This window comes from Neofelis nebulosa, chromosome 6, assembly GCF_028018385.1.
Source record: "Neofelis nebulosa isolate mNeoNeb1 chromosome 6, mNeoNeb1.pri, whole genome shotgun sequence".
NCBI classification, from domain to species: domain Eukaryota; kingdom Metazoa; phylum Chordata; class Mammalia; order Carnivora; family Felidae; genus Neofelis; species Neofelis nebulosa.
The window spans coordinates 136435690-136684927 of record NC_080787.1 but is presented as its reverse complement, the minus strand read 5'-3'; the positions used below and the strand labels follow the sequence as shown (position 1 = coordinate 136684927).

At 36.9% G+C, this 249238-nt stretch overlaps 1 protein-coding gene, 1 long non-coding RNA gene and 1 other non-coding gene across 9 annotated transcripts; all 3 read right to left on the bottom strand.

Moving 5' to 3' along the window:
* Positions 1 to 54585: 54585 nt before the first annotated feature.
* LOC131515011 (uncharacterized) lies at positions 54586 to 62515 on the bottom strand. The gene is made up of 3 exons (XR_009263384.1): positions 61578 to 62515; positions 61275 to 61324; positions 54586 to 56997 (listed from the first exon to the last, which is right to left on the bottom strand). It is a non-coding gene; the product is annotated as an uncharacterized LOC131515011 (long non-coding RNA).
* Positions 62516 to 67343: 4828 nt separating this feature from the next.
* STXBP5 (syntaxin binding protein 5) lies at positions 67344 to 238054 on the bottom strand. Of its 7 annotated transcripts, none has more exons than XM_058735568.1 (28): positions 237757 to 238054; positions 236342 to 236439; positions 211302 to 211383; positions 207422 to 207522; positions 184247 to 184381; positions 181973 to 182036; positions 176973 to 177056; positions 173267 to 173390; positions 162358 to 162436; positions 145312 to 145466; positions 144066 to 144138; positions 140884 to 141031; positions 140610 to 140677; positions 140249 to 140289; positions 139147 to 139367; positions 138456 to 138634; positions 132805 to 132930; positions 131004 to 131155; positions 124302 to 124367; positions 119597 to 119656; positions 119450 to 119497; positions 107121 to 107171; positions 101533 to 101772; positions 99714 to 100083; positions 98589 to 98754; positions 88646 to 88757; positions 73287 to 73507; positions 67344 to 71528 (listed from the first exon to the last, which is right to left on the bottom strand). In XM_058735568.1, the coding sequence occupies exons 1-28, from the start codon at positions 237907 to 237909 to the stop codon at positions 71487 to 71489; spliced, it is 3459 nt and encodes a 1152-aa protein (XP_058591551.1). In that variant the 5' UTR covers positions 237910 to 238054; the 3' UTR covers positions 67344 to 71486. The 7 variants fall into 7 exon arrangements, with proteins under 7 accessions (XP_058591551.1, XP_058591552.1, XP_058591553.1 ...); XM_058735569.1 differs by having other exon boundaries at positions 124302 to 124364; XM_058735570.1 differs by lacking the exon at positions 119450 to 119497.
* LOC131515565 (U6 spliceosomal RNA) lies at positions 110849 to 110956 on the bottom strand. Its single transcript, XR_009263633.1, has one exon. It is a non-coding gene; the product is annotated as a U6 spliceosomal RNA (small nuclear RNA).
* Positions 238055 to 249238: the final 11184 nt, after the last annotated feature.

The following is a 249238-nucleotide window of genomic DNA, read 5'->3' as shown; positions in this document are numbered from 1 at the left end:
ACTTTTGATATATATATGACATCTTAGACCTTATTTATGGATGTGGCAACATAAAACCTGAGTGCAACATCAGATCCTTAGGCCAGCAGAGCCCTGTTCCTAAAAGGATGGTTGACAAATATGGGAATAGCAGATGTTTTGGCTACACCTTTAAAACTTTTCAGTTTAACAGTTTCATCAAAACCAAATTTCAGACTCTCTTTTAGAGTTGTTCAGCTGTCTTGTCTGAGTGAGCCCAGACCCCCTTGGACCACAGTCATGGTCTTGAAAACATGCTCTCAGCCAGGGTGTTCTGACCTCAGAGAACTTGCTAGTGGCCAAGAAAGGGGGTCTTCAGGAAACCTGCCCAGAAAAACATAAACAATTCATTGTTTATATTGTACACCAGGATAAATTCCAAATGGATCAGAAGCTTAAAGATAAAGATAAAATGATATACTTATTAAAAGAAAATATAAGGGGGCGCCTGGGTGGCGCAGTCGGTTAAGCGTCCGACTTCAGCCAGGTCACGATCTCGCACTCCGTGAGTTCGAGCCCCGCGTCGGGCTCTGGGCTGATGGCTCGGAGCCTGGAGCCTGTTTCCGATTCTGTGTCTCCCTCTCTCTGCACCTCCCCCGTTCATGCTCTGTCTGTCTCTCTCTGTCCCAAAAATAAATAAAAAAAAAAAAAAAAAAACGTTGGAAAAAAAAAAAAATTTAAAAAAAAAAAAAGAAAATATAGGGGCGCCTGGGTGGCTCAGTCAGTTAAGCGGCCAACTTTAGCTCAGGTCATGATCTCACGGTCCGTGAGTTCGAGCCACGTGTCGGGCTCTGTGCTGACAGCTCGGAGCCTGGAGCCTGTTTTGGATTCTGTGTCTCCCTCTCTCTGACCCTCCCCCATTCATGCTCTGTCTCTCTCTGTCTCAAAAATAAATAAACATTAAAAAAAATTTAAAAAAAAAGAAAATATAAGTATATGGGGAAGACTTTCTTAATTTTGCTTCAATTTCCAGAAAGAATGGGGAAAAAATTGCTAACATTTGATTACATAAATATAAAAAAATGCATGCATGGCAAACAAATAAAATAAAAACTAAAAAAAAAAATCAACTGTCACTAGCAAAGTAAAAAGATAAATGACATGCTGTGGGAAAATATTCAGATTTGTATGACAATCAAGGACTGATATAGTTAATACCAAAAAAAAAAAAAAAGCAAAGAAAGAAAAATAAAGCATCTAAAAAATAGAGAAGGAAACAGGCAGAAGACCTATGGGGAAATGGGCCAGTTACAAGCAATAATACAAATGGATATTCATTTGAGCGATTCTCCACCTTCCCCAAATAAAAGAAAAACACATTCAAACTCTACTGAGAAGCCATGGCTTACCTAACAGATGAGCAAAAATCCAAAAGTTTGGCAACAAACTCTGTTGCCGAGGCTGTAGAGAAATGAACATTCTCACAGACTGAGGGTAAATAAATGCAAGATGACAACACCTATACATTGGTCAGACTCAGAGAAATAAAATTCACATTATCTAATTTAATTAAAAGAGAACTGTTAACCAGGTATTGAATCTAAAAGACCAAAAGTAAACCCTCTAGTCTCACAATATAGTAATTCCAGGAAGAAGCTTTTTTCCCTAGAAGTTGGGGAAACCAAGGAAACAGGTTGGGATTCGAATACGGACGCTTGGAGAAGGATCCCTGCTGAGCTGGAACCCAGAATCCTGAGAAAGTCGCACTGCCTGACTGGTTAAGAGAAAGGCGACCTGACTGGTTAGGAGAAAAGACCCGGTGAGCTAGGATCGGACCTTTGAAGAAAGGGTACCATCTCACTGGGCACGAACCCCAAGAGTTCAAAGGAGGCCCCACAGAGCAGAGGTTTCTAGGGTAGGTTACTGACTGCCTGGGGCAGAAACCTAACAGTGGGTTCTAGGAGTGTAGAAAATCAGAAACCATATCCTCCCCTTACTGGAGGCAACAAAGCAGAAGGCAGTAAATCCCTTGTCCATTTTCCTGATTTGCATTCTGCCTCCAGCACACTTTTACCAAAACTCAACAGGGAGCCCACCGGTACAGCAGAAATGTGGTGTGCTGAGTTCAGGTGTCAGCGGCTTTAAGTGGAGGATAAAATGGTGGATCTGAGAAATGAGAAAAAATAACCCGCACCACACCGATGGAGGAGGATTTGGCAACATTCCCCCAAACATCATGTTCATTTACCCTTCAATTTAGCAATCCCACTTCTACAAATCTTTCCCAAAAATACTAGCAAAGTTTCTAAAAATTAAGTATGCGTAAGACTATTTATCCCAGTCCTGTTTGTATTAGCTAACTATTAGAACCAAATGCCCATCAATAAGGGACTGATGGAATAGGCTACGGAATAAGTCAGCACAATGAAGTAGGCGGCAACTGTTAAAGGGATCAGGACTATCTCCATACACTAGACATATCACTATTGGAAATACCAGGACATATTACTATTTGAAACAAAAACAAAAGAAAACAAAACAAAAACTCAAGATGGGGGAAAGTACTTATAACATGCTACTCTCTATTCAATGAAGAGGAAGTATGGATATATGCCCTATAATTTCAGAAATGGTTACCCAAAAAGAGATATATGGAAAGGATGGAAGGAGCGGGGATGGGACTTTAAATAACTTCGCTTTGTAGATTTGACTGTGAAGCCATGAAAGGTAATTATAAAATTAAATTTTAAAAGGTAACCTCCCCAAACTAGAAATAAAACAAAAGAAATATAATTGTTTGGTAGTGGCATAACTACATAGAGAGGAGCTTCCCAAGAATCTTTGAAAAGTACTAGGCTGACCCTATGACCCAGCAATTGATACAAAATGATACAAAAACGCTCACTCTCTGACTTTCTCTAAAAAATAAACATTAAAAATTAAAATATATATATTTATAAAAATGTAAAACAATGCTTCCTTTCTTGTGAACTTTCTATTTTAGAAAATATAGTTATTTCCCATGAAATTATGGTATTTGTGTTAAAATGTAGGGGTTTATTATTGTTACTTTAAACAAATAAATGTTTTAAAGTTTCCTTAGTTTTGGGGTGCCTGGATGGCTCAGTCGGTTAAGTGTCCAACTTCAGCTCAGGTCACGATCTCACGGTTCATGGGTTCAAGCCCCGCGTCGGGCTCTGTGCTGACAGCTCAGAGCTGGAGCCTGTTTCAGATTCTGTGTCTCCCTCTCTCTCTCTCTGCCCCTTCCCCACTCACACTCTGTCTCTCTCAAAAATAAACATTAAAAAAAAAAAAAAAAAGAAAGAAGAAGAAAATCACTTAAAGTTTTCTTAGTTTTAATTTCTAATGTGATAAATATCAGTAGATAAAGTCCACATAAACAGAAGTTCTGTGGATCCTCAATAATTTTTAAGAGTATAATGTACTCATAAAACAAAAGGTTTGATAAATGCTGATCTAAATAATGCCAATGGCTGACAACATCACCAAAAGAGTGACATTCAGACAGTGTTATTACTCGTTATTACTTCCTATTGGAAATAGACACTACCTATAAAGTCGTCTTGCCAAAAGCGATACCGAGCCTGATTCTGTTCCGAGCTCTACATTTACCAATTTCTTGAAATTGTGAAAGATGCAGTCAGCAAGATTCAGACGGAGGGAGACTCTGGAGAAAAAATCCAACTGGTTTCCTTAAACAAAAATGGCGGGGTAGGGTTGGGTGGGGAGAGAAAGAGAGAGAGAGAGAGAGAGAGAGAGAGAGAGAGAGAGAGGAGGCTTTGACAAGAGAAATAACAAGCAGATCAACCAGTTTTAAAATACGGACTTTTTTTTTTTTTCTGGAACCTGATTCAAACAGCACTGTTGAATATTGCTATAAGAAAATGAGAAAAATGTGAACGCTGACTAAAAATTTGTTGATATTAGGAAACTACTGATAATTTTTAGGTGTGATAATAGTACCATAGGTATGTGTGCTTTCCTTTTTTTTTTTTTAATGGAGACGTTCTATAGAGATGAAAATTTTGGAGACAAAATGATATAAAGCCCGGGATTTGGTTCACAATAACCTGGAGAGGCAAGAGGTGATAATACATGAAACGAGATTAGCCATGAGTTCATTGTTGATGCTGGGAGATACTAAATCTGGCTCATTATATTATTTTCTTTACTATTTTACGTGTTTTCAAATGTCCAGGGTAACAAGTTAACCAAATTCATAGGGTATGCAAATTCCACATTGTCCTGTGGGCCGACCTACAACCCTGCGGACAGACACAAGATGGTCTATTGTAATTAAAACACACTGCTTACCGCCTCTCAGAGGGGGTGATTGATGATGACAGAGATCAGAGATACTATGTGGAGGTCAGAGTTGCAGGGGGTCAGAACCAGAAGGGTTGAAAGGAGCTTTACATACAATCTATGTTTGGTGTACCAGTAGGGTAGAACTAGAATTTAAAAATTGGAAAAATACCTTATGACATTATTTCTTTTGTCATTTAATATTTCTTAAGTGCCTGTCACGCATCAAGCACTGTTCTTTTTTTTTTTTTAATTTTTTAATGTTTATTTATGTTCGAGAGAGAGAAAGAGAGCATGCGAGCAGTGGAGTGGCACAGAGAGGGGGGGACACAGGATCTGAAGCAGGCTCTAGGCTCCGAGCTGTCAGCACAGAGCTCCATGTGGGACTCGAACTCACGGACCGCGAGATCATGACCTGAGCCTCAGGTCAGAGGCTTAACCGACAGAGCCGCCCAGGTGCTCCTTTTTGTTTTTGTTTTTGTTTTGGGGTTTCTTTGTTTTAATTTTTAATATCAAGTGCTGCTCTAAGCATGGAGACACAGCAGTGCCAGAGAGAGACAGTCTCCGTTCTCATGAGGCTTGCATCAATAACTATATTTCGGGTGAAGATAAAAAATATGAAGAAAAATATAGAAAGGAAGAAAGAATATCCTGAAACACCTGGAGGAAGAAATGTGCGGGGTAGAGGGAACCGCAAATGCAAAGGCACTGAGGCAGCATCAAGCATCTGCGTTTGGGGAGAAGGTCTGTGTACTGGAGCAAAGTGAAAGTGGGGGAGAGTGGTAGCAGTCGGAGTAGAGAGGGAGGCAGGACCAAATCACCACAAGGGCATTGGAGCTTCTTTCTTCTTCTTTTTTTATTTTTAAGATTTATTTATTTTTGAGAGAGAGGGTGCACATGCACGGGGGAGGGTCAGACAGAGGGGGACAGAGGATCCAAAGCGGGCTCCGTGCTGACAGCAGTGAGCCCAACGTGGGGCTCGAACTCAAGAACTGCGAGATAATGACCTGAGCCGAAGCCAGAGGCCGGTCGCCCCCGGAGCTTGTTTCAAATGTGATGGAGAGCCGCGGGAGGGTTCTGAGCAGGGGACCTTGAGCTGATTTATACTTGAACAGGGCTACTCTGGCTGCTCCATGGAGTAGAAACCACAGGGGCCAAGCGCAGAGGAGGTGAGACCTCACAAGAAGCTATTTCAGTGGGCCCAGCAAGGCCTTGGACTAGACCACTGCCATGGCAAACATGATGAGACATGTTCAGAATGTGTGATATGCTAGTGGCACTTGTTGGGTGTGGACTGTTGAAAAGGGAGGAACCTGTGGGGACCCCTAAATTGTTGGCACGAGCGAATGGGGGTACGAGTTGCCACATCCCGAAATAGAGCAGACAGAAGAGGAGTGAGTTGGGGAGTGGGGGCGGAGAGGAAGCAAAGGTCTTCATTGGACACAGGGAGTTTCAGGCGCGTGATGCGTCTAAGTGGAGCCATGGAGGGGAGCTTGTAGTGAGGGGAGAGCCGTTGGGAAGAAATGCAAAGGGCCGTTTCAGAGGCGGTTGCTATTTAAAGTCATAAGATGAAATAAGACTGGATGAAGGAAAGCAAAGGATGAAACTTCAGGGCACCACAACGTGGAGAATCTGGATGGGACTCTGACGAGCCACAGGAGAGAAGCAGAAGGAGAAGCCAGTGAGGTGGGGATCTGGGAGATGTGAACCAGGCCACTGCAAGAGGGGAATGAACAATGACTGTGGTCACTGCTGCAGAGGGATTCAGAGATGCGGGAACCAAAACTGACTTCCAATGGGGCAATAGGGAGACCAGTGTCTGGCCTCGTGGGGAACAGTCTCGGTCAGAGCGGGCTCAGAAGAGACGGACGGAAGAAAGTGGGCATGGCAAAAAAACCCCACTTGGTTCAGGGGCGTAGCTAGAAGGGATCTGACAAATGGGGCTGCGCCTAGGGAAGGAGAGTGGTGAAGGAAGGTCTTGTTGAGGGATGGGAGAAATTGCCGTATGTGGGGCTCTAGAGAAAACGATCCAGGAAGCGGGGAAGCAGGTGATGCAGGAACAGAGGCCTTGGGTGGCCAGGAGGGGAAGGACTCCAGGGCATGAGCAGAGGGTCTGGCCTTGGGCAGGAGCCCAGCTGGTTCACTTTATTTGTTATAGGTGGGAAAGCAGTGTCTGTGGGGACAGATGCAGGGAGGTGAGTAGATTTGGTAATGAGAGAATGTGGAAGTTCTATTCTGATTGGTGACCGAAGGCAAGGTCACCTGATGAGAGAGAGGAGGAAGGGAAGGGAGATAAGAGATGGGATAGACTCAGTCCTGCTAGAGCATGGGAGTGTGAGTTGACTGGAAAAATAGAGCAGGGACGCCAGCCATCCTGGGGTCATATTGGAGGCTGACGGTCATAAATTTGATGAGACCAGTCAGCGGGACTGTGTGTCCTCCTTCAGCTGTGACAGGATGCTCAGGTGTAGGTGCAGAGCTGACGGAGGGTGTGCTTTGACCACGTTTGGACTTAAAGAAATAACACGGGGTAAAATACAAGACTGGCTTTACATACAAGGAATGAGAAGTTGGAATAATCAAACAAACTTAGAGGTTTAACAGTCAGTCTTTCTGTGACCTGGGAGAAAGCAGAAGAATTGATCTACTTAATCAAACAATACAATCAAAAACTTTCTTATATGGGATTATACATTTTTAATGGATTCGTATAAATAAAATGCCTACTCAAAACCATACGGGCAACCTTCCTGATTCAGAAGGCAGTGTGGCTGCTTGGGGTTATAATTATGAGCATCAATTACCGTACTTTAAAAGAAATACTAGTCTTGATGTTAGAGAGACAAGGAAATGATGATTATACTTGATAGAATTCCAGACAACCCACCTTAACATTCTGATTGAAATTCCTTAATATAACCTACCACCCTGAAAATGCTACAGGAAAGGAAATCACAGGACTCAGAAATGTTTTTCCAGGGCCTGAGATTACTGGTGTAGACGGGTAAAGACGATTTACAAGTCACTGTGAGCACACAGAGACATAAATTTCAGGCACAAAGGAAATAAAAGAAATGAGCACAACAGCTATAGGAAAGGAAGAGTTTCTTTAACTTTTATTGCATTAATTTAATTTTATACCTAGAAGCAGTGAAAATGACTTAAGGCAATTTTTTTTTTCTTTCCAGAAAATTCTGAAAGATCACGCTTTTGATCGGGAGAAGGAGAATAACTTACAAAAAGTACCATGAAAGATTTATAACATATAAACGCTATCAAGCAGATTTTTTCCAAAGATATCAAAATTTAGGATCTTGGAAAAATCTATATTCTCCAGCAAGTTCTATGAGATTAATGGAGAAAATGTTTAAAATTTTTTTTGACAAAAATCCTAGTGTCTCCATTAAAAAATGGAAAGTCTATGAGGAAAATACTAGATGATAAATAAGAATGCAATAATAAATTATGTAAACTTACAGGAAGTTAGGTCCATGCATCTTCTTGTTCCTATGGAATTTCAGGTAAAAGCAGATTTCTTTGAAGCCAGTGGTGTCAATGTTACTGTGTGTTAGAAAGACCGGTTGTGCCTTTCTTTAAAACATGAAGAGGGGCGCCTGGGTGGCTCAGTTGGTTAAACTTCTGACTTTAGCTCAGATCATTATCTCACGGTCCCCTGTGGGTTCGAGCCCCGTGTCGGGCTCTGTGCTGACAGCTTGGAGCCTGGAGTCTGCTTCGGATTCCGTGTCTCCCTTTCTCTCTCTCTCTCTCTCTCTCTCTCTCTCTGCCCTTCCTCTGCTCGTGCTCTGTCTCTCAAAACATAAGTAAACATTAAAAATAAATTTAAAAAAAACATGCAGGGCTCCTACACTTTCAAAGGAGCTCTTAATTGCTATCATGAAACAAGGGAAATGGTTAATGGTTTTTTTTTTTTTTTAAAAGGCGCCTCACGGAGTGCAAGGAATCTTATAAGCCAAGTATTTTAACATGACTTAGCAAAATTCCATTTTTCCTGTAATAATATTACATTCTAAATTTCCCTTTTATACAGATGTTTCAAGCGTCATACAATAGTTAAGACAAAAGGAAGTTCAAAATGTTCTCTGTAGATAAGTAGAAAAAAATGTCATACACGTCTTCATATTAGTACAAATTAATGAGCTTTATCAAAGATGCCAGTGAAATACGAATTTTCAGACCCAGCAGCCCCTGCATACTCTCATTTTGAGTCTACCGCCCTGCTGTATGAGACAGTGGTCCCTTTGGTCATCCACACCTCCCGTGGCTTTGATAGCACTGCACTGATTCCCTTCCCCTTGCTGATCATGTCTCACTGAGCCTCCCCGTGGCCCCGATTTGGCCAACACCACCCTTCCCTGTATTGCTGAAGACACTGTGGTCTCTCGCCCGCTCAATATACTTCCATCCATGCAATTTGCTGATCCTCGGCTCTGTCCCCAACTATCTCTTTTGCTCCAAATCCAAAGTCCTAGATCTTCCCTGAAGGACACGTGCGCGCGAATGTCTCCCTACCAATGACATTGATCTTTTCATCCCACCTGCTGCAAATCGAATCATCTTTCTTGGCAAGTTATAGGTCTTCTGTTCTCCGTTTGCTTGAATGCACAACTGTGTGCTGAGTGCCCTCGTGCCAGGTGTGGTGAAAAGCCCTCTGGACAGAAAAGACACTCGCTCGCTACCCTGGGGGCCCTGCTGCACAGTGGTAAGCACAGAGGCCTAAACACGGACGTTAACACAATAAGTAAGTGCTCGGCTGATTATAAGTATGAAGGGCTACAGGTGCCTTGCCGGTTCCAAGCAGAGCAATGAGCCACAGGTAATGATGAGCTATCTGATTGGTGGTTTTAGGCTGGATACATGGATGACGCTGTGAAGGATCAGCTGGAAAATGCCGAGTATTATTCCACCAAGTAAATAAAATGCCAAGTATGATACCTACACTATATATTGCTATTAATTGGTATATAGAAGCCTTCATGCCTTGCAGGGGACGGGGGGGGGCACACAGATTGGTTCAAAGATTCAACGGTTCCATTCCGCTATATATATCCCCCCCAGACTCTCACAATGGTCTCTAAGGATGTTCATTGCAATGTTATTTGTGATGATAGGGACAGGGGGGCAACCTGTTGTTCATCACTGGGAGGGGGAAAAGGTAAAAATATGGTGGGTGTACTGCATATAATGGAGATACAAAACAAGAAAGTGGGGGTGCAGCCCTGTCTTGCAGAATGGAAGGCACAGGTGAGAATTAGGGGGGGGGAGGGAGAGGAAATTTCAGTTTGGCGTCTCTAACAAGGGCTGAGGACGGAAGGAGTGGGAGAGGGAGGCTGCTCTGCTCCTAATTTACCCTCCAGTTTGAACAGGATTTGTTCAGAGGCTAGGTAAATGTAAGTCTGTGGCCCAAAGTTCATTGGTGCCTGAAGCTAAGAATTACTTGGGAAGGTTGACATGTGTTTTCTGACTACCACCAAATCCCTGTCTTTCCAAACTCCACACTCCCCACAGTGTTTTATTATGGATCCCTGATCTGAGCACCTGCCACCCAGGACTGGAATCTTTGGGTAAAGTGGTATACAGAATGGTTAAGTCCCTGAGGTTTTAGTTACACTGCCTGGTTTCATGTCCTGAGACATGAGAGAATCTCTCTCTCTCTCTCTCTCTCTCTCTCTCTCAAAATAAATAAATAAATAAAATCTTTAAAAAAAAAAAAAAGTTAAACACAGTTCCCCTTGTTCCAAAGTCACTTGCTTTGGTTTTTTTGTACCATGGGTAATTTCAATGTCCTGCCTTGGAATATTTCCCATTCCTATACATTTTTGCGATGGGTGTAATCTTATTATCTTCTAAGTCAGTAACCAATAAAAATTTACTTTTGAATTAATCCATGTTACTTATGTTACTAGTAACCACTGATTTCATGCATTTTGGCATAAACAGTTCTCTGTCTATGTGATCATGGATGACTGGGGCAGGAATTGACAAGCTTCTTCTGTAAATGGCCCAGAGTAAATGTTTTAGGCTTTATGTTCTACACAAATATCCAGAAACACTCTGCTCAATGATTCCACAAAGTCCACAAATCCTCCCCTTAAAAAAGAACTGTCAGTTTGCATACATTTTTTTTCTGTATACTTTAGACAAAAGTCTCTGATGTATATGAAGGGGCAACATGTCACATGTTTCCATGATCCACAGTCAACCTTCTTTGGATAAGCCACAAGAGGATTTTACCTTAACAACCAAGGTCCTTTCACATTTGATGGGGGTTTTTTTTGTTTGTTTTTTGTTTTTTGTTTCTTGTTTCTTTTTTTTTTTTTTTTTTTTTTTTGCAAAATCCCACACCATGCCAGCTCTTGCCCTATGATAGAGCTACCTTCATTCATTTTACAGTTGAACTATGTGGACTGATATTCACTAAATAAAATACAGCAAAATAGATATGGCCAAGAAAGGATAAGTGACAGGCAAGATGTGACAGAGAATTCTTTTTCTTATTTGTCCCTGAGTGGTGGCAATGAAAGTAATTTGAGGAATACCAGGAAGGGATTTGAAAAGGCAAGAATTACAGGAATGAACAGAGCCACTCTGTCAATCATTAGAAACATCACCAAACCTCCTCAAAATCTTTGAAACATGAATGTTTGCAGTTCTCCCTTTGGACTCGACAAGTTCTTTACACACCTGAAAGATGAAGGTGGTTATAGAAGGTGGATATCCAAACGTCAGGTGTATTCTTCGTGGTGCCGTGCAGAACTGTTAGTTCCTTGGGATTCTGAGCACCAGTAGAGGTGCTGAATGGGAAAGTTCAAGTTGGAATCCTAGCGGTCTCCTGGCAGCAAAATGAAATAGATGTGGTAAAATTAACACTTTTCTAACAAAGAAACATAGATTTGTAAACTCTTAAAAAATGCAGCAGGTTCCGTTCTGCCACATTGATAGAAAACAGGAAAATAGGATAAAAGCATCACCAGAGACAGTAAAATTGAACATAAATGTTAACATTTCTATTACAAAGCTTGAAAACAACAATTTTACCAAGACTTTGATGAGAAAAGGGTGAAAGTACTTAAAAGCACATCAGAAAAAAAAATTCATGTTTCACCTTTTCTAATTATCAAAATAATCCATATGGAAAACGACTGCAAAAGTGTTAACCTGTTAACCAGGATTATTGTAGGATGATGAGGTTATGAGTGAACTTATACTTTTCTGTATTTTTTCAACTTTTTGCAATTACAATATATTTATGAGTCGATAAAAAAATAAATAATAAATGAATAAAGAAAAACTTTTTTTAATGTTTATTTATTTTGAGAGAGACAGAGAAACCAGGGGCAGAGAGAGAGGAAGAGAGAGAATCCCAAGCAAGCTCCACACTATTAGTACAAAGCCTGATGCGGGGCTCAATCCCAAGAACCACGAGACAATGACCTGAACTGAAACTAAGAATTGGATGCTTAACTGACAGAGCCACCCAGGCACCCCAAAATATTCCTTTCTTAATAATCATGTTGTCTCTGACATTACCTTTTCCAGGAAAGCTTCCAAACCTTTAGAGGACCCTATTCCTCTAAAACTGAATTTGTGACTATGATAAAGAATCAGGCTTCAGTTTTGATGTCTGCCCACAGCTTTAAGCCTCACCTCTCCTTCCTTTGTGTACCACACCTTGGTAAGCTGGTCAGAAAGAGGAGGTGCTCCCTCCTTTGGATCTAGCTCAAGATTTAGACCACAAACACCTGCCCATCCGCAAGAATTCTCACAACAACCTCACCCATCAACCACAATAAAAACAGGGAACCAATATTTTTCCCTTGCTCTCTCAAGCCATTTATATGGAAACCTACAAAAGGCATAATCTATACCATGATTATAGAGCACTTCATTGGTGGGCTGAGACAGATCCAGGGCTGGACAGCAAAGTGAGAAGGAGGAACATTTTGGAGTGAGAGAAATGTTCTACATCTTAATCATCATGCAGGTTTCAGGATGGTACATGTATAAGGAAATTCACAGAACGGCACAATTCTGATGAGTGAATGTCACTAGATATAAACTACACCTGAGAAAAGGTAAGTTTTGAAAATTGCAACAGATACCTGATCAATGACAGAGCCTTCTGAGGACATTCCAAGATAGTATATGGTCCTGTGGTCTACTTGGAAGTTCATATAGATAACATTTCAAGGGAGATACCCTGTTGGTTTTGACTGGGTATTCGTATAAACTTTTTAAAGAGGTGAGTGATAGTGCTAATCCTTATCTGTAAGTTTTGAATTTGTATTGTTTCTTTCCATGTACAAAGCAAGTTTTTTTCCTACAAACAAAATTTAAACAGAAAGAAAACACTACCAATCTATAAAGCAAAATGGCAGACATTGAACTAAAAGCTATTACTTATCACAATAAATTATCCTATCTTTTCTCTCTACAATGGCAGTACTGAAAGCAGAAACTTAGATTGGGTTAAGAAATTTAAGTAATTAACAAAATACATAGAATAATGAATAATAAACATAAAGGAACTAATCAATAATACTACAATAGTAGGGGCCTTTAACCCCCCACTTACATCAATGGACAGATCATCTAAACAGAAAATCGACAAGGAAACAGTGGCTTTGACTGACACTCTGTACCAGATGGATTTAACAGATATATTCAGAACACTGCATTCTAAACCAGCAGAATACACGTTCTTTTCAAGTGCACATGGAACATTCTCCAGAATAGTGTCGTAGACTTGGTCTGGAGTTCTCTCTTGTCCAGTAAGAGAGAGGGATGCAGGATCAAAAATGTGAGAGAGGCTAATGTCTGGGAGGAGACAAGAGCCCCGAGTAAGGGTCCTTGCTCCATTTTTATTAGGATCAGAAGGCTTACAATTGTGGTGATATACGTGCACAAAGAGACAATGAAATCGTGATCATTAACTCATGGGCATGAGGGAAAGGGGGTTTTGAAGATATGCGGTGTTAGGTGTTTGGGTTAATACAAGACAAAATGCTGGCACTGGGCAAAGGTTGTTTACAGCAGATGTGAGGTGCCACCTCTGTTTACCTAAACTGGTCTAGGGGACAAGAAAGACTGAGCATGCTACCTCAGGGTCAGCAAGGCATCTTTCTTTTGCTAATTAGCTCTGCTCTGGGCAAATTTGCCAGCTGCAGTCCATAGCCCTATTTACCTGTTTACCTAATTTGGTCCTTCCTTCCTATGAAAGCAACTTTCTGCTATTATACTAAGTTGGGGGGCATTTCCACCCTGAATATCTAATCTTGTTTACCTCATCTTGGATGTTTTCATCCTGAGATTCCCTATTCCTATACCTTTGTCCTATACAGCGGGCTTTTGCCCCACTTGTTCTATATTGGGGGCCTTTGCCCCATTTGTCCTATATTGGGAGCCTTTGCCCCGTTTACCTAATCTTATTTACCTAATCTTGTTTACCCAAACTTGCGTGTGTTCATCCTATGGCTTTCTAATTCGTTATGCCTTGTTGATCCATAAGTACAGGCTCAGGGAATTCCTAAGCTTAATCCCCAAAGAATAGATCACATTTTAGGTCATAAAGCAAGCATCAACAGTTCAGAAAAGGTCTAAGTCATATTGTGCCTCTTTTCAGACCACAATCCTATGAAACTAGAAGTCAACCACAAGAAAAAATCTGGAAAGACCATAGATACCTGGGGGTTAAATAACATGCTACTAAACAATGAATGGGTCAACCAGGAATAAAAGAAGAAATTAAAAGTACATGGAAATGATGAAAACACAACAGTCCAAAACCTTTGGGATGCATCAAATGTGGTTCTAATAGGGAAGTTTATAGCAGTACAGGCCTACCTCAAGAAACAAGGAAAAAAACTCAAATAAAGAACATAACTTTATACCTAAAGGATCTAGAAAAAGAGCAACGAACAAAACTTAAAAACTACCAGAAGGAAGGAAATCATAAAGATTAGAGTAGAAATAAATTATATAGAAACTAAAAAAACAATAGAACAGATTAATGAAACCAGGAGCTGGTTCTTCAAAAAAAAAAAAAAAATCAATACAGTTGATAAACTTCTAGCCAGACTTATCAAGAAAAAAAAAGAAAAGATTCAAATAAATAAAATCACAAACAAGAGGAGAAATAGCAACCAATACCACAGAAACATAAACAATTATACAAGAATATTATGAAAAACCACATGCCAACAAATTGGACCACCTAGAAGAAATGAATAAATTCCTAGAAACATATAAACTACCAAAACTGAAACAGGAAGAAATAGAACGTTTGAACAGACCAATAACCAATAAAGGAATTGAATCAGTAATCAAAAAACTCCCAAAAAACAAAAGTCCAGGACTGGATGTCCTGTGAATTCTACGAAACATTTAAAGAGTTAATACCTATTCTCAAACTATTCCAAAAAATAGAAAAGGCAGGAAAACTTACAAATTCATTCTATGAGGCCAGCATTACCCTGATACCAAAATCAATAAAGATACCACAAGAAAAGAGAACTATAGTCCAAAATCTCTATGAATATAGATGCAAAAATCCTCAACAAAATACTAGAAAATTAAATCCAATATTCATCACAGTCCAGTGGGATTTATTCCTGGGTTGCAAGAGTGGTTCAATGTCACAAATTAATCAACACAATACATCACATCAGTAAGGGAAAGGATAAGAACCACATGGTCATTTCAATAGAATCAGATAAAGCATTTGACAAAGTACAACACCCATTCATGATAAAAAAAAAACAAAAACCATCAACAAAGTAGATTTAGAGGGAACATACCTCAACATAATAAAGGCCATATATGAAAAACCCACAGCAACCATCACAGTCAAAGGCAGAAAATGGAGAGCTTTTCCCCTAAGGTCAGGAACAAGTGGTCCATTCTCATCACTTTTATTCAACATGGTACTGGAAGTCCTAGCCACGGATTCAGAAAACAAAAAGAAATAAAAGCCATCCAAATTGGAAGGGAGGAAGTAGAACTTTTACTAATTGCAGATGACATGATACTACATAGAGAAAACTCGAAAGACTCCCCAAAACTGCTGGGACTGATAAATGAATCCAGTCCAGTTGTAGGATACAAAATCAATGCACAGAAATCCGTTGCATTTCTATACATGAATAACGAAGCAGCAGAAAGATAAATTAAGAAAATAATCCCATTTACAACTGCACCAAAATTAATAAGATACCTAGGAATAAACCTAACCAAAGAGGTGAAACACCTGTACTCTGAAAACTGTAAAACACTGATGAAAGAAATTGAAGACGACACAAAGAAATGGAAAGACACTCCATGCTCATGGATTGGAAGAATAATTGTTAAAATATCCATACCACCAGGAGCGTCTGGGTGGCTCAGTCGGCTAAGCGTCCAACTCTTGCTTTCGGCTCAGGTCATGATCTCATGGTTTGTGAGATCAAGCCCTGCGTGCTGTCAACACGGAGCTTGGAATTCTTGGGATGTTCTTTTTTTTTTAAATTTTTTTTTCAACGTTTTTTATTTATTTTTGGGACAGAGAGAGACAGAGCATGAACGGGGGAGGGGCAGAGAGAGAGGGAGACACAGAATCGGAAACAGGCTCCAGGCTCCGAGCCATCAGCCCAGAGCCTGACGCGGGGCTCGAACTCACGGACCGTGAGATCGTGACCTGGCTGAAGTCGGACGCTTAACCGACTGCGCCACCCAGGCGCCCCTCTTGGGATGTTCTTAAAAAGATCAGTAAAGGGATGCCTGGCTGGCTTAGTTGGTTAAGCGTCTGGCTCTTGATCTTAGCTCAGGTCATGAGCTCACAGTTTATGAGTTCAAGCCCCAGGCCAACCTCTACACTGACATCATGGACCCTGCTTGGGATTCTCTCTCTTCCCCTTCCCCACTTACTCGCACGTGCTCTCTCCCTCAAAATAAATAAATAAACGTTAAAAAATATATATCTGTAAAGACATGCCTGGTAGAATAATCCACAAGGCACCTCTGGACCTAACAACTTTTCTTGAAGAGTTGGCCTCACTTGTGCCAGTTTTTGGCAAAGAAAATCCTTTCATCATGTGCCTAATTAGAATCATATACATTACTCCAATAATTTGGAAACACATGCCTGGTGGAATTCAAAGACACTGTTGGGATTTGCAAAGGCCTCTAAGTTACCTGGCTCTCTTGGACTGTTCCCCTGGATTATTTCATTTTAAAACATTCAGTGTCTACCGTGTTTACAGATTTATAGCAGAGTGATTATAGCGCCACAAGTTCACAGTAAAATGAAAATTGGTCTTATCTTTACTAGCTCTTCCTAACGCTTTTCTAATTTATCTCTGTCCTTCCATTGTTTAAAGTTTAATGTGCTACATCGCACGCTCGTCTGCCTAGAACAGTGCCTGTACCTTCCAGATAAACTGGGAAAGAATGAGCTACTCATGTGTGGGCTTTAGAGCATGGTTGCATTTAGGTTTTTGCATAAACTTAGAATATTAACAAAGAGAAAATAGCAGATTCAATTATAGATGGGGAAAGCCTCAGAGACACTAGGAGGAAAAGGAAGACAAAGTCAGAAACATTAGAGTCCTAAAATAGTAATGTTAGTATTTCACTGAACAGAGCACTTTGAGAACTTTATCTTTTGTGTGCTTCATTCACTATAAGCCTTGAAATGAGTATTTTTACCACTTTAAGGACGTAGAAACCGGGGCTCGGAGAGGTTGTGGGTCATTTATAGCCACATAACTATTAAGCGACAAAGGATTATCAACCCCACGTCTCACAGCTCTAAATTATATGTTCTTTTCACTGAATCAGGTGAACATACTAATCGGTCCTTGATCAAAAATGATCAAAGCACCTGAAATAAACAGATGATTAAAAACATCCCTGAGGCATCCCTGTCGAAAATGGCATAAAACTTTGCCCAGATTCGGTCTTCCATAATTATTTTAATTAAAGAAAGAGGTTCAGAGGCAGAAAGTAAACTAGTGGTCAGTGTCCATCAAAAGAAATGTCAAAATAAAGTAAAAACGAGGTGCCACAAAGACACAAAGATGTTGATCGTGCAATAAATGTCCTCTCTCTGTGCTGTGAACATTTCTGGGGAGCAGCTGTGAACGGGGGGGCACCTGGACTGAGGAACCTCATGAACACTCAAAAACTGATGGGGGTGGGACACCTGGGTGGCTCAGTGGGTTAAGTGTCCGACTTCAGCTCAGGTCATGATCTCATGGTTCTTGAGTACGAGGCCCGCATCTGGCTCTGTGCTGACAGCTCAGAGAGAGTCTGCCTCAGATTCTGTGTTTCCCTGTCTCTCTGTTCCTCCCCCACTTTCTCTCTCTCTCTCTCTCTCTCTCTCTCTCTCTTAAAAATAAATAAACATTAAAGAAAAAAAAAGAAAGAAAGGGAGAGAGAGCTTACAGTTCAGTGGGACCCTCGCAGGGTTGGCTGGTAAGCAGTCTTACTAATGTCACAATCTATGGTGCTATTTCTTTATAGCAGTCTTATAAAATATTTCAGATACTTTTTCACATTACAAAGATTTTTGGTTGGCTTTTGGCTACCGTGTTTGAAATCAACGTTCAGAAAAATAATGGACACATTATAAATTGGGACATAACCAGATTTAAAAAAGCTAAGCAGGGCTTTGAAGATGGGAAAATATTTCATTCATGAATTGATGTCTTGTAAATTTTTAAAAATACAAGACAATACATATCTTATAAAAAAAATAAAGGAGCAGATCCTGCCGTTGTAGTAAGTTATAGGCCCAATACAACATCTTTCTTCTTTAATATTTCAGGGGAAAAACAGTGGTTCTAGGTGATAATAATGAAAATTAAATTAAATACAAAATCATTGTGCTGTTGATGAAAGCATTTATGATAGAAATAAGCTTTTGAGATATACAGAAGCTTATTTCAAAATTTTCAAAACAGAGGAATCATAAATGAATTATATACAAGGATAAATTGCACATTTGTATTCTAGGCATCTATCATGTCACCTGCCTGACTAGATTCTAATTATGAGGTTTAAGCCGGACAGCCTGCATCTGGCAGAACTATTGCACTTAATGAATTAAAAGAGGTATTCTTAAACATTTGGCTTACACACTTAACTTACCCCAAGGCATCTTTCTTGATCATAACTCATATGGCTAATGTAATTTTTGTAAATGTCCATAAATCCATTTGATTGAAATGTGTGTTCATAGCCAACGCTTGTAGGATCTAGTAGAAAGGTAAGCAGTTCTTTTTAAAAAAAAAAAAAACAATAAATATGGTCTGTAAATTTTATTGGAGAATTTTTAGGATTATATATACCAGGTTTGAGAGTAAGTATCCTTGTCTTAAAATGGTGAATCGGAAAAATAGAAAATCCTACAAACATATGTCTGTTCTGGCTGTCCTGGGCTTTTGACCACAAAGAAGAATATCATTTTCTTTAACCAAACTGTCTCTGGGAGATGATAATCATGAGAAACAATATCTTCACATGTTTGAGGTGGCTTTTGACACAGTCACCTGTTTAAAAAGAAAGTATTTTTCTTAATTTTGGGAGAAATATATATTCACCGTGAAATTTTAGAAAATTAGATAATGAAGAAAATAGTACTTATTCTTAATCTGATCAGCCGTGGATAACAGCTGTGAACTTTTTGGCACATTTCCTTCCCACTTTTATATGTACATATAACATTTTTTCACTAGTGGAAACAGACACACAATGAACATTTTTGCACCTTCCTCTTTGTTCGCCTCTTGTTAGGTTAAGTTCCAGGAAGAGGCAATACATTGCCAAAGCGGTCGATATGTACTTCTGTAATTACTTTCCACGAAGATTCTACCAACTTCCCCTCCACCAAAGGCATATATGTTTTACCAAGTTCTATGTAATATAAAGATTTTTTTTTCTATTTTGACGACGGAAATTAGCATATCAGTATTATTTACATTTTCATCTCTTTAATTATGAAAGAAATTATGTGTTTTCAGATATTTGGTAATAATTTATATTTTTTCATGGTAAACTATCTGTTCATACTTGGTTCATTTACCTATTGGGACTTAATATATTCTTACTGCTTTTAGTGAGAGCTTTATTTATGCATAATAGTGTCCTTCTATTGATTTTGTTTCTAATTTTTTTAACAGAATATTTCACATTTTATGTTGTCAAATCTTTTGGTCTCTTTCTTTGTTTTTGTTTTTGTTTTTTTCTAAATATAATTTATTGTCAAGTTAGCTAACATACAGTGTATACAGTGTGTTCTCAGTTTTGGGAGTTGATTCCCATGATTCATTGCTTATATACAATACCCAGTGCTCATCCTAACAAGTGTGCTCCTCAATGTCCATCACCCATTTTCCCCTCCCCCCCACACCCCCTACATTAACCCTCAGTTTGTTCCCTGTATTTAAGAGTCTCTTACGGTTTGCCTCCCTCTCTGTTTGAAACTATTTTTTCCCCTTCCCTTCCCTGATGGTCTTCTGTTAAGTCCCTCAAATTCCACACATGAGTGAAAACATGTGATATCTGTCTTTCTCTGACTGACTTATTTCACTTAGCATAATACCCTCCAGTTCCATCCATGTTATTGCAAATAGCAAGATTTCATTCATGGCCAAGTAGTATTCCATTGCATATATAAACCACATCTTCTTTATCTACTCATCAGTTGATGGACATTTGGGCTTTTTCCATACTTTGGCTATTGTTGAAAGTGCTGCTATAAACATTGGGGTGCATATCCCCTATGCATCAGCACTCCTGTATGCTTTGGATAAATTCCTGGTTCTCCTTCTTTGCTTTAAGATTAGGAAATCTTTTCCCCTTTTTTTAACGTTTGTTTGTTAGTTTGTTTGTTTAATTATTTAGAGGAAGCACATGCACGCAAGGGAGGGGCAGAGAGAGTGAAAGAGAGAATCCCAGGCAGGCTTCGTGCTGTCAGCACAAAGCCCCATGTGAGTCTCGATCTCATGAACCGTGAGATCACGACCTGAGCCGAGATCAAGAGTCAGACGCTTAACCAACTGAGCTACCCCGGCACCCCAGGAAGTCATCCCCTAATCAAAGATGAGCTAATCAGATAAAAAAAAAAAATCTCTTTCCGTTTCTATATGGTTTTATTTTTTTATATCTGAGTCTTTAATTTGTCTTTATTTATAGTATGTTATTAAGTGGGAATATGACTTTCATAAAAAAAAATAATAACTAGACAGTTTCTTATCTCATATATTGAATAATCCTTCTCCAGTAGTGTGTAATGCCAACATTTCCAAAGCTGGGGGTCTGTTTCTACACTCTTTTTTGTTCCATCAGTTTATCTCTTCCTATGACAATATCACCCTAACTCAATTTTCCTAATCTTTTTTTTTAATACGAAATTTATTGTCCAATTGGTTTCCATACAACACCCAGTGCTCATCCCAAAAGGTGCCCTCCTCAATACCCATCACCCACCCTCCCCTGCCTCCCACCCCCCATCAGCCCTCAGCTTGTTCTCAGTTTTTAAGAGTTCAATTTTCCTAATCTTTCAAGATGTTTGGAATCTGGCTTGCTTTTTTTTTTTCTTTTTCTTTCTTTCTTTCTCTCTCTCTCTCTCTTTTTTTTTTTTTTTTTTTTTTAGAGAGAAAGAGCATGAGCTGGGGAGAGGGGCAGAGGGAGACAGAATCTCAAGCAGGCTCTATGCTCAGCAAGGAGTCACACACAGGTGTTGGTCCCACAACCCTGGGATCATAATTTGAGTTGAAATCAAGAATTGGATGCTCAACCAACTGAGCCACCTGGGCATCCCTGGCCTCTTTCTTGGAATAAAAATTTTAACCAAGCCTATCTATTCTTCCCAATGCATTTTATAATAATGTCTTTCAGTTCCTTTAAGAAGTAAGATTTCTGAGTATCGTTGCCTTAATTCAGTCTTGTAATTCAGCAATAGAATCTCTATCTCACTTTTTTCTTTAGTCATTTTCAGTAATATTTTAATATATTTTTCACATGACTCCCTAAAATTTCTGGAATGAGTCAATTTTACCATCTTGCAGCTTTTCTCTGATGTCAGCAAAACTGATCTCTCTAAAATATTAGCCCTTAAACACTATTTAATTTATCTTACTACTTTATCTCAAGTTCATTCGTTTATTTGCCCCTAATCATTTGCCATCAGAAAATGAGTTCTTGTCAATTATAGTAAGCATATTACTTAATATTATATAATATTAAAATATGATAATATATTAATATATAATAATATAAATTAATTTCTCCTTAAGTAGAAGCTGCTTTTTCTCTTATAAGCCTCAAAAACTAAAGCTTAGAATAGTGTAGGTGCCTTTCTTGTTCCCATTGATTCCTTGTGAAAATAGATACAATTAGCTGAGAACCTCCCCATATAATAAAACATATCCAACCCCCTAGCTGTCCCATTTCAGTGGGAGAAGTAGTCATGACCGGAGCTCCACCCACCTTTCCAAGTGAGTAATGGCATCCCTGTCTTCCACTTTCTCCGTGACTGATCCTCAATTTTCTCTTCCCTCTCCTGCATCAGTTTCCCCATCTTCCCTGGATTATTCTCATCTGCACACACACCTCTCTGATATTTTCCTTCTTAATTTTTTTTATGTTTATTTATTTTTGAGACAGAGACAGAGTGTGAGTGGGGGAGGGGCGGAGAGAGAGGGAGACATAGAATCCAAGGCAGGCTCCAGGCTCCGAGCCGTCAGCACAGAGCCCCACGCGGGGCTCGAACTCAGGAGCCATGAGATCATGACCTGAGCCGAAGTCGGACGCTTAACCGACTGAGCCACCCAGGCACCCTGTCTGATATTTTCCTTCTTAAGAACACTTCTGTGACCCCGTGGCCCTCTCTAGTCACCTTGCTATTTCCTACTGTTCTTTACATCAATCTTACTGGTTATCTTTACACATGATCTCCTCTTCATCTTTCCTCAGCTCCTTGCAAACTACTTTTCTCTCTCTCTCTTTTTTTTTGAATGGTCACCAATGACTTCCACCGTTAAATCCAAAGGCTTAAGAAAATCTTAAGGAGGAGAAAATATATGTCTAGTACTGTTGTGTATTTATTGAAAGAAATCCGCGTATTAGTGAACCCGTAGTAGTTCAAACCTGTGCTGTTCAAGGGTGAAATGTACTTTCTTTTCTTGGTGTCTGTACCACTAAGTCATCCGGGGAAGGACACAGCAGGACGTATAGGGTGCTTTCCAAATCTGGGCAAAGAGGGATTCAATTTAAGACACGCCCATGTCACTTCCCCTTGAGGGATCACAGGATGTAAGAACAGAGCTCATCAACATCATATTTTGAAGGCTGTGACAGCTCTTGGGTAGCTGAGTGGACCAGAGCATTGCTTTGCCAGCAGCAGCGAGGGGCCCTCAAGGCCTACAGTGCCGGGCATGTCAGAGACAGGGCAGGAAAGGGAGATAAATCACTTTACTTCCAGAGCCCCTCCTACTGTTGAGAATAGACAGGTTCTGCTAAGACTACATTGGAGAAAAGAACTTTCAAACTTTTACTCTTGTCAAGGGACTCATTACCACCCCAACATGGGGAAATGGATCTTTAAGCCTTTTTTTTTTTAAGTTTATTTATTTATCTTAAGCGAGAGAGAAAGCACAAGCAGGGGAGGGGGCAGAGAGAGGGGGAGAGAGAGAGAATCCCAAGAAGGCTCCTCACTGTCATTTCAGAGCCACATGCGGGGCTCGATCCCACAACTGTGAGCTCAAGACCTGAGCTGAAATCAAAAGTTGGACGCTTAACCGACTGAGCCACCCAGGAGCCCCTTTTAAGGCTTTATATATGGGTGACAATCTTACAAATGTAGGATAGAGTCACAGACTTCGTCCAGGATGTCCCTGGGGCATTGGCTGTAATTCAGTTTTAAAATCTTTTACTGAAACTTTGTAGTATTAGATCATCGTATTATGCTATTTATATTGGATGCTGTGATGGCACTAATATATCCTAGAAGCAAACTAATTAAATGCCTTTTGATTTGAGTAAAGTGAGAACAGTTATAGAAGTTAGATTCTAATTTGCGTCTAAAGTTAATGGCATCTCAGTAGAGTAGGAAGCAAAGGTGTTGAAGGAGAGAAGCTTAGCAGGGACAAGAGCAAAGACTCCCACCTTCGCCCAAATTAGACTATTTTTTCTGTCAGTGAGGAACACTTGTTAATTATGAAACACTCATAAATCTGCCTCAACTTAAGTGCTCAAGAGCCGAGGATAATGGGACAAAAACAATTTAAATCACATTATGTAGCAAGCAACTGAATAATGTATTTTTGTGCAATCTCAGTGCATTTCATTACTTTAAGGCCACAGATTTGCTCCTGCAACTTTGAATATCAGAAGGAAAACATACTTTCGGGTTATGTTGTTCTCTATGATTCATGGGTTCTCAGCAGTAAACGGTGTTTGCTTCAGAGGGTTTTTCCTTTTCAATGCCTTCTGCCGATTTACAGTTTGTTTTCTGAAGGGCTTTGACAATTTTGAATCTGCGAAAAATCTAGCTATCTCTGAATTTTATCAGAAATTGTAGGAGACTTTATGTGACCAGGAGCTATTTTAAAGAAATCCAAACCGTACCTTAAAAACAAAATAAACAACAACAACAAAAATGGCTGGTATTTTTTTAAATCTCTTACTTTCAAGGAGACAACATTAGTATTTTAACTTTCCTGGGTACTACTAAAAATCCATCCACGTGAAGAAACATAACAAAGTTTTACTTTGGTACATTTTATCTAATTCCTACAATATTTTATTTTATTTTTTTTATTTTTATTTATTTATTTATTTTTTATTTATTTTTGGGACACAGAGAGACAGAGCATGAACGGGGGAGGGGCAGAGAGAGAGGGAGACACAGAATCGGAAACAGGCTCCAGGCTCCGAGCCATCGGCCCAGAGCCCGACGCGGGGCTCGAACTCACGGACCGCGAGATCGTGACCTGGCTGAAGTCGGACGCTTAACCGACTGCGCCACCCAGGCGCCCCTAATTCCTACAATATTTTAAAATGGAATTATGATTGTAATCAATCAGGTATACAGGCCCCACTATAAGAACTCCCAGTATCTGAGAGAAAATGAATAAGCCACTCAGGTCAGAGCAGAACTACAGTTTTGAGTAGAACTGTCTGTCTCATCCTCACTGGTATAAAATAACTCCCTGAATGTGATTAATAACTATTGAAGCTCCTGTACAATTAGGAATTATTGCACATAAGAGTCATGGACATTTACAGCTGAAAAGGTCCATAAAAATAATTTAGTCCGATCTCCTCATTTTCCAGCAATGGAGTCACTAAAGCCCAGAGAAAATGAAAGACTTACCAAAGGTCACGCTGCTAGAGCCGGGATCAGATTCCACACCTTCTAACTTCAATTGGAGTAAAACTAAAAAGACATTAATTAGTTTCCATCGCAAGCAATATTGCGGATTAAATGTTCAGAAGAAAGGAAAATTACTGTATAATTTTGTTTGAAGTATTTTATAACGCATGGTTGAGCTGGAAGAAAAGTACAAATAATGCGCAAAAATGGTAAGGAAGTACAGATTTAAAGTGGTATGTAACTTGGGGAGGGGTGTTTGCCCTGTATTTGACATCCCTGGAGGCTAAGAGCTTTTAAAGATTTAAAGATATACATACAAAATCTGAAGCCTGAGTAGAGTGGGGATTTGGACAGCTGACCCCCATAGAAAGTGGCAGCTTGCAAAGGACGATACTCTGGGGCGCCTGGGTGGCTCAGTGGGTTAAGCATCCAACTTCCACTCAATTCATGAGCTTGCTATTCGTGGGTTTGAGACCCCGTCGGGCTCTGTGCTAACAGCTCAGAGCCTGGAACCTGCTTCAGATTCTGTGTCTCTCTCTCTCTCTGCCCCTCCCCGTGCTCTCTCTCTCTCTCTCTCAAAAATAAATAGACACTAAAAAAAAAAGGATGATAACCTCAGTGATGGGGTAAAATAAAAAACTATCTCCACATGAAGGGAGAGAGTCAGCAAACTTATCTCCAATTTGGCTGAGTGGCAGAGAAAACACAAGTGTCCTCCAGAAGATCCTGAACACTCAGATACATTTGAAACACGAATGTATATTTCCTGTGTGGTGAAACTCCACCTGAAAATTCAGTTCCAAGTGATCATGGGATCTGGCAGAAGCAAACCCACATGCTCTCTGACCATCTTCAATCTAAGCCCTACAGCATTCCTGTAAATGAAGTAGCAAAGAACTAAGCAAAAGAAGAAAGAAATCTTGGTGGAAAAGACATAGAAGAGAACAAGGGGGAAAAAACACATACCCTGGAGACTTCAGATATTGAAATAACTGGATACAGAGCAAGTTCTGGATCTGATCATATATTGTGTCAAAAAAAGCCTGTCGGAATGGCTAACACCAACAACACAATAAACAACAGGTGTTGGCAAGGATGTGGAAAAAAAGGAACACTCATGTACTATTGGTGGGAACGTAAACTGACGTAGCCATTGTGTAAAATAGTATGGAGCTTCCTCAAAAAGTTAAAAATGGACCCACCCTATGATCCAGCAATCACACTACTGGGTATTTACCCAAAGAATACAAAAGCACTAATTCAAAGGGACATGTGCTCCTGTGTTTATCGCAGCATGATTTACAATAGCCAAATTATGGAAGCAGCCCAAGTGTACATCGATTGATGAATGGATAAAGAAGTGGTATATATAAATGGAATATGACTCAGCCATAAAAAAGAATGAAATCTTGCCATTTGCAACAACATGGATGGAGTTAGAGAGTATACTGTTAAGTGAAATAAATTAGTCAGAGAAAGACAAATACCATATGATTTCATTCATTTGTGGAATTTAAGGAACAAATGAGCAAAGTTGGGGGGGGAAGAGAGGAAGACAAATCAAGAAATAGACTCTTAATTATAGAGAACAAACTGATGGTTACCAGAGTGGGGGGATGGGTTAAATAGGTGATGGAGATTAAGGAGTGCACTTGTAATAATGAGCACAGGATGATGTATGGAAGCACTGAGTCAGTATATTGTACATCTGAAACCAATACAATACTGTATGTTAACTAACTGCTATTAAAATAAAAAATGTATTTAAAAATATAGATATTATATCACATACAAAAATTAACTCAAAAGAGCTTAAAGCCCTTAATGTAAAAGCTAAAACTATAAAAGTCTTAGAATGAAACATAGGTGTAAATGCTTCATGACCTGAATTTAGGTAATGGTTTTTAGGTATGACATTCAAAGTATTAGTAACCAAAGCAAATAATAAGTTGGATAAGTTGGAAAAAATACAGAGGTCATCAAAATCAATTTTTTTGTGCCTCCAAGGATACCACAAAACTGAAAAGACAATCTAAAGAGAGGGAAAAATATATTTGCTAATCACATATCTGATAAGGGACTTGTATCTAGAATATATTAAGAACACTCATAACTCAATAATAAAAAGACAAATGACAATGGGGCTGAAGATTTAAATAGACATTTCTTCAAAAGATGGTATATGATGGCTAATAAGCATGTAAAAAGATCCCCAACAAAAACATTAGCCATCATGGGAAATAAATAATGAGTGTTGGTGAGAATGTGGAGAAATTCAAACACTTATATGGTACTGATGAGATTGTAAAATAATGCATTTGCTTTGGAAATGAGTTTAGAAGTTCCTTCAAATACGAATGTACAGTTACCATACAACCTAACAGTTCCACTCATAGGTATATAACCAAGAGAAATGAAAACACCTTCACACCAAAAATTGCACAAGAACGTTCATAGCAGCGTTATTCATTATAGCCAATAAGAGGAAACAACTCACATGTCCATCAGTGATGAATGAATAAAGAAAATGGGTCATATCCATACAATGGAAAATTACTCAGCAATAAGAAGATGACATATTAATACAGGCTATGACATGGAACAACAGTATGCTAATTGAAAGAAACCAATGACAAAAGACCATGTTGCAGGATTCCATTACTATGAAATGTTTAGAATAGGAAAATTTACACACACACAGAAAGTAGATTAATGGTTGCCTAGGACTAGGGATGGAAGAATAGGGGGAGATAGGAGATGATGGCTAATGGGTATGGGATTACTTTGGGAGGGTACAAACATTGCAAAATTCATTGTGGTGGTGGTTGCACACTCTGAATATACAAAAACCATTGAACTCGTTACTTTAAGTAGGCGAATTTTATGGTATGCAACTTATTTATCAATAAAGTTGGTTAAAACTAAAACAACTGGACCAATGCATGAAGGCTCGATTTGAGGACCCCAAGAAGCAAATAGTACCAGGAAGATTGGAGAAAACGACCAGAATTCAAGGTGCTACCAAAATGACAGTTTGAAACTGTTTTCCTCTGGTATCTTCCATACTGAATACAGTGCAGCATGAAACATAGCATTAGGAACTGCGGCTCAGACGGAGAACTTCAAGAGAAACCGTGTACTTCTGTCTTGAGGAGCAGAGGAAGTACAGAAATATTTATTTCTTTTCGTTCACTTCATTCAGCTGCGCTCACACCCAAGCTGACAGTCAGGTGGCACACATATGGGATTGATTTGAAGAGAACTGCAAAATCTTGGAAAGCAGAGCTGGTTGGAACGCACCCTCAGAAGGCAGGTTGCACCTTGTGGCCTGAACCTAACCAGGTCAATTGTCTACTAAAATCAAAAATGTCAGCTTTCTCCATGGGATTTGAATGGGACCCAAATTCCAGACCTAAAATTGCTCAGGATATAAAGAACGAAGACAATTTCAACCTCCACAGGAAAGGAGAATCAGCAGGTGCCAATCCTGAGACGACACGGATGTTGGACGGATGTCCAGCTTGAGCAGTTACTAAGCAAATATCCAAGTAGTAATTAAGAACATTCTGGAAATAAATGGAAAAATAGAAAGCCTCAGCAAAGAAACAGAAGATACAAAGAACCAAGCTGAAATTTTTATTCATTTATTTTTTCTGAGGGAAATCCACATTTAATTAAAATCTCTTTGGTTTGATACCTCCAAATTATTTTCATTTGCTTCATTTTATTTTAAATTTACATCCAAATTAGTTAGCATCTAGTGCAACAATGATTTCGGGAGTAGATTCCTTAATGCCCCTTACCCATTCAGCCCATCCGCCTTCCCACAACACCTCCAGTAACCCACTGTTTGTTCTCCATATTTAAGAGTCTCTTATGTTTTGTCCCCCTCCCTGTTTTTATATTATTTTTGCTTCCCTTCCCTTATGTTCATCTGTTCTGTGTCTTAAAGTCCTCATATGAATGAAGTCATATGATATTTGTCTTTCTCTGACTAATTTCGCTTAGCATAATACCTTCTAGTTCCATCCACGTAGTTGCAAATGGCAAGATTTCATTCTTTTTGATTGCCGAGTAATACTCCATTATATATATATCCCACATCTTTATCCATTCATCCTTCGATGGACATTTGGGCTCTTTCCATACTTTGGCTATTGTTGACAGTGCTGCTATAAACATGGGGTTCATGTGTCCCTTCGAAACAGCACACCTGTATCCCTTGGATAAATACCTAGTAGTGCAATTGCTGAGCCGTAGGGTAGTTCTATTTTCAATTTTTGGAGGAACCTCCATACTGTTTTCCAGAGTGACTGCACCAGTTTACATTCCCACCAGCAGTGCAAAAGAGATCCTCTTTCTCTGCATCCTCGCCAACATCTGTTGTTGCCTGAGTTGTTAATGTCCGCCATTCTGACAGGTGTGAGGTTATATCTCACTGTGGTGTTGATTTGTATTTCCCTGATGATGAGTGATGTTGAGTATTTTTTCATGTGTCGGCCATCTGGATGTCTTCTTTGGAGAGGTGTCTATTCATGTCTATTGCCCATTTCTTCACTGGATTATTTGTTTTTTGGGTGTTGAGTTTGATAAGTTCTTTATAGATTTTGGATACTAACCCTTTATCTGATATTCATTTGCAAATATCTTCTCCCATTCTGTAGGTTGCCTTTTCGTTTTGCTGATTGTTTCCTTTGCTGTGCAGAAGCTTTTTATTTTGATGTGGTCCCAATAGTTCATTTTTGCTTTTGTTTCCCTTGCCTCCAGAGACGTGTTGAGTAAGAAGTTGCTGCGGCCAAGATCAAAGAGGTTTTTGTCTGCTTTCTCCTTGAGGATTTTGATGGCTTCCTCTCTTATATTGAGGTCTTTCATTCATTTTGAGTTTATTTTTGTGTCTGGTGTAAGAAAGTGGTCCAGTTTCACTCTTCTGCATGTCACTGTCCAGTTTTCCCAGCACCACTTGCCGAAGAGACTGTCTTTATTCCATCAGATATTCTTTCCTGCTTTGTCAAAGATGAGTTGGCCACACATTTGTGGGTCCATTTCTGGGTTCTCTATTCTGTTCCATTGATCTGAGTGTCTGTTTTTGTGCCACAAGCTGAAATTTTTAAACTGAAAAAAGAACTATGATCAGGAACAAGGCAAGGATGTCCACTCTTGTCATTCCTATTGACCATGGTACTGGAAGTCTTAGCCAGTGCAATAAGGCAAGATATGGATGGATAAATGCATGGATGGATGGATGCATGGATGGATGCATGGGTGGATAGGTAGGTAGGTAGGTAGGTAGGTAGATAGATAGATGGGTAGAGGCATACATACATACATACATACAATACTGATTAGAAATGAAGTAATAAAACCATCCCTATTTGCAGAAATCATGATTATCTGCATTTAAAAAAATCTCAGTGAATGTACCAAAATACTTCTAATACGAATATGGGAGATCAGCCAGTCACAGGATAGGATACAAGATCAACACACACAACTGAATCATATTTCTATCTACTAGCAACGTGCTGAAAACTTTACAGTACCATTTACAACAGCAAAACAGAAAAATTTAGCTATAGATGTAGCAAAATTTTGTGTCCGATTCTGACACCGAATCTGTGAGCTGAACACCACAAAACACTGGGTACATATGATTTCACCATAGAAGATACAAATGGCAAACAAGCACACAAAAAGATATTCAACCTCATTAGTGATTAGGGACATGCAAATCAAAATAACAATGAGATCCCATCACACACCTACTAGAATGGCTATCATTGAAGATAGCTGACAACACCACGTGTTGACAAGGATGTGGAACAACTGGAATTCTCATACACTGCTGAGAACAATGTGAAATTTTGCGGCCACTTTGGAAAAGAAGTTGGTAGGTTGTTTGTGTGTGTGTGTGTGTGTGTGTGTGTGTGTGTGTGTGTGTTTTACATTAAACATGCACTTACTATACAACCCAAAAGTGCCAAATGAAATGTTGGAGAGCACTGTTCTGGATGACGTACACAAATATCCAATCAAAGAGCCGGATGCTCCTGAGTCAAAACAGGTAGTCAAGAAGGGCTTCGGTCTCAGCTGTGCGGGAAGGACCTGTAGGCTGACTTCCCAAGTTAATGTAGTTGAGTCAGTGTCCACCCGGAGATGATTCCATGCTACAACAATGACCCGAACATTGGGAATTCTTGATTATTGTGCTGTATGTTAATTATTCCATGATATTTCCAGTTTAACCATTTCATTTCTTGTCAGTAATGTTTACCTGAACACTTCTTGGTGAACGGATTAAGCCGTTTCAAAACCTGAAAATTTGAGAACTAGTCTATAGGACACGCCTGACAGCCAGGCACACTGCACCAACCCATTGGTCTTTGAGGTCACACTGAGTGCCGGAGCTCTTTAATCCATTGTATCTGGGGCCTATGAACTTTTCTGGATACGATGAACTGTTTGTGTTTTTTTTAAAAAGAAGGCGAATTCATATTTTGAAGGAGACCTTCTAAATCAAAGTAATTAATGCTAACAAATGTTTGACTAAGTAAAGATATAAAATATGTCAACAGACCATCTGTATCTAAGCCCAACACTTGTAAAGTTGCAAGTGATATACAATATGAGCTCCAGGGAGACCTCCTTGGAGGAGTACCTAGAGCTCACAGAGATTTAAAAACAACAGACACAGCTCATTCGTTGTTTTGCTTGCAACTGTGAATAATATTGAGAAGGACTTTTCCTTAATCACTTATTCTGCCTGGGCTTCAGTTTCCTTCTCTGCCTTGTGGGTTTGAACTGTAATCCCACCAAGGTCTGTCCAGCTGTCCTGAGTTTAATGGATGGCCCAGCATCCCAGGTGCCTTTCTCAGAAGGTCTGAATCTCAGTGCTGTGATTTACAAGCTCAAGGAGCATGCAGGGGGCTACCCCATGAATCCGGGTGGCCTTGGTTCCTTCTGACCATGGTACTCAGATTTTCACCAGAGAATCACCCGGGTCGCTGTTTACGGTACAGATCCCACAGCTGCTCGGCCAGATATTTTGATTTTGTAAGCCTTGAATTGAACCCAAGAATTTCACATTAAACAAATACTCCACATCGTTCTGCTGCAGATGATCTGTTTGAGATACCCTAAAGTATCAAGGTTAATAATACTACATGCTGACTTGTATTGCTGAAGGGCCACGGGTGCCATTTCACTATTTCCTTTGGAGAAAAAAAGACAATCAAAAACAAACTTTTATGCAAGGAACTTTAAGTCTAAATTCTTTCTGAAAAGGAGTTCAGAGGAAAAGGTTGGTTTGAGAAAAGATTTCCTAAGTAGATTTTCCCTACCTTGTTTGATCTTCTATAAGGGCTTCCACAAACTAGAAGATGTGTGTCCTAGGCTCAGCCCATGGCTCTGTTTGATAAGATCCAGAAGTAAGTCTTTTACGTTGCTGTGGAAATGAGATGAAAAGCAGGAATAGTCATGAAAATGCCAAAGGAAAAAAAATTACATGATTCAAAGGAGGGAGGAGACCAAGGAATTAGAAGACAGTTGGTTTAGTTTGAGCCTCATCCAGACATTAGAAAGATTTCCATTGTGGGAGTCAAGGTGGATCCGCTCATTCTGAATTCAGGTGTTGTAATTTGTCTTGAGATGAAATATCAGGAGGCAATGGTGACATTGTGGAAGAGGAATGGGTGCAAATCCACTGGGTACAGGGCTACCTCTGACATTTGCAGACTCTCCAATCTGGGGCAAATCCCCCAACCTGTCTGAGCTTCGTTTTTCTCTGCCCTAGAATGGCATAAAAGTGAATCATACTGTGGGTTTGTTATAAAAAATTAAGTGAGATAACACACGCAAATTTCCATTGTAAAACTGAAGGTTTATCAAAATTAGGAAGTCATTATTTATATGAATAATTTGCAGTTTACCCCAGCTGAAATAATTAGATTCTATTTCCTTCTATGAAACTTGGAATCACAAGTTCTGGAACCTATGAGAAGAGTGATTTTGCTCCACATATACTGGAGATTTTAGACAGGAAACGAGAATAAATAAAATGGGAACCCTCAAGAAAAGGGCTTTTGCTGTTGTTTGGGGGAAAAAATTGAAAATTTCTCTGGAAAGCAACACCAAAGGCACCCCAAAAAAAAAAATCACACTTATTATGTTACTGAATGAGTGCCAAGAGTTTCTGAAAAGCAATCAAACAAAGCCATGCATTCCCATCGAGCCAAAGAGGCTTGTGTTTAATATAATGAGTTTAATGGATGGTTCTACATCCCAGTCACCTTTGTCAGAAAGCCTGAATCTCAGTGCAGAGATTTCTAAGTGCTTATTCTGGAGAACACAATTTCTATTTGACCTCAGAATGTCTTCATTTTATGAAGCTTTTTATGGCTCTCATTGAATATATTGTCTGACCAGCATTTTTATTATTGAGAGAAGAGCCTTCGGTCTATGATTCATTCAGACAACTCTTAACAATTCACCATAGAATTAACTACAAAAAGTATATATAAGCGTTCTAGTGCTACAGCACCCAATTTCAATATCGACGTGGGAGGGTGCAAAGGTTCAGATCAAGTGAAAAGAGCAAGAGATTCAAGAACAGATGTGGGTGCATATGAGGGGGTGCTCGGGACAGGGGTGGTGATGGATGGAGCCCCCATAAGTTCCACCTCTTTCCTAGAGTAATTAGTAACTGGACCCCTTGCCATATCAGAAGAAATTTTGCAATAAATTATAGATCACTTTAGTGAGAGATCCAGTTGGATTGTGAGTATCCTTTGCCTGCTGTGAATATTTTATATTTTTCAAGTTTTTTATTTATTTTGAGAGAGACGGGGAGAGAGAGAGAGAGAGTGAGGGAAGGGGAGGAGAAAGAGAGGGAGAGAGAGAGAATCCCAATCAGTCTCCGAGCTGATAGCATGGAGCCAGATGCGGGGCCCGAACCCATGGACCGTGAGATGGTGCCCTGAGCTGACGTCAGACACTTAACTTCAGCTACCCAGGCGCCCTGGCTGCTATGATAAATGCAATTTGCTGAGCTTTCCTTATGCCAACTGTGGTTTTTTTACACTCCAGTTTCCTGGCCCTTGATGGATTTTGAGTGGACACAATCCAGCCCGTGACATTGGCAACAAAATGTTTTAAAAATTGTTTTCAGAATCAGCGCACTGCAATCTAATTTAAACATGAGCCCTGAGTGGACGTAGTTCGAGCCTTAGAAAGTTCATTAGGCTTTAAAACATTTTTTTCTATGTTTTTTTTTAATGTTTGTCTTGGGTTGACAAAATCTATCATAGGGTTTCATTTTTGTTAAAACCAAGTGGCAAATAGAGATCACACCAGGGGGAAATAAGATACACTTTTAATTAACAATTTTCATTTCTACTAATTATAGGTCTATCAGTGTCATTCTAATTTAAATCAGCAATCCCTCCTCGCTAATGATTTCTTAATGATCCTGAAACCATGAGGCTGTGTCAGTGCCTTCCAGCGGCTTCTGTTCCTCAGGGCCTGGTCTACTGGATGCATCTGGGGGAGGAGGGAGGGGGGAAGCGGGTGCTGGGGGTTCATGTGGAGGGCAACAGACAGCCCAGAAACCCCCAAAGGGCAGGAGTCTGAAAGTATAAATAAGTGGAATGTGGTCAGGCTTTTAAAATTGCAAGCACATCTTATTAATTTGAATGTCTTTAGAGTCATTAGCTCTAAACCTCATCATCTCTCATGTTTATTAAGAAAGAGTTTTCGGGGGTGCTGGTTGAGCGTCGACTTCGGCTCAGGTAGTGATCTTACGGTTCGTGGGTTCGAGCCCCACATCGGGCTCTGTGCTGACAGCTCAGAGCCTGGAGCCTGCTTCACATTCTGTGTCTCCCTCTCTCTCTGCTCCTCCCCTGCTCACGCTGTCTCCTCTGTTTCTCAATTTTTTTTTAATTTAAAAAAAAAAAAAGAGTTTTCGAGTACCCAAACCTATGTGAAAGTATATCTATACATTTATAAATATCACAGAAAGAGAACGTTTAAAAACAAATACACACAGCTTACCTTGTGTTTTCCTCTTGCTTTCCCCTCATTGTTCTGTTTCCTGGGGGAGCAGACGCCGCATTTTGGAGACTGTCACCTCCGATGCCTTTTTGACATTGGTCCAGGGGTATATATGGATAGGGATAGACATCTGGAAGGATGTACACATCGCTCATTGGGAGGAAGAGGTGTGTGTGCAGATTTTCTCAATGTCCACAGGTGGATGGGACACGTGTTTCCTGGTTCTGGTGGTCTTTCCACATTTTCTTACTTTTGAAACCACATCCTAAAGCGTGGCTGTCCTTGGGAGATGCGATTTCTACATTCCAAGACTATTTGCTATACAAACCTCCCTGAAAAGATAGTTCAGGACAAAAGTAGTCAGTGCCACTGCTGACCAGAAACACGAGAGATCCATATAGAATTGTCTCCCAACAATAAAGTTTATAGCATTTAATTCCTACAGAATAATGATAATGTCTGGTTGTTGAGTCTTATTTCTATGTGTAAATGGATTTCAAGTGTACCTCAATTGTTTTAATTTTTACTTCTCCCAGGTTTTTTGTTTGTTTGTTTGTTTTAAACTTTATTTCTTGTTTGGCTAGTTTTGATTCTTCCATGGTGTTTTTTGCTTTTGTTTTTTATGTTTTTGCCTGTTTTTGTTTGTTGTGTTATTTTGTTCTGGTTTTTATGGAGAGCCCATAGAAACCATATTTCCAGACCTCTTTCACATTTAGGGACATCTACTGTTTTTTGCCTTCCTGATAAGTTGACTACTTATGATATTCCTGGGCCACCCTTTGTTTCTTTTAGATCTTTATGCTTTCCAGTAAATGTTGTCAAGAAGTCTGAAGTTCACCATTTGGCATCACCATAGTCAAAATGGATTTGGGTAAAAAAGCACGAGGGGATATTTAAAATGGCAGGGTAAAGTTTGATGAGGAACAGAACATTTACACAGAGAGAAGGAAACTGTTCCAATTACCTCCACATCCCCCCAGCTCCTTCCCTCATGATGTTAACCAGAAAGGTCTAAAGGCAAAACTCCAGGTATTTACTTGGTCTTTTCCTGCAGACTCTGGTCCTCCCACACTCAACTGCCAGGTCAGTCTTGACTTCCCACCTCGTGCCTTTTAAGATCTCATTTTACATATCAAAGACCTGGGCCCCGAAGAGCTTCAGGAAATTACAAAGGACAGAATAAAAGGTGTATTCTAAAGCTATTAGTTGGGGTCAAAGAGAGGAACTACAAGAAAGTCACACAAATACAAGCCAACCCAGGCCTTTTTCAGGCCTTGAAGAATGTTGTAAGATTCCAGATGATTCTGATTTTTTTTTTTTTTTTACATTTTGGTCTAGTTCAATCAATTCCATGTGAAAATATGGCCTCCTTGTGACTACAGTGAGCAAGCTTCTGTAGCATCAGACCTCGCACCTTTATTTTCATCCTGATTAAAGACAAACTATCCACTTCTAAAAGTGGAACCAGGCACAGACTTCTTTTTTTAAATCACAAACAGTGGGCCTTTACAAGAGAATGTTGACTCACAAGGCATAGGCAAAACCAAGAGTGACCTTGAAGGCTGCCTCTCATCCTCCCTAGGTCTGGGAGGCAGGGGTGGGGTGGGGGAAGGGGAAGGCAGTGGGGGAGAGCCAAGGCTTCCTTTCTCATCACTCAGGCCAGTATGGCACACACTGACAGTGGTGACACAGGGGTCCCGCCAGGAGCATGTGAGGCCCAGGAAGTTGAGGTTCTGTGAGTCTGGTCTAGGTCAGCATTCCTTCCACCGGCTCCCAGGAGCAGCCACAGTGGGGACCAGTGCTCATGCTGCTCCCTCAGGCTTCTCCGAGGAGGGGAGAGAGAGGGAAGAGCCACCCATTGAACCTTTCCTTTCATGAGACCAGCCGGGCGTGTGTCTGTTCTCTTCAAGAGCGCTCCCACACCAGAAACTGTGTTATATGCAGCTAGTAAACCACGATGCTTTCTGCTTGACCCGGAGGAGTCAGGCTCCTCTGAGCCCTCTTCGAAACTAAGCCCTGACCTTGTGCTCAGTCCTTGGGCCAATCAGTCCAGTTTCAGCAAGATCCTGCTGGACTGGTTTAGTGAAAATCCCTCACCTTCCAAATCTTATCACCTTGGCCTGCCTTCAGCAAGAATCCACCTTTCCTTGACGTTTCCTCAGTAATCTTCCATCCACTGCCCCCCCCCCCCCCCCATCCCTTGGCTAATACCACTTGTCCCTGTTGTATTCAGAGTTGAGCCCTATCTTGCCCGGTCTCTCCCCTGCAGAAAAATCCCCTTGCAGTCTTTCCTTGAATAAAGTCTGTCTGACTTTCACAAGTGTCAGGATATTCTTTTCTTTAACAGCCACCAGTTCTCTAAAAAAGTTCTGCTAAAAGCCAACCCACAGTTATATTTCAAATATAACGAGAGGGGGTAGTCTTGTCTAAAGGGGAATTTTTCTCAAGCTCTCATCGATGTACCCTTTTTTGATTCTGCTGTCTCCCTGGTGAATGCTTTCAGAATGAGAATTGTGGGGAAGAATTTATTTTTGTTTTTTATTTTATTTTCATCTTTGTTTTTAACATTTTATTTTTTGAAAGACAGAGAGACAGAGTACAAACGGGGGAAGAGCCGAGAGAGAGGGAGACACAGAATCCAAAGCAGGCTCCTGGCTCTGAACTGTCAGCACAGAGCCCAACACGGGGCTCCAACCTATGAACTGTGAGATCATGACGTGAGCCAGGGTCAGACATTCAACCGACTGAGCCACCCAGGGACCCCAGAATTTATTTTTAAAACGTAGTTCTGGGGGCACCTGGGTGGCTCAGTCATTTAAGCATCTGCCTCTTGATCCCAGCTTAGGTGTCCATCTCAGGGTCCTGGGTTCAAGCCCCACATTGGGCTCTGCACTGGGCGTGCAGCCTACTTAAAAACAAAAAAAAATTACAAAGAATAAAAATAATATGTAGTTCTGATGTTTAAGATTTTAAGGAAGGAAGTCTCACTGGATAGGGTCCTTTTTTGACTTACGGCGTTAAGTTTGTTTCTGGCAGGAGATGTGTCATTGGGGTATATTGTCACGAGCTCTGTAAACAGCACGATACTACGATATACGTAGCAACTGAAGAGTCTTCAGGTTTGCAGTGTTGAAATGCTGAGTGTCGGTTTAGGGATAGAAGCAGAAATGCCTCTGCTGTCTTCTCTGCTTGTGAGATGATAATCTGATAGTAATCAGTGGTTGTATTGCTGCAAAATAGTTTCCTTGAGTGCGTTATTACCAGATGAGAATCTACAATGTCAAAAAACCAAAACGCAACTGAGTAAATTTTAAAGATCTTTTTGGCTTCATTCAACAATTAATGAATTGGGCAGTGTTCACAGTAGCAGATAGAAAGGCGCTCTGAGGAGCTGTACAGAATAACAGACCTTTATAGGCAGAAGGGAGCTGGAGCAAGGAAGGTGTGCTAGGCAACAAAGCCGGCTGGTTATTACAAGGTTCCTTTCTTTTAGGGGAAAGCATGTGCCTATCAGGCAGATAACCTAACTGTGCCTATCAGGTGATTCCTGATTGGCTGGTTCAAGATTCCATTTTTGGGAGAGCTGCATTTTTAATCAAGTCTCGGTTTGGTGACATGGGGCTTAGCATAAGTGACTCCATTTTGAGTCTGTTGTCTAGATTTTAACAGTAATATGGCAGGCAGCCATCAGGATCATAGCACATATCTATTTAGGGTTCTGTCTCCTGTGCTCTTTGTTTCAATATACAAGTAAAGGCTCTCAGTTTATAGATGCAAAGAATTGGGATGATTGACATCAGCTTTCACAGGTCCCATACATAGCTCATAGCTTTAGGCTAAAGTTTGGAATCAGTCACTCTCATTTAACTCAATAAGTTAAAATGGCTCTCCGCCTCCTGCTGTCTACCTGCTTCCATTCTTTTCAAAGGGTTCTGTCCTCATTTCCGACTGTTGTGTCTAAGTGAGCTGGAAAGGAGAAGCCAGGATGATTCTAGCAGTCATGTGTTCTAGCTCCAACACAGAACGAGCCAGGTTGGCTGCCTATACTAGTCAAATGCAGATGCCTAATGGCAACACCAAGTATTAAGAAACCCCAAAGAACGAGCAGCACCCACTTTCTAGACTAACAACCTCTCCCTTGAAAATAACCACCCAGCTCAGAAAGCTGTGTTCCTCGGAGCAATTGTCAGTTACTTTTTTTTTTTTTAAGCTTTTGTTTCTACACCAAATATGGGGCTTGAACTTACAACCCCAAGATCAGGAGTCACATGCCCTACCAATTGAGCCAGCCAGGCACCCCCACTTGTTGGGAGCTTTAAGCTATTTAAATCAGCTCAAGGATATTGCTTGACACGATCTCTTATACATAGACTTACACATAAATCATTTGATGTATAAACTCTTTTCTCTTTTGTATCCTGTTGCTGTGTTTCACTTTCATTTTTCATTTTAGTATTTTATCTTATTTTTAAATCCTTTATTTTAATGACAAGTTGGTATGAAAAGAACAATTTCCAAATCCAGCCTATATGTCCTTCTTCCCGTCACCTGTCAGTTAGCTCCACCGACACCCTACTCAGATCCCCAAACAAATCTTCCAACTCCATCTGTTGACCTTAAAGGAGTCTCTGAAGGATTCCCAGCTGCAAACCCAAGTCGCTGTTCCCACAAAGCCCCGTATAGCAGCAGGCTTCATCCCCAGAGCCTGAAATCTGTCACAACTCAGTGGCTAAATATACCCCATGGAGGACTGGGAAGGGGGGCTGTGACATGGAACGTCTGTCTGGGGACAGCAGGCAGATTGTACTTTATGCCATTGATCACAGAGCCCCAGAGGGTGTTCCATGGAACAGAGTGCCCTTCAAGAACTGTAGCACAGAGGTGTGCAAGGGCCTGCCTTTTGCCAGGAAGTCCTCTGTAAATGCTGAATGTGTAGTTACCCCTTGGTGAGGGGGTACGGCTACTGGGAAGAGAAGATAATGAGTACCAGACGGAGTAACAGGGGCCATGTTCCAAATTCTTGAGATGAGGTGTGGCTCCTCAAACTCTACCTGCTCTGCCTTGGAGGTGGGCACATCATTCCGATTCTTATCACTGAAATGCACCACCCTTATCAGCAAGGGCACGTGCCTTACTTTAGGTGTGTTAGGACCTCATTTAAGATGATTTTAAGTGGGGACTACCCAGCTGGTTTGCAGGGAGCATAGAACACTTTGGCTGTTTCATACAGAATGGCCTAGAGATAACAGTGGCATAATAGAGAGCTGTTGTAATAACCGAGGTTGAGTGTCTGAAGCAAAGGAGGTACTTTGGGAAAAGAGATGAAGGGCTTTGGGAAGTAACCCTTGAAGCAGAACCCAAAGAAACACTGCAGTTAAGATTCTCGTGACTCTAAGAAACTGTTCTGCCCGTGGGCCAAGAGAGAGAGGAAGTCCAAGTTTTAACTGATAAAGTTAGAAGAAGAGCACAGCTTCTGCAAGAGAAGTCCTTGATTTGGAATTGGACGGGGAGGGGGAGAGTGGGTTAGGCAAATTAAGAGATTTGACTTGGCTTGACTTATGTGTCATAAGTATTCTTTACAACCCACGAGAGTCTATTGTATTAGAAGAGATACAAATCCTAATGCCTTTTAAGCCACTAACTCAGAGTATGATTTTGAAATGGCGGAAAAAGAATGTATACAAAAGGGTAGGATTGGGGAGAATGGAATACTTTGTGGTCTAAAAATTTAACACATCATTTTGCGGAAAAATTTTGCTTTTGGGGTGATAAAGTTATCCAAGAGGTGGCAAATTTGCTGAGGAGACTCATTGTATCTTAATCCCAAAAGGCACATTTCCACATCTGAGATTCTTCTTTAAAGACTCTCCTTTTGGGTGGTGTAATAATGAGGCTGAATGTCCCTTAATCCAATAGACAACAATATACAATATTCGATATATTGAAGTCAATATATCGAATATTGTATATTGTTGCAATATACAACAGAAGCTTATGCAGTGGGAAACACTGACTCCATCCTCCTCTTGCCATTTACTTATTTTTTTTTTTATTTGAAATAAAGACTAATCTTTAATTGGTTTAAGTACACTCCCGTGTCTGGTTCCACGGAAATGTGCGTGAGCATCCTGACAGCTTTGATCTTGCTGTGAACAGCACGAGTTCAACATTTGGCACGTCTGCAATCATTCAAACACGGTCATCTTTCATTCGTTACTGATAAATTAGGCAGGAGGACTAAAATTTTGAACCAGTTTCTCCAAAATGAGTGCCCACTGCAGAAGCAGTTCGGAAGCCTGGCCTGCAATTCTAGGGTTCTTCGAGCCTGCCTCCACATCAGCGAATTACTTAAAAATCAGATGCAGCAGGATTGGATGGACCTCAGTGATCTGTGTTTTGTTTTTGTTTTTTTAAGTCAAAAAGGCGATTCTGTAGATCTGTAGGGTTTGGAAAATACTCCTGTAATGAATGGATTTGCTAATAATTATATCCGGCTAAAGAGATGAGCCCGTATTTTGTTTTCAGCATAGATCATAGATCACACATGACATTGATCATAAATCCTACATGATTTGACAAGTATGTCATAGACCAGAGAAAAAGCTTCAGTAAATCCCCTGGGGTCATAAATATGTGAATGGCAGAGCCATAGCCGGAATTCACAGTCTCGGAATTTCTAGTCCGCTTTGTGAGAGATCCATGGTCATTCTTCCCATCTCTGATACAGACAAGTGAAAAGAAGGTAAAGAAAAACAAAGAAACTCCTGGGTGTCTTTTTATGCTTTTTTTGGTAAGTGTTAGGGTACAAGTTCAGAGGCCCAAACAGGATGAGTGTGAATAATGGAGCCGAAGTGAAGATGGTTACAGTACAAACAGAGATCTACAATCTGAAGAGAAAACCAAGCTTGATAATCAGGCAGGAAAGGCGACAGAAAAGTCTACAAAGTAATTCTAATGACTGGATACGATTACTAGCCCGGGAACAAAATGGGAACAGTTGTGCCAAGAAGGATGATGTAGGGACGTTCACAGGCTAAGAAAATCGAATTCTCTTTGAAAAAAAGAATGACCCTATTCTGTCTCCCGCTACTCCAAATAACCAAGGCACTGAACCCTCGGCTATTGGATATCTGTAGACATAAATGTCTATGGATGTGTCGTAGGTATACGCACGGAGAATCTGGTAAGATTGGTGCAAAACTATTTCCGATTTCCTTGATTATGAAATGAAATGGGCGTCATAAAAGTGCTTTCGAAGCCAGTGGTGAGGAACACAAAGCTGGTAGAGCTGAGCCTGGGTTTGAGGGCTTTGGGGTCCCGGTGGAAGAGAAATCAGTCTCAGTAGTCACAGGACCAAAGAAGTGTCTACAGAACGTGTGCATGGCGAAAAATCTATCGGATCCAGAGTGAAAGCTCTGCCCCTGCGGGCTGCCAACATGCCGGGGGAGCCAGAGAGAGTTCCTGATGTAATGGTAAAGTGAGAGCAGTCCTCCTGGTTCTCCATCCTCCAACCACACTCTGGAGTCTCTGGGATCCAGGCTCAGTCCAGGAGGACTGGAGAGGAGGGGCAGAGGTGTCCCTGAGCTGACCAGCCTTGAGCTGCCTTCCTTAGGTGGAGGGACAGGGAGGCGGCAGCACAGGTGAGGCCTGCTCCCAGTTGGGGCCTTAGGGGGTGATAGCTGGTGGGGGGATGGGGATGGTTGATTGGAGTGGGTAGGCTCCAAGTGCCAGAAGAGGCACCTAAACTCCCCTCTGGCAATTCTGGGTGTTAGAAAGAGAAATTCACTACCAAGGAGCAAGGGAAAACTATAGTGAGTGGAGTGGGGAAGGGGACAAGTTCGTAAAGGAACAGCATTTGAGCGGGCCTGGGAAGAGAAGGGGTAGAAATGCACAGGGTGTTTTGGGCAGGGAGGAGGGACAGGCGAGGCAGGTGCTGGGCGAGGTTGCTTTGCATATGTCAGGGATGTAAGAGTGACCGCATGTATTTTAACACTGTTCTAGGCATTGTGGGCCAAATAGAAGTAGCAAAACATTTACACTTTAAGGAATAATCCCTGACTTCAAGGAGTTTTTTCTTTGTTATAAAATGCTAGTAAGTATTAAACCTGTGGCTTGAATCCCACCACGAATTTCAGCTGCCCTCCATCCTAAACTCCAGACTTGCCCTCTAGGCGTGTTTGGGAGGGTGAGTGGTGCAGCTTTAGGGGGAGGGGGGTTCTTTTAGCAAGAGGGACCAGGTGCCTTGTAAGAGTGAACTCATCCCAAGAGAAGCATCAGTCACAGCCTAAGAACTCGGGGGCTGGGGTCAGTCTACACAATTTTCTGTTACAAAAGTGATGGTGACTGGCATTCACAGCTGGGGCCCGGGGCAAGGGGCCTGGGGCAGAGCAAGGGAATGAAAGGATGGGAGGACAGCTGAGGGCAGTCTTATCCAAACTTCTGAGAAGTGCCAAGTGTAAGGTGTGGCCGGCAGGTGGGGCAGGCCTGGGAGGGCAGCTGCAGGAACTCTAATAACTTCCCAGCAGCTCCCTGAGCCTTCCGTGGGCAGCTTCTCAGGGGAGTCGCCTCAGTAAATGTCCTCAAAGGGAACTGGAGCCCATGAATGGGGGAGGGGAGGGGAAGGCCAGGAGGGGTGTGGCCAGTGGCTCAGAGCAGGTGCACAAGGGGACATCCTCGGCAACCCTTAAACACATCTATTGGGCTTTTTATTTTTATTTACTTCTTTTTATTTTATTTTTTTCTGTTGGGCTGTTTCAAAAGGGGGTGGGAAGTCCTACCGCTACGGGAAAGAACAGAGACAAAGAATGTTCTTTTCTTATCCCAGAGTTCAGCGGAGTCTGCCAGGACCTGCGAAGCCAGCTGACCCCGCAAGCAGAAGAAGGAGGCTAAGCACTGAAGCAGACAGGTGTTGTGAAGAAGGTGGCTTTGAAGAACAGGTGGAAATTTGGACTAGAGGAAGGTACAAAGGAGACTATTCAAAGCAAGAACAGCGGAACCCTGTAGTGCTCAGAGTGTGGTCCCTGTGCCAGCCGCAGAAGCACCACCTGGGAACTTGTTCGAAATGCAGGTGGCTGGACTCTACCCCCAATCTACTGAGTTAGAAACACTGGGGATGGGGCCCAGCAGTCTGTGTTTTAACATGCCTTCCCAGTGATTCGGAGGTAGGCTAACATTTGAGAGCCACTGGCTTAACCTAAGGCCCTTATTCCCAAATACTGGGGCCTGTGGTTTGACCTACTAGACTCACCTGGAAACCATGAAAGGCAGATTCCTGAACCACACCATAGAGACTCTGCAGCTCTGAAGGTTAGAGCTGAATGACTCAGACTTTGAACAACTTTCCCGGTGATTCTGTTACTCATCAAGGTTTAGAAGCGATTCTCTTTCTAAGACGCCGAGGTCAAAATGAATTGAAAGATTTGGCCTCATTCTACAAGGGCTTGTTTAGCGAGTTGTGGAGGTAGCATCGAGCGAGTCTAAAAAATATGGATTTAGGAGTCAGAGAGACTTCGGCTTAAGTCCTAGAATCAGGGGCACCTGGCTCACTCAGCGGAGCGTGTGACTCTTGATCTCGGGATCTTGAGTTTGAGCCCCACAGTGGGGATACAGTGTACTTCACAAAAAAGAAAAATGTTTTCAAATCCCAGAATTACTCTAAATATAAGCGTCCTTTTGTTTTCTTATGAAATGTAAATAAAATAGCCTACCTCAAGGCATCGTTATAAAGATTAATTGAGGTAATGCATCTAAAGCCCTTAGCATGTGGCTGGCATGCTATGATGTTAACTGTTACAGTAATATAATACTATTCTTTTGAAATGAGTCTGGATATGCGGTTGGGGTCAAATTAAGGAAGACTTTGAAGGCTAGATGGAGGTTGTACTTCTCAGGGTTCTCCAGAGAAACAGACCCAATAGGATACATTTTGCAGAAATACATACAAACATATATGAAGAGATTCACTGTAAGGAGTTGGCTCACGGGATTATGGAGGCTGAGAAGTCCTATGATCTGAACAACGTTGGTGAGCTGGAGACCCCAGAGCGCTGGTGGTGGTGTTCTGGTCCACATGAGAACACCTGAAACCCAAGAGGATAATCGATGGGGTAAGTTCTAATCCAAGTCCGAAAGCATGAGAACCAGGAGAGCTGATGGTTTAACTTCCCCTCTGAGGGCAGAAGACTGACTTCTCAGTTCAAACAAACAGGCAAAATTCCCTCCCACTCAGCCTTTGTTCAGGTCAGGTGTCTATTGGATCTCTGGCCCACCCACGCAGGGGAAGGCCGATCTGCTTCCCTCTGTCTACTGACTCAAATGTTAACCTCATCCAGAAACACCCTCATAGACACACCCAGAATACCATTTGACCAAATATCCGGGCACCCCAGCTCCCGTGAAGTTAACGCATCAAATTAACTATCAAAGAGGCATCTGACTGGGGCGCCTGGGTGACTCAGTCAGCTAAGTGTCTGACTTTTTGGCTCATGTCATGATCTCGCGGTTCGTGGGTTTGAGCCCTGCATGGGGCTCTGTGCTGCCAGCTTGGAGCCTGCTTGGGATTCTCTCTCTCTCTCTCTCTCTCTCTCCCTCTCTCTCTGCACCTCCCCCACTCATGCTCTCTCTCTTCCTCCCTCTCTCTCTCTCAAAATAAATAAACTTAAAGAAAAAAAGAGGCATCTGATCAAAACCACTGGATATTTGGGGCAGCTGAGTGATATAGGGAATCCTGTGTCGAGAAAGATATTGAATCAGTTAAAAACAAAAAGCTGAAAAGTTAGCTTGAATGCAATGGTACTTTAAATTCATTTAAAAACACACTATTAATAACAAAAGAAATCATGCATGCTATTGAGCAGAAGTGAGATACAGTATGTGACAAGAATTGGGTGGGACTATAGTCATACGAGGGGCAAAGTACAATTCGTGCAATTTGCTCTCTGGCAGCTCCATTAGGAAGAAGCCCCATCAATCAGCAGGCGGGACGCAGGACATCAGCAGAACCGAGACTCCGCGAGACATTGGAGGGCTCAACAGTTCACGGTAGAAGATGTAAGAATTGTCAAGAGGCTCAGACAATGAAATGCATCTCCTAAAGGAACTATTCTTAAAGGGACGGACGTCATCCCTGAAGATAAATGAAGATTGTGTACTTTTATAGAAAGAGGATTAGAGAAAACATTTGTCTTCATTTGTTATCTGGACTTTAGTGAAATACTTTTCCATTATCATTTGGTGCTAAAGAAACAGTTTTGGTGCCTCAATGTGCATGAAGTGCATTGAATTCAAATAACATTTAGCTTTATGGGGATAGTTGAAGGATTGGGGAATTTCTCTTTTCCCAAAAAGAAATACGTATTAATGAATTTAGAAAAATTAGGCCCGGGACTGGTGACCTGGAATGGTGATAGTCTCCCAGCTGGACAGTGACAGAGAACCCTTGATCTCTGATTCTGACTCCTTTTCTCTTTCTACTATATCTTTAATTTTTTTTTAAATGTTTATTTATTTTTGAGAGGGAGACAGAGTGTGAGCAGGGGAGGAGCTGAGAGAGAGGGAGACACAGAATCCGAAGCAGGCTCCAGGCTCTGAGCTGTCAGCACAGAACACGATGTGGGACTCGAACTCATGAACCTGAGATCATGACCTGAGCTGAAGTTGGTCGTTTACCAACTGAGCCACCTAGGCACCCCTCTACTGTATCTTTAATAAGACCCTTGGAGTCTAGCAAAAACTCTCACGTGGCAGACAAACTAGATGCTTTCACACATGCTTTTCTCATTTGGTTTTCATAACAATTCTGGAAAATCAGTGGAATTAGGATTTTCATCCTCCTTTTACAAATGAACAAACTGGCATCCAGAAGAGGAATGATTTGGCCCCCCCCCACCCCCCCCGGCCAGGGGTGGCTCGTAGGTTGAGCGTCTGACTTCAACTCAGGTCATGATCTCAAGGTTTGTGAGTTCGAGCCCCGCATCAGGCTGTGCACGGACAGTGCAGAGCCTTCTTGGGATCTCCCCCTCTCTTTCCCCCTGTCTCTCCCCCTCTCTGCCCCTCCCCTGCTTGCCTGCTCTCTCACTCTCTCTCAAAATAAATAAATAGACTTAAAAAAAGAGAAAGAGGGAATGATTTGTTCCTGGGCATGCATAGCTAGACCTACGACTAAGATTCAGACCCACATCATCTCCACTCTAGCCCTTAGTTCTGGTGGTGTTTTAGTTACCTTTCAAGGGGGGCGTGGGGATTAAGTTACACTTGGAGACAGATTTAGCTTTACTTTATCTCTGCTTAATGGTAACGTGACATTCATTTTTTTCAGTGTTAAGATAGACATAAGGCCTTTAATTTTTGCATAATCAATGCAAAAAACGTTTTTAAATGTTTTTTACATGTATGAACTAAGAGTGTTGAGAATAGACTAAGACACCCCAACCGTCCAACTGCTTGGCTAAATTTTGTAATCCACCTTGGAGGAATCAGAAGGTCACCTGCTCCCTTCTGGTGACCCAGAGATGATGATGGTGGTTATTAACAAGGATGCTCGAAATGTAAAGGAAAGCCCCACCTTTAGTTTTAGCTGTATGGCGACATGACGTACGTTTCCCCCTCGATTTTTGTCCCTTTTCATTCTGTGTAGTTTTAAAAAACAAAATAATCACGCTTGCCGCAAGTGGAACAATACGAAGAACAATCACGTCCAGTCTGAGGTCTCTGCCCCCTTCCCCATGCCCTTAGACCTGCGAGGACCGGCAGATCTGGGTTTTTGCCAAAATAGAGTCCTACTGTGTTCATCACTCTCTGGTGTTTGCTTCTTTTCTGTGACAACTTTTCGTGGGCATCCCTACAAGTTAGTTTCTTTGTGAACATACATATTTTATATAAATGGAATGTTATGTGTCCTTTTTTAATTTGATCTGATTTGATTTTTTTTGTGTGCATGCCTACCTACCCCTTTCCTCATCCTTTCCTCCAAACACAAGGCCTCCGGGCTGCATCAACAAACTGTTGGGTTTCTTTCCGCTTTCCCTCAGCTATGTGCCACGTGCACAAGCAGTATGGCATCAGATCTGAGTGGCAAAGCTTTTCCATGTTTTAACATTTCTGGAAATTGTGACAGGTCTTGCGATCCTAGCCTTAAGGAAATATGGTATGCATTCATATATTTGACAGCCTTTCGTCTCTTTGTTTGCTTTATTAAAAACACAATCGTGTCTGTACCTCTCCTTTCTCTTTTTACTTTGTAGAAATCCCTCTAAGAAAAATGGTAAAACTCTCATCCTTTTCAACATATTCTAATACATTCTCTATTTCTCTAGTGATGGGCCTCTATTCCCGGGGGTTTTGTTTTGTTTTGTTTTTTAATCCTGCAACAAATACTGTTTAAATACTGTAATCAATATGCCTGTTCATATATCCATACACAGGTGCTTTTGTTTCCCCAGGATAGATTCCAAAGAGTGGTATTTCTACTTGGATGGGTATTACGTTTTTTTATTTTAGTAGTGTCGCAGGTTACTTTACTTAATGGTAGCAGCAGTTCATTCCTGTTCTGCTGACAAACCACCGACAATCTTAGTGGCTGAAAACCCAATTTAACACAATTTATTTAGCACCTACTATGTGTCTGGGACTTTTGAGTTACTGGAGATATGGGTCTACACAAGATGGATGAAGTCCCTGCTTCAATAGTTTACTGCTGTGGTCTGAATGTTTGTGTTCCCACAAAATTCGTGTTAAAATCCTAATGGCCAATGTGATGGTATTGGCAGGTGGGGCCTTTGGGAGGCGCTTCGGTCATGAGGGTGGAGCCTCATGAATGGGATTAGTGCCTTACAAAAGAGACTCTACATCGATCCCTAGCCCCTTCTGCCATGTGAGGACCCAATGAAAAGTAGGCAGTCTCCAATCCAGAACGGGGTCTTCATGGAGAGTCTTGCAGGCTTCCCTCCTTCTTCTTCTTCTTCTTCTTCTTTGGGTATTATGAGAATCCATTAGATGCTTTAATGAGGGTGTATTATAGTTTGATCTACAGGTTTAGGACATCAAGTTGATGGCTATATGGAGAAAGCACTATAGAGACGCAAGAGTAGAGGCAGGGAGACTAATCATAATTGTAGGGACAGGTGGTTGAGGTTCCCGTGAGGGTGGCCTCAGGGGAGATGGAAAGAAGTAAACTGGTTAGAGAAAAACTTTGGAGGTAGAAGTGACAATATTTGCTGATTATTTGGATGTCAGGGGAGTGGGAAGGTGAAGAAGGGAGGGGTGCATTTATGAAGACAGGGAATTCTGGGGAGGACTAAGTTTTGGTGTAGAATGAAATGAAAAGTTGCGGGCCTTCTGAGTTTTTTAAATTGAGGTCAAATCCCCACCACATAAAATTAACCCTTTCAAAGTCAACAATTTAGGGACTTACAGTACATCCAATGTTGTACAGCCACCACCTGAACCTAGTTCCAAAATATAAAAGTTCTGTTCTGAACATGTTAACTTTGTGATGTCAAATGGATGATTCCATATGTGATTCTGTTGTTCACGGAGAGATCTTGGCTGAAGACACAAACTTTGGAGTCATGGGATTCAAGCCATGGGACCTAAACGAGATCACTTAGGGAGGGATTGTGAGTGGGGAAGGTGTCCTCTGTCTCATCGGAGAGAGGGAACTAACAAAGGAAACTGAGGAAAAGTGTACTTTGTAGAAGAAGGGAAGTTGGGAGAGAGCAGCGTTCCAGAAGCCAAGAGAAGAAAGTACATGGAATGTTGCTGAGAGCAGAGAAGACTCCATTGGATTTGGCACATGGAAGTCACTGTGACCCTGGCAGGATTAGGCAACTTTTAATGAGAGAAGCTTGACCAAGGAGAGTTAAAGACAAATGAGGTGAGGAGACTGAGTACAGATAACTGATCACTTTGCTGATTATTGGGGATGTAACTGGAAAGGTGTGATATGGGGGTCAAGGAGTGTCTGTTTCAGATGTGAGAGATACTAGAGTAGGTTTATGTGCTGATGATAATGATCCAGAAGCAAGAGACAAATTGATACAGGGAGGGGAGGGGGAAATTGGAGGCAAATCCTTGAGGATGGGGAAGTGATGAAATACAGGGCACAAGATGGGGAGGGTGGCCCCTGAATTCTCCTATCGAGACACGGGATGGCAGGGAATCTGAGCGAGATGCCTGTAGGCTGGTAAAGTTTGTGTGGGATAATGCAGAAACACTCTAATTGTTTCTTATTAAGGAAGGAGAGCAAGCAGGATGGCTGCTCCATTTCTAGACCCGTAGGGGCTTGGAACAGGAGGGGGAAACGTAGCTTCTGCTTAGAGCTCTGCAGTGAGAAGTGTCATCAGGACAGAGAGAGTTAGGGCAACAAAGTGAATGTTCTGAACACTTGGAAGAGTAGGGACATCTGCTAAAGACTCTGACTTTTAGGGGACACGAGGAAAGGCTTGGGAAGGTATGTGCTTGGGGACGGGGGTACCTGTGACAGGAATGGGGGAAGAAGCGTGGACAAAGAACCCTGGCGACGATGGAGGTCTGGCTCTGTCATCACGTGGCAACAGAGGCAAAATGCTGGAGTGATGGATTTGCCCTGAGAGCGTCTTGGGAAGACAGACCACTGGCTCCACTCACTCCAGGCACGGGGCCACTGAAGGAAGTTCCCTGCAGGAGCTCACGGACAGGACATGCAGCCTCCAAGGGCTGTGGGTTCCTCACATACAGGGAGATTCCATACTCTCTCAGGTGCTTTCCAGTTCTGGAATTCTAGACTTCAAGAAATTGTCCATCAAGGGATCGCCTATGTGTGGTTTGAAACACTGCACCGAGTCTTCTAGAGGACAACCAGTAGAATTTGAACACATCAGTGTGTTTGGACGCTTTTATGTAAACTTCAGTTTTGTTACTAGAAAGAAATGTTATGGAGGCAGCATCACATGAAGGAAAGAGTAGCGGAGTTTTGGAATCCTGTAGGTTCTGTGCCCAAATCTGCATCTTGTCCTCGGCTCTACAACCCTGGACAAGTTACTAAATCTCTTTTCTTAAAGCCGAAGCCTCCTCGTGTGTTCAATGATTTATTTCTTGGAGAATAGTCTAGAGCACTAAAGGGGGACCTTGGAACACACCTGGCACGTAATAAAGGTAAGTTGGTTTCTCTACTCTGTTCCGAATGTGGAAGCTGGAAGGGATTTGTAAAGACAGGAAAGAAAGAAAGAAAGAAAAGAAGAACAAGCCATACAGGAGTAACTTGTCTCCGAAAAAGCTTCTGGAATGTTCTGAAATGAGCTTAGAAGGGGGGAAGGGGCGCTATCAGGGCTGCTGGCAGGACAGAGGTTGGAGGATGAGTAATGGGCTCAGGGAAGCATGAAAGAAGAGGCACTGAAGAGGTAATTGTGCAGAGGAAGCTAAACATACACATATAATTCAAACCATAGCCATTCATTTGGGAAAATGAAATTGAAACGGGACCCATACAAGACATTAAGACCGGAGTGACCGAAGCGAGAAAGGGAGGTCTGATCAGAAGACACGCTTAAGGTCAAAGTCAGAGTGACCCCTGCCAGGCGGGCAGAATTAGGAGAGCAGGACTCCCGGCTGTGTTTGAAGACACATGGCTCCACGGCCAGACCCGGGGAAGGCAAGGGGACCCCAGGTGGTTCCAGGGGAATTGCTATGATCCACTGAATTTATGATGTCTGAGCCCAGGGAAACATAGTAGTAATTGATCTGAATATTGGGACTGGAATATGATTTCTTGTTTATCTTCAAAGCTGACAGGTAAAGCTGATCACTGTTGCTCTTGGATTTTTCCCAGTAGGCATGGCAGGGTAGTTAAGCTGTTGTCATAGCTGGGGAGTTGGAACACGAGTGCAGGTCTGGGGGAGGTTTACTCCCAGCCCACAGTCGTGAGGCCTGAAGCAGAGCGGGAGTGCACAGCATCCTGACCCGCACACGCTGCGTCGCAGAATGCACAGGACGAGCAGTGTGGAAGCCACCGGGACAGAGTTTTCTCCCAGCTGTCGGGGAATTAAGTGCCGGAACTAGGAACAGGACCCGCCGAGTGACCAGGCTTCAGTGTCTTGCAGATGCCCAGGGGTCTTTCTCCACGGTGCGCTCTACCAGGAGATTCTTGGCGGGAAGACACAAGCTGTAGTCATGTGCCTTTCAGAGAAAGACTGCTTGAAGGGAAAGATGACTGGCCCACTTGGATAACCTGTCTCTTCCTTTCTCACGCACACAGTGGGGCAGCCGGGACATTCTCTCTCCATTCTGGGTCTCAGACCCCAAGGAAAGCGTCACGATGTACGCTCTTATGTAGGGTAGCTTCAAAACAAAGCATGAGCCTCCTGTCAAACAGTTGATGGTGAAACTCTGGCGCAGGTGGATAACAGGCAAGAAGAAGATGATTTCCCCAGAGGAAGGGAAGGGCGTGTTGAGAGAAGGCAAGCAGGCCGGTAAGATGTCAAATTCAAGGAATGACCTTCTCCCAAGCCCACGGGACTGTGTCTGAACCTGCGCTCCAGGGTTGAGAATAGAAAAGAAAGGAGCCATTGCTACTACAAATTCTCTAAGACTTTGGGGCACCCGCAGGCAGTATGTGGCCTCATTCCAGCATCTTGTGCAAAAGAGGCAGAGCGAGAAGCAGACCCCTGTACAGACTCTAGGGGGCGCTACCATTGGGGCCTACGGTGCAGTTTTTGGACAGTTGGTTCCACTTGCTATCAAATTGACCCAAGTTGGAAGGAAAGAAAATAACAGGTGCTGGAAGGAAGTCTCGTGACTTGCTTTTGAGATACCACTGGGTAGTTCAAGAGATAACCCGGGAGAGGAAGAGTCCATTTTACAGAGACCTGGGGATGTCCCAAAACAGTGGTCAGAGGCAAGTTTCAGTGAGGTTTATTTATTTTTAAATTTTGTCCTGTTTTGGTTTGAAACTCTATTTTCTTTTGGAACCCTGGTCTCGTGGTCCATGCCAAAGACATCATAATGCTTGAAACATTTATTTACTGATCAAAAGTCATACTGAATGCAACTTTAGTCCTTAAGCTAAGTCCATAGTAATTTGTTTGTTGCCAATGAACAGAAATGACCACCCTTGGAAAAAGAGCCATGAAAAGAAGCTGAATTTTCCTCTTGATTCAGACAAAAGCTATAGAGAGTCTGAGGACGAAAGAAGAATTGTGTTTTTGTTAACTAAGATTTGTAAGGGTAGTCAGAATTTCATCTCATTAAAGCAAATAGTAAAGGGTGTCATTTAGTTTTGGGGGGCTGGACAAGAAAACAATTAGTGGCTCTCAGAGTTAAGCTACTGGAGGATCTGGAGTAGACACCTTTCTTTGTTATTTTTAATTTTTATAACGGGCATCTTTTTTGTTTAAAAACAAAAAAAGGAAGAGAAACTTAATAAAGAGAAATATCAAAGGAAAGAAATAATTTTTCAATGAAAACATGTAAATTGCCATTTACCAAAAACTTTAAATGTATATTTTAACTAATTTTAACAGAAAACAAACTAAAGCAACAACGAAGTGCCATTTCTGGCACATCAAACTGGAAACTAAGTTTTTAACCCTCATAAGTAGCCTGGATGAGAATATCATGAGAGAGATAGGCACATTTTTCCCCTCCACTGGTGGTGGGAGTTTATACAATTTACATTGGCACCCTTACTCAGAACAATAAAGGCAAATATATTTGAATCTTAAAAAAGTTTCACTTGTCTATTTTACTCACCAATTCCAGTTCTAGAATCTATGGAAGGAAATAATTTATAAGTCAACACCTTTCTGACTTAAATATTCTGAGCCTCAGTTTCTTTGTCTCTGAGATGGGAATACTCATATTACCTATCCTGCGGTGTTATTGTGAACAATTAAGTAAAATTGTGTATTTGAAGTGCTTAGCCCACTGCTTGGCACATAATAAGTACTGAATAAATATTAACAGTTATGGCATAATCCTAAAGCCTTCACCACTATCCTTGCTTAAAGCTGCCCAGAGATGAAAAGCACTGACAGGGCAGATGATCAAGGATACAGGTAAATTCACTCATTACTCCTCAGACTGGCGATTTCCGCAAGTAAAAAGATCTGTATTGAACAAGACTGCATTTCTCAGAAATAGTCTCTTCACTGTCCAGTTTCTTCTAGGTTTTAAATTAAGTGGCAATCTTCTGTGGTCCTCTTGGACATTCCCCCGATTAAGTGAGATTAAGGGAGACAGCGTAGATGGAAGTATGGGGATCTACTTCAGTTTTCTTTCTTCTGTAAGTGGAAACAGTGGATTGCCCACACAAATGACCTCTTCTTTGATGAGTTTCTGGTCCTTCAGGGAACATTGAAAACAGCTGCCGGACTGTTCTTTATACCCTTTTAACTTTTGTGTCTGTGTTCATGAGAGATAATTGTCTATAGTTTTCTTTTAATATCATTGGTTTTGGAATCAGCGTGTGGTTTAATTTCCAAAGGTTTGGAGATTTTTCTTGTATCTTGCTCTAATTGATTTCTAGTCTAATTACATTAGGGTTAGGGAACACATTTTGAATAAGTTCATGTCTTTGAAATTTATTAGGATTTGTTTTAAAATCAAGGATATAGTCTATCTTAACGAATGTTCCATACACTCTTGAGGAGAATATGTATTTTGCTGTTACTGGGTAGAGTGCTCTACAAATGTCGGTTAAATCCAGGTCATTAATGGTATTTTTCATTCTTCTACTTTGTTGCTGATTTTCTATTAGTTCTATTACTGAGACAAGCATGTTGAAGTGTCCAATAATCATTATAGATATATCTATTTCTTCTTTCAGTTTTGTCAGTTTTCTTTATGCATTTTGAAGCTCTGTTGTTAGGTGCATGTCCATTTAGGATTATGATGTCTTATTGGAGAATCAACTCTTTTATGATTATGGAATGTCCCTCTTAACCCTTAATGATTTTTTTCTGCTTTGAAACCTATTTTATCTGATATTAATATAGTCATTCTGTTTTTCTTTTTGACTCACGTTTTACTTTTAAACTTACCTTATCATTAATTTGACATGTCTTATGAACATGTTGTTGAGTCATGTTTTTATCCGTTCTGACAGTTTCTCTCTAAATTTTCTCTAAATGGTGGTTAGACTATTTATATCTATTTTACTTTTTTAGACCATTTACATTTAATGTAATTATTGATATGTTTGGATTTAGGACAGTTGTTTTATTAATTGTTTTTATTTGTTTACCAAGTTTTTCCTTCCCTGTTGTCTTTGCTGCCTTTTTGGGGATATTTTAAACAAACTTTAGTATTCTGTTTTATGTATTGTGACTTTGACTATTGTTTCTTTGTATTTAGTCATAGCTCTAGGAATTACAATGTACATACCTTACTTTTATCAACATATTAGAATTAATATTTTACCATTTCAAGTGTAATGTAGAAATATTACCACCTATAGATCTTTTTTCTTTCCATTCATGTTATCATTGTTTTCTATATTATATCTACCTCTGTTGACACAACTCTTAGGAAATGTTATAATTTCTATTTTCAACCATCAACCATATTTTAAAGAACACAATAGGAGAGAAGAATAGTCTATCATATTTGCCCAAATATTTACATTTCTATTGCTCTTCTTTTATTCCTGATGTTCCAGGTTTTCTTCTGCCTTATTTTCCTTTACCTTCAGCAATTCTTTGAGAGGAGACCTTCTGGTATATGCTATAGTTACTTGAAATGCTACACTTCATTTGAAACATTTGAAAATGTTTTTTATTTCATGTTCAGTCCTGAAAGCTATTTTTCCGAGATATTGAAATCTAGACTGAAATCTTTATTGTAAAAATTGGATTACTTTTACTTTAAAAAATGTATTACTTCTGAAAATTTTAGTAGAGTTATCACACAATGTTACATTAGTTTCAGGTATACACCTAAGTGATTTCACAGGTTTATGCATTATGCTATGTTCACCACAAATGCACTTACCAACTGTCCTGGATTATTTCTATTGCTCTATGTCCAACTTCATTGATTCTTTCTTTTATTATTATAATTCTCTCCTATTCATCCCGATGAGTTTTCTGCTGTTAAATTCTTTAGTTCCTTAACTGTCAGTTTTTTATGCTTTATATCTTTTTGTTGAACTTTTTAAACTTTCTTTTAGTTTTAAGAGTGTTCATGATTATCTGTTGGAGCATTTGTATAACAGTTGCTTCCAAGTCTTCATCAGATGAGTGTTTCTCTCCATGTTCTTGCTTCTCTCCCAGTAGTGGACTGCTGTTAGTTTTTACTTGATGGTGGTGTTGCGGGAGTGGTTGTTATTCTCTCTTGTACTGGTTCAACCTCAGTATTTGGTAGGCTTTGTGTCTCTAAGTGTCTGGGGTAGAAATTTCCTAGTGACCCTGCTTCTCCCGCAGCTATAGAGAACACCAAATGGCCCAAAGTGATTTCTTGCTTTTTCTGTTTCCTTTTCCCAGATGCAGTGGGTTTTCATCTATGCCCTGATCAGGATTTGGTGACCCTTCCACACTTCTTGCCCACATGCATGTCAGCCCTATCTTTCTTCCACATTCTGCCCCAGGAAAGTTGGGGTCTGACTCTTGTCTCTCCTTGAAAGTTACTGTGTTTACTCAGATTTCAGACTAGTTGGTTGCCCTATAACCTTAGCTTTGATGGGTTCAAGAAAAGTTACGGTTTTGTAGATTATGTGTCTTCTTTTATTATTAGGGTGGGACATACTCTTTCCAGTTTCCCACATTCTTAGTGAAATCCACATTTTACACACAGCCTATAAAATAGGCTAGAATTTCATATCGATGCCAGAGTAGCTTTTATTTTCTCCTATATTGAATTCACGGGGCAGCTGCAGTGGGCGAGTTCTGCCGGTAGGGGCGCACCTGAACACCCGAACTCCTGAAACACAGGTGATTTGTGCAGCAGCAAGCAGATAAGCATGATCTTTGGACAAATAAGCAATTTTAGGAGACCCTTGGGTATATTTGGCAAGCTAAGCTCTAGAAAAGACTGAATTCCTTATAATCAGGGCAAATGGAAAATTTAGGGTTACTATCATTTGAACATTGAAGAAAGTGTGGCTGTGAACCTTGGTGCCGCTGTTGGAGGTGTTTATGACTGGCTTCTGATCTGGATTGGGCTGGTGCCAGTCCCAACAGGATGATGACCTACCCTACCAGTTGCACTTATTTTGAATATGGTTTAAGACACACTCACGTCTCTTCGCTACATACTGAATGCATTCTTACCTCTTTTACGTCTGCATACCTTCTGATTCAATGTAGGAGTTAAGCAGAAGTGCCAATTAGCTAAGAAAATAGGAAAAGGGAGACATCACTTTTTAACATATTATCAAAGTCATGGTTCCATTTAGGTGACACATAAAGTAAGGGGAGAGTTTTTCAGGATTTTTCCATAAATGAAACAAAAGTTTTATAACTAGAAGACCAATTAGAGCTATATATGAATTCAAACCTTTAATTTTATAGATGGGGAAATTGAGACATAGAGACGAGTTTGCTCAGGGTCACTTATGGATATGTTTCTGTTTAAAGCAATTTTACACACATTATTTGCTTTTTTTCCCCCCTCAGCAGCCCTGTAATAGGAGGCATTGTTGTCCCTGTTCCAAAAGTGAGAACAGCAACTCACCATTTGTGACTTGCTCAGAAGAACACAAAGCTTCTTCTTCTAATTCTAAGCCCAACACTCCTTCCCTCTCCCAGTTAAACTGAATCAAAGAGATCTAAGTTCATCAGTAAGTAGGACTGACTTGTGTACATGGCCGCATTCTGGGTTTAGGAATGAAGCAAGGAACAATATAGCCCAAACTCCCGCAGCCATGGGGCTTCTGTGCTGTTAGAAGAAATTGAATAGGTTCCCTCATAGTGGGTTGACTTGATAAGGTGAGGGAGGGCGGTGCATGGTGAGGTTATTTTAGAATCTCAAGTTCAGACACAGAATTCAAGAAAGAACCTGTTTGGGGAGGTGATATTTAAACCAAGACCTGAAAGATGAGAAAGGGCCAGCCCTGTGAAAAGACAGGAAAAGAATGTTCTGGGTGAAGGAACAGCAGGTTCAGGAGTGCTGAAGTGGATTGAGTTTAGCATGAAGAGCAAGGGGTATTGGAACCAGAAGAGGCTGGTCTGGAAAGCCTTGTCTGCCGCGGGGATTTTGGGTCTGAGAAATCCTAATCTTAGCTCTGCCACCAACTAGCCCTGTGGCTCTGGGCATATTACTCAGAATTCTTTTGACACCAGATTTTTCTGAGTGTGAGGTTTGGAATCCTACGTTTACACAGCTGCAGAGTGATTTTCGTTCTCCTTGAATTAGTTGTAATGACATCTAAGTTATGGTTTAAAAAATTAGGTTAGTATTAATTATAATCATAATAATAAGTCAGTCTTAGGTATGGAGAGATACCATCAAAGCATGAATCTCTTTTTTTTAAAAAAATTTTAATGTTTATTTTTTAGAGAGAGAAAGAGTGTGAATAGGAGAGGGGCAGAGACACAGAATCCGAAGCAGGCTCCAGGCTCTGAGCTGTCAGCACAGAGCCGGCCATGGGGCTTGAACTCAATGAACCATGAGATCGTGACCTGAGCGGAAGTGGGACACTTAACTGACTGAGCCACCCAGGTAACCCCGCCCCCTTTAAAAAAATTTTTTTAATGTTTATTTTTTAGAGAGAGAAAGAAGAGCATGAGTGGGAGAGGGGCAGAGAGAAAGGGAGATGAATTTCTTTTTTTTTTTTAAGTTTATTTATTTATTTGTTTGTTTGTTTATTTATTTATTTATTTATTTATTTATTTATTTATTTTGTAATCCTTCCACCCAATGTGGGGCTCGAACTCACAACCCTGAGATCAAGAGTCATGTGCTCTTCTGGCTGAGTCAGCCACGTGCCCCAAAACATTAATTTCTTAAGGAACTGTGTTACTACTTAGATTTTCAGACACCTGGATTATGGAAAATTTTTCTAGTCTGTCAAAGTTACCTTATATTATGACCCCCCCACCCCCCCACTGCCAACCCAGCGAATAGAGCTGAATTTAGTCACTTGGGAAGTTGTGATTTGTTAAAAGGGAGGTATCTTTAACCTAGCACATGATACCCACTTTTTACTAGTTTATTACATTTCTCCCTTTCTTTAGACTGTAGTCTCAAATGAGATCTCGAGTGTTTCCACATGAAACTACTTCACAGATTAATGAAAAAAATACAATAAGACTAAAATGATTCTCCTGTGGATTATTATACTATTCTAATTTTTCATCTAAAAAGCTAAATTTAAATGTTCTTCTCTGAGAATTAGTGATCATGAAGCAAAATGAGTGTCTGATTGCTTACTTCAAATTGTCATATCACTTGACTAGACATCGTGTAGATTCCTGCCTCTGACTCACATATTTGACTTGTGTCTTATTAACCATGTAGGAAATCTTATTTAAGTTAAACAGAGTATTAAATATACACAGTACAGAATATAAAGTATTATAGAATTAATAATAAGCTGTCAGAAGCCAGTCAGGGTTTCAAAACTGTCAAAACTATAAAAGCCTTCAAATAGAATATTAGTGCATTTGAAATAAAGGCAATTTTATATTTACAGGGAAATTTCAAAAGAAATAGCAGCAGCGATGAAACATTTGTGGCAGTACAGACATACTAAAACTTAGATAAGATAGGAAATATATAAAATATATGTGAATGTGGGGTTTATATGAAAGCTTATGCATATGTATAAATATATGTATATAGGTATACATAAGTGCTTGAGTTTTGTCCATTTAGTAACAGGTATTAATTAACATCTCCTACTTAACAGGTAGAATGCCAGATACCGGAGTTACAAAGATGGATAAGACAGTCTCTTTTCTCAAGAAGCTCCTAATCTAAAGAGATAGATGCATGAACAAGTAACTGGACCCCATTGTGATAAGGACCCAACCCGTGGTATGAGGAATGGTTATTGTAGCAGAGAGAAGAGAGTAATCAATCATTCCTGGGGGCATGGAAGTCTTCCAAGAGAAAATGACATTGCAGCTTGGCCGTAAAGGATTAGTATGATTTTTCCAGGCTAAGAAAGAAAGGACGCATGAACAAGAGTACACAGAGGTGACAGCACGTGTTGTTAGGGCAGGAGGTAGTTACAGGAAATGGGTTTGGAATGGTAAATGGTACCAGAATTACGGCATATATTGGTTAGACTGGTAAGCAGCCATATTGCCATATTAAAACATTGCAATTCACGGTAGGTGGTTAGAGGAGCCTTTGAAAAGTTTAGCTTAATTTGAGCTGGGATACATACTATAAAGGGAGGAGCCTTAAAAAGGTGTGGAGTTAGGAGGATAATCAGCATCAGGAAGCTGAAGCAGAGGCTGCCCCTGAGGAGGGAGGAAAGAAAGAGACCATGTTGGAGAATAATTTGTGAGGTAATAAGGACACATGGGTGACAGGTTAGATGTGGGTGTTGACGAAGGGAGAAGATTAGGTGCTTAATGAATATTTATGGTGGGATAATGTTGCAATGTTTTAAATGATATATTTCCTCACCCCGCATATAAAATTCCTATTTTCACTTGCTCAGGTGGCAAAGGCCTTTCAACTTCCTTGTCCTCAAGTCAGGACCGTTACTGAGGAAACAGACAGAAAGGAAAATGTCACTGTCACTGGATGTAAACTCCAGGGCAGCGTCTCAGTTTTGTTTGCTTTTCTATTTCCAATATTTGAAAACAGAATCTGACATGTCTTGGTGTCTAATTAATATCTGTTGAGGTTTTTTTTTTTTTTAAGTCTGTATATGAATTTCAAAATGGAATTTTTGAGTTCATGGTACAGATAATAGCTTTGAAGCAAAAACAGAAAGGAGGTTGTTTTATTTTGTTTGTTTTGTTTGATGATTTTAGAGAGACAGAGAGAGCATGCTCATACCCACGGGAGGGACAGAGGGAGAGGGAAAGAGAGAGTGAGTGAGTACGAGCTAGGGAGAGGAGCAGAGGGAGGGAGAGGGAGAGAGAGAGAGAGAGAGAGAGGGAGAGAGAATCTTAAGGAGGCTCCACACTCAGTGCGGAGCCCAAAGTAGAGCTCGACCTCAGACCATGAGATCATGACCTAAGTGGGACACTTAACAAATGGAGCCACCCAAGTACCCTAAAATGGAATTTTTGAGCTCATGGTATAGATACTAGCTTTGAGGCAAAAAAAGAATAAAGATTTTGAGTAAATGACAGCTTGGGCATAAGAGCTGAGGACTGGTCCAAAGAAGAAGCATGCAGAATGACTTTCTCTTGTCTGTCCAGGCAGGACAATAATCCTACAGGCTGGAGTGGAGGAAGACAACAGGACTTTGAGCCACACACCCATCAGGGATCAGCTCCAAGGAGGATAGAGGAGTAATGGAACTCCCTGAAAAGTTTGAGGGTCTAAGAGTCGGGAGGACTAAGATTCCATTTCCCTGTGGAATTCAAAGAAGTTGCCCCCTCACGACGGCATGATGGCAGAGATGCCCAGATGGCTAGGCAGAGGGACTGAGAGAGCTCCCCAAGTGTCCAGCAGCCCAGACTGACACAGGAGAGCATCTTACCTGAGACTCAGGATGGGGAGAGAGGACTTAGGTCATTCTTCGAGCCGAGTCTAAGGGAAGAGAGGGAGAGAGCATACTGAAGGTTTTGGCATCTGAAAGTCTCAGAGAATATGAGGCAATTAAAACTTCAAAAGATTGAATGGATATGAGTGTGTTTGGGGGCTACAAATTGAGTTCCTTTTAGCACCTTCCGAGAGAGTTGAATAAAGAATGAGATTCTTCTAAAATTAATTTTCATCTTGTTGTATTATATTGTATTGTATTGTATTATGTTGTATTACGCTTCCCGAAACACCACCTTACCTATGATGGAGCCGTGTGAGTTGTAGCTTCAGTAGCTTCACATTGACAAGACCTGTGCCTGGGAAAATACTGAAGAGAAGGAGTTTTAGAAGTTCTGTCCTTCACTCCAAGGTCATTCATCTAGGATTACATGTGGTTGAAAGTAGGCAGAGGGGGTCTCATTTCCTAGTTTTCCTAAAAATGGTAAACATTTTGAGTGCTTACCACGACATTTCATCAATTCTTAGACCTATTTTCATGCAGTTTACATCTTGAAAATCAGGATGCGTTTTATAATTCTCAGCATTTTTGTTAGTGACACCAATAATGGTATGTGTTACTATCGGTGACATCTTAGCTTAGGAAGTGCCATATGAATCAGATACTGTCTTGAGCATTTTAGATGTACTAACTTAATAATCACTACTATTTGGCAGACAAGGAAACTGAGGCACGGAGTGGTTAATAACCCGCTGAAGTTGAGTAACGTGAATATCATGGAGCAGGGTTTTAAAGCAGTCTTCCCTCAGAGCTCCTGCTCTGTGGACGCCATGCTGTCGTTCAGGGTAGAGTGCAACGGGCACCCTTATAGCAGGGTCCCTCTGCTGAGTTTCATGGTATCCTTAGAACACTCATAAAATTGGTACTGCTTTTATTTCTGTTTAATATCTGAGGGAAGTGTCTAAAAAAGGTTAAGTAACTTAGGGTCATACTGGTGGTAATCAGCCAAGTAAAGGGCTTGGACCTTGGCCTGATCCAGTCTTTTCCTGGCTAACTAGAAACAAAGTCTTTTAAAGGTAATCTGCTCTGTAAAAGAACAGGAAAGCAACACGCTAAATTCAGACAACTTTTATATTTATTTAGAGTCTATCACTGACCTTTGAAAAATGTCAACTATACTATGACTAAACACCAAAAAGTATTTACTTTCTATACCAGAGAGAAAAAATTAACATTTATAATTTTGCATGTATTTATTATCATTATTTTTTAAATTGCCAGGCACTGGGATTACGGTTGTTCTATTTTGAAAGACAACTGCATGTTAATTTTAATAAGATCTTATATCTTGATGATTGTTGGCAATAAATCATCCTGAAATAATAGACCACAAAGATGAAATTCAGTTGAAACTAGAGGTTATGGAATTCACATTTTAAATTCACTGATGTCCATTAATTACTTTATTAAAGACAATGTATCTGGGTTTTATCTTCATTCTAGCACTTTTAATACTCCCTGATTTGCTGATCCTGTACAGGACCTGTTACTTGTTTTTTCCTACTCAAATAGATTTCTGATTCACAAAGCTTCCAAGGGACTGATATTCTTTAGATCATAAAGCCTTGTGTTTGTGGGCTAATTTGTCTTCTAAATGAGTTTCAGAGGTTATATATTATTCCATCTTACCATTAGTAAGGTAAGGTTAAGTAATAGAATCTTATACACGGATTCACTATTTTATCAAGAGGAGTTTTTGTTAGGAGAACCACACCACACCAGCTATTAAGATTAGTGAGTTTCAGACACAAATGTACAAAGAAAAGTCCTGTTCTCTCATCCATTCTGACCTGTTCAAAAGCATGGATTAAATGAAAGGGAACGTGAATTTACTAGAGGACTTCATACAGATACATGAAAAATCCAAACTAGCATGTAGGTCTTCTTTCTAACTTTCTTATAGACATTATGGCATAGCATTTATGAACATTTTCTCAACAGCCCCCTGGATGTGAAGATATGAAAAAGGATGTGTCTTACTGCTGGTCTCATGCTCTGGGCCAACAGTTCACACGGTAAAGGGTGGGAGGCAGTACTAGGAGGGGAGGGAGGTCACTCCTACTGGGCGTGTTTTGGAAATTTGTGGGAGCTCTGTTGTTCTTCTAATGTGTAACCTTGGGATTTACATACTGAAATCCATTTTTAAAATTATTAACGACATTCATTTCATACTGGTGTATTAGGACATACCAATTAAAAAAATTACAGGTATAGGCAAGTTATATTATTACCTAGGAGCTTCATTAGAGAATAAAGGAAACATCCAAAATATCTGTGCTATGAAGGGAAAACTGGTTCTACAGAATTGCTCTAGATCAGGGTTTTCAAAGTGTGGTGTGTGGAACACCAGCACCAGTACCAGCTGGGAACTTGTTAAAAATACAGATTCTTGGGTCCTACTCTAGACTTACTAAGAAACTCTGGGGATGTGGCCCAGCAATCTGTGTTTTAACAGGGTTTCTGGGAGATTCTGATGCTCAGGTTTGAGAACCCCTGCTTAGATGAATGGTATCTGTGGTAACATTTTCTAAAATGTGGTCTTCTTCTATGTCCATGCATATATATATATATATATATATATATATATATATATATATACACACACATATACACACACACACACATACACACACACACCCATTGAGTGTCTGGAGGTTACAGCAAGGAATAGAGATAGCGTTATTTTTTATAAAATTTACAAATCCACCCAGTATTTGGGGGGGGAACCCTCTGAAAACTGTAAAGAATTATAGTATTTCCCCCTAAATTGGCAAAAGTGCTTGGTTAAAAGAAACACCAAAGAGGAAAGGGATTTGGGGTGACAGGCACTGGGGTTAGGGACAGAACTGAACTGGAGGAGGTAGGGAGGGAGGGAGGAGGAGAGAAGATTCAAAGATAAACTCTGTCAGGGAGAGATGCACAAAACGGTCTTCTGTTTGGGAAGACACACTCATTTTGAAATTATAAAGATGTTGGTTAATTGTCCCTCAATATTGTTAAGCGGAACTTTAGGTCTTCCATGGATGGCAGAAAATTGCAACAGACATGAAAATGAAGAACTTGAGATTTTTTTAGTTTGCTAGTAACAACATATTTGTATTATCTGCAACTTTGTTTTTATTAATGAGATGTGTACTACGTTGGCTTAAAAAACTTATAAAAGGCTATGGTGCTTTTCTTCTTAAAATAGTATAAAATTAGATAATATGACTAAAACTAAGGGTTGGAATATTTATGTAAGTTTTGAGTCAATAGAATATAGAGTATTGATTTTAAACAGATAAAATTTGAAAAGTAAAATGACTTAGGTTTCTTCTTGAAGAAGAACTGACAAAAGTATGATGATGTAGCAATCATGTTAACTTTAAAGTGATGGAAAATAACCAGAATCTTCCTACAGATTCCTATGAAGGGTTACATTGACAAGTATCCTTCCATCTAAACAGTGGATGGCACTGTACCATTTACACAGGACACACCCTAACTGAGTTTCTTTAAAAAGACTATGAACAGAGATATGAAGACAATCTGTCTTTAGTTTCTAAAATTTTTATCACTTTATACCTAGATTTTCTGGAAAAACACTAAAAGTTTTGATAATAAACCAGATTGTTCTACCAAATGTTCTATATCACTTCATAGCAGATAGGTTAGGAAGACATTTTGTCCCATATCCAAGACTTTAATAATTCTCCAGATAAAAATTAATTATAATGAAAATTAATCTTTGCAACATCTGTGGTTTTCCCTTGTTACATGCTACTAAGCTTTGGTTAAAGGCTCAGACAGTAAGGTGAGGTGAGGCACGACTGCCACCATGTGGGCAGTATAATTAGATTGCAAAACTAAATAAACCTTTAACAAGAGAATTACTATATTCTTTACTTGGAAATACAATGGATATAAGTCAGTCCTGTTTGGTCTTGAGTTACATTATTCTAGATCCGTTAATGTGATGTCCATTCTTGGTACAAGTTGTTGGACACTACTTAACAGAATGCCAGTTATGGAAATTACCTACAGCCTTGTTGCTCCAACTATGTTCTACAGACCAGCAGCATCTGTATTACCTGGGAGCTTGTCAGAGATGCAGTCGACCCCACCTCAGATGCCCTGAATCCAAATCTGTATTTTAACAAGATGCCCAGGGGATTCCATACACACTACAGGCCAAGAAGTGTTCATGTACAGCTAAGTACCTACCTCCTCAACTCTCACCCCCTACAAGCACCCTCACCCCGTGAAGGGAAGGCGACTTTTACCAAAAAGCTCACTTAGTTAAGAAAAATACAGTTTGTCTTACTTGAAGTACTTGATTAACTTTATCTTTGCAAATGTAGAAATCTATTTTATCTACCATTTGCTTAGGTTTAACAAATGGATTAATTCCACAATTCAGAGAAAAAATTAAAACAGATTTTCCAGAAAAAAGGGCTTGTTTAGTTTCAGGAGAGATTAGAGTATTTTATTTTGCCCAATCAGAGCCCTTCAGCATAAAGAGACATTCATATACATATATATGAACATTTTCCAGAAACATTATAATACATTTTTTTAAAATACCAGCTTATCGGTATTTATTTACAAAAATATTTCATTACCTAATTTTAAACCTTTTGCTGTGATGACATTTTGTAAAGTACAGGAATGCAAAATAACTACAAAGTTTAACACATTTTTTAGTGTTAGCAATAGTGCTTTTCTGTTTTTGTTTAAAATGAAACAGTACACAGAGTTTTTTTTTTTTTTTTTACCGTATTTAAAATTCATACTCCAGCAATTACCTTTGAGATAGTTACTGGACTGAGCAAAATTAAAAAAAAATAAAATAAAAAGTGCAGCAAACTGAAAACTGCCTGCGGGCACGGTTTAAGGTATACACAAGCTAGAGCTCTATACCAAGCATGCTTGCCCCCGAAGTGGACAATGTTAGAAAAACTTATCCTTGCTCTTTTTAATATTGTTTTGGTGATGCATTTACAATGAACCAATAGTATACCTAGAAAGAAATGTTTTTCTGGTTCTAACTATCATATTAAGCAGAGGTCACACCTAAAGTATCACAGTACCGTTTATTTACAAAAACAAATAAAAAATTTAAAACATGATTTACCCTCTTTGCATTGCTTTCTACTGACATGTTGAGTCTATGTTTAACTCCTCACATTGTCTTCAGTTGAAGCAAAGTTCAAACAACATGAAATACTTAGCAAAAGTATATTTAAAAAAATGAAATTCCCGAACAAATTGGATTCCATTGCCATTAGCCTATGTCCATTTTAAATGCCTGAACCAAACAACCTTCAATAAATGAATACTGACTTATTTACATCTCATACGCTATAAAAATTTTAATAACTATGATCCTCATTGCAAAATACTGGCAAAACTGACATTCATGATTTTTCTGATGTAAAGAGTGCAATAAAAAGAGCCATCACACGTAGTCCTGGGCTGTACTCAATTTGTAAATGAATTGTGCCGAGTAATTTAAGACTGTATTAGTAACTGAAGAAAGCCATGTGAAAATCCTGATACCTGGGAAGTTATTAAAACCATTTAATTCAGCTGAGAAAGGTAAACTAAAGTTTTCCCTTTAATTTTTGTTGTTGTTGTTGTTGTTACAACCATTTTCTGTCCACAGAACCTTATTTAAAACTCCTGTGGCAGTAAGATCACTAATATTCGCAGGAAAAATAATCCCCATAGCACTTTACAAGAAATTGATCCGTGATGAGAAGTGTAATTAACAAAAGCTGTAAACAGTATCTTCACATTCATTTGCAAATGAAAAAAAACTCACTTATGGGCATAAATTTCAATCCAAGAGAACAAACACTCTAAAAGGGAAAAGAAAAAAAGGAGGACACTTAAGATAGAGAAGTGCTCTTTTTCAAAGTAAATACAGATTAAAAAGTCTAGGAATATTGATCAAGTATCAAACTGATAAGGAACAAATTCTATAAACTACAAAATAAAAACCTTCATTGACAAAAATACATAAACTCTGTTTTCATTTTTGGAAATTTATTTTTAAAAAAGGTAGAAGAAAATACCTGGAAAACTATTTTAAATATATATATATTTTAAAACAATAGTTAAGGTAGGCATCCAACAGCAAGCTGCAGCTAGTGAGAAAGATCTTGCAATTATTGTTGTGGGCATTTTCCCCAAAGTAAAATTAATATTTGAAAATGCTCAATAGAGGGTTTTTTTTAAACCATAGTAATGATTTTCTTTCCTGTCAATGTGTGAAGACGTTTGAATAATGTATGATTCTTTAAAATTAATTGTATCTCGATATGAGATACCAATATTTCTTATTATAAGCGTAAAACATAACTTTTTGTATGGATAATATACATACTTTTTAAGTACTTCGACTTAAACTTAACAAGTTCACCATTTTTAAAATTAAAGAGTACATTTATAAAAATTTTATTTTAAAATTAAAAGTATATTCTCTAGCCATATGTATAAATATAACATGTTACTGTATGATCTTAAAACAAATCTGAAAGTGTTGCAATATTTAAGACCTAGAACACTGAAACATACAGCAAATGATCTTACTATTTTTTTTTAATTGAAAACTATATAAAGCCCTATTAAAGGTTTTAAGACTATGATCAGTTTAATTATTTAAGGTGCAGCTAGCAGCATAGTCATGATTTTGGTATGTTTTATACATATGTATCACTTGATTTTAACTGAGAAATGTGGATTAACTGATAATAAAAAGTTTTCATTACCTAAAAAAGTGCAGAAAAAATTCAAGTTTAAAGTTCAGTGCTCTTTATTTTGCAAAAACAAATAAATGAAATCCCCAAAGTTAAAATGTAAAATAAATCTTTGCCACAAAAAATTTACCTTTGGATATAGCTTTTCTAATGTCATATGAGAAAATGCCTTAAGCAAAACATATATGGAATATGGAACTCAGGGTAAAACTTTGTACTCCGTGGGGTCTACCACGTGTTTTCCATTCCCTCAGCTGTCTCCCCACCACCCCCTGTAACCTAAAAATGTGGAACACTTTCAGACTTGTTTAAAACACTCACAAATCTACAGGAATAACTTCAGAGAAACCTACAATTAAGAAGTTCTAAGCAAAAGAAAAGCTTCTTTCTTTACTAGAAAGTACTGTATTTAAACTGGGATATACCACACATAACATAGACAGGTAGCAGCATTTTTTCACATCCATAAAGAAAATTGAATTAAGAAGTTAATAACAGCTCAGATCAATAACCATTTATGGAAACGCTCCGTACAAATGAAATGCAAACCCAGGGGATTAAGATGATGCAAAACTTCAAATGGATGTAATACACAGAATTTGTCAGAGTGTAAGATCTCAAATAACTTTTTAAGCAAATACATATGAATTTTAGCTTGAAGAGTGAACTGGATATATGGCACATATAGGCAAACAACTTCCTATTGACAAACTGCTAATCAATGAATACTTCAATGACTTTAGAGCCAACGACACATGAAACAAAGAATAATGTCCTCAAATGAGGATATGGAGGTATGGAGGAAGCACACACACATCTTTCACTTTTCTAATATTTTTGACTCTTTTTTTTTTTTTTTTTTTTGGTTTATTTTCCTGAAATCCTGGCTTGCTGGTGACTGTTACTTTTTGCACTTAAAGAGAAAAAAAAAATAGAGATGTTCTCTCTCAAATTACAATAAATTCCCTGGGTTAGTTATTACTGCAGACTGTCTCTTATCTACAGACTGAATCAAGTATAACTCAGAGAAGCTATTTCCTATTCTCAAAAATACTTCAAGCCTTCTAATCCTAAGTGAGTTTCTAGTTTGCTGTGCATAATCTGTAGATTAATTTAAAAATGAAATAAAATAACTCAAAATATTGATTTTAACATTTTCTTATAAAATCCATCTCCAATAAATGTATCTACTTCTCTATTTGAAAATAATTACAGGATTAGCTCATTTTATATACAACAGGAAAAATGACAGTAAAAATAAAGTTGATGTACAATTAACACAAAATAACACAGCAAATTAAACAGTTGGAGCTAATATGCCCTTCTACGAAATGGGGAATCGTCAGTTTATTACTTTACTTAACGCTTCTCAACTTCAAATCCTTTAACTGTTGATATAATTGAGGACACTCTTAAAACTGTACCTTTAAAAAGGGCCTAATACTTCCTGTGACAGATCATGGAACAACGGGTTTATTAGATAATACAGGATACAAATTAAGCCATCTGTAAACTCCTGAATGTTCATCATATTGCTAACATTAACTAAACAGAAATATGTTATCTGTAGGTATTTTCTACAAATTCAGAAACTTTTGAAAATGACTTCTGAAATGTTTTGGCTTGATCAATTATCTCTATCACATATATTTAGTCCCTCCATAATGATATTTAAAGTAAATTTTAATGTAAACTTTTGTATCCCATAGTGCACATTATAAAAATGTAAACATAAAAGCTTTATTAATGAAAATAACCAAGAGGAAAAAACGCCTAACAGACTGTGCGAAATTAAGGTGTTCTACATATACCTTTAATGATCCTATGGGATAGCAAAACAACCATCAAGTTTGCTATCAATTTGTGCTCTGATTCTCTCTTACGGAAAAAAAGAAAACTGTTTTAAGCAATTTTTTATAGAAGAAAATATTTAAATTTCATTAACAGTAAGTGTAATGCTTCTATTTTGCTCCTCCTTTGTTGCCTTAAGAATAATCAGTAATAATCTCAGATGAGCCTGCATTATGAGATTACTTCCTTCCAAGCCATCTCGTTCCTGTCTGCAATGCTCTTCTAGGAACCAATCATTTATTGTCCACTGATGGTCTCATTTGTATTATACTCCCATACAGAAATAATTTAGTTACCAAAATGCGCATATTTTCCTTTCCTTTTGGCTTTTTAAAACCTTGAAAGGACATGTACAGATTTATAGTATATTTCTACAGAAAATATTTTGTAGGTCATCAGACTAGACTCTTATATAGATAATTATTGACAAGAGATGCTTGTAATTTTCCATGCGACAGCATGTGCACTAAGATTTAATTGGCTCATCACCTGAGTGTACTGGAACTGTTAGCAAATAAAGGGCATTTTAAAAAGGGAGCTGAGCATTTTAGTGAAATAAAGAAACATTTTTTTAAGCAATTTTAATTAAATAATGCAAAGGTACATTTGGTTAAACATTTTATAAAAATTCAAGCAAAATTAAAAATTTAGCCAATTTCAACATTTCTACAAAGGTAACCAGTAACTATTTTGGTCAAATCCACCTTTAGCTGAATTAATGAGAACAAGGACAAGGGACATTGAAGTATTCTCCTCACCACAATGGAGGTTTTTCTCACTTTCCACACTGTATAGCCACTACATGGAAACTCCCAGAATGATGAGCAGTTCAGTCATGCTCTACACTTTTCTTTTCAATGAAAAGTGATGTATCACCTTGTTTTGCTTTTGACAAAATATGGACTAAACACAAATATACAATAACAAGAATCCAAGAGTAGCCCATACACAGGTCAACTATGTGTATGTTTTTATTATTTAAAGCCCACCATTCAGCTTATCTGTCTAAAGATATGGTAACAAACAGTTTGTTTCTTTTTCACTAATGATACTGATGACCAGTCTGTTTAAGGAAGGGAAAGTCCAAGACAGCTGTTCATAATTCAGTCAGTGACACAAACGTAACTATTTCAGCTTCAGGACCTCTGACTTATTGCCTCTCCCTCAAAGAGGTCAAACACTGAAGGCAGATACGACAGCACAAACTCTTTTGGCATATGCAAGTTTAATACAGGAATGATCCAGGAATAGTCCCTGCCAGGTCTCCTCGACATCCCCGTTTGTTTCTTCGTCTGTTACACGTGACCTGCTTAGTTCCCAAACCGTCACCTCAGAGCTGGCACACACCATAGACTCCACTTTGAGTGTCTGTGGACACTCCTCCTCAGTTAAAGCCACATGACTGAGGGAAAACAGTGCGTGATTGTGCTAGGAAAGAACAGTATCCAGTGACGAACATCCCTTTAATGTTAACTTTCCTAAAGTGAAATTGAGAAAATAAAAAAGGAAAATTCTTTTTCCTTCTGGCTGACGTTGTACTTAGTTGGATTTCTAGCTGTCAGAACTGGTACCACTTCTTGTCTTTGTATTTCAACATCATCTAGAGGGGAAAAAAACACGAAAAACATTTTTAAAAAATGCCAGAATGACAACATTTATGTGATAAATCATTGCCATGTTTTTCCAAAATATATCATTCGGAAGGATTCTACAGTGTTACTATGTTGCTTACTCCAAATAATTTTATATAGAAAGCAGTAAGAACTGTTCCATTTAGAGGAAAAAAAAAAGACCGTAACCATTAAGAACTGTAGCCTAGAAGGTCCTCTTATTTCTTAGAGATGTGACATAATTCAACTTTGGCTCAGTAGATTCTTTGGTGACCTAAGGTAATACCTTACAAATAAGGTAATTTTCAGTTCTCTGGTTTGAACTAAAAATGAGGTTAAAGAACGTGGGGAATGAGAGGTTGGAAACACTACTCTTGCTCCCATCCGAAATTTCCTGAGCCCATAGTCTTGAGCCAGGTACTATACAGCAGTCTTTCCCGACACGACTTCATTTGGTTCTCACAACTTTATGGGTTAGAGATTATTATTTTTCTCATCTTATAAAGGAAGAAAATGAGGCTCATATGGGTTACCAAGGTAACACAAAAGTGAAACTGGTATCTCAGCACACATAGTCTTATACAAGAACCCATGAGCTTAACCACCTCAATGTATTGTCTTCACAGACTCTTAAATACGGCTCACAAACAACATTTGGTACAAGGGAAAAGCTAACAGTTTGAGACAAAGCTCTTGGCTAAATATTTAGAGTGTGGATATTCTGAAATCAGCTCAAGGGTTATATGCATTAGAGATCGCAGTCAGATGCAGGGTTATGCCAACAAAATTCTTGACCTAGATTGAAGGTCATGAGCCTGTATCTGAGGTGTGTGTCAGCACTGTGAAAGCATCTCCAAATCTCTTTGAAGCCCTGGACAAATCTCTCCCAGGTCAAGTTACCTCTTTCATGCATTCCAGATGTCAGCATTCTTGAGCAAGGAAAAGATGACTTTTGAATGAAAAATTTAAAGAGCTACTGCTGATAGATTGGTTACTCAAATATAAAAATAATTTTAATAAGGTTTCTTCAGGTAACAAACTAAAAACGTCCTCAAGGCCTAGGCTAGGAACTCAATGTGTACAGCAGCCCAGTGGAAAGCATCAAGGACTGGCAGACTATGTGTCAAAATGAAGATGTAGAGTCTACCAAAGGGGACTTTAAATCCAATTTTTTCAGTGTTATTATGCTGGCCAATAAAGCATATTTGTAAGAAGGCCAGCTAGGGGTCCCTTCTTAAAGTATGTTTCTAAGATCCACCACGATTCCTGAATTCATCAAGATGAATTCATTGTAAAAATCCATTTCATTAGCCCTCTGGATGAATTGGTCTACAGACAGATTTAGTATTGTCTACTTGAATAAAAATGGCTGCCAATTTTAGTTATTTAGATCTAAAGAATCAAGAGAGGCAAATGATTTCCTTTTCTAGAAATTAGTAGTAACATCTGAGCCTTCTGCATTCTCTAAAAACAGTTGCAAAGCCATTGGTTTTATTTACAAAATTTACAAAAAGCCTGAAGGTGAGCAGGTTCCTTCAAAATTTATAAACTTCAGTAAGAGAACAAAGGCTACTGAGACATATCCTTGTCGTGGTTCCCTCTGGTGGCAAGAATCAGGAACTTGATTGTACAGAGAATAAATGAAAGTTCTCCTGAAGAAATATAATAGCTATTAAAAGAAAAAAAAACAATTTTCATACTGGCTTCACCTAGATTATTTTGTTTAAATATTTGTCTGCTAGACATACCTCATGAGCATGTTTAGAAAACGAATCTGCACTAGACAACATAGCTGCGGTTCTTTCTTCCAGATCACCAAGCTTCTGCCCTCTTTCATCTAGGGCCAACCTGGCTCGTGCTAATTCACCGACGACTCCAGATGCCGCCCCTTTCACACCTTCGATGCCACCTGGGCCAGGGATATGCTGTGCAAGACTCCTTGAAGCCTTTCCTGAGGATGATTCTCCAACTGAATGATTTGATAAATGAAAAAGTAACTCAAGAAATGAAAATTTTATTAATATATATGATACTAGTATACATGATAACATTAAAACACAATTTTCAGGTTGACATTGACAATAAATTGAAATATGTATATATTCATTTTATGTTTTTCATTATAATGATTTTAATAATTTTTTAGGTTTTTAAACATGTAAAAACAGAATGTACATTAATAGTGTCCTCTATACTAGTTTATGTCACAAAACTTGTGTAAAAAGGTACTAATAATTCTTTCTTGCAATGAATAATAGGTATACTGATACTAGTTTACATAACAGTAAAAATTACCTAGGTGTGCAAAAAATTAAAGATAAATTAAACACACAGATTTGATTTAGTTTCTTCCATGCTTTCTCATCCTTTAAATACTGTGCTTAGGTTTACAAGTAGAGGAAAATGCAGAATTCATTTATTATTCTACTTTAGTCTTCAAAAGTTGTAGATACGCTGAATCTTTCTTTCTCTCCATTTATCTTGTCACTTACAAACAGACCAATTTTTTTCCCTTCAAAAGATCTCAGGAATTCACTGCTTCCTTTCCCTCCATAATCCAGACCTTGATTCCCTAATATCTAGGTTACTGTAAAAGTCTTACATTATGTTAAAGACTGAGGTCAGATTTCCCCTCTTCCCTCAGCATACATTTCTTTCGCTGGAAATATAATTCACATACCATAAAATTTGCCCCTGAATAATTTAGTAACTTTTAGTTTATTTAGAAGGTTGTTTAACCACCATCACTATCTAATTCCTAAACATTTTCATGACTTCAAAAAAATAAATAAAACAAAAAAACCAAAACCAAAAAACAACCCCATCCTAATTAGGAGTCACTTTCCATTCCTGCTTCTTCTCAGTCCTTGGCAATCAACAATCTACTCAGTCTTTATAAATTTTACTATTCTGAACATTCATATAAATGGATTCATACAATATGTGGTCTTTGTATCCAGCTTCTTTCACTTAAAATAATGTTGTCAAGGCCCAACATGTTGTAGCACACATTGGTACTTCATCCCTCCTAATGACTGAATAATATTCGATTGAATGGATATATGACATTTTATCAGTTCATCAGTTGATGGACCTTTGAGTTGTTTCTACTTTTTGGCTATTATGAATAGCTGTTAATGAACATTTGTACAAGTTTTTGTGTGAACATATATTTTCAATTCTCTTGGGTGTACACCAAGGAGTGGAATTGTTGAGTCATGTTTTAACTTTGTGAGGGACTTTCAGCTCTCCAGAGAGATTACAGCAGTTTTATATTTCTACCAGCAATGTAGGAGATTTTCAATTTCTCCACATTCTTGCAAACATTTATTTTAAATTTCTTAATGTTTTATTTATTTTTGAGAGAGCGAGCAAGCAGATACAAGCGGGGGAGGGGCAGAGAGAGAGGGAGACAGAATAGGAAGCAGGCTTCAGGCTCTGAGCTGTCCATTGGAGAGCCCGACGACGTCGGGCTGGAATTCGTGAACTGCGAGATCATGACCTGAGCCAAAGTCAGACAGCTAATGGACTGAGCCACCTAGCTGCCCACCCCTCATGCAAACATTTATTATTGAACAGCTTTTCAATGACAGCCATTCTAGTGTGAAGTGGCATTTATCTGATTTCCACTTCCCTAATGACAAGTGATGATGTAGATCTTTTCATGTTTATTGGCCATTTGTATATTTTGTCTGGAGAAAAGTCTATTCAAACCCATTTAAAAACTGGGGTATTTTTCTTTTTACTGTTAAGTTGTGAGAATTCTTTATATATTTTATTTTATTAAAAAAAATTTTTTTTAATGTTTATTTACTTTTGAGACAGAGAGAGACAGAGCATGAACAGGGGAGGGGCAGAGAGAGAGGGAGACACAGAATCGGAAGCAGGCTCCAGGCTCTGAGCCATCAGCCCAGAGCCCGACACGGGGCTCGAACTCATGGACTCACGGACCGTGAGATCGTGACCTGAGCTGAAGTCGGACGCTTAACCGATTGAGCCACCCAGGCGCCCCTCTTTATATATTTTAAATATTAGACTCTTACCAGATTCCAGATATGTCACATATAGGATTTGTAGTATTTTATTACTATCTGTGGGTTGTCTTTTCATTTTCTTGACAGCGTTCTTTGATTTTTAATTTTAATGAAATCCAATTTATTTTTTTCTTTGGTTGCTTGTGATTTAGATGTCACATCTAAGAAACTGCTGGCTAATCTAAGTTCACAGAGATTTATACCGATGCTTTTTTCTATCACTTTTACAGTTTTAGCTCATACATTAAGGTCACTGATCCATTTTGAGTTATGTATGGTATGGGGTGGGGTAACAACTTTATTCTTTTGCATGTGGATATCCAGCTGTCCCCACCATCTGTTGAACAGACCATTCTTTCACCTTTGGATTTTCTTGGCATTCTTGTAGAAAACCAATTAACCATACATGTATGGACTTATTTCTGGATTCTCAATTCTATTCCATTGATCTATATTACCTGTCCTTATGCCACTACTGCACTATCTTGATGATTATAGCTTTGTAGTAAATTTACAAATTGAAACGTGTGAGTCCTCGATCTTTTTTCTTCTTTAAACAATTTTCGTGTATATGTGGCTGTTTTGGATCCTTTCCATTTCCATGTAAATGTTAGGAACAGTTTCTTTCTTTCTTCAAAAAAAATAGTTGCGATTTTGACAGGGATTGTGTTGAATGCACAGATCAACTTGAGGAGCATGGCCATCTTCCCAATATTAAATCTTCCAATCCATGAACATAGGATGTCAATCCACTTATCTATGATTTAATTTCTTTAAATGATGTTTTTAAGTTTTTAGTGCATTTTACACTTCTTTTGTTAAATTATTCCTAAGTACTTTATCTTTTTGATATTATCAGAAATGGAACTGTATTAAATTTTCAGTTTCTTCACTGCTAGTATATGAAGAAAAGCAATTGATTATTTACATTGATCTTGTACCTTGCAATCTTGCTGAACTTGTTTATAATTTATATATACATATATAACATATATATAAAAATATAAAACATACACATATAGAAAATATATATAACATATACATAAATGTATATAACATATACATATATATGTGTATATATATATGGATTCCTTAAAATTCTCTATTTGTAAGATTAGTCATCTACAAATACAGACTTTTGCTTCTTCCATTCCAATATGCATGCCCTTTAGTTCCTTTTCTTACCTAATTGTCCTGGTTAAAGCTTTTAGTACAAGGCTAAAAAGAAGAGCTAAAACCCTTTGAATTTCCATCTAAAGTTTAGTATCAGTTACAAAATTTGGGGGGGGGGTGTTGATAAGGACTTCATTAAGTGTATATTTGCGTGTGTATACATACATCAGTTTTGGGAGAATTGATGTCTTTTACTGAATCTTTTTTTTTTTTTTTTTAATATTTATTTTTGAGACAGGGAGACAGAGCGTGAGTGGCACCCAGGTGCCCCATACCTTATAATTTCACTAAAAATATATATTTAAAAAAATTCATATAACTACTAGAAGAGAGAGACCATTTCCCAATCATAGTGGGAACTGCTAATATGCCTATTGATTGAGATACAAAAGCAGACAGCAGTAAAGTCAGTAAAGGATATAGAAGGCATGAACAAAACAATTAATGAAATTAAAACTAATGAAGAGATATAGAACATTGCAGAATACATGATTTTTAAGCACAGACAAGAATGGTCATAAAATGTATTTGTAGAGAAATTACAGATGTATGCTGAATTATTTTGAGTAAAATGTCATAATGTCTATAATGAATTTTAAATATTCAAAAATTTTACATATAGACACTCATATGTCAAAAAATGTTACCTATTACCAAAATTAGATAATGAGTATATGGATGTTTATTATACAGTTTTTGTACTTTCCTTTATGTTTGAAACTTATATTTTAAAAACTTGTTTTTTTTTAAGTTGACCATGTGTTAGACAGTTTTTTAAAAATTAAATTTCAAAGGACTGAAGTTAATTGTTTGTGACCTAATCACAATACAGTTATGCTTGTAATTAGTAACAAAGCTAATTTTAAATGCCACGTTTGAAAATTAATACAGTTTTGAATAACCCATGTGTCAATTCATAATCATTGGTAAGCATCTAAAGTAATATTGATATTTTTAGGGGTGCCTGGGTGGCTCTGTCAGTTAATTGTCCGACTTCAGCTCAGGTCATGATCTCGCAGTTCATGAGTTCAAGCCCCATGTCAAGCTCTGTGCTGATAGCTCAGAGCTTCGAGCCTGATTCAGATTCTGTGTCTCCTTCTCTCTCTGCCCCTCCCCTGCTTGTATTCTCTCCCTTTCAAAAAATAAATAAACACTTAAAATGTATATATTGATTAGTATATATACAATATTATTAGGAAAAGAAAACATAAAAGTGAGTGAACAGAACAGCCGTCTCAAAAAGATAGAAAACACAGCATTTAATAAACCAAAGAAAATAGAGGATAATAAGACAGTAATGACTTAGTAAATAAATATACAGTAGAAAAAATCAACCAAACCAAAAGTTGATTCTTTAAAAATCTAATAAAATTGATAAATTTCTGGTGAAACTGAGCAAGAAAAAAGGAAGGCACAAGTAAACACTATCAGAAATAAAAATAAAAAAGAAAAGAAAAAAAAAGAAGATAACAAAGGATAAGAGGATGTAATCGCCCTAAAGGATCAAAGATAGCAACTTTGTTTTATCTATTTTTCTGAAGCCACATCTCTCTCTCTGCCCATAGCTAGGAAAAGCTCTTTGCTTGTGATTACATTGGGTTTACCTGGATAATCTATTTCTAGGTCCTTAACTTAATCATATCAACAAACTTCCTTTTCCTATGTAAGGTAACAATCACAGGTTCCAGGAATTAGATTATGGTCATCTTTGAGAGGAGTGGTGGACATTATTCTACCTACCACAATCATATTTAAAAAAAAAAAAAAAAAAGGTCAAATACTTAGATATACATCTTAACAGAAGATGTTTAGGACCTCTATAGGGAAAATAGAAAATTACAGAAGTTTGTTGAAAGAAGTTAAAGACCCAAATAAAAGGAGAAATATACTATGTTCATGCATTAAAAGATTCTTGGGGCACCTGAGTGGCTCAGTCGGTTGAGCGTCCAACTTTGGCTGAGGTCATGATCTCACGGTTCGTGGGTTTGAGCCCCGCATCAGGCTCTGTGCTGACAGCTCGGAGCCTGGAGCCTGTTTCAGATTCTGCGTCTCCCTCTGTCTCTGCCCCTCCCCTACTCATGCTCTGTCTCTCAAAAATAAATAAATATTAAAAGAAATATATAAGGTGCACTCAATGAATGCACAAAACAGATGGGATAAATAGAAAACACATAAAGTATGGCAGACTTAAATATAAATAACCATAGTAATTATGCCCTTAATTTAAAAGGCAAAGATTGGGGTGCCTGTGTGGCTTCACTTGGTTGAGCATCTGACTCGTGACCTTGGCTCAAGTCATGATCTCACGGTTCATAAGATGTGTCAGGCTCTGTGCTGGTGGCATGGAGCCTGCTTGGGATTCTTTCTCTCCCTCTATCTCTGTCTCTCCCCTGCTTGTACACACACATACTCTCTCTCTCTTTCAAAATAAATATTAAAAAAAGAAATTATAACATGCATCCTTAGCTTATTAAAAGCTGTTAGATACTCTTAAAAAATCTCTTTAAAAATGTGTCATCTCAGATCACCTTAAATTCAATTACTCTTTGTGATTCTCTTGATTTTATATGATTTTTTGTGTATTTATGTATTTTTTATGAGTGTACTATTTTTCTTTGTGTTTGTATATGTGTATACACATAAGACTTTGCTTTACAGTTGTAAAGATTATATTCATTATATTTATGCATGAACTTATTACTTTCTTTCCAAAACACTGTTTCCTGCATCTCTGACATTCCATGGAGGATTAGTACAGCCTTTAGAGTTTCCTTTAGTGTGGTGGCAAGTCTTATTCATTTATTCCCCTAAAAATGTCTCATTCCTGAAGGCTATTTTCTTTGAGTATAGAAATCTACATTAAGTACTGTCTTCTGTCAACATACAGAAGATCATCCCATTATCTTTGGCTGTTGAGAAATCAGTATATAGCTTGTTAAAGGATACCTCATTTTCTTCTAGCCACCTCAAATATTTTCTTTTTTGTCTTTGATATACTCTATTTTCATGTGACATATATAGCTGTGAATTTTTTAAAAAATATCCTTGGAATTCATTAGGTTTTTTGACTGTGTGAATTGGTATCGTCTATCAATTATGAGAGATTTCCAACCATATGTCTTTATATATTGCTTCTTCTTCACATTCTTTCCTCTTTCTTTCTTGAGAAGTCTAAACACTTGTTAGAACTTCTCACTGCAACTTCTATTTCTTTTATCTTGTTTGTATTTTACATCTTTTTGGTTTCTCTGTGCTACATTCTGGATCATTTATTTTGCCTATTTTCAAGCTATGTAATTCTCTCTTCAGTTGTGTAAAACTTGTGGTTAAATTTATCTACTCAGCTTTTAATTTCTGTTTTTGAATCTTTCAGTTCTAGAATTTCATTTTAGTTTATACATTTGTTGTGCTGATTTTTATAATTTTCAGTTATCTGATAAAATGTTCAGGCATGGTACTTATGCTTACAAACATAATATACATAACTATTTTATAGTTTGTGTCTGATGATTATAATATTTGAAGTACCTGTGATTCTGTTTCTGCTTTTTCTGTTTCATTGTTCACGGTGTTGGTCACTAGCGTTGCTGGTTAACTTGGATGACGTATTTGAAAATTATTTCTAGAAATAATTTGAGGATTTGCAATATGTAACCTTCCATTAGAGAACATTTTCATTTGCTTTTGCCAGATGTTGAGCACTTGAGCAGTCTGAAAAAATACTTAAATAAGGTCGAAAGTTTTCTGGTACACTCAGATAATTTAAAGCTAATCTGTCTGTGTGTAGGAGGGCTAATTTATTTCCAGCTCACCTTTAGTCTTAAGCTGTGGCCTTTGGTTCCTTGCAAAGAGAAGTTGTTTAGTAAGATCCCCAGTCTTGAGAGGAGTGAAGATGGCAGAGAAGTAGGGGCGCCCTGAGCTTTCCTTGTCCCTCAAACACAGCTGTACTGAGTCAGATCACCTGGAATACCCAAGAAATTGATCTATGAACTGGCAGAAGGATCTCCATGGCTGGAGGGAGACAGTGTGGCAGGTGCGTGGAAGTGAATTGGGGGAGAGAAAAATGGTGGTGCATGGAGGAATCCTTTCCATGGAAGACAGAAGGGAGAGAAAGAGAGAGGGGTTGAGACAGTGTGACACTGGGTTTGCACGAGAGGAAAACCATTCTGGACCATGGACTGGGGAAGGAGTGTCACAGGTTTTTGTTTGTTTGTTTGTTTGTTTTTGCAAACAGCACACGGAGCTCACACTCTGAGGTTTTTGAAGTGTGCAACTTTCTCCAGAGCAGAGTTGTGGTCCACGTTCCCAGGGAGAAGGAGGGAGCTGGCCCCGGAGTACACAGCGTGGTGTAGGGATCTCCTGAGCTGGGCGCACTGGGAGAGAGAACAGTCCCCTTCTTGGACTACTTTTGGAAGAGGTTATATTGCTTCTCCAAGGACAAAAGACCTGTAGGCACCAGCAAAAGGCCTTTTCATCAGCAGGGGACAGAGGTACACCCAGAGGGCATATAACCTTGTTGCTGCTTTTAGTGGTGCCGCACCATAGATTCCGTGCACTGTGCAGGCATGGGATTGTCTTTCGGAGACAAGGGACATCAGATGCAGCATGGAGAGGCTGCAGTGCCAGATCCTTTAGGATTTTGAGTTTTGAATCCCAGGTGTGTGCCAAAGAATAATGCAGGACAGCGGTGGTGCAGGGCGAGCTGACTGCCCTTGCTATTCTGTGAGGGTTGCCTGAACAGCAGAGAGTGTGAGATCCCCTATCTGGGGACAAGAGACTGGGTGGTGTCATTATCCCCAAAACACCAACTCAGTGGGACATCAGAGAGCAACACAGTGGCCACCAGTGGAGGTGGGACCAGTTTACACCAGACCCCAACCCCCTGTGCCTGGCCACTGTTCATTTACTGGGGCAAGACAGTGATTCTGAGCCAATCAATGCAGCAGGCCTCTCCTCCAGGAGACCAGCACAGACAGCACCCCCCTGTACCAAGTGCACTGAAAATGAGGTGCTTCAATACAACATCTGCAGATCTGATGAAAACAGGACCAGGCTTACTTTTTTTTTTTTTTCTTCTTCTTTTTTTTTTCTTTTGGAATCAGGCTTATAGTTTTTTGTTTGCTTTTTTCCATTTCCTTTTCTCTTTTTTAATTGGATCAGTCTTCTTTTTTTTTTTTTTCTTTTTTTCTTTTTCTTCCTTTTTTCACTTCTTTTTCTTTGGAATCAGGCTTATAATTTTTTCATTATCTGTTTTTTTTTCCCATTCCTCTTCCTTTCCTTTTTGGGATCAGGCTTTCCCCCCCTTATTTTTCAGGCTTACTTTAACAAACAAATCAAAGCACACCTAGTTAAAGGCCCAAGTACTCCCCACTGCAGGTAAGGAGGAGTACTATAGAGGACTGACCAGTGGGAAAGAGCAGCCAAAACACAACAGCAGAGTGCACACAGCATATACCAGAAAAACTTCCTGAAATGCTAGGCCCTGGACAGTATATGACCCCTTTATAATACAGCATTACTCTCAGATACAGGTAACATAACATACTTTCAAAACATGCAAAAGACAGAAACTAAGCCAAAATGACAAGATGGAGAAATTCTTCCCAAAAGAAATGTTGAGAAGAAATCACAGCCAGGGACTTACTCAAAACAGAGATAAGCAATATATCTGAACAAGAATTTAGAACAACAGTCATAACACTACTAGTGGGCTTGAAAAAAGCACAGAAGACACAAGAGAAATCCTTGCTACAGAGATCAAAGACCTAAAAGCTAGTCAGGCTGAAAGAAAAATGCTGTAACTGAGATGCAAAACCTACTCCATAGAGTCATGATGAGGACTGAAGAAGCAGAGGAGAGGATAGGTGATAAAATTATGGAAAATAATGATACTGAAAGGAAGAGGGAAAGAAAACTATTAGATCACAAGGGGAGACTTAGGGAACTTAGTTATTCCACAGAGTGAAACAGTATTTGTATTATAGGAGTCCCAGAAGAAGAAGAGCGAGAAAAAGGGCAGGTTTATTTGAGCAAATCTTAGCTGAGAACTTCCCTAATCTAGGGAAGGAAACAGACATCCAAGTCCAAGAGGCACAGACGACTCACCTTAAACAAAACAAAACAGAACAACAGGTCAACACCATGACATATCACAGTGAAACTTGCAAAATACAAAGATACAGAGGGAATTCTGACAGCAGCTAGGGACAAAAGGTCCTTAACCTACAAGGGTGGACACATAAGGCCAGAAACAAACCTGTCCGTTGAAACTTTGCAGGCCAGAAGGGAGTGGCAGGAAATATTCAATGTGCTGAATAGGAAAAATATGCAGCCAAGAATCCTTTATCTAGCAAGGCTGTCATTTAGAATAGAAGGAGAGATGCTTTCCCAGACAAAACTAAAGGAGTTTGTGACCACTAAACCAGCCCTGCAAGAAATTTTAAGGGGTACTCTTAGAGTGGAGAAGAAAAAAAAAAAAAAAAAAAAAAAAAAAAAAGACCAAAGCAACAAAGGCTACAAATGACCAGAGAAATCACCAGAAACATCAACTCTACAGGCAACATAATGGCACTAAATTCATATCTTTCAATAATCACTTTGAATGTAAATGGACTAAATGCTCTAATTAAAAGACATAGGTATTAGAATGGAAAAACAAAACAAAACAAGATCCATCTATATGCTGGTTACAGGAGACTCATTTTAGACTTAAAGACACCTATAGATTGAAAATGAGGGGATAGAGAACCATCTATCATGCTAATGAATGTCAAAAGAAAGTCAGAGTAGCCATCCTTGTATCAGACAAACTAGATTTTACAATAAAGACTGTAACAAGATTAAACCAGATGGACTGAACAGATAGATTCAGACATTTCATCCTAAAGCAGCAGAATACACATTCTTCTCGAGTGCACAAGGAACATTCTCCAGAATAGATCACATACTGGGTCACAAATAAGCCCTCAACACGTACAAAAAGATCGAGATCATACCATGCATATTTTCAGATCACAATGCTATGAAACGTGAAATCAACCACAAAAAAAAATTTGGAATGTCTTCACATACATAGAGGTTAAAGAACATCCTACTAAAGAATGAATGATTGGGTTAACCAGGAAATTAAAGAAGAAATAAAAATATACATGGAAGCAAATGAAAATGAAAACACAACAGTTCAAATCCTCTGAGATGAAGCAAAGGCAGTCCTAACAGAAAACTATACTGCAATTCAGGCCTATCTCAAGAAGCAAGAAAGGTCCCAAATACACAATCTAACCTTACACCTAGAGGAGACAGAAAAGAAACAGCAAATGAAGCCGAAAGCCAGCAGAAGGGAAATAAACAAAATTACAGCAGAAATAAATGACAGAAACAAAACCAGTAAAACAGATCAAAGAAACTTAAGAGTTGGTTCTTTGAAAGAATAAACAAAATTGATAAACCCCTAGCCAGACTTATCAAAAAGAAAAGAGAAAGAACCCAAGTAGATAAAATCATGGATGAAAAGAGATCACAACCAACACCACAGAAATATAAACAATTATAATAAGGGAATACTATGAAAAATTATATTCCAACAAACTGTGCAATCTGGGAAAAAATGGACAAATTCCATTTTTTTTTTTGGAATTTGGAAACTCACAAATAACCAAAACTGAAACAGGAAGAAATAGAAAATTTGAACAGATCCATAACCAGCAAAGAAACTGAATCAGTAATCAAAAATCTCCCAACAAACAAGAATCCTGAGCCAAGTGGTCTTCCCAAGGGAATTCTACCAGACATTTAAAGAAGAGTTAACACCTATTCTTCTTAAACTGTTCCAAAAAATAGAAATGGAAGGAAAGCTTCCAAACTCATTCTATGAAGCCAGAATTATTTTGATTCCAAAACCAGATTCCATTAAAAAGGAAAATTACAGGCCAATATCTCTGATGAAACTGGATGCAAAGATTCTCAACAAGGTATTAGCAAATCAAATTCAACAGTACATTAAAGACTAATTCATTGTGATCAAAAGGGATTTACTCCTGGGCTGCAGGGTTGGTTCAATATCCACAAATCAATCAATTTGATATACCACATTAATAAAAGAAAGGATAAGAGCCATATAATCCTGCCAATAGATGCAGAAAGTGTTTGACAAAATACAGCATCAGTTCTTGATAAAAACTCTCAACAAAGTAGGAACTGATGGAACATACCTCAACATCACAAATGCCATATATGAAAGACCCATAGCTAATATCATCCTCAATGGGGAAAAACTAAGAGCCTTTCCCCTATAGACAGGAATAAGACAAGGATGCCCACTCTCACCATTACTATTTATTTAACATAGTATTGAAAGTCTTAGTCTCAGTAATCAGACAATAAAAAGAAATAAAGGGCATAAAAACTGGCAAGGAAGCAGTTAAACTTTCACTATTTACAGATGACATGACATTCTATGTAGAAATCCCAAAAGACTCCACCAAAAAATTGCTAGAACTAGTACATGAATTCAGCAAAGTTGCAGGATGTAAAATCAATGTGCAGTAATCTGTTGCATTTCTATACACCAATAATGAAACAACAGAAAAATAAATAAAGGAATCAATTCCATTTACAATTGCACAAAAACAGCAAGATACCTAGGAATAAACCTAACTAAAGAGGTAAAAGATCTGTACTCTGAAAACTATAGAAGACTTATGAAAGAAACTGAAAAGAACACAAAGAAATGAAAAAGCATTCCATGCTCATGGATTGGAAGAACACTGTTAAAATGTCTATACTACTGAAATCAATCTACACATTTAAAGCAATCCCTATCAAAATACCACCAGCATTTATTGCAGAGCTAGATCAAACAATCCTAGAATTTGTATGGAACCACAAAAGACCCCAAATAACCAAAGCAATCCTCAAAAAGAAAAACAAAACTGGAGGCATCACAATTCTAGATTTCAGGCTATGTTACTAAGCTGTAGTCATCAAGACAATATGGTACTAGCACAAAAACAGACACATAGATCAATGTAACAGAAAACAAAACCCACAAATGGACCCACAACTATATAATCAACTCATCTTTGACAAAGCAGGAAAGAATATCCAATGGAAAAAAGATAGTCTCTTCAACAAATGGTGCTGAGAACACTGGACAGCAACATGCAGAAGAATGAAACTAGATCACTTTCTCTTACATACACAAAAATAAATTTAAAATGGATGAAAGACCTAAATGTAAGCCAGGAAACAATCAAAATCTAGAGAGTAACACAGGCAGCAACCTCTTTCACCTAGGCCATAGCACTTTTTACTAGACATGTCGCTGAAGGCAAGGGAAATGAAAGCAAACATGACCTATGAGGACTTCATCAAGATAAAAAGCTTCTGCACAGTGAAGAAACAATCAACAAAACTAAAAGGCAGCCTACAGAACAGGAAATGTTTGCAAACAACGTATCTATGAAGTATTAGTATCCAAAATCTATAAAGAACTTATCAAAATCAACAACCAAAAAACAAGTAACCCAGTTAAGATATGGGCAGAAGACATGAATAGACACTTTTCCAAAGAAGACATCCAGATGGCTAACAGACACATGAAAAGATGCTCAATATCACTCATAATCAGAGAAATAGAAACCAAAACCATGATGAGATACCACCTCACATCTGTCAGAATGACTAAAATGAATCACACAAGAAGCAACAGGTGTTGATTCCCCTTTCTCCACATCCTCATCCTCTTGCACTGCTGGTGGGAATACAAACTGGTGCAACCACTCTGGAGAACAGTGTGGAGGTTCCTCAAAAAAACTAAAAACAGAACTACTGTACAATCTAGCAATTGCACTATTATGTATTTACCCAAAGGATACAAAAATAGATTTGAAGGGGCACATGAACCCTAATGTTTATATAGCAGCATTATCAACAATAGCCAAACTATGGAGACAGCCCAAATGTCCATTGACTGATGAATGGATAAAGAAGACATGGTGTGTGTGTGTGTGTGTATACATATATATACACATGTGTATATATATATATATATACATATGTGTGTATATATATATACATGTGTACATATATGTACATATATACACATGTGTGTATATATACATATGTGTATATATATACATGTGTACATATGTGTATATATATACATATGTATATATATATATATATATATATATATATATATACATATATATATAATATTACCCAGTCATCAAAAAGAATGAAATCTTGCCATTTGCAATGATTTGGATGGAACTAGAATGTATTATACTAAGTGAAATAAATCTTTCAGAGAAAGACAAATATATAATTTTTACTGATGTGAAACAAAACAGCTGAATATATGGGAAAGAGGGGAAGAGAAGAAAGGGAAAAAAAAAACCACAAGGGACTCTTAAGGACAGAAAACAAACTGAGAGTTGATGGAGGGACGTGGGTGGGAGATGGGCTAGATGGGTGATGGGTATTAAGGAAGACAGTTGTGATGAGCAGAGGGTGTTGTATGTAAGTGATGAATCACTGAATTCTTTTATTTTTTATTTTTTAAAAATTTATTTATTTTGAGGGAGACAGACTGTGAGCAGGGGAGGGGAGAGAGTGAGGGAGAAACTCAAGCAGGCTCTGTGCTGCCAGTGCAGAACTCGATGTGGGGCTTGAACCCACGAAACTGTGAGAGCATGACTTGAGCTGAAATCAAGAATCAGACTCTCTACTGACTGAGCCACCCAAGCGCCCACTGAATTCTACTTCTGAAACTGATGCTGCACTATATATTAACTAAAATTTGAATTAAAAAAATTGAAAGTAAAAACTGTAAAAAAAGGAAAAAAAAAAAAAAAAGATCCCATCCTTGCCTGTTCTAGGAGCCTGCCTAGCTCATATGAACACAGTTTAGTATCTCAGCCTCCTGCTTCAGATTAGCAAAGCACTCCAGAGGAAGATTGGCTTCAGTTTTTTAGGCTCAGCACTCTGGGTTCCCATCCTTCCCTATGAATAGTGTTCTTTACTATACCATTAGCTCTTTGATATTTTAAAGAATTTTAAAAAATACATTTTTAAAATTTTGTGTTACTCTATCAATTATCCTTGGTGAGACTGTTATTCCAAATTATCAGCTGCCCATAGCTTGAAGAACAGTCTTCATTTTTCACAGTGAACTAAAACTGACTGATTCCCAGCACCAAGATGATTGATCAATCATCTGGACAAGTCCTGAAAGTTAAATTGCACTGCACTGCAACTTAATGATATTTAATCTTATAGTTTTTCTAATTAGTCAAGCAAACACGAAAGGAAAATTCTAACGTATCTTTCCAAAACAGAAAGAGAATAAAAGGAAAAAAAATAAGGATAGATAACAGCTATTTGAAAGAAAGGTCAAACATTCAAGGATTCATTAGCTCATTCAAGGACCAATTTCTACTCTGTGCCAATTATGTGGAAGGTAGTAAATGAACGAGATTTTGCTATTTTAAGTAACTTTTTACTGCAATGAGAATAGTACTAGAGGTTTCCTAAGATAAATGTTTAGGTAAAACACTTTTTCAAAGTTAAGGTCACCAAATGAAGTTAATAATAGAATTGAAATAATAAAAGATCATATTTAATGAAAATAAAACACTTTCTAAATTATTCATTAAGTTGTGAATACTCATTTTTAACCACCCGAACCTATTCTGATCTTGGTTCCCTGAGCAATATATTCCCCTGATACTGGTTAGAATGACCAAAAAAAAAATGTCCTTTTGCTAAAAACATGGATATATTAATTGTTGTGACAAAGAGAAAAAGGTGAACATAATTTATGCATGTAAGAAAAGCCTACATGGCTTGAATGCTTCAGTTTTAAAGATATAATATCCAAATTAAATCAGTCAACTTACACAGTTCTTCTCTATCAAGAGATTGTGCACCACCTCCAAATAAGCCTTTAAAGAATCCCCTGTTTGGTGCTTCAGGTGTTTCTACAGGAGTGAAGAGTTCGCCCAACATCTCCTTTAAAATCAAAACAAATTGTAATTGGTAAAGTTACAGGGAGACGAAACTATAATTCACAAAACCATCACTGCAAATTCTTCAACTTAAGCTTATAACATTACCTGTTGAGATTCAGAAACAATTAATGAGCATATTTCAAGTGATCAGATCTAGTACATACCGACTTAATCAAACAGTTAAAACTAAATTGACTAAAATGAACTTGCTGTTTGCTACTTTGTCTCAATTATCTTCATCATACTTCAAGCAAAGATGATATTCCTGCTTAAACTGTAAGAGGATTCCAATCTTTATGACAGCATTATCCCTTAATTCTTAATATCAAGAATTGATAACTGGATTAATAATTAGGTCTTCCTACATTAGAAAGAAGAAAAGCTACTAGGAAGATGAGAAGTTTAGTGTAATGATAATACATGATTTTGGAATTATCACTTTCAGCTGAGTCAGAAAATTAATAACTTAGAAAGATACATCAACTTCTGTTTTCATAAATATAGCCCAGGAAAAGAATTATGCCAACATACACCTGGAACTTCAGAATTCTGGTAGGGAGATTGAAAGGCTTCTTTCTGCCTTGTCTGAAATTACTGTCACTACTCTTCAGAGCACAGAAATGGTGAAACTACCTCAGGAGACAAGAAAGGTTGCTGACATATTAATGATTTTGTAGATAAATACATAGAGAGGGAAGAGGAAGTTCTATAAAAGAAGGAAAGCAGCAACATTATATAAGGCAGCTCCGGGAAGCTTTAGAAGCAAAATAAAACTATAGTGAACTTTGGAGGCTGCACTTCTGCCCACTGATGAGAAGTGGCTATGATAAAAAAGACAAGTACATTATTGGTTCCAGGTAGGAGTTCTGCTGTATCTGATTTTACATTATTATAGTTGAAAATGAAGTATGTATTTTTTGATTTCCTTAGGGCTGGGCTAAGAAAGTTAATGATGAATGTCCAAAGACTTTACTTTTAAACATATTCATATTAATACTGCCTCTCCAACCAGATTATAAACGGAAGAGAGAATTGTTAACACTATATAACACAGTTTCACCTACAATGTTGAAGTGGATTGAAACCTATACATTTTAGTTTTCTTTCCTCCAAATTTCTACAAAGTGGAGTAAAACTGGAATGTAAAATTTCCTTTAGTCCATAAAACAAACTTGTTAAAACTCACCGTAGAAACTGATAATGATTATTTAATTCAAATTTATATTAGATGATATAACAAAGGTGATTTCCAATCATTTTTATACTGTGCTATACAGATTCCCATTTAAACTATATTTATTAAATTGATACAACAAAAAATGGCAAACAGCTACCATTTGAGTGTCTTTTATGCTAAATCAAGAGTAATATGACATATAATGAGTGACAGTATAAAGATATGCATTTTAAAGTTTATTTTAAAATCATGGTTTAGAATTCTGAATTTATTTGGTGTTTAATAAGCTTACAATTTGATAAATATAAAGTAAGAAATATAAAAAAAAAACAGATTATAGCTATAAATGAAGAATCACTTATAGTGGAGAAATGACTGGAACCAGCATAAACTTTGGAACCACACAGACTTGGGTTTGATTCTCATCTCTGCCTTTTACTCACAGAGGAATCTTATGCAAATCAATCTCTCAAAGAACTCGTTTCCCCAACTTTAAAAAGAAAAGATAATAACACTTAACCTCAGGAATGTTATCAAGATTAAAGATAATGAACAACATATAAAGGGCCAAGAGTAGACACTCAATGATATAAACACTAAAATTAGAGAAAAAACTCCTTTCACACAATTAAAGATGAAACAAATTATAAAATACAGAAATTACTTATCAAGAGATCAACAATATGAATAGATTATCTTTAAAGGAAGGTTAATAGGGATTTCTTAGAGTCTGCAGTCTCAGTATTAAGATTTGGGGAGAAACACTGATATTAAAAAAGTATATATTACAAAACTATTAAATAGTGTCTGTAGATTTTTTGCTTGTGCTTAAATAAGGATTTTACTGGGGAAGCTGGGTGGTTCAGTCGGTTGAACTTGACTCTTGATTTTGGCTTAGGTCAGGTCATGATCTCAGTTTTGTGAGTTCAAGGCCCCTTGTCAGTCTCCGTGCTGACCCTGCAGAGCCTGCTTGAGATTCTCTCTGTTTCTCTCTCTCTCTGCTCCTCCCCTGCTCATGTTCTGTCTCTCTCAAAATAAATAAATGAACTTAAAAACAATTATTAAAAAAAGTAAGGATTTACCTATGATTAAATTTACTATTTAGAATGATTAATTTTAATTTCTAGTGATGCTGGTGAAATCTGAATTAGGTTTGTATTTCCTATGATATCTTTCTACATCTAGTAACAGTAAATTAACTATTGTTAGATTCATTCATAATAGTGTTATCAACAGTTCACTTTTTTTATTGTGGAGTTGTATTCTACTGTATGGATATACTATAATTTGATTTTTCATTCATCTGTCGATGGACACTTGGGTAGTTTCTGGTTTTTTGGCTAGTACAAATAAAATAGCTATGAATATAATTTCCTTTTCTCTTGAGTTAAAAAACTAAGAGTAGAATGGCTGGGTCTTTGGTTTATGAATGTTTAACTTTTTAAGAAACTTCTAAGCTGTCTTCCAAAGTGGGTGTACTGAAGCAGTGTAGACCTTTTACATCCTTGTGAAAACGTGGCATGGTATTCTTTTTACAGCCTTTCTAGTAAGTGTTTAATGGTGTCTCATTGTGGTTATAATTTGCAGTTCTGTAAGGCCTAAGAATATTGAACATCTTTTCATGGTGAAGCATCTGTTCAAATACTTTGCCCATGTTTTTATTGGGTTGTTTTATCTACTTTCTGAGGACTTTTACAGAATCTTTTACATATTCTGGATTTAAGTCCCTTATGGATATATGTTTTGTCAAGGCTTTCTTCCAGCTTGTGGCTTATCTTTTTATTTCTTAAATGTCATTAAAGAGCAGAAGTTTTACATTTTGTTGAAGTTGTCAATTTGTTCTTTTATGGGCAGTGAGTCTGGTGTTATAGCTAAGAAATCTTTGCCTAACCCAAGTTAACAAAAATCTTCTCTTATATTCCTTCTAAAAGTTGTATGGTTTTAGGATTTACATGTAAGTCTATGATTCATTTTGAATCAAATGCTATATATATTGTGAGGCACGAATTAAAGTTCTTTTTTTTTTTATTTTAATTTCCAATTTTTCCAGCATAATTTGTTGGAAAGGTACTCCTTTCTCAGGTGTATTGCCTTCATCAAAAATCAATTGTCCATATATATGAGGGTTTATTTCTAAACTCTATATTCTGTTACATTGATCCATTTATCTAATTTGATGTCAGTATCATGTTCTTTTTATCACCGTAGCATTATAACTCCTAAAACCAGGTGGTATAAGTCCTTCAACTTTATTCTTTTTCAGAGTTGTTTTGCCTATTCTAGGTCCCATGAATCTCTATAGGGATTTTAGAATAAACTTATCAATTCTTATAAAAAAAAATCCTACTGGTATTTTGTTTGAGATTGCCTCAATATAGATCAATTTTGGGAAAACTGGTATTTTAACAATATTGAATTTTCTGACCTATGAACAAAGTACATATTTCAATTTATTCATGTCATTAAAAATTTCTTTCAGTGTTTTGTGATCTTCAATGTACAGGTCTTTGATATTTTTTGTCAGATTTATCCCAATGTAGTTCATATTTTTTGTTGCTATTATAGATGGTGCTTTTTAAATGTCAATTTCCCAATGCCCATTGCTAGTATAGAATTTTTTTTTTTTTTGCATATTGATCTCATACCCTGCATCCCTGTCAAACTCATTCATTATTTCTAGTAGGCTTTTGGATAGATTTTCTAGATAGATGATCATGTCATCTATGAGTAACAGCAGGCTTACTTTTCCTTTCCAACTGAGATGCCTTTTCTTTCTTTTTCTGGCCTGAATGCACTGGCTAGAACCTTAAATACAACAATGAATAGACGTTTTGAGAGTGAGCATCCTTTTCTAGCTCCTGATTTTAAGAAAAAATAATTCAGTATCTCATCACTAAATATGTTAGCTGTAGATTTTCCCTAGACGTCCTTTAAGCTCCCTTTTATTCCTTCTTTGCTGAGGTTTTTCTTCTTTTAATTAAGACATGGATGTTGGATTTTGTCAATTGCTGCTAGCTTACTAATATGATGAAATTACACCGATTGATTTACAAATGTTAAAGACAATTTTACATTCCTGGGATAAATCCCACTTGGTCATGATGAATTATGACCAGAATTATCCTTCGAAATACTGTTGGATTCAATTTGTTAAAATTTTGTTTAGAATTTTTAAACCTGTATTTGTGAAGTATATTGGTCTATATAGAATTTTCTTGTAATGTATATCTATTTTTCATATCATGTTAATTGTAGCTTCTAGAATGAGTATGGAAGGATTTTTCCACTTTGAGTTTTGAGTTTTGTGTAGAACTGGTATTTTTTCCTCCTAAAAATGTTGACAGAAATCACTAGTGAAGCCATCTGGGCCTGCAATTTTCTTCTCAATTATTCCAATAGATATTCTTCAGGTTATCTATTTTTTTTTTTTTTTTTTTTAGTGATCTTTGGTAATTTGTGTCTCTCTAGGAATTTGTCCGTTTCATCTAAGTTTTTGAGTTAATTGGCATATTACCCATTTTAATATTTGTAGAATATAGTAATGCCACTTCTCTCATTCTTGACACTGGTAATTTGTAACTTCTCTCTTAATAATCGACTGGCCTGAGATCAATTTTATTGGTTTCAGAGATCAAGTTTTAGTTTTATTGATGTTTTTCTACTGTTTCCTTGTTTCTATTTCTGTTTACTATTTTCCACTTGGATATTTATTATTTTCTTTCTTGTGCTTACTTTGGGTTTAAGTTGCTTTTCCTTTCTAGTTTCTTATAGTGGAAACTGAGGTCACTAATTTGATGTTTTTTTTTTTTTTTTTTTTTTTTAATATAAGTGGTTTAGTGCTACAAATTTGTCAAGTTTAAACACTCAGTTGCTTTGGGGCACCTGGGTGGCTCAGTCGATTAAGTGTGTGACTTCGGCTCAGGTCATGATCTCATGGTTTGTGGGTTTGAGCCCGGCGTCGGGCTCTGTGCTGACTGCTTGCTCAAAGCCTGGAGGTTGCTTCGGATTCTGTGTCTCCTTCTCTCTCTTCCCCTCCCCTGCTCGCGCACTTACTCTGTCTCTCAAAAATAAATGCAAAAAAAAAAAAAAAAAATTAAACACTCAGTTGTTTTTTCTACTGCTATGTTTTCAAGTTACTTAATCTTTTCTTCTGCATTGTCTAACCTGTTGTTAATCCCAACCAGTATATTTTTCATCTCAAAAACTACAGTTTTCATCTCTAGAAGATTGATTTTGGTCTTTTGTACCTTCCATGTTTCCACTTAACTTTTTGAATATGTGAAATATTATAACTGGTTTGATGCCCTTCTGTACTAATTCTAATGTTTGTGTCAGTTCTGGTTTGGTTTCTTTTAAAGATCGATTCTTCTTCTCATTGTGGATATTTTCTTATTGATTTGACGGGATGCCAGACCTTTTGATTTTTATCTTGTTAAGTACTAGATATCTTTCATTTCTCTAAGTCATCTTCAGCTTCATTCTGGGATACTAGGAAACATTTCGATCCTTTTGGGTTTTCCTTTTATGATTTGTTAGGCAGGTCTCAAGCAGTGATTATTTTAAGGCTAATTATTCTTCAAATAATGAGCCTGGACCGTCCTGAGTACTCTACCTAATTGTTCACTGAAGTAGTCTGAATATAATGGCCATCTAAAATATCAGGTTCTAATCCTAGGGGCACCGCGGTGGCTGAGTAGGTTAAGTGTCTGACTTTGGCTCAGGTCAAGATCTCTCGGTTTGTGAGCTCAAGCCCCATGTTGGGCTCTGTGTTGACAACTCAGAACGTGGAGCCTGTTTCAAATTCTGTGTGTGTGTGTCTCTCTCTCTGCCCCTCACCTGCTAGCACGCTATGTCTCTCTCTCTCAAAAAATAAATAAAATAAACATTAAAAAAAATTAAAAAAATAAAAAAGAGTCCGACACTCAAAAGAAAAATGACCCTCTCTACACCTTGATGTTGGCTTAGTGAAAATCATTTCAGATTTTTGACTTCCCAAAGTGTGAGAGAATAAATTTATGTTGTTTTTGGCCACCAAGTTTGTGGTGATTTGTTATAGCAGCTCTGGGAAACTAACACATTCATGAATTATAAACTTTTTTAGCTTGGCTGTTGAGAACGGGCACTTATTTCTGGCCCTGGGACCAGGCACAATTCCCTCTAATTCTCCCCTCCTTTCAGATGGTTCTTTCCCAGGCCGGAGAGTTTATCCACATGCATGTGCTCGATAATACTCTACTGAGTACTCTCAGAGGACCAGGGTTCTCTCTATATACAGCTCTCTCCTCTCTGGTACTGTCTTCTAAGAACTCTTAACTTACTTGGTCTTCCCAGACTCTTGGTTCTGTCTCCTCTACATGGGAAGTTGTTCAGACTCCGCCTCAGTACCTTCCCCCTATGCCATGCTCTGAAACCTCTATCAAGGCATTAAAGCTGGGGTACTTCTTTGTTTCTTGTCTCTTGGGGATTACTTTCCTTCACTGCTTAATGCCCAGGATTGTGAAAACTGTTGTTTCGTGTTTATGTCTGCTCTTTTTGGGTGGCTTTAGGCAGGAGGGTTATTACTCTGGTCCCTATTATTCCCTGTGGGCTGGAAACTCCATTAATGTTTGTAGGCATCTTCTTTATTTTTTTGGTTAAAGCAAAATGAATGCACAATGTATTAGGGCATTCTGGAAACCAAGGATTAGTGTTTATAAAGTTCATGGTATTTAAATCACACTTTTACCAAAGCATTATTTTTAAGCACTGAAAACACAGAAGTAAATAAAATGTCAGTAATGTCCAAAGAGAACATTCTATCACAAACTGCTTAGAGTTCATTTTTTTCATTTATATCATGAAGGCAGACAGCAGATAGTTATTAAAATAAATTGAGTGTACTACTAAATGACCATTTCATTAAAAAGTAAATGGGTAAAGTTTACTGCAGCTGTTACTGATTTTTACTGAAATAAAACACTGACCAAAGAATAGATCTGATTCCCAAAAAGTGATGAAGTTTAAAATTTTGAATAGTTGAATTAAGGCCACACTTCAGATGAAAATGAATTAGGAATATATTCAATTGTCCATTGAATTAATATTGTACTTAATACTGTAACAATTTTACTAGTGAAAGAAAACTAAAGAAAAATTTTACCTTTCCCAGAAAAAGCAAAAGTTTAGTTCAGAAACCGAGGAATCTTTGTAAAAACAACTCCACCCAAACGTAAATGGAAATTTATATCTAAAATGTCATGTATGTAATTCTATTTCACTCTCAAGGTTTATAATATCATTAGAAGGACATTTCCAGGACAGTCTAGCTTACTGAAAAATACTAACATCTGACAGCACCAACTCTTTATCAAGCACGATGCTAAGCCCTTTATGTGCACTGTCTTCTTTAATTCACCCCATATTCTTTGTAATCCTATTAAAATTTTTTTTTCTGAGGAACCTCCACACTGATGCATAGGGGCACTTGTACCCCAATGTTTGTAGCAGCACTCTCAACAATAGCCAAATTATGGAAAGAGCCTAAATGTCCATCAACTGATGAATGGATAAAGAAATTGTGGTTTATATACACAATGGAATACTACGTGGCAATGAGAAAAAATGAAATATGGCCTTTTGTAGCAACGTGGATGGAACTGGAGAGTGTGATGCTAAGTGAAATAAGCCATACAGAGAAAGACAGATACCATATGGTTTCACTCTTATGTGGATCCTGAGAAACGTAACAGAAACCCATGGGGGAGGGGAAGGAAAAAAAAAAAAAAAAAGAGGTTAGAGTGGGAGAGAGCCAAAGCATAAGAGACTGTTAAAAAACTGAGAACAAAGTGAGGGCTGATGGGGGGTGGGAGGGAGGGCAGGGTGGGTGATGGGTATTGAGGAGGGCACCTTTTGGGATGAGCACTGGGTGTTGTATGGAAACCAATTTGACAGTAAATTTCATATATTAAAAAATTAAAAAAAAAAATAAATAAATAAATAAAAAATAAAAGAAAATAAAATAAAATACTGCAGAGGAAAACAGTGAAAAAAAAATTTTTTTTTGATGTTTTATTTATTTTTGAGACAGAGAGAGACAGAGCATGAGCTCCGAGGGGAGGGGCAGAGAGAGAGGGAGACACAGAATCCGAAGCAGGCTTCAGGCTCTGAGCTGTCGGCACAGAGCCCGACACGGGGCTTGAACTCACAAACCGCGAGATCATGACCTAAGCCGAAGTCGCACGCTTCACCAACTGAGCCATCCAGGCACCCCTGTAATCCTATTTTTAAAGATGATGAGGCTTAGAGGCAGTAAGTAACCTGTCCAAGGTCATATAATTGTGTAATTATTATCAAGAATGGGACTTAAATTCAGTCTTGACTCTAAAGCTCATATTCGAAAAAAGCCACAAATTTAAACGTACAAATAAATAAAACAGGGCTAATTAATTGTAAAATCTTACATTATAAAGTTCCCTTAAAAAGAAAAGTTCCCTTATATAAGGGTTTCCTCTAAATATCAAATAATATTTTAGCTCAGTATTTCAATAGCATTTTTATTTTAAAATGTGAAACTAGATGGATCATTTTTAAAAATGTTTATTTTGAGAGACTGCACCCATGAGCGTGCACAAATAGGGGAGGGGTAGACAGAGAGGGAGAGAGAGAATCCCAAAAAAGGCTCTGTGCTGTCAGTGCAGAGCCAGATGTGGGGCTCGGTCTCATGAACAACGACGTCATGACCTGAGCTGAAATCACAAGTTGGACACTTAACCAACTAAAGCCCCCCAGGCGCCTCTAGACTGGTCATTTCTAATATACAGTTGACCCCTGAACAGTGTGAAGGATCAACTGCCAACTGCCACGTATAATAAAAAATCCACGTATAACTTCTGAATCCCCCAAAACTTTGCTAATAGTGTACTGTGGACCAGAAGCTTTACTGACAACATCAACAGTGGGTTAGCACATATTTTACGTATTATATTACATACTGTATCCTTACACTGAAGTAAGTTAGAGGAAAGAAAATGTTAAAACCATGAGGCAAAGAAAATACATTTGCACTACTATACTGAATTTATTGAAAAAATCTGTGTATTTAAGTGGACCTGTGTGGTTCAAACACACCTTGTTCAAGGGTCAACTGTATATGCAAGCACATAAGGCACTTGAATATTAAAACAAGAAACCATTTTGTATTTAAACAATGTCAGATCAACCAAAATATTCAGAGAAAAACTATAAAACCTTATTTTTTCTTTTACGTATATATATCCTCGTGAATAGAGTATATAAGAAGGGATGACACGATTAGCCGTAAAACAGACATAATTATTTTCACATTTACCTACTTCCTTCAAAAAGATTTTCCTGTGTGTATAATAGATATTTATTATACGTGGAGAGTGTGTATAAAATGTATATAACATTTCATGTTTCTTTGCCATCACTGGAGAGAAAAAATACGGATCAATGAGAGAAGTCCCTCTTGTAACAAGAGTCTGATGAAGATACTTTATAACAAGTCTCAAAACATATGGTCTGAAAGTCAGGCTTTGAATTTTCCTATGCAGGTTCATTTGTATACTCCTGAGAGTGTAAGAGATGAACAAAAATAAGGGACCTTAGAGAGTATTTCACCTCTGAAGAGATTATAGCAATATTTTTGTTATTTACCTGAAGATTTTCACAGGTCTCTTGACTGTAAGTCAGTCTCTGGATCTCTGTAGGTGAAACAAGATATAATGCTTGTCCATTGTTGGTGAAGCAGAATGTTCTGGCTATCCGCATGTTGGTGAGGGGCAAGTAATACACATCCAGTAGAGGTCTTAAACTAGGCAAACTTGAGAAAAATATTGAAAAGTCATTAATAAGAAACAAGGTAGGTTTTGGAAAACAGTATGGAGGGTCCTGAAAAGGTTAAACTAGAACTACCTTATGATCCAGCAACTGCACAACTGGGTATTTACCCAAAGAATAGGAGAACACCAATTCAAAGGGATACGTGCACCCCTATGTTTACAGTAGCATTATTTACAGCAGCAAGATATGGAGGCGGCCCAAGTGTCTATTGACTGATGAATGGAATAAAGAAGATCCACATCTTCTTCCATATATTCTACACACACACACACACACACACAAATATTATTCAGCCATAAAAAAGAATCAAGACTTGTCATTTGCAAGGACATGGACAGAACTAGAGAGTACAATGCTAAGTGAAATAAGTCAGAGAAAGACAAATACCGTATGATTTCAGTCTTGTGTGGAATTTAAGAAACAAAACAAACAAGCAATAGGAAAAAATAAGAATGAGAGAGACAAATCAAGAAACAGACTCTTAATTACAGAGAACAAAGCGATGGTTACCAGATGGGAGTGGGGTCAAGGGATGGGTGAAATAGGTGACGGTGATGAAGAAGTACACTAGTCATGAGGAGTATCAGGTAACGTATGGAAGGGTTGAACTACCAGGTGCACACCTGAAACTAACAGAACACTGTACGTTCACTAACTGGAATTCAAAAAAATAACAGAGTAGGTTTCGACTTGAACAGAGTATTATAGAAGACAAAAATGGCAGGATCCTGCAAACCTGATGATTTAGTATACTTGAGAGGGAGATAAAATTGATTTGTATTCCTCATAAAGTTGTTCACAATTAAGTGAATAACAATAAATTCTCAGTGTATAAGACCGTAAACAAAAGCGTTTCATTTCAATGGACTTTAACTCTGTAATGTTGTGTTTTGAGGGTGTATATGCTCTATTTGTGTTTTAGGAAAATGTGTAACTCACCTAAAAGTCATAATATGTCCGTTGGCGCAGAAACAGGCAAGGCAGATACTGTTATTCAATGCTACGATGTCTCCACGAAGCACAAACGAGGTCTCTGTAATGTTTTGCTTGTAAGCGCAGTTCTGAGATGGCAGTGAGATGACTTTTGCTTGCTTTTCAGAACATATCACTGCATACTGGTTTTCACAAATTTCCTGAGAAGAGGAGGGGGATACGGAGACAGGCCGTCGTTTCTTTGATTTCTCCTTCTCATCTTTTTCTTCAGGAACATTGTGTTCTCTCCAGGATTCATATGCAGGCGGTACTAAGCAGCCTGTGGTATCCAGGAATGCCATTCTCAGGATCGCTCCTTTCAACCTCAATATAGTACCTAAAACACGTAAGTAACAACTACTTGAATCGCCACAGCAAATGTATTTACTCCAACTCTGACACACAGGAGACACTCCAAAACACACAGAATGGACATAAGGCTGGAATTGTACACCGGCTTCCCGAAGGGATTCAATCTTCAAGCATGTAGCTGAATCTGGAAAATGATATCAGAACTACATGCCCCGGACAGACACACCACATGTCTGGAGCTATGTCTTCTCTCCTATCTGGCAAGTGTACTACCAACGAGTGTGAGAGCAGGTAGGTGACACCTAGAGCTGCATTAATATGGCAGACACCGTGGCTACAAAGTCCTTGAAATGCGGCCTGTCCACACGGTGGCACACTCTGAGAATCAAACACACACGTGCCGGTTCTGAAGACTTAGTACAAAAAAAGTTAAAAGTAAAATACCTTGACAACTTAAAAATACTGATTTCATGTTGAAATGATAGCATTGTGGATACATTAGGCTAAATAAAGTGTTATGAAAATTAATTTCATTTTTTTAAACATTTTTAATATGACTACTAGAGTACTTAAAATTCTTTAAGTGATTTCTCTTTCCAGGTTTTCTTCCTATACAGATATTTGTTGTTTACTAATAAGAAACAAGATTAGTAAGAAGATTATCATTATGGAACCTTTTCTAACAGTGAAGCATATAGAATATACTCAAATATTTATTGAGTTGAATGAGTAAATCAAACTATTTCTTTGGTATTGTACAAATTATCATTAAAATCAAAATTATATTTTAAATTTCAAGTAATGTTAAAGTCCACTGTATAAACAAGGGATACACTAATGAGCTCAATCATGTTTTTTTCTATCTAAATCAGCATCAATTAGTAATGAAAACCAGGTTTCTCAGTTATTTCCAGGTCTTTCAGATTCCATATACATTTGATGAAATTCAATCTCATTTTCAACATATGAAGATCATAAATATTTTCTTCTTAAAATTTGCTATTAAGTCAGCTTTTCCTAATAGTTCAAAGGAGAAAAGTAACCTATTTTAAGAGTTCACATTTAGAGATTAAAAATAGCCAACTGTATGATGTTTTAGAAAATGCTTTTTGCTTTTTCTCCTAACTATGGTACCATCCTTTTGCTTACAGAACACAGTATTTTAAGGTATCCTACAATGCATTAGAAGAACAGGTTTTGGGTTTTTTTTTGTTTTTTGTTTTTTTTTCATTTTCTTACATAGTAATCATTATAGACATGATTCTAGACTTAAGGGGAAAAAAAAAAAAAAGCAAGACCAGAATGGCTGTATAAATACATGATTTTCTGGAACTTTATTCCATGTATTCTGTCGCTAAAAACACAAGACTAAATTTCTCCACTTAGAATTCTTAGATCGATCCCAAAACGAAGAACAAGGGCTTCTACTAAAAGTCCGATCTTTAACGTAAGTACAGCATGAAAGCATACATACCACTTGGAGACACAATGACTGGCTGAAGAAGTCTTTGCTCTCCTCCGGGTGGAAGGTTCAGTGCAATGACAAGCACTGTTCCCAGAGTAGTACCAACCCATAAACATGGGGAAGGAGATGAATCTGCCTTTCGAGTAAAAGTTTCACAGAAATGAAGAGCAGAGATGGCTTCTCGGGATTCTTTATCAATGCTGGTTACGCTAGAACTCCGTGATCGGCTGAAGGAATTATCTTTTATATCTGAAATGATTTAAAATGTTGTGAGATTGTCCAAGTTATAAAGTATCCTATTTTCTTATTTGGTATGAATTTGGCCAAAGAGTTAATCTGCAAAAAGACAAAACCTATCGCATGTTTTAATTAATTTAATATTTAATTATTTAGTCTCTTTTAATTAAAAAGAAAAACAATTCACTTCTATGCTAATAATTATTTTCCTTTGCTGAAACATAAAATACAAACAGATAAATTCACACTTCTTAGAAGCGAGCTGGGTGCAGTCCAGTGAATTTGTGGATGTGTGATCTGCACGGGTTTTGGTGCTGTGCTTTGTTGGTATCCTGGTTGTTTTTCGAATCTTGGCCCTTACCAGCACCATCTTTTCTCTTGATGCTGTTTCTTCCTTTGGTGATACAGTGTCATGGTTTGGCAGAACTAGAAAAGCATGGTTACTTTCAATTATTTATAATCGAAATTATAAATCCTGTTCTAGGGAGCAACGCTTAAGATGCGTTTCATTTTGGTTACTCCCTTTCACTTTGCCTACATACATCTGGTGGGATGCCAAGTCCTAAGTTATTTTACCCCAGTGTTGTTCCCTTCTTTCCATTACCAATCAACTTCCATCACCCTTCATTCAGGCTTTCGTTACCATTCATAGACTACCGCACAATTCCCAAGTAGTCTCCCCACCCTCACTCTGTCACTGCTCTAACATAACTCAATTGAGTTTTACAAGGTACAGCCATAATTCTATCACTTCTATTTAAAAACTCTTCAGTGGCTCTTTATTTGAGCATGCTTAACATTTTACTCAGGTTTTTAAGACTCTCCACAACATATTTCCAACTCCCCTTGGTGGCCCTATCTTCCAATGCTACCCTGCTTTCAGAACCTTGAGAGAACAAAAGGAGTCATTCGTTGTTCTCCAGACCTACCTTGCACTCACCTACTTTAGACTTTTGCTTGTGATTTCTTTCTGACTGGTTCCTGCGTCTCACTCTTTTCTCTACCTATCAAGATCGTGCTTATTTGCTATCTCAGGTACTGTCATCTTCATGAAGTTTATCTTGACCCCGAAAATTGTATATGGTTTTTCTCTTTTTTGAATCTCGATAGCTTCTTCTCTCCCATGGCACTAAGAGTACATTTGTTCTGTAGTTCTTTTGGGCTTGTCTTAGGCCTCACTCTCAAGTGACTCTGAGTTTCTTGAGTACAGGTGCTGTGTCATTTTGATGCCCTATAAGATTTAGCATAGTGTCTGGCATATACTAATATCCAACAAATACTTGCTGAAGACAGATCTGTAGGTGAAAGTATCTAAAATGGTATGTGCTGGTGCAACAACTTTGGGATATTAAAACTTCTAGTACTTTCTACTGTTCATATCTAATAACTATTTCCTCCAATCACATAGTTTCAGTGCTATCACAAAAGAAATGACTTCATATGTCATGAAAAATAAAAACACATTCAAGTCTTTTAAAATGTATTTTATTAAATAAAAAACGTATAAATGAATCCTAGCTGTACCTCCTCTAAAAGCGTTTGTAATCAAATTTAGATTCATACATTGACAATATTTCCCCAAATGATAATTATATACAACAGAATTTTGATTATCACTGGCCTCTGAAAATAATACAGCTACTAGTTATGGCAACAGGATGGGCAATCTCTAACTATAGTTCCTAAACATGTCTCTTTTATACCCTGTTTGACACAGTAAAAAAGAACTACTTCCTGTAAATATGACAACTTTCCATAAGCAAAAGCTCATTACTGGATGAATGCGGTAATGTTAAATATATAAATTGATTCCAAATGTTACCTCTGAAGTTTTCAAAGTTATTTTGGTAAAATAATAGAAATTTAATTATTTTACTTAAATTTTAAGTGACTGCTACATCCAATGTGGGGCCCAGACTTATAACTCCGAGATCAAGAGTCACATGCTCTACCAACTGAGCCAGCCAGGTGCCCCAAATAGTAGAAAATTTAAATTTAGTAGATGGCTGATAGATATTAAAGAGGGCACTTGTGATGAGCACTGGGTGTTGAATTTAAGTGATGAATCTGAATTCTACTCCTGAAATCAATATTGCACTGTGTGTTAACTAAAATTTAAATAAAAATCAATCAATAAATAAAATATTTAACGAAACATACACATGCAAGGTGATTGGACATATATTTTCAGTTGTGACCTAGTATAAAGACAGAAATCCATAAAAATTTGATAATACAAGAAAATCTAATATAAATATACATTTGATAAGAAAATTTGATAATATAAATTTCATTATAAATTAATCTGTGTAAAATTTCTTACTGTTATCTACTGTTAAAATTACAATAGGTGATTCACAACATATCTATACTTCAAATGTTAATTACAGGACAAATAAACAGTGTTTTAATTTAATGGAATAATTTAACTATATAAAATTCATAAGCTACAACTGCATTTGTATTATGACTTCTCTATAAAAATTAGATCACCAAAGAAACTCTGAAAATGAACTGAATCAGAATCAATATTTAACTTACAAAATCCTTTTTTTCAAGGTTATTTATTTTGAGAGAGAGAAGAGTGCACGGGCACAAGAAAGAGTGGGGGAGGGGCAGACAGAGGGGAGAGAGAGAGAGAGAGAGAGAGAGAGAGAGAGAGAGAATGAGAATGAATCCCAAGCAGGCCACACATGGTCAGTTCAGAGTCAATACTGGGCTCCAATTCACGAAGTGCAAGATCTTGACCTGAGCCGAAATCAAGAGTTGGATGCTTAACCTACTGAGCCCCCCAGGCATCCCTGAACTTACAAAATTCTATATGCCCAGAACTGTTTGAAAACCAGTTAGAATTTTTAGCAGTTCATGAATTATAATTTATACTATTGTTAAATCACATGTTGTCGATCTTTGTGGCTTGAATCTTAGAAATTGGGCAAGCTAAACAAATGGAATAGAAATTTTATTAAGAGCAGAAATGAAAATAGCTATCGCTAAGCAAGGCCTACCATATGATACATACTCTCATTAACACTTTACATTTATCATTCTATTGAATCCACTTAACAACTGAAAAGTTTTATGACCACAATATAACAAATAATAAAACAGACACTTAGGTTAAATAACTTTCCCAGGATGACAGAGCTAATTAGTAGGAGTCAGGACTTGAGTCATGTCCAAGTCCAAAACTTTCTTAGGCAACTCCATATAAACAAGGGATTAGTCACACCACCAATATACAAAGGGAGGGTTTGGATTATTATTGAGAATTAAAGTTCAGTCTTTAAATACAAAAAATATATTTGAACATGGGGTGTTTCTGGAAGATCTAAACTCAGATAACATTCGTCATTAATGCCATCCAACTGTAGGTGTTATAAGCATGTCACAAAATCATTGCTTTCATGTTACTCTGGATGCTTAGAACATTCTACCTATGTATATTCCCCTCTCCTTCCCACATAGAGCTTTATGTAATATTTTATTCCCTCCGTCAAAACATAATGCCAAGAGATGAGTTTGGTCAGGGTAAATTCTAGGACATAAAACTAATTCACATCAAGGTATAAAAGTCTAATTTTTTCCCCCCTCTGGTGGTTGACACTTGAAAAGTAACATCAGAGGTCTAACAATATCACCCATGGTTCCTGAGACTGGGCCATAGAATACAGGATGGTGAAGATATAGTACAAGTGCAATGTTGCACAATTTCCTTATAAGCCAAAGTGAATTCTAGTCACAGAAGGTTCCAGAGCTGCAGGAATAGTCCCAACAGCTTCAGCTGCTTTGGGAACATCTGACAGTTTGAGCCTATCAATAGAGTTGTTGTTCCCCATTGACTCCCCAGCCAATATAAAACAATTACCAGCTAAGAATCTCTAAAAATAGTTTAGCAGCACAATGACACGAAGGGAAATTACTTAGGCAGCACAGAGACTGTTCCAAGGTATGTAGCAATCAGTTATTGGCTTAGGGCAGTGAAATACATGGGCATGTAAGCTAAAACATGAACTTCATAAAGATGATCTATAAATAAGTATGGAGTATACCTGCTGATTACATTACTTACATAATTTATAAGTGTGAATATTCTTTTTAAAAATAATTATGCTCTTTTTATGAATTTTAAAAGTACTTCTACATATGTCGTCTCATATTTTTAAGATACTAGAAGAGACAAAAACATTTTAACTCACAGTATTTAGTGTTAATGAAATTACGGGCCTCTTAGAGAGTCTGATGAAAACTCTGCCTCTCAGATACACTTGGTTTCAAATTACATCTGTCATTTATATAGTGAAGGGAACTATTCCCTTCTCAAAACATGTTATCCTACACTCTAGAATTAATTCTGGTTCCCTTAACATCAGTGTTAGTACAGGATTCTACTAAACTGTTTTTCCTTATGTTCAGGAATGAAACCTTGTACTCTGACAACGGAAGATATTATGCCTTCTCACTAATAATCACATGCTCTCTATCAGTACAACTGAGATAAGACTATGACATGGAAATGCTAAAATTAGAATGGTGAAATGGGCCAATATCTAAGTTTGTATTACTTAAAAAGACAGTCAAGGAATCTAAGGAATAAATAGTGAAAAGATAATGGGTGTGAGCAAATGCAAGGGAGGAAATCTAGTTATTTCTATGACAAAGATGGGTGAAATCATCTTCAGCCAGTCTACTTTTTATTAAAAATAATTGCAATTTCTGAAATTAAAAAAAAAAAGGTGAGTTATTTAAAATGAAATGTTGCAAGTTTATTTTTATTTTTATTGGAATGTCATTTGTCCCTATTCTGTGATATCGGGGAGCTGTTTTTGAGCTGGTATAAAGCAAAAGGAAATGTGTGAATGAATTCATTCTGTTTACCTAGTGCATTAGTTGTAAAGAAAGTGCTACAGAAAAAGGAATACTTCCCAATTTATTATCACCAAAAGTAATAATGATTCTTGATACGAGAAATTCAATGTAATACAGAAAACTAATTTACTGTGAAAATGTTGTAAGTTTATAAAGTTCAAATAAGTTTTCAGATAGTTAAATGGGACATAATAACTTTTAATAGAACTTAATCTGAAATTGCACAAATTTCAATCTTACACTAAATTTTGTTTAGAATAAAGTATGAGAACTGAGAAAATATATTATTTTGGTTTGCTTGAAATTATAATCTTTTATAATTTACAGATGACATTCTAGAGGCTATTAATCCTTAAACTTCTTACTCCTTTTAAACTTGATTTCTGATAAAAATCTAGTCTATCGTAATTTTAAATCTTCTGATTTCCTGGTCTTCCCCTTGAAGGGAGTTTAACTACTATGGATTTTATTCATTTATTTATTTTACTTACCTAAGTCAGGCTTTAGGTCAGTAGGCAAGCTTAACTTCCTTGACATCTTTGCTGAAAAATAAAACGCATTTTTAAAGTTCTGAAGAGTATATGATTCATATTAATACCAACTGCTCTTCCAGATAGAAGTGAATACTTTTATTACTACATCTAGATGCTAAGATAATTAAAATATGATTAATAATATTATGGGTGGAAAGTAAATCTTATTTTCAATTTTTTAAGAAGTTTGTACTTACTTGGTACACTATCTTTGTGTGTGTGAAGCTCTTACTTCAAGAAAGCTTTTTAAATTCTAACTGTTAATTATTTCTCAGGCTCACAGGAAAGGGTTAGGCTTTTCTAAGAGAAGCAAAGTCATTTCTTAGTAGGAAGATGCAGATAAGGACAACAGAGGCAGAAGACTGAGTTTGGGTAATCGATATAATAAAACCTTTCCAGCTCATCTTCATAGCCACTGAGGTCATTATTTTTTAAGTTAATCTTTAGAACATAGGACAGCCTCTATCTAAGATTAAATTTAAGTGTTTGACTACATCATAAAACTATCTGGGTTCACCTATTCTGGATATACATTAACACCACTATTTACATGTCAGTGAAAGACAAAAGTCATGCTCAATCTAAAATTATGGTATTTACAAAAATATAAACTCTGCGTATGTCAATTTCTAATTTAGCATCAGAATAATAAAAAAGCCTATTCTAAACTTACTGGAATTCACTTTCCATCCTCAAAGTCAGTTATTGCCTTAATCTAGGAAGTGACTTAAAGTTAGGAGTTCTTTATATCTATTGTGTTAGTGGCAATGCATGCATAACAGAATAGTGCTTCCTATGTAAAATACTGAAAAAGCACTTGTTAATACATGAATGCATATATTGGGTTAAATTTCGGGCCGTTAAGAGATACTTAAAGCACAGACCCTGCTAGTCCATAAGGGCGCCATGTAAACAAAGAGAAATCCAGTCATAGTATATAACTTCCACATCTAAAAAAATGACAAATCCAGTATTAGGCAAGAGGCATTAGGCAAACTGGGAAGGGGTGGGGGAAATCAAGTTTTCATTTCCAAGTTTCATTAATCATCATCTTTTAAAAAATAAAAATGAGTCAAATATAAAATCAGTCCTATCCCATTTTCACCCAGATGTAATCAATGTCAGTTAAAAGATAAAATGTACTACAAAACTAGCCAGTGAAATCTACGGTTAGTTGATTTTATATAAATGGTTGCTGTTGTATTTAATATCCAATTCCCTAAAATTAGAAGATATTATACTCCCAAAACCATCTTCTAGAATATAGTATTAATACTTTCAAAAGAATTCAAAGGTTTTCACCAAATATCATAAGTACAATGTACATAGACTGATAAATAACATCTGTATAATATACATGTAATCTGAAGTATTCAAAAAATCAGTCTGGTAGAGTATAAAGATATGACTCGGATGATGCCGATGCCTCTCTAGACTCCACTACTCTACTCTGACCCAGTTATTCTTTCAGGCCAGTGCTTATCCAAAACTTGAATGTACACATCAATCACCTGGCAAACTTGTTAAATCAGATTCGGATTCTATACTCTTGGACTAGGGCCTGAGATCTTACACTTCCAGCAAGTTCCCAGGAAATGCCAATGCTTCTGGTCTATGAACCACACTTTGAGGAACCAGATCCCTAGACCAAAAGAAACTTCAGGAGAGGAACCAAAACTAATTGAGCAAACCCAGTATGCATATGTATATGTTAGTTCACTGTAAACATTCCCAGGACAAGCTTCAATACTTAGTTTGTAAAATGTAGTGGTTAGGACTTGATTAGGCATCAGATCAAACCTGAGATGGAAGCCACTTCATCCAACTACCAAGTGTGTGTGACCTTAGGCCTATTACTTTGCCTCTCTAAACCTGAAATTTCCTCATTTGTTAAAAAAGGATAGATAATAATGCCAATTTCATAGCTGTGAAGATTATACAAGATGATGTAAGCAAAGCGCTGTGCGTGACACCTGACACACAATACGGATTTGATAAATGCTAGTTATTAATAATAAACAAATGCAATGATTTCTAAATAAACTGTAAAATGCTATCCTAATGGGCTACTAATATACTTGTAAACTACCCAGCATTCCTTTAGTCTAATTCTGTGATAATGTTCCGAGTAACTAAAACAACAAAATGGAAAACAAAACAAAACAAAACAAAAAACACTTTAGGACATAAGTATGGAACAGTAATGAACCACTGAAGTTCAACCTCTTTTAAGTTTGTTTCAAAAACTAAATTCAATATATAGCTAAGCATAACAAAGATAAGTGACTTGAATAATTTACAAGCTATATCATTCGTCCTCATTAAATTAAAATGTATTAAGTAACTATTTTGTCAATTAGAAATGTATCTGTTGAAGTTTTCACTCAATAACCATATACATATTTCTGCCAAAAAATTTCACTAGCATGAAATTTCTTTCTGAATTTCTTAAGTGTATGTTTTCAATCTCCCTCAGGATTTTCTACTAGAAATCCTTTTATATAAAATTCTCAAATATTTAAAAAACTTAAGTTACTCTTTCCCATAAAATACAATTTTTTTTTTGTCCAGCATTAATTTATCATGTAAAAAAAATCTCTGAATATAACTAACCAACTTTCAAATAAATCTTCCGTTGGTCTAACTTTGACATTTTATTGAGGTTAGAACCACACAATAATGACAAGGCAGCTTTTTTTTTTTTTTTTTTTTTTTTTTTTTTTTTTTACTGTAGTAACTTCACTATAAATGTCACAAAATGATTTAATTATAGTGTCTAATATTTCCTCCTAAAACACTTTGCAACTGGAGACCCACAACCTGACCACAAACTCATAGTTTTCAAAGACAGATATTTAAGCCACACTACTGTAACATTTTGATACAATTTTAAGCAAGCCCCTTGAACAAACAACTTGAAATAACAAATGTTAAAAGATTAACTTTGCTATTAATTCCACTTACCAATTAATATTATAAAAAATAAAAGATACAGAACTAATAATTGTAATGAATAGAGAAACATTTTTGTTACAGGTAGGAGGTGGAAACAAGGGCCGAGGGATACTTACTTATTAACCTATTAAATATTTATTGGGCACACACCAGCTATGTGCCAGAAGGCAGGGATTTCCTGCCCTCCAAGAGTTCACAGTCCATTCGAGGTATGAAATAAGTCCAGTGCAATGTAGCAAGTATTAAGAGAAGCAAGCACAAGGTGCTAACTAGAGTACATTGAATTTATAACTCTGGAATACTTATCTAAGACCATAGGATATGAGGATAAAGCCAGCAAGGAGTACACTTTGTACATTTTCACAAAACTATTTGTTCCCCACCTTTTTGTTGGCAGTATTTTTCTTTTTATGTAAAATTTACATACAAATGAATAGATCTTAAATATATATTGAGTTTTGACAATGTGCACACCTACATAACTCAAATCCTTAACAAGATATAGAAATTCATCATGATCCAAGAAAGACCGTGCATATTCTTCCCAATCAATTCCTGTCCTTGTCCCTAGAAATAACCATTGCTCTGACATGTTTTCCCCACCACTGATCAGTTTTGCCTATTCTAGAATTTCATATGCATGATATCATGGCATAAACTCTCGTGTAAGTCATCTTTCACTTGGGACATTTTTTTTTTTATCTTTCCCCAAAATATTCTATTATTATTTTTTAAAACATGGAAGCTTCACGAATTTGTGTGTCATCCCTGTGCAGGGGCCGTGCTAATCTTCTCTGTGTCACTCCAATTTTAGTAACATGTGGTGCTAAAGTGAGCACCTTCCCAAAACATTTTAAAGGTTACATTCTTTCTTCCATGTTTATAATTAGAATTTTTAGATGAAAAAGTCTCAATTAATAGATTCACAGGCATTATCAGATTAATCTCTTCTAACTGTCCCCCTATACACACGGATCTAATTTTTTAAGGTTTGAATTATGTATTCTTCACAGAAATTTTGGAAAATATACAAACAGAAAATAAGGCCATCATGAATTCCCATAATCAAGAGACAAAATTTGCCATATTTCCTGCCACTTAATATACATTTTTATTTAGTATACAAATCTGTATCTTGCTTTTTTCCTCACTATTAAAAAAAAGCATTTCCTTACATCAGTTGTTAGTATATTTTAATGGTTGCATATTTACTTATATGAACACTTACTCAGCAATAAGGTATTTTCCAATACATATGGCAACAAAAAATGTACAAAAATATTTGCACATATTTTGATTATTTCCTTAGAAGAGAGTTCCATAAAGGATAATCATTTCTAGTACAACTGTCCCCACATCCCAAGGTCTTCTCAAGTATGTCTTTAAGTAGCAGCTATTTTTTTTTAAGTTTAAAAGAAAGGCATATAAACATAATCTTTTACAAACTTGTTAAACAAAAACATGAATCAGAGAAAATCCCAATTCACAACTCTACCTCCTCAAAACTCAAGCTGCTCCATTTTCTTACAGCTTTGCATGTAGCTACATAGCTAAGAAATCTAAAGCCAGATTATTGCCTACCTTTTAATGTAACTTGTCTATCTTTTGGCAAGGGGAAGAGCAAAAGGAGGGGGAAGGGGATTTAAATCTTCAGCATTGCACACTGTGTTTGGATTTGTCGTCAGGTTCCATAGCCCTTTCTTCTACAGTCTCTATCCAGTGATACTGAACTCATCCAGGTAATTTTATGTATCAGATATCGAACTTTTCAGTACTAGACTTCATTTTATTCATTATAAAGTTATTTTCTCTGCTGATATTCTCTCTGTTCACTCTTTATGGCCTTTTTTTTCTTTTCAATATTAAAACATACTTTAGCAGCTGCTTTAAAAACCCATAGCTGCTAATTTGTGCATGTAGTTCATCTTGAAGTCTGTTTCTAATTTCTTCTTTGCTTGCTTCCTTCCTTTCTCTCTCTCTCTCTCTCTCTCTCTCTCTCTCTCTCTCTTTCTTTCTTTCCGTTTTTGAGAGAGCAGGGGAGGGACAGAGACAGAGAGGGCAAGAGAGAATCCAAAGGCTCCATGCTGTCAGAGTGGAGGTCTTGTAGGGCTTGAATGCATGAAACATGAGATCATCACCTGAGCCCAAATCAAGAGTCAGGTGTGCAACGAACAGAGCCACCCAGATGCCCCAACTTCTTTATTATGGGTCATATTTTCCTACTTTTGACTTTGAATCTTTATTTCACATGCCCAGGAACTTCTCATTGATTGAATGCTGGACAGAGTGGATAATACGTTGAAGGGAGTCTGTATTGTGTCATCCACCTTCACAGGTGGTGAGCTTTGCTCTACACCTTGCCGTTAAACTACTGGAGAATCCTTTGGTTTTATCAGGCTTCACTTTATTCTTTGTTAGAGCAGGTCTATTTCAGTTTGAACTTAGTTCTAGGATATGGCTTTTATGCTAAGAAGTGATCCTTACTCTTACGGAGGGCCTCGCTGGGATATCAAGAGAATCACCAAGGTGCTCAGCAGGGTCTAATGTCAACAAGTCCCAGAACTGGGTGACTGCTGGTATCCCTGTCAGCTCTCAGCCTTAGAGCAGGTGGCTGGTGCTAGGCCTTGTGACGTACGGTCTAGCTCAGGTACAGTGTTAGCCTGGAGCTGAACTGGAGGCGAACCTGCACACAGACTTCTAGGAGTCTGCCTCTGTGCGGTTCCTTCCTCTCTAGCACACTAACTCACACACTGCAGCCATGTTAGCAGCCCAGAACTCTAACCTCTGCCTCCCTAGCTGGATGGGACTCCACCTTCGCCTGAATTCTACCCACCCTGCACCGCAACAGGAAAGTGTTCCACGACAGAAACCTGGAGAGGTTGTGGGGCTCGCTTCATACTTCCCCTTCTTTCAAGGATGGCAGCCCTACACTGCCTATTGCTCAATGCCTAGCAAGAAGAGCTCATCATCCAGTCTGACTAGTTTTACAGTTGTGGAAGGCGAAGTCCCAAACCTAAGGTCTAATGTTGAAATTTAGGCCAAATGTTTTTATCTTTGAATTTTCGTGACTTCTGGGAAATATACTTGTTTTCAGGTCTGTTTAGTCAACCTCCTTGATGGTAGGTTCACAAGCAGCAGATCCAATCCAGAGAAGCTCTAGTCAGGCCTCCTGGCCGATACTCTGTACCCTGGGATCATTGGATGAAGCAGTCACAGACTATCCAGGATTTTTTGATGATCACATTTTTACTTCTCAGGAGTCTCAGAAGCACTTGCCAACCCAGTTACCTTGTCAGCTGATTTCACTGCGTGTATATAGAAACTTCCACGCATGCTTTGAAGTTACTGAACTTCCATTGCAACTTTCAAACTGAAGACATAATTTGAATGAGTTCTTGGAAGACAAGTTGTCTGTTCCTCTCATGTTCAACTGTGCATTCTTCAACTCTTGCTCTTTATACCCAATATCTTCCTTGATTTGAAATCTTTTGTCACTGGAGAGTATAAACCAGATCTCTTTTTCTATACTTTTGTCCACAGAAGAAATGATAGGAATGACAATAAAGTTTCTTCAATCTGAAGAAAACTGGTATCAGAGCTGTGTCTTGGCAGGCTATAAACCTGAGTCTCTGCTCTCTTATGAGTGGAAACCACTCTTTTCAAGCAAAATGTTGAAATGTATGCATATTAAATTAAAAAAAACCCGTAACAATAAAGAAACTAAAACTCAACTTATAGGATATGGCAAAGAAGCCAAGGGAAAGGAGGACCAAGAAGTAGAAATTCTCACCACTTATCACACATTATTTTAATAGCCAACAGACCTAATAATATCAATGTCTATCTCCCATGTTGAAATCTAAATTCCATGAGTCTGGAAATAAAATCTATCTTGCAAAATACTGTGTCTGTGTATGTGTATAGCACTTAATGTTTGGTCAATGAACATGGTGATGAATGAGTAAATAAATGAATAAACAAACTGTCACTGGAATTTTACTTCTACAGAAAGCAGCAGAATTTTCTCACAAATGAAATAAAGAGAAAAAGAGCGCAAATTAAACACGGGCCTATTCATCAAAAAGATGACGTTTGAAATTATTTCACTATTTTAACTTTAGCTTGGACTGATTTTATGTTATGAACCAAACAGGAAGTTACTTCTAGAAGATCATTTTATATTCTTCCAATGTAAGGAAAAGACAGTTCTATGGAGAAAGAAATGTATACACAGGAAATACTGACAGAGAAAAGACACACAGACTTTGCTGAGATTTTATTATGAAGTTTGACAGAAAATACATTCTGAAACAAAATGAAAACCCAATACACACTATGCCATACTCTTCAGATTTTAGTCATCCTGAAAAAGAAAAAGAACTCATTAGAAAAACTCAGACATGTATAATAGTTTCAAAGTACCTAACTGTAAACAATTTAGTTCTTTACAAACTGAGGAAGAGTAATCTTACCTGCACGCTTGACCCATCTTTCATCTTCTCTTTCAAGATGAGCTTCTAGTCTTCTAAAAGCCACATGAGGGATTAAATATAAAGATGAACTTCTACAGAAGTAACAGCCACACATTTGAGATTGAATATTGGGAATTTTAATGTAGAAGTATCAGTACTAATTTGAGTTTTATAATGAATTAGAATAATTTTATAACTTAAAATTCTACTTCATTAAGTTGGTGCATACCTTTGTATTCACATGGCAAACTCCAAATGGGCCTCTGAGAATTTATTTTTCAATGTAAATATAAAAGAATTCGGAAAATAGCACAAGAAAAAGAGGCCAGAAAGCATGAGAGTGAAGACACGCTATAGGTAAAACAAGAGTTCGAGAGACCTGGATTCTGGTCCCGACTAGGTCATTACTATGGGACATGACTTTGGATATGCAACTTAACTTCTTTGAGGCTCAATCTCTCTTCTTGAAAAATAAGGGAGCTTGAGCAGATTTAAAATTATAGAATTTAATGAGTTAGTGACTTAGAATATAATGATTATGAATCCATTTAAGTTGGGTTAGAACACTTTAAAGAAGGAATCACTGGGACTCATGTAAAAGAGAACTAATGAAAACAATACTTGGACTAATGATCATTATTTTCATTGATCAATTGACTTCAAAAATTAGTTTTTGCTAAAAAAGAAAATCATTCATTACCCAAGTAACTGCTAACCTAGAATCTGAGAGATTAAAAAGAGGTACAATTCGGGGCGCCTGGGTGGCGCAGTCGGTTAAGCGTCCGACTTCAGCCAGGTCACCATCTCGCGGTCCGTGAGTTTGAGCCCCGCGTCAGGCTCTGGGCTGATGGCTCGGAGCCTGGAGCCTGTTTCCGATTCTGTGTCTCCCTCTCTCTCTGCCCCTCCCCCGTTCATGCTATGTCTCTCTCTGTCCCAAAAATAAATAAAAAACGTTGAAAAAAAAATTAAAAAAAAAAATAAAAAAATAAAAAATAAATAAAAAGAGGTACAATCCTCCCTATGTTAGTTAACAAATACAACCTGAAAAATATCTATAGTGTCTGGAACGGTGCTCATTAAATGGAGCTTTGATTTCTGTCTGTTTTGGCACAGCACTCATTAAGTCACTATACTTTTGAATCTTTATATTTTAATCTCTAGTTATTATTTCCCCCTCACAGTTTCATGTAATCATTCCTTCTGTATGAAAATTAGTAATAATAGGGAACATGGACAGGATCCAGCTAGAAATCTATCTTTCACAATGAAAGAATCATAATGAAATAGAACTAATAATCTTTAGAAAAGGTTGATCATGTAGTTTCAAAATCTACCAACAATGCTAGCATCTGGACCATATTTTATTCATAAGGTACCATGAAAAATTTGATTAGCACTTTAACAAAGACATACATTTTAGGACTTTTTATACAAACGTAAGATAACAAAAAGTTTTACAGAATTTTGCATTTCCAAAGCTTTGTAAAATATAAATAATAAGCAAATAATAAATTGATAACCACTCTTATTTTCTAAATGATTTACAGAAATGGTTACCACTACAGGAAAGACTGATTTTGGAAATACTGATCATTAAGATTTTACTAACAAAAATTAATCATCAAGTATGAACAGGCAAAACAAATCACTATCTGTGTATTACATACATGTACCTTTCTTTAGGGATGCTGCAATTGTATTATATTCCGCTGTATTTTTGCTGTTGAACTCCTAAGGCTAAAGTTATGCCTTTTTAGGCTGCTGTTCTTATGCATGAATAAGGAAGTCACTGTCAGTATCGTTTACCTGAGTTAGCTGTCAGCCAGGAAACAAAGAAGCTGGGCATTGGGTAGATGGGTTAGGAGACTCTACTGTTTGCTGTAGTTACTCTCCTTGAGTCTGAGTTTTGAGAAAGGTAAACTTCCAGGCACGGTATATTACGTTTGGGTGAGAGGCACCAAGATGACAACCGTGATCTGGTACGAGGGCATAAGTTAGCATGAGTCATCCTTTTTTCTAGGTTACTATGTGGATAGAACAGGGTCATAGCCAGAATATCTAGTTACAAACCACATAACAGATCTGTTTTTGAATCCTTCCAGACTCCAGTAAATTGTCTTAAGAGGTAATACAGTACAGTGTTGAAAGGACAAACAGTGAAGTCAGACTACCTGGGTGTAAACCCTGGCCCCATCATTCACTAGATATGTAACCAACAGATACATTACTTACACTCTACCTCTCAGTTTCCCCTTCTGTGAAACAGGGAAATAGTAAGTAGCTCAATGCAGTTACATTGAATGGGTTAAACAAGAAATATTATTTATAAAGGGCTGGCACAGTGTCAGAAAAATTGTAATTTTTAAGTATATATGTATACATACACACACACACACACACACACACACATACATATTTAAAATACTGTCACCATCTCAGCTAACTCTGCTGTTCTGTTGGGCAGTAAAAAAAAAAAAAAGGGGGGGGGTTGATTTTCCAAGCTTGGGTTAGATTGTTTAAGTAAGAATGACATTTTGCTCCCTACTCCTCCAATGTCGGCAGCAGTTACTTTCAAAGAAAAGGTAAAGCTTCAGAAACAAAGTATCAGAGCCAAGACATTCAGTCAGTCTCCCATGCGAGGAGGGTTTTTTGTTTGTTTGTTTTGTTTTGTTTTTAACCACTGTCAATCTTAGGGGTCTAGACTTAATTCTTAACGCCTTCCTTTACGAGGCCACTTCATAACTTCCTAAAGTTGAAGCTGTAAATGTCTGTAGATTGAGGAAGAAAGAGGTGGTAATTTGATGAGGCCCAGGGAACTTCGGAGCAAGTACAGGACTGCATGATAGGGAACACAGTGAGCTCAGAATGCTCAAGGAATCCTAGCACTTTTGACACCATAAACTTTACACAGAAAATATGTCTTGACAGAGAGGTCTTCAGGAGATTGTAGGAGTTTCTCCAACGCCCCCCCCCCCCCAATAATGTTTCACTGACATTTTATTGTGCTTTCAATAGCATATTTTATGTTAACTCTTATTACAAAACTAGACACTAATGTAGGAAGATAAACTCCTTTTTTTTTTTTAACTGTAAAAACTTTACAGTCTAAAATGGAGCAGTCTCCATTTGAACAAAGGAAAAATTGAGAAGAGAGCTTTTCTTGTAAATATGTTGGGATTAAAACCTATATTGGAAGATTACCAAACAAAATTACATATAAAATAGGAGCAGTAGTTTCTGAAGACGTAAAATTATTATGTATAACTGTAACTAACCTAACCTTTGAAATGGTGAATAAAGTTAATGTGTTTCCCAAAAAATATAAAAACTGGCATGACAAAAACAAAAACTTGCCAACGACATAAAAAGCAAGAACATTACCAAAGAACTATCCTTCTGGTAATGTTCTTAATCCTAAGAAATTTGTTAATTGAAAACTTCCAAATATTCAAACTCAGATATTCCATGTTATGTGTTCTATTCACAACAGAAAAAACAGAGGAGCTAGTCAACACATAGTTAACAAAGCAAATACAGGATCAAAAATCAGAGAAATTATTCAAAAAAATGTAATCATATACAAAGTTCCTTTTATGTAAGGTAAAATTCCTAGATAATTGATAGATCATAAAGGTTCTTTGCAAAAGTGTATGTAGGAAGGTCTCTTATAACTTTTTACATTATATGACAGTAAGTACTATTAAGACAAAATATACTATAAAAAATTTGGTTGAAAAGTATTATGTGATAGTGCTAGTACATAATTAAAGCGATTTAACTATTACCAACTGATTCACTATAAAACCACAAAGAGATAATCAATTCCCCATATATGAAGAGCCCTTTGCCCAAGAATAAACCATCTTATTTAAAAAATGACGAGACGTGCTAACAGTCAGCCAACGTTAACATGACTAAACAGGGTTCAATTTACAATATGCAGACAATATAGATGCTACTTCTGAGAATTTTGGCAATTTAATTTTACTATATATTAAACTTTATCAGTTGACCAAAGGTAAATCTATTTCAGCTGCCTAGAAATGCTCCTCATTTAATATAATTCAAGGAACACGTGATAGGCATTTCAGAGGAAATAAATAACAAAAAACAGTATAATAAAAATTGTGGGTTTAAATCGAAGATTAAATTTATTCTTTTTGTAAAACAGTACTTCTCAAGCCTTTAAAAATCTTCAGAGAATACTCAAATTTTTATGACGAACTAAAAATCCTAGAGTTTGATTATATCCCCAAAGTTTGATTATGTATTTTGTCTTCTAATTTTAAACTTTGAAAACCTTAGACTGGGCAATTCAATTCAAAGTATACTCATAAAAACAGCCAAAGAGATTAATATAAAATACTATCCATCACTTAGTTTTACTTGTGGGGATTGGGGGGAGAGTCTTAAGAAAATTCCCATTTAACTCCAGGGCAGTGCAGATTACAGAGTCAATATTTTAGAGAACCATTGAAATTGGGGATTGTAAAAATTTGAGAAGGATGGGAAAAAGGTAGGAGAAAATACAAATAAAAACTATAAAGGAAAAATCTCAAAATTTGGTATAAAACTGTACTATTTACGGCATAAATTGAACCCTGCTTTATTTTAAATAAAGCCAAAATAAAAACAGAATAATTCACATTGTAAGTCAGGAAAAACTGCAACACCAATTTAACTGATTTTCAATAATTATTGCCCCAATGAGTTTAGAAGAAACAGCCCAAGAGATTATTGCTTAGCATAGAAATGACAAATTAATATATACAAAATGCAATGCATTAGATCATTTTCTGGTGTTGAGTAACACTGCATATAGCAAGGATTAGAAACAAAAGAGAAATTTCTATTTCCTACCTATATCACTGGCTACCATCTTGGAAAACTTTCTGCTTTTGGTCTTCACTGAAAATAATATTTTGATATAAAATGTCAAAATCTATTCAAAGTAAACTAAAATTAAACATAATTAAAAGAAAATGCTTTAAAATAAAGATACTATACCCTTTTCTATAAAATTATTCATTTTTTGTTCATCATCTGAATTGTGTGGTGATGAAGAACCTACACGAATCAAGACAATGGAAGGAACAAGCACATAGTCAGTCACAAACACGAGTTGTCACAGGGAAAAGTACAAACAAAATAATCTGGTAACCTCTAAGGTAAGTTTCCATACTATTAGCCACGAGATGTCATGCATATAATCAATAACAATTCTCATAATATTAAAGTAAGACAAGTAATCAGTAGTTCATTATCTTTCATGGTAGAGAATTCCTTAATATATATAAATATTAACTCTATAATGATTTCTCCATAAATTACAACCATTTGGAAAAATCCTGGTATACATTATACGTTAGAGAACAGGTAAAGAACAATATAAGCAGCAATAAACAGTTTCTGAACGAAAATGCAAAACTTCTTCGATATTAGTTAACTGAATAGGCTTCATCTAGAACTAAGGATCTCGGGCAAGAAGTATACTGACAAAATTTACTTCAGAGTTAGCTTTCCAGATACCAATGTTAAAATCATATATAAATTCTACTATTACCATAGAGATCTTTAAAAAACTGAGGATCATACTTATAATTTTAGGTATGTTCAAATACTTACTTATGTTTAATGAGGTAAGAAATAGTTAATTTTATTCCAGCTGCGACTTCTAATATAAGTTTATCTAATATTTTTACAGTTAAGATTTTATTTGCCTTTTCCTTAAAAAAAAGTGTTTCTAACTTTTCATATTTGATTTCTGACATTAATGTTTCATTTATAAATGTACTACTAAGTAGCACTCTAGTTGACAACTTCTATTATTAAATGATCTATTTTTTATAATAGCACATTTCAAATGATATCTCATCCATAAATTTTCAGTCTCCTCGATATAAATCACTTCCCCCCTTTTGAATTTCAACAACCCTTTGTATACTTCACCTATGATGTGTACTTCACTTAATACCTCATATTTTAAGTTCACACACATGTCTTTTTCCCACTGCACTGCACTTCTAAAACACCGGGCCGTTTTTCTTTTTTATCCCAGTGAAAGTACTGAACCTTAATAAATAAGGTCAAAATGATGCTTTCTTTGGCCAAGTGGAAAATATCTTTGAAGTCTCTCCAAGGACCAAGTAAAACCTGTCAACATTGGCAGTATCCAATTACTTCTATAATAGTCTTAAAAGATTATTCTTAAAAACCATGTTATTTTTGTTAAATAGCACTTATGGATCCTTATAAATCCTGTATCAAACAATACCACATAAGTAACACTGAACTCGATGGAACATGTTCAGGAGTAGAGATGGATATACTTGTTTTTCAAAGATAATGGTTACAAGAGGTTAGCCACAGGAATGTAAAAAAAAATATTAATACTTATTTCATGTGATATATTTCATTTTAGAGCAATAGCTAGGTAACATATCAAACATGAATATCAAATCATAAAAATGTTTTTTAGTTATTTCCAACGTAATAGGCAACAGAAGCCACAAATGTAAAACAAACTGATTTATTTTTCCCCTAACTGAAAACGCCTATCACTGCTTGTCAGAATTTTTGTCAAAGTTTCAAAAATGTTTTCAGCATATCTCACTTGAATATATTTACCAAATAACTGTGACAAAATAAACACCGAACTTATCTACAGCTTTTTTTTTTTTTTTAGGGTACATGGAAACTCCTGAAGGCACTGTTTATATCATGGTTAATGTGGCCCTGAGCCTTCTTCAACCTGAAATAACCTAACAGATGTTTTTATCATTTTCACATGTGTAGACACACCACACACACACATACACACAAACACACACACACTCTTTTGATGCAGTACTAAAACAAAATTCCATTATTAAAGTGCTCAGTAAAGAAATCTGAGTTCTTTGAAATAGAGATCAAATGGAAATGGAAGAAGTGATTTCTTATGTTAATTCAAGATGACAGAATTAATATTCTACTTCAGAGAGACTCCTGGTTTATTTAAAAATAAGTGGAAAAGGCAAACTATATTCATAACTTGGATATTCTCAGTATACTTTTTGAATAGAGCTTTGATATTGACCAGCCAAATTGTTGGGATCACCAATTTTGATCATGGATTGAAATGTTTTTCAAAAAAGTTTTTCTCCATCTATATTATTATTTTGAGTAAACACACTGATTTTGATAAAGGACATATGGCTACTTTTCACTTCTATAATAGTGGTTCTCCTAGTATTTATGAAAGACTCACTAACTTCCAACCCACTTTTATGCATTTCTTTTTCTCTCATAGATACATTGTTTTCTATTAACTATATTGGTTTTAATAGTCTATATTATATCACTTAATTATAGATAGATAGATACACAGATAGATATCCTATCACAATGCACAAAGTATTTGAGGCTAGTAATTTAATTACTACTTTCCATGGTTTTAATAACACGATTGCCTTGTGGTTCCTCTGATTCACCTCAAACTTACCCCAACCATTTTTTCTTTTTTGACCATTCTAAACTAAAAGAATTTTCATGTACTGGGGAGAGGAAGGATACTAAATTATTCCTTTATTGGGATTCTAAAAGCAATGAAGGCAAAAAAGTTACAAATGTGCAAAGAATAAGACAACTGGCCCAACATGGGTAGCAAAAATTACTATTAGCTATTTTAAAATGGACAAGTAGTAAAAGACACGGCTGTAAGAAAAAGTGTCAAAGGGTTAGTTTTCCAGAATTTTATTCTAGTTTCTACTGTATGTTTCAGTATGTATGCATGAGAGAGATCTATTTCCTGCTCTATGAAACACGTTTCAGGCACAACTACTATCTACCAAAATTTGATATGTTTTTTTGTGAAAGCAGTCTTTCCTCATATGCAGGAATGGATATAATTCTTCAGAAATTCTTATATCTTTCAGAGCATAATCAAAGACTAAACTAAATTAAGTTTTACATCTAAGATAAGAATTTGTGATTTATCAATGATTTTTTTCAGTCACAATGTTTACTTTGCTGTTCAAACTCACTCGAAACAATACCCAGTATCATATCATCTGTATGTTAAAACTATACTGTCCTTTCACATGGACAAAAAAGCATAATATATTTGAAAATGTTCAACAATGTGTGAGTTCCTCAGGTACAAAAGGAGCTATTTGGAGGGTTTTTACTTTTATGCACTTTTTATATTTATATACTTATGAGATTTTAATATACTTAAATACTTACTTATAAATACCTCTTTTTGGTTATTCCAAACATATATATACGTGTATATATATACGCATATATATACGTATGTATATATATATATACATATACACACACACACCTGTACACCTGTTGAAAATTTGGCTTAGGATAATGAGGAATATTAGTTTACTTGGGTTCTATATTACATGTCCAAATCATCCAATTTGGCTTACAGCCTTAACACATTGACAATGGCATTCACATGGTCTTTGGAGAGAGAGGTGAGAAGACCAGAACAGTATTGTAGGTAGATGGACACAGAACAGCAATAATGAAAAGATATTATAATTCTAAATTCCAAATTCAGAAATCACTCTAGGTCTGTCAGATCAGAAATAGAATTACTTGCTCCATATCATTCAAAGTTTACTGTACCGATGTCCAGACTTAACAGTAGGTGCTAACTATGTAATTCTGATGGCTCCATGTTTCAATAATGAGTGAATTTAATTATGAAATTTAAAGATTAAGAAAACCAGAAGGTGGATACATCTTAAGAAAAGCTATAACTTGTGTATTAGGAAAAGGAATTTCAAAAAGAAAATTATCACAAAACTTTTACAGTTCTAGGTTTAATAAAATGCTAAACTGAAACATGAGGGAGTGAAGTAAAATGCCCTTCTCAATATTTCCCATGATTAAAATGATTTCTGATGTAGGAGAACCAGCTATGGAAGGATCCAAATCTATGTAAGAACTGTGTTACTTTATGCTAAGAACAATCTTTCCAGTACAAAGCTGACAAATATTCCCAGCCATAATGATTTAATATGGTAGTTAAAATTGTGAAGTTGATCTTAGTAAAGACTGGCAAAGTTTCTACCCACTGAAAATAATAATAATTCAGGATCCTCTTAATCTTAAGGAGACTGAAAAGGTACCAAAAATTATGTTGCACTGAAATATTTATATATACATAGATCACATAAAAACCTATATAATATGGACAAAAAGCTATAATATAGCTATAAAATTATATCAAATACCACTTTGACCAAAAACAAAAACACATATGGCCTACAATTATTTTGTCTACAGTCACCACTGGATTATAAATGTTAAAAATCTTTGGTAATATTTAAGTGGACATTTTTCAAGAATTAGGGCACTATTCTACCAGATGATACCAGGCATGCCTAGAGAAGAGACAAGGTTGCAGATTAACTAACCCATCTGCTCCAATGGTGAGGAGTAAAATATATTTTCTCTAAAAAAGTGTAAATATTAGAAAGCCAGTGAACAGCTATAGGACTCTTAGCAGGTAAGAGCTGTGGATTTTTGTCTAGTGCATTTCTTTTCACTTAATGAGAATGCAAAGAAAAGTTATGATTTTTAGAATAAATATGTAACACAAAAGTTTCTTATAGGTGTCATTTTAAATACTTATCTGTAGAAAGGAATTTTGATACACTACAATGGTTTCTATAGATTATAATTCTTAATAAAATAAAAAACAAATTACCAGAAGTTGGAGATTTGCAGCGATCCTCTGGGACTGCAGTCCCTTCACTAATATCACATAGACCTGCTAAAAAAAAACAAAACCAAAATCCAAATCACAACACAAATTTATGTAAGAGCAGTTTCATCGCCTATTTACAGCACACATTTAACGACTGACCATTTTTAAAAAAGCAGATGACTGGAGCGTACTGGCCTTGATACCATTGTGCCTGTTAATCTTGAGACAGGAAATAGGAGCATTTGATATTAAATCACCTCAAAATAATACAGTAGTCATCAGTTAAGCAAAAAGAAAACTTCCGAGAGATAATCTGCTATTCTTCAAGGACATTAGACATAAAGTAGAACTTTGTTGAAAAACAGTAATTTGAGGGGCACCTGGGTGGCTCAGTCGGTTAAGCGTCCGACTTTGGTTCAGGTCATGATCTCACAGTTTGTGAGCTCGAGCCCCGCATCAGGCTCTGGGCTGACAGCTTAGAACCTGGAGCCTGCTTCTCATTCTGTGTCTCCCTCTCTCTGCTCCTCCCCCGCTCATGCTCTGTCTCTCTCTCTCCTTCAAAAATAAATACAACATTAAAAAAAATTAAAAAAAACTAATTTGAGAGTATATGATGGACTTATTGGACTTCTCTTGAGGGAAAATAAGTACTTGGTAATAAATTTGGTAATTTTTTACATCATAGGAACTCTCAACTCAAACCTCAAAGTGGTTTCCACTCAGTATGTCTCAAACACATGCCTTGAATATTTATGAGTAATTAAGAAAATATTTTGTACGTCCACATTTACAATATTTAAAATATTGTACATTACTCCTCTTATAGGACTATACCTCTTAATAATTAAACCATACATTTTTAAAAGGAGCTCTAAAGAAATACTTTCTTTTCATAGATGTATATGAATTACATAGAATTTATCTTAGGGGATGGCCTAAATTCTTGGGAGAAACTGTAACAAGGTATTTTATGCTGTGGACAAGAATTAAAAGACATGGTAACATGCAGAGTAAACAATCAATATGGACAGTAAGTTGTTTAGTGATTGGAATGAAAAGAATTCCTGAAAATTCTTTGAAAATTACAAACAAACACATGTCAAGAGTTTGGGATGGCTGGGCAACACACAAGGGGCTACATATCTAGACCTCAGAAATCAGGTATCATGTCAACATAAGTACATGTGTGGCCAGTATCTACTTTTCCAATCTTTTGGTAAAAGATATAATGTCACAATCCAGTCAGTAAGAAACCTTTTACAATAACATTTTCAGAGAACACGGAGTACTGAATTGGGTTTATAAAAATGTTTTCTATTTTGAATTATATATTTTTCTTCATTAAGTAGGAACTGTTTGAATGATAACCACTTTTTTTTTTTACACTTTTTTCTTATTACACTAATCGTTCTGGAAAAACAAAACAAAACAAACAAAAACCCAAAACTAGTTTTTATACTTCAAAGATGATGGATGTAATAGGTATGAATTTAATCTTTGACAAAATATTTGTTTATATAAATCAACTCCTTTAAAAATGTTTTTAATATTTATGGGGACACGAAATCTGAAGCAGGCTTGAGACTCTGAGCTGTCAGCACAGAACCCTATGTGGGGTTTGAAGTCACGAACCACGAGATCATGACCTGAGCCGAAGTTGGACACTTAAACGACTGAGCCACCTAGGCAGCACTTTTCAAAATTGTTTAAATGTTTTATTTATTTTTGAGAGAGAGAGAGAGAGAGAGAGAGAGAGAGAGAGAGAGAGAGAGAGTGTATAAGTGGGGGAGGGGTGGAGAAAGAAGGAAACACAGAATCTGAAGCAGGCCCCAGGTTCTGAGCTATGAGCACAGAGCCCGAATGAACTCTTTTTGATAAACACTAAAACAGCAGATCTTTAAATAGTAGTGATATACAGAAACAATCTAAGTGTCCATCTATGGATGAATGGACAAAGAAAATGTAGGCTTTATAAAAATGTGGGGGATACACACACACACACACACACACACACACACACACACATACATTCGCACACACAATAGATATATTCAGTCATAAAATAAAATTTTGCCATTTGTGACATGGATGGATGTCAAGGATATTATGTTAAATAAGACAGAAAAACAAAACTACTGTATGATATCACTTGTATGATACAGTGGAATCTAACCCTGCAGCCCCCCAAAATCCCCCAAAACAACAATAAAAAACAAGCCTATATATACAGAGAAGAGACTGGTGATTGCCAGAAGCAGGGTATGGAGGGTGGGAGAAACCGGTAAAGGCGGTCAAAGGTACAAACTTCCAGTTATAGAATAAATAAGAGATATAATACACAGCATAACTAGAGTTAGTGATACTATATTGGATATCTGAATGCTGCTTAAGAGTAGATCTTAGGGGCGCCTGGGTGGCTTAGTCGGTTAAGCGTCCGACTTTAGCTCAGGTCATGATCTCACAGTTCGTGGGTTCGAGCCCTGAGTCGGGCTCTTTGCTGACAGCTGAGCCTGGAACCTGCTTCAGATTCTGTGTCTCCCTCTCTCTCTGTTCCTCCCCCACTCATGCTCTGTCTCTCTCTCTCAAAGATAAATAAACATTAAACAAAATTAAAAAAAAAAAAAAAAAGAGTAGATCTTAAAAGTCCTCATTACAAGGGAAAAAATATTCTGTAACTATGCAAGGTGATGAATGTTAACTAGACTTACTGTGATCATTCTGCAATGCATACAAATATCAAATTGGTATGTTGCATGCCTGAAACTAAAATAATGTTATGTGCCAATTTTACCTCAATAATAAATAGTGGTGATAGTAAACTCTAATATACGGTAGCACTACAGTGAGCCTAATACTGAATAAAAATAATCAATTTTGAAATTTTAAGCCTTCCATTCCATCTGGCTTAGGGTAAAAGTCAAAGTCCAACCCTACATTAATTGATATATGTGATCCTATGGTATATACTATGTGACTATGGTATATCATTTAGGTTTATGATTTCTACCTACCAATATCTTTATGGGTATTTACTCCGCTACCAGATGTAGTAGTTATCCTTTAAGGACAACAAGCATAATCATGTTATTCAGCATTCTATATCTACTGAGGCACACCACAGAAATTAGTATTAGGCTATAAATTGACCCACTAAATAGATACCACGGTTTAGTCCAGGGATTGGCAAATGTGAAGGCCTAGATTGGTTTTAGGGCCAGCTAAGCAAGGATGATGTTCTAATTAGCAAAAATAGCAGTGGAAGAGATTTGGCCCACGGACCATAGTTTGCTGACTCTGGTTTAATCAATCTTGCAATTGTCAAACTGAACTAGGTTGCTTCCATCTGCTCGGTTCATAAAAAATATACATGGAATTCTTTATCAAATATCTGATTAACTTTAGGAAACATTAGGTCAACAGGCTGCCATAAACCATTAATGTAGTTATGAGATTAAAAAAGTAACACTGATTTTTCGTACTGTTAGTGAATTCCTGTTGATTTCAATTGACAGTTCTATTTTCAATATGCACACAAGGCATTTCAATATGCACACAAATCATTTGAGAATTCTGACTGATTTGTACATCAAATTTAATGACTTATAAAATATCTGACCTTTGAAAACTTGGAAACTGTTTACAGATTTTCTTCACAAATTCTCTTGAGATCTTTTTATTACTTTATTACTGTTTATTACCAAGCTCTGTCTTGCATACATAATGTAGCTTAGATTTTCATTTCTCTTCATTATTTTTCACTTTCCAGAAACATAAATAATTTCTCATTAAGAGAGTGTTGAGAGACAAAGTTATTTAGCTCTACCTTCTGCTTTTCAACTATCACTTCAACTGATCCCTAGAGTCCTAACCCTTCCTTAATTATATTTTCAATGAAACCAAACATTTTGCTATTTCCCATTTTTTGAAAACCTGCCTATATTCAACACAGTAGTTACTGATTTATGCAACACTTATTATGCATCCTTGACTATATCCCTCATTTCTTATATAGTGTTTTGTTTCTTACAACACACACATGCACAAAGATATCAACTAGTATTACTAGGCTCCATAGCTATTTCTCTTTTTCTATCCTACTGAGAATATTGAAGACTTGAAATTAACTACAACTTTGTAGCCCAAATCTTCATTTTCAGAGACACTTCTCCAAAACTTTTGAAAATATGTTTCCTAAAGTCAGGAACAGCTTCATCCCTCTAATTCCCTTCTTTATAATTATCAACTTCTAAGACTAAGTAACTTATTTCTCATGGGTCTATCACGTTCACATCACTATGCAGATCTTATTAGGGTTTAAAATTATATTCAGAACAGAAATTTCCCTTTTGTATCCTTCACGGAGTCAAAAAGTGGTCAGCAAAATATGACACATACTAGCCTGTTTCACTTTTGTTATAATTAAGACTTTCAGCAGACATACACAGGTGGTTGAAATACTTTATCACTACTTGCCCCTGTAACAGTCTCATAATTTTTATTATGAAAACACTGTACATATTTTAGTTATGGGTTCAACTATATTTTAATACAGCTGTAAAACCCTTAGACAGCAATGCCTATAAAATAATTTCATCAGTGACACCTTACTTGTTATGAAAACGTATTAGAATCTACTAGTATTAAAACATTTTTCCAAACTAATCTTTAAAAAAAAAAAAATAGAAGAACCTGGTGGTATTTGGGCTATACTTCCAGAATATATTATAAAACACACCTTTTTTGCAAGAATATAAGTTTTATCAATGCAATTAAAGAATTTTAGTATCAATTATTTCACATTTAATTTTATTTGAAATATAAATAATTACAGTATTTTAGAACTAAGGCATAAATATCCTTAAAATGTTAAATCACATTTTAAAATAACTTTCTTTTAATTTTATTTAATACATAATCCTAAATGTTATTACTGCTGAGCATAAATAAGTATCTTAAGATGACAAAAGAAAAATTCGAATTGTTCTCCTGTGCCTAAACATCTAACTCTTCAATACAAATAGAGCAAATAATAATATAAATAATATTACAAGATTTACTCTAGAATAAGATGCAACAGAATTTAAGAAAGAAATATTTTTGAAATCAGATGGTAAAACTGGTTTCTATCCTTGGATTAGTTTAGGTATTTAATTTCTGGAAATTTTATGAAACTATGATGAGGTATCAGGAATAAGATAAATGAATTTTAGGAGCAAGTTTTTACTTGCTCTGTGGTAAAACTGCCAAAAGTACTTGTCTTCTCTACCATGACAATGTTTTAACTTTCTAACATTATAAATACATATTAGTCTAAACTAAATATTAGTTTCTTTTGCTTTATTAAAAAAACTGGATTCGGATGCAAACATTTCAATGGCTATTTTCACATACATATTATAGATGAATTCAAGTAACGAGGACAAACATTTAGATATGTAATTTAGAAATATAATGCTGTTAAAAGCTCTTTTAAAAATAAATGAGAAAAAATGATTTTACATACAACAAACAAACATGCTGTGACTTAACTGATATGGAATAAATAACTTACTTAAGGAAGAACGGAGTTTTTTCACAGATTCAGAATATAAGCTAGAAAGGCCGCACATGCAAGAAGTCACAATCAGCCCACCTTAGTGAAGCAATGAAAAGCGAAGAAGAAAAAAAAAAGGAGACAAAGATACTAGAATGGTATGGTTGGGAAAATTTCTGCTGAAGATAACGCGAGACAAAATGATCACACACAAAAACAAAAATGGAAAAGAAAGTTCAACCATCAAGCTAAAGTGACAGTAAGGTCTATATCTCACCACCTTTTTCTTCTTCTGTCACGAACTGTGATAAAGGTAGCATTAGCTAATTATGTCATGAGAGAAAATGAGAAATGAATCTCAGGGAGAATTTTAATTCGGAGAGACTGAGTTATAAGTATATACGTGAGCTTCCCAGTGTTCCACTGCACACTGGCATTCTGCAAACGGGCTAAGTCAGCTAGAGATACGGCTCCCCTTAATCCCTGGTCCAGTGGAACAGGTCCTGAGGAGACTGGAACCTGTAGGCCAGTAATTGCTGCAGGCCTCACTAATATACCCCAAGTGCTAGAGATCCAATACTATGGGGGTAAAAAAAAGTGCGGGGGGTGAGGAGTACTGGTATAGATAACCAACCAGACATATGAAAACATTTAAAATTAGACTACTTATGCAGAAAACACAAAAGAGTCCTAACAAAGAGAATTCTTAATGGGTTTGGGTTTGCATTGAATCAAAGCTACCTAAAACACTGTATTTTCATAGAATTCAAATTCACTTTTGCATTTACATTTTTTTCACATAGGAAATGCTCCCTGTAAATTAAATAGTTGGAACAATGAATTTTTGGTCTCACAATACCAAGTAATAAAAGGGGCAAAACTTTGAAATTAACTTTTGTTTCACAATAATGAGACAAATTTTCATCTCATAATTTAGCTGAAGAAGCTTGCTACTGTGGTTCTTTCCCAACATTAATTAAAATCCTAAAACAAAAGCAAAATCTAATAATAATACAAAACAAAGAAGGCTCTAAACTTTTACTAGTTTTTGACAGTTTATATATATAGACTAAGTCAGACAAGCTATTTATCTCACTGAAGTACTTATAGTCACAGAAGTAGCTTTAGTATTTATAGAAATCCTAAAACTCAGGACTTTTTCTTTATACCTCCTGAAGGTTGTCGAGATTTACGAGGAGACCGGGGTTCTCTCCGATAAGGATCATTGGAGCCATATAATTCAATAGTGCCCAGGTTGAGGAGTACTGCTTTCTGGAGGTAGTCTACCATAGCAATGCCATTACAATTGCCAAAAACTACCCTGGGAATAGGAAAAGAGCAAATACTTTAGCATAAACAAGTATGAGGATACGTACTTGTAGTCTTGAAGGCTGAAAAAGAAGAAGGATGGGTTTTTCACAAAATTCCTCTCTGAAACTGCAGACTATCAGAGGCATGGAAACACAGGTTACACATTACATATGCCTTCTCATGGAACTGTACAGATCTTCTGCAGACATTAATGATTACAAATCAACATCATTAAAAAAGAAGTTGGCATAGTAAGTGAAACATGATCATAGTCATAAATCCCTATCCTAGGAAATGTGACATGTATTTTTTTTTTTTTTTTTTTTTGACTTAAGGGCATTTTGAGCAGCTCAAAAGTTGTGATAATCCCTACAGTCAAGAATAAAACTAGAAAGCATTAAATCTTGGAGGTCTCCCTTTGGAGTATTCCAAATACCTTCCCAATTATAAGTCAGGACCTACAAACCAAACAATTATGAATAAAGAAATTTTACTCTTTTAAGATGTCTTAAACCAGGAGTTGAAAACTGAAATGTATAGAAGGAGGGGCTCTGTAAGTAACACGAACGGGCCAGACAAAGGCTGGAGTGAACTGGAGAGTGTATGACCCATCTAAAGAGAAAAAGCTTCAACTCCATTTCTGCTGATGACTGTTAAGGAGGAATGGAGACATGGGCCAGATGATCAGGTTTTTCAGTTGAAGTTCTAAATATGGATTGCATAGTAAATTATCTTGGCAAGTAGTTCAAATGTCAAAAATATACAAAAAGGGCTAAATGCAATGTTAACTGTGAGCCCAATGAGCCTGTGATCAACTGATGTGCAACTTCCTTTAAAACTTCCTACTAGTTATTTTTCTTATTCCCTCCTTCCTTTATGGTTGTGGGCAGTGAAATATTAACAAGGAGAGGTTTGTGTTCTTATATTGTGGGGCAGCAAACCAAAGACATGAGAGAAAACCAGCTCAGACTATAGCCAATTTTAGCTAGGTATACATCTGCAAGAGACAGAGTGATGACAGAGGAGGAAGAAGAAAGATCAATGAGTCCCTAGGACTAGCATCAAGGAGACCCACATACCAGCAAATGGCCCTGGGACTGCACAGTGAATGTGTGGCTTCTCTGATACCACAGTGCTGATTTAAAAAAAAACCAAAAATACTCTATGAGTCTACCAAATTATAGTAAAAAGTAAGTCTAATTAATACTAAATACTTGAAGGCATGAATTGATAATACACCTGCAGTATAAATACTTCAATAAACTATTACTATGCTTTTACAATTTATACAAGTGAACTTTGAAAGTAGCAAGAAGACATTATATAGGTTTGATTCAACATTTACAGAATCAGCTTAGCACAAAGTCTTCTGAGTTCATGTTGTTAGACCTCCATTATGCTGAGTATTAATAAGGAAATCATTTCTGAGAGTAGAGCCAGGAGATGGTATATTGACTTCAAACCTTTATCCCAATTCATTAGGAAGCAGTATAAGCATACTCAGAGTAAATTATCTGAAACAGAATTATATTCCAAACAAATGCTGAATTTGATCTGAAATTAAAGTTATACAACTTTTTAATTGATGCTATAATGAAGATCATCTTTTCTATTTTTAAAAATAAAAGAATGTATGAGAAACACATAAATTATACTCACAATCCATAGGAAGAATTGACTGCCAGGCTGGTTATTTGTTGTGGTGGTTCTCCACTCACCCACACCAACTGAATAACTAGTTCTGTCTGATAACCTGGAGACTGTTTAAGTGGTGAATTTTTAACTCTGTAATAAAGGATAATATATTACCTTTTAACCCATCTTCAACTATCTTATTAGCTCATGTAGCTATAAAGTCATGCATAAATAACTATACAAAACATAACTTTATATATGAAATTGTACTACACACATGAAAAAAAAAATGAATCCTGTTCTCTAGAGGCATTTAATGTGGTTAGAAACAAAACCCGTATGTGAAAACAAAAATAAGAAATCATATGTAAGTTCCCATTATAAATTCAGGGCTTAGAAGTGGGGAGGGAGAAAACAAGAATGAGTAGGAAGGGGAAGGAGAAATGGGGAGAAAAATGAGGAGAACGAGAAGCCCAAGAATTAACAAGAGGGGGAAAAAATCCAGTTAGAAAAAAAAAAAATGGAAGTTAGAAAAGTACCTAAAAAAGTGGGGGGGGGGGGGGAGTAAAAGTAGACTTAAATATATAGGGCACATGGGTGGCACAATTGGTTAAGCGTCTGACTCTTGATTTCAGCTCAGGTTATGATTTCACGGTTTGTGGGATTAAGCCCTAAATCAAGCTCTGCACTGACAGCAGGGAATCTGCTTGGGATTCTCTCTCTCCCTCTCTCTCTCTGCCCCTCCCTTGCATGCTTTCTCTCTCTCAAAATAAATAAACACTTAAAAAAACATAAAATCAAGCTGTAAATATATGGCTTAATTAAAAGTGGCCAAAACAAAATGAGTTAAATGAGTAAAAAAAAAAATTGTGAGAAATTTATTTTTGTGTGCATGACACATTAACGACTAAAAAAAAAAGTACTCTTTGAGTTTTGATTGCAGACTCTTTCCCCAATAATTACTGAATAGGTGTTCAAAATGTATTGCTTTTGCAAACATATGCAAACAAGGAGGAAACCCTTAGTCAAAGATTAACAAGTGTGGAAGTTTGTCCACAGTGGAAGTGTGTGTAGTAACAGTGAGAAATCTGTACAGCAGGATAGGCCAGGGTGAGAAGTTAGAGGGTCTTCAGCGCCTCACTGCAAAAGTCTGATATTGGTAGAAAGAACTGAGGGCTTTGGAAAAGCTAGCATTTAAGTCCTGGCTCTGCCATTTTCCAACTATCTTCTTATCTAAAAAGTGGGAATATTACTACCTAATCACAGTACGGAGACATTTTGAGTGGCTATGAAAGAGCTGTCAATGGTCAAATTACACAAAAGTAATATATTTTTATTATTTTAAGGAATTAAAAGCCAAATGAAGGTTTATAAGAAATACTTTGGGAAGATTAATTTGGTGGAAATTTACAAGATGAAGTAGGGTCGGAGAACAATTAGGAAGTACCTGTAATTCTGAAGTAAAACAGTAAGAAAAAGGTAGATTTGGAACATATTATGAAGTAAGAATTGAAAAATGCTTCTAAACTCCATGAAGGCAAAAACCCTGCAGTTACTTTTAACACTAGCACAGAAGAGGCGCTCAATATTTACTGAATGAATGAATGAGCTGAAGGTTCATCAGAGGTAGATCACGGGAGAAAAAGAATACAGAGTGATCGTAAGTTAAGGAAAGGAAGGAAGGCATGAAGAAGGAAGGAAAGAAGAGGAGAGAAGGAAAGAAAAAGAAAAGAAAGAGAAAGAAAATAAAATGTCAGAATGAAGAGCTACTTTTACAGGAATATGCGGTAAGTTTGAGGTGATGGTAGGATTTTCAAGTGAACTATTAGTAAAAAAACAAATGTATTCCCAAGCTTCACTTTATTGAGTAAATTCATACAAAATTTTTTACAGTACTTGTTACACACATGTCAGGGGGAGTGAGGGAGTGGTTTATGAGTCGGAGACTTTCTAAGGCATACAGTTACTTAAATACCATACCTTTAATACACGTACCAGGAAACTTCAAGTGGATTTGGAAGATGACATTTTTTTTTCTTTAATGTAAGTAATTTATTTTTGTGGGTGATTACTATTTAAAAAAAAACCTACTTTGACTTTAAGGTGAGAACATTTTTTGATTGCTAAGACTCCTCCAATAACTGCTCTTGTGAAACTTAAGCAAAGCCTGGTTACTTCAGCAATTTTTGAGGCTTCTGCCTTGGAGGGACAGTCTAATGGAAGAAGGAAGGGCAGAAAGAAAACTATACAATGTTAAATCTCCTAATACCAATCTCAGAGGTAAGGATGCCTTTGAGTCATTTAGTTGATACTTGTAGTGAAGAAGACCGTCACCCCTGGTCTTTAGGGTGTGTTAGCCAAATTTTAGGGTAAACATGAATCACTGAGGGTCCTCCAAATATGAACCAAGTTACAGTTGCTTTTCCCTATGCAAAGTCTGTAAGGCAATACACTCGGAACTGAATGCTGGCTGAGGCAGAAGTTCTGGCTTTTCTCAGGGAGGTACCCCCTAATCAGTGGCAGCCGTCCATCTCGAGATAGAAATGAAGACAGAGTATTTTTCTGAATAGAAGATTCTGAGTGTGTTATTTTCTCCTTATATGAATTAGGTAAGCTTCAAAGAAGTCAAACCTAATTACCTCATGCCGGCAAATTTAATATGCACATTAAATTAGAACCTCAAGAGCAGAGCAAGCATTCACGGATAATATTACAAGTGCGTATATGGGCACATTTAAAACTTCAGTGATAAAGACACACAAAATTCATGGAATTCTTAAATTACTTACAAGAGACCAAAAAAAAAAAAGTTATTAAGCAAAAATAAGCCAAGCAAGCCTGCTACAAAATCCCTAATTGGTAAAAAATTGGAAATTGGATCAAGTAATGACAGGATAGGTTAGATTTAAAAATGCAAAATGAGGGGTGCCTGGGTGGCTCAGTTGGTTACATGTCCAACTTCAGCTCAGGTCATGATCTCAGGGTTCGTAGGTTTGAGCCCCACTTTGGGCTCTGTGCTGACAGCTCAGAGCCTGGAGCCTGCTTCAGATTCTGTGTCTCCCTCTCTCTCTGCTCCTCCCCCACTCATGCTCTGTCTCTCTCTCAAAAATAAACAAACATTAAAAAAAAATTCAAAATGAGGGAAAAAAATGCAACATGGGGATGGGTGGGTGTAACATTTTATGTCTATAATGATTACATGCAAGTTATTTTAATGATTTTAATATATGTAAATTAAGGTTTACTTTTTAAAGACAAGGGGTTGAACCTTTGTGAAAAGCTCCATAATTTGTACAAATGTATTTTAAATGTCAAAATAATGTTTGGAGGCTTTGCAGTTTCAATTGTTTATCTGCTTTGACAAATAAACCGCAAAAGCACAATTAAAATACTAAAAACATAAAATTTTATTGGTAAAGGGAATAAATCAAATAGCTTTTAAAATGATTCTTCAAAGGAACAAGTACATACAAAAACATTTTGTATAAAAGACAAACAAAAAACTCGGGGCACCTGAGTAGGCTCAGGATAGCTCAGTGGGTTAAGGGTCCAACTCTTGGTTTCAGCTTGGGTCACGATCTCACAGTTGTGAGTTCAATCCCTGCCTGGGGCTCTGTGCTGACAGTGTGGAGCCTGCTTGGGACTCACACTCTCTCTCTCTCTCATGCTCTCTTTCTCAAAAATAAATAAACTTTAAAAAGCAAAACGAAACTCAGTATTAGTTATTTTAGTATCAGTTTAGTTAGATCTCTGACATTTAAAAACCGAATTTTGGGACTGTGGACAAAAACAATGTGAAGTTACCAGAAAACTATTAAAAAGAAAAAATGAGGTATAACTCAAATTGCCTCCAAAAGCACTAGTGAATATGTCGATTTTAGACAAAAATCTCAAAACTCTGCCACCAAAAAGGTTACCAAAATAAACGTCAAAGACAAATTGCACTATACAGGCTTATAAGACTTATATTTAATAAAAGTCTGGAGAAATACACATTAAAATCAGAAGAGCATTAATAGAAATTTTACAAGTTTAAGTTTAAAGCAAAATAGTACTGAAAAAGTAAAAGGGAAGAATGTAGAATTTTGTATTTCCAAGTCTCATTCTAGTTAAACATGTGCCAGAACCGCAGCAAAAAGGAATTGTGTGCATGTATGTACATGAGAAAGAAAAAACGTGAGGCCTTTCTAAGAAATGCAGTTGCTTAACCTCGATGCCTGTATGTTTTCGATCAGATCAGCATTTCTCATTGCTGGCATCAGCAGCCTTCTGAGCTGGAAAGTTCTTTGTTGGGGGCACTGTTGTGTGCACTTGAGCATCACCCCTGGCCTGCATGCACTAGATGCAACAGCACCCTGTTCCTACTGTTGTGACAAGTAATAACGGCTCCGGATATTGCCAAATGCGTGCAGAGGAGCAAAATCATCCCTTTTGAGAATATTAACACAAAACACATAATCTAAAATTTATATAAACACATAAGGTATAATTTTTAAAAAGTCTATACATTTTAAATGATGATGATATAAAAAAAATCTGCCCTATGTTTGGGGTGAGCGCATTTTTGGGTACCAAGACCTTCTCCATAGTAATTCCTTCACGAAGCGAAGAGACGCTGGCAGATCTAAAACAAAACCAGGACAAACCTGGTTCTTTCAACTGACGTAAATTATCTCTCAGCAGCCATCTCTACCTTGAATCTACTAATCTGGGCTTTGGCTCAACTCTTACACTGGATTTTTGTTTACATTTTCCACAACGACACTCATTACCCTAACTGACTTCTCTGTAAATGTAATTAATCATAGTCTTCATAAAATTTTTCAGTGGTCTTAACTCTTTCCTCATTGTTTTATTTCTCTGTCATATTTAAGGCCCATACCCTTGAAAAAGTTCATACTCAGTAATATAAATTAGAAGAAAAAAATGTTTTATCTAATTTATTCCTATATAAAAGCAAAATGTATTCAAATCTGGAATGCTACAATAAAGGCATTTAAATAATGATACTGTTGTGCTACACAAGATTCAGAAATACAAGAAAATGATCACAAGAAAACTGAATCTCTAAATATCAAAAAAACAGAATTTTCAGAGTGGTGGAAAGCACTCTAAATACACATTTGAGGGGCACCTGGGTGGCTCAGTCGGTTAAGCGTCCGACTTCGGCTCAGGTCATGATCTCGCGGTTCTTGAGTTCAAGCCCCACATCAGGCTCTGTGCTGACAGCCCAGAGCCTGGAGCCTACTGCAGATTCTGTGTCTCCCTCACTTTCTGCCCCTCCCCCACTCATACTGTCTCTCTCTCTCTCTCTCAAAAATAAATAAGCATTAAAAAAAAATTTTTTTTTAAATATACCTTTGATCTACCTATGAATCCAAACTAGAAAACATCCAAGGATTTGGAGGATTGAGCTGCATACACAGGAAAGATCCATGTTGTCCTACCAGTATTGTTTACAGATCAAATCTTAGCACTTCAAAGACAAAATCACAGAATTCAATCATATTCCTCTTGTTGCCACGGAAAAAGAAATTGGATTAACCACAGCAAAACAAAGAAAGAAATGTTATGTCATTTTTCTCTATCACAGGAAAATATTATTCTAGTAATGTTTATAATTTACTTAAACGAAAAAGTAGTTTCCAAAACATCTGCATTTTTTTATAACTTACTTTAAACAAGGGACATTATCACGAAGTCCGTCAGATGAACTGCTACTGGTAGAAGGATGAGACTGAGGAGGAATGGGCTGAGGAGTGGCGCCCCCCACAGGTGTCGGCAGAGGTGGTGCCTGTTCACCCTCGGGGGATTCCACATCACTTATCTCATATAACAATCGAACTTCAAGCATCTGTTATAAAAGAAAGACAGTTCACCTACTACTAATAATTATTCACTTTATTACACTTCACACTCATACACACATACACTTCAGCGGAAACATGTTGTAAGGGTAAAAATTTAGCCACGATTTCTAAAGGTAAAGATTTAGGAAAGAAAAAAAAAAATGTTTCTGACTCAGCGTTTCAAAAATGATTGTGTGTGTGTGTGTGTGTGTGTGTGTGTGCAAGAACACACGATGATTTTAGAATTCACAGCATGCCTGTTAGTACCAAATTACAGTATGCTCATATTCATATTAACTTTCCTTAAATGAAACACATAATATACATAAGGCTTTAAATGCTCACTAAAAAGATATAGATTAAAATACACTATTTTCCACAAAAGACAGATGGCAATGTAAACACTTAAGTGTTTTTAAAAATTCTAGAAAAAAACGACTGCAAATAATCTCCTAAATAATTAAAAAAAAATTAAATGTTAGACATCTGACACTGAAAATAATTAAGAGACTATTACCGGAATGACTTCTGTAATCACTTCTTGTTTGCTGAATCTATAAATAATGACATGAGCTGAAACTCCAGCTATGCACAGCATTCTACTTTCCGGACACCAGGAGATGATCTGAATGGCATATGGATCTTCATCTACAATATCTGTGTTTGGTCTGTCATCTTTATTTCTTGACTTTTCAAATACTTTAGATGTCTTTAGTTTATATAATACTTGCAGAGTTACTAGAAAAAAAGATAGTATATGTTAAACATTTTAATATAAAAAGAACAAATATAAAGTAATATTTAATCACTCATATTATCTAAGGAAAATAGCCAATATTTATTCGAACCATATTTTTATTCCCAGGTCTACATTTCTCTATTATTCTTTTAGATAATGCATTCATTGGACCTACTGACCAAAAAGAAAGGTGTACCTGTATTCATTAAAAACAAAAACAAAAAAAACTCATCATGATGATGAATTTAGATAACCTGAAAAAAAATCAATGACAAAAATATTTTGTGAAAAGAAAAAAGTATAAATATAATGAAAATAAAGAACATTTTTGCTTTCTAAAATGATTTTCTACTTACTTTCACTACAAACGGTGCTAGTACATCTCATATTTCTATATGATGAAACACAAAATATCCTGAGTTAACTGGAGTCTCACTGCTTGCTATGTATATTTTGCAAACATTGATGATTCAAAGCATTCTTTCCTTTTTTGCTATTGTGTAACCAACATGTATATTCCACAAAGAAAATACAAATTACTGTTAGCCGAACATCAGGCATTATTCTACAAATTTCTGTTGATTTGAAACACATTCTCACTTTTCCTAATTCTGAGTTAAAAAGAGAAGGTTTGAAGAAATTTTGAAGAAAGGATCTGATTACTTCTGCTGAGAATTTTTCTTGACTGACTAGACAGTATCTTTAAAAATATCTTACGTCTATCGAGAATTCTAAACTCATATACTTGATAAATCAGTTATTAAATTGATAGCTTCCAAATTTTAAACTAAATGTTGATTATGCAATTATTATAAAACAGGTTATATAAAAGCAATGATTATATAACAAACATATAACAAATAATATTCAAAATACTTACTTGCAGAAGCATCCCAGAACTTAACTGATCCATCAGCATGCCTATGAAAAGGAAATGAGTTAAAACTGTGATGATACAAAGGAAAAAATATTACATTTTTTCTTTCTTTGAAGTATATTGTTATTTGCACATGATCTTAGCCAAAAGGCTGAGAAGCGATCAAGTATACTGTTATTTGAAAAGTTAGCCACCAAACGAGGAAAGGTAAAAAATTCAGGGTAAGTTGGCAGGTTCCAGACAATAACATTTTTTAATACGCTACAGCATAAAGGAAAGCACTACCTGCCCAATTAATTAACGTCCATGTAGTCTTTGTATTTAGCCATTATTGGTTTAGTGGTGAAAACAGGCTTTTACTTACCCTGTAATAATTATTTCTGGGTAACTTTGAACACCTAAGCCCCAATTACCTCCATTAATGGGCCATTCCTATAAGAAAAGATTATAGTATAAAGCAACTTTCAAGCATCTTTATATATATATTTCTATGATAACAGTAAACAACATATTTTGCTCCAAAAAAGGATTTTCTATATATTTTCTCTAGAAAAGGTATACATGTTATCAAATATTCCAAGGTGATAAATATAAAATACTGAAATGCAACATTAAATACTAAAACTCATGTTCAATACCTTTTTGCTGTAACCTTGACGTTTCTGTCTAGCTCCAACAGAATAAAGTGCAGGAATGAGGTCCACAGGACAATCAGCAAAATATTCGCAACATGTGACAGGGGATTCGTGTATACTCAAAGGGTAGGGATTTTCAAATATAGGATATCTTTAACAATAGGAAAAGAAAAATATTTATGTATTTAATAAAATTAACACAATGAAAACTTTTAAAAATTATTTACATCTTTGGAACAAAAACAATATTTAAAATTTGATTAAAGATAACATTCTTTGAAGGCCCATATAACATATTATCTAAATTTATATTTTAAATTTTGGAATACAGTGCTCTTCTCCATATTTTTGGAAATTACATACATTCTGTCACAGAGATTTAATAGACTTAATTTATGCAAATATGTAAAAAAATGACATCTTCTATAATGCAAGTTGCTCAGACTAGTAAAGAGAAAAGCTGCAGCTGGAAATACATACCATGTGGCACACACTGGACTAAGTGCTTTATATAGACATTTATCTTCTTTACTTCTCACACCACACTTACGATGTAGAAATTTTATGGAGGAACGAAAACTTAGAGTAATGTGCCAAAGGCATGCCAACTGGCAAGGAGAAGCCAAATTTAAACTATGCTCTTAACTGTAAAGTTCTCAATCAGCAGATTCCTCATTTTTATGTCAAATAACACAAATTTTCAGTTCTCTTCTCCATCAATGTAATGCCTAGTGCAATATTTAATCTAGAGATGTTCTCTTGTTTTAGTGATAATCTAAATAAAAGTCTACCTTAACGGTTTCCTAGATAGGAAATTATTTCATTAAATAAAGCAAAAAACACTTTCAAAAATCTTAAAGTAAAATCCTAACTAAATGTACAATGATATTTCTTTTCTGGTTTGAATTCCTTGAGAATGGTTACTTAAAAATATCTAGAAAACCAGCAACTGGCCCTAAAAAGTCTCAGAAGTTTAGAGTGGCTCATCTGCAAAAATTGTATGTATTCATCAGTCTACCACTGACAATAATTTAAAAATTAGAAAAGAATAAATTCAGAAAAGCCCTTTCTAGATTTCAAAATGAAGCGAACTGTCATCACTCCTTCCTCGAACACACATAAAAACACAGAAGAAAAATTCAAACAAAAACATGAATTAAAAAAAATGGCAGGTAACTTTTTTCTCTTTATAAACATACTTTATAATCCTTACGCACAATGACTCTACTATTACCATACATTTAACTGATACGTTTGCTAAATAAAATGCCTAGTCACAGGTTATTTGGACAATATTTTCTTTAACTTAAATACATATCAGTATAGACCACAGGCAAAAAGTCCCACTATTTGAAAACTTAGCTAATGAAAAAAAAGTCATATTTAAAACAAATTTTTTTAATGTTATTTATTTTTGAGAGAGAGAGAGAGAGACAGAGACAGAGCATAAGCGAGGGAGGGGCAGAGAGAAAGAGGGAGACACAGAATCGGAAGCAGGCTCCAGGCTTTGTGCTGACAGCTCAAGCCCATAGACCATGAGATCATGACCTAAGCCAAAGTTGGGAGCCTAATGGACTGAGCCACCCCAGGCGCCCCCAAAAATAAAATCATATTAAGAATAAGTTATTCCAAGACTGCCCTTTAGAAATACTGTTTTCAAATTCCTTTCCACTATAGTCTTGTAATTTTCAAAAAGGAAAAAAAAATGATTATTACAGGTAGTACATATTAAGTTGATACGAATCTAGTAGTACCTTAAAATAAGGTAAATAATACTGTTGACTTATACTTCCGGGTTTCCCAATCCAGGTACTATTCACATTTTGGATCAGATAATTCTTTATTATAAGGGACTGTCCTGTTCATTGTGGATGTTTAGCAGCAACCCTGTCCATCACTAGATGCCAGTATCATCTAGAAAAGATGTTTACACAGATACAATCAAGTATCTTCTGGGGGGGGGGGGGGGGGGACAAATTGCCCATAATTGAGAAACACTGAGATCCTAAATGGGTAAACACAATTAAATTTTCATGATTATTTCAAGAGATACAAATAAATAATGTAATATTCTTGCATTCAAAGAATTTATCATCTATGTTGGAAAAAGGAGAATATGGCAAATACCACAAAAAGTTGCAAAGGAGCTATGGTGGCAATTTATACACCAGGTATGATATATCTGGTTAAGAGAGAGGAGAAAAAGTTTAAATGTTTATTTAATTTTGAGAGAGAGAGAGAGCAAGAGCACAAGCAGGAGAGGGGCAGAGAAAGAGGGAGACACAGAATCCGAAGCAGGCTCCAGGTTCTGAGCTGTCAGCACAGAGCCCACATGGGCTCAAACCCACAAACCACGAGATCAGGACCTGAGCCGAAGTCAGACACACAAACAACTGAGCCACCCAGGGGCCCCTAGAAGAGGAAGTTGAATGAAGAAAAGAGGACTGACTTTGAAAGTTATATGGAGTTTTGATGGCAGTGAAGCAAGTGGAGTTTGCAGCCATTGGGAACTATATAAGAAAAGACATTGAAGTATGATGTTTGTTTAATATACAGTTCAGTTTTTCTAGGGAATAAGCCACCTGTAGGAAGACAGTGAGAAATCAAGTCAGAAAGGTATCCTAAATTCTACTGTGTGGAGAAGCAGGCTGAGAAAGTGCTTTCAAATAATAAAACAGTAGAGATCATAGTGGTTTAAAGAGGAGAATAACAGGGCACCAGTTGGCTCAGTCAGTAGAGTATGGGACCCTTAAAAGAGGAGAGTGACAAGCTGGGTGCTACATGTAAAATTACTCTGACAACGGTATTCATGACAGTGCCACAGAGAGTGCATGTGGGTGGGGAGGCCACAGAGCTTATCTGGAGGTAAACTGTGATGGGATGAATTCTGCACTTATTTATTTTGTGTGCCCCCAGAGTGTCCAAGTATTAGGTTGAATTATATGAAATTTCAGAAATTCAAGAAATTCTGACTTCAAAAATAGAAATTCTGTGCGAGCAACATACTAGCGAAATCTGGCAGGTAATTAGAAATGTGTGTCTGAAACTCTAAAAGAGGCCAACATTATGGATATAAATATAGAGTTTTCAAAAAAAAAAAACCAAAAAGAAATAGCCAACCCTATGCTAAAAAGAGTCTTTTCTACCATATACTAAAATAATCTCTCACCAAATTTTATTCTTACCCATTTTGTGCAAGGTCTATAAGTACTAAATCCTTTTCCAGAAGAACCACCACAGCATATGGTTCCTGAAAATCTGGAATAGGAAAACAATGCATAAATAACAGTTTTAAATATGGAATAAGACAGCAAATTAGATAATACACATTTGCTTTTTTAAAAATTTTTGTTCCATTCTCTCAAGTATGTAACAATCTGATCTTGCACTTCATGTAATTTAAGACTACTTGGTTTTAAATGAGATAAATCTATATAACTCATACAAAATTACTTCAATTTTGTAAAGACGAATAAAACAAGAAGTTCACAGTAACTTCTATGGTATTGCAAAATCCAAGGCAGGACATGGGCAACAAACGCAAAATTTAAATCTGAATATCCATAAGAACAATTCTTATTCTTGTCTCTCATAGGAACTCAGTAGAGTATCACTACAATATTATAATCTCTTCCTTAGATATTTTGTATGCACTTGTTAATTATAAAATGTGTTATAGCTTTACATTTCAATTAGCTTCAAATGAAACAAAAAAGATCCAGATTTAAATTCCTCTTGAAAGGATACACGCTAGCTGTTATGGTTAATTTTATGTGTCACTAGTCTCTGATTTGGTGCCCACCTGTTTGGTTAAACACCAATTTAGATGTTGCTGGGAAGGTATTTTTTAGATGTGATAAACGTTTAAATCAGTAGACTCCCAGTAAAGGAGATTATCAGGTATAATGTGGGTGGGATTCATCCAATCAGTTGAAGGCCTGAAGAGAGAAGACAGGCTTTCTAAAAAGGAAGCAATTCTGCCTCAAGACAGCAACATCAACTCCCAAATTTTCAGCCTGCCATGGTGCTTGATCAATTTGATTCATCACCCTCAATTGTGTGAACCAATTTCTTAAAATAAATTCCTTATTTCTCTTTCCTCTCCTTATGTGCTATCAGTTCTGTTTCTCTGGAGAACCTTGATTAATTAATATACTAGTGTTTTATAGAGTTTTAAAATGTTTCTTAATGTGGGCAGTTCTGTTTATCCTTCATTAGCACTAACTACTACTATGTCATATTAAACAGATAAAGCTTATTAAACAAAATTAACTTCTGAAATAAAACTTACAAAGTTATGAAGACAGAATCTCTCCCCCAGAAGAGTGACAGCATACTAGGATAAGGAAACTATTTAGAAAACAAACAGGTCTCTGTTCTGAATAGCAGATATCCACAGAGAATACGTTTTAAAGATGCAAAGCTTATTACCATTTGGGTATGGTGTTTCACACAGCGTTAGAAAATCCACAATTGAATAGTCCATTTCCAGCACAGCAGTACTTTTCCCATGCATAACTGTTAAGCAGGGTCTTCTTCCTACAGTATCATAGGACAAACCTCCTGATAAAATAATAAAAGGTTCCCTGGAAGTAAAATACATAGGTGGGATTATAAATACCATAATGAAGACTACTTTCTTGCTGTGTTATACATTTTTTACTCAGTGACATAATGAAATCTTAAATTCTAACATTTTTATGTGTGATTTAATTGAATAATCACAGGTGGGTTTTTTAATTGCATTAGGTAAGACCCAGGTGAATTCATGAAAATTAACCTACAGTAAGAATGAACATCGACCATATATGACGCTCTCATACCTCCCCTTGATCCCTAAAAATTTTTCCTTTACCTTCTTTATGTAATTGTCAAAAAATTCTCTCTGGGTTTCTATTGGTTAAGTGTCTTGAATGCACTGCTTTTATTTTCAATCCTGATAACCAGGCCTTCTCAACAGAAGGTCTAAAAGAGAATGTTAATGACCCATGGCATCCACTGTATGTAATGAATTAACTTCTCATTGATGTATCAGGAATATACTAGCTATAAGTCACCCTTGAGAAAACAGTCACTCAAAATCATTTTCTGTAGGGCTCACTTCTGGAATTTTGGCTGGTATGCTCTCAAACCACAGTGCCCGTGTACATCACCAGCTGTCAGCCTGCCACTTCTTCTAATCAGCTCTACAACTCCGTCTCCCTATCAGTCATTACTTCATGATTTATCTAGACCCACTTTTTAAAACTCCTAAATATGCAAAACACAAAACATCTTTCTGTATGTTTTGACCTGTGTGTATTTATCTTTGTCTTGCTTATTCATGTTTTTTGTCCATGTTTTCATTGGATTAGTAATCCTCTTCTAATTGTTTACTAAGAGTTCCTTGCATTCTAAGGGATTAGCTCTTGATCTGCCACATGTCTCATCATTTATAGGTGGGGAAGTTATTTACATTAACAGATGATATCAAAAATTTGATACAAGATTTTCTTGAATCTTTTCGCGTATGATTTTTAGGTAGTTTCTGAATGTTTCCTCTAAGGTCAGTAGATCTATCTTCCTCCTCTTTACATCTGGTATAAAGAGTATATAATAACATGTAGTGGTTAAAAGTGCTAGTTCTTGTATTCAACTTGAAGCTTGTTTGTTGTTATATGGCTGTGAATAATGAGACAATAAGATTAAGCAATATTTTATTACTTAAAACAAAAAAGTGCTACTTCTGGAACTAAACTACCTGAGTTTAAATTAAATCTCAGCTCTGGCTTTACTTTCTGTGTGATGTTGGACAAGCTTCTTAACCTCTTTGTGCCTAGCTTTTGCATCTATAAGATGGAGTCTGAGTGGTAAGTATCTACCCTCAATTACTGAATTAATATACACAAAGCACTGGGGTCAATGTCTGTAACACAGTACACCTTTGGTAACAGTTATGTATTATTATTACTAGTAACAGTTATCTATTATTATTACTATTATCATCAAATTGCCATTATCATCCATTGTGAAAGTTTTCCTTCTTTTGATATGTGCAAAGAAACATTAAAATTTCTAAATTATATTTATTTTTTATCAAAACAAGAATAAACTCCACTAATAGAGTAGTAGCACAAGTGTGTAATCTATAACTAAATATAAAAAATATAAAATATAACTAAATATATATAAATATATTAAATATATACTAAATATACTAATATATAGTAATATAGTATATAGTAATACAGTAAATATACTAAATATAACTAAATATAAAAATATTAAAAAAAAACAGTATTAATAACATAAGAACCAGGAAAAGGGAGATGCTCAGCTACATTACAGAATAAAATTTCCATGGAAACCTGGCTAGGTTTCCATTAATGACCAGGTAAATCACCAGTTTATTAGATAAACTGTTAATATGGCATTAAATAACACCATGGCAACTAGGTAGGTTTATCCTCAAAGACAACTAAGTGTGTATTCAATGGCCTTGTCAGTTGTCTGTACTTCTTTTCTAAACTTAGGAGAAAAAATATACAATCAAAAAAATAAGAATAAAAACATGTGAACAAAAAAAATATGAGTAAGAAATAGTTTCAAAGACATACCAAGGTAATATTCTTTTTCATAATAATAAAAGTTTCCCAAGTCTAACAATAAATGCGCATATATATATATATATATATATATATTTTTTTTTTTTTTTAAAGATGTATTTTTCCTTTTTTATGTGCTGTTTAAAAAAATCATCTAAGTTTGCAGGTTATATTTTTTTCCATTATAATGAACCAAACTTTGAAGAATAAATACTAATGAGATGAATGTTTTATAAGAAAGTAGTCATAAATACAATAATAAAACAAGGTTAAATATTTTAACACCAGATAGTGAAAATTATATAAATACAGAGTCTTGTTGGCATTTGGAATTACATAAAAACTTCTACAAATCTATATTATTTCTAGGTAAAATAAGAATTATGGAGGTGGAGAATACTGTTGTTTTTAAACAAAAGGTTAGCTTTTTTGATGTTATAATAAGGCTTGGAGATAATATAATTTTTATCTCATAACTTTAAGATTTGAATTTGAGTAGAATTTCTTTCAATGATGTTGGGTTCTCTTCAAGACCATTTTTGAAGACATGCACATTTGAAAGGTGTCTGGACATTTTATAATTTTGATTGAAAATTTTAAGAGCCTAGATACTTCTAACTGCTTTATCCTTCTGATTAACCTCCCCCAGGCTGGCCTTGACAAAGGGTTTGGCTCAAGTTGGTTTCCATATGAACCATTCTTTATTTAAGGAGGTATTTCTATCTAAAACTCCATTTGTATAACTAGTTTGCTCATCTCAGTTCTATAACATTTCCCATTTTCTTTGAGCACCTGTATTCCTGTGCTCTCACATCCAGTCTACATGAACAAGCACACTGCAACAATGTTCCCAAGAAAAGAAAACAAAGTGAAATGGTGGGCTGGCTGTGAGGAAGGGGATAGGGCAGTTACTTTAAGAGTGGTCAGAAAAGATCCCTAAGTAATGACAGATGAGCAGGGCCCGAACAGTGAAGAGCCAGCCACTCAAAGAGCCTGGGGTTGGGGGAAAGGATGTACATTCCAGGCAGTAGGAATGACCATTGCAAAGACCCCAGGTCAGGAATGAGGTTGGTATACCTGAGGAACCAAATGGCCAGTGGGGCCACAGCAGAGTAAAGCAATCCATGGTAATAGAGGGCATGACTCCAAATCTTGTACAACACATCCTGTTTTCTCTATTAGGATCTCAAGAACTTGTCTCCTCCATTTCATCCCCGTAATTACTTTTGTTCTGACCCTAATAACCTATAGCTGAAATTATTACAATAGCATTTGCACTTGTTTATTGCCTGAGATATACTTCCCCTAACTTTCTGTTGACTCTAAAAATTTTTAAATTTGAGTAGAATTTCTTTCAATGATGTCGGGTGCTCTTCAAGACCATCATTTTTGAAGACCTCCACATGAGAAAGGTGTCTGGACATTTTATAATTTTGCATCATTATCTCCTCCGAAAAACCTTCCCTGACCCACTCACCCTGATTGAGCTGGGTGCCTTTCCTGTGTTCCTAAGCATCCTGCGCCTACTTCCCTTCAGCACTTACCACACGGAATTGTCATTATGTTTACCTAAGCTCCTTCAGGACACATAGTGTATAATTTACCTCTGCATTCCCAGGCCCTATCTAGACCAAAAAGTGACTCCCAAATACATATTTAAATACCACGAAATCTATTGCTCAGTTGATCACTAGTCCTAGGACTTAATAACGAGAAATGCTATAGGAGGAGCCCATGGCCAGATACGGTAATAAACGCTGTCTAAAGAAGTTTGAAATTTAACTGTTATGCTATTCTGATAATCTTTCTATACAATTAGTACTACCAATTGTATTATTCACTACTAAATATATTTTTACAATTGAAATTTAAGCTCTAACTTATCCCATATGTAATTGTACATTACTAACCTTATCGATTTCTCCAACTTTTTTCAAATGGAGATATGCCATTCTATTTCAGAGAAAACAATTAACTATATATTTGGTAAGCAGAATTATACCTTAGCTCTTGAAAGCTAACTAATACCTTATCTTTACCACTCTAACCCCAGTGCTTAACTTTCTGTTGAATGAACACATGATTTAAAAAAAAAAAAAAAATTATGTTTACTTATTTGAGAGAGAGAGAGAGAGGGAGAGAAAGAGACAGAGTGTGGGCAGGGGAGGGGCAGAGAGAGAGGGAGACACAGAATCCAAAGCAGGCTCCAGGCTCCGAGCTGTCAGCACAGAGCTCAATGAGGGGCCTGAACCCACAAGCCGTGAGATCGCGACCTGAACTGAAGTTGGATGCTCAACTGACTGAGCTACCCAAGTGCCCCATGACTATGATTTTCATGAGACCCCTACATCAAATTTCTAAGATTCTCAGTTCAAATTTCAAATGTAAATTCTAATTATCTAATTTGAATAGTTTAATAGCAACCTATATAACTTGGATCTCATATTTGGTGTCAAATTGTTGACTTTTCACATAAAAGCTTAAAGTTTAGAGGCGCCTGGGTGGCTCAGTCGGGAGCGTCCGACTTCAGCTCAGGTCACGATCTCGCGGTCCATGAGTTCGAGCCCCGCGTCGGGCTCTGGGCTGATGGCTCAGAGCCTGGAGCCTGCTTCCGATTCTGTGTCTCCCTCTCTCTCTGCCCCTCCCCCGTTCATGCTCTGTCTCTCTCTGTCTCAAAAATAAATAAACGTAAAAAAAAAAAATTAAAAAAAAAAGCTTAAAGTTTAGATTTTGCTGATTATGTGCTAATTATTATAATAGGTTCATCTGCATACATGGCTAGAGTGGAAAACAAACTGTGAAGCACACTCAAAAAGTAATAATGAGTTCTTAATTCTACTAAGTTTTTTGAGCTATCAAATCAAAATGAAATAATCAAGAACAAGGGTTTGAAACACTTAAATGTTGAAGGGCTGGGAAATAAAAAGAAAATAAAATTTAAAACATAGGGAGTTGAATTAAAAGTACCCTTCTAATCATTTAATGTTAGTTTCAAACAACGCTTCTTGAACTATCTACGGTCAAGAACTAATTAAAAAAGTTTTTGAGTCATTGAAAATCTGTGCTTTTGTAAGAAAAACAATTAAATGTGTGCACAGATGTTGTGGTAATGTCAAATGATATTCAAATTTCCATACTCTTACTTTTGATTTCTGTACGTATTTTGTCTCAGAGAGTTAGCACACTGGAACCATTCATGCATCATACTCTGAGTAGCACTAGTCTAGAAGACAAAAAGTTGAGCCATCTAAGGACACCATTTAACCTACCCTATCATCATCAGGGGGAAATGTGAAGATGTCATTGAAGATCTCACTTCAAGGCCCCATACATACCCCCTGACACTCTAAAGTTAAATCAGAAACCACAGAACTCTTTAGTGGGGCATGTCGGAGTAGAGAGGCAGATCTCCAAAACAACTCTTTAATAAGAGAACTACTGCTTAGTTATAACAAGTTTTCACCAGGGACCTTTTAGAGTAAACAGGAAGATAATATGGTAGCCTGACGATAACTCATTATGATACTGAAGGGTATACAGAGATGCATAATGGGTCATAACCCAAGTTTTGGAAGAAGACATCTATGTTCAAATCCTAACTCTATTACTTTGTATCTATAAGGACTGAACAACTTCCTTCAATTTTGATTATCTGAGCCTCAGTTTTGTATTCTGTAATATACACCTCACAGAGTTATTGTAAAGATTAAGTAACAAATATACACGTTGCTTATTACAGTGCCTGGTACAAAATACATTCTCAGAAAGTGACTATTACTTTAGCATCATGATGGTGATATTCCAGTGCCTTTCTAGTTCAGATATTACTTTTGCCAATTTTAAGACGACTCTCTGAGAATCAGAGTAGCCATCTCCAGGCCATATTTCACTAGTGACTAACCCTAATACTCTCTTTTACTAACACGGAGAGATAGAAGTTTGGGGAAAAATAAAGGAGCATAATATATTTAGACAAGTTCCTGTTCACTTAATGATCAAGGTAACAATGATACAGCTTTAGTAGAGTAGGTTTGCATATCACAGTATTTGAGTAAAGTGTTAAGATTTTAATATAATTTGGTTATTTTTATTGATATAATTTTTATGTAAAGTTGTTATAGTAATCAGACTTAATACGTATCCTTTTAGTTATCAAAAATGTGGAATCTCAAAACATTTCCATAAATTGCCTTACAGTATACAACAGTGATACTCAGAGGGTGGTCTGTGAACCCCTAGGGGTTTTCAGGATCCTTTACTGTGAAGATAAAGCCATTTTCATCATGACATTAAGACATTATTTGCCTTACACTGTGCTGATATTTGCACCGATGGCACAAGGTAATAGTAGGTGGATTAAACTCCTGGCATCTCAGCATGAATCGAAGCAGTGGCACCAAACTGGACCTATTCATTTTAGTCCTCATTTCCATACATGAAAAGAATTTTTCTCCTGTCACTTCATGTCTTTGTTGAAGCAATAAAATGACTAATTTTAAATCTTGACCCTTAATATGTCTTTTTTTTTAATTTTAAAAATGTATTTATTTTTGAGAGAGAGAGAGAGAGAGAGAGAGAGAGAGAGAGAGAGCGCGCACGCAAGTGGGGGAGGGGCAGAAAGACAGGGAGACACAGAATCCGAAGCAGGCTCTAGACTCCAGACTCTGAGCTGTCAGCACAGAGCCTGATGCAGGGCTCAAAGCCACAAACTGTGAGAGTGTGACCTGAGTCGAAGTCAGATGCTCAACCAACTGAGCCACCCAGGTGCCCCAATATGTCTTTTTAATGTTGTGTTAAGAAAATAAAAAGCATACACAAAGCACTTCTGTATACTGAAATGGACATTTATTTCCAGAAAACCACTTGTACAATTGTTTGAATTGTGAGCTAAACTATTTGCTATTACTTTTGCTGAAAGGATGACTAACAAGTTATAATTTAGGCTGAGGTAACTGAGTCATTTTCTCAAACATGAATGAATCTGTTATTTTAAGAAAAACAACTGACAATATTTGTTTACAATGATAAAATCTGACCTTTCAAGTGAAAATCAAGAGTTTGGGAACTTCTATCTGCCATGCTGGATTTCACAGTTTCCCAATACTTGAAAACTTTCCTGATGACATCAGTGGTGGTATCAGTAATTTGAAAATATATAATGAAATGTGTCAGCATTACAAGATACAAATGACTCACTCAATCAATGTTTTCCAATTTGCCAGTGTCATGATGTTATAAAAGCATGCAAGAGGAAAAGAGACACTGAAAGTGCTGACACACCAAAGGATTTTCAAGAAAACAGAATAGGAACGCTTTTCTGAAAAGGGATTCAGCTCTCACACTGCTGAATCTACCACTTGGTAAGTTTTGGTAGAGTATCAAGGAATATTTACCATTACTTTAAAAGTCAAACTACAAGGGTGCCTGGGTGGCTCAGTCAGTTAAGCCTCAGTCAGACTCTTGCTTCTGGCTCAGGTCATGATCTCACGGTTCACGAGTTTGAGCCCCACGCATCGGGCTCCATGCTAACAGCGCAGAGCCTGCTTGGATTCCTGGTTTCCTTCTTTCTCTACCTCTCTCCCCTGCCTGCATATTTTCTCTCTCAAAATAAATTATAAACATTTTTTAAAAATCTATTTAAAAAAAGTCAAACTACATATTTGTGCAAAACTGAATTTTCTTCATATGCCTCATTAAAAGAACATATCACAAAAGACTAGAAGCAGATATGAGACTCAGCTGTAGTCTTTTATACTCAACTTGAAAGAAATTTCCAAAATAAACAATTCTGCTAGGATAGAATTTTAGAAAGTTATTTAAGACCTATCCTAGCCATACAAATTTCAGAAAAATTATGCTTTGGGATTTCAGCGTATTATAGTTTCATAATGCAAGCTAGTTAGGATATAGAGGATTAACTATAAGGTCCCACAGCAACTCATACTAGCCCATTACTTTTTTTTTTTCCTAGTATCAATACAAATGAAAGAATTTATGTAACAGTTAGGCATTATTTTCAAACAAGAAATCTAAAACCTTCAATGCAATCTTTGTCATGTGATTTTTGTGATTAAATAAACTATATATATATGAAGTTCATAGTGTTACAAGTATGATTTCTAAGCTTATCTATGAAAGAACACTGCATAGTTTTCAAAATCATTTACTGCAGACAAGGTCTTAAATGGATTTGATCTCTGTCCTCTAGAAAAACATAATCAAAGCATATAAGCTGTCATCAGTGTATAAGCAGTCAAGTAAAAGTACCAGAACAATCAGTGAACCATCACTAAGATAAGACATTTAATCTATGTACACATCAGAAATGGAAACATTTTAGAGATGGAAAAAAAACCCAACATACATTAGGATGAATAACGATGGAAAATCTATCCTTAGGTTAATTCGAACAAGCCATAAAGCTTTAAGGATGTAACAGAGAATCAATTTAGATGATGAAGAAGGGATAGCTCTAAAAGAAAAAAACTCTAGAAAGCTCAGAATGAACTTCAGCAGTAAAAAAAGTAGGATCAATAAACTAGAGGAAGTATAAGAAAGAAATATCTGAATAGCCTCAACAAGTAACAATATTGAAAACAATTAGGTGTGAAATGAAACTGTGCCTTTTTTTTTTTTTTAAATAAACACATCACAAACTACAAGGTTAAAAAAAAAAGTACAAGATTTTAAATTCTACTTTAGGATTTCAGAAATGGAAGAACTGTTACCAAATGCATATCAACCACTAATATACTAACTTTTGTTAAATTTATCAGATAGTTTCTAGATAAAGGGGCATAGATAAGCATATAAATAATTTTGGTCCCTGCCAAAACATAAAAGCTCAGCTGGATGACTGCTTGCAAAAAATTAAGTTATAAAGTTTTTATGAAACATCACTTTGTATGCAGATGAAAACCAATTTAACTTCAGGTCCCTATTATCACAGCAGGTTGCCTTTTCTGTCATAACAGCACTCATTTAGGAGTTCACATTTGTGGTTATAGTATTTAAGATGATTCAAAAGCATAAATGCTTACTTTTAAGGTAGGAAACTAATAACACAAAAACATCTCACATTAATGAGACTGGTGACACTGTTGTATTTTATACTCAGTTCTTTAAAAGGATACACAGATACTTCCAAGAAGCCATGTGGGAATTTATCAAGATTCATAAAATTCTTTTATCTTCAAAATTTCACCACTGGAAATTTGTTGTAAAGAAATAGTACAACAGTAAAAACTCTGTTGAGTTATCTACAACATCAAAAAAGAGAATCTGTTCACTACTATATTTTTACCTCTAATATGAAGAACCTGATTATAATATCAAAAACTAAATGTTCAGCAAAAGGGACAATAGTCTGAGTGAAGTGCATAGCCTTTACAATGAATTATTTAAAAAAGCTGATAAAAACCAGTAAGACTTTAGACGTGTTAAGTAGAAAAAAAAAATCAGACTGAATATGCTCTAAGAATACAATTAAGGAATGTATCTGAAAAAAGATTGAAGGAAAATGAAAAGAAAAAAATTGTTTTAGAATAGTGGAATTATAGGTTAATATGCTTCTTTTGTGAAGATTTTATTTAATGTTGTAATTAAAATAGGTACTTCCAAAAACACTTTAGAGAAGAAGAGAGTAATAGTGGTTAAAAATGAAACTAATACAGGTGCCTGGAGGGCTCAATCGGAAATGCGTGTTGACTCTTGATCTCGGGGTTGTGAGTTTGAGCACCATGTTGGGTGTAGGGATTACTTAAAAATAAAATCTTAAAAAAATGAAATTACTATACAATTGTGACCAATTATACTTTTTTAAAAAAACTGCACTTTTCCTATGAAATACCATAAAAATATTTCATCAACTTTTCATGTCATTTCTGTTATCTGTCACTACACTTTGTATTAAGGTTCTATAAAACGTAGCTTATGCTGAAGAATTTTCTGCTCATAGGCCACTCAAGAGTAACTACACAAATGAAGTTAGAATATTACTATGATTCATCCACTCAGCAAGCATTTACCAAGTGCTTAACCGCACTGCTCCCTGCAGGAGGGGCCGAAGAGTCTCCCATCATTTGATCCTTCCAGCCTCACTCGTCTTTGCCCGGCATACCCTTCTCTACTACTTTGCTTTTGATCCTGGCTTTCTACTTTGCCGATTTCAGTGGTCTATTTCAGGACTCCAAACTTATTTTAATCCTAAGACTTTTGGCTCTGTGGCCAAAAATTTTTTTCATCTCAGTTTTTTCAAGGTAGTTTAGCCAAGCAATTGTTGCTGGCAGATCTGCAGGTATAGCTATAATCTTGGGGACTGCGGTTAATGTGAACAGAGAGTAGGTTTAATTAAAAAGGAAATACAGTGTGGTTAAGAGTACAGACTTCATTAAATCTGGGGTCTTCTGCTTATGATTTGTATGACTTTGGGCAAGTTACTCAACCTCTCTGTAACAGTCTCCTCATCTGTCATACCTGCCTCATAAAGTGGTTGCTAAAATTAAAGAAAATATGTGTAAAGCACTTAGAACAATGTCTAGCCACAGTAAGCACAGCATGTGATTATGGATAATTTATATATAGTTATTTAAAAACAATCTACAGTTGAGAAGGAAAAAAACATACCAGAGTGAGCCTGTGTTCTGGGGATAACAATCTTTTTGCACGAGGGACTTTGTTTTGGGGCTTCAGAGAGCTGGGATTCTCTCATTGGATACAGTTCTAGCAGCTGTGGGGGAAACTCAGTGGTAGCAAGTTGTGGGTGTTATTGAAATAGACTTTTAGATATTTTCAGGACCAGAATATCACAAATGTACCCTGAGTTTTTATTACAATCTGTGTTTTTTTCATATTCCCACACAGGCAATCATCCTACAACTTTTAGTGCACATATAAAAAAAAAATTCTTTTTTAAGAGAGAGAAAGCACACAAGCACAAGTGGGGAGAGGGAGAGAGAGACAATTCCAAGCAGGCTCCACGCTCAGCATGGAGTTGGACATGGGGGATCTCACAACCCTCTGATCATGACCTAAGCCAAAAGCAAGAGTCAAATGCTCAACTCACTGGGCCACGCAGGTGCACCCCACCACTTTTTTTTTTTTTTTTTTTTTTTTTAATTACAGAAATCATCAGGGCTACTGGGTAGCTCAATTGGTTAAACACCCGGCTCTTGATCTAGGCTCAGGTCATGAGCTAATGGTTCCTGAGATCAAGCCTCGGATCAGGCTCTGTGCTGATAGCCAGACAGCGTGGAACCTGCTTAGGATTCTCTCTCTCTCTCTCTCTCCCTCTCTCTCTGCCCCTTCCCCAATAGCGCTCTCTTTCTCTTTCAAAATAAATAAATTTAAAAAATAAAAAAAAAATTAAAAATGTTTATTTTTGACAGCGTGAGGGAGGGAAGGCGGGGTAGAGAGCAAGGGAGACAGAGGATCTGAAGTGGGCTCTGCGCTGAGAGCAGAGAGCCCCATGGGGGCTCCAACTAACAAACCACGAGACCATGACCTGAGCTGAAGTCGGATGCTTAACTGACTGACCCACCCAGGTGCCCCCCCAAAATAAAAATAAATTAAATAAATCATCTACTAAGCTACTTGAAAACAAATTCAGGCACCACTGGGTGGGGGGCAACGTTTGCTTATAGACAAACTTAAATACGTTATATGTATGTACATGTGTGCATATCAAGGGAGTCAGCAAACTATAACCTCTTGTCTGTTTTTGTATGGCCTACAAACTAAAAATGATTTTTACATTCTTAAATAGTTGAAAACAAATACACAAAAGAATATATCATGACACATGAAAATTAAAGGAAATGTAAATTTCAGTGTCTGTACATACAGTTTTATGGAACACAGCTGCATTCATTCATGAGTTGTCTATGGCTGCTTTTGGGCTACAACAGCAGAGTTGGATAGCTGCCAGTTGAGACCTATCCAGCTTGCAAAGCCTAAAATATTCTCTCTGGCCCTATACACAAAGGGTTTGCCATAGTACGTGTTCGAGGAAAGGGAGTAAATTAATCTCTTAGATGTGGTTCTCCAAATGTGACTAAACTGCCATTTTTAACTATGATAACATTCACTTCTAGGATACTGAACAGAGATGCTTCTCCCCCAAACTCGTGATTCTTTGAGTGGTAGCATATTCCTTAAAAGACACTAACTCCTGCGGTGCCTGGGTGGCTCAGCCGGTTAAACATCTGACTTCAGCTCAAGTCACGGTCTCACGGTTTGGGTTGAAGCCCCACATCGGGCTCTGTGCTGACAGCTTGGAGCCTAGAGCCTGCTTCTGATTCTGTGTCTCCCTCTCTCTCTGTCCCTCCACAGCTTGCACTCTGTCTCTCAAAAATAAATAAACCTGTTTGAAAACTTGAACCTATCCAGAGTTCATTGTTGTTGAAAATTTGGCCCTGCCTGTAACTTGTTATGCCGTCTATTAGCAAAACAAAAAATGCAGAAGTAAAGGAGAAAAGGAACTACAATTTACCAAACATGTACCATGGGCCAAACACATATTATTTCTTTCAGGTCTCTACAGCACTTTTATTAAGTGGGAATTACTGTCCCTATTTTACCAAGGTAAGGACAGAGGTTCAGTGATGTTAAGCAACTTGCCAAAGATTATACCATCACTTGAGTGGCAGAACTGGGCTTGGAACCTAAGTCTAAAAATCCGAAGCCTCAGTTATTTCCCCTAAATCAGGGGCTCTCAAACATGATGATCTTGAGTCATAGTACGAAGTACATTTTACTTCACGATACAGTATACAGATACGTAAGTACATACGGTTGAACAAGTTTCATGTGAACCAATACTTAACCTAAAACCTGCAGTGCACTCTATATCTTATTCTAGTCCATAAGTTAAAAATTGATGTCACAACCAACAAAAGTATTGTCGTAACCCACTAGCAGATCACCCTTATCTAATATTTAAAAACAAAAAAAATCAGGGGTGAGGGGGGATGGGCAAAACGGGTGAAGGGAATGGGAGATAGAGGTTTCCAGTTACAGAATGAAGAGGTGGCAGGGATGCAAGTTACTGCATATGGAACAGTCAATGGTACTGTAATAGTGTTGTACGGTGACACACGGTAGCTGCCCCTGTGGCCAGCACAGCATAATGCACAGAGTTGTTGAATCACTACACTGTACAACCAAAACTGATGTAATATTGTGTGTCAAACAAACAAACAAACAAACAAACAAACAAACAAATAATGTAATGTCATAATGTTTCTCAGAGTGGAATTCTCAATCCAGGGAAGAATGTCAGTGAGGCTCCTTACTTACTATAGTTTTGCCAACCTTACAACTTGTACATCTGCTCTGAGAAAGCAAAATCAGAGATGCCCGTCAGGGCTCATCGAATGCTGTTCTGAGACAAGAGGTATGCGAGACAACCGGTTGGAAGGGTATGTTCCAAGTGCTTCGTTTATTTAATCTTCGTAACAACTCTATGAGGCAGATACTATTATTGTTCCTGCCTGACAGATGAAGACACAAGCACAGGAAGCTTAGCTGATGTGCCCAAGATGGCAGGGCTCTGAGGAAGCAGCGGACCCAGGCGGGCCGGCTCCAGAGCTCACACCCTTATCTCTTTGCTCGAGCACCATCTGCTGTAGCACTCCACACCTGGGTCATGCCAGTGTTGAAAAAACCAACTTCGACAGAATTGGCTTCACATTTAACTTTGGATTAAGAACTGGCTGTGTAAAGAATAGTCCCATAGTTTTAATAAAAGTGCTATTAAAATGTTCTATTAATTATACTGTCACCGTTCACTATGTTAGGGGAAAAATCTGCTCTCTCCTGGTGCAACATATGCTTTTATTTTACTAGGAAACAAAAGCCAGATACAACATCGTGATTCCATTTTTTGTCAGAGTGTACCTTTGCTTCAGAAACAAATTATATGTTATTATTGATCTATAACAGTTAATTCTTCACGGATACACTTTTCGAAACACCGGCCTATGTTCTTCTTCCTCAAATTCAGTAACAGTATGCTAGGGCAATTAGAACTGAGACAGGTATGTCCCATGCTTTCACTGAGCTGAATATTTAAGAGGGAACACATGCATTAAACTAATAATTTCATCATTAATGACAAGTAAAAATTCTAGAAGGGAAAAATACAGCATGCTTTGAGACTATATTACTGCGGTCCTAATCTAGGCAACATGGCCAAGACATCCACAAAGCAGTGATATTATTGTTGAGTTATAACGGATGAAAGAGAATCTTTCTCCTCAAATGATTTCTAGGCAAAAAGAAGACAATGCAGATCTTGAGGAGGGAAGGATGACTCTTCTAATAAAATCTGGTAATTTGCCAATATTACTTGTTGCCAACCTGACAAACAACTTCAGGTAGTACCTGCTCAAGACACTTGCTAGGAACAGGAAAAGGGGAGAGCTGACTGGCTTACTTAAAGGAGGGTGATTCTGCTGTAGGTGGAATAGGGGTGCAGTTCTCAATGCTGGTTGCACACTGGAATTCTAAGGAACTATCTCAAGTTTCCAAAGAGGCCATGCACTGTGAAATAAGAACCTGTTTAATTTACCCAATGTCTTATGCCAGGTGAAAAAAGAAATTGTAAAGCTAGTGAAGATCATTATCAGAGGGTGATCCTATTGATCAATTTACAGGTATCTACAAATGCATACAAAGGAATGAGACTTTTTTTTTTTTTTCATTTCTGATCTTAAGAAAAAGTATGGCTGCCATCCTGAAGAAAATGGAAACATAAACATTATCATTATAAAAGAATTGAAAACAGGTGGGGCACCTGGGTTGCTCAGTTGGTTAAACGTCTTCTGACTCTTGATTTTGGCTCAGGTAATGATCTCACAGTTTGTGAGTTCGAGCCCCGCATCGGGCTCCTTGCTGACGATGTGAAACCTGCTTGGGATTCTCTCCCTACCACTCTCTCTGCCCTTCCCCTGTTTGTGTTCTCTCTCTCTCTCTCTCTCTCTGCTTCCCTCCCTCCCTCCTTCCCTCCCTCCCTCTTCTCTCTCTCTCTCAAAATAGATAAGCTTAAAAAAAATTGAAAACAGTAAAGCACAAATAGAAAAAAAAAATCCTCCCTGGACATTCGCCTTTGTTTCCAATCAGTAGACAACAGGCATGGTTAATTTAAATGTGTAGACAATTCATTTGATGTTGTATTGTAAACTATAAACACAGGTTTTTTTCTGGTTTACCCCACACACTTTGTTTTTGTTTTTGCTGTCATTGCCTTTCCTTACATTCCTTTGCCATAGGACAAATTATGCAAACAATTTGGTAGTAGGAAGTAGGTAGTAGGCAGTAGGACAGTTGGTAGTAGGAAGTTTTCTAGTAAAAATAAGAGCAACTATTCAGAGGAAGTTTATTATGTACCGGGCACTCTGTGAAATGCTTTCAATACATGACTGTCTCTCACTTAATTCATCACAACCACCTTTTGACCTATTATCATATTTATGTAATAAATGAGAAAACTGAAGTTCCAAGAAGTCAAAAAACTCTATGCCAAAGGTCACACAGTGAGGGATGCCACAGTCAATTAAACAGATGCCATTCCTTTTGGAGTTCATTCAACCTCTTGTTGGAACCAGTACATCTTCCGAATCCCACAGGAAGGCTGATGAGTATCAAGGACAAGTAACAGCAACCTTATGATTCTTCAGCCACTGTCTTTCTCAAATGAGAATAGGGCTAAAATGAATACGATTAGAAGACGAGTAAATAGAGGTCAGTGGACCACAGTTATAACAACCAGTGGTTATAAGCTGGTATTTAAAAACTGGGGCGCCAGGGTGGCGTAGGCAGTTAAGCATCCAACTCTTGATCTCGGCTCAGGTCATGATCTCGGCTCAGGTCATGATGTCACGGTTTGTGAGATCAAGCCCCACACTGGACTCTGTGCTGATGGTGCAGAGCCTGCTTGGGATTCTGTCTCTCTTTCTCTCTGCCCCTACCCCTGTGTGCTCTTTCTCTCTCTCAAAATACATAAACTTAAAAAAGAAAACATATGCCAGGGTTCTAAATTTCCATGCATCAGAATCTCCTCTCAGTCTAATTAAAATACAGATTGGTTGGCTCCACCCACAGATAGTTTCTGATCCAGAAGGTGTGGGGAAGAGTCTGAGAATTTGCATTTCTAACAAGGTCTCAGCTAATACTGCTGTTCCAAGGACCACAATTTGAGAACCAATGCTCTGTATACACTACATAAATTCACTCCCTTACATAGCTATGATAAATAAAACCACACACTCTTCCTGGGGAACTAGAACATAAACAAAAGGCTTCTTTCAGGGGTTAATGAGGTGGAATTTTCTAACAAACATTTATAATTTTTCCCTTTATTATACATTTTAACATCTGGTACATATAAGAAATACAAACTACAACTGACAAACTTCCTTTAGTATTTAAACCGTATGTGTTTTTGTATTTGCCAAATATTCTCATGATGAGATTTAATTTGTGAAAAACACACATAACTTTCATAATTAACATATATAGTATAAATAGGTTAAGTTTTAAATATTTGTTCACTGCTTGTTCCAGTTTTCAGTAGTGAATACTACTGTGAATAGTAGTGAATAGCAGCAACCATTGTTGCTAAAGAGTAACTGAACTGAATGTATAATGTTTAACAAGAAAGATTATTCAAACTTCCCAAGATACATTACAAAACTACCAAAGACAAAGAGAATACAAAGAAATACTTTATCCTAAATTTACCAATTTTAGTTATTTCATTAAATAAAGCATGCATAAAATTTAAGACTGGGCTAGAACATTCTAAAGTAGGCTTTAAAACATAATGATAAAATAGCCTTTAGTGCTATTTTAGTAATTATATACAATGAATATTGGCAATGAAGTAAAATCTTACCCAGATCTAGTCGTTTTGAATTCCACCTTGAGGATAGGTTTGCATGGTTCTGGCTTCTTTCCATCCTTTAACTGTTTTCCTAAAATATATTTTCCTGCATTAAATTCTAAAATTCTAAATTACTCTAAATTCTTACATTGATAGTTAATATATAAAATTAAAGTATAATGAAATCAACCATGAAACATTTTTAAACAATTTTGAAAGAAGTTTTCAATATAAAATATTCAAAATGATCAAGTAATTTTTACTGTTTGAAAGTCAGTGCTGCAAAGTAAATGAGTAACTTAGTACATTTATGTGACAAAATTCTTGAAAAGAGACATTGATAGCCTTTCCAATGTTCTTAATTACAGATAAGCAAACAGAATTTCAATTTTGTAAATGAATTCAAGTTTTAAAATAGCTAGATTTAAAAAAATAAATTAAGCCATATTTTACCCAAGTGTGACAGGTTGCAAAATTAAACCCTATGCTAATAACTTCATTTATATTTATTCTAAAGTAGGATCCATCCACTGTAATGTCTGAAGAGACTGCTAAAATAAACCAAGCTCTATAAAATGTCAGAAATTCATACTGTGAAAGAATTTTATTATTTTAAAAAAAGTTTTATTTCTGCTATTTCTACATATTCATTGTAGAAACAACACAGAAAAATATAAAGCAAATAAAACATATTCCCCTTTCTTAGAGATTAATCATTCTCAACATTATTGTAATATTCTTGGGAGATCCCAAACACATGCCTCTACCCCATACTTCTCTCCCACCTTCCCCCTGCCTCTTGGCACACCTGCTCATTCTAATAAACTTTCATTGTTTAAATTTTATTCTTGTTTGCCTCACCGACAAGAATGTAAATGCCATGAAGGCAAAGGTTTTACGTGTGTATGTGTTTCTGTTGATGTATTCCTGGTGACAAACATTATTTGGCATAAAGTGGGCACTCAGTTACTATTTAATGAGTGTGTAAATTGATGATTTTTCCTAAGGATTAATTCTTAGGAAAAGGGATATGTGGGTCAAACTGTATTCCAAACAGGCTATACCAATTCATACATCCAACAGCAGTGTAAGAACATAGTTTGCCACACTCTTCGTAAACAATGTTTTCTTTTGTTTTGTTTTTGTTAAGTGGAAAGGGTATCTCATTTTAATTTGTGTTGTTTTAATCTCTGAGTATTCTTTGCCTTTCCGGTCATCTGTATATCTTCTTTGAAAAATACCTCATGTCCTTTACCTATGCTTATATCTTACCTTCTTTACATTTAAAAATGCTAATCAAAGGTCATTAACACTATATCCATCATATATTACAGGTATTTTTCCTAGACTCATTTACGACTGAATTCTTAGAAAATTTAAAAAACTGCACAAAAGTATACATTTAAATAATCAAGTCTATCAGTCTTAATCATGTGTTACCAGTTAAGAAAACTAAAAATCTTAAAATGCCAATTCTTCCACAATTAATTCACAAATTTAATGTAATTAGAATTCCAACAGCTTTTCTTGGATTTGCACAAAATGACCTTAAAGTTCACATGGTCAGCTCACTACCTATGAATAAGCTAAGGAAAACTAGGAAAGGAAGGTGACGTCCAGAATGACAAAGTAAGGACCTCTGTGAACTCGCTCTCCCACAAAAATTTAAATACTAGCAACTAAAGTTAACCACTTCAGAACTGTGAAGTCGCAAAACAAGTGGAACATTGTCTACCCAACAGAATGATGGAAACTCGGGGTGGGGGGGGGGGGGATGTTCTGATGAAAGGCTATTCCCAACCTCCTCACTCCCCAGCTCAGTGACTAGACAAACAGGAAAAAGCAATAATACATGCCATCACAGAGGGTTGAAATTTCGCAATTCCATCAAAACCAGCTTTGTTAGACCACAATCATTGATATTTTGTCCCAACTCACAGCTCCCTGGAAACTATTCCCAAGATATCGTGGCAATTTCATTTGACACAGACATCAGCTTAGGGAGACAGAAGGTCTCATACCTGCAGGGCAGCACAGATATAATAACAATTTGCTGGTGGTATCACAGTTGCCTAAGGCTGTGGTTTCAGGTGTGTCAAGTAAGAGCCTGGGCAAGAACTTAAAGAAAATCCTGAAAAACTAGACATACACTAGGACTAAAAGGTTGCATACAGGTGCAAGGTCATGTGCATGCTCAGAAAATACCTAGGAAAGAAGGAAGTCACTCTTTGATTTTGAAACCTTGAGCAAAGAGGAAGTTAAAAAAAAAAAAAAAGGAAAATGCAGAAGTAAAATGGGCTATAATGTCTACTGTTAGCAGGAATGTTGTAAAAGAAGGATTCATACATGGCTGAAGGAAATGTGTAATGGATACAGTCTCTTTGAAAGGCAGCCTGAGAACATTAATTAAAAGTAGAAATACTTATAGGGCACCTGGGTGGCTCAGTTGGTTAAGCGGCTGACTTCAGCTCAGGTCATGACCTCACGGTTAGGGAGTTTGGGCCCCACATCGGGCTCTGTGCTGACAGCTCAGAGCCTGGAGCCTGCTTCAGATTCTGTGTCTCTCTCTCTCTCTCTGCCCTCCCCAACTCATGCTCTGTCTCTCTCCCTCTCTCTCTTTCAAAAATAAACATTCAAATTTTTTAAAAAAAATACTTAAAACTCTAACCCTTAGGAACAGCAATTCTACTCCTAAACATTTATTCCATAAAAACAAAAGGACCAATGCCTACCAAATATGTACAAGATGGTAATAACAACATAACTTGTAGTGTATTTTCAAGAACTGAAAATAAAGTGAACATCCATTATTTTGGAATGGCTGAACACTGGGAAAAACTGGGACACAAACAATTGGCTATTACATGGCTATTAAGATGAAGGAATTAGAACTATGCCAGATGACACGAAGAGACTTTCCTCAAGTACACTGGATTCGGAAAACATACAAAAAAGACTAATATAATTCTGTATTTTGCAAAACAATGCCCAAACCCTCATATTTACATATATACATGTACTAATATATATAATTTTAGAAGCATATTTATTTTGGAAGAACACCTGTAAGATTTTTGACAATGTACCTGGTAGGACAGGAAAGGGGACCGGGCTGCTAACATGGGGAAAGGCTGAGGGAGAAGGGACTGGCAAGATACGATCACATTTATGGGATCCTTGGTTTCCCTTTCTTGGTTTCATGCTTATTACGAAGTTCTTCCCTGCCCCCACATCATTTAAGTTTCTTTTTGCAGTATCTTATAATTGCTTTACAGTCTCACTCATTACATTTCATTATTTTGTGAAGTTTATTTTGGCACAGGGAAAGTATTTTTCCTCTAACAATTTCCGAGCTATTTTTATAGTTCTATTGAGCTGTAATTGCCAGACAGCAAAGTGCACAGATTTAAAGTGTACAATTTGAAGAGTTGTGATAGAGGTATGCACCTACCAGCGCTATTTATTGAACCATCATAGCTTTCCCACGGATTCAAAATGTCACCTTTATTACATTAAATTTTTATAAATACACACCTGTCAACTGGTATTAGAGCATCTAATCCTGCCTCAAGATCCCAGGGAATCATCTCTTCCCCTCTTTGTATGAAATGACAATGTAATGAAACTTGAACCTCTGGCATCCTAATTTACAAAAACCAAGTGGCCAGTGACAAAGTAAGCAGAACACCAGACCGAGGGACTGGAAAGGACTGCTAGGAGAGAAGACTGGTTTACTGAGTGGGGAAGGGGAATTGAGAAAAACAGAAAGGTAGAAAAAAAGGACACCTAAATCTGAAAATTAGTCCCTCACACTGTACAAGGAACACAGGATTTTAACCACTATTTCAGTATGTTCAGAAATATAGGGCCTTCCAGTAAGTTAAATGTCTGCTCTGACAGCCAGCATCAGGCCTTTATTCTCCTTCTACCCCCCAAAGTTCTAATGAAAGTGTCAGACTGATAAAACTTGAGAATGCGGACATAAATTTTATATTTATTTTCTCAAAGGTTACTTTTGTATACATTTTGCTTCATGAAGTAAACAATTATTCAACTGTAACTCAATTTAACTTATTTCAATATTCACCACCACTCTTTCAGTGGCTAGGATGAGTTTTAAAGAAGGACATTGAGTGGTGTATCTACTGAATCCTTACAAGTTGGAGCTTTTATATGTCATGCACAAAACATGGCTAGGTACAAAATTCTTAGCTTTTGTCTTGCTCAATAGTCTTCCATGTTGTTCCACCATGTCCAGCATTTAAACTTATAATGAAGTTTAAAGCCAGTCTGATTTTTATTTCTTTGTAAGTAAACTTTTTTTCCCACCTCCTATAAGGATGCTGCAGAGTAGTTTCATTATCTCCATAAGTCAAAAATGTTGCAGTTTTTATAGTCATCTTTCTTCATTAATCTTGTGTGGACATTAATGAGTCCTTTTGATCAGCATAGTCTGTTTTTTTTTTTTTTTCCAACTCAGATTTTTAAAATTATGTCACCAATCATTGCTTCATTACAGAAAAATTTATTCATCTGTAATCCTAGATTAACCATTTTCTAAATCAAGTAAGTAACAAGGCATAAGATTTAATACAGCACATATACAGGATGTTTAGAGGATCACCTGATTTCACCACTAGGTGTCATTTTACTTCTTACTTGCTATGTCACCCGAGCAGCAAAAATCTGTGCTTATTCAGCTTGTGCTTGTTCAAATACCTGTGAACTGCCTTGATAAGTTGTTGAAAAGAGCTGGTTAATTATAAAACAACTTAATAAATCATATAAACCTCCTTGTCACATCTGATTTCTTATCTCTTACTATGCTCTGCTCTCCATTCCTGTAAACCACCCAGCCACAAAGAATTGGTCTAAGCCCTGTAGATTAAATTCCAGAATTGTATTCACGTATGTCCATTTCTTCCCATTTGTTGTCACGATCGAAATCTTCATTATTTATTGTTTATAAAAGCTTCTTAATTGGTCTCCCTCTTCTGCTGCCAGCTCAACTGATGCACTACCATCAAAGTAGTATTTCCAAAATACAGATTTTGTTTCTCATTGTAAAATCATTTAGGTCTCCATCACAAAGTCCACCGTGGTAGCCACCACTCATACACGGCTACTTAACACCTAAAATGTGGCTAGTCCAAGATGTGGTATAATTGTAAAGTACATATATTTCAAAGAGTATAAAAAAAGAATGAGAAATATCTCAAGTTTGTATAAAAAAAGAATGTGAAATATCTCGAACATTATTAAAACTAATTTGACCTTTTTCAACAGTTACTGGTATAGTTACTAATAAATTTAAAACTACACATGCAGCTTGCATTACATTTCTATTGGACGGTGATGTTCTAGAAAATAAAATCATTCCAACTGGAGAATCACACCGTTAACAATACTAGTCTGAAACGAGGAGGGTGTTCTTTCTTTAATGAGTGTGAAGACACCCCAGCTGGAGATATCTGAATATGTAGTTTTTGACTCTTGGCCAAGGGCAATGGGAGTTATGATATGCTTGTTCAAGTTCCAAAACGCCCCAAAACTCCCCTGGTAACCCCGAGTGTAACAGTTTTACTGATGGCTGGCAATGGGCCTAATTGGTTTGGCAAGACTGGCTTGATCACTGAAAGGGTAAATTGAGTTCCTCAGAAGTCAGATGGTGGTTGGAGGGAGACTCAGCACGATCCTTGTGTACATGTAAGTGCCTGTGGGAGCTTGGATATGGGACGTCTCTCAGAATGCTTACCTGCGTTATGTTTCTCCTGCTGCAGGATGATATCCTTTGCCTTGAAATAAAAGCTTTATTTGCATATGTCTGTGGAGTCTGGTAAGTCCTTTCAAATTCATAAACTGAGCAAAACTTTGTAATGAACTATATAAAGAACTGCAGTATGGTTTTATTATTTATTGAATGTTTTATGCTTCCGGTGAATCTTAAAGGTAGACTAATACAATTTTTTGCATGTCATATCTTTAAGATACTGTATTGACTTTTACTTATGTAAGATTTTATTTTCTCTTCAGTGACACTTAACAGAATTAAAGTTTCCCAACCTTGGTTTATTTCTTAATAAGTAGATTAGACTGTACCAATTAATAAGCTTTAGGAAATAAATTTTAAAATATCATGTCCTTTAATGGACATCTATTGATTTTAACCATCTATCATGTCTATCTCCTTTGAGAATCATCTGATTTTGATGAAGGTGACAATCAGAAAAATCTCACTCTGATTGACACACACATACCCAGGATTAGAGGGGAGATCCTGTGGTGCCCTGAACCAGCAAATCATAGAATCATTATGATTGCTTCAGGGTAAATATGTGAGCCATTCTAGGATTATCAAGTTCTTCCCTCCTAAATTATGAAAGCTTGTCTGTCCTAGGAGACAAACAGGTAAAAAGAGAAAAGTGGAACTCACCCTTAGGCTTACCATATGAAATACAGCATTTATAGCCCACCAAGATGAAATGACTTTGCAGTCAGTAGATGGAACAAATACTGCTTTATTTCCACAGATTCACAAAACTTTACACCTTAAAAATCACCTTGTTCACCTTAGATGACACTAAGTCCCAGAGAATAGTAATTACCTCCACAAAGTTATTTCACACATAGCAAAGCTAGAGTTACATTCCAGGTTGTCTGATTGCCAAAGAAATGTTCTCTGCAATTCATAAAAACTAGATTAAAGGGAGCTATCACTGTTTTAGTCAAAAATCACCTGTTAAATATTTTAGACACACGAATGAAAACCTTCTGAAAAAATGTAACTATCAACCATCTTTATATGCATTGTAAAGTTATCCAACATTATATCAAAAAATTATCTTAAATGAATTCAAATTATTTTCTTTTACTGGACATCTGATCGTTACTATCTAGATAACTGCTGTGCCCCTCAGAAGAAGAGTCCGGCAAACAACTTTAGCTATGAAAGATATCATCAAAGGGTAACTGGAACATAATACCTAACACATCTGGAGAACTATCTTACGATTCAGTTATAGTTCAAGCCCATCATTCCCCAAAGTGTATTTCATAGAACACTAGAGAACCACAAGATGTCCTCCAAATAAAAGATACTAAAGTCAAATAAGTGTGTGAAAAGCCACATAAAATAAATGCATTTGTAAACCGTATAAATAATATATATAGGGATGTACCTATATGTGTGTACGTGTATATACATATATACTCTGAGAAATTCATAGCACACATTAAAGGTTATGAAGTATTACAGTGAAGAAAATGCTCAATTTTAATTCAGCATTTCCTAATCTTCAACTATAACATGCTTTTTCACCAAAAAATTCATTAACGTAAGAAAAATTTGTATTGTGAAATATATTTTGGGGAACAATACTCTAATCTAAAAATCTTTTGGTACTATCCTATCAAATAAATACCAGACCCAGATTTAGAATTATTATAATCACATATGTATAGCACATCACAGTTTTCAGGTACTTTCACTTATATTTTGTTTATTTGATCCAGGATATAGAACAGTGCCTATCACATGGTAGCCCCAATATTTGCTGAATTTAAGTAAAAATAATCCCCACAACAACCATGTCAGAAGGCTAAATTCATTTATTAACCCCATTTATAATTGAGGATGTTGAGGTTCAGAAATATTAACTGACTTCCCAAAGGCCACAGACCTAGAAACTAGGGAACCAGGGCTTGACCACAAATCTTCTGACTTTAAAACCCCATGTTAGGTTGATTACGTCTTCTGAACAAATTCTTCAAGGACATCTCAAGCTATTCCTTACCTTGAACATCATGTAATAAAAGTACTGGCAGAAGTCTTAAAGTACAATCATTTCCTGACTATCAAGGTAATGCTTACAAATGCTTTTGAAGAAGAAGATACCCAACCATTAAATGGGTTTAAATATAAAAAAAATCAAAATGGACAAAATTTTAAGTCTAGTATATTTAAAGTAATTTACCATAACTGTTAGAAAGTAAAAGCAAGAGACAACAACAGAAGACACTAATGAGAAAATAACCCTAAATTTCAATCCATCAAAGCAGACATTTAGTACACCCAAATTATACACCACAAGTATGGTTATATATGGAATATATGACACCTTGTTACGGCATGAAAAACACATTTTTCTAGTTTAATGTATAAAAATGTATTTAGTTTTGTCACTGAAATCAGTTATTAACATAACCTTAACTCTGGTAGGTTACCCACCCTTAGCAATAAGCAGTAAACATTATTACTATTGAAAATAATTCATATTTTATTAAGAGTACTTCTGATCATATACATTTTTAGACTGCTATTATATGCAATAAATGCCATCCTACTTTTTCACACCTGCCACAGAAAAAACTTATTTACACTTTATTTGGATTCTAATTTTGAAAAGAACATATTACTACAAATATTCTGTCTTATTCATTTAAAAATAATTTTAGCTAGTGACTTTGCTAAGATACTACAAACTCTATAGAAACTTTATGCCACTTCTGAAAATCTGCTCTCAAAGAGCTAAGATTTTGGCATAAAAAGGGATCAAGATTAAACAAGAAAGTCAACATTTGGCAATTATCACAGTAAAGTTAATCCAGCCAAGAAACAACAATGGGTGCTAAAAACAGAGGGTATAATTTTGAGGAGGTACATTATGTTGATACAGTCTCAAAGTACTGCCTTCAAATCAAAATATTTACTGATTACAAATACAAGTTAAAATAGTTATCAATTTCAAAGGGAAAACGAATGCTGTAATAGAGAGTTCTAACAGAAGTTTAATCAAGGGACCAAGGTATAAGATACCATCAATGTGGACAAATCAAACACAAGTTCCACTTGGAAGGCAGCAAAAAGAAAGCAAACCTTTTGAGAGAGTGCAATCTGAATCTAAGCATGAAAAAACATCAGACAAAACTAAATGCAGGCATATTCTATAAAATAACTAACCTACAATATTCAAAATTTGTCAGTTATGAAAATCAAGAAAAGGCTCAAGAACTGTTCCAGTTGGAAAGACAATGAAGAAACATGACAACTAAATGTAATCTGCATATAGACCCTTTTGATAAAAGGCAAAAGGTGGTGATACAGGAGAATGTTCTTATTTGTAAGAAATAGATACTGGAATATTTGGGGGTGACTGAGCAGTATGTCAACAACTTACTCTCAAACAGTTAAAAAGAAAAAAAAAGTACCATTCTTATGTAAAAAGATAAAAATTTAGATAAACTTAAAACTGCAAAACCAATGTTGTATATTTCTATCACCTTTGATACTAGTTTCATTTTCTCCTGGATTTGAAATGAAAGGTTTGAAACTAATCATCCACTTTTTGGTTTTCAGGATTCTTAGGATGTAGAGGTCTTAGGAGATCCTAAAATTTAAGGGAACTCCTAGGAGTATCACCAAGACTAGAGAACTAGGCACTAATAAAAAATGAAAATATATTAAGAAAAACTGGAACCTTAATCATTAAGGGCTATCCTCTGGATGCACACATAAATACACCTGTTGCAAATTTAAAATAGTTTTTCTGGAAGACTGCTACCACAAAGCAATGGTAAAGTATATCACAATGTGTGGCTTTAAGAATTACTATTTTTTTCTAGAAAACAACTCTAAAAACCCATCCTGACACAGGTAGATAAACCGTTAATTTTACTGTTACTTTAATTTCTATGTTGCAATAATTTATATTAATATTTTTTTTAAAGTAGGAACTGATCATTTTAAAGCAAAAAATAAAATATTAGCAATACTACAGGATATTCTTCAATATACTACCAAAAAATAACAATTCCTTTAATCTCCCTAAATTCACTGGTTAAGAATCTCTTAGGGTGGTTGGAGAATGCAGATTAATAAAGAAATACAAATTCCTTAGCTTCATTCAAAACTCAAAGAAGGCCTTCATAATCTCTTCATAAACACCCTAATAAAACCTTCTTAAGAGGTTCTGTCAATAGAGCTTGCGCAGAAAAGAATTAACACAGCAAGCTTGAGACTGCGATCCCTAGAAAGGTTGGCTTGCAGGGTTAGCTCTTGGTTGGCATCTAGTAACTGGCTTTTGAGATGGTTTCCACAATTCCGATTCTGATAAGGGTGACACAGTGTGCCTAAGCTGTCTGTATGAACAAAACAATTTATGACGAATCCCTGCTTTCTTTCTGGGCATCTGAAATTTTGGTACGCGCTAAAGCAGAAAGTGTTGGTGGAGAGACTCCAATAAAAACTCCGAACCCCTGGGCTCATACGAGACATGTCATGTTAGACAACATTTCACATATCTGGTAACAACTCATTGCTAGAGCAAGTAAACATGTCCTGTGTCACTTCACTGGGAGAGGGCTATTGGAAGCTTCTTCCAGACTTTACCTCATGTACCTTTTCCGTTTGTTGATTTTACTCTTCATCCCTTTGCTGAGTCCTGGGAGTCTCACTAGTAAATCATCAAACTTGGGGTGACCTTGGGAACCTTTGACATAATTCTTCAATGCATAAAATTACCTTATGTAGAGTTCAAAGTGTTTCAGTACACACACACACACACACACAAGCTGCACACACACAAGCTGCATGCAACTTGCAAGTGATAACTTTAAAATGAGAAAGGCTTAAAGTAAGTCCTATATCTTTCACAAAATTATTCACTTTTTGGACTACTGGACAAACAATATTCAGAAGACAATGTGCCATTCATTTGCTCAAAGTTCAAATTTGAAGTATCAACTGTAAATACACTTAGAGAGTTTATTAGCTGGTTGTTACATTTTATTTCCATATGTGTATATATTTTTAATTTCCTTAAAAAAACCCTCATCCTTATCCTCAAAAACAAAACAAAAAATCCAAATTCAAAACAGTTTAATGTACACAATTTTTGTAGCGTTCAAAGGGATACATTCTTACCATGTGGAGTGATTGTCTGTACAGGTTTAGCTGGGGACCTCACATTCCATATAGTCAAGGTGCCGTCTGAATGACTGCAAATAAACTGTTTTCCCTCATGATGCCAGGCAACAGAGTGAATAGCCTATAGAAGAGGGGTGAAGAATTCCATTTTTAGAAAGAAAATCTCAACACCAAGCTATATACAATCAATATTATAATTTTCAACTTTAACCTTTTCCTATTTTCCAAGCTAAAGTCAACATGTTACAACCTTTACATTCCCACTAGCCCTCTTATAATGCAAATGAAATTTAATATGATATTGACACTGTTTTAATTCTTTTTATTCCTTAAGCCAGCATGAGGATGATATAATAATGATATATGTATTAGCAACACATTCACGAAAACAATGTATTCTTATAGTTTCTCAGAATAAACTATAGCTAAACTTAAATTATCAAGTAGTTACAATCAATATCCCATCAGAAAAAAAACTGGTTGCATTAGATTAGAACAGATTTTTTTTTTAAACATTCTTTTTTTTTTTTTAATTTTTTTAACGTTTTTTAAATTTATTTTTGAGACAGAGAGAGACAGAGCATGAATGGGGGAGGGTCAGAGAGAGAGGGAGACACAGAATCTGAAACAGGCTCCAGGCTCTGAGCTGTTAGCACAGAGCCCGACGCGGGGCTCGAACTCACGGACCGCGAGATCATGACCTGAGCCGAAGTCGGCCGCTTAACCGACTGAGCCACCCAGGTGCCCCTAGAACAGATTTTTTAAATCAACTAAAACTCTAAGACAGAAACACAGATTTGGAACTAAGATCAACTTAAAAAAAAAAAACAAAAAAAAAAAACCTCAGACTCAGTTCCAACATGTTACCCATCTCTCACAGTAATGAGGTGATTTTTAAAATCTGAAGAGACCCTTTTTTGATTAGAAAGTTATTTTATACCTCTGAGCCACTTAAAAACTATCTGAGAAATATTTTTATATGACCAAAGTATGTCATATAATTTCAATTTTTGTTCTTTCAATTTTTGTTCTAATATTATTCTGTCTGCAAAAAAAAAAAAAAAAAAAAAAAAACCAAAAATAAAATCACTCTCCTAGGTCCTCTTTATTTTTTTTTTTTTTTTAATTTTTTTTTCAACGTTTTTTATTTATTTTTGGGACAGAGAGAGACAGAGCATGAACGGGGGAGGGGCAGAGAGAGAGGGAGACACAGAATCAGAAACAGGCTCCAGGCTCCGACCCATCAGCCCAGAGCCTGACGCGGGGCTCGAACTCACGGACCGCGAGATCGTGACCTGGCTGAAGTCGGACGCTTAACCGACTGCGCCACCCAGGCGCCCCTCCTAGGTCCTCTTTAAATAACTTCTCAAGTTGATAACACTCCTAGTTCTTCATGGTCAATTGACTTTAAAAGCTGCCCTACTGGAATATGGCAGAACTGCTGAGTGTAGCACAAAACCACATAACTGAAACTTAAGAGCTCCACTCATATACAGGTCAACGTTTACTATTATCTCATTCGATTTAATCTTGAACTATTTTAAACTATCAACGTTTACTATCATCTCGTTCAATTTAGTTTTTAAAATCTGCTCTGACTTTAATGTAGAAAATAGATTTACAGGTCAAAACTTTCAATGAAATTATAGGAATCTTCTGTTAAAAATATTTTTTTATACTTTCAACGAGATCTTGATTATTGAGCCACACGCTGCTTATAAATAAAAACTTAAAAAACTATGAAAAAAATAGACACAAAGTATGCTGCTATGAAAACAAAGGAAATTCTCTTTTAGTTCTGCTTACAAAGATACTATGCAAATATTAATAAAGTATTCCAAGTATTACTATAGTTTCTCAATGTCATCTGCTATTTAAGTAACTGAAAGCATCAATACGAAGACATGACATATTTTATCTTAAAAACAAGAAAAACCACTGATACTAGCTCTAGTCATTGAATTAGAAATCATGACCCTTACTAATCCCCAGATTACAGTTACTGGATACCATTTCACACTGACTGAGCCACATTTCATAAGAAAAACATCCTAAGTTTGAAACAAAAATATGCAAAATTAATAGTTACACTTTGTTATAATAATGGCAGGGAAGCTATCCATGACTATTATCACCAAAGAATTCAGGAACCAAAAGGAGGAGGTTCACTGACCAAAAATGGAACAATCTGAAAATCAGTAAGAATAGTAACTTCAACGCGTCAAAGGAGAGCAAACATGTTTAAATCCTTAAGTACATAGTGAAACTAGAAGCAAGAACAAACTGGTCATCATTGAGATTACTAGAGAACAACCCCTTTAGAGTAAATATCGAAGTAAAATGAGAGAATCATTGATGCTTTTCTTAAGAACTGTACTACTATTAACCAAATAGTAGATGAGAAGAAGTTTCTCTTTACACTCAAGTGTCTGAGTTAATAAGTAGAGGAGGAATTACAGAATTACACCTTCGTTTTGCAACCTCTATCCATTAATAAATCTACGCCTTGAACAACACTGCCTGCTCACCTCACAGACACTAACACTCCACCTAACAGAAAAGCATCAGCATCATTTATGAAGAAGTCTCGCTAAAAATGAAAATTGAATCTGAATTCGATCAAGCCTCAGCATACTATCCATTTTATAGGAAATCTAAGGGCAAAAAAAAAAAAAAAAAAAAAAAAGTTAAACACAAGAGGGACGGAGCCAGAAAAATCTAGTCTTTGGGAGACTCTACCTTTAACAAATAAATGGCCATAAAGAAGGAATGCAGGGGCGCCTGGGTGGCTCGGTCGGTTAAGCGTCCGACTTCGGCTCAGGTCACGATCTCACGGTCCGTGAGTTCAAGCCCCGCGTCGGGCTCTGTGCTGACCGCTCAGAGCCTGGAGCCTGTTTCAGATTCTGTGTCTCCCTCTCTCTCTGCCCCTCCCCTGTTCATGCTCTGTCTCTCTCTGTCTCAAAAATAAATAAACGTTAAAAAAAATTTAAAAAAGAAAGAAGGAATGCAGCAAGGAGGGAAGGCAAAAGGTGAGGAGAGGCCTACAGTTTGTGAGACTTAAAAGACATTGGTCAACCACAATCAATCTTTATTTGGATCTTTTTTTTTTTTTATTTTTTTTTTTAACGTTTATTTATTTTTGAGACAGAGAGAGACAGAGCATGAATGGGGGAGGGGCAGAGAGAGAGGGAGACACAGAATCTGAAACAGGCTCCAGGGTCTGAGGGGTCAGCACAGAGCCCGACGCGGGACTCGAACTCACGGACAGCGAGATCGTGACCTGAGCCGAAGTCAGACGCTTAACTGACTGAGCCACCCAGGCACCCCTTTCATTGGAACTTAAAACAAGTGAAGCTATACTTGTCTACAGTTTACTATGACTTGTATATAATAAAACAAAATAGGATACATTTATTAATTTGCTGATAAATGACAGAATACTTCTAGGAGAACCAACGAGATAAACGGCTGACACTAGTCCCAGGGTTAAAGGGATTAGAAGGCCAAAAGACAGGGGTGGAGAAGAGATTTTTTTGTTTTTTAAATTATTTAAGCTATGTGATTATCTGTTTTATATATTTAAAAAGTGTTACAATTACAAAGGTTGCCTCAACTAAAATCACCAATTAAGTTCTTAGAGAAGCTGTTCTGAACTAGAAAAATGACAAAAATAACGTTTGAGTAGCAAAACTAATGTTATTACCTCATCATACGTGTATCTGTAGTCGGCTTTCTTTGATTTGAGGTCCCATAACACCACTGTTCCAGATTCGAAGCCAATCAAAAGCTGTAATAAAAGAAAATGCCATATGACCTAGGAATGATATTATGTGAAACATTTATTTGCTGACAATAAAGATAAATATTATCATTCACGTTTTAAGTATAAAATTATAAGTAAACATCTTCATTGCTAATCATATGAATGATGAGGATACTGCACTGCAGTATATTATATATTATATATTAATATTATATATTACATACATATATGTTTGATGATTAGTGACTCAACATATATACCTAGTTATTGAGAAAGAAAACAGTACCATTTTGAAGTCCGGTGTGTACATTTTCATTAATTAATATAACATAATAAATTACTAACTAAAAATTAACATTCGTAGGTGCTTTCGAGTTTACAAACTCTCCTAATTCAACACATTTTAGATAATCTCACTTACTCATCTATCTATTGATAAGTTCCAAGTTATATCCAGCCTAGATCCTTCTCATGAGATTCAGACTCAATTCCAGTGGTCACGGCTCCCTTTACTAACTCCGTAAGAGCCTCAAAGTAAACATGTCCAAAAGTGAATTTGTTATTTTCCCCCTGCACTGTGTCTATTTCCTGTCTTAATGTTCATTAAGTTGCTCAAACAAACACCTGGAGGATCATCCCTAACTCTAGTCTCCCTCATCAGGGAAAATCATCCGGTGATTTTAAAATTACGTTCTATTGGGGCGCCTGGGTGGCGCAGTCGGTTAAGCGTCCGACTTCAGCCAGGTCACGATCTCGCGGTCCGTGAGTTCGAGCCCCGCGTCAGGCTCTGGGCTGATGGCTCGGAGCCTGGAGCCTGTTTCCGATTCTGTGTCTCCCTCTCTCTCTGCCCCTCCCCCGTTCATGCTCTGTCTCTCTCTGTCCCAAAAATAAAAAATAAAAAAAAAAATGTTGAAAAAAGAAAAAAAAAAAAATTACGTTCTATTATCTCTCCACTTTCCCCCACCTCCAATACCTCTCTCCTGGTTCAAGACACAAAGTTTTTTTTTCTGGTCTCCCAGTCTCCCGACCCCAGTTTTGCTCCTTTTTAAACTCATTCCCTATTGTAGCTAGTGTTTTAACAGTTCTAAAATGCAAACCTGATTATGGAAATGCATGCTTTCATTTAAACTTTTTTATTGTCTTACCATTACTTTTAGGATAAAGTCCAAACTGAGTAATATGACCTGTAAGATTTACTATGGTGTGACTGCTGCTTACCTCTCCAGCTTCGTCCCTTGTCACATCCCTCTTACCCAATACACTCCAGCACATCTCTCCGTTCATGCTCTCTTACCTTTGCTGCCTTCCCACCTGGGCCACATTTCAATGTCTCCCTCTTTGCCTGACCAATCCTACTAACATCTAGATGTTGTTTTAGCTATTACTTCCTCTGGGAAGCGTTCCTTGACCTGCCAAACGTAAGTCAATCCCATTCCTATGTCCTTCAACAGCACTCTGTACATTTTTTAAATCTGAAGGATCGCTACACAATAGTGTGGCCTTTTCCTTAGCTGAATTTTCTTACTGACTATAATACTAGTCTATTTAGGCAAGGACTGGTCTTATCTTGTTCACCACCACTGTAAGACACTGAGCCTGACTGATATGTTGTAGGTACTTAATATATTTTGGGAGGGAATAAATAAATTCCAGAATGGAATGCATGTCCTTGCTTTACAGACTGTCCACTGTCTATCAAACCTCTTCTGCCCACAACCCCCGAACTTGACTTTTTCAAATCTCAGTATTCCCTTTGCTTGAAACCTCCTTCTCTTTTATTCTCTGAGTGATCTTCTATTCATTTTTAAGTCTCAATTTAGTGATGCTCCCTTGGGTAAGCCAACCCCCCATTTCTCTAGATAGACTAAGATCTTCCTTCTCCTATGCCAACACATGCATTTTCATCTGTATGTCTCTAATATCTATTATATTGCCTAGTACACAGAAGACAATAAATATTTGTTTAATAAACACATAAATGACTAGTAGGTAGCTAATAGTTGTAATGTAATCTGGGGATATGAACAAAGTCTGGGGCGGTCCCAATAATTTTAATGAAATAGCAATTTTGTGGGTTTCAGACTTCAGGGGTATCTGAAAAGACAATCATTGAAGCTAACAAACTTTCCCCCACCTTGTCAGGAAGTATAGTTAATTTTGCTAATACAAACTGTTCTTTTCTAGACAATGTGAGATACATACTCCTTCTGGAAAAACTGGTATTTGTTTCCTTTACCTTCTCCTAGTCCCTCTAAATACCTTAAGACATGTAACATGGCATTTTCTGAGGGGGAAGTAATAGAGAAACTTCAGGAATAAGAGATGGAAAAGGATAAAACTTAAGAGTTGATATACAGTGTAAACAGCACGGGATTGCTCAGGACATAGGTCCCTTAAGCTCTCGTCTTAGATTTGTTACTTAGTAGCCATTTAACATTAAGGAAGTAATTTTATCCATCCAGATGTTAATAACATAAGAGGGTTATAGTAAGTTTTAACATCTCTAGCCTGCTCTAATATCCTAAGAATGTTAGAGATCTGTGTCAACAGGTTAGACTTTAATCCCCATAATCTCCTAAATATTATAAAAATAGAAGAGCTAACTTAAAAGATATGGTATTTAAACATGGAAAATTCTTTCAATATTAATTCCCACTAGAATCTTTTCTCAGAGATGTTAATTTACATACTGTTGAGCAGTTTCCTTTTATTTTCTTCTCTCCTAAAAAAAATTAGTGGGTACACTCAATATGAATGGGACTCTCTGCAACATCAATAACTCTGGGGATGGAATCAGAACGATCAGTATTCAAAATTCCAGCTCTGTCGCTATCTAGCTTTGTACCTCTGGAACACGTAATCACACCAAGTGTCTGCCTCAGCATCTGTAAATTCGGGAAGACAGCTAACTTACAAATTGTTAAAAGGATCGAATAAAATAGTGCATATAAAGTAGAAAGCACGGTGCCCAAAATAAAGCAGAATTCAGTAAGTGGCAGTCATTACTGTTACTATCCTAAGTAAGTTTACACTAATGCCTAACCTTCCCTAGCCAAAGCCTTTGCTTACTGTGGTGGCATCTCCTATAAGGTTAGCTTAGAAGGAATCTGCCCCGTCGCCTTTCTTTAGTGACACAATGTTGCAAAGATCTTTGGAAACAGCAGAAGAGTCACTGATGCAAAGTGGGCTTGTCTATTAGAAGTCAAAGGTTAGACAATATAAACTAGTCTAGTACCTTAACGTTTCAACAACGTTTAGATGAGATTAACTCTGGAAACTAAAGAGAATAACATAACGCCAGGTTTCAAAAAGTGAGGATGATACAAGCAGCTATACGTAATTTATTTATACAATAAATTAAGTATGTACTGAGGAATTACTATTTCTATGTCAGGTGCTATGGGAAACATAAACCTTTGTAAATCTCTCTATGCTCAAGGGGTCTCTCGAGCGCAGGGGACGTGAGATATGCACATATTTCTAATACATGGCAATAGGTGACAAGTACTGTAAAACTTGCACAACTAAGGTGCTAATGGATTTGAAAGTGAGAGAAAGCATTTTTAGTCAGGATTAACAGCAAAGATATCACGAAAGATATATATTTAATCTAAGCCTCAAAATGTGGGTACGAATTCAGCAGACAGCATTCAGTGGAAAAGCATTGCATACAAAGGGACTCCCATACAGGAGGCAGGTAGGCAGCAAAGAACAGCTCACATCTGGGAAACAATAACTATTTGCTTCAGCAGAGCATTCAGGTGAAGGTGTTATGAAAGACAGTGGAACCTAGGAGCTATGTTTTAAGGAAACTGTATCTTGTTAGATACTGCAGAACCACTGAAAGCTTTTCAACAAGGAGAGCAATAACGTTAAAACAGCATTCTAGGAAGACTGATCTGGAAACGACTCATGAATGGGTTGGAACGCTTGAACTACAGTGGCCGTAATGAGGTTGAATAAAAAACAGACACTGCAAAGAAATGATTGAAATGACTTAGAGACTGAATCCAGAAGGAAGGGAGGGAAGTTTTCAATTCTCTTGCCATGCCTCCCACCTAAAGGCTTCTAAACAAGTACCTTGTATCAAATAAATAAAATGTAGATATAGGTTACTGTAACTTGCTTCCTGTGAAGTCTCTCAAAGCATACATTTGTATGATTACAAGCTAACTCCAAACAGTAGAGCTATGCCTTTGTTTTCCCAGTAGCAAATAAAAGAATAGTGTTATACAACACACAGGCTAGACCACTCCCATTAGTTGAGGAAAGGAAAAACCTTCACAAAATCTAGAAGTTTCATTTCACTGACTTTTGATAGTGATAAACTTCCTGGCTTTTATGTAGGATGATATCATAAAACTATTTAAGTAAGAGATTCATGGAAAAGGAATTTTTATTTTTAAATGTATTAACAAATCTAAACAATAGCTAGATACTGACTATATGAAACTGGTTTTGAGTATAAAAAGTGAAGTAATATTTTTAAAAATCTCTACATTATTAATCTAAGCTATCTATGAAGAAAAACTGAAGAGTGAGGAGTACAGAGACACCTCTAACATAAGGCATTATGTGCTAAATGCTACAAAATTTGTATAAAGTGTTAAAAATAATTCGAAAGCAAAGAAAACAGTTTTTGCCAGATTTCCACAAAATCTTAATATGCCAAAAATAAATAACTTTGAATTGTACTTATTACATTTTATTTGTCTTAGGGTTTTTTTGTGTTCTTTAAAATTATAAATGATTCTAATTCTTTCACTTGTTCTTCATAATATTTAAATAAACCAGTAAATGTCTATGATGGACAACATTTGTTAGAAATGTCAACTTTGCAAGGTAAATACATGTGGCACTAGAACAGTTTGCATATTTTTTAAAAAATACCAAGATCCATGCATTTAAGTAATAAGTCATTTTTTAGGAAAAAATTCTACCTTTCCTTCATCCATTGGGTTATCACTTATATGGACAACGGGTCCTGGGTGAGATTTAGATGACCTAAAAAAGAAAAGTTAGCAAGACTTTTTTTTTCTCAATTAAAAATTTCAATACAACTATATATTCATTATAATGAAACCAATGAATGGACGATAAAGATGTATTTATAAAGGGTGAGAACAATTCAGTAAGTAATCGGTAAGAAATGTATAGTTCTTACTATGGATCAAAATAGGAATCAGAGGAAAATTTGGGTGGGGGATGAGTTAAATAGGTGATGGGGACTAAAGGGCCACTTGTGATGAGCACTGGAAGTGCCCAATCACTATACTGTGTAGCTGAAACTAATATTACACTGTATGTTAAGTAACTGGAATTTAAATAAAAACTAAAACAAAACATAGCAATCAGAGGAAAAATAGTGACATTGATACAAATCCACAAAATTTACAAGTACACTTTCTGTATAGGAATATTCAATGTAGTATTTTAGCACAAAAAAAAAATCTATTCTCATGGTAGAATTCTCAGAATTCATATTTTTAAATAAGCATCATCTAAAATATTGCTATCTTATTTTACTCAACTCTAGCCTCCAACTGGAGCATCCATAGTTCCATAGTTCACCCACAAAAAAATAGGAAAAATTCTATTATGTTTTTTAACAAAACAACAAAACTAATGCCACTGTATACATGCTCAGAGAAAAAGAAGTCATATAGATAAGAATGGAGCTGAATTTATGCCCATACAGTAGGAATAAGCACCTCCCTATTCATAAATTCCAAGGGTTGAGACACCAGCCCACTTCATGAGACCTTTGTGAAACCATACAGACATCTATCTGCACCAGGCCAACCTAGTGGATGTTGTGATCAACTCAAAGAACAACCACAAAAACCCACACCTTGGACCAAGGCACTGAGATATGATAACATTACTGCCACAGGAAGAAAAACCAGGCTTAGTACATTATAACAGTTGACCAAGACGTTGCTTAAGAGTGATGCCACAAATTTATCCTTATGTCAAATTCTGTGGAATGCAATAATACAGAACTATTTGTTTAAAAACAAACAAAAGATGGGGCACCTGGGTGGCTCAGTAGGTTAAGCATCCGACTTCGGATCATGATCTCACGGTTTGTGAGTTTGAGCCCCTCATTGGGCTCTGTGCTGACAGCTCAGAGCCTGGAGCCTACTTCGGATTCTGTGTCTCCCTCTCTCTCTGTCCCTCCCCCACTCATGCTCTGTCTCTCTGTCTCTCAAAAATAAATGTTAAAACAATTTAAAAAAAAAAACGAAACATCGAAAATGAATTTTGTCAATGTCCATACATTTTTATTTTTATGTCTAAATAATATGAGAAAAAACCTGAGATAAGATATAAAGATAAGAGTTGGGGTGCCTGGGTGGCTCAGTGGTTGAGCATCCGACTTCGGCTCAGGTCATGATTTCACAGTCTGTGAGCTCGAGCCCCAGGTCAGGCTCTGGGCTGACAGCTCAGAGCCTGGAGCCTGTATCAGATTCTGTGCCTCCCTCTCTCTCTGGCCCTCCCCCGTTCATGCTCTGTCTCTCTCTGTCTCAAAAATAAATAAACGTTAAAAAAAAAATTAAAAAAGATATAAAGATAAGATTCTAAAACAAAGTGCAAAGTTAGTGCTAAAGATCCTTAAGGCCTTACAGCTGAACCCTGTTTTTGTTGCTATTGTTAAATGAAAACAATCATCATATCAAAATTAAGGATTGTTAAATGAAAACAATCATCATTATATCAAAATTAACAAATTGTCAAATTCTGCAATATTATATTGTAAAATTTACATTATATTTGTCAGTTATTTAAACATATCAAGTACCGGTTTAGATCAATGTTTTCTAAACTCTGGTGGCAACCCATTAGTGGGTCATGAAATCAACTTAGTGGGGTATGACTAACATCTGAAAGAAAAATAAACAGAAGATAAAAGTACAGAAAAAAAAATTGGGAGTGTTTTTCACCTAATAATTGTTTCATTAAACTCATGCTACAATTGGTACATACATACACAGGTTTATATATACATATGATCACATATCTATATATATACAGAACATTTAAATGTACAAACTGTTAATAGTATAATATTTAGAAAAGGCTAATAAATCTGTGTTTAATATCAAGAATGTCTGACATATTTAATTCCACACGGATTTACTCATTAGCTATTATATAAAGATATCCCACATGGTCCTGATACTTTCAGATATGGAATATTTGCTCAAACTCACAGTTCAATGGCTTTATTCCACATAATGACGTAGCCTGAGAGTGTGAAGGACTCCACATTGACAATATGTATATTACCTCGTTCAGTGCCCACATAGAGCCACTTACTCTGGAAAGGCAGATGGCAAAATGTAACCCTGCAAGAGAAAATATAACCAAAAAGGAAATTGGAAAAACGTCTGTAACTTTTGTTAATTGTATTAGAGGGTTAATCATGATGTCTAATTTAGGAAAGGCAAAAATGAGATGAAACCAGATTTATCCACTCATTGTGGTTAACATTTTTTTTAATTTATTTTTTTTTAAGTTTATTTATTTATTTAGAGAAGATGAGTGGGGGAGGGGCAGAGAGAGGAAAAGATAGAATCCCCAAGCAGGCTCTGTGTTGTCAGTGGACAGCCTGACACAGGACTCGATCTGAGATCATGACCTGAGCTGAAATCAAGAGTCAGATGCTTAACTGACTGAGCCACTCAGGTGTCCGTGTGATTAATATTCGACATACAAATTCAACTTATATGTCAAACAGAAGGCCTTATAGTAGATAGACATGATGGCTTGACAGAAAGAAGATGAGTTTTAAAGCTACCATGTGTTTCAAATCTGGCTATGTCATCCACTGTGTTACTTTAGGCGCATCACATATTTAACCATTAAACCACAAACCATTAATACCCACATGACCCTAGGTATTATTACATTCCTCAGGAGTTATTAAACACACTCATCTATCTCAGTACCTGTGCTTACCATTCCTTCCAGGCAAAAGGCTCTTCCCGTTCATATTTTTCTTCTATTCAAGATTCAGTTCAAATACACCTTTATTCAAATTGATAGCCCAATGATTTTTATCTCTATCAGGCTTGCCTTGTTAAGACAGTTAAGGTCTACCTTCTTCAGTAACTTGTAAGCCTCAGGGAGTGCAGAGATCCTCTATACTCACACTTAGACAATGCTCTTCTCCTATGTCATAATGATATGACAGGACTTCATTAACAAATTATAATTTACATGCACATATTAAGGTTTATTATCATTCCAGTAATTCCAAACACTTTCTATTCTTAGATCATTTGACTTCAAGATAAAGAATGGAAACTATCTTGTCCTTTTTGTAGCACTTATTTTTAGCCCCCAAAATTAGTATGTTATGAAATCATATAATGCTCATTTTTTTAGACTACCTATTTATTGTGCCTCAAAATATATTCAAATTTTCAATAGAACAGCACTTCAAATAACATACAGTAAGAATGAGTACTAGGCCATCAATACTGGTACTAGGTTTTAAGCAAGATATAGCATACACAACATTGTTATTCCCATGAACACAATTTCATTACAGAAAATTTTCAAGATGAAAATACTTATCAAATAAATGTACATGCAACTCATGGTCTACCTCCTAGAGGGAATGTTCATTTAAATAATTATTTAAGGTTCATCGTCTGTATTTCTTGTTGAGGGTTTTATATAATAACATGTCATATTTCTAAAGGGATTTTCTATATTAAACAAAGCACAAAAATGTCTGTTGCATCAAAAAAACGTTTTATAGTCCCATATGACTTCACAAAATACTAAGCAGTCCACAGTACCTTTCTGAAAAACTCCAGGGCCATATAGGTTTCAGAATTCTGAATTTTCTGGATTTCAAAAAAATATATAATGCAAATTTTGTAGATCACCTAAAATGGCAGTATCTCACAAACACATTAAATATTTTTAAGGTATGATTTTTGGCAGTTTTTTTAACTGAGATATAATTCACATGTAATATTATATTAGTTTCAAATATATACAATGAGTCGATATGTGTGTATATTGCAAGATGATCACAGCAAGTCTAGCTGAAATATTCATCACCACACATATAGTTAGAAATATTTTTTCTTAGTTTAGAACTTTTAAGATCTCCTACTCTCCTAGCAAGCTTCAAATATATAAAAAGTATTATTAACTATAGTCACTGGCAGTTTCTTAAAAAGTTAAACATACACCTACTGTATTTAGGTATTTACCCAAGAGAAAGGAAAACATAATCTATACAAAACTTGTACACATGTTACAAAACAGCTTTGTAACAGCCAAAAACTGGAAACAATCCAAATGTCCATCAACAGGTAAGTGGTATATACTCATAACAATAGTATTCAGTAGTAAAAAGGAATAAACTACTCATACATGCAACAGCATTGATGAATATCAAAATCCTTATCATGAGGGAAAGAAACCAGATAAAAAGACACATTGTACGATTCCATTTATATACAACTTATATGCAATACGAAAGGCAAACTAAACTATTGTAATGGAAAGCAGATTAATGGTTACCTGCAGATTGCAGGAGCGGAGGCTAGAAATAGAAGAGGGGAGGGATGAGGACAAGGAAATATTTTGGGGTGACGTGTATGTTTGTTATCTTGATTATGGTGACAGTTTCATCCGCGTATGTATGTGTCAATTTATCAAACTGTACACTTTATGTGGAGCATATTATGTTTATTATACCCTAAATAAAACGGTTTTAAAATTTTGTGTTTTCAGAGACTTATGGATTTAGCGATTATGCATATAGATTGTGATTCTGATAATACATAGGCACAAGCTCTGGAATTAGACTGCCTGTATTTAATTTCCAGCTCTGTTACTTATCAAGCATGAGACTTCTGATAAACCACTTAATCTCTCAGAACCTCAGTTTCTAAGCAGTAAAGGACATCTACCTGACAGTGTTCCCCTGAGTCTCCAATAAGACAAAGCAAGGTATATGCTTAACATGGGGCCTGAAGCAGAGAAGTGTTCAATAAATGTTAGCTAATTATCACGTGATACTCTACCAACTAGAAGTTATAGGCAAATTTTAACTACTTAAGCTACATAAAAGTACCAACAGCAAGCCAAATGTAAAATCAACGATGCAATAAACATCATAAAAAAACCACTTCATTTGAAATGTGTTATAAACTAAAACATGAATAGAGCTAAATGTTTTGAAAATTCAAAAATAATTTCAAAATAAATAAGCCAAAATAATGATTGGCTCACAAAAAAAAAAAAACAGAAATATGTAACTTCCCATCTTTTCCACTATTATGCAATTCTCCTTTATTCTTCACTCTAGAAAAGCAGTAACTAATGACATTGCTAATACAATGACATGACCCATCTTTGATTTTAATACTAACAAAATTGTTTAAAATAATATGCTTAAGAAATTTAAACTTATCTTAAGACCAGAGATTTGTGATGTATTCATACAATATTTTCTGTTCCCAGTGCAACAGCATACTGTTTCTTAAGTATTTAAAGAAATAAGTATAAATTTAAAGAATAAGAATAAATAATTAAGAATAAATAAAAAAGAATAAATAAGCCACCTGGGTGGCTCAGTTGATACGACTTAGGCTCAGATCATGATCTCACAGTTCATGGGTTCCAGCTCCACACTGGGCTCTGTGCTGACAGCTCAGAGCCTGGAGCCTGCTTTGGATATATTCTCTCTCATTCTCTCTCATTCTCTCTCATTCTCTCTCTCTCTCTCTCTCTCTCTCCCTCCCTCCCTCCCTCCCTCCCTCCCCCCCTGCCCCTCCCCTGCTTATGCTCTGTCTCTCTCTCTCAAAAATAAATGTTAATAAATGTTAAAAAAATTTTTTTAAAAGGAATAAATTCTTCAATGTTCAGCAAAAAATCTAGAACTTTTCCCTAGATTCACCTTTTCAGTATTAGCTACCATCATAAGTTTTTTCTCAATTATAAAACCAACTGACACTGCTGAAAAATTTTAAGCATCTTTGTTTTCAGAAGTAAAAACTACCACTTAACATTTTAAGAAGGGACTTAATTAAAATGTTCACTTAATGATCTGGCACCAAGGCTTTAATATGGTCCCTAGAATGAGTCTTATATAGAAATAATGGGAGTGTATTTGTACAATGTGCCAAATTTAAAAATTACTCTGTACCATAACTACCCTCGTTATTTGACTCATTTGAGAAGGAAGAAAGTCAAGTCGTTTTTATCACAATTAAACTGACAGTTTCTTAATTAGCAAATTTTAACGGCTCTGAATATGTGGGAATAGGAACAGTGAGAAAACTAAAATTCCATGCAACCAAATAAAATACCATGCCACTGATTTAGGGAAAGGCCAATTGGAGCACTTAAAACTATATATACATATTATGTGTGTGTACATATGTACATGTGTGTATGTGTGTATATACATATAGAGAGAGGAGAGATTTGTTGTTAATGTTTCTAAGAAAGTGGTCCATGATAGAAATCTACTATTTTTCAGTAAAGTAGTCATGAAACAAATGGCACTGAATGGCTTTCAGACAAACAGATTTCAAAGTTAAGGAGTCCAGATCAACAGATACAAAGAAACACTGAAGACAGGAAAGTTTCATCAATGAACTAAGTATCACTACGTTACTATAGTAATGTCTCTCAAGAGATCTTCTCTTTCGCCCTGTATCCCGCCCCTTATATGGTCTCTCCCAACACTGACTCTAGGATCTTGTGACTTCCATTGGCCACTGAGACACGGGCAGCTGTGCCACAAGCAGGAATTTGAAAAGCACTTGCACATTCGGCCTTGACCTGTTTCTTGTGCTTTCAGAACCCAGGTGACGTATGATGAAGCCCAGTGTAACCTGTTGGGAGAATCTGGCCCAGCCCACAGCCAGCACCAACCACCAGACATGTAAGGCAAGCTAGATCACCCAACCCAGTAGAGCAGCCAGATAACTGTGGTTGCATAAGTGACTACAGGGAAAGACTGCTTCTGCTAAGCTCGACCCAAGTGCTGACCCACAAAATTATGAGCAAACAAAATGGCTGTTATTTTAGCTTCTCGAGTTTTGGGATGTTTTGATATGCAGCAATAGATAAGTGACCTGTTATTTAGTACAATCCACTCAAATAAAATCTTTTTACTTGAAAAGCTATAAAAACATAGAGGAAAACAAATCCTATTTCTAGAATTAAATTAAAAAGACCCCAGGAAAATTTTAAGAATGCCAACAGTGCATTTATCATGAAGCTCAAACATTACCTTTGACTGAAATTAAATTCCTAACTACTGTTGTTCATATGCTTTTATTATAAAGATTTTTAATTTTTTTAAATGTTTAACTTTTATTCTGTTTTGAGAGACAGAGACAGACAGAATGTGAACGGGGGAGGGGCAGAGAGAAAGGGAGACACAGAATCTGAAGCAGGCTCCAGGCTCTGAGCTGTCAGCACAGAACCAGATGCGGGGCTCAAACCCGCAAGATGTTGATTATGACCCGAGCCAAAGTTGGATGCTCAATCAACTGAGCCTTCCAGGAGCCCCAAGTGTTTATTTTACTTTTGAAAGAGAGAGAGGGAGAGTATGTGCAGGGGAAGGGCAGAGAGACACTGGGAGACAGAGGATCTGAAGCAGGCTCTGTGCTGACAGCAGAGAGCCCAATGCAGGACTTGAACTCACAAACGGTGAGATCATGACCTGAGCCGAAGTTGGATGCTTAACAGACTGAGCCACCCAGGCGTCCCAAGATTTTTTTTCAATGTTTATTTCTTTATTTTGAAGGACGGAGAGAACATGCACATGAGCACATGGGGGACAGGCAAAGAGAGGGAGAGAGAGAATCCCAAGCGGTGTCTGTGCTGTCGGCACAGAGGCCGATGCAACACTCTACTTCACAAACCCATGATGAGATCGTGACCTGAGCTGAAATCAAGAGTTGGACATTGAACTGATTGAGCCACCCAGGCGCCCCTTATTATAAAGATATTTATTTTAAGGTGATATAGATCATAATAGATGACAGTGACTTCAGTTTTTACTGATACCAGGAGAGCAAGTAAACTTTATGTGCTGACATATTAAAGCATAATGTTATACTGAAGATAACTAAAATGTCATAGTTGAGACTCATGTGAAAAACATTAAAACTCAGTAAACAGTAAGGTCAGATATTATGAAGAGTGGTATATTAAATTGAGCCTGAAAATGTACCTTAAAATAAATAATATGGAGCCAAAAAAAAAAAAAAAAAAGCGTGACTGAAACAAATGTATTCGAGACATACCGATGTTCAAGTTGAACTCCCTCAGAACGTCACTAAGTAGAGTTGTATTCTAATTCCCTACACAGCACTTAAACACAGATACACTTATTCTATACAAAGTGTTACTAGGAACACAGTAATTTCTGTATATACTTAAGGGACTTAAACAACGTGTAACATATTAAGTGGCAGGAAGTAATACATACATCCTATTCACTGTTTAGCTTTAGCAGCAGTCTGTCAAGTGTTATATAGTCAACAAGCACCAAATCTGGAAGATTTAACTATTACCAATCTTAACAGAAGAACACAGTCTAAGTAATGTTAAAATTAGTCATCTATAAATAAGTGTATAAACACAAATTTGTATTTAAGCCATAAAGACATATGAACCAATAAGCTCATCTACATGCCTATATCACCATAAAATCAGCCCAACATGACAGGAAGTACATCATCACTTCTATATTCTCAGCAAATCTTTTACTAAATAAGTACTTAATTCATTAAATAAACAAACTACATAAAATGTGAGAATTTATTATGTTAATAAAATAATCAAATATCCCTGAGTTGCTCCCTCTCTATCCTCATGACTTAGGCCTAATTTAAACCATTATTACTGACTGTCGAATCGATTTCTAGCTGCCTCGAGAGTTATCTTTTCAAAGACAAGAGAAATCATATCATTATCTTACTTAGAAGACTGTAACAGCTTCCTATCTTCTACCATAATGCTTCCTAAACAATATTTAGTGACACTTGGTGGTACATGTATCTGGGAAAACGGTGTAGAGTTACAGTGGGGATTTGGTCAACTAGCACTCGGCAGCCTCTTCCACATTCTCCTATATGCCTTCCTGTACCACAGATGCTAGAAAGCTAAAATTTCTATTTCCCAGACTCTTCCATGGCTAGAGTTATAGATGAGATTAAGTTTCTACAAACTTGAGATTTGCAGGTAGAAGTGAGGCATAGACCATATTTCTGTTGCTGTTTCTGCTGACAAGGATATTCAAGGAAACCTGAATGGCAAGAGGTACTTATGGCAGCAGTGGGGACCAGCCACAGTATTGTCTGTGCTAAGAGGCAGGTGTAGGGCAGTAATTTTTTAACACAACAGTTCTAGAACCCTTCTCAAAGTTTTATAAACTGCTACATCCCTGAAATGGATCCATTTATGCTTAATGCCTACAATGGTTTCTTTTCCTCCACTGAACCCTTATTCATTAACCAAGATACGTACCAATCTGCAATACCCACTTATAATGTATCTTGTTCATATGTTATTCATTTAATGATTTAAAGTTGGATAAAGATTGAGAATATAAAATTCTTACGTTTCCATAAAAGGACTTTCACGAATAGACCTTTTCTATCTTTCTAAAGTTAACCTCTCTGGACCACACACCTAGCCATGTTTAACAGATGCTGTGCCCTAACATGAAATTTCTTCATGACTGTGCATCTGAAATAATGGAAAGTCCCTTTGCCCTTTGTCAATGTAGGGAATTCCCACCAATCCTACCAATCTGTTCACATGGGCTCTTTGGTAATGCTTTACCTAAAATTCTCAAAACATGGTGATACACTGTTTTGCTGGTTAATCTTTAAAATTTCATAAGAAAATTTCACTACATATTATATCACATTTTCTATTACATTATGATTTGCCATTTCATCTCCCTTAGGCAGGTATAACTTCCATGTCTCTACAGAATTTATCACAGTATTTGCATGGACCAGAATCTCAATGTTTATGAAATGAATTAATACACAAGAAAATAAAAAAGAACATATTTGATATTTTTCTTAAATTAACTGTACCGGTTAATAGAAGAAAACTTAAGTTTGCATTAATGGATACAGAAATATATTAAAAATAACAGCAGGGTCAGCTGAAAGCAATTTATAAATCTGTTCAAAGGATTTCCTTTCTATTTGCAGTCTCTTATCTTTCTGGATAAACTGTCACGGCCACTTTAGAAAAATCATCATATCTATATCCCAGCAGTACAATGTAACAAATGTTTTTCAAAAAATAAGCTTCAGAGGTTTTTGAAGGTCATTTTATATTTGTATTGATTTACTGTTTTATTTCTTACATTTCAGTTTTTATAAAACTTTTGGAAAGATGTCCAAATAAATGATATTAACCTTTCCTGTAAAATGACACCTTAACATCATCGACTATGGAAAAAACTGAGTATCAACTGAATATCAGTAAGTAAAACAATGAACATCAAATAGGAAAACAGTATGTATCAACTACAGAACCAACAACAACATCTGAAAAAACTGTCCCTATTACATGGGGGATTGCTTAAAGTTCTGTTTTTAATGATCTTACCTTGAGGAATGAAAATGCCAGAGTGTATTACATAATGAATGTTATGATAAACAAAAGCTGCTGATACTCATCAGCAACTGTTAACTACACCTCTTTTACATTTTTATATTAGACTGTCCTTTGTTGTATGGATAGGTGTACTCTAAATATCTTCCAGTCTACGGCTATGTCTTTTTAATTATTAAAGAAGTTTCTCTCTCTCTCTCTCTCTCTCTGTTGTATATAGGCAGAATAACACATATACACAAATATGACCTTATTTATACATTTATACAAACTTACTATCTCAAATAATTTTCTAAAGATTTTCTTTTTAAGTAATCTGTATACCCAACATGGGGCTTGAACCTACAACCCCGAGAACAAGAGTCGCATACTCCACTCACTAAATAAGTCAGACAGTTGGCCCTTCAAATGATTTTTTAATTAGTTTTATCGTGATTGTGTGCCTCTCCTCCAAAATATACTCTCTATAAATCAAATTAATAGACTGGTCAACATATCCTTTCATATTTTTTTCTCAATATTCATAAAATACATAAGTCATGAGGAATTTGGGGAGGGGAGGGAGTCGCTATTTTTAAAAAGAATATTGTGCAAATTATTCTGATTTTTGTGTTCTTATCCAGCAGTACCTGGTAGATGGGGTTTGCCTTTTAACTTTATGGTAAATGTGTTATACAGAACCTTTAATCCTTTCCAATACACTTTGTGCTTTTCCATGTATGTTGTTTAAGCACAACCTGCCTGGATCTTACAGATCCTCCTCCCTGTTTTAAGTTTTCTGTGGTCATTTTACATTTAAGTCTTTAACTGGTTTGCAATTTATTTTGTTATGAAGCACTTTTCCCATTTAGATAAGAGTTCTCCCAGTATTTTTTATTTACTGCAACTTTTTAAATTTACTGCATCCTGTTTTATTTGCTGCATCACTTTTTTGTTTGCAAAGCCGCCTCTGTCATATATCAAAAGTGTGTGTGTGTGTGTGTGTGTGTGTGTGTGTGTGTCAGTTTGCTCACTGTGTTTTGATCCATTTGTCTTCCCTTTGTTTTTGTTTGTTTGTTTTTTGGGTTTCTTTTTGTTCTTTAATGTTTATTTATTTTTGAGAGAAAGAGAGAGACACACACACACAGAGCACGAGCAGGGGAGGGGCAGAGAGAGAGGGAGACACAGAATCTGAAGCAGGTTCCAGGCTCCGAGCTGTCAGCTCAAAGCCCTGTGCGGGGCTGGAACCAGGAACCATGAGATCATGACCTGAGCCGAAGTGGGACACTCAACCGACTGAGCCACCCAGGCACCCTGGTCTTCCCTTTGTTATTACCAGACCATTTTAATTTCTACAGCTTTCCAATATTTTTTGATATCCAATAAAATAAGACCCACCATCTTACATTTCTTTTTCAAACATGTCTCAGTTATTCTGCGTCTTTTTTTTCCCATATAAATTTTAGGATCAGCTTATTAACTTACATGAACAACCCTGTTAATATTTTAATTAGAACAGCACTGAATTTATAAGGTTAATTTGGAAAGAAGTGACATTTTAAAACTTGAATATTCCTTTTTCTGAAGCTCTCCATTTGCCTAAGTCTTCTTTGATTCCTTCACTAGTTTTAATATTTTCCCCACATAGATCTTATCCATTTTTGCTAGTGTTACTTCTAAGAACACTGTAAATTTTGTCATAAGATGTGTTCTTTTTCCCCTTTCTCCTTCCACATACTTTCAAATTTTATGTAATTAAGCTTGAGGTATATCTTTTATAAAAAGTTTAGTAACTGCATTTTTTTAACTGAATCAAAAATTTCAAAATTTTAACAAGTGAATTTAGTATATTTTTAATGATTTTGATTACTGATATAGCTGAACTATTTTTTCCATCTTTAACCATATTTTTTCTATTATTTTTGCTTTTCCTGATCTCCATTTTCATTTCTTTTCTTCCTCTAGAAGTTTAATAGTATGTATTTTGTATCCTTCTAGTAGTTATCCTTACACTAAGACACATTCAACATCGTTGCTTTCTAACAAGGTCTGAAAGAATGATTATTTGGGGAAGAGGAGGAATTTCAGACGATTACTGTATTTTTTGAGTTCTTTCACAGTTGACAATGTCAGAATATGATTTTAAAGTATTTTTAATTCCAGTATGTCCGCAGTTTTTGGAGCATTTATTGGCCCTAACAATCTAGAGATATTTTAGCTAGGGGCAGTAGCTGGGTGGCTCAGTTGCTTAAGCATCCAGCTTCGGTTCAGGTCATGATCTCACAGTTCGCGAGTTCAAGCCTCGTGTTGGGCTCTGCGCTGACAGGTTGGAGCCTGCTTGGGATTCTGTGTCCCTCTCTCTCTGCCCCTCCCTGGCTTGCTGTCTATCTCTCTCTCAAAATAAATAAAAATAAAAAATAAATCAAGATATTTTAGCTCCACAAAATTTCTTTATACCTTTGATCACTACTTTTCTCTCCATTGTTCTGTTTTCTCCTGTCTTCATCACCAAAATCCCTACAATTCTTAGGTTCAAATCTCCATCCTCTGACTTTATCTTATAACTGTCATGCCCTAAAGTGTTTTAATTTTTAAGCAAGTTAAAATAAATAAGTTTTACTTTTAAGTCAAGAGATTAAAAACAAAACAGGAGAGAGAATAGAGATAAAAATAAGTTAGATATCAATAAAAGATAAAAATAAAACAAATCCACAAATGACTACATTTAAAAGACAATTAAATACAAAAGCCTCTGACAAATTATATTTAATACATATATGACAAAGTAGAGAAAGACGATATGAAGAGTATAAAAATTAATATAAGCACACAAGAATACAGTAAGATACAGCCTCTAATCTTAATGAAATTGATGATATTCTGAATCATAAAAAAATTTCAAGAAAAACATAAAGGATCAACAACCACTGATGAAATTGATGTATCTAAGAATTATATACAAAAAAAATCCAGTTCTAAAAAGTTTAAGTATACTCTGAAAACATTCTGCAAACATGTAATTCCTCTATTAATTTCTCTATCTGTTCTAGAACAGGAAGAAAGAAAGAAAGAAAGAAAGAAAGAAAGAAAGAAAGAAAGAAAGAAAGAAAGAGAAAGAAAGAGAAAGAAAGAAAGAAAAAGAAAAGAAAAGAAAAGAAAAGAAAAGAAAAGAAAAGAAAAGAAAGAAAGAAAGAAAGAAAGAAAGAAAGAAAGAAAAGGAGAAAGACACAAAAGTTACTCAATTCGTTGTATGAAGGAAGTATCTGCCCTGATCCCAAAACTGACAGTTACAGAAAAAAAGTTATATTCTAATCTCACTTTTGAACAAAAGTAAAAGTTCTAAAAAAATATTAAGAACCATATTTAACAATATAATAAAAGAACTATCAGTACTATTCCAAAATTTTCACAAGCATACAAGAATGCTTAGTATTGGGAAATCTATTAATGCCATCCAGAAAAAAAGGAAGGTGAGAAATCACACTACAATCTAAAAAGGGGCTAAAAAGGCATCCAATTAAAATTTAATTTCCATTATTGACAGCCAACTCTTAAAGGAAAAAAAGGTTCAATCTTAAACCAACATCCTATGTTATGCTTGATAGTAAAGCCCTAAAGGCAATATTATTAAAATTATCACTAAGAAAAATATACTTGCTATCAAAAATATCATTGAACACTGTTCTGAGAATTTGTGTTAATACAGTAAGGGGAAAAAAGAAAAATAAAACCTTCATCTTAAAAATCACTGTCAAACTATTCCAGATGGAAGTCTGCTATACCTCCCAGGCATGCTGGTTCAGTAAAAAGAAAGCTACTGCTCAAAGCTCTTTATTCTCCCATCTCACTCTTTTTACCAAAAAAGAAAAAAATTTAAAACCTTGCTGTGGGCCAAGGACCAAATAGCACTCCAAAGATAATCAAACAACTTAACTAGTTTGGGATCTATTAGTGGAGGAATAAAGATTATACAGAAAGCAAATACTCTCATGTTTTTCTGTTTGAAGACTTTACTTCTTAAACTTATCTCCCAGGTAAGGAACACAGTCTGTGGAGCACCATGCCTTCTACAGAAGAAGAGATTCCCCTGTTTCTGCAAAGACAATGAGTTAACAACCAATCCCCAATTTTTTGAGCGTTTACCAGATGTCAGGCATTACAATCCCAGATTACTGCTGGAAACAGAATAATAATTAAAAAAAAAAAAACATATAGTTTACATTCTAATCTATAAGACAATCAAGGAACCAAGACAATTACAGTAAGCACGGTATGTGCTATTTTAGGGAAAATGCATCATACTATGCCATAATACAAAACCGGCACAAAACCCACACTAGAGAATTTGGAGAAAAATCTGTAAAAGAAATGACAAAGACAAGTTAACCACGGAAAGAGAATCTTAAGTATGTTTCTAAGCAGGGAGATCAGCTCATACAAACAGGTAGGAGAGAGGATCATTCATTAAAAAAAATATTAAAAGTCATGAGGTGCATGGGTGGCTCAGCCAATTGAGTGTCTGACTTCGGCTCAGGTCAGGATTTCATGGTTCTTGAGTTCAAGCCCTGCATCAGGCTCACTGCTGTCGGTGCAGAGCCCACATTAGATCCTCTGTCCCCCTCTCTCTCTGCCCCTCGCCCTCTTACTCACATGTGCGCTCTCTACCCCCCCTCCCAAAAATAAATAGAACATTAAAATTTTTTTTAAAAATGAGGTCAAGGAGACTATATTATAATGCATAATGAAAGGGAGAAGCATAGCAAAATGAATTATGGTAATAAGTAGAATCATAGACCTTATAATACCTTTTAGGGGATGCTAAGTATTTAAGTGTATCAACTTCATTTTGAAAGCAGTTAAATATAATGGATATTGGTTATTTATCTACCTAACATCCATTCCTCACTCCACTCCTTCCTAACATTATTCAGATATTCATTAGAGTACCCATGTCTTCCTCAAGATACCCATATACCTTTGGAGGCTGAGTTCCAGACGTGAACCAAACCAACCAGTGTAATTCCGCTCACTTGCTGCCATTTTAAGTCAGGTAATCCAAAGTTAAAACCAGTTAGATATACTCCATGTGTGACTGGTCAACTTCTTTAGGATCTCAATTACATTTGTAAAAATCCCTTCACAGCATCACTTTGATTAGCATTGGTTGAATAATTAGGAGAAGGTGTATGTATACCAGGGGACAACACCTTGGGGAACCACGTTAGAATCCTGGCTCTAAGTCTGCCCTTTAACCTCTGAAGATTCACATTCCTCCTAAATACAAAAAACATTCACTTGATCCCTACATCTCCAAAGTCTCAACCAATTACATTATCAAGTCCAAAATCCCCTTAAATTATCATCAGCTAAAAAATCCCAAATCTCATCATCTGAATTTGCTGCATATGAGAATCCCAACTGGAATCCATTAGATATAGCTCTTGGGCACAATTACAGTCCATCTGTGGACCTATGAAACTAAAGACACAAATTATCTGTCCCCAATACGCTCAGCATTCAATGGTGGGACAAGCATAGGATAACAGTTACAGAAATTCCTGTTCAAAATTGGGAAAAGAGGAAGTTAAAAAGGAGCCACTGGTCCTTAACAGTTTTGAAATCAAACGTTGGGATTTTCTTAATTAGGTTTCAAGGTCTGGGAATAATCCTCTGTAGCTCTCAGCTCCACCCTCTTAACCATCCTTCCTTTTTCATCCAAGATAGCACTTGCCTGGAGTAGGTAGTTTTATCAGACTGCTTCTGGCTGGCAGCCTCCTTTCATTTTGTACTGTCTCTTTCAGGCCAAGCTGGCAATATTCTGCTATACAATTTTCTCAAACTGTGCATCTTAAAGCATTCTAGAGGTTCTCTAGTTTTATTAAAAAGATTTGCAATCTCTTAAAAGAGCTCTTTGTGTGACTAAATACTTGGACCTTTAGTCATTAGATTTTTAGTAAAATGTTGTTCAGCCACACCTTCATGTTTTTTCTCTATGCCATACTGAGAAACAATTTTTTTTACCAACTGGATCAGGGTAAGAATTTCCTAAATCATCAAATCCTGGTTCCTTTAATAATTCTTTTTTCAATTTATTTTTCTCCTCTTGCATTTTACTATAAAGCAGCAAAAAAAAAAAAAAAAATCAGGTGACACTGTCAATCCTTTCCTTGGAAATCTCATTAGGTAAATATCTAAGTTAATCACTTACACATTATGCAGGAGACACTTCTGTTAAGCTTCCCACCACCGCTAAATAACAAGGAACCACTTCATCCAGTTTCCATAAAGATGTTCCTCTCTCCCTTCTATGTCCTCATTGGCAGTAGTCTCCAAGTCTAGAGCCCTACAGCCTACTCAATGCAATTTCGACTTCTATCACATTCCTCAGTTTTTTTCAACCTCTATTCACTGCCCAGTTCCAAAGCAATTTCCACATTTTTAGGTATGTGCTACAGCAGCACCTCACTTCTAGGTACCAAAATCTGTATTAGTTTTTTTTTTTTTTTTTTTATTGCTGTGTAACAAATTACCACAAAATTAATACCTAAGAAAACACTCATTTATTCTCTGTTTCTATAGGTCAGATGTCCAGGCACTGCATGACTCATAGCCTCCATTCAGACTCAGAAGGCTGAAATCCAAACATCAGCAAGGAGACATTCCTGTGTCCCCTTCTGGAGGTTCTGGGAAGAATCCGCTCTAAAGCTCTAGCAGGTTGCTAGTAGAAATCAGTCTCGTGGTTGTAGGACTCAATATCCCTTGCACTGAATCCCTGTCATGCCCTGAACCCTGTGCCAGGAAGAATCCAGTCCTTTTTAAAGGCTCAGTTAACTAAATCAGGTTTGCTGAGAATAACTGCTCTATCATTAGGTCAATTAATTGGGACCTCAATGACATCTACAAAAAACCTTCACCTAGAGTTAAGTAGTGTTTGTATAAATAACTAGAAGTTGGTGTGTGGACATGAGGGGGCAGAAATCTTGGGACCCATTTTAAAATTCTGTCTACCCCACATATATGTTTAGGACAGGAACTGTTGGGTTATGGAATTTGTGAATACTGCAAAAACATTTTTCTGAAGTGACTAAAACTTAACACTTCCAGCAGAATATGCAAAGTTCTGATAGCGTCTCATCCAAGCCAACGTTTTAGCCCTTCTGATGGATGTGTAGTGATAATCTGGTTGGTTTTAGTCTGCATTGTCCTGATCACTGACTTCTGTCTTAAAAGAAGTCAGTATATCTTTAAGTTGAAAGACTGAATTAGTTATTCTATCCTAGGTTTTTAACATAAACTTCTAAAATGACATTTATCCACATTATGTCATACTTATTATATGTCTGGGCTCTGATGTAAGCTATTCAAGCATTTTATTCATCTTTCTTATCCCAATACCTAGCACACAGAATGCACCCAATGTTTGCTGAACTGAACATCATTCACCTTCTAAAGTGTATTTTTTTCATTTCCAAATTTAAAGCACTGTTCCCACTCTATATTCCTCCTAGGCCAATCAATAATGGCACAGGAGCCAACCTTTTTTAGCAGTCTAAGACATAATTTGTCTGAGCCAGTATTACATGAATACAGTTAGAGGAATAATATATGCCCCGACTGTACCAATCATTAATCTACCTAGCTTTCTTGCCCTCAACATAAAAAGTAAACTGTTTTCATTCATTATTTTGTCTTTATTATTTTTCACAAGCCTTAGGTCATTTTGCCCATTAAGAGAGATAAATTATTCTTATATTCACCTTTGATTATGTGTCCCCCTCCTTCCATACAATCTTTTCATACCTGAATACATAAGGCCCTTATGTAACTAGACCAGTCTCTTTGGATGTCTCTCTGAACTTCCTTGTCAGAATTTCTTAGTTATGGATAATTTTCTTCTAGGAAGCTATCCAACACTTCCTGACCATCTTTCCTTTTACAGTCTCAAGGTCATCAAATCACAATCATCTTCCCTCTAAATAAACACTGACAGTTTCCTTTTTTCTTTTTAAATTTTGTCTCAGGACATGGTTCTCTAATAATCCCTGAGATGACTCATCACTTCCACAGAACTCCAAGCAATTCTCTTTCCTGGATTAGAATTAGGTCCAGAATAGCAGACCCTCTGTCAGGCTTCCTAACAGCCTGCATTCCATTCCATTACTGTGTTCTAGTCCTCAATTTCATCACACAAAATCACTCTTATTTCTAATGCTTGTACACTTTTCATTAAGCTACTTAAAAGAGAAATATTTTGCCAATATGACACAATTACTACAAAAACTATAATTCTAGATTTCTAATGTGTTGCAATATGATTATTTTTTTTTTTCTTATTCAGTATGTGCAGTGAATTAATTCAAAATCTTTGGAAGACCTGTACAGATATTTTAAGGGCTGGTAGCTAGCCAAATATTCTTTTACAGCTATGCCCTGTTCATGTTTATACTGAGCAAATTATAAGCCTCATGAATATGCAAAGCACAAATTTAAGTAATATTTTAATTAAGAGTATAATGGGATAAATCAGTTTTTGTTTCTACAATAATTTATTTTTTGCTACTAAGAAAATCTAATGCTACAGCAGCAGTCACTTCCTGAAGTACCTTACAGGCATCAACTCCTCCACTGAGGTCCTAGTATCTGAATAAATTACTCCATCTCTGAAATATTTTCTTAAGGACTTTAGACACTGATGCACCATTGATAACTGTTAGGATGAAATTTGTTATTACTAATGTATTCCATAGAATATTGCATTTTCCTAACCATTAGAATGCATGCATGCTTTTTTTAGTCTCTAAACCAGTACTTGTATCTAATAACAAATGAATAGATATGTGTCAGAATAAAAGAAATATATCTTAAAAGAAATACATTAATTTCAGTATTAAAGACTCAGCTATTCAGGTGTCTAACATATTTATGGAGAAAAATTCTACTCTTTGAAATTTCACTTGGGGAAATTTTTCTTGACCCCAGAGACTAAATAAAATTTATGTGAAAGTGTTTTATGAACAACACAGAATTATTAGAGATAATTATTAGAGATATAATAATTAGACAATAGAAGGTTTTAAAGAGGAAATCCCAGATCTATAATTTAGTCTTCAGTCTTAAAATGTTTCATATATTTTTAACTGCTCTAACATGGTTGAGAATACTGGTCATGTTCAAGGTGATAAAAAACTAGCAGAACAGATAGTTGTAGTTGCTTATAAATCCATGAACTCCTCCCAATTAAACTTCGTTAAAATAAATAAATAAACAGAGAAGCTAAATGGAACATACTCTAATTAAAACAAAAAAACCTACCAGACAGAATTTTACTTGTCAAATTCTCATTTTCCACCAAAGCCAAAGAATCTCTCTGTTACATGTATAAAGCCATGTAGAGCCAATATCATCGGCTCTAAGGATTTTCCAATGTCAATTAGTTGTTTCTATAATGACTGTCTAGTAAGTCAAATCTCTGGTACAGCTAATGCAGATACTTCAAGTTACAAAATTATTACTTTAAGTAAATACAATACCTTTAAAAAAAAGCAACAATATAGGTGATTTCTAAGGCACTGTTCCAAATGCTTTGTACATATTACTTATTTTATATGTATTAACTTTATAATATGCACCTTGGGGCTTTTGTGAGACAATAATTATCCATTTTACAGATCACAAAACTCATACAGTTAATAGGTGACTGAGCTATGCACTAAGATTCTACATAGGCAGTTTGGCCCAAAGTCTGAACTCTTAACCAATATGGTACAATGCTTTTCAATGATAGAGAAAATCATATCTGAAGCTAAGTAACCAAGTACGGTAAGAACTAAACTTGACAATCAGCATACGTAGGTTGCTAACCAAGGAGGAGATTTATAAGCTTATGTTATCCCCCAACTCAAAATCATTTACGGGAATTGAGATACATATTTATTTACTATGAACAAATGTCATTTTAACAGGCCTATCTGGGAAGCTAAGCTTGTCTTAACTTTGACCAAGATCCTAATGGCAAAGCCCAAGTCTGTCTTGTTTACCAAAGCACACTCAGCAGCTAGCATTAAGCTGGCACATAACAGGCATTCTATAATTACCTATAGAATAAATTGGGATAAGAGGAAGTTGTTTTAACATATGAGAGAAAAGAAATGATAAAGAATTACATGGATCAAAGAGGAAAAATTTCTGCAAATCATTAAACCAACACACAAAGCAATAAAGTAATCTGCCCAATTTCATATAGTTAAAACTAAGACTTGAGACTCTCAATTTCTTTTTCTTTTGGTATTTCTTTTGGTATTTTCCTCAATACCAAAAAAGTGAAATTCTATCCAAATACCCACATTACATAGTTGTACAAGATGTGAATGTACTTAACACTACTGAACTGTACACTCAAAAATGGTTGCGATAATCAATTTTACATGTATTCTAGCACAATTTCTAAGTCAAAACTGGAAAAATCCATATTATGAAAAAATATAATTTAAATCACTACATTAGTTTCCATTATATTCACAAATTTCTACTACATTAAGAAAATTTACTTACAAAAATAAAACAATATTATGATAAAAAGTTTACCTTATTTAACAAATGTAATGAAATGAAATGAAAAGTTACTTAAATTAAATAAAAATTTTCATAGTTTTCTACCTTTCCTAGTCTCAAAAGTAAAAACGTAAATGGCATAAAAATGAAATGGAGTAATTTAACTATTAAGTTGGCCGAATCCACTGTGAAATAAGGAGAAAACCAACTAGGTGACTCGTTATTGTACTTTGATGTCAAGAATAAAAATAAGCACTCTGGTAGTCATTAAAAATATTCACAAGATTTCCTGCTTTTTAAAATTGTTGGTGATGAGAGTGAAATGAGAGATGGCCATGATACTTATTCCCACAGCCCATGAAATAAGAGTGCAAGAGATGTGTCATTTCCAGGCAGAAACTTTAAGAGCCAACACATGCATCACCACAGTCTCTTTCTCCCTCCTATAGTGACTGGCAATGTTGTAAAGACCGGCTGTTCCTTAGCCAGGTTCTGGAATAGTGGTAATGAAAAGGAACAGAGTTCCAGCAAACCCACAGAGGATGTATAGTATAAGCAAAAATAAATTGTTGTTGCATTAAGTCATTAAGACTTGAGTCATTAAGATTATAGCATAACCCAGACAGACTATCCTGATGGACACAGATATAAAAACGGAATGTAAAGTAATTAAAAAAAAAAAAAAAAAAAAAAAGGATAGATTCCTACAAATGTGGGAGATGGAAGGACTAGCAGGGCATGGCAAGATTTTGTCTCTTCCCCTACCTAGAGACAGGTGCTCTAACAGAAGGTTTCCATCCAGGTACAGATTACAGTCCTGAAAGAGAGCTCAGGCTGAGGGGCAGCTAAGTCTTGCCACCAAGGGTATGTTCCTAGAGCTGGAGGAAACCTCTACTGTGCCTTCCTCTCCCCATCTGTAGCTAAGCACGGAAGAAAGTGAGGCTCCTCCCAATTGCTACCTCTCTCCTTCCCGCCCCTTGAAGAAATCTGAACTTCAGCCTTGAGAGAATAGAAGTAGCTTCATCCATGAGACATCAAGCCCATTCCTTAACATTTTAGGTCCAATGGCTGCCATACAAGTCTAGCTATCCTAGAGGATCTCATGCTAAGAGGATATTCAAGGAACAAGTATTGCCCTAATGAAGTCCAAGGGGAAGTTGAACTTTGAACAGGACCAACTAATTTCTGCTGGTCAGGTGGGTAAAGACTATTACAAAACTCAAAACCAGGAACTCTATCAGTTTATTTCATTTGTAACTTTTAGGACCATCGCATATAACTGTGCAGAATATGCCCTGCATAATAGCACCCAACCCAGGAAGGTAGTGGTGGACTCTGTGAGGCTGCATTCACCAAGAAGACAGGTTCCTTTTTTGTACTTCACACAAAGGTGCCTTCTGTTTGTCAAGATTGTGCCTACAGGCACCTTATAGACGAACTCGCCATTCTTTACCCACTTTTACCAGAATTTCTTGGAGACCATCCCTGGAAGCACTATTGAAGAGACTTACTTCATACCTGACCATCATAGGACTGTGACTATTCTGCAACCCGTTGAACTTCAGACCTTTCTGCATGAAGATATACCATAATAACCTACAGTATATGTTTGTGATTTTGGACCACATACTGCTACATTCCTGTGTCCCGGTGAGAAATATGGACAGGCCACTGGCACTGAGGTATCACAGGCATTCTTCTGTTGGAATTCTACATCCTGGTAGCACCAGCATCCTTCCAGTGGGTAGCAGATCACAACACTACATGGACCAAATGAAATCACTGTGATGTGCTAGAGTCCAGTTTCCTAACTTTGACACTCTTGATATTTTGGACCAGATAAACTCTTTGTTATGAGGGACTGACTGCTTTGTCACTGTAAGATATTTGGCAGCATCCCTGGCCTTTATCTACTAGAAGCGAGTAGCACTGCTCACCCCTCCCTCCTCTAACTGTGACAAAACAGGTCTATAGACATTGTCCAATGCCCTCGGGGCGGGGGGGGTAAAATCACACCAGGAAGACAGCAACTCTGCTAGACCTATACTTCCATTTCCAGCAGGTGCTATGAGACTGACAAGATGTGCACTAGCACTAAGATGTCTATCACTATCTCCACCTGCTTGATGGTATCTGAAGTTGATGCAGGACTCCCCCTGCGATCCAGGTGGCAAGGAGACTAAGGAATTCTGCCTGGCAAGTTGAGCCTGGCCCTATTCCTAGCAGGTAGAAAAGAACTGAACCTTAACTGTTTGCTTTTCCTGCCCTATGTCACCCTCCCTCCTTCCATTAACTCCTCCTTCACTTCTGTCCCTCTCCTGGAAGAAGCAGAACCATGACTCCAAGTTACTAAGATGATCTATCTTCCCAAGCAAGATGTAGCCCAACAGCAAATTTTGCTACTGATCCCGGCCAACTCTGGTCTCTGAACACCACACGGTGTAAACAGGTCTTGGTGTTGGCTGAAGAAGTCTGAACTGCTATATTCTCACCAGCCTTTTTAGCTTGCCTACTTTGGAGGGCCACCGTGGGCAAAAACCCAGACTTACAAATTGACCTATTTATATAACCTGAACAGATCAACATTTATCAAAGCAGGAATGGTCTGATCCTTGGATATGCACTGGGCAGTCTGATGCCTGGCTTTCACAGAAAACAGGGCCTTAAAGACACTAACCTCACTGCATTTAGATACTACATAGACCCAGATTTCTTAACTTTGGCACATATACATATATATTCACATCTGCTCCTGCTTATGAGTGCGCGCACACACACACACACACACACACACACACACACACACACACATTTTTATATATACATCAAAAAATATATCTCATAAGCAATGGGGGGGCTATATTTTTTACTCTTATTTCATGCTGAAGTAAGTTCTAGATGAATTAAAGATTTAGCACAAAAATGTAACTTTAAGAGCATTATAAGAAAATATGGGAGGGGCTCCTGGGTGGCTCAGTTGGTTAAGCATCCAACTCTTGATTTTGGCTCATGTCATGATTTCACAGTTCATGGAATTGAGCCCCAAGTTGGCTCTGCACTGACAGCATGGAGCCTGCTTGGGATTCTGTCTCTCCCTTTCCCCCACTCACACGTGTTCTCTCTATTCCTCTCAAACTAAATAAATTTTACAAATTAAAAAAAAATAAAATATGGGAGAATTTTTAATCAAATTAGGACGGAAAAGGTCTAATATACAGTAGAATATTACTGGGACATAAAAAGGAATGAAATCTTGCCACTTGCAACGACATGGATGGATCTAGAAGGTATAATGCTAAGTGAAATGAGTCAGAGAAAGACAAATACCATATGATTTCACTTACATGTTAAATTTGAGAAACAAAACAAATGAACAAAAGACCAAAAAACCAGACTCTTAACTATAGAGAACTGATGGTTACCAGAGGGGAGGTGGGTGAGGGAATGGGTAAAGTAAGTGAAAGAGGATTAAGAGTACACTTATGATGAGTACTGAACAATGTACGTAAGTGTTGAATCACCATATTGTACACTGAAAACTAACATAACACTGTGTGTTCATTATACCGGAATTAAGAAAGTAAAAAACAAGGTCTTACTAATCATAGCACAAAGCTCACAAGTCATATACGAGATTTCTGTGACCAAACTGTTATACTTCTACGAATTTACCTCACAGATAGACTTGAATAAATGGATGAAGACATATATGTAACATAACATCACAACACAGCAGAGGAAACGAACAGCAGACCGAAAAGGATATAAATGTCCATTGATGAAGACTGACTAAATTAGGGTACTTCCATACAATGGAATATCATGCTGTTGTGAAAATAACAAAGGAAGGCTGGCCTGTATCCAATAGTTAACAATCAGATATATTATTGCGTGAACACAAATTATAGAAGGAATATATAATGCCTTCCCTTTTATGCAAAAAAAAAAAAAAAAAAAAAAGGAGCTATATACAGAGATTTTTGCCTACATGCACAGACTAAGTATTTCTAGAAGGACACAAAACAAATTTATGTGGTGTCTCTGGAGAGGGAAATGGGTCTGGAAAGGAAGGAAACTTGCTTTTTATTGTATATCCTTTGAAGTTTTTGAATTATTTTTTAGATTGTGCATAAAGTCTATCACAAAAAAATAAAATCAAAGAATAAAATTCAAAGAAAACATTTCAAAATAGAATAACAAATATCATATATAGGATAACAAAGAATTCTTACCTTTCTCTGCAAAATTTAAGTGAATGTAAAATGGCAGGTCTCTTTTGACGTAAATTCCATAAATGTAAGGTGTCATCAGCCAAGGCACTCACGAGAGCTCCCTTAAAAATAAAATGTAATACATTTTACACAGAATATATTTTGCAAACACTAAAGCTACTAAAGAGCTGCCAAAAAAAATCTTCCCAGACTTCAAAACTTTCTGCCAATAGGTTTAGTTTAGAGAAATATTTGCCTCACCCAAATTCTAAACAGCAGGTGTAAAACGGTGTGTTACATGTATATGGATGTGTAAGAAATGTTTTAACTTCAGTAAAGTATAATTTCGTATCTTATACACTACAAGCATACTAGAATCTAGTTGGATATTAAGGTTGATAACTAGCTATATAAAATTAGAGGTCAGACTATTTGGGTGGCTTGACCACTACCGTACATCTTCCTTGGGTAAAAGAAAAATACAATATGAAGGAACCTTCATATTTTATTTGGCTTAAGACAAATTCTTCTGAATGTACTATGCCTAGATCCTAATTCTACTACTAGAATGATACAGAAAATAAAGATACCATTTAGCACACTCTAACTTCAATATTTAAAGGGTTGAACAATCAACCAATTTAGAAAGTTAAAATATCTGATAGTATTAAATCCTGTTAAGCATGGAGAAGAAAATCTCTGGTCCTAGGTGAGAATCACACAGGAAGCTCAGTCTCACCCGTGACCTGACAAACCAGAATTTTCAGAGCAAGGACCTCTGTGTATTTATAAAAGTCTTCAGAGGTGATTCTGATGTGTGAACAGGATTAAGAATCTCTGGACTGAGGCTGATTTATTAAGACATGCGCATGTTTTCCTCAAAAGAGTCAGATACTTTTCATCTCTACTGACAGAATAAATTTTAAAAAATGTAATATGAAGAATTTATGTTAATTTCAAAAAGGATTTGCAGTTCTAATCATTTAGGTTATTATGAGAAATTTTAAAATCTCCTTTTTTAACTTAAGAGTTTCTCATTTATCAGAGAGGATTAAAATAGCTCTAAAGGCAAAATTTACATTAAATCATCTCTCCAAGGCCTTTCCCCTTTCGCAATTCTATGGAGGCTACTCTATTGTGTAATTCCTACTGCTACATGACTACCAGTAAGCAGAAATAAAGTCCACACACTCTCCCTTTCACTAGAAAGCACCGTCTTGTCTAATATCACTTTGAAGCAGGGATGCCTAGTGGCTCAGCTGGGTGAGTACCCGACTCTTGATTTCAGCTCAGATCATGATCCCAGGGTAGTAGGATCAAGCCCTGTGTCAGATACCACACTGGGCACGGAACTGCTCAGGATTCTCTCTCTCTTTCCCTCTGTTCCTCTCTCCCACTCACGCTTTCTCCCTCTCTCCCTAAAAAAAAAAAAAAAAAAAGATAAACAAAAATATATAAAAAATACATCATTTTGAAGCAGTGAAACTCAAAGGATTCAGAGTATCAAAGATCTGTACTCTTCATTCTTATTTCCACCATAGTTTCACAGCATGTCAACTTCTCTCTCATGATGTACACACCGTTTTGAAATCTCAAGAAGAGATGTAGAGCCAAAATGGCAGTAACAGCTTGACTACCTCCTCTGATGGCTCCTTTACCTATATATATGGTTTACTAAAAACAAAAGCAAATGCCTACTCTCAATGATCAGATTTCCATATCTAACCTCATTTAAATATTCATATTTTGAAAAGCATTTTTAAAACAGTAACATCACCTTCAAGTACTCAAAAAGTAACATTCGAGCATGTAAAATAAAAAGTCACATCCAAGAACTCTATGATGACTCCTATTAAAAAGAACCCTGTAATACAAATGACAACATAAACTACTTAAGATTTCTAAAATTTAGGTGTATAGGTAATCTGCAATATGTTATTTACATTGGTTCATGTACAGCTTCTTTTTTTAATGTTTATTTTGAGAGAGAGAGAAAGCAAGTGAGCAGGGGAGGGGCAGAGAGAGAGGGATAGAGAGAATCTCAAGCAGGCTTTGTGCTGTCTGCACAGAGCCTGACACAGGTCTCAAACTCACAGTGAGATCATGACCTGAGCCGAAATTAAGACACTAAACTGAGCCACCCAGGTGCCCTGGTTCATGTACAGCCTTAAGAAATAATCTTAACACAAGTATAAAGATGGAGAACAGGTTAATGGTTGCCAGGGATTAGGGACTGAGAGCAGGAAGGGGCACAATTACAAAAGGGTAGCCTTAGGGAATTTCTTTATGATGATGAAACTGATCTGTATCTTGTTCAAGGTGGTCATTACACAAATCTATATGTGTCATAAAACTGCACAGAACCACACACACACACACACACACACGAGTGCATGTAGAAACCTGGTGGTGAAATCTAAATAAGGTCTATAGTCTAGCTAATAGTAGTATATGGACGTTATTTTGCTGGTTTGAGATCTTACTACTGTTATACATAATGTTACTATTGGGGGAAGCTGGGTGGAGTACACACAGGACCTCTTTATTTTGAAACTAACTGCTAATAGAATTATTTCATAACAAAAGTGTTTTAAAAACAGGAAACTAATCTTGAGTCCTCCTAACAGGGTTCCACAACTTTCTATATTATGATTTCTTTTGTACTTTAACATTTTACAATACCTATTACACAATTCTACACAGAACACTGAAGTTTTTAAATTACACTTCTGACCCTGAAAAGCCTAAACAGTTGCACATTAATATTCTGATATAAATAAAAACATTTTACATAAGGTTAGAGGTATCAAGTATTGTTTTTTTCCACTCATATATATTTAAGAATTTATTCCACGGAACCTAAGGACATGAGGGCAAAAAGAACGTCCACAGACTATCACCACATCTGAAGATAGAGGAGACTTTTCTGGAGTAATTTCTTATGACCAGTTTTTCCTGCCCATCACTGCATACAATAAACATCATTCTCAGTGTTGCTCATATTTTTAATTTTTTAACTTTTTATTATTCTTTTTAAAATTCCAGTTAGTTAACATACAGTGTTATATTAGTTTTAGGTGTACAACATAGTGATTCAACACTCCCATACCTCAGCTGGTGCTCATCAGGACAAGTGCGCTCCTTAATGCGCATCACCTGTCCCCCATCCCTACACACCCTTCTCCCCTCTGATAACCATCACTTTGTTCTCTATAATTAAGAGTCTGTTTCTTGATTTGTCTCTTTCTATTCCTTTTGCTCATTTGTTTCTTAACTTCCACATATGAGTGAAATCATATGTTATTTCTCTTTCTCTGACTTATTTCACTTAGCATTATACTCTCCAGCTCCATGTCATGGCAAAAACTTTTTTTAAAACCTGCAAGCATGCTGTCTACACTGCTGATAAAATAGTATTTGTTTCCTGAGCTCCTTCCTAACTTTATACTCCATCAAAAAGAAAGGCAGCATCAATTACTTGAACGAGTAAGTGACAAAACAAGAATTTTGGACAATAACCAGTTTCTAATGGATTTTCGTTTCCTGGTTATATTTCAAACAATTTATTAGAGAAGCACATTTTGTCGTTTATAATAAACTCAATCTCTAAAAACAGTTTTTTAATACAGATTTTAACGTTACATAACTTTCAATATCCATGAAATAAAACTTAAATGTAGCACCTTATTCCATTCTATTTGCAACACTGTCTTGAGAAACATCTTACATTATTTATGTAACTTCCCATGATGATGCCATAAAGTGAACTGCTATTAGCTCTGATCTTTAAGAAATTCACTTTTGTACAAATATTTAAATATGAATGCATGCAACAAATCTGAAAGACCAGATGTGCCCCTATTTCATATATAAGTAGGACAGATTAAAGCAATTCACTAACCTCATTAATCAGGAACTGAAGCTGGATTACTGCAGCTCCACTGTCATGTTGACAATAACATTCTACTCCTGGACGACCAAAGCTGTGATTAATTTCATTAAGGAGTCTATAGTATGCATGGGCTTTTTATAGCAATTGCTAAGTTATATAATAGACCAACATTCCAATGACCTGATATTCAACTCAGGCTTTTTACTGAGATTGAGATTCAGAGTTACATTTATTACACATCAATCAAATCAGATAGCTTCTGCTCATAATCAGAAGTCTCAGAGATTATAGGTCTAGAAGAAATAAGTAGCTGTTCTTTCTAGAAAACAAAAGAACTATCAAAAACAACAATATACAGAACACAAAATATATTTAATACACTTTACTCTGGCTCAGGTATTTTTTTTTTCTTTCCCTTAAAATAAAAAGAGAAAAGATAGTTGATCTGCAGAACATCCAATTTTGCCCAAGACAGCAAACAAATCTGAAAAGCAGAGACATGTCATTTTAGAAAAATGCTTTTGGAGCCAATCTTTTTAGTGGCATTGTTCACACCTATAGTGTTATTTTTCAATAGTGTAAGTTAATATAACCACGTAACTATGTTTGCAATTGTGGCATGTTATATTACCAATGAACATATCAATCTTTTACAACAGGCTTGAATACAAAATATGCAAACTTCTATTAATTTCCCCATGATAATAAAAATAAACACACATTTTCTGTGTCAGGCATTATACTAAACATGTCATATATATTAACTCATTTAATCCTCATAATCTATGAAGAATATATAGTTTCTCCCCTATGAACAATAAGAAACTGAAGCACAGAGGAGTCAAGTAACTTGTAAGTCACACGACTAGAAAGCAGCAGAGGAGCGATCTGAATAAGCATTCTGGCTCCAGAGTCTATACTCTTAATACTAAGGTATGCTAACAACAAAACAAAAAATCCAAACACTTATACAACTTACTATGTGCCAGACATTATTACATGCTTTTTATTTTCATAAACCTGAAATAAGAAATTAGCCATTTTAACATGCTGCTTATCTACTTTTCACTAGTTAATAAATATTAACTGAAAATAAAAATTTATATCTAAAACTAAGATATGATGGGATTTAATAGAATTGTTAGTAAATATTAACTGAAAATAAAAATTTACATCTAAAACCAAGATATGATGGGATTTAATAAAACTGTAGCTCTCTTTATACAATGCCATTATTCAGGTATATAGACTATTTCCTATATTCTATTAATACATGCCCCCTAGGGTTCTTAAGTAAAAATAATCACACTAAAAGTTAAATTCTTATTTTCTGTGCACCTTTTCCTTCTGAGTTCTAGAAGTTTTTCTAGGAGATATTTATTTTCCAGGGATTTTGTTCATTTTATTGCCAGCAATTAATTGCTCTAATATTTCATAAACTAATAGACTAATCATGCATGTTTAGCTTATACTACCCTACTCTTTAAACATCTTTAAACTTTTACCATCACCATCATCATCATCAGTATTAATAGTACTATTTTCACTACAACAATTGCCCAAAAGCATCTACAGGAAGCTAGATTTCGATGGCTCTACTGGCACGGTACCAAATCACACCTGTTTGGCCGAAGAAAGAAATACCTACATCTCTGTTCATCCATTTTTTTTGTCAGGATGACAGCACAGACTCTGCCTTTTTAGCTAGCAGAGTGAGTCTAATTCTAATCCATCCAGCTAAATTAGTCTTGCTGGCACCAATCAGCATATTCTAAAATTCTCATTTTACATGGAGTAAAACTTCTCTTATTATCAGATGAGAAGTTAATGAAAAATGTGAGCTATTATGAAAAATCATACAAATTCTATTTACCTATCATATTTTTCAGAAGTCATATATAATTTTGCATATCTTGTGATATTATCCAAACACTTCTAAATATTTTTTTAAGTGTTTAATGTTTCCTTGTTTTTGAGAGACAGGGTGTGAGCAGGAGAGGGGCAGAGAGAGAGGGAGACACAGAATCCAAAGCAGGCTCCAGGCTCTAAGCCGTCAGCACAGAGCCCGACGCAGGGCTCGAACTCACAAACCGCGAGATCATGACCTGAGCTGAAGTCAGACACTCAACTGACTGAGCCACCCAGGCGCCCCTAAAGTATTCTTTAACTGAATACTAGAGTTCAGAATTGTTTTTCTTAAATAAAACATAGCTATAACTACCCCGGTATAGGATCTGTAGTTTAATATTTTAAATGGAACTTTAAAGATACTGGCAATGCATTCTAAGTGTAGCATTCACATAGAATCTATTTCTTTTCTGATCATTTACTGTTATACATACAGCATCAGAGAAATTTTAGGTGACTGACCTTCATGAAGTCCAACCCTCTGGGGCGCCTGGGTGACTCAGTTGGTTAAACAGCAGACTCTTGACTTTGGCTCAGGTCATGATGTCACGGTCTGTGGGATTGAGCCCCATGCCAGGCTCTGCACTGACAGCATGGAGTCAGCTTCAGATACTCTCTCTCTCTCTCTCTCTCTCTCTCTCTCTCTCTCTCTCTGCCCCTCCCCTGCTCATGTTCTCTCTCTCTCTCAAATAAATAAACTTAAAAAAAAAAAAAAACCCTCCATTTTGTATTCACATTTCATCAGTTTATATATTCTTAAAGTGAACTAATTACTTGATTATAACATCAAATATAACAGGCACAAACAGATGTGGGAATACACAGAACCGATTCTTGGTTAAGTAAAGTATAAGCAAACAGCTCTGCTAACTAGGGCCCAATGGTTTGAAAACTTTAGCATGCTGTGAGCATCAATCAATATTTTATTCATAGAGACTGGAAAGTATCTGTAAGTCCAGGAAGTCGGTTATATGGAGGTCAAGAAAGGTTTGTTCTTACTCCATGTATGGCCAGAAAAACTGCACTTTTTTATGACATTAATATTAATATAGTCACAGCTAAGATGATAAATATACTTTAATAAACAAGAAGCACTTACTATCTACTAAGTTTTAGGCTCTGTATCTTAAATACATAACTGTACTTAATCTTCACGGTAACTCTGAAAGGTAGTTATTATCCATATTTTACAAATGATAATTCTGAGGCTCAGATAAGTGCTTTTTCTCAAGGTTACTACTGGTTTCTTTCTTTTTTCCTTTGGATAAGGTAGTACTATGCTGCAGCCAGCCCTGAAGGATCCTGATACTATAAAAGTCCCATGTGTTGGGGAAAACATGCTAAGTCGTTACTTCATTGTAACAAAAAGCTTAAAATAAAATTTTAAGGAACGGAAATTACCTACATATAATCAAAAAATATTAGATTGAAAGACTGTAAGTTCCAAAGCAAGTAGTTCTCAATCCAGGCAGTGTGTCAGAATCACAGCTCTACTGCAGATTTACTAAACCCAAATTGCCTGAGAAGTAGCCTAGTTAGGTACCCTTTTTTGTTTGTTGTTGTTGATGTGCCGCAGGAACATCTGAGGCACAGTGAGAATCAAGACACCTACTTTCAAGTCGGCTCACATGCCGGCTCCACCAGTACTTGCTGTGACCTGAGAATTACTACAACGCTCCACTTTCTTATCTACAAGATGCAGATGCCTATCTAGCCTAGCTTGCAGAACTATGATGAGAATTAAAACCACTGAGAGTGTACTCCCCAAATGGTAGCCATTATCATTATTTAACTGGCATATTCACTGCTTTAACAAGAATTCAAGATACCCTACAGTTGACATATCATAATGTAAGAAAAAAACAACTTTGCCTATATTCGATTCCTAATATAGTTATACCTATAATTATAATGGTGTCTGCTCCTTTCTATATGCAGCAATCAATTATAAGACAAAGGCAAACTGCAAGGCTACAGTGAGTATTTCCTGCTGTCAATATAGCTTACCTTATAATTCTGAACTCCAGTGTACTCTTTTTAAAATGGTCTTATCTTCCTATAATGGATACCTTTGGTCTCTTTTTTGTTGTTGTTTTGTTTTTTTGTTTGTTTTTACTGCTCGCCTATCAAGAGCTAGGGTATCTACCTAATCCTACTGTCATCTTTGTCTCTGGAGTAAACCAACTAATTTATATGGCCCATGACACAGGCCATAAACTGCGTGCACAACTACTTACGGGTTTTGTCCAAACAAGCACCATCATAACTCCTGAATAAGAGCTGCAGAAGACAAGACTAAAACAGGTTGAAATCAAAGTATTTGAATTTAGGTATGAACCTCTAAGTAAACAACAGGGAGAAAAGAAATACTTAATGAAAAAAAAAAAAAAAACATGATGAAACTAGCAATTACTGAAGAATAATCAAAAAGAGGTAATTGGAAAGATAAACAGAAAAAAAGACCAAAACCAGTTAAACCTTCTATAACATTATATAATCAAATTCAAATTCAAAATAAACATTCATTCAATTGTCTAAATGGGTTTTTTTGTTTAGTATTTTGGAACAGGAGGAAGAAAGGAGGAATTAGGGAGCCTTTAAGTACATCATCACAGTAATTAACATTTATTAAACACTTAATATGTATCAAGTACTATACATGTATTAGCTTACAAGAGTACCTCTACTATAGGCTCTGTTGTTTACAAAAGAGGAAACTGAGATACAACAAGGTTACTTAAGGCCATCCAGCTACTTAATAAAGAAGCTGGGTTTGAACCCTGGCAATCTAAATCCAGTACCCACACACACATATATGCATACAAATATTTATATATAAATCACCAAGGCTTAATTCACCAAAAAAGAGCCAATTTTCACATATTAAAAGAGGACTTTATCTCCATTTTGACCTTAATCAGTACTTTCTGGTAAGTTCTTCTTTCCAGCTTATCTTCTAACTCAAGCAAAGGACCCACTGGGCAAAGCATCCCATGATGGAACCAAAACTACACCTCAAGCAACAGGGACTGCCCCAACACCAGCAAGGGCTCACAGAATTGACCCTGAGACAATGATCAACCTGACCTTTACTGCCCACCTGCGTGTACCCACTGAGGTTTGTCCCACATTTTCCTGAAGTATTTTAAGCACACTGAAGACAGTCTGAGACTCCAGCCTGCTGTATTCCCTGTGGTAGCCTCATGGAAATAAATTCCTTTCCTGTTTCACCACCGCTCGTCTCTCTGCTTTGATTTTGCCAGAAGAGAGTGGTCGGACCTGGTCTGTCTGGGACTCCCAACAGCCAGGTGCTCTTGTATCCATGGGCCTTGGTTAGAATGTAAATGTCACTTCCCGACTTGCTTTCACTCATTTTAAAACCAGGGAATGAAAACAGAAGAAACATCTATAGTATTTTTTACCTGAGTACAAAATAAAGTCAGACTGGTCTAAAACTATAAAATTAGACCAAATGCAACTTTTAGTAGCAAGTAAACATTATAAAGGCAACTGGGCAAAAGCAACACACCAATCAAAAAATGTTTTCCAGGGACAACCTGGGTGGCTCAGTCCTTTAAGCACCTGACTCTTGATTTCCACTCAAGTCATGATCTCACCGTCCTGGGATTGAACCCTAGCGTGGGGCTCCGCACTGACAGCATGGAGATTGCTTGGGATTCTCTCTCTCCCTGTCTCTGTGCCTATCCCCAGCTCATGCACTTTCTCCCGCTCTCAAAATAATGAACACTAAAAAAAATTTTTTTCAGACTCATTCCTCATGTTAGTTCACAGTAACAAATACCTACTAATTTTAATAGTAGAACACTATAGCCAAGCAGAATTAGCAAAAAGCTGAGTTCTCTATTCTAATTATAGTCAAAATTTTGAGACTGCCTCCTTACAAATGTTTTCATGTGTAAAATGATCAGCCTACAAACATTTTAGAGACTGAAGCTACATGAGAGGAACTGTTCTTACCAAATTAAGCAAGATATTAAAATGAGTAAACAACCCTATCCTTCAAAAGCCCATAGAATCAAAGACTTGTATTAGTAGAATAAAGGACAAAAATCGCATGATCATCTCAGTGGACACAGAAGAAGCCTTTAACTAAATCCATCCCCCTTTCATGATAAAACACTCAAGGAAAATGGAACTTCCTCAGCCTGACAAAGGGCATGTATGTAAAACCCACAACTCACATCATACTTAATGCTGAAAGATTAAAATGTATATTTTCCTGTTAAGCTCAGGAAAAAGACAATGTCCACTAGTGCTCACCATTTCCATTCAACATATGCAGGATGTTCTGGCTGGGGAAAACAGGCAAGGAAAAGAAATACAAAGTGTCCAGATGGAAAAGGAGGAAGTAAACTAAAACTGTTCTACTCATAGAAGACATGATCTTGTATATGGAAAATTCTAAGGAATTCCCTAAAACAAACAAACAACAACAACAACAAAAAACCAACTGAACAAATAAAGGTTGTGATTGCACAATACAAGACTACACAACACAAGATCAATATACAAAAATCAATTGTACTTCTATACATTGGCAATAAACAATCTGAGAAGTGAAATGAAGAAAACAATTCCATTTACAATACCTCAAAGAATAAAATACTTAGGAACAAATTTATTCAACAAAATGCAAGACTTGTACGCTGAAAGCTACAAAACATTGTTGAAACAAGAGCGAAGTGAAAAAACATCCTATATTCATGGAACAGAATAATATTCATCAAACTGATCTATAAAATTAACAGTCTGTCAGAATCCTAGCTATTTGCAGAAACTGACAAGTTGAGCCTAAAATGAGATTAAAATTAATGTGGAAAGGGACCCAGAACAGCCAAAACAATCTTTAGAAAGAACAAAGTTGGAAAACTCACATTTCCCCCAATTTCAAAACTTAATATAATATTACAGTAATCAAGACAGTGTATTAGTATAATTAGCTACCGTATGGCTAGATCAATAGAATAAACAGACAACCGAGAAATAAACATTTATGATCAACTGACTTTGACAAGGATGTCAAGACAACTCAATAGAAAAAGAATACTCTTTTCAACAAATGGCCTTAGGACAACTGGATATTCACATGAAAAAAATGTATTTGGACCCCTATCTCACACTGTATAAAAAATACTAGCTCAAAATGGAGACCTAAATGTAAGAGCTAACATTATAAAACACCTAAAAGAAAACATACATCTTTGTGACCTCAGATAAAGTTATGGTTTCTTAGATATAATACCAAAATCATAAGCCACAAAAGAAAAACTAGATAAACTGAACTTCATCAACATTAAAAACTTTGTGTGTTTCAAAAGACATCGTCAAGACAATGAAAAAAAAAATCCATAGAATAGTAGAATTTATAAATCACGTATCTGATTAAGGATTTAATATCCAGAATATAAAGGGTTTTTACAATTGAATAACAAAAAAAAAATCAAATTTAAAAATGGAAAAAGGAGGGGCTCCTGAATGCCCCAGTCAGCTGAACGTCTAACTCTTGGTTTCAGCTCAGGTCACGATCTCAGTTTGTGGAGTCAGGCCCTGTGTCAGGCTCTGCACTGACAGTGCATATACCCTGCTTGGGATTCTCATCTTCCCTCTCTCTCTTTCTGCCACTCCCCTGCAAACTCTCTCTCTCTCTCTCTCTCTCTCTCTCTCTCTCCCTCTCTCTCTCTCTCTCTCAAAATAAACCAACATTTAAAAAATAAAAATGGAGAAAGGATATGAATATTTCTGAAAAGAAGATACACAAAGAGCCAAAATATAAATAGATGCTCAACATCATTAGTCATTTGAGAAGTGTGAATCAAAGCCACAATAAAATACTGCTCCACCTCCTCTAATATGATTATAAAAGACAACTACAAGAGTTTGTGAGGACGTGGAGAAATGAGAATCCTTGATTACTATTGGTAGGACTACTGTTAGATGGTGCAACCAACTTTGGAAAATAATTGGCAATTCCTCTACGTTAAACAGAGTTACCATATGACTCTGCAATTCCACGCCTTCAGGAATATAAACGAGAGATGAAAACATACATACACACAAGACTTCTACACAAATGTTCACAGCATTATTCCTAAGAGTCAAAAAAGAGGAAAATCCAAATGTCCATCAACTGATTATTGAATAATAAGCAGTGTATTTATGAGATATTCAGCCATAAAAAGAAAGGAACCACTAATACATGCCACAATATGGATAAACCTCAGAAACATTATGCTAAGTAAAAGAAGCCAATCATAAAAGACTACATATTACATGATTCTATTTATATGCTATGTCCAGAATAAATCCATAGAAATAGAGAGTAGATGAGTGGTTGTGAAGGACTGGGTGAAGAGGGTAAGGCAGGACAACTGATACTAGGTATGGGGTTTCTTACTGGCGTAAAGAAAATGTTCTGAAGTTAAGAAATGCCAATGATTGCATACTCCGTGGATATAATGAGAAGTCCTGAACGATACACTTTAAAAGGGTGAATTATATGGTATGTAAAAATAACTCCATAAAGCTGTTACACAAAAAAACAATCAGCTTGTATGAATGATAAATGATAATACAAATAGGCAAAAACAAAAGACAGAATTTAAGGCAGGAAATGATTGCAATTATTAATGGAACAAGTTAAAACATTATATTCTTTTTTTTTTTTTTTTTAATGTTTTATTTATTTTTGAGACAGAGAGAGACAGAGCGTGAGCAGGGGAGTGGCAGAGAGAGAGCGAGACATAGAACACAGGCTCCAGGCTCCGAGCTGTCAGCACAGAGGCCAATGCGGGGCTCGAACCCACAAACTGTGAGATCGTGACCTGAGCCGAAGTCGGTCGCTTAACCGAATGAGCCACCCAGGTGCCCCTAAAACATTATATTCTTAATGTTTTAAGAATCCAGTCTTCCCTTTAACTAGGATTTAAAAATATCTTTCAGAAGCAATGAATGAATTTCACTATTCAGCGACCTAACTGAAATGCAGCATAAAAAAAGGAAAAATAAAATCACACTACAGTTTAGCATTTTTGCAATTAAGCTCATTTCCTTCTGTCCTGCACTCAATTTTCAAACATTTTTATTTCGTTCAAGATTTAAACACAGAAAGTATTTAATGGATGAGAAACAACAAGAAAACCCTTTATAAGCTTTTAAAATTCCATGAATCTGTAAGGTCAGCTTATTCATTTTATCTTTCGATCATTTGTGAGGCTGGTGTCACTATCACAACAAAAATTTCTCTTACTTTAGTCTTCCTCCTGGGATTTCTACTGTGCTATCAGCGAAGCCAAATAAAAAAATAGTCAAAGAAGCAGGCAATGGGACTGTAGCCCGTGGTTAAATTCTTAGAGGACAGCTCCTAGGCAAGTTTTCACTGCTCTCACTATTGCTGTGTATTATACACATATTTTGACAACCTCTACTTTTTATGAAGAATGTGAAAATACCAAGACTGGTATATACTTAGTAAATTATTAAGATCTTTCAAGATTATATATCTTTTCAGAGAATCTGTTCATCAATTCCTGTCTTTGGAAAAAAAAAAAAAAAAGGAAAGAAAGTACTGGCATTATTCCAACCTCTACAGGAGTGACACATTCACTTTTCCAACCTACGACTGGAAGACTGGAAAACATAGAAAATGACAGAAAACAACTGGAGAACTCTGATATGCTGTGCAGTTTCTGAAAATACATTTATATTCTGCAAAGTTTAAAGATGAGAATACGGGTAAACTTTCTATGAACCCTTAAGTGACTAATAAATTATCCTACAGTATTATACATTTAATTATACATTATTGTGTGAAAGTAACTTCCATTGAACACATATTCTGCTAACAAACCAAAAACAGTCTTTAAAGTGTGAACTGTTCATCCCTGCCACAGTAAAATAAACCCAGGAGGATATTTTAATCCATCACAAACTCTGACGATTTCCACTAACCTCTGTTGCCATTTCTTTCAGCACATTCGTGTACTTTCAGCAAACAGAGTAATTCACGCCTCTAGTAAGCAAGCCTTCAAGGTGTTGCTACTCTCAACTGGCTTAACACTCTGAATAAAAGCTCAGTGGATGATTTTTATTTGTAATGGCTTAAGTCTTGAAGAAACTTAACCATAACGTGATTATAATAAAGTTAAAATCTAAACACCACCATAACGTAGTCAAAGAATATTGATGAAAGCATTCTAAAAATGAAGAGAAGGAGCTTTAACATCAGACCAACTCTACCAGGTAGTGTAAAAATAAACAACAATCACTTAGCAGCTGAGAGATTTCATTTCTTTGTTCCACACTGTTATGAGGAATGAACGAAAGTCAACAGATAAAAGCAGTACATCATACGTGTATCCTCGTCAAAAAATGGAAATGTGTCAGGTGAGCTGTGATATATAAGGCAACCTATGTGTGCTAGTTTTCTCGTCAGTGAATGCCTCACCTGCCTTCTCCACCTGATCAGCGTGATAATCACCTGCAAGGCTAAACTTTTTCAACTTCCTATTAAGATTACATGGACTTTTTTTATTGCTAGTCCCCATGTCCAGTGACGTAAGGCTAGGATGGGGAAACACTGTAATTCAATCCTGCGACTCCAGTTCGTTCCCACCTTCATAAATATGTCCTACCAGCTTCACAGCTCTGTCTCCAAAGGCAATGGTATAGCAAAGTGCCAGCTGACACACACTGCCCAGAACATGTCTCTTATCTACCATCTGCCTCACTAAGAATACCGCTACCCTATCTGTCGAACATTTGGCCAGTATTTCTCAATTCTGCCTCTACATTATACGCATCCACAGAGATTTCACATAAACATGCATAGATGTCAAGCCCCACGCCAGATTCACTCAATGAGAATATCTACAGAAGAAATCCAAGTAAATGTCTGGGCATTGTTTGTATATTTTACCTTTTTCAGCTCCACAAGATATTCTAACAGATAGCCATGGTTGAAAAAAACAACAACAACAACTGGAAAACCCTATGAGCGTAAATAGAATTAAGCATTATCTTCCATAAAAATAAATTTATATATGAATGATTCAATAAGTAATTTCTCAGACTTCCTTTCTTCAAGTGGAATAGTCATGAATCCCCTTAATATCGGATCAGAAGTACATTTTCCAAACTTCTAATAATTTGCTTTTATCTGAACTAGCTTCTAATCAACTTGATAGGAATGTGGTCAATGCAAGAACTCAGTATATCTTTACCAGTTTAACACAGTGAAGAACATTTCATTTTGTATTTTTTAGAACTATTAATGTATTTGCAGTACAAACAAAATCTTTGTCAAATAATTATTCACACTGTTATAGTAAAGTACCCCTATTCTTTACTTTCACCTACTTGACAAACATCAAATTTAAACCCTCTTTAGAAGATCATGTATTTTTTCACCTATAAAAATTAATACAGACTTTCAGTTTCCGGTCCAACACGTAAGAAACTTGAAATCTGCCATTCCATCCTAACAACAAGGGAAAAGCTGAACAGACTAAAAATCAACAACTCTTCTTAGATCCCTAGGACAAGTGAGGTGACAGGGCAAAACGCTGGCCCCAAAACTGCAAAGACAGGCCAATACCATGAATCACAACTCACCAAAACGAACCAGCCAGTAAGACACCTCCACAGGAAACAGTGCCAGGGTAGGAAAATCCAAACTGTAATCGATGAAATGCTGGGATCTTAAAGTAGAAAAGTCTGAAAGTCACAAATCCCTGGGCACCCAGTCATGAAGGAAGTGGGGGGGGAATCCTTATACTTTCGTGAGTTTTACCTCAAAGAGCTCCACCAAGTTCCCACAGCAAATATCTGAGAAAAAAATCCCCTCCTGCTTCCAGCAATGGGTGGGGGAAAAGCAACCATTTTTTAAATACACTGGAGCACTCTGTTCTTCACAAGATCTGCCCTCCGAAGATACAAACCAGAAGCCTAAACTAGGGGTTTATCAGAACAGCGCTATGAACAATAGCCAAATTAAGGAAAGAGCCCAAATGTCCATAGACTGACAAATGGATAAAGAAGACGTGGTGTGTGAGTGTGTGAGTGTGTACAGGAATATCACTTGCGATCAAAAAGAATGAAATCTTGACATTTGCAACAATGTGGATGGAACTAGAAGGTATTAACGCTAAGTGAAATAAGTCAGTGAGAGAAAAACAAATATCATGATTTCACTCATATGTGGAATTTAAGAAACACAACAGATAAACATAGGGGAAGGGAAGGAAAGATAAAATAAAAACAGAGAGGGAAGCAAACCATAAGAGACTCATAAATACAGAGAACAAACAGAGGGTTGCTGGAGGGGACGTGGACGGGGGATGGGCTAACTGGGTGATGGGTATTAAGGAGGGCACTTGGGATGAGCACTGGCTGTTATACGGAAGTAATGAATCACTGGATTCTACTCCTGAAACTCAATACTACACTGTGTGTTAAGTAACTTGAATTTAAATTTTAAAAAATTAAATTAAAAAGAAAAAGAAAAAGAACTGAACTGACCAGGTAGAAGGGAAAGACCCAACTTGAACCCACTCTAGCCACCCTAACTTACCTGGATCACCTGAGATTCACTTGTGAAGTCCACAATCCAGAAGCAGAGGCTCACTAAAAGACTAAGACCTTCACACCTTACCACCAAAAATGAATCTAGATATAGACCCTACGCTCTTCACAAAAATTAACTCAAAATGGATCACAGACCAAAATGCAAAACTATAAAACTCCCAGAAGATAACATATGAGAAAACTTAGGTGGTCCTGGGTATGACGATGACACTTTAGGTACCACGCCACAGGCACCATCCATGAAAAAATAATTGATAAGCTGGATGTCTTTAAATTTCAAAACTTGTGTTCTGTAAAATACAAGGTCAAGACAATTAGAACATAAGCCATAAACTTGGAGAAAATATTTGCAAAAGACATCCAAAATATACAAAGAACTCTTAAAACTTAACAATAAGAAAATGAACAACCCAATTGAAAAATGGGCCAAAGACCTTAATAGATACCTCACACAAAGACATACAGGTAGCAAATAAGTATATAAAAAGATGCTCCACATCATATGTCACCATAGAAATAACTGCAAACTAAAACAAGGGTAATCAAAACAGCCCAAATCTAGAATGACAACATCAAATGCTGGTAACAATGCAGATCAGCAGAACTCCTGTTCATTACTGGTCAGAGAACAAAATGGTATGGCTGTTTTAGATGACAGTTTGGTAGTTTCTTAGAACACCAGACATACTCTTACCATACGTACAATCTAGTAATGACGCTTGTTGGTATTTACCCAAGGGAGCTGAAAGCTTATAGCCACACAAAACCTGCATAAGGATATTTATAGCTGCTTTATTCACAACTACCAAACTTGGAAGGAGCCAATACGCCCTTTAGTAGGCGGAGAGCTAACTAAACTGTAGTACATCCAAACGATGGAGTATTACTCAGTGCTAAAGAAATGAACTATCAGCCATGAACAGACACAGAGGAAACTTAGATGTTAAAAGTGAAAGAAGCCAATCTGAAAAGGCTATACATACTATATGATTCCAACTATAGGGACATTCTGGAAAAGGCAAAATTATGGAGACAATAAAAAGATCACTGGTTTCCAGGAGTTAGGGGAGAGAGAGAGACGAATAGGCGGAGCACAGATTTTTAGGCAATGAAACTACTCTGTACGATATTCAATGGTGGATACATGACATTCATTTGTCAAAACCCATAGCATATACAACAAACAGCAAGAATGAACCCTAATGTAAACTGTGGACTTTGGACGATTATGTGTCTGTGTAGGCTCACCAATTGTAACAAACGTACCACTCTGGTGGGGGATGTGAATAATAAAGGAGGCTATGCTGAGTGCAGATAGGGATATGTGGGAAATCTCTATTACCTTCTGCTGAACCCAAAACCTGCTCAAAAAAGTCTATTAAATAATTAATATATTCACAAAACCCCAAAACTGTTCAAAAAATAGCCTATTAAAAATCAATATATTAATAAATGAAGTTAGCCACATTCTCATGATAATAAGGGTGGACATACTTAATTTTACTGCTCACTCACAATGTTAACATCCTGCTAATGTGCTATTTAAGCAAAACTATAACGTGCACTATTTCTGCAGTAAAAATTTAATAAAATGCTACAATTAACTGTGAAAGATATATAGATCAACATTTAAAACTTCCTTTATTCAACACAATTGTAGTATTTTGCAATAAATGCCCAACAATATTTGAAAAATTATGTCAGTTAATTGCTTTCTTTTCATGTGAATCAAAGGAAGATCAAAACAAAAAACAAATTGTAGCATCCACACTAACTTACAATTAGAGTATTCACCAGGTCAAAAGAGACCTCTAGTTACCTCTTCCACCATTATTTTGGTAAGAATTTTTTATTATTTGTAAGCAAATTAAGGTTGTTGAAAAATATTCATTCTTATTATGTCCTGCTTTGGAATCAGGATGGTCTACAAAGGGGTCAAAATGAATCATATTTATTTTCACAGGAAATTATGTAGAATAGCTTTTGGTATATAAATACACTCTTAAACGAACCACTTGTTCAGTCTACAAGAAATACAGTCATAAATAGTGGTCTGGGTTAGAGAAACAAAAAAGAATGTGTATTCTGACATATCAAGTAAAAACCATCTTTCATCCCGGCACCCATTCTCAGATGCTTAATGGCTAAGTTCTTTTCTCAAGTACAGCAAAGTGAATTTTAAAGAAAAATACAGCCCATTATGAAAAATACAGTACAAAGACTGAATAGATGGCAAAATCTGCTCCAACACTTTTTCTCCTTTTCAAAAGACAAAGAGAAAAAATACACAAAAGGAAAGCAATTTAGCAGAAAGTACTTCAATAGCTGGTGCCACTGGATTTATAGTCACCTTTGGCAGAGCACTGCTGTGAAAAAGCAGAGGTACCGCTATTACAAGAAAAGATTACGTACTTTCGAGAAAGGGTAGGATTAATCACTCTCCAACAGACAACCTCACCAGGAAAACTTCAAAAATTCTAGATAGCATTTACTGAAAGGGAAACAAACAAAACAAAACAAACCAGGGATATAAAAAAAAAAAAAAACACACAAAAAACCCTAATTTAAAATAAAAAATCTCATCATTTAAGAGTAATTACCATATAATTTCTAAGACTATATATTTTATAAATTCCATGTGCTAAGCAAATCTTAATTTTCAAATGAAGAATTATAAAACCAAAAATATCAGCGAGTTTTTAGTTAAAAAACCTGTATTTTCCACTGTAAGGGAATGTAAGTTACTCTTGATCAACATTCATTTTTAAATCATAGTACCAATAAAGAACACTCATGGGGCACCAGGGTGGCTCAGTGGGTTGAGCATGTGACTATTTGGCTCAGGTCAAGATCCCAGGGTTGTGCGATCAAGCCCGCATTGGGCTGCACGCTGGGCATGCTTAAGATTCTCTTTCTCTCTTTCCCTCTCTCTCCCCCTCACTCCACCCTCCCCCTCCTGCGTGCTCTCTCAGAAAAATAAAAGGAAATATGCTCAGCATGTCATCAATTCATTTATTTGTCTTATATAACAACCTCCAAAAGGACTAACACCAGTTGGAGAAATGTAATCAAGTAGAAATTAGCTTTATTTCCTGAATAAAATGATATCTACACTTAGTGCTACTTGACAATGATCCAGTGAACAACTATAAGAAATTTTCAAAAAGTGGGATCTAATTTCAGTTTTCAATTAAAGTATCACACATTCTTCCCAAGGGACATGCAATGTATTTAACTCTAAAGAAGGTAACCATGCACCCGAATTTGCTTCTAGGGGTTTTATGAGGTTTTTTTATATGTTATTTTTTAGGTTGTTTTCTTCTACTAATTTTTTTTATTCAAAATTTGCAGACATCTACAAAATTGCAATATTTTAATAAAATGCTTACTTTCACTTTTATCTTTTAAAATCTAAATATAAATATTTCTACATCTCTGTATAATATTAATGAAAATATAAGAAAAAGCTACAAATGCAAACATTTTTAATGAAAATTAGGTAGTAAGGGTTCAAACAAGCTGGATACTTCAGCAGAATTGATGACTGAACTGCCCCCAAAAGATGCCCAACTAAGCATCTTCATTATCATATTAATTATAATACACACACACACACACACACACACACACACACAAAAGGCCTCTGCCACAGGATCAAATATTTGTGAAAGTAATTTAACTTAGCATACAGAAGTACTATATATCATTAAGAATTACTTTTTCTTAAACTATTTTCTATTTATGACTAAAAGATTAAATTTAAACTGATACTGCAAGTATAATTTTTGAAACTTTACTATAAAAATGTCGGTAGTAGTTCCTTCCTTAGCATTCCTCTCCACTAATGATTTAAAAGCAAGGCAGCCTGATGAATTAAAACAGGGATTGGCAAACTTCAGCTTGTGGGAGAAATCCAGTCCCCCGTTTTTAGAACTAAAGTTTTATTAAAACAGATCTATACTCCTTCCTCCCCATGTCTGTGGATGCTTTTGTGCTAGACTGGTAAAAAAGCTAATATACTTACTATCTAGCCCTTTACAGGAAGTCTGCTGACTCCTGAACTAAAGATTTAGATTTAGATCCTCGTTATTTTAAAGGCATGCGAGCATACAAACACACCCATCTCATAGTATGATCTTTCGTAGACAACCTATGAGGTTGATCATTTAAGAATCTGTATTTCTGGGGTGTCTGGGTGGCTCAGTTGGTTGGGTGTCCGACTTCGGCTCAGATCATGATCTCACAGTTCCGTGAGTTCAAGCCCTGCGTCGGGCTCTGTGATGGCAGCTCAGAGACTGGAGCCTGCTTTGGATTCTGTGTCTCCCTCTCTGCTCCTCCCCAACATATGCTCTGTCTGTCTCTCTCTCTCTCAATCTCTCTCAAAAATAAACAAACATTAAAAAAAAAAAAAAAAGAATCTGTATTTCTTCTGTTTTAGAATTGTATACCAACTACTTTCCAGTTTCTGGACTTTTAAAATTTTTTTTTTTTTTTTCAACGTTTTTTATTTATTTTTGGGACAGAGAGAGACAGAGCATGAACGGGGGAGGGGCAGAGAGAGAGGGAGACACAGAATTGGAAACAGGCTCCAGGCTCCGAGCCATCGGCCCAGAGCCTGACGCGGGGCTCGAACTCACGGACCGTGAGATCGTGACCTGGCTGAAGTCGGACGCTTAACCGACTGCGCCACCCAGGCGCCCCAGTTTCTGGACTTTTGATAAAACAGGATACTGGTTAATTCTGATTTGGATTGCTTTAGACTCCACCGCATATTTTCATATGCTATAATGTTTCTGACAGTTTGTTTTAAAAGAAAATACCACTCAATGTTATAATTTCACAAGGTCTAATTGTAGCCATTTAAAATATAAAGAATGGCAATGTAGAAATTTAGATTTTAAACATTAAATTAAGAAGATGGCTAGATGGGTGGAACTGGGGATGAAATTAAATCAAATATACATCACAGAGACAAAGGAACTGAGCTTTAAAGATAAGAATTATTTTAACAGGATAAAATATATTCTAGACTTAAGGAATTGCTGAACACATGGCCCTTTGTGAAAGAGTGAGTAGTAAGAAGTAACCTGTGTCAACAATTCTTTCCCCTACTTACCTCCACAGCCAAAAAAGGAAAAAAAAAAAAAAAAAGTTATGCAGTAAACATAACTCATGTCCAAAATTTCTTTAAAATGAAACACAAGAGTGAAAGATTAAAACGACTGGGATTACTAAATCGAAAAGTGGGTAACTACTAGGCATTTAAATTCACCAAAAATGTTAAAAATTATACAATATGGGGAAGATAACCAACTTATCTTTCTTCTGTTGCAGATAAAAATTAGATATACTGTGGTTCAAATTAAAGCATAAGTTAATTAAATTATAAACATAAACATCTTTCTACCTACGAAGAATTCTGAGTAAATCAGAAGGTGCTATTTCTTGGAATGATTTATGTCATACGTGACTAAGGGAAGAGAGGTCTATCGAGTACCTTCTGGTAGTCTTTCATGAACTCTTAGTTTATTGCACATAAATCAAGGCAAAAATCACCTTGTTTTACTTCCTAAGAAATTCTGTAGTACTGTATTATGTTTAAAATCTATCTTAAAATCTATACTATTCAAATATAGTAGTATATTTAAATACATAATATTTGAACACAAATAAGGTAGTGATATAGTAAAATACCCTTTTTCTATATTATTCTCTTATATTCTAGACAGATTTGTGTAGCTCAAACCAAAAACATTTCATTAATCTGTAATCCTCAAATACGGAGTATACCTTCTTATGATCATAATATGCCAAATCACTGAAGAAAAATTCTCATTTAAACATTATAAAACAAAACAATACTGACACTCGTTATTAATTTTCTTCTTGTAAATAATGTGTCACTTTCAATGCATGAAGTTAAAACCAAAGACAAACAACCAAAGCTTACCTTTTAGCAAAACTACCCCATCGTCCAATTATTTACATGTATATCACTAGTTACTACTACCCCAAGTAACCGTATGATTACCAAATTTAACACCCAAATTACATACCAACAATTCAAAAGTCTCTATATTCAATCTCTTATATAAAAATTAATAAAATCACGTGATAAGGAACTGTGAAAATTAGTAATGGGAACCCTCACTAAAATGGATTTGGGAGGTTTTGGCAGGCGGAGCTCATATCCTACCACTCATCATCAACTGCAGACCTAACAGGAAGAGATGGACTTGACCTTGCAGTCCCCTCTATTCCACTACTCCAGCTGGAGGTGACAACTTTTCTCATCCCCCCGCCCCAGGCAACAGCTCCACCAATGAGAAGTCCCACAATTTGAATTCCTGGTTTACTCCAATGGACTGGTAGATCCTAACTGCCTTCCCAACGTCCTTTTCTGCTTAAAAAAGGGTGTCTGTCCTTTGTTTACCTGCACTTGCCTATCATTTTATATGTGTGTGTGTGTGTGTGTATATATATATATATATATATTTTTTTTTTTTTTTTTTGAGAGAGAGAGAGAGAGAGTGAGAGTGAGAGTAAGTGGGGGAGGGGCAGAGAGAGAAGAGGACAGAAGACCTGAAGCATGTTTCATGCTGACAGGCTCATGGCTCGAACTCATGAACCGTGAATTCTTGACATCATTGGAGTCGGACACTCAACCGACTGAGCCACCCAGGCACCCCTTGCCTACCGTTTTTAGCAGCTTGTTTGTCCTGGATTGCAATTCTCTTTTATTCTCTAATAAACCCATCTGTTCCTATTAAAAAACTCACAGTTTTACTTTTAAGGTTAACAAAACCCAAATGAAATGTAATTTCATTTTAATTTTTTATCCTTACTATTTACACCCAAGAAAGGAAAGTACACTGTTAATTTTTTTAAACGCCCCAGTTTATGTCATAACGAGACCTTATCTGTTATAGAATAAAAATGCAACAACCTAGTATCTTAAGTATTCAACGTGAGTTTTCAACAACAAAAAAAGTGCATGTTTTTCATAGGTTCCTTCCCACTCCATTTTGTAAACAAAGGTTTACATTTGTGCATCTACTGACTTGGATTTTTAATGTAATCAATGGACACAAAGTAAAGGGGCCCACAATGGGATGGAGTTCAATACTTCATCCTCTTTTACACGTCCTCGAAGCAGCCCATTAGACAGAAATGGTTCAGAACATTCCCAATCCTCTACAGAAAATGAAATTCTAAGATCCTAGAGATGGAAGGACTCCAGATATCACACCCCCAATTTCCCCATTTTACAGGAAAGGAGACAGAAACCCATTTCAGCTGGCTTAACCAAAATTAGTCTGAAGACTAGAACACTTCTAACGATAAAGCCATCCTTCCAAAATTCCTTTACCCTTTTCCTCTAGGATGGCAAAGTCAGGTTATAATTTTAAAAGTAAAAAATACTAAAAAACAAATGGAAAACAAAGAATATGGAATAAAAACCTATCTAACTTAAGGCAGAAAGGCTTCCTAAGCAGACTTGACTCCCTACTAATTAACTTATCCCTTTTCAGTTCCATTCAGATTCTATCACACCTTGTTTCTCTCGGAAAGAAATTCATTGCAAAGTAACTGCTTCCAAGCAGGCACCATTTCTAGTTGTTTCTAAAGTAAAAGTGCCTATTCCTCCTGCTGCAGTAGTTCATGCTGAGAATCACAACCTACTGCTGACACAGTACTCGTTCTTCCTTTTATACAAAGTCCTCTTTAATAAAGAACTAAGTTGAGAAGTAAAAGTATTTCAAAGTCCTTGTTTCTCCTCTGGAGCTAGAATTCCAAATGACTAGAATTCTTCCATAGACAAAAAGGATGGCAGGGGAGAAGAGGAGATAAAAATGGGGCTTAATTCTAGCTACACTGTTTCCCTTTTAACTACTCTGAACAAAAATCATTTCTAAATTTTTCAGGACTGTAATTATGTTTTACAACATAAGCAGCAAGTCAAACATTCTAATACTATCTTACAAGTGCAAAGTCACTAAATAATCATTTAATGCCTACTATGTGCAAGAAACTTTCACATCTCAATAGCAATTTTGCAGCCTTATGATTAAGAAGAGCCAGTTCCATGACCCTTAAAGAAAAAAACCAAACAAACAGTACTCTTACAAGATTTTTTTAGGACTGTACTAGCAACAAAAATAAATGAAAACAAGGCCTTCCTAAAGAGTGTCTGGCACTAGTTGCCTTTCAACAAGTATTTGCTGAAATAAACTAAAGAAGGACCTGAAAACTGAAACTACAGAAAAACTCTCACAATATCGTATACTGAATATTCACCAAAACAGTCTCTGCATGGTCTTAAAAGCTATACATAGACATTACTGCATTTAATTGTGATGCTAACTGCATGACCCAAGTAGGATTATTATCCTATTTAACTGAACAACTTGGGCATAGTTCAGTGGAGCACACAGAACTGTACGAGTTAAGGCTGCCATATACTAACAGCAGGGGCACCCTACCATTTACTAGGTGGAAGCCAGGGATATAAAGTAGCCTGCTACGTGCTGGATAAACCCACAGAATTATCCAGCCCAAAATGCTACCACTACTGAGAGATACTGACCAAGAATACGTAACTATAATGAATCCTAACCAAATAACAACCAGATAACTCAGGTGAACATTCATGGTTTTCCACCAACTGGCTCCTATTTCTGTCTCCAACTCAATTAGGATCACTATTCCAACCTCTCTTTGGTACTCCTCTTAACTATCATAATTTGCTTTTCTCTACTTTTGCCCATATTGCTTGCCTAGAATAATTTTCCTAGTCCTTCCCTGCTACTCTGAATCCTTAGCTACTAATGTGTAGCAATATCATCAAGTGCAATGACTTTGCCTATAATCTGACTTTACAGAATGTCAGTAGACTTCTAAATTCTCTAAATTCAATTGTTTAACAAGTTCTAGTCTTTTAGTTAGGACTGGAAACTATATGAAGAATCACATTTTTCATTTCTTTTGAATACTCCCGTAAAACAATACATTGCCACTTGGAATTACAGAATTATTTCTCAAGGAAATCATCTAATACAGCATGTTCATTTTAAAAGAATAAAAAATTAAAGGACACCTAATTCTTTAACAGAAAGAAAAGAACCAGAATTCAGGCCACAGTTTATAATCTAATGTTAACGCTTAATAAATGCTGGTTAAGTGAACTCCAAGGTACAAAAATCACCTTGTAAGTTGGCATTCAGCAAAATTACACTGTAGTTTAAAAGACAATCCATGCCTTATCAGAGATTGCTTATTTTACTGTATCTTCCACAAGTCAAGAAAAAAATAAATGAGATTTTTAAATAATTTTGATAATTATAATGAAAACTCATACATTTTTATTAAAAAATTCAATAAACTTGAGATGTCCGTTTTCTGCTTAGTCCTTGAAAGAGTCACACATAAAATGACTTCATTTCGAAAAAAATACCTTACAAAGATCAGAGTAGCCCATGGTTATAGTAATTCAAAATTATACTAGTAAACCAGGAATCTAGATAAGGACAACAGCAGCATTACTAGAAATGCAAACCTTTTTTCCCTTTCTAGATGTTGATATGAAAATAATTAGATTATTTTATCCCAATAGTTTTCATCCCTAGATTAATCATAAGAACCAAATCATACCTACTTCTACATGGCAAAAAGAGAATTAAAATAATTAAATCATGTCACTGCTATATATGATGTATTATATAAAATTATGCTTTCCTGCTTCCCATCAGTAAGTATATGCCAACCTCACATTCTTTCTAGAAGCCAAGAAGTTCAAACATAAAGCATGTTTATAATGTCATTCACTTGCTATAGACTAATGCAGGAAATACATTAAATTCATCTTGCCTCATTTCTGGTTAGAAATTTAAAAATTCAGATTTTCCCTATTTCTTGTCTGCAAGCATTAGATATCAGATGTAACTTTCTCATCTAGTTTTTTTAAAACCTGAAAGTAGATTAATTTCATATAGTCCAACATTTAAGAAGACATTCTATTAGTCGAATTACATGTGCACTGGGGCGCCTGGGTGACTCAGTCAGCTGAGCTTCCAACTTCGGCTCAGGTCATGATCTCACAGTTCGTTCGGTTTGTGGGTTCAAGCCCTGCATCAGGCTCTGTGCTGACAGCTCAGAGCCTGGAGTGTGCTTCGGATTCTATGTCTCCCTCTCTCTCTTCCCCTCTCCTACTCACACACTGTCTCTCTCTCAAAAATAAATATGTATATATACATATACATATATATGTATATATATATATATATATATATATATATATATATATTTTAATTAGATATGTATTACAAATTCTAATAGCTCAATCCTACTTCGGAAAACATTTCCTACTTTCTCCTCCACAGTCAAATGAAAGAAGGCAAACCAATCTATTACTCTGGAATATTCATTATGCATCTCATTAAAAAGTAAAAACATGTTTGGTAAAAAGACTTCCTGACTTCATTCTAAATACAGTAAGAAGATTCTAAAATTAAAAAAAAAAATTATAGCTGTAAACTTATAATTACGTGTTCACCTTCATATAGTGTTCAGCTATTAGAATGTATTAGCAAGTCACATACAAGTGAGGATTTGGGACACCCAATCTTTGCTTTTATTTGGCAATTAGAATTAGGCCTATATTTTAACTCTTTTGTGTCAACTTGTTCATTACTCAAATGCATTAAAGGTAACAGTCTTGCCTAAAGAAAAATACTTGGTTTTATAAAATTGGACTTGCTGGTGGTCCTCATTAAAAATACAAGGGGCAGATTGGCTGTTAAAAGAAAAAAAAAGTTGAGACTACATTGAGAAAACAGTAAAAGCTGAATCCATTTAAAAGAAAAGCAAAATCTAAAAATAACTGATTTAACTTTATTTTTTTTTCTTTTAATCCAGTGATGATATTCTTATGTTGGGAACAAAAAATGTCTGCTTTTAGTTCCAAACAGTCCATCTAGATCCAACAATACACTATTCTTGTCACTACATGGAGTTTTGCTGAATAGTTTGAACCCATACTGACAAAATTAAATTTTAGTCCCATCTTCACAAGACTAAAACAGGAACCCTAAACTAGAAGGTAATGATCACTGGGTTTAGGAATAAAAACATCTAAACATTTGTAGCCAAAAATAATTCTAGTCTCAACCATCTAGACATTTGGGCAAGAGCCCTTGAGACATACTCTTGGAAATTCAGATTCAGATCTAGCCTGGTCAGATTTTACCATTTCAACAGGAATGTGTGCACGACTGGTATTTACTATGAAAGTAGATTTCACTCAATAGTACATATTAGTGGCCCATCTGAAAACTTTCTAAGTTTTTTGAAAGATAACACACTAATCACAAATGAAGCTTGAAGCATATCCTGATACTATATACAGTACTGCTTTGAAATAAAGATTTTAAAAGATTATAAGGAAAATGCAAAGCACATGTTTAACTAACTTAGCAAGTTTCCTCCGCTCTTCTCAGGAGCCAGATACAATGTGAAAGGTAAAGCTCCCTCCTTTTTTATTTATTTATTTTTTTGACAATAGTAATTCTTTTGTGATCACCTTACGATTTTTTTTCTTACTACCAACACATTACTTTAATATGTATAAGCAGATATCCTAAATATGAATAAAGCATTTGCTTTTAAAAATTTTAATGTTTAAAAATAAGTGTATTTTAGTTAAATATGGTTAAATTTCATGATAAAACAATTTTATTTCGAGTTAAATAGTATAAAAGTGAGAGGTATTTTCCACTGTTCAGAATTAAAAACAAAAATGATTCTGAAGAATGAGTAGGTATTCGGAAAAACTATGCTATGCTATGACAAGACTATTATAGTTCATGCATAGTCAGGAAAAATAATTCTCCTTATATTAATAGTTCAGAGTACGTGTACATAACAAATATGACTACGAAAGGGAAAATATCAAGAGAATACACTTATCCATTTGCATTATACTAACAAAATGATCTAAAACTTCTAGAAATATCAACCCTTCTTAACTGTTTACATCAAATTAATTTACACGATTTATTTTCTAATTTCTTTTTCCAAAGGGCAAGTCAAACAACCAAATGAAATTCAACCTCTAATTCATTAGCACAATAGGTCATAAATTCACTATCTACCAAAGCAGTTAAGGTGCATCCTATGTTATTGTCTTTAAATCTCATTCCAAACCATATTGCATTCAATATACCCCTAGTATAAGCAAAGAGATTTCCCCTTAGAAACTTCTAGCTCCTTGCAAAGACAGTAGTTACTATAGCAAAACTTTAGAACTCTATGTGGATACGTATTTAGCTACCATAAACAGAGAGATGAGAAACACCCCAGCAACATATAGCCTGAATAGATGTATAATTAAGAGAAAAGCGAACACCACATGATTTCACAAATATTATATACTTGATCATACCATTTTTTTGGAATTTAAACGGAAAAAGCAACTACTCAGCAGCACAGAAGGACTGGGGAGATACAGCAAATGTGGAAAAAAACTTTCAATGAAAGGATACAGCCTTAAAGCACCAGTCTGAGTTCCGACGGCCAGGATCTTCTGTACAGGATCAAAGGCCAGGGCTGAAGGTTGATAGGGAAATCCATGGCGAACAGTCTAGGGATGGGCAAATGACATCACAGCAACCAAGGCAGCAAGCAGAATTAAAAACAGAAAAGTCAGTAGAGGCATTAGAATCTAGAGCCAATTATAACTGATGCAGAACACATACACATGCACTTACTGCCTTAAAAAAAAAAAAAAAAAACAGTACAAAACGTACATCAACAAAACTTATGCACACAGAACCTGAAACCAAAAGAAGTGAGTGTGTGTACGTGTGTGTGTAGATCACACCACACACACATACACAAATACCTCCCAATGTGACACTTTCATTTCTGCCCTTCCATAATACTGGGATTCTACGGAAGTCTTAACACTCTATACTATCAAGTCTCAGACCAAAATACCAAAGTTTGCGGTAGTAAAAGAGATCTGTAAATTAACGTAAAAATGCAGTTCGTGTTTTATTTCAAGTGTGATAACTTCATCGTTACTTTATTTGGATCCCAAATGCAAGTACTGCTAAAGAAAAGCTGTCATACAATTACTTTCGTCAAGGATTCAGGAAAGCAATTATCAAACCTCTATCCCCAAATTTTGCAATTGTAACAGAATGAAAATAAAGTGCAACATATTATTTCTGAATTTTGCTGTTAAACCCCGAATTTCAGGGCATTGGGGCAAAAATGTGTATGCAGCCATTTTTAAGAAACTGACATATGAAAGCATGGTATTTATAAGGCAGGTATTAACATCGAGACAAGTTTGTATATCTCACTGAGCAGCCAGTGAACTAATTCGCTGCATCATTCTTTCCCAATTACAGACCGCTATGGCAATTGTGCCATTAATAGGCAAAAATCTCAGTACCAACTTTTTAATCAAACAGAATGCTGAAAGGACCCTGTGATTTCGTATTTTAAGCTTCCGGCCACATTTTAAGGGAAAGGTGATAAGCAAATATCCAGTTGAACAGGTCTGGTTTTTTGATGAACAATATTCATTCGAAACTGTTTCCAAAGGAAACTTCGAAGTTGGTGAATTACATTAAAATGCGTGAATGTAAAGGCTGTAAGGTTATTGACAATACAAATTAAAGGTCGGTGAAATACGTTAGAAGCAACCTTGAAATGACTGCTGCATGTGAAAAGGAGGGGGGGGGACCCCAAAACGAAAAACCAAAAGGAGTAAGATGATGTCAATCTCCAAAATAACCCACTAAGCCAATGCTTCCTTGGGCAGGAGCGAGCCCTCCATCCGAGGTATAATTAATACTGGCGTTCTATTCCCTGGCATTCCCGGGAAAAGCCCGAGGTGCCCCCCGGAAAACGACCCCCCAATTTTCGCGGGGCTGCGCGCTCCGCTCACCTTGCAGAGCTGAAAGTGCTCGGACTGGAGCGTTTCCTGGATCTCGGGCTCCCGGTTCCCAGCCGGGTGCTGCTGTTGCTGCTGCTGCTGCGAGGCCGAGGACGAGCCGGCGGTCAGGCCGTCCAGCACCTTCCTGATGTTGAATTTCCTCATGGTCTCGGCGGGGCTCCCCCGCAGCCCGGCAAGGGGAGGCAAGAGGCGTCCCCCGGCGCGGGAAACGAGCCCGGGCCGAGGGCAGCGTCGACCGAGGACACGGAGGAGTGGGGCAGAGCGGGGGCGCGAGGGGAAGGAGGCGGCTGGGGAGAAGCGCAAGATAATCCAAACAGGAAATACGGCGACGACGAGAGAGCAGCGGCCACCAGAACCCCGGGCGGCGACCCCTCTTCTTCCGAGGCCGCCGCCGCTCGGCGCGGCTGCTGTGGCGCCGCTTCAGCCGCCGCCGCCGCCTCGCTCCGCGGCCCGGAGGCACAGCAGTGGCGGCGGCGCCCGGAGCCCGCGCTGCCCAGCCTCACCTGGCCGCGGGCTGACTCTGCGCCGCGCCGCCGCCCCGGCTCGCCCCCGCCGCCGCCGCCGCCGCGTCCATGGCCCGCGGCCCCGCCGCTCCTCGCCCGCCCCGGCCCCGCAGTCCCTCGGCGCTTCCTCCCGCTCCTGCGCTTCCTCCTCTGCTCCTCCTCCCGGGGGTCGCCGGCCCTCCGGCGGCGGCCGCCGCTCGGCCTCCCCGCCTCTCAGCGCCGCTGCCCGCCCAGCATCGCAAGCAGGGCGCCCGGGGTGGGTCCCCGCGCTCTCCGCTCCGCTCCTCCGCCGCTGGACCAGCCCGCCCTCGCTCCTTCAGAGCCCCCGCTGCCTTCCTCAGGCGCCGTCGCCGCCGCCGCCCAGGCTCTCGCCCCGCCGCTCCCTCTCGCCTGACAGGGCACCTCGGCACACGACACCAACGCCCGCCCAGAGCAGCAGCGGCAGCCGCGGTTACAGCGCCGGCCGCGGTGGTGGCGGCAGCTGGGCCTCCGCGGAGCGGGGCTGCTGAGCATGCGCACGCGCACCGCATTCCCCCCCTCCCGCTCGCTACCACCAACCCCCCCCCCCGCCCCCCACGCCCCCTCCACGGGAGTGGAGCTGGGGCTTAAATTACCTTCTGCGAAAATCCCAGACCATGGTTAAATTTTTCCCACCCCAATCGCCCGGCCAGAGTATGCAGCTGCTTCTCCTGCAGCTGAGATAGTAAAAACGTGGACGACTAACAAGCAGCAGGAAGCCTTTATTTTAAATTCGGGGGTTTATGCTCTCACCCTTTAATGAGGTACACGCTCCTGGCTGCTGGCTGCAATATTGCTCTACGGATGGGTTTTGTTTTGGGTTGATTTGGATTTGAGTTTTGCAAAAGCTTCGAGACAACGATTATGTCTGTGGTGAAAGGATGACAGACTTAGGTACTAGCAAAGGAAAGAAGATAAACCGGGGGCGGAGATATTAATTATTTCCTGAATCTGGTACTGTGGGTCAGATTAAAGCGTGGCCATGGCAGGTAGCTGCTGGAATGGAATAGGCTGCCAGAGGGGAGCCGTTCCAAGGCTGGGTGTCTGCCCGGGCCAGTGACACACCACCCCTGGATTCAGTCCGCACGCTAGGGTGGGTGGGGATGGAGGCGGGAGCAAAGATGGAAGTAAACACCGCACCGCCACTCATTTTCAGAACCTACAATCCGCCTTGTAATTCTGATTGTCCACTAAGTAATCCCCAGTAGCTTCTACACTCTTGCGAGGTGAGGGGAGAATGAAGTGTTTGCTCAGACTTTTCCGCTTCTTCACTGGCACAATCTCACTTGGAGACGTAGAGAGAAATGTCTGGCTCAAGTTTGAAAAGATTGAAAGATTGATGCCAGGGGCACCCTCCCGGAGAGTGTGTTCAAGAAAGAAGGGCGGATGTGAAGCAAGCAGCATTTGATTGGAAAGGACGTGGAAACTGGGAAAAACGTAAGGAAGGATAGAAGCACATAAAGATTACTTTTAATTCGTAGGGTGGGGGTGGAAAGGGAGGACACCCTCTCAGGTTAATAACTCTTTGCCCCTCATCATCCTGCGTACAGGCAAAGAGATGCAAAGGGTTTCCTGAACCGAAAACAGAAGTGCCCGCCCTCTTCTTTATGATTGGCCGCCTCCTACGGCGTCCAGGGAAATTCTCGTCAAACTACTGGTTGATGTGACAGGCCTTCAAGGATATTCTGCGAACCAACAACCGGGGCTTAGGGATTTCGGGAAATGTAGTTCTCTGCGGGGCTTCCGCGTCCAGGAACTTGTCTTAGGCTTAGAACCTAAAAAATTGTTTCCTGGCTTAGTATTTATTGAATTACTTAGTTAATTTACTGGGTACAACAAGCAATAAAACACGTTGGAGGGTCTTCTTAAGCTATTTCCAAGCGGCCCTGAAATTTTTGCTTACTAATTTAGTTCCCTGAAACACATTATGAGTTTGAGTCCTTGTGGTAGGTAATGAAGACCCAGAAAAGCAATGTTTGCTTCAAACAAGCTCACCACAGCCTAAAGGGGGCAAACCTTACATAAAAAGTAATTGTACAACAGTAGGATGGATTCATTGATGGAATCATGCACAAGAACTAAAGAGAGCAATTTAACTGGCCGGAGAACACCTAGGTATAGTGATACCATAGTTGAATCCAGATGAAAGGAGTTGAACAGGTGAAGAGGAGGAAGAACACTGGATGGCAGGCGGAAGTTGTTGAAAGTATCTGGAGAGCTTTTTAAAAATACAGACACCTTCATTGGGGGCATTTGCAAAAGAAGTCTCTTCCCCACAGAATTTTTTGATGCACCTTTTCATCTAAGCTGGAAATAAATTTTAAAAACTCTCTTCGGAGAAGGGACAGCTTATTGCTGAGAGGCCTTGTGGAGCAGTGGGAAAATCCTAGGCTCTGTTGTCTGCCCCACATGAATTTCAAGGCCTTGGTGACACGTGCAACATTGAGCAAATTCCTTAACTTTTTCTAAAGGTCAGATTCCTCGTGTGTAAAACGACATTAATACTACTTTCTTCCTAGAGTTTTGTGAGAACAAACAGAAACAAATGTAAAGTTTGCACCACATTGCTCAGCACTCTATAGAGTGCTAAATGTCAATTTTTCCATTCTACTATCAGGGTCCTTGAGGTGAAAGGGACTTCAAGAGATCATCAATTTAAGCCAGTCCCCCATTTTTTACTTTAGGGTATTTTTTTTGAGTTTCCTACCTCATCCCTCTCATCAGATTATGAACTCATCCTGGCCTTTCCAAAAGTTCAGTTCATAGAGGACATGTGACATTTTGGATGAATGTGGAGCATATCTGCTAATGGAGGCTAGCTTTGTGAACTTGCAACCCTCCCTCTCCAAACTCAGGGAGACCAGGACATATCCAGAATTCTGTTCGGTAAAAAACAACAACACCCCCAAATATCTACCTTTATGAGAGCAAAAATGATGGATCCTCAAACTCATGGTTTTTCTTGTAAGTCAGTTTCAATCGATCAACAGATTTTTAAAATTAAGATAGGGGGAAAAAAAACTAAGGTATAAAATTTAGGAATCAATTAAAATTAATTAAAACTTTAAGTTAAGAATAAAATGATGAATGGGGTGCCTGAATGGCTGACGGTTGAGCATCTGACTCGATTTCTGCTCAGGTCATGATCCCAGGGTGGTGAGATTGGGCCTGGTGTTGGGCTCTGAGCTGAGCGTGGAACCTGCTTAAGATTCTCTCTCTGTCTCTCTCTCAAAAATTAAGTTAAATTTAAAAAAAAATATGATAAAAATAAAAAGGCAAAAAAAAATATCAACATACAAAAAGAAAGGCAGTTCATTAAGTTATCTGGTATTGAAAGCCAAAGACTGAAGATTCATATATTCCAGAATCTGCCGGTCTTCATTGCCCCGTTTAAAGGCTACCAAGCTAAAGAAGGCTCTGTTAGTAGTCTCATAGGGGCAGCTGGATGCTGATTGAGGGGAATAAAGTAGACATTGAAAATAAAAATTTTAATGAGAAATTATGTTATCAGCAAACACTTTCTGGAAGGTAGACCAAATCTACCTTACCTGCTAGCATTTATTTATATCAACTGCATTTCAATTTATTGACTCCCAAAGGATGTATGTGTGACAATAATTGATTCACTACACCATTTAACCGAATATTGAATTTAAATCATTTGCAAATTGCGGCAGGGATATTAATTAGTTAGTTTGCCTAGTTCAGGCCCCCTTTTCTGAATGGGTCCCCTGGGTCTTACTGAATTGCTGGGCTTGTAATTATGTGTTCTGGTGCAAGCTGATTAAATCAGAGGCAGACACCTGAAGTCAGCCAAGCCAAGAGATCATCTTGTGGGAATTTGGAGTTGAATCAGACCATGCTAATCAGTCTGCACTAGGAAGTCATGTGGAGCTGGGGTTAAACTAAGTATGTCCAGACTTAGTTGGAACATGGGAGAATGAAGCAGACACACAAACAACATAAAAGTGGCCATAGAGAAGTGGAGAGCAGACTCTCCATTCCTGACCTTCCAGCTCCCAGTCCTCATCCCTTGGAAATTCTGGCTACACTTTGTTTCCATCTTTGTATAAATGAGTTTGAATGGGTTTCTGGTTCTTGCAGCCAAATATTGTGGGAGAGATTTAGACACAACCTGCTCCAAAATATAAAGGAATGTAGAAATACCGCAGCCATCTTCCACTGCCCTTTTTACCTTCTGCTCACAATTCTTCCTATAGTTAAGTAGCTGTCGCAGTAATCCCACAAGGAGTTGGTGGCTTAGCGTCGAAAGGTTAAAAGCAGTGGTTTTGGTGAGAAAGGGTCAGATCCTGGATTGTATTCTAATGGTAGAGCCAAGAGGATTTGCTCACAGTATGGGGAGAAAGGGAAGCGACAAGGATGAGGCCTTGGAGCTTTGGCCTGAGTTCTTCAAAGAGTGGTGTTGCAATTTAATTTCCACATTTATGAGTCCTGGGAATTTTATTACCGTTTGTACCTGAGCGGACTGGACAAATATCAGCAGCTAAATAAACAAGGCATGTCTGGGAACAAGCAGGATCCACTACAGTGTGCCCTTTGTCAAGCTCTGGCTTTTCTAGAAAAACAAATTAGGCAGAGATCAGTGAGATTTTATTATTTATTTTTTTTAAGTTTATTTTTTAATTTCTTTTTTATTTTTAATATTTTGAGAGAGAGAGAGAGAGAGAGAGAGAGAGAGAGAGAGAGAGAGGCAGAGCACAAGAAAGGGAGGGGCAGAGAGATGGAGACAGAATCCGAAGCAGGCTCCAGGCTCTGAGCTGTTAGCACAGAGCCCGACACGAGGCTCAAGCTCACAAGCAGTGAGATCATGACCTGAGCTGAAGTCAGATGCCTAACCGACTGAGCCACCCAGGAGCCCCTCAGTGAGCTTTTATCATTCCATATATTACCTCTGTCACTATTTAATATTGTTTGTAAGACTATCATTACACTACATACAAAAATATCTAAGCCAAGGTCAGTAAGTTCAAGGTCAAGTGAAAAGAAAATTCCAGAGGTGCAAAACAAAACTAATCGAACCAAATGAACACTTAAATGTAAAATATGAAGCATTCATGTAATATGAGTGAAAAATATTGTCAAATTCTTAAAACTTAGACACTGGGCAATCAGAAGTTCCTCAATAAATTCTCCTATGTTTCAAATGCTATTTCTATAATGGGAACAATATTTGAGGTAAAGAATAAATACTCCCAGTAGTTTTGTGTTGTTAGAGAGAGGGGGAAAGCTGAAGGGCAGAGGGAGAAGGAGAGAGACAATCTCCAGCAGGCTTCATGCCCAGCGTGGAGCCTGATGTGGGGCTCAGTCTTAAGACCATGAGAACATGACTTGAGCCGAAATCAAGAGCAGGATGCTTAACCGACCAAGCCACCCAGGAGCCCCAATGCTCCCAGTATTCTTAGTTTCAGTATCTCATTTTAGGATTTCAACACTGTTGTGTTTGGAGAATTTTGCTGAAGTTTTCACCAAAAGTTCAGCTTTTCTTCTCAAAAAAACCGCTTATAATTTGAGGTGTGACTGAAGTGTTGGCAACAAAGTTTTCACTTTATTGTACTTTATGCAGTTACTCACGGTCAATACACTGTAGTGACTGAATAAGCTTTGAAAAGCAGTTAAAGTTAGTATTTCGTTCCATCCCCCCCCACCCCATTGCTTCCTTCTGCTCCAGTCCTGCCTGAGCCGTCCCCCCAACGCCCCCTCCCAGCCCTGCAACACACACACAAAAAGAGAATAAATTGTGTGTCATAATACTTCTCAAAAGTTTTCCCGTAGCAGAGCTCAAGCATGCCAAGTATGACTCTGAGAGAATTGCCAGGCCACACTTTTTTTTTTTTTTTTTTTTTCAATTAAACACTACTCGGCCCACAGGTCAATAACTAAATGCCAGCAGACTAACAGAAAACTGAATCCTTTCTCCCTCAGAGAGAGTTGTTGGACACGACAGCACAACGAGATAATGCCAACTGCAACGAAGTGATGTGACAGGGCCTTCCATCTGAGGCTCTGAGGCTGTAGAACTTTTACATGCTGACTTTCCTTTCTTTCTCGGCAACTCTCAAGAACACCACCTGAGAAATCAGAACGGATCAAAACAAAAACCCTGACCTAAGGAGAAGGGGAGCCGTTTTCTCTCCAAGGATCTACCAGAGCCAAGAGAATAGTATAGACAATGAAAACATGGAAGGGATGCTTCTTCAGGTGGGAAAACATGGTCTCACCCCCAGGGATGTAGTTCCTCAAAATAGGATTAGGTATCTAGCTTTAAACTGAGAATGGAGTCCTTGACTGTGTCTTTCGCAAACACCATACACTTAGCCTAACAACGATGTGTCGACGAGCCTACAACTGTAGCACGTGAGCCTCCCCTCGTCAGTGGCTTCAGTTATCCATGGTCAACCATGGTGGGAAGCGGACGATCCACCTGACTTCGTGTAGGAAGGTCAACAGTAGCCTGAGCATACATCACAGTGCCTACATCATTTACCCCACTTGATCTCATCACCTAGGTATTTTATCATCTCACATCATGACAAGAAGAAGGGTGAGTACAGTACAGTAAGAAATTTTGAGAGAGACCACATTCACAGAACTTTTATTACAGTACACTGTCATAATTGTTCTTGTTTATTGTTAGCTATTATTGATCTCTTACTGTGCCTAAATTATAAATTAAACTTTATTATAGGTATGTATGTATAGGAAAAACACATAGTGTATATATATACACACACACACACACACACACATATATGTGTATACATACAACCATCTTCAACTTTTAGGTAATCTCTGGCCTCACGGTCATCTGTTCTTTTTCTGTTACTCTATTATTGTATTTTCACACACCTACAGTTTCCAGTGGCCACTGCACGATCCCTAGTTCTATGATCAGTGGCACAAACTACATTTCTTTGGGCATGCAATTTTTTTGTTGTTTATTTCTTTATTTTGAGAGAGAGAGAGAGAGAAAGCACAAGTCAGGGAGGGGCAGAGAGAGAGGGAGAAAAAGAGAATCCCAAGCAGGGTCCACACTGTCAGTGTAGAGCCGGACGTGGGACTTGAATGCACAAACTGAGATCATGACCTGAGCCAAAGTCCGACACTTAACTGCCTGAGCCACCCAGGCACCCCTGAGCATGCAATTTTTAATGGAAAATCTCTATTAAGTAACCTACAAACATAACGTTACTAAACCAAACATTAGTAAAATCAGTGTAAATACTCCAAAGAAAACTGAGCCTTTTCAATCTCAGGAAATAACACACACACACACACACACACACACACACACACACACACACACAGCTCCCAAAGCCTGGGATAATAATTTGGATATTTTCTGAACAGTTTGTTAAGATAATCTCTGAAGGAAGGTAAGACACTTAGCATAAGACAACTTCCTCAAAATTCTCTTCACCTATTTATAACCCCCTCACCCCATTCCTTTCCACCTCATGGCAGTTTTTTCCAATACCCTGATTCTTTTTTTTTTTTTAAGTTTTATTTATTTATTTTGAGAGAGAGATAAAGCAGGGGAGGAGCAGAGGGAGGGAGAAAGAATCCCAAGCAGGCTCTGAACTGTCAGTATGGGGAAGCCTGATGTGGGGCTCCATCCCATTAACTGGGAGATCATGACTTGAGCCAAAATCAAGAGTCGGAGGCTTAACTGAGTGAGACGCCCAGGCGCCCCTCCAAAACCCTGATTCTTAGAAAACCCAGTCTTTGCTGGATGGCTTACTCATTCCCTACAAATTCCCACTCGTCAAACCTCCCGGACAGTTCTTTTCCATATACTTTTTTATGGAGAACTGTCTACTCCCTTCTCTCTGACGCTCAGCTAGTATTCTCGTCTAATCAGAAAGTAAAGGCATGAATAGCCCAGAAGCACAAACAAAGCATATTCTTCATAAGGGGGAATGTGACTATGTACACCTTAGTAGTTTAGTGCTAGTTTGTTCCTGGTCCGTAAATATATCCAGAGATGCTGAGGACACAAAATGACTAGAGTCCATAAAGCAAGGGGGTAACAGAAGACAATGCAATACTAGTGAAATTTCCAGAATAGAAGATCAAGAATCTGAATGCTGGTGCTTATGTCGATCTGCCAGCAGGCCGATCATTAGTGTTCCATTCCAGAAGCATTGCTTTTCGTCCACTGTGTGACAGACATCGTGGGTGTTGTGAGGAATGCAAACATGATACAGCTTGGTTGTGGCACTCAACAAGATGGCAAATCCTTGAAAACGATAACAAAAAACAATGCTGAACACATCTTTTTATTCTCCTGAGGCTTATCACCATATACCATTTCATTTTCAATTAAACCTTTGTTTTATTCGAGAGAGAGAGAGGGGCAGAGGGAGAGAGAATCTCAAACGAGCTCCATGTTGAAACCAGAGCCCCGCACAGGGCTTGATCCCTTGGGGATCATGACCTGAGCCGAAAGCAGGAGTCGGACACTCAACTACCATATATCATTTTAAACTCTTCATAGCAATGCTCTCCCATTGGGTATGTATTCATCATCTTGGTACCTCGTCCCGGAGGTTGAACTTCCCAAGAAGTAAACCGGAGTTTGGGAAACTTGGAGCGTGGAGGAGACAAGACACAGGAATTCCTTAATTCCCTATGATTCTTTCAAAACTTCTGACTCTTCCCACTACATTCCTCCAGACCAACATGACCCAAATATTTCCACCAAGACTTAATCTTGTTCAACAGGCCCCAAATACAACTTCCCTTCCTTGGCTTCCTCATAACCCTAATGAGGGTGTTACTGCAAGGTGTGGCTTTATAATTGCAGTAGGTGGAGGTTCTCACATTTGCTTGCAGGTTAGTTTCTATTTCCCTTTCAGCACGGAAGTGAGGTGCCTCTTTTGATTTTTCTGGTGAAAAATAAATGAGGATTTCTTCCAGTCCAGGCTTGTATGAAGAAAAGGAAGAAGCATAGCAGGCTTATTGTGGCTCCATGTTGGTTTTTAGCAATTGGAGTGATTGTACTTTTGAGAAGCCAGTGGAATCAGAGGAGTCTGAGACTATCAGACCAGAACATTTTTACTTAGGGCTAGTACATTTGTGAGGGTAAACGCAACACTATAAGGATGTAATGACATTGGGGGGTCACATCTATTGCTAAGTCGTATTCTCTGTCTCTGCGCTGTTTCAAATGATTTTGAATTTCCAATGATTTTGATTTTGGCTTCCAGGTGGGAGGTTTGTCTCCTCTCATTTAATAAAGGATTTGCGCAGTGCCCTGTAATAGCACCCAACCTTGATAACTTTATTTTGCCTAAAATGTAGTGTATGGCATCAAAGCATGAATTCCCCTGCAGTGGCTGCCTCTTAATCTGCTCATAAACTAGACATTTTCTGCTTATTCATGATGAGAGAGTTTGTTAAATTCAGGAAATTGAGGAGGAAGTTCCATGATATTATTATCATGCTTCACCAGTCTGGTGGTTTCCTTAAGGAGGCATCTTACTGCCGCTGAAACTGGGCGAGTTCACATGCAACATACTTTGGGTAATTTAGCTGCTTCTTTAGCTATTTAAATGTACAGAGCCAATGTTCAGTCTTGTGTTTTTCTATTTCTCATGTCATGACAGAGCAAGGAGGGCTCAGACCACTGAGACGGGCGTATCTGGACTCTGTCACTAGCTTCCTGGCATCAGACAAGTCATTTAACACTTAAGTTTTCATTTCCACATGTGTAAGGTAGGTGTACAGATACCTACCTAGGTAAAGTATCGTGAGAGTATATACTATAAAGTTCTTAGCTCAAAACACGGCACATATATTGAAATTAAACGGTAGGTATTCAAATCATTCTCTGTGTTGTCAATAGCCATGCTCTACATGATTTTATTCTGTTCTTGTGACTCAAAGGTTCTCTAACCATTGATGACTCCAAAATGTATATGTCTATTTTCAACCTTTCCCCTGAATGCCAGATGTCATTAGTAAGTGCCTCTTTGACATCTCCACTTAGATATTCAAAAGGCATCTAAAATTCACTTCTGGTGGTAAATTATAGCTCACATCTCCCACAATCTTCTTTTTGTATGTTGAAGTCCTATCCTCCAGATGTTCAGGCCTACACAAGTTAACTTGTACTACCCTCTCTTACTGTCTCCCATTCACACAACACCACCCCTCCACCTCTGTTTCAAGTTCATCAACAAATCACCTCAGCTCAATCTTTACAATATGTTCAGAATTTGGCAAATACTCAGGACTTCCATTTGTCATCTGGATTATTGCACCATATACCGGACTAATCTCCTCTCATCTATCCTGAAAAGAGTGAATAATTTAAAAAGTAAGTTAGATTATGTCAGTTCTGTACTCAGTTACCTCCAGTGTTTTCCTGTCCCTCTCTAAGTAAACCTCAAAATCCTTTAGAATGGCCTAGAAAAGCCCTGCAGGATCTACTCCCTACTCTCCTTCTGTTCTCTTACCCTGTCTCTCTCTCTCTCTCTCTCCCCTTGTTCCCTCCCATAACCACACTTGCTTTCTTTATTCTTTGAATACAATATGCACACTTGTGTCTTTGGGCTTTGTATTTGTCATTTCCGCTGCATAAGCCAGTGGTCAGTAAACTTTTTCTTTAATGGGCCAGGTAGTAAATACTTTCAGTTTTATGGGCCACACATAGCCTCAGTCACAACTATTCAACCCTGCCAGTATACTACAGATGCAGCCGTAGACCATATGTTAACTACCGAGCATGGCTGTGTTCCAATAAAATGTCACTGGACAGAATTTGGCCTACCCCTGGCCAATACTTCTCTTCCCCCACATTTGACATCCACATATGATACATTCCCAAATTTACTTTGTAGGGGCCAAAGGCAGACCACTCCAAGATGGCCCACTTTGGTATGAAGAGTATTTTGAGTTAAAAAGCAATCGAAACACAGCAGATTTAGGAA

What these genes read in the sequence shown, in the direction of transcription:
- STXBP5 (XM_058735568.1), bottom strand. Translation starts at nt 237,909, where the DNA reads ATGAGGAAATTCAACATCAGGAAGGTGCTGGACGGCCTGACCGCCGGC. An exon ending in TGGAATAAAGCCATTGAACT is followed by an intron (nt 182,037 to 184,246) that starts GTGAGTTTGAGC and finishes TTTCTTTTTTAG; the next exon opens with GTCATCTAAATCTCACCCAG. An exon ending in CCAGAAATAATTATTACAGG is followed by an intron (nt 140,290 to 140,609) that starts GTAAGTAAAAGC and finishes TCCTTTTCATAG; the next exon opens with GCATGCTGATGGATCAGTTA.